The sequence below is a fragment of the Misgurnus anguillicaudatus genome, chromosome 25, assembly GCF_027580225.2.
Source record: "Misgurnus anguillicaudatus chromosome 25, ASM2758022v2, whole genome shotgun sequence".
In the NCBI taxonomy this organism is placed as follows: Eukaryota; Metazoa; Chordata; class Actinopteri; order Cypriniformes; family Cobitidae; genus Misgurnus; species Misgurnus anguillicaudatus.
The window spans coordinates 17088375-17374012 of NC_073361.2; the positions used below are offsets into that span (position 1 = coordinate 17088375).

At 36.8% G+C, this 285638-nt stretch overlaps 5 protein-coding genes and 1 long non-coding RNA gene across 9 annotated transcripts; 4 read left to right on the forward strand and 2 right to left on the reverse strand.

Moving 5' to 3' along the window:
* The first annotated feature begins 10398 nt into the window (after positions 1-10398).
* Positions 10399-33951, forward strand: crispld1a (cysteine-rich secretory protein LCCL domain containing 1a). Its single transcript, XM_055181806.2, has 15 exons — positions 10399-10668; positions 12655-13290; positions 26015-26133; positions 26478-26604; positions 27786-27901; positions 28027-28127; positions 28327-28473; positions 29066-29126; positions 30917-30983; positions 31216-31346; positions 31426-31469; positions 31562-31634; positions 31796-31871; positions 31950-32083; positions 32541-33951. The coding sequence occupies exons 2-15, from the start codon at positions 13033-13035 to the stop codon at positions 32590-32592; spliced, it is 1506 nt and encodes a 501-aa protein (XP_055037781.2). The 5' UTR covers positions 10399-10668; positions 12655-13032; the 3' UTR covers positions 32593-33951.
* Positions 33952-47706: 13755 nt separating this feature from the next.
* dok6 (docking protein 6) lies at positions 47707-144445 on the forward strand. The gene is made up of 8 exons (XM_073863767.1): positions 47707-47903; positions 96592-96697; positions 104358-104474; positions 112854-112973; positions 120815-121004; positions 121211-121349; positions 124807-124915; positions 142912-144445. The coding sequence occupies exons 1-8, from the start codon at positions 47838-47840 to the stop codon at positions 143064-143066; spliced, it is 1002 nt and encodes a 333-aa protein (XP_073719868.1). The 5' UTR covers positions 47707-47837; the 3' UTR covers positions 143067-144445.
* Positions 73680-74987, forward strand: LOC129442638 (uncharacterized). Its single transcript, XR_012368074.1, has 2 exons — positions 73680-74090; positions 74840-74987. It is a non-coding gene; the product is annotated as an uncharacterized lncRNA (long non-coding RNA).
* A 4065-nt stretch (positions 144446-148510) lies between the features above and the next one.
* cd226 (CD226 molecule) lies at positions 148511-159304 on the reverse strand. Of its 2 annotated transcripts, none has more exons than XM_055182964.2 (6): positions 159116-159304; positions 154875-155201; positions 154337-154696; positions 153993-154095; positions 151445-151499; positions 148511-149404 (listed from the first exon to the last, which is right to left on the reverse strand). In XM_055182964.2, exons 1-6 carry the CDS (start codon positions 159180-159182, stop codon positions 149267-149269), a joined length of 1050 nt encoding a protein of 349 aa, XP_055038939.2. In that variant the 5' UTR covers positions 159183-159304; the 3' UTR covers positions 148511-149266. The 2 variants fall into 2 exon arrangements, with proteins under 2 accessions (XP_055038939.2, XP_055038940.2); XM_055182965.2 differs by having other exon boundaries at positions 148511-148733; positions 159116-159301.
* A 341-nt stretch (positions 159305-159645) lies between these two features.
* On the reverse strand, positions 159646-218452 carry rttn (rotatin). 3 transcript variants are annotated; one of them, XM_073863635.1, is made up of 49 exons: positions 218291-218452; positions 217520-217707; positions 217131-217326; positions 216890-216967; positions 216182-216272; positions 215978-216092; positions 211839-211986; positions 211086-211251; positions 209153-209337; positions 208927-209042; positions 205231-205401; positions 204739-204951; positions 202068-202180; positions 201833-201959; positions 198776-198901; positions 198385-198501; positions 197816-197955; positions 196546-196720; positions 196087-196186; positions 195141-195229; positions 194379-194496; positions 193706-193802; positions 192144-192209; positions 191847-192038; positions 191085-191324; positions 189774-189918; positions 186354-186520; positions 183747-183966; positions 182785-182913; positions 182328-182438; positions 181678-181836; positions 180375-180452; positions 180032-180209; positions 179521-179609; positions 177865-177955; positions 177576-177771; positions 174459-174546; positions 174049-174199; positions 173770-173907; positions 173031-173239; positions 172744-172849; positions 169497-169594; positions 168603-168680; positions 167504-167630; positions 164086-164291; positions 162275-162545; positions 160290-160393; positions 159974-160043; positions 159646-159872 (listed from the first exon to the last, which is right to left on the reverse strand). In XM_073863635.1, the coding sequence occupies exons 1-49, from the start codon at positions 218319-218321 to the stop codon at positions 159790-159792; spliced, it is 6690 nt and encodes a 2229-aa protein (XP_073719736.1). In that variant the 5' UTR covers positions 218322-218452; the 3' UTR covers positions 159646-159789. The 3 variants fall into 3 exon arrangements, with proteins under 3 accessions (XP_073719736.1, XP_073719737.1, XP_073719735.1); XM_073863636.1 differs by having other exon boundaries at positions 159646-159866; positions 168603-168683; XM_073863634.1 differs by having other exon boundaries at positions 168603-168683.
* Positions 218453-226215: 7763 nt separating this feature from the next.
* socs6a (suppressor of cytokine signaling 6a) lies at positions 226216-233855 on the forward strand. Its single transcript, XM_055182184.2, has 2 exons — positions 226216-226564; positions 227439-233855. Exon 2 carries the CDS (start codon positions 227563-227565, stop codon positions 229129-229131), a length of 1569 nt encoding a protein of 522 aa, XP_055038159.2. The 5' UTR covers positions 226216-226564; positions 227439-227562; the 3' UTR covers positions 229132-233855.
* The last annotated feature ends 51783 nt before the right edge of the window (positions 233856-285638 follow it).

A 285638-nucleotide genomic window follows, 5' to 3' on the forward strand; every position in this document is an offset into this window, starting at 1 on the left:
CCCATCGGTATTGGTGAATTTTTTTCTATCGGTGCATCTCTAATAATTTTTGTTATTTTTTAAACTACACATTTGACCTTTCAATTATAAGGTCTTCAAAGGTGTGCTAGAGGTTAAGAAATTGTGCATGTAACAGGATGGAAAATTATGCTGTACTCTCACGAATGTTAAGGCAGATCGATATAAAAACATGTTTTATATAAAAAGTGCACCTTAAATAGTTTTTTAAAATGTTTTTTAGAAGGTTATTAATTTGATTTTTTTTAACATTTTGTACATACATCTATCATTAACTCACCAGTACATGTCTGTACAATGAATGCAAAACAGTGGCACTCAATGGGGGGGGGATATGTGTATTGCATTTATACAATGTGTTGATTTTACTCATGTCTTGTTAAACTGCATCACTAAAGCACTTAGGGAGTCTACCAACACCATTCTGCAGCAATGTGGAGATGGAGATTTAAAGGGCCATTACTCATTTATCTTCTGCAGATTAAGGATGTCAAATATGTTAGTGTCACACAATTTATCAAGACTTTCTGTAAAGATGACGTTTGTTTGTTGTCATAATAGATTGTATCTCAAAAATGTTATTGTGTCATTGTAGACCTCTGAAAATATGGTGCTGGATTTAATGAGCATATGTAATGTCAATTTGGGGTTTGCATCAATTGCAAAACAGCATGCCTAAATGACAACTTTTTCAGTAACAAGGTATTTATCATATGAAATGAACTGTATACTGTACATAGTCTTTTTATACAAATTATCTATTTTATTATAAAGCAAGTGTTTGTTATTTATACCTGCATTTGTGTGCATCATTGGAAAATTCAGATTATCACAGCTGTCAAATAATCCATGCCCAAGTCCAGTGACAAAAGACTTTTATGGTGAGACTTTCTTAAAGTTTTAAGGCTCAGTTTTGGAAATCATTTTGGCTTGGACTTTGCATATAAGGACAAATGCATTTTAACCAGTATTATTTGAAACATATGTGTTCAATGTTTAAATTAATGTCGTATTTATGCAGATATATTTTGTATAGTTGAATAAAGCTGAAAATCATTTTGCTTCAAAGTTTGTTTTTTCTTGAGTCAATGTTAATCAAAAGTATATTTCTCTTCCCTTTTCTCTCACTTTCTCAGAAACAGACAGATCTTATATGAATTATTGGATTTTCTGAGACTTTCTGCCTTCTTTTGATGCTCTGTTTTCATTCCCACTTATGCATTGTAATTGTAAGAACACGTCTTTGATATGAGAACTGGTTACAATTAAATCTTTCTAGGAAAACGTTGACATTGGCCCAGTTTTTCTACGCAAACAATACGCACGTGATCTTACGAGAGTCAAATGAAACCGATGAACCCGGTGAAAGCTACAGGCCCTGCCTCGTGCACTCTGTTTGGTCGAGGGTGGGGCAGACGGACACATTCTCACAGCTACCAAAATCCGCAGACTTGGGAAAAGTGTGCAAAAATCACAGTGAAATATGATGCCAGATTCGTTTTGATCTATTGGACAGATGCAGACGTTTCTCTGCAGACTTCCAGCTGTGAGAAGGGACCGCAATCCAGCCAATGACATACAAAGACTGAAGGTTACTGTATCCTTTTGCAGACTTAATGGAATTCGGTACTGTAGTTATGAATAATATGCAAAAGAATTTAAAAGGGTTTCACATGAAGGCTGAAGTTTCACAGGAAGTGGAAGTATGGTGCTTTTGAATCAGGACAAAAATGAATAAAACAACCAGAAATGCAATACTGTACATAAAGTTTGACCTCTGTGCTACATTTTAGATCTCTTTAAAGGCATACAAAGGGATTTTGTGTGGAACAGACCTCTGTCAGACAGGATACACGTTTAAACTGACATGAGGTTCATTAAAGGAACAGTGGCTGTCTCAATATGCGTTCTTTAGCGATCTTGCGTCCTCGCTCTACGTCACCATTAACAGTTGAAGTTCAATTTCAATTCTCAAGAACATAAGTACAGAGCACGCGTGAAAATACCCGGATGAGTTCTTGATATCGAGGATGCATCGAGTGCAGACTTGCGCGCTGAAATCTGGGGAGGTCATGTGACCAACAGGAAGATCGCACATTCATCTCAATTCAAGTGCGTTCTGTGTTCTAGCGACCTTCTGAGTTCGTTCTTCCAAGGTCGCCTTGCAAGACCAGTCTCCACGAGAACGCAAGTCCATTCTTTGCGTTCTTAGAATTGAGAAACAGCCAGTATGTAGGATTGTGGCCAAAACTGGTATTGCAATCACAAAACTGGTGGCCAATACACAACATGACAACATCAACATCAGTTGAGGGCTGCAACTCCAATTTTTAAATGACAATATTCTGGCTGGAACGCTGTTGTGAGTGATAAAAGTATTTGAAATGAAAATGATTTCTGTCTAGTGACATATCAGGGCCATTTTATGATTAATTGTTATACATTTCTTACATACTATTCCTTAAAATAACACGTTTTAAACTCACATAACGCACGCGATTTTTGATAATCTTGTGTTAATCTTGAGTACCTAGAGTAGTGCTGCAAAAAGTCTTAAGTTTTATCAGATTTATATAAAACAGATCAGCTGTACCAATACATTCAGAATAAATCCGAGCTCTTTGAGACACACAACATTATTCCACTATCTCTGGATAACTTATGATTCATTACATTTTGTGTCGTTTACATTACATGCACTTTCACGCCAATGGCCAACAAAACACAGACGCAGTTTAATGCACTTTTACTTGATTCGTGACCCGGTTGGGACTGCCCCATTTCAATGAAATCCAGTGTTAAACAAACACACACGCACAACTCCACTGCTATTCGTGATAAACAAAGTATATCCATTGTTTCCATAACGCTGGGTTAATTGGGAAATTAAGCAAGCTGAAATTTCCCAGTGTGTGTGCGTGCGCTATTCCAGTTAGTGCCCATATAAGGACTTCCACTGTACTTCCTGCACTGAAACTGGCCATAAAAAATAAATAAAGCAAGGTTGTTACGTAAGAATCTTTTATGTTTAAAGAGCACCTATTTCATTGTTGAAAAACATGCTATTTTGTGTATTTGGTATAATACAATGTGTTTCACTTTCTTCCTGAAATGCATGGATTTGAAAAACTCTGTGTCCCTGATATGCCAGCTAATCTGTACTTTGTGATTCGCTCGAATACCTCTGACATCAGCCGGAAATGTGACGCTCCTTACCATGTTTGAAAGATTCAGTTGCTAACAGGAGTTAACTTACAGGCTGTGAGTCCGAAGCATGAAGAATTATGATAATGTCGGTCTTGTCTACATCACCAATCCCAGGAAGTAAACTGTTGCCTACAATCCATGTGTTTGTTGTAGTCCAAGAAAAGAGATTTATGTTGGAGACGATAACTCGCGTCATCGTTTACTTTGTTTGTGCCTTTTGCATATTGTTAACATGTACTAATACACACTTACACACCAAAGGAAATGTAAAAACGTGAATCGGACAATAGGTGCTCTTTAAAAAAACTTGAAAAGTGCATTCAGCACAGAAATACTCTGTAATATGTCCAACAGCTTTTTTGATACTTTGCCTATGTTTAGCATGAGAAATCCAGTGTTAATAAGTCAGAATGCATGAAATAGCTTTACCCCCCCCCCCAAATGTTTCTGCAAGAGTTTATCCTGTAATATTTAACCATTAACTAAACTTATTAATCAAAGCCTGAGTATATCTGATCTGACTCCTAACTAGCCTCATTGTTTCATACGCCTTATTAGGTTTACACAATACAACCTTTTTTTGATTTAAGCTCCCGGCCGGGTCAAATGACAAATGGTGTGCAATGTAAAACCACAGCTCAAGTAGAAATTAGCGTTTCAGGTGTGTAAATACAGGCTTGATCTCCGCAACTAAGACTCAGGCTCAAGATTCTAGCCGCAAGAAAAATACCACATGAATCACCTGTGCGAATTTTGAGATTCAAACATTAAAATATGCCCGTGCCAACACAAACGCTATTTATAGACTATCATAGCAACTCTTCTGTACAACAGCGCAATGTGATGAGGTGGCACCAAACTACAATAGCAGATTAATCCACTGTTATAAAAAACCCTTTTCATTATTAAATTGTCTGCTATGTTACTATAGTATGCCTGTAGCTCAACTGGTAGAGCATTGCATTAGCAGCGTACACGTCCTCATAAACTGTACACCTTGTAGTGCCCTGTAAGTCACTTCGGACAACAGCAACTGCCAATGCTATGGATTTTTCATATAATGGCTTTAACTTAAGGTGATAAACTGGCATGGGAGTCTGTGAGCTTACCCAAACTCTTCCAACTCCGACCAGTGAAATGAATGAATGTGTCTTTGGTTTGCAACTAACTGAAAACTTGGCACCCTTGATTTTGTCTTTCACGTCTCCTGGGCTGGGACCCATTGCAGATAGCATTCTTCATTTCTTTGTGTCCTTTTTCTCTTTTCCTCTCTCTTGGTTTCCCTCTTCAGGGACCCACAACAAATGTGTTCACCTCCACCCCCACCCCTTCCTCACGACTGAGGTGGCTAAGTTCAGACTGGACTCTGCTGGCCCTTGAATCCTGTCCCCACTTTCCATGATACATGAGAATAAGCAACTGTTCATCATAATGAAGAAAAGGCTTTGCGTAACGCTACCAAATACAGTTTGGTGGAAAGCTTGTGTGCTCATTTATGGATATTATCAGCATAGTTAGATGTTGCATTGTTTCAAAGCAGCTTTATACTGTATGAAAGAAGAAAAATAGAAATCACAATACATTTGGAAATTATTAAATATACAGTATTTAACTAGAATATATTTAATGCATACATACACTCAGTACTTAAGGTGTTAAAAACGAATTTTATGCAGCCATGCCTTTGTAAAACCATATTAGTTCCCCCAAAACACACACACACAAAGTGAAAAACACAGTACTTGGTGTAATGGAGGGTAACTGGTAGTAAAGCACCAGCATCTGGAGCTCTACACAGACACTAGATCTGGTCTGCTGCAAAAGCAACAGAACGGGCAGTAAACATCCCCTGTGCAATGCCAAACTGTCTCTTTTAGCTCACCGCTGTGTAAAGCTTATGGTGTTGAGCAGTGTTTCCCAACTTTCTCGTCCCTCTAAAGCCCCATCAACAAGACACAAGTTCCTCTTTGTCGATACCAAACCTGAAATGTGTTGCTTTTTATCTCCTACTATCAGGGCTTTGAAACAGATTTTTCCCAATTGGTACGTTCTGAACAGAAACACTATTTTAACGTTTCCGGTTTTCGGTTCAACCCTTAAATTGACATTGTTGAACTGGTTAGAACAAAAAATAAAGTTTCCAAACCGGTTAATAACGTTCCATGTCAGCTGTGTGACATACAAATAAGTAGGCTGATCATTAGGACATTAAAGGACAAGTTTGGTATTTAAAGCCCTGTTTTCAGATTGTTTATGATGAAATAGAATGGTTTTGACTGAAATGTGGACATTTGATGCTGGCCCGAGAATTTTTGGGTGTTTATTGTATCATCCCCCACCTCTACAATGGTTGTATAGATGCACTGGAACAATCCTTCCTAAAATGCATTAAACGTTTGTTTACAAAGACGTGAAACTCACCGAGGGGTGTTCACTGATATGCTCACACAAAAATCGCTGCAAAAGATGCTTTCCAACAGGTGTTTTAGCATTCGTTGTAAACTTGTGGACCTATTTTTCCAAACGTCTCACACCGGTATATTCTTCCGCTGAGAGCTTGAATAATAGACACTCCAGCCCAGTTGGTGGCGATAATCCACCTTTGCCAATTGCAAGAATACAAACAACGTTCCCGGCGTGGAGTAATACTGTACCTCACAGCACATCTAAAAAAAGTCAATAAAAACTACGATAAAACCCGTTGGAAAGCATCTTTTGCAGCGATTTTTGTGTGACCATATCAGTAAAGATTATGTAAGCGGCATAACTGTAATTTTGACAAGCCTACATTTGTTTCAGCATTATACATGAATTAAGACAAGGACAACTTAAACACATGTTTTTATTAGAAAAAGTATACTGTGGTATTTTCGAGATCATTTTGTTTGTGTCCTGTCAAGAACAGAAAGATTGTTCGCTTGCTTTTTGAAACGCGTCTCTCCATGTATGCACTTTTGAGTGCATTTAAACACGCGCGCACACACAGACGGAGGACGAATTCCAAACGGCGCTTCGGGAAGAAGATGCAGTTGTTACGATGAAAATTATTACGTTGTTATTTATTAATAATAATTAGACTGGGCATTATTACAATGATTATGTCATAATGCACTGCTAATATGAATAGAAATCAATGATGAAAGATGCTTTCAGGAACCAGATGGTGCTGTTACGCTACATCTACAGTACCAGGGCAGAGGCTAACAAAAGCAAGCTTAACAACCAAACCCTAAGTCCTATTATGTGAAATTAAATTTTAAATCAATGAGATTTCACTGTGGGCGGGCCTACCAGGCACAACCCTTGAAGTACAGAAACCAAGCAACTGACCAAATATCTTCAGGTGATTTTGGCAAAATGTTCCCTCTTTGCTGCAAATCACATGTTCTTATTGAAGGTGTGCGGAGAATCGTTAAAATTATACAACTGTGCGGTTTATGCAGTGGGTGCAAATTCAAAATAAGTGTTCGGAGTGTAATGTTTGTTGCTTGTGTTTTCTAAATATGTGTTTGTTGTGTCATGTGAACCATGTGCATCATGTGTTTGGTCAAAATAAGTGCCTGCTGCACACGCGTCAAAACCATTTATGATAAAGGGACACTCACATTCACAAAATACACGCAAGACACTCACTTAACAGAACGTCTCTATCATAAACCCTTTAGACGCGTATGCAGCAGGCACTTATTTTGACAAGACACGTGATGCACACGGGTTCAATCGACGTGCAGAACACATATTTTAAAAAAAGGAACCACACACATGACGGGCTACATACATGTTGTGACGAACTTCGCATCGAGCACCCTCCAAAAAATAAGTAATCGGCCGCCACTGGGTTTATGACGACTAAAGTAGCATGAATTTACACATCTGCCTGACAGAAAGAAAGGGCTATAGAGCTATAAAACATGTCAGGAGATCCTCGCAGATGTTGCCGCACGGATGTTAAAACTTTCTCAGCTGTAAATCTTGTTGAATTTGGTGGGTTGCCATTTCGAGTCTCGGAGTTCTGAGGATGTAACCCAGTGAGTTGTGTCCCTTCTCAACGAGAAAAATAAGCAGTGGCCGGTTTGACCATACATGGTGTCATGGCATTGATTTGATCGCCTTGATGTTGTTTGTGTAGGCCTGCTCTCTCATAACACAAAGGGCTATCTCTCTACAGCCTTGTTCTTTAGTTGAAATTGCCCATAAAATCCATCCATGGGAATTTGTGAAAACGTGAATAGTGAAATTGTAAAGATGCCATAGAATAAGAATGGCATAGATAAATAATAAGAGTTGTGTACATGGTAATGACATATCATGAGCCTCAAACACATTTGTTTCCTCATTCTTATGTAAACCTTGTGCATGCAAAAGCAAAAAACAGGCCAATCTCAATATAACACCGACTGTGATGTAACAGTCGAGTTATACACCCCGACATGCTTCTAATGTGAGCTATTGGCATGAGCCGCAGAGCAAAGCCAAGCAGAGCAGAGCTCAACATTATTATTCATGACCCTTCCAAATAGGGCAAATTTGAAAATAATCCATTTCATTCAACCTGATCTCATAAATTTCTGTGGTAGTCACAAAATATTTAGCTTATTTATCCGTGTCATCGCGTTTGGGTTAGGATGTCACTTCAACTATTGGTTTATACAATTTTACAACACTTACGTGAAACTGACACGGAAAAGAAAGTCTGTGGTACGGACACGGAAAAATGCAGAGATCCGTGACAATGACACAGATAAATGAGCAAAATATTCTTTGACTATACATGGAAATTGGTGAGATCATTCAAAGGACAAATCCAAGGGTTGTAAATGGAGACATAAAAACATTTCTGGATAATTTTTGCACTTAATAAAGTTACACACCTTCTATGTAAATATCAAAGAACAATTTAACAGATTATTTCAATGTATTCTGTGGCACCTTTAATATATTTGCCCTATTTGGAAGGGTCATAAATAATAATGTTGAGCTCTGCTCTGATTGGCCCTGCTCTGCGGCTCATACCAGTTGGGTAATGTTGGGTAAGTATAAATATATATTTACATCATTTAGTAATGCACATTTGAAATTTGGCATGTCAAGTCTGCAATGTCAAACTGTATTCGCTGTCTTGGAAGCAGGACCCATTACAAAAATTAACATTTTTAAAAGTGTTTTGTGTATTATTACCATTGACAAAACTACTTTTACTTTACAATAATCATGGTTTAGCAAAACCATGGTTATTTTGTAGTAAAACCATGGTAAAGTGCCTCTCCTTCACAAAAAAAATGCAAAGATAAGTTAGAACACCTCGTTGTCGCCATCTTGCGACTCCAAGCTTTTAATGCAATGTAGTAAAAGTTATTTATTCGCATGAAGATACAGGCAGTGCGCCATCCGCTGGAGATCATTGCACATTACAGACCCTTTAAAACATTTAAGGGTAGACCTCTGCAACCTCTGGGGACAGATTATCAAGATGAAAATAACATGTAATCATAAAAAAAACACAGCTAAACACACATAGTTTTGTTACGTTAACGTTTTAAACTCAGTAAATTGTAGTTAAGGGTATACTGTAGTATATATTTGGTAAAGTATACTATACTTTTGTAACTACAGTGAATTTGACATACTGTAGTAAATACTGTAGTATGTCTACTATGGTAAAGTAAAAAAAAACACTATTGTGAGTCTGGAAATTTTATTAGTAAACACTAAAGTATAGGCCTAGGCCTACAGATCATGTGGGATGATTTTCTTAAAGTAAAAGTAAACAGTTATTTATGATGATCATTTTTTAGTTACAAAATAGATAATCTGAAACTGAGGACCCAAATTTACAGAACACAGCAGAGGGAGACATTGAGCACAAGTTTTGGGTTCATTCAGTTTATTATGCTGTGTAAATCTACACAGGAGACTAATGATACTTGAATACTTGAATATTTACAGTAAGCATTAAACACGTGTACACGTGTTAAGGAAGACAAGACATGGCTGCCATACAGAAGGAGCCAAAATAAAAAAAGTAAAAACATAAGCTTCAATTGCGAAATTAATTTTTATGATTATTAAAATAAAAACAAGACCTGGCACTAATTTATGTACAGTTTTATTTTTTATTATGAATTTTATCCTTCATAACTAATAAATGTTAACTTGTAGTTTATTCTGCAAAACAAATGAGAACCTCCAAGACATATTAAACTGTCAAGTTTGTGCTTACATTTACATTTATGCATTTAAATGCTTTTATCAAAAGTGTCTTACAATGCATTCAAGGTACATTTGTATTAGTACAGTATGTGTGAGACCTTGGAATAAAATTACCTTGTCATGTCACTGCTAATGCAATGCTCTACCAATCGAGCAACAGGAACAATTTCAAACCCAAAGCATTTTTTTTGGGGGGGGGGACAAAATTATCCTTTTACTCTATACTACAACATGACCTAGCACTACAGCATGACCTACCACATTTTAAACAGCAATGAACCAGACTTTGTGGGTAGTTGTCTAGGTCATTGGCACGAGGCCTTGACCACAGCCATCAGAATGCATAGCTTGTGTGAGAAGAGACCATGACTCTCCACAGCTGAAATAGAAATGGCATGGTGCTCTCTGTACCAGCAGCCTGCCACAAAACACTAATTCATATGCCACATAAAAATCATTCCTCCGCATTTAACTAACTGTCTAAATAAGTCAAAAAATAGGTGAGCTGTCAGCACATAAAATTTACCTAAAGACCTCTAAATATAATGGCATAAATCACTCATGTAAACCTATAGTTTATAGTGCACAAGATATTTAAATACATCCAAACCACAGAGCATCAGGCAAGGGAAAGTAACAAGCTTTTGCATGCTTTATTCCCAAAATCAATCATGAAATTTAAATGCAAAATGATCGACATGGCAAAAATAAGAAAAAGGAAAATTGGTTAATACATGAAGAATAACTAAAGGGTAATTTACTAGTAAAGTTTCTGAACAACACACAAAATGTTAAAAACCTTGGGTTACTTGGCAGAACTGAGGCTGGAGTGACCACTGACTTGTATATTGATCATATCCAAAGAATGGATACCAAATCTTACTCTCATCACAATATTTAGCCTTTTTTCTGTCACACACACTCAATTTTCCACAGTACGTAAATATTATTTGGATCCAGGTTAAACGGGAGGGCTGACTGGGAGGTGTGGTTAGAAATGTGATACAGAAAAATAAGTTCGGTGAGAATTTAAAGAGATGTTGCATTTGGTCCCAACTAGGCGTTGGTGTGGCGTTTGTGTGCTTGGTTTGAGATGCCGTTGGCTCTATGGATAAGAAGTTAAACGCATTCCCCAAAACATCTGGCTGCTTTATCGACGCGTGCAGACTTCAGCGTCTGAACACATGAGAGAACAACACTCGGTTTTATTTGACCATTCGCAGCTTTTGTAAGGTATGTATAAATAAGCTGCAAAGTCTTTCAGACATGCATGCGTGTTAGTTTTATCTGTGTGTTAATGGATTCAGCCAGGTAGTTTAAAAATGAAAACTTGGTTCAAAGTTTAATCAACGTATTTGGTTACAGTGTTAAATGCCGTTATTTTATCATATAGCTTTGGGTTATCTTGTGTTATTGCGCATTTTACAGTGCAAACAAATGGCTTTTTTAGTATACACAGTAAGCATTTGTGTGTCAGGACGCGTTATTGCATGAATTCAGTCAGTTTTATTTTATTTGGTCGAGGTGTGCGTCAGACATTGCCTGAATGTAGTTCGAACGTTGCGCTTTGTAGCGCATGCGCATTTTATTGTTTCATTGATCGATATAAAATATTATATAATGATGAAACAATCTTAATTAATCCTAAATGTTAAACCAACAAAAGTAATTTTTCATTCTAGAATGTAATTATTATGGTGAAAACTGTGGTTTCGAATTGTATTTATTATATAAATTAACAATTGTTTTACTACAGTGACCATTTAACTATAATATTTGTATGTGATAGACCGATATATTGCAGATGCGGATATATATTGAACATATATATATATATATATATATATTCAATCAGCCAGTAAATTTCTCTATTAATTAAATTTGTTATTTGTAATAAAAAAACACACACTCAATTTAAGCCAAAGTCTGGCAGATAGTAAAGTGACCAATCTTTTTAACATATGTTGTGTCAACAACACACTGATTCAACACACTTATTTAAACAATACCGTGATATGTCAGATCCACATTAATTATGTATTTTTATGTAACTTATTAATTATGTAAATATGTTTTAAGTACTTTAATATATAAAGGGGTATATTTATAAAGGTTATGCATATCAAATGTTTATGTAGTTTCACAAATTTTCTGTTTGTTTTTTATTTACTGTAGCCTAATTACATTTATTTACTGTAATTACGTAGCTTTAATATCGATATCGGCTAAATAGAAGAAAAAAAATATACCACTAATTTGTGTAGTCACACCATAGAAACCACAAATTTATCTCTCGCTGTACCCAAAATCATGTACTGTGCTTTATCGTCAAAATAGTATATTTTATATTATACATTTATACAATACATTTTGGACAAACTGCTTTCACCATGTTTTTTTAGTCATGTGACTGTATGTCCTTTGACCTATTAGAACAACCACGGCCATAATGTACATCTGTTTAACAAGTAAATTTAAATAATGAGGATTAAAGGTGCAGTGTGTAAATTTTAGCGGCATCTAGTGGTAAGGTTCGAATTGCAACCAACGGCTTAGTCCACTGCTCACCCCTCGCTTTTGAAACACATAGAGAAGCTACGGTAGCCACCACCGGACAAATATGTCATCGTCGGGGACAACTTAGTACAAAAAAATAGTCCGTTAAGGACTTCTGTAGAAAAATGACGGCACAAAATGGCAGCACAAAATGGCGGCTTCCATGTAGGGGGACCCTTGCTGTGTGTAGATAAAAAGATCTCGTTTTAAGGTAATAAAAACATAACGATTCATTATGAAAGGTCTTTATACACCCATGATAATATAGTTTTGTATATTATTTTACATTTCTGTCAAGAGATACTTCTAAAAATTACACACTGCACCTTTGAAGGACTGTCTGGTTTATTTATTTCCGGTATTTTTATTTATTCATTATTCATTTTTTATTATCCATCTTATGCACACTTAAAAATCTAGCAGGAAGTGTAGGTCATCTGGGTAGTTTTCGCCCACTGTTTTTTTTTACATTTCGAATTTGGACATACTACTCGACTCCCATACTGTAATAGTATGCGCAGCCAGTCTGGATTTATTTGCGATCTGCAGACTGGGATTGCAAACAATATTGCATTATAGTTACTGCACTATAATACAAGCATGGTTAATTTTCCTAAAGATATAAAGCTCCAAAAAGTTGTCAAACATTTCCTCTCTCAACAGTTCCCTGAAGACCCTCGGACCTCAACATTTAAATTGTTTTTGCTCTTTGCCCCCCCCCCCCCCTACAGGTTGGAAGCGGAATAGTCCATTACCACTGTCATAAATAATTTAGCCTACTGCAGCAAAGCTGGCTCTGATTGGATTGTAGGTCTGCCGTAAAGCAAGTTTTTGTAGTTTTCACTCGAACTACAGGAGAGCAACCCGACGGTTGGAAACTTCTTTAGTGCAGTTTTGGCCGATAGAGTGCTGCAAAGCGAAGTGCCGTTCACCCTGTTTCAAGTGGATGAAAGACTGAAACTTTTTTGGAAACGTTATTTTAAGGTAAAAAAACTCTTTGGTGTTGCTTTAAGATCTCTCCAAATCCAGTACCCAACAACTATGAGTCAGTTAACCTGTGCATTGCTGCGGGTAATCTCTTTATTGCTGGTTACCCGGGGTATGTTTGCAATGGTGCTGTATAATGCTACTGATCTGGGCATTCTTCTGGACAAGTACATGGATGATGATGGAGAAGGGGCGGTGCCAAAACAGCGAGGCAAGAGGGCCATCACTGCCGGTGACATGCAGGCCATCCTGGACCTTCACAACAAACTCAGGGGACAGGTCAATCCACCAGCTGCAAATATGGAATACATGGTAAGACAGATTAAATCACAAATTAATATGACAGGGGACAGAATGTGAGATTTATAGGTATCAGCACTAAGCATGTACAACAATGTTTTTGTAATTAATAATCTGGGCTGGAGATGAGGTTACTGGAGAGATTCCTGTGGTTTGGTCTGTCTGCCTCTGACAGAAATGCTTAGCCAACAAACCGTAGCTGAAGGGTTTGAGTACTGCTTTGTATTTGCAAAAAGAAAGTATTTGACAAAAGAGATGAGATGAAGAGAAGCAAGAGAGAGAAAATAAGGTATAAGAGAGGGTTCAGGATATGAGGTAACATAAAATAAGTAGATGGCTAAACATGCTTGCTGATTTTTATTCTTTCCCTTAAGCTTTGATGTGATGGGTATGATAATTTATTTAAGTTTAAAAGTTAAAACACAACTAGTTTTTGTAATGTTATTACATTTCAACCCTGTATCACGAAATTATGTACCTATAGTCACGCAAATTTGTGAGTCCCTATCGTGACACGTTTTTCTGCCTTTTTTGCGTGAACATGTCACGTATTTCTGTTTACGTGTCACTGTCACGCACTTGTTACTCAACTGCCCCGTCCCACCCTCAAACCATTGACGCTTCGGTTTAGGGTTAGATTTAGTGTTTGCGTTAGGATGTCACTTTATGGGCTCTATCATACACCCGGTGCAATGCAGCGCAATTCGTGACGCAAGTGTCTTTTGCTAGTTTCAACCCTGCGCAATTATCATTTTCACGTTTAGCGCCATGTTAATTAAATAGCAAATGCATTTGCGCCATTTTTGCGCCCATGGGCGTTCTGGTCTGAAAACTAGGTGTGTTCAGGCGCATTGTTGGCGCGTTGCTATTTGGAGGCAACTAAAATAGACTACGCCAAAAACCTGGTCTAAAGTTTTTTTTTTTGTTATTTAAAGAGCGCAGTAAATTATGCGCCTATAAACGGGACGAAAACGCGAGTTTGCTTATCACACACATGAATGCGCAGCAACACAAAAACGCTTTTAAATATGAAAGATTAAAGGATTGAATGTAAAAGATTATTATTGAGTCTCTTGGACATAAATGAGGACCGATAATGACACGTTAGAAGGCGTAAAGGGCTGCTTCACCTGTAGCCTGGTAAATAAATAAATGCTTTGCTTTAAACAAATGCATCTGTTTTTAAATGTTACCTCACAGATTTATTGTATATGATGACTCTGTACCTGTGGATATGATGAGATGAGAAACATTTTAAGTAATGCTTTGTAAAAATCTAATCCCATGCCGTTGTTCGAGTGCTGAAACGCTTCGGCTCTCCGCGCGTTTGTAAATTCTTTATCTCTTGTTTGTATTTTTAGAGTACAAACCACAATGTAGGATATCAATACATTTAAAGGCCTGCTATTTGTACTTCTATGACTGAAAGAAAATGTCTTTTAAAGGTTTTAATCCAAAAAAAAAAAATCAATAAAACTGAAAACAACAAATTTTTTAACATTATTCTTAACCTGGGGGTCTTCTTCCTCCACTTAGTTTTTCAGTTTATAAAGTCCGTAATCTAAATAGGGATTAGACATAGCGCCTGGGCAACTGGCTTTTAAAGGGGATGAGAGATAAGTCTCTCATTGTTTTATTGCATGTTACGCCCAAAACACACCCATTACTCATTAGGAAAATATGAACAAACCATTTTCCCGTCGTTTAATTAGCAAAAGTGGCATCGGACACGCCCATTTAGACCGTGCGGCGTGCGCTTTAGACAATGAGATATAAATAGATTGTTAAAATAGGACCCTAAGTATTGGTTTATATACCTTTTTTCATGATTTATTTTTTTATATTTTATGATTTTTAAACCATTGTCGCCTGTCGTTCCTAAACCGAAACGACAATGGTATGAAAATAGGACAAAACAGTTGAGTAACAAATATGTGACAATGACACGTAAACAGAAACACAGAAACATTGTCACGGAAAAAACTCAGAAATTTACGTGACTATAGGTACGTAATCTCGTGATACTGGGTTGTTCATTTTGTTAAATGAGTGATTTGAGCCATCAGAAGATGTAAAACACAGTTCACAAAGTCAACACCATACAGATCCAATAACATGATACATAAAGCACATCTGTACACTGTAAAACCTAAAAGTTAACTCAAGCCATTTGGGGAGGCAGGTTGCATTGAACCATTTGAGTTTTAAAACACATACATTTGAGTACTATGAACTTTAACAAATTGAGTCATATGCAGTTATGCACTTATATTTAGGTTCACACTACTTAGATGTATGTGTTTTGAAGCTTAGGTGGTTTAAGGCAGCCGGTTTCCTTGAATGGTTTGAGTTAAGTTTACTGTTTTACGGTTTTACAATGTGGGATCACAGTCAAGATGATATTTTGCTGACATGGTAACCCTTCAGCTAGATTTAAAACAGGAATATATCTGGGTCAGTCAGACAAATACAAATATTACATTTTTCTAAAGAAGTTGCACCTGCATGCTGGCTCAGTACCAAACATTACAAAGCATTTGGCACCTAAAAGACTCAATACACATATAAAAAATACACAAAAAATACACATTAGCAGTCCATCCTTGTTAAAATGTCATAAATACTAAAATGTAACTAAAAAGTAAAAATGTCAAAGCTGCTGTATTCCATACAATATAAAAATGAAAGGTGATCAACTCTTTGTCAAATTAATCAGCAATTTCCAACAAAACAAAAACCAAAAAAAAAAAAAAAAAATGAATCGGTTTTAAACATAGGTCCCTATACAAACCGATTGGAAATTATAACACAAGACTAATAAAACTTAGCAACTAAGCAAACTTGTTTTAACTAATGTACAGAGTGAGTGTACTGGTACCCCCTCAAAAATTGGTTCATGCAAGTCATCACCAAGACCCTATTTATAACGCAACCTTTCACAAAGACAAGGGCAGTGATATGAGGGATGCCTTACAGGCTGTTGTGAATTGGGTGTCAGGAGTCCGTTTGTGTAGCTCAGCAGTGTGCAAGTAATAGGAAGTGTGTGATGGATGTGGAGGCATGGAATGTGATGATCCACTGCTCCGGTTCTCCACAGCCTCTTACAATAACCAATTTTAAAGTCCAAGGTGAGACAAAAACAGCAGATTTCCGGACTGCAATGGGAAAGCAGACCCTCATTTCAACACTCATTCACATACATGTTAAGTCTGTTGCTGTACAGCTCCTAATATACTTTTCCTGTAACCCTTTTCCAAGCTCCCAAAGGGCTTTTTTTGGAATGTGACCAGATGACAAAAAACTTGCAGCTAATGAGGTGTCAAATGAAGTAAACAATGGTGTGTGAAAGGGGTGCGAGCGTCTGCGCTGACGGGTCGTGTTTTCCTTCACAAGACTTGTGTACGTGCAGTGGGGCCTCCCATGCTGAGACCCTGTGCAAACAGATTGGGTTGACTTTTTTCGGTTTCAGTGTTGGTAAAGGCCATTCAGTGTTAGTAATGTGCAAATCTGCAAATACGTAGAATACACAGAATAGCTCTGTTTTGGTCATTTGGTCTGCTGAATCATCTATTTGTGGTTATCTTGTTATTCATGGTTGTATCAGTTTGCATTTTCTGTTTTCTTTCCATAGTGTTGGTTTTGTAACCAGTTTTCATCTTCTGCAATCCTCCACTTTATTTTCTTGGCAAATTTTGTCATATTTAGACCCACACAATTTGACAGGAAAATGTTCTCCAAACTATATAACAATATCACTTCACTTAAAGAGCACCAATTACCCGATTCACGATTTGACATTTCCTTTGGTGTGTAAGTGTGTATTAGTACATGTTAACAATGTGGAAAAGGTATAAACCCCGAAGTAAATGATGATGCGAGTTATCGTCTTCAACGTAAATCTCTTTTCTTGGACTACAACACACACACGGATTGTAGGCAACAGTTTACTTCCTGGGCCTGTTGACGTAGACAAGACACATTACGACATTATCATAATTCCTCCCGCTTCGGAATCACAGCTTGTAAGTTAAGTCCTGTTAGCATTGCATTGTGACCGAATCCTTCAAACATGGTAAGGAGCGTCACATTTCCTGCTGACATCAGATGTATTCAGACCAATCAAAACGTACAAATTAGCTGGCCAATCAGGGACACAAAGCTTTTTAAATCAATGAGTTTTGTACAAAATCAGTGCGTTTCAGGAAGAGAGGGAAATCTGGAGCCAAAAAAATGCACAGTATGTGGAAAATAATTGTGTTTTTGTTACCTTAAAGGATTATTCAATTTTCTTTAGAGGGGTCCGGATAATTTCCTCACCACCAAAATGTTGATGTCTTTCTTTGTTCGGTCGAGAGGAGATTATGTTTTTTGAGGAAAACATTCCAGGATTTTTCTCATTTTAATGGACTTTAATGGACCTCAACACTTAAGAGTTTTAATGCGGTTTAAAATTGCAGTTTCAACGCAGCTTCAAAGGACTCTAAACGATCCCAAACGAGGCATAAGGGTCTTATCTAGCAAAACGATTGTGATTTTTGGCAAGAAAAATTCACTTTTAATCCACAACTTCTCTTCTTCCTCCGGCTGTGTGACGAGCCAGCGAGACCTCACGTAATTGCGTAATGACGTCAAAAGGTCACGTGTTACATATATGAAACGCACATTTGTGGACCATTTTAAACCATAAACTGACACAAAGACATGAATTAGTATCATTCCACATACAACAACATCGGAACAGTCCTCTTTCTCCTCACTTGTAAACACTGGGGCATAGTTTTGATACGTCATCCGTCACCTCTTGAAGTGATGACGTATTACGTGAGGTCGCGCTGGCGCGTCACAGGACCGGAGGAAGACGAGAAGTTGTGGTTTAAAAGTGTTTGTTTATTTTTCTTCCCAAAAATGACAATCGTTTCGCTAGATAAGACACTTATGCCTCATTTGGGATTTTAAACCGCATTAAAACTCTTAAGTGTTGAGGTCCATTAAAGTCCATTAAAATGAGAAAAATCCTGGAATGTTTTCCTCAAAAAACATAATTTCTTCTCGACTGAACAAAGAAATACATCAACATTTTGAATGACATTGTGGTGAGTAAATTATCTGGATTTTTTTTAAGAAAATTGACTAATCCTTTAAACCACGCAAACACATTGTATTATATCAAATACACAAAATAATTTTTTTTTAGCAATGAAATAGGTGCAATTTAAAGGGATAGTTCACCCAAAAATGAAAATTCTCTCATGTTGTTACAAACCTGTATAAATGTCTTATAAACATGAAGGGAGATATTTTGAGGAATGTTTGTAACCAAACCGATAATGATACCCACTGACTTTCATAGTAGTAAAAATGAATACTATGGATACTACGTTTTCTTACGCCAGGTAAAAGGCACTTGACTTTAAAAGGTAACTGTTCAGTAGGTCGTAATAAGCTGCTTGCACAAATGACCTGTATGGTCGTTTTTAGGGGTGGACAGGCTCTATGACAGAGGTGTAAAATAAAATTTTAAAGGTCACGTTGTTCCTGATCCCATTTTTCATACTTTAGTTAGTGTGTAATGTTGCTGTTAAAGCATACATAATAACGTGCAAAATGATAAAGCTCAAAGTTCACTGCCAGGCGATATATTTTCTTTAACAGAATTCCCCTTTCAAAGCCTACAGCGAACGGCCGGTTTGGACTACAGCCCTCTACTTCCCAATAGGCTTTATGCCCAGCTGCACTACTTCCTGAACTTCAGCCAGCTCCTTGTTTCCTGTCTGCCATTGTTGGACGGACTGATTAATCCAGGTGTGCCTGACCTCAGTAGTCACAACAACAAGAATTAGACACACCTGGATTAATCAGTTTGTCCAATAATGGCAGGCAGGAAACAAGGAGCTGGCTGAGGTTTAGGAAGTGGTGCAGCTGGTCAAAAAGCCAATTGAATGATATCAATGAAACAGTTCTTGACTAAACTCCGCCCACAGGAATACGTCAGTCGCCAGCTAAGCTAAAGGAAAGCTAAGCTGCTATCGAATCACAACGCACTAAACAAACTACACAATCAGAACTTGTTACGTATTTCTGAAGGAGGAACTTCATAGAACAAGAAAGACATCAGACCGCTATACATATAAGTAAATTGTATGACGTTTTTTTACACATGAAACATGAACACATTTTATATTGCGCACTGTAAACACAATCAAAGCTTCAAAAACACAGGAAGAATGGGACCTTTAAAGGTGACATAGAATGATTGAACGGAGTATTTATCCTTGTTCTACTGCTCCGCCCTGCTACTGTTCGGACGCTTTTGCTTACTGCTCTGCGCTTTGCTCTATCGCTTTTATATTTTATCTTATAATTTTAACTTCAGCAAATCAGCATAGTGCTCAAACAACAAAGCTTGGCATCAACGTCAATTTACAAACTTTCGGGACTGGAGGATTACAAAAAAGTGGAATTTTTCATCCGTCTAGCCTCCCACCGCCATCAGCTTACATTCCAGAAGGAAAAACACAGCTGCCTTCATTGAAAAGGATAAGAAAAAGGAATGCCTCATAAACAATCTACTTGCTGCACAAACTGCCACAGACTTTTACAAAGGATTGCTGTTCTTGAAACAAAGTTACTTACAGGACTACCAAACCAGCCGGAACACACAACAGAGCTTCGTCATCATGGACGCCCTCAGCAAACAGCCGGTGAGTCCCATAAATCTAATGATCAACACACTAATCAATGGTACAAACAGGGAGCAAGACCCAAAATCACTCAAGAAATCAGACTGTCACGAGCATCACATTTTGCAGCAATAGCTTCCTCTACCCCAGATACAGCTAGGACAAGGATTGCAAACACTGACTTTCTACCACCACCTATACATCTTGAGAACAGATTTGAAGTATTAATGAATATGAGTGAGGAATCCCCAAATGTGATAAATGTGACTAAACACCGATCAAATCAGCCAGCAGCTAACACTGATGCTACCTGCCGCTCAAGATCGAGCAGACAGCGGCACTCAGCGCAGAGCGCATCCGAGCCCAGAACTCTGATATTAGGTGACTCAATAATCAGAAACTATAGCAACAGAGACTCAACTACGTGCTGCCTTCCACAAGCAACCGTTTCTGATGTAAACAGGGAACTTAAGAACATTCTGATGAAACATAAGACTGTAAATCGAGTTGTCATTCATGTAGGGAAGAATGATATTCACAAAGAGCAATCTGAACTCCTTAAGAGGGATTTCAACAAACTTTTTGAAACACTCAGAACAGTAAAAGCTCAGCCGTTCATCAGTGGACCACTTCCAGCAAGAGGAACAAATAGGTTTTCACGTTTGCTTGGACTTAATACATGGCTGCAAAAAACCTGCAACATAAAAGGATTGAACTTTATCAACAACTTCAATCTTTTCTGGAGTCAGAGACAACTATTTAAACAGGATGGCATCCACCCAAACAGGCTGGGTGCAAGAGTTCTAAAGGACAACATCTATTTCTCCCTTCATCATCCTTCAGCAGTGTGTGCCAATCCACTCAACCTGAATGGCACACACACACCTGGACAGAGTATGAATGACCACAGGACTTCTTTCCAGCACCTGAATGGACATGATGTTGACATATCCCACAAGGACAGAGATAACACCACTCAGCCACAACAACCACTGCTCATGGACACAATCTCAGCTGAGTCATGCCCACAGAGCTTACTACAGTCAGACTGTGTCAGATTAGAACGGCTCCAAGATTCAGCACCCAAGGACGACTTTCTGGAAAACAGCCAGGGAAACCAGGACAACATATCACAGCCTCCGGTCACATCAGAACAACAGGACTCCTCACTAGATATGTCATTCCTCTCTCCAGCATCCCCGCTTTTGACCTTCTCCGGAAAAATGGAGGAACTGGTTTATGCTGGAACTAAACTATCCCACTCTATTGCTGCAAGCCCACAGATTTCAACCAGAAAACAGCAAGCCCCAAAACCACCAAAGCCAGTGGGCCCAGTTCCCCCTCCTCGTCCTGTGAGAGCTCTTCGGTCTCTGACACAACGCCAAGGCACACACCCTCCTCCATCTGCTGTAGGTGAACCAAAAACAACTGATAATGGCTCTCAGTGATGTGTGTCGGGTTCCTGCTATGAGAATACTAATACTTTTATCAAATGTTTACAAAAGCAGGAACTCAGTGTGCCTATACCTTTCTCTATTTCTGTTTTAGTACATGATAGAAAGTGTAAGGCTAGATCAAATCGTGTGGCAAATCAATCTAATCTGCTGCCTGTGACTTGTCAAACTAAGATCTCTGTTAGGGAAAAAAATTGTACTATTAAGTTAGCACTTTTAAATATCTGTTCACTTAAAAACAAATCACTTCTAGTCAGCGACTTAATAGCCACAAACAACCTGGATTTTATGTTTCTAAATGAAACATGGCTAGAAGAAAGCTACAGTGCAACAGTCCTTAATGAAACAGCCCCTCCTAACTTTACCTATTTGAGTTTTTGCAGAGCTGCTAGGAGGGGTGGAGGTCTTGCTGCTCTTTTTAAAGATGTCTATCAATGTAAGCAAGTGTCATTTGGGAATTACCCGTCTTTTGAACATCTAGGTATTGTGTTGAAAGGTACCCCACGCATTCTACTGATCATTATTTACAGGCCCCCAAAATACTCTCCAGCATTTGTTGAGGACTTTACAGAACTGTTATCAATGATTTCCTCAGAGTTTGACTGTTTTGCTATTGCTGGAGATTTTAACATTCACATAGATAAGCCAGAAAGCATTATGACAAAAGATGTCACAGCTGTTTTAAATACTTTTGATCTGACTCAACATGTACATGGACCCACACACAATCGTGGACACACTCTAGATTTAATTATCAGTAAGGGTGTAAACATTTCATCAGTTGTTATTAAGGATGTAGCACTGTCTGATCATTTCTGTATTTTCTTTGATATATTAATCTCTCCTACTATTGAAACTAGATCTGTGTCTGTCAAAAAGAGATCCTTAAATGAGAACACCAGTGTGCTATTTAGGAAGGCTATATCTTTAACACCAAGCATATCTGCAGACTCTGTTGATTTTCTCCTTGATTCCTTTAATTCGAAAGTTAAGAGTGTAATCGATGATATTGCTCCTGTAAAAGTCAGGAAGAAGAATGGCAGGCAAAAATCACCTTGGAGAAACTCAACAGAGGTGCAGAATATGAAGAGACAATGCAGAAAAGCTGAGCGCATGTGGCGGAAGACAAAACTTGTAGTCCATTATAATATCTATAAAGACAGCCTTCGTGCTTTCAGTGTGGAACTAGGCAAAGCTAGACAGACTTTCTTTTCAAATATTATAAACAAAAACATTAATAACACACGCACTCTTTTTGCTACTATAGAGAGACTAACAACCCCCCCAAGTCACATTCCAAGTGAAATGCTCTCAGACAGCAAATGTAGTGAGTTTGCTAACTTCTTCTCTGAGAAAATCAATAATATCAGAAAAGTGATCAGCACATCCTTGAGCTGCGCCGGGGTCAGACAAATCAGACCACAACATCAGAAAGTAGTTACGATGTCTGATTTCGAAGCAGTTGATGGTAAAATTTTGGAAGAAACAGTACAGCATCTTAAAATATCAACCTGTGCCCTTGACACACTCCCAACATCTTTTTTCAAAAGTGTCCTTAACTGTTTAGAAGCAGATCTCCTAAAAGTGGTAAATTCATCACTTCACTCTGGGACTTTTCCAAAGTCCCTTAAAACTGCAGTTGTTAAGCCCCTCCTGAAAAAGAGCAACCTAGATAACACTGTATTGAGAAACTACAGACCAATCTCAAATCTTCCTTTCATAGGCAAGATCATTGAAAAAGTTGTTTTCAATCAGCTGAACAAATTCTTAATTTCTAATGGTTACTTTGACATTTTTCAATCTGGTTTCAGACCACACCACAGTACAGAGACAGCGCTCATAAAGATAATAAATGATATTCGCCTCAACACAGACACAGGCAAACTATCAGTGCTGGTGCTACTCGACCTCAGTGCTGCTTTTGACACTGTCGATCACAACATACTTCTTGACAGGCTGGAAAACTGGGTCGGACTTTCTGGGGTGGTCCTGAAATGGTTCAAGTCATACTTAGAAGGGAGAGGTTATTATGTAAGTATAGGTGGCCATAAATCTGAGTGGACATCCATGACATGCGGAGTCCCGCAAGGCTCAATTCTAGCGCCACTCCTGTTCAACCTGTATATGCTCCCACTAAGCCAAATAATGAGAGAGAACAAAATTGCCTATCACAGTTATGCAGACGACACCCAGATCTACTTAGCTCTATCCCCTAACGACTATAGCCCCATTGACTCCCTGTGCAAATGCATTGATGAAGTTAACAGTTGGATGTGCCAAAACTTTCTTCAGTTAAACAAAGATAAAACTGAAGTAATTGCGTTTGGAAACAAAGATGAAGTTCTCAAGGTGAATGCATACCTTGACGCTAGGGGTCAAACAACTAAAAATCAAGTCAGGAATCTTGGTGTGATTCTGGAGTCTGACCTTAGTTTCAGCAGTCATGTCAAAGCAATAACTAAATCAGCATACTATCATCTCAAAAATATCGCAAGAATTAGATGCTTTGTTTCCAGACAAGACTTAGAGAAACTTGTGCATGCTTTTATCACCAGCAGGGTGGATTATTGTAATGGCCTCCTCACTGGCCTTCCCAAAAAGACCATTAGACAGCTCCAGCTCATTCAGAACGCTGCTGCCAGGATTCTGAGCAGAACCAGAAAATATGAACATATCACACCAGTCCTCAGGTCTCTACACTGGCTACCAGTTACATTTAGGATTGATTTTAAAGTATTATTAATGGTATATAAATCACTCATTGGACTAGGACCTCAATACATTGCTGATATGCTCATTGAATACAAACCTATCAGATCACTCAGATCATTAGGATCACATCAGCTAGAAATACCAAGGGTTCACTCAAAGCAAGGAGAGTCAGCTTTTAGCTATTATGCCAGTCGCAGCTGGAACCAGCTTCCAGAAGAGATCAGATGTGCTCCAACAGTAGCCACATTCAAATCCAGACTCAAAACACATCTGTTTAGCTATGCATTTACTGAATGAGCACTATGCTGCGTCCGAACTGATTGCACTATATTATATATGCACTATTTTAATTATTTTCTATTTCTCTTGTTTTTATTCTTATTTTTAACTGTTTTATACTTTTATTCCTGTTTTATTCTTTTTCACACATTTAAACAGTTTTTATTAAAATCACATTTATTTTCTTTTAATTGATATTTCAAATTCATGTATCTTTGATTTTTGTTTTCTCATTTCTATGTAAAGCACTTTGAATGACCTTTGTGTATGAAATGTGCTATACAAATAAACTTTGCCTTGCCTTGCCTTGCCTTGTTCTGTGATGTGACATGTAGACAATTTTTTTTTTTGTTTGGGTCTGTAATGCCTTAGAAGCTTCCTAAAAACCTCTCTCAGATAGCTCTATTAGGGTGGGGGATTTTAAACTGGTTTTGCACCTATTTGGCTCCCCCTACTGGCTTAACTTGCAATCTCATTACTGATTGGCTGACTTTGCTGCCACTCAAAAAATTTAGCCAATAATTTTAAAGTGGAGGGGCAGTTAGATGACTGTGATGTCATAAGCATCAGTTTTTCAGATTGGGCTGTTTTCTGGCTGACATTTCTAAAAGAGAAATTTCTATGATACTGAGATGTTAAGCATGTTTAGCACTTTTTGTATGTTTGTGAATGTGGGTAGACTACCATTATTCAACAAAGACAAGGTAAAATGGTTTTTCATTCTCTGTCCCCTTTAACTTCACTTTATACAAAACCACTGTTAACACCTCATGGCATCAGTATTCATGACATGTACTGACTGGATTACTGAATGGAATCTGTCCACTGTTTACATTGTTATAGATGCCCCATGACTGCTTTCTTATGGTAACTATACAGTATAAAGGCTCACTTTGATGGGTTAGCAAACCAACCAGCAGGTTGGCAGGTGCGCACTTCAAGGATTAATCGTTTCTGGGGGCACAGCAGCTATTTTGGGGAACTTATTGAAGTAAATTTACCACTGGACTGTGCTTTGGGACTTCCCAGGGGAAGAAATGTAAAATGTATGGGCAGTGACAGGGCAGACAACTCTCCTGTCCCACTCAAATGTTCTGGCTCGGTTTTCTCTCCAACCTTGAACGCTTGCTTTCCATTCAAGGTGAAAGTGGCATTTTGCTTTAAAGTAAGCAATTCCCCAAATAATTAGAGCTCCATTTGAATGTTTTCATTAAAAAGCAAAATGTGGGGTACTGTAGAAGAATCGGGGGCACTTACAGTTGTGATTGGACTTGGATAGATTCAGATGATTTAGTTTCCAAGCCAAAACCAGAAATGCAACGCAGGAACTACAGTACTGAAATACAAATACAAAGGCATATGGAGAACATTACAGGATCCAAATCCATTGTGCCTTTTAAAATCTGTGCCCAAGACAAATAATCTAAGGTATGGACCAGAGAGAAGCTGGAAGTACACCCATTATTCTCATGGACCACAAAAGCCACTGCCGTGTTTGTTGTCTTTGCATAACTAATCTGATCAAAAAATACAATTGATTTAAGATTAAAAACTGTAGTTTTTATAATGCTTTACACATTCCCATGTGAACCTCATTCTAATCTCTTTAAGGTGTGGGACAATGAACTGGAGCGGAGCGCTGAGGAATGGGCTGAAACCTGTCTGTGGGAACATGGTCCAGCTGGGCTGCTGCCTCAAATTGGCCAGAATTTAGGAGTTCACTGGGGAAGGTCTGAATATGCATATTTTTTAGCAATGTGGGCACGGTAGCATTTATTCTAGTGATAGACTGATATATTGCCGTGGCCGATATTTGGACTCTGATCTGCATCTTACTTATAAAAGGATCTTCATAAATATTATGCACAATAAATGTTCATTTAGTTTCACCAATAGTGTAATTACATTTGTGTTATATCAGCCCTATATCATTGTTGTCTCAATGTCAGTATTTGCATTGGACATAAAAAAAGCAAATACCGGTTCACCACTATATTTAATCTATATAAAACAATACAGTTCAAGCTACATTTTACACACTATTAGTAATGATTTATTTGAATGTTTACCACAGCTATCGGCCGCCTACTTCTCATGTACAGACGTGGTATAATGAGGTCAAAGACTACTCTTTCCCACATGAATGTACCTCAAACTGTCCTTTTCAGTGCAGTGGTCCAGTCTGTACTCACTACACTCAGGTAGTTGTTATGATTGTATGTATGTATGTATGTATGTATGCATGCTTCATATTATAGTATTAGATTCAATTTACTAATAGATTATGCATGTTTAATTTATTTGTAAGCATTAAACTGTACCAGTCAATATGACTCACTCTATATGGATGAAGCTGTGTTATTAGATTTTGGGTGGTTATAACCTGGTAATAACAAACCTCAGAATGTCGCCACTATCCAATCAGAATTAAGAATTCCAGAGCACTTAAAATATTGACCTTGTGCTTTCTGATACTATTTTCCAGAAGTAGCGTATTAAACAAAATTGGTCCCAAGATAGAGCTTTGGAGGACCTCACAAGTTTTAGCTAAGCAGTGACCCCTAATGAAAGCAAAATATTTTTACGGGAATCACATCTTGTAATTTCAGCCCAGTCTCACAAAATGACGTACCTATAGTCACGTAATTTTTTGATTCTTTTTCGTGGTGCTGTCGCGGGTTTCCGTGTTTTTTCGTGATCACTAATTTTTGTTTGTGTCATTGTCACATATTGGTTATTCAACGGTTTTGTCCTATTTTCCTACCATTGTTGCTTCGGTTTAGGGTTAGATTTACATAAAATGACATCTTTACCCAAACCCAACTCTAACCCTAACATCAGGCAACAATGGTTGAAAAATCAGAAAATATAAAAAAAAAACAAATACAAAAAATTGTATAAACCAATACTTAAAGTGAGACCCTAACGCAAACACCAAATCTATCCCTAAACCGAAGCGACAATGGTTTGAAAATAGAAAACAATGACACATAAACAGAAATTTGCTATACGATCACGAAAAAACATGGAAATTCGTAGCAGTATCACAAAAAAAAAACTAAAAAAAAAACTAGGTACATAATTTCATGAGATTGGGTAGGATATTTATTCAAATTGTTTAGTAGTAAATCTGTACTACATTTAAAAGTGAAAGGCTAGAAATCCCTGCTCGGTCTGAGGAAATTTGTGAAGAAAAATATTTACATTTAAGGTTAAATATTTCTTATACTATTATTTCTTATACTGGCTTATTGATAAGAACAATATCAAAGCAGAATTGGTGTATTTTATGTATGTTCTTGATTATACAGATCACTATAGAAATGCATAGATTCCTTATAGGTATAGTTGACTAACTACTGTGCATTTTTACTGATTTCAGCTTGTTTGGGCAACCAGTAGTCGTATTGGCTGCGCGATCAATGTGTGTTACAACATGAACGTGTGGGGTCATATCTTGGCAAAGGCTGTTTATCTTGTATGCAACTACTCCCCAAAGTGAGTTATTTATGATTTATTATTCATATTCTTAATGTATTTTTAAATACTGCACTCTGTCATATTCCCTGTGATAAGGGACAAACTCTTTAATGTTGTTTTTCTGCATGTTTTGTCCTATGAAGAGGTAACTGGTGGGGTTATGCTCCATATAAACATGGCCCCCCTTGCTCCGCCTGCCCACCCAGCTATGGTGGAGTGTGCAAAGAAAATCTCTGTTATAAAGGTTTGTTTATATAAACCGGACAACCGCACTGTTGTAACTGTAATTTTACAAGATACCGTACTCCATGCATTTATTGTGTTTAATCAGTCAGTTACTGTAAGGATTGCTTGATGAATAACAATATAAACTTGCTCCAGGCAAAACTGATGCATGGTTTTCATCAGTAACAAGACTTCTCATTTTCTTGTTTCACGTTCAGGTGATGAAACAAATAGACAAAGCCCACGTGAGGAAACAGAGGAAAGAAATTCTGTCGAACCGGAGGCCCCTCACAGCCCTAGACCCCGTTCACGGGCCCCAAATCCAACCAGACAGCCAAATACAGTTGTGAGCAAAGAACAGATGTGTAAGCTGTGGTTTTCTGATTATACCTTTCTTCTCGACGGGGGAACTACTTTCTAAAATAATAGCAGTAATTTATTTTTTAATTTTTCTTTTCATTTAATTTTCCGAAAATGCCTGCAGCCAATTGCATTTGTGTTGTGGATAAAAGTGCTCGTTCTGTTTCTTTCAGATTGTTTTGATGTTCGGCAGGCACAGATCTGTCATTTCCACTACGCTGTGTGTGTGAAGTTCTTTTTTTTTCAAACATATTTAATGTCGCAAGTCACTTTGTGCAGCAGGCAGTTTTTTGTTCTCATAATGGCGATATCCCTGCTGTGCGTGTTTGCTTTGGGGACCATGAATGCTTGTGGGTTTTAAATTGCTTCCTTTGCTGAAAAGAGGTTTGGACCGAACACTGAGATCTCATGCTGTTGGCCACCATAAGCTCCTGCTGGAATTCCTCAGCTTGCTTTTACAGAATTGCAGGCACAGAGCAGCGTAATACCAGCGTGGTCCTTTCCGTAGCCCCGCTAAACTATACAGTATGTATAAACACTGTTACAAATGATCTTGCTAACTCAACCACCTGTGTCTCTTTGTGGTTTGTATTGCAGCCCAGGTCGTGACGTGCGACACAAAGCTAAGAGACCAGTGTAAGGGCACCACGTGTAATAGGTGAGATGAAAATTTTCATTTTAAAATCATATACAATAAAATGTACAGCGGGGAAAATAATTATTTGACACATTAGCATTTTCATCAGTGGGGGGATTTCTGGGTGGGCTATTGAAACAAAATTTTCACCAGATGTAGCCATCAAGCCAAATATTGAATTCATACAAACAAATCAGAACATTTAAGTATACAAGTTGAGTCATAATAAATAAAGTGAAATGACACAGGGAATAAGTATTGAACACACTTTATTTAATACTTTGTAGAAAAGCCTTTGTTGGTGATTACAGGTGCTAGACGCCTCTTGTATGGAGAGACCAGTCATCTGCATTGCTCAGGAGTGATTCTGGCCCATTCTTCCACACAGATGGTCTTTAAATCTTGAAGGTTTCTTGTGCCTCTTTTATAAACTTTGATCTTCAGTTCTTTCCATAGATTTTCTATGGGATTTAGGTCAGGTGATTGACTGGGCCATTCAAGTAACTTGACTTTCTTTCTTTGAAATCACTTCATTGTTTCTTTGGCCTTGTGTTTTCATTTTCAGCTTTCTGGTAGATGGCATCAGATTTTTATACAGAATGTCCCGGTACATTTCTCCATCCTGCCTTCAATAATATGAAGTCTGCCAGTACCCCTTGCTGAAAGCAGCCCCAAACTATGATGCTTCCACCCCAAACTTAACTGTTGCCATGGCGGATCAGTGCATTGCTTATAGTTTTGGAAACAACAGTACCTGCTGATGCAAAGTCTTCCTGTTGTTCTGCCCGAGTGGGTCTTGGCTCTTGGAGAACTCTCCTGATTATTCTTTGGACTCCTCGGGCAGAGATCTTATGTGGAGCACCTGATCGTGGCCGGGTTTTATGGTGAAGTGATGCTCTTTCCATTTCCGGATAATGGCCCCCACAGTGCTCACAGGAACATTCACCATTCTCATCAAAATGCTTTTCAACGATGAAATTAGGAAGCTCTTGAGCGAATTCTTTGCTTTTACCCATCATAAAGTCTCTCATGTGTGCCTCCTGGGTAATGAGAAGCCTTTATAAGCCATCAATTAGGACTAAAGCAGCTGATATCAATTAGTACTAATAGGGGGCAGGGTTTCTCTCTCAATACTGACAGATTTCAGGTGATCTCCTGGCTTTTTATGCCATTTTGCAACTTGTTCTCTTCATGTGTTCAATGCTTGTTCCCTGTGTTATTTCGCTTTGTTTGTTGTGACTCAACTTGTGTACTTGAATGTTCTGTTTTCTTTGTATGGGTTTAATGTTTGGCTTGATGGCTTATCTGGTGGACATTTTGTGTCAATAGCCCACTTAGAAATCCCCTTACTGATAAAAATGCTTATGTGTGAACTTTTCCTCTTTGTACAACGTGTTAGCATTTAGCCTAGCCTCATTCATTCCCATGGCTCCAAACAGGGATTAATTTAGAAGCCACCAACACTTTTCATGCTTTCCCTATTTAAAGACTGTTACATGAGTAGTTACACAAGTAAGTATGGTGGCACAAAATAAAACTTTTATTTGGAGCCATAGGAATGAATGGGGCTAGGCTAAATGCTAACACATTCAAGAAGCACTGTACAAAGATTAAAAGTGCGTGCATTGAAAAAAGATAGGGATGTATTAATTAATCTAAGTTGAGGTAAGAACATAGTAAAATATTGTGTTCTCCTGTAAAGATACAGAAGATACTATATTAATATAGTAGATATGTCATACATACATACACAAGTGTGACCACATTGTGCTAATTCACTTAACCCCAAAATGTTTTTCTACTCTGTAAAGGTACGAGTGTCCTGCTGGTTGTTTAGACAGCATTACAAAAGTGGTTGGAACGGTGTATTATGACATGGTAAGAAGCTTGAATACCTTGTGGCTTACTGTGGTGTTTCTGTAGCTCAGGTGGTAACGCAATTGGTTAACATTACCAAGGTCATGGATTTGATCCTCAGAGAACCTTTAAATCACTTTTAAGCTGCTATGAAATGTCTACCTAATACATAAAGTAAATGTTAATCAAGTATTAGTTTCAGTTGACCGTGTTTAGTCTAAAATCTTCATACTGCAAATATTGTTTCCTTTAGCAATCCAGTATTTGCCGGGCTGGCATTCATTATGGTGTCATTGACAACGATGGAGGTTGGATGGATGTCACAAGACATGGCAGAAAGGAGTATTTCATCAAATCATACAAAAATGGAGTTCAGTCTCTTGGGTAAACAACCTATTACCTAGAGAGTGGCTTTCATGTATATTAGTGACAACTCTATCTTAACGTAATGAAAATGTTACAGGAAGTACCTGAGTGCCAATGCTTTCACAGTATCAAAAGTGACAGGTAATTTTTTTAATGCAAGTTTTTCTATTTAGACGTACACATACTGTATACCTTTTATATTGATATTATTATTTTTTTTTATTTTGGTGTAGTGAAAGGTATTACATGTGCGACTACAGTTTCTGTGCTATGCCCTTACCAAAGACCTGCAAGTCACTGTCCAAGGTAAATTTTTGTGCTAGAAGGTTATATCATTTTTACATAATTTTATTAACAATTTTTCCATAGCACTGTAATGAAACTAGACAGCGGCATTTGCAGCTCTTAAAGTACAGTTTTTACAAAGTCAAAGATATATTGAAAGGCCTATGTTGTATTCCTAACAGGATTTACTGTCCTTCAAACTGCAAGGAAGAAAATCCCCAGCATTCCCGTGTCATCGGTACCAACTATTATTCAGATGTAAGCTTTTTGTTTTTCCACACTGACCTTGAAGCAAAAACCTCGCTGTCCAATCAAAAACTATAACTTGTTTTACAGAAATCTAGTATATGCAATGCGGCAATTCACGCTGGTGTCATAAACAACGAGTCGGGGGGTTACATCGACGTGATGCCCTTGGACAACAGACAGCTGTACATTTCCTCATACCAGAACGGCATATTGTCAGAAAGGTATTCTTAGTTGTGTTCCTATGCTATTTTAAATCACTGGTGCTGCCATTATGTACCTGTAGGACCCTCATCAGGGTTTATCCCCAAATTGGTCTATGTGGACCCAGTGGAAGGCAGAGTATGGTGTAGCTTGTCCTTCATAAGCTTCTAAAATCACTGAGAAAGCGGATAATTATAGAGCTGTACCAGTTCAACTGTGGTGCCAAAGATTTAAAGTCACTAGGTTTGTGTTATATTGTTTAGTGAATGAGAGTATGTACAGTTATGCTGGTTTGCAATTACATTTATACAGTAATAACATAAAGTAAGCATACAAATCAGCACAATAGATTTCTTATAATATCATAAAATATGCACTTTCATTGAAGAAGCGTTTTAGACAATGCAGATTATTTGAACGCAGTGTTGTTTAAAGGTTGTGCAACATTGCTTGTTTAACTTCTGTATTCTTTTGCAGCCTGCAAAATCCAGCGGGAGGCAAGGCATTCAGAGTATTCGCAGCTATATGAGTGTGAGCTAAAACTGTGGTCACTCATCAAGTCAGTCCACCAAGTCTGTTTATTATGTTGAAATCGGCTTATCACAAACACCTTAAATTTTCAGCTCAGTCTCACGAAATTGCGTATATAGTAACAAACATTTTTGAATCTTTTTCGTTATACTGTCACGAATTTCCGCCTTTTTCGTGATCATATCACAAATTTCTGTTTATGTGTCATTGTCACGTATTGGTTACTCAACTGTTTTGTACTATTACAATTGTCGCTTTGGTTTAGGGTTAGATTTACATAAAATAACGGAAACTTTTGAATGTTTTTCGTGATACTGTCACGAATTTCTGCGTTTTCTGTGATCGTATCACAAATTTCTGTTTATGTGTCATTGTCACGTATTGGTTACTCAACTGTTTTGTACTATTACAATTGTCGCTTCGGTTTAGGGTTAGATTTACATAAAATGACATCCTTACCCAAACCCAACTCTAACCCTAACGCCAGGCGACATGTTTTAAAATTTTGAAAATATAAAAAAATAAATCAGAAAAAATAGTATAAACCAATACTTAAAGTGACATCCTAACGCAAACACCAAATCTAACCCTAAACCGAAGCGACAATGGTTTGAAAATAGGAAAAGGCAGTCGAGTGGCCAGTGCGTGACAGTGGCGCATGGGCAGAAATTCCTGATACTATCACAAAAAACGCGGAAATTCGTGACCGTATCACGAAAAAGAATAAAAAGATTATGTGACTATAAGTACATAATTTTGTGAGACTGGGTAGCATATATTTCTTGTCACACAACTGTTGAGTCTTTGCATTGCATAATGCTCGTAGGCGTTGTTTTTGTCTAAAAAGCTTGCAACCAATCTATATTTTGGGAAATATGATATTTGTACTGCTGAGAAAAACACTCCACGCCATTTTAATCTTTGTTATTGTCATATACATTTACTATACAGATATTACATAATGTGGATTATTTTAAAAATGTTTCTCCTTTTATTGTTTTTGCATATTTATTTTTATAGTTTTAAGGCAACAAAAGGACTGCTGATAAAATTGTGTTAATGTTTGAGTTTTTGCAAATTATTTTAATTGTGGAAAATAACCCTGCAGGGCAGGAAATGACATTGAAATATCCAATAAGTTGTATTAAATATGGGGTGCTCAATTGTACTGTATTTTTTATATAAAAACAGTTGTACCATCAAATAATTTTGTAGGTTTGATAAAAACAAACATCTACTTTAAAATAACACAATTAAAGGTGCTTTTCATTTGTAAATGTTTTTATGTATACATACTGTATGATTGTACAGATTATTTTGCCTACCTCAATCTGTCTAATAAACCTTTTACATTAAATGTAAGTAATCAGTTTGTTTCTAATCCAAAGTATAGCATTTTAGGGCCACGTGTGAAATATGACTTTGTTTTAAACTATGTTTTAAAAATCCTTCAAATGGGACAATTTACCAAAGAAATTATTGAGGCCATCTGTCTGTAATGAAAACCAGATGGAATAATTTTCAGTGTTTACTGTTCGCTCACCCTCAGGGTAACAGCTAAAGCAATTCCCTTACGCATTATAGAATCACTTATTAGGAAACAAACCTCTGTATTACATTCATGCATTTATAGACATACCGTACACACTGAAGAAAGTTTGTAGAGCAGTGAATATCTTCCAGATAAGAAGAATGAGCAAATAAGCCCAAACTACTCCACCAGAAGGTCAATGGCATTCTTAAAACACCTGCAGTTTCTGGCATTTTCTTTCAATTAGCTAGAGTAAATGTTTTACATTTTCATTCACCTATTTTGAGGATTTTTGTCCCATTCTCGTGTTCCATAAAAGCCAGCATTTAAGTCAAAAGCATTATTCTCCATGCAGTTTCTGGATGGATGCCTGCAGTTCAGAAACACACCTCTGGTGTAATTAACAACCGGCAAGCTGACATCATAACAAAACATTTTGCTTTGACAGAATAATGCAGGGCGACTACAGCTCCCACAATGACGTATGCTTATAATTTAAAGTGCTGTAACGACACAATTGCCTGATGAATAGCGTATTGCGTGCTTTTGGAAGTCAATTAGACCATTTGAAGCAAAAAAGTAAGATAATAAATTATTAATGTTATAAATGATTATTAAAATGTACAAAATAGTCTTGTGAAAATATAAAACATGATTGTATACTTAGACTTTTTATTAGCTTTAAAACACCAAAAATAACATTGTGGACATGTACAAAAGCTGCATTCCTTTAAATCATGAAAGTTGGCCTTAATGGGTCTCAGCTGAATGGAAAGGTGTCTATAATACTTGTCATTTACATGTCAACTACACTCACCTAAAGGTTAATGAACACCTGTTCAATTTCTCATTAATGCAATTATCTAATAAACCAATCACATGGGAGTTGCTTCAATGCATTTAGGGGTGTGGTCCTGGTCAAGACAATCTCCTGAACTCCAAACTGAATGTCAGAATGGGAAAGAAAGGTGATTTAAGCAATTTTGAGCGTGGCATGGTTGTTGGTGCCAGACGGGCTGGTCTGAATATTTTATAATCTGCTCAGTTATTGGGATTTTCACGCACAACCATTTCTAGGGTTTACAAAGAATGGTGTGAAAAGGGAAAAACATCCAGTATGCGGCAGTCCTGTGGGCAAAAATGCCTCGTTGATGCTAGAGGTCAGAGGAGAATGGGCCGACTGATTCAAGCTGATAGAAGAGCAACTTTGACTGAAATAACCACTCGTTACAAGCGAGGTATGCAGCAAAGCATTTGTGAAGCCACAACACGCACAACCTTGAGGTGGATGGGCTACAACAGCAGAAGACCCCACCGGGTACCACTCATCTACACTCAGGCTACAATTTGCACGGGCTCACCAAAATTGGACAGTTGAAGACTGGAAAAATGTTGCCTGGTCTGATGAATCTTGATTTCTGTTGAGACATTCAGATAATAGAGTCAGAATTTGGCGTAAACAGAATGAGAACATGGATCCATCATGCCTTGTTACCACTGTGCAGGCAGGTGGTGGTGTATTGGTGTGGGGGATGTTTTCTTGGCACACTTTAGGACACTTAGTGCCAATTGGGCATCGTTTAAATGCCACGGCCTACCTGAGCATTGTTTCTGACCATGTCCATCCCTTTATGACCACCATGTACCCATCCTCTGATGGCTACTTACAGCAGGATAATGCACCATGTCACAAAGCTTGAATCATTTCAAGTTGGTTTCTTAAACATGACAATGAATTCACTGAACTAAAATGGCCACCACAGTCACCAGATCTCAACCCAATAGAGCATCTTTGGGATGTGGTGGTACGGGAGCTTCGTGCCCTGGATGTGCATGCCACAAATCTCTCTATCAACTGCAAGATGCTATCCTATCAATATGGGCCAACATTTCTAAAGAATAATTTCAGCACCTTGTTGATTCAATGCCACATAGAATTAAGGTAGTATCTTAATAATTTTTGCCAAAAATTGTATTTCTATTAAAAATATATATTTTTCTCCTAGACATTAATGAAATAAAAATGAAATGGAAAGCAAATGGAAACTTGCGTAGATCTCTTGCATCTCTAAAATTTGACTCAAAAACGTCTCTATTAAAGCTTAAACAGAGATCTTAACAATGTCACAAACTGAGCTCAGATTTACCAAGTCTGCAATCTCAACTTTATTGAAGATTTCAATAAGTGTCAAACATTTCTCATCAAATTTGCCCAAATCCAAATTATTTCACCAACACAATCTAGAGTCATTTAAAGCCCCCCCCCCTCCCCCCCACAAATTAAAAAAGCACTTCTAAATGTGTTTCTCAGAAAATGAGTCGCCAGTGCATGTGCAGAGACATCCTATTATTATACAAATCCATGTATTCTTCTTTGTTTTATCCCCTTTACAGGCTTTTGGGGATCCCCTAGCAATGTGATGTCAAATTGATTACGCCCCAACCATAACCACTCACAGACTCCGCCTTATGAGTGTGTAGTGTAGCCTTTTACCAGAGACACATGTTTTGATGTGGTCCAAAGCACATGTGTAAGCACTACTTTGCATACGGGGAGAAGAACAGAAGCTTTCTTTGCATTTAAAGAAACACACACAAAAACAGTGCATTTTTTATTGCAGCCACAAATTGCCATGTTCAACATCATATAATGAAAGATCTGTGGTGTATTTTAAGCTGAAACTTTACAGACAAATTTTGGCGAAACCAGAGACTATTTTTATGTTGCTACTTAAAATTAATATATACCTAGGTTAGGGGCCCTTTAACACCTCCATCTTTCTTTCTCTTTCTTTCTTTCCTAATTTACAATTGAGCATAAAACACTACGTATAGCAAATCTCTCTTCATTTTGGTGCTCTGACAAGTGTCCCACACTGAGTAAGAGGGATTCAGAAACCTGAGCTCTCGTTGTGCAGTGACCTTTCAGATTATAATTCAGTTTGTGCAGCTCACCAGTCTGTTGCTTTTTTGGATGCTAGTTTGAAACATTGCTTTGCCTGTTTTAAAAAGAAGGTTGTGTGAAATACAAAGCAGTTCATACTGTATATGCACTTACTGAAAATAGCATCAGAAAGCACAAAGAAAGTTTCTGTCACCGCATGGCACAAGCGGTATAAGCAGTACAAACAGGACTGGGAGTTGCCGCAACTTTCCATTGACACGTGCGGCGGTTGGCAGGAGTGCATTGAAAACCGAAGTTGTTTGTGTGTAACCTATATGTGTGTTTGTGCATTTGATGAGTGACAAACTCCACAGACTGAGGTTCCACATGGTGCCGCTTATGTCGTTTGAAATAACAGTCACCATTAATAACTTTCTTAATTGCACAACATATATTCACCGGCTGGCATACTTTGTCAGTAAAGCCAAGAAAATGTTGGACTTCTCTCTGTTAGCCCTTAGGGACGATGCACCAATCGTATTCATGTACTTTTTCTGTTAACATGTTGCATTCACCCAATGCTTTGAAAATGATTCAATCTGGCAACCACAGAGTTGTTGACGATGAATTGAATTATTATGGTGACCAGAGGTAATGTCTCCCGCCGTTTCCTTGGCATTGGAATAAATCTTACAGATGAAAGGAAAATGCTAAAAATACTACAAATTGAATATTTCGAGTGGAAAAAGCTGTTAGAGTTTAGATGATTTTGCCAAATGAGTCTTAATATTGGAGCCAGTTCAGCTCTTTAGACAGAAATACAAATATAAGCTTTGAAATATCCTTTAATTACTATCTGGGAGTACTGAAACACTAGCTGTTTATTTCTATGAATAATGAACGTGGCTTTGGATTGAAATGTGGACATGTGATTTTCACTTGTGGTTAATGGAATAACATGATTTATTACATCTGACACATTAATAGGACTAATAACGTCTCACTTTTACCATAGTCAGCTTCCTATTTGTTCAAAAGTTGTTTCCTATCCAATTTAAATGAATAACAAATTTCGAAAAGTACCAGTCAGTCACCAAGATATAAAAATAGCAAACACATTGAAATGAGGTGATAGACAAAAACATTTTGTAGTTGTTCCAATGTACAGTAGACAGACAGAGAAAATAAAACATCATAACCAGGCAGACACAGACAAACCTGATTAGCAAAAGAAGACAGACTGTGTCCACACTGCACACTTAATGAAGTAGAAACAGAACTGAACTTTTTAACATCATGCACAAATTATACACAAATTAACGAAAAAATTTTACCCAATTCACAAATCACACTGTTAGAAAAAATGTCAAAATATTTCCTCCAGTTATCACTGGAGCAGTACCCTTTTAAAAAGTCCTAATATGTACCATTAGGTAAAATTGTATAAACATTTGGTACCAATATATACCCCAACATGTGCCTTTTGTAGCTTAGTGGTTAGAGAGTTGGGCTTGTAACCCGTAAGTTGCCGGTTTAAGTTTCACGGCCGGCAGGTTGCAACTGTTGCCCTGTCCCAAATAGCACACTCCGAGTCCACACTTTGGTTACATCATGTAGTGCAGACCTTAGGGACCCTTGACGTGAGTCCAAGAGGGTGCACCGAAGTTGTATTTCAAGACAGACTCGAGCGTCATGCAGGAAATAGGAAGAGAAGTTGCCCTCCGTGTGAACTTCTCCCTTCTGTCGTATGATGGTTTGATTGCTTTTCGCAAGGACTTCTGGGTAGGTAAAGTGCGTGGAGCCTGCGCCGAAGACCGCATCAAGGGTTTAAAGGGGGCACTGATGAGCACACTTCGTAGTGTAAAAATGACAAATGTGACAACCTACTGACTTGTAAACTAAGCAAGCATGTGCAATTTTAGGCCATGAGACCGAAAGTTCACATGAAGTGCGCCATTTGGGACAGGGCCTGTGATGCCTTTGAGCAAGGCACTTTACCCTATTACTCCCCGGCCAATGAGATAGCTGCTACTGCTCTGTGTGTGTGTGTGTGTGTTCATGACTTGCAGTGCGTGAGTTCACTACTCACTGGGATGGATTAAATGCAGAGGTCACATTTTTAAGTATGCGTTGCATGCTTGACAAGCTTGTCACTTTGACTTTTTTCTGCTACAGTAATAAACTTTCTTTGGTACCAATATGTAGGTACTAATATGGACTCTTTATGTAGAAAGGTGTACCTTTTGAAAGCGTACTGCCTAGTGATAGCTAGGGTAGGCTACATATTTTGACAATTTTTTGCTGACAGTGCACCACAAAGACTTTCAATCAGATTTAAAGGACAATCTGCCATACTGGCAGAAAGCTCAACAAGCTCAAAACTGGCTGCAAGGTACGTTCTGTCATGACAAAGGGCAACAAGTGTCAACAACAAAACCAAAACAAAAGCCGACTACGTTTCCCCCTAGTGGACGCAGTTCCACCAACAGAAGCACCATGAAAAGTTGCCCGCATCCACCCCTGTGTCCTTAAACGCTCGTCCTCTGGGGTCGACAGCTCACAAAAACTTATTTACAGATTAAACTTAAAAACAGAATAATACCTAAAAGCTGCTGTGTGACAAGACAATCTAACAAGCCAAAAAAACAAACAAATATGTTTTTATAAGCTGTCGACTTTAAAAAACGAGCGTTTAAAGACACAGAAATGGAAACAGGCAACTTTTCATAGTATTTCTATTAGTAAAACTGCGTCCACTAGGGGGAAACGTAGTCGGCGATCCACTTTATTCTCCTTAAAGACTGGGTTTTACGGCTCGACAGCTTATAAAAACTTATTTCTGGGTTCTTTGGCTTGTTAGCTGTACATCTTGTCACACAGCAGCTTTTAGGCATTATTCAGTTTTTTGTTATAAGCCAGAAATGACAAGGAGGCGGCCTCTCGCAATACAAAGTCAATGGAGACGGTTGGATTGTTTTCACCCCTGGTGGGCGTGGTTTTCAGGTTATGACGCGCTGCGCTCTGTCTCTATGCGGCGGATAGCTGGCCAATCAGAGCACACCACACTTTTCAAAATGAGGAGCTTTGTAAAAATCAAAGAAATTGTGGAAGCATGCTTTATTTTACTGCTGCATGACATTTTACTCAAAAGTACAATAACAGGTTAAAATAACAACTCTGGTATTGTCATCCATCGCTTTTTGTTTTTTCTATCTATATGAATAGGCATTTTTGCTTAGAATTTACTCTATTATGCCTTTCGAGAGAAACATAATTGTTGCCATTCCCTGCACTGTAGGCTACATGACATGCCAAAACCCTGCCAACAAAAGACAAAGAATAACATTTGTTCATTTGAGTTACAATAAAACCAATGTAGGGTACGTCAGAAAAGAATATAGCTTCAGGTGTGAACCATATGTTAAAGTTCCTAAAACAAGCAATCTTAATGTCAACAACTCATAAGACACACATTACAAGATGAGTATCAACAGCATCCAAGATCCAGAGATCCCTGTGTGGAATTCCTAGTTGTTGGAAAGGTTACACTATAGTAAAATTTATATTCTTAATTGAAATGACATGTCGATGTTTGTACTTTAAAATCATATATTTAAAGATTTATGATATCTATGTGTACTTTACTAATACGTGTAGACTGCATAGGTAGAGTTTCAGAAATACAAAAAAATTGTTGACATGCTAAGTATGATGTATACGGTTGAATGGATGGAAAATTTGATTTACATGCATTAGTGTCAGTTTATGTGACTCACTGATTCATGCATACAGTTTAATACAGTGTGCAGCGGAGGCCGTCGCACACGTCCACGTCACAACTGACCTTTCTCTGTGTTTATAAAACAGATTTCATTTCACTTCTTTTTCCACGTTCACACATGAGCCGTGGTCAAAACCCGCAGGGAGGTAAAAGAGTCGCTTTGTCTTAAATGGCAGCACGGGCTACACCTGTTTCTGCCAAACCGGAGCGGATTCACAGCCCTGCAAACTGTTTTATATTAAACCTGTCAGATTGAAAACTACAGTGATGGCTATTCTGCACGGCTCACTTGTGACAGCTTGTGAAATGAAATCTGGTCCCATGTAGACGTTGCTTGTTTATTAATGTTTTCCCCCAGCTTTTAACTTCAGCTCTCGTAAACAATACTTGATGATCAGCATTTATTCCCCCCTCTCTCACGCAATTAAAAAGATTTATAAATAACAGGAGTAAATCAAATGATACATACAAAGGCAATTTGAATGAATCTACAATTGCATAGACCTATACAGAAAACTAAAAAGTACTGTACATTTGACTATTTATATAATCTAATTTATATTTTTTATTTATTTATTTATTAGATTTTTTGGTCAACAAAAAAATTCCATTTGCATAATTTTGCACATGAAAACATAAAAACGTATAAGTACATACATACAGTTATGCATATACACATACAAAATCATTCAAAAAAAAATAAAAAATATTAATAAAAAAAAATATAAAAAAAAATTCCATTACACTTTTATTGACCAAAAGGTGTAGGCTGAAGCAAAAGCTTATTAAGCCCACCCTTAACTCCATACGAGCAGCAGTAATTTTAATTATTTAATATGGCGAAATAAAATATTTTCATTATATATTTAGAAGTACATGCATTATTATTATTAGATTACTTCAGTATTATTGTTTACTAAACGTACCTACAATAGCAAACAAACAGTACCACATTATTACCATAATAAAACATGCCATGCTTGGCTATGTACCCAAACCTTTTCTAATGTTACCATTTTTATAGCTAACCAGAAGAAAGTGATACAAAAGGAGGTTTTCATCTCAATATTAATTCAAGGTCATGTACTGATCTGCATGGTGGGATGCTCAGCCGAATACACAGTTTTGTTGGAGTTTCTTGGAGCAGAAGAGCATTTGAAAGTATAAACTGAAGTAAGGTCTAGGTATAGTTTAGTCCAGTGGTTCTCAAACTTTTTCCGCGTGCGGCCCCCCCTTGTGTACAGTGCATTCCTTAGCAGCCCCCCAAAGAAATTTATGACAAAAACGTATCTAAAATTTAACATTTTAATTAAACAAAACATATTAAGTTATACAAAGTAGTGCTGTTGGTTAGTAGCCTTATTTTTTTAGGTTTAATTATACAGAATTCATGATAAATGAATGTATTTTATAAAATGTCATAAAACTGGGGCCCCCATGGCACCATCTCGCGGCCCCCCTTTACAGAGTTGCAAAGCATCTAAAAACCGAATTTAAATGATCAACCAGGAAAACCTATCAGTATCTGGTGTGACCACCATTTGCCTCACATCTAATCTTCTTGGCAAAGAGTTGAACAGGTTGTTAATTATGGCCTGTGGGATGTTGGTCCACTCCTCTTCAATGGCTGTACAAAGTTGTTGGATATTGGCAGGAACTGAAACACTCTGAAAAACATTATACGCCGATCCAGAGCATCCCAAACATTATTATAATAATGGGTTATTATAACCCATGCTTGCGATAACTTTTAACCCATCAGTGTGTTCTGTACAATATTTACCCAATGCTGGATTAAAAATAATCTAAAATAATTATTTCTATGATCACTAAGACAACAGTTTTGGATGGAAGAGAAATAAAACCTGTGTTAGTGAGATCTAGCAGTTATCCACATCTCATCACCTGCAAACAATTTCCTACACGTTGGCGTCAAGTATAGCAAAACTGAGAACAGAAGAGATTGTGTGTGAAACAGTAAAACTTGAGATAGCACTTTGCTATAATTAGAAATTGCAACATTAATACCCTTATGGTTTTTGTGCATCACTTATTATGATGACTTGATTTCTCTCTGTCTCCTCTCTCTCTCTCTGATTTTAAAGTATCTTTGTTTTAATTCATAACTGATTCCAGTCTTCAAACAATTCATTAAGCAGAACATTGTTAATTGCATATTAATATTTATGATGCAGAGAAGCAAACAAATTGTGTCCTTGGAGGTTGCTTTTAATGAAAATACGTGTCAGTCTGCGCGCTGTTTTCTGCATGATGCTCTTGTTAAGGGTAAAGGTTAAATTGGTGGTCAAACATATGTCTGGGCTAATTTGTGAAGGGGACAGATAAACAATAACACAGAAAGCAATAACTGGAATCCACTTCTCAGGTTTATTTATATGTTTGATGTACTGTATGTTAAGTGTTAATAATTCATATGGTGGCTAACATGTTTGTGGTAGTAATAGTTTATTGGGCACTTTATTAAGTCGGCCTACCCTGAGCATTTCTGACCATGTCCATCCCTTTATGACTACCATGTACCCATCCTCTGATGGCTACTTACAGCAGGATAATGCACCATGTCACAAAGCTCGAATCATTTCAAATTGGTTTCTTGAACATGACAATGAGTTCACTGTACTAAAATGTCCCCCACAGTCACCAGATCTTAACCCAATAGAGCATCTTTGGGATGTGGTGAAACGGGAGCTTCATCCCACAAATCTCCATCAACTGCAAGATGCTATCCTATCAATATGGGCCAACATTTCTAAAGAATGCTTTCAGCACCTTGTTGAATCAATGCCACATAGAATTAAGGCAGTTCTGAAGCGAAATTGGGTCAAACAGCATATTAGTATGGTGTTCCTAATAATCCTTTAGGTGAGTGTAAGTAACACTTTAAAATATTTTAATATATTTCTTATATTGTTACTTTTATATTATTCTCAAATGAGGGAAAAATGCTAATCTACATTTGTGGATATCATGTACACATTAAAAAAAGAATCTAATTTTGAAACACATTTGACTTGTGGTACTTAATATCCACAAACAAACCTTAAACTGAATGAAAAATAATATAACTTTCAGACTCATTTTAAAGAATGCATTAATTACATGTTAAATTGTTCTTTGATATAGAAGGCATGTAACTTTGTTAAGTGCAAATATTATCCAGAAACGTTTTTACACGTCCATTTACAACCCTAGGATTTGTGATTTGAATGAAATGGTCTATTTTTGCCCTGTTTGGAAGGGTCATGAAAAATAATGTTGAGCTCTGCTCTGATGCTCTGCTCTGAGGCTCATGTCAGTAGCTCACATTAGTTAACATTTTGACAACTTTGTACTTAATTTAATGTGTAATTTAATGTTGTGGAAATACATCTCTACTGTGACATCACAGTCAGTGTTATGTTGAGATTGGCCTGTTTTCCAGCGATCTTTTGCATGCACAAGGTTTACATAAAAATGAGGAAACAAATTCATTTGAGGCTCATGATATGTCATTACAATGTAGAGAGCTCTTATTATTAATAGTTTTTTATTCTATGGCACCTTTAAATTTCAGTAGTCAGATGCTACAAAGGAAGGACCACGTATGTATGAACTATGCCTGGTCCTTCTTCTACTAAATGCAACAAATGTTACATTGCCATCTAATGGACGATGGTTGTTTTTGTATGACGGTACAATGAACAGTGTAGTTGTTTGTCTTGTTTCTGAAACACAACAGAGAAAAATCACTATGGAGGTTTTTTATCAACTGTACAATATGGCTGTTAAAAGCCAAAAGCAGCGGGTGGCGTTGTGTCACAGATATTTAATTTATCTCTAAAAATCAAAAAAGAGAGCATGCATCTTAAATGGTCCTTATATGCTGTATGAAATTAATTCATTATTTTTTACCATATGTTTTATAAAAAAAAACATATGAAAGCTGTACAAACCTGCAGCTACATAATTTATTAAATCATATTTGCCGAGGCGGATATCACAAGCACACTGTGTATGTGTGAATGAGAGTGACATCAGACGGCAGTGAAAGTGTGACAAAGTACGCATATTTTAAACAACATAAATCTTAATATAGCACAGCCTATGATTAATCGTTTTTGAGTTAACACCTCTATCTCTATCTCTTTCTCTTTCTCTTTCTCTCTCTCTCTCTGACTTTATTGTCACTTTCTCATGGAGCTTAAAGACATCTTACATACGGAGGGTTATATTTTGTATAACTTTCGTTCATTGCTGACTTACGGTACCTCCCAGCAAGCAATGCTATGGTTAGATGTCTATTAGCCCAAATGTTGCCTTGTATTAGCCAAAATTGCTTGCTGCGCTGTCCTCAGCACAGGTAAATTACTTCAAAGACTTGTTACATCAAAATGTGAAGGTCAAAGAAGCCCTTAAATCACTTTCTGTTCAACTGTTATGAATAAATCATGAATATGACACCTGGGGGCGGGTAGTGGAGGTTTCATTTTTTTGAAATAGTAAGTGGAAGGCCTGTATATAAAGTTGGAGATTTACAGTTTTACATCTGAGGGTTGCATCAATTTCAAAAGTTTTTAAATGGTTGGTTGTGAGACTTGAATGTTAATTTGGTTACATGGCTTTTAATGGAAACTGTACATTGTTCATGGAGTTAACAGATGTTTTCTGGGTCAATTAAACCTAACGGTTGGGTTAGTCCCTTTTTATCAAAAAATGGGATGCAAATATCCCAGTGCTTTGTTTTGCTTATGGTACATTGTGAAATTCATATTGTTTGCTGTGTCATAGGTAGTTTTACAGTCATTTAAAGAAGTTTTTGTATTTGTATTCATCTTTGTTTAAAATGCAGTACCATTCTTCATTTGAGTAATGGACATTTGCATAATATTCTGGGGCTAAGCATATTTGTGTTATGCCATTGGTTTGTCTCAACAAATGTTTTATGTTTATACATTAAAAATGTAAGATTCTTGCATACTTATAAATAAAACTCGTTGACAGGTTCAAGCTTAGAATATACCCCGGAGAGGAATGATAAATAGCTATCAAAGTTAGGCTGTTTGGGAGAAGAAGCATTGTGCGTGGCCAACATAACTAGAAAAAAGCCTCAGATACAGAGGCATAATGTTGTGCCCCAAAGCACAAAAAAGAAATGACAGCTTTCACAGTTACCATCTACAAAGTAATGGAAAATTTCACCTTTTCCTACTATCAAATATAGAAAATTTATATTCCCTCTGGGGAAAATGAAAAGATGTACAGAAATGTTGTCAGGGTGGGTTAACTGAAAACACTTTTATTGGCCCTGTGGGAGCCCATAAGGAACTCTATAGTATAGTCTAATCATTGGGCTCATTAAATATTTCACAATGGCCTTGGATAACACATGACAAATTGATCAGACAGACAGAATGACAAACCATTTATTATGTGGACTGCCTTACTGAAATAAATCTAATTACAATTGCTTCTAATGCCCATATGGATTTTACTATATAATTATACTATAACTTTAGTCAGCAGAAAAACAAATCTCATTATCAACATCATTCATTTTCATAAGAGATGCAGACACAACTCTATCATGTTATTGTGCCATGAGCTGTATCTAATGCTGTGAATTTTGACATTTTCCACAGGCAAAGTGGGTCTGGATGAATAGGATTAAAAGATGAGTTTTTTGCAGGAATTTCTGTCAGTGGAGCTACAACGTTATGTGCATCTAATATATAAATATAATATCCCAGTTTTAATTTTTTTTTCATTGCTTTTGATCTACTTTGATCTTTTAATCCCAAGGATCCAATCAACAAAGCAGAATTCTCTTCCATTTATCACAGCCCTTTGATTATAATGGATGCTCATTTAAGTGAAGTTGTAGTTTTCCAATGAATAAAAATGAGGTCTCCAAAGATATGGAAATTCAAGATTAAAAGCATTAAAAGCATTAAAGATATCAAATATCATGCAAATTAGTATTCGCATTTTCATGTTTTAACTTGTCGGATTATTAAATGTTTATATTAAATGTTTATATAGGCATTCAGTTCTTTGAACAAAATAACATTTTGTGCGTATTATGATTAATAAAAAGTATAATGTAAAGCATGTTATTTTTTATCCAGATGCACAACATTTAAAAATGTGACAAGACATAAAAATCTTAATATGAGTAATTAAAATGCAAAATATACATATTTTTATATCCTAAAAAATAGGGGTAAAATGTAAACTGGACATTCCTTTGTAAGATTCACCTTTTATCTAGAATATATTATTTTATGTATAAACCCAACGTCGGCTGGTTCCGTTTCGGTCGGGCTTCTGAAATAATTTATTTACTTTGTTTGTATACAGCACATTAAACCCTTATTTGCATTAACTGCCCCCCAAAATAATATTTTCTAAGTCGTTATTTGTTTCAATTAAGTTAAATATAGCCTAGTTATTATTGCCTTTAAGATAATTACTTTGTTGTTTTTACATTTGTAAATCTGGTTTGATATAATTAAGTTTTGAAAAGTGTTTGCTATTTGAATAAATATGTTAAAGTGTTTTGTCATGACAAACATATACTTGCAACATTCAGAAAAAGGGTGTGCCAATTTTGCAGGTTACTTTTACGTGGGCCAAATGACGTCAAACTGCTATTTCCCATGAAAAAGGACCAGCCCCTTAAATTATAAATTATTATAAACTTACTGCTACCAATTGGGGCAAGGTACGGTGATAGCTTTCAACATTTGTATATCAATAAATGACATTTGTTAATTTTAACCCTTAAAAGTTACAGTAGAATATTTTATTGTAAATTTACCAAACGCGTCCACCCCCGCGACACTCCTCTAATGGTGCATTCCAGGAAGCTGCACTCTGTACCAAATTAATCATCTGTCTCCCCCCGCTCATCCTCAGATGGACTAATCCACTGGAGCCGGTTGCCCGAGCAGCAGTAGCGGCGGCAGGTTGTTTAGGATCCGGATGTCGTGCTGACTTCTGAGGGGACTTGCAGCCGAAACGGGGGACGAGGACGAGCAGGCTGTTAGGATGGCTTCAAACTTCAACGATATAGTGAAGCAGGGATATGTGAGGATTCGGAGTAAAAAACTGGGGGTGAGTATAGCCGTAACCTGCTGGACGTTACTGTGCTCTCAGTTATTTTGGGCTTCAGCAGCTGCCGCGGCATCTGTAACGTTATTTAAAAGGGCTTCAGGGAGCGCGCGCTGATCGATACGAACGTGCTGCCAGCGGGCACGAGCAACTCATCCCACTTGGTATAATACTTTTACCAGTATGCAAATATTGTTCTGGTGTTACTCATCTTAACAATAATAAACAAAAATCATATTAATGTTGATTTTGTTTATTATTTGTGGTTTATTTAATTAATGTGGGTTGTTTGGGGAGTATTCTCCTTATTTTGGCCTTAACAGGGCAAGTAAATAATATTTATTGTTTTGATTTTGAAAGTTATAGTTAACTTAAATACAATTGTATTTATGTTTAACTTTAGGCTATTGCTTAATAATATGCATTACATTGATTTTACATTTATGCAGACTTAAGCTACATTACATTTTATTATTAGCATGTGTGTTCCCTTGAAATTGAACCCATAACCTTTGCGCTGCTGACACACTTCTCTACCAGTTGAGCTACAGGAACATACATTTTATGCATATTAAGACATATCCAGTATAGATTAATGTATTATTAAGCAGCAGCATCTGTTTACTGTCCTGTTGATTCTGCAGCTGTGAATATACAGAGTAGGTCATCAAGTCTGTGTGATATATTATTATAATTCAACCTTATGCTTCACTGCAACCAGAATGCAATAGCTTGTCCAATATCACCAATGCAGAAAATACAAATACAAGTTTACCAGAAAACTTTGCAAATAATGCTGTATTGATTATAATTTTATAGCAGTGAAAAGTTTTAAGAACTTAGCGTAAATGCATGTGAATAAGTTTGTTGGCTTAGAAGGAATTTGGCTTAGAAGTTTTCATGAGTTGCTCCTAATACTAACGGGTCAATCAACCCAATTTTGTCATCATTTATTGTTTCACATTTAATGATTTTCTTTTCTTGTCGAATAGAAGTTTACAGATATAAAGGTGTTGAGTTATACAGTGAAGGAACTGCATCGAGCATCTCCTTTCTCCCGCTCAAATGAAGAAGCAACTTGTCTAAATGATGACAGAATTCAATTTTAGGTGAACTATCCCTTTGACAGAGGACAACATAAATTACAACAACAAAATAATGCAGTAGCAGATAGCGATGCCATAAACCGAATGTACACTATAGACCTCTGTATTTGTCTTAGGCCTCTTTCACCATGTAATGTAACATACGACTGAAAGCTTAGATCAATATTTGCTGTCTTTTTCAGCCTATTCCAGGGATGTTTGACCAAGATGGTTTGTTTTTGCGGGGTATAAGATGCAAGATAAAGTGTACTGCTGTGGATATTGCTTCCTTTGTATGGGCTCACCCTAAATGCGTTACTTCAGCTTCATATTGCTTGTTGATTTTTATTGGTTATATAAAGTTACCAGCTGTATCTCAGAAACACATTAGCCTGTAAATACACAAAAGGAGTCTCATCTTATTGGAACACAGATAAAGAGTGCACATTAATGGCACATTTACTGCATTTATGCTTGCATACAGAACATAAAATTATTATCTTATAACAGTGCTGTGAAAGAATAGAAGTACTTTCATTATTTTTACATTACGTGCAGTACATTCTCGTGGTTGCGTTTGGCATTAAAGATAATTTATGTTTAAAAAAAAGGGGGTAAAACCATGTCACGTAAGGTAGAAATCAACGTAAAACCCTGAAATATGAGTTTACGATTCAGTGCACCTGACATTAACTGACCTTCTCACACACAAAATGGCCTTTGAACCCACTGTTATGTGCGCCTTTGGCATTTTCCCATTCCACATATATCTTGAACACAACCAAACCTTTGGATATTTCTCTGTTGATGAAAATGTTGAAGATTGCTAGGCGATACTGATGTAAGATGTCTCTAGGTTTGATCACTCATTTGTATCTTTTTATCTGATAAATTATGCAGACGGGTCTTTATTGAAGGCTGGTTTTTTAAAGAGGATCAACTACTTGTCTCATCAGTGCTGGCACAGTGTTTTTTTTGTAAACGCAAGTGTGTTTTGAACAGCCGGACCAGCTTTGGTTTTCTGTGTGTTCGCTCTCTACACTCTTTATTCATTGTTTACTGACTCATTGCTAAGTCTTCTGAGACCTAATCTAATGCAGACTTCGGATAAAAAAGAAAAAGCACAGATGCAAATAAAATTTTCTTTCACCCTAAACCATTCAGTCTGGTACATCTCCTCTGCAAGCTTAATTTATGTTTACCCAGCATGTTTATTTATTAATTTACAGACAGTCAGGGACTTTGTACATAGTGTAAACCCTTTCCATACTGTAATGCCCTTTAGCCTTGGATAATTTGACATCATTTCTGTTTATGCCACCTCTGTTATCCCAGACAGTCACAGTTTATGACACTCAGTTACAAACATTATCCAGAAGCTTTATAATGCACTGCGAATCCATAGAGAATCATCTAGGCTTACCCCAAAGCGGTCGACTTTGAACCGGCCAATGGAACTGTAATCTTATTTGAGACTGCCGTTGCAAACCAGTACTTGACCCATATTTGACATCTGCAGATTATTATCTGTCTTTAAGTGTTCAGGCAGTTTACTAATGCCAGAGATTATTAATAATAACAATAATAATAGTAATAATAATTTATGTAGCGCATTATACTGCAGCACTCAATGTGCAGCATCCACCTGAATGATGTGATGGCAGCATATTGCGCCAGAACACACCAGCACAATATATGACAAAGATCATTTTAACATGACGACTATTACACAATTTTAAGTGTCTTGCAGACAAAACCCATCTGATAAGTGTTCTTAATATTTTTCTCTTGTTTCCAGTCAAAATATGAGGAGCTCAGATGCGAATGTCGCTAAAAGCCATCTCGGTCAAAAATAAAATATTGATATGATTGAATGTTCTCATCATGTATTATATGTTTATTAAATACTTACACATCAAATCCGCTTAATCTGGCCTCAGGCCATTCATAAATACGGCTTTGTTGGCAGAATCTATTAAATGCCACAGTGATTCAGCGAAGTCCTCTAAGTGCACGGAATAATTTCATGAACAATGACGCACATTGTTTTTTACCCGGATAAGGGTGGTTTACTGCTTTGTCCACACGAAGCCGGTGCATTCCCTATCCGATCATTTTTTTCCTTGTTCTAAAAAAATAATCCGTAAACACGAAACCACTGAAACCGACTGAAAGCGGTGTAGTATATATGCCGGACCAGTATGGGGCGCTGTAATTCTGCCACAGATATATACCATACACGAAGAAGACGACTTTGAGCATGCGCATAACCAACGTATGGTGTCGTCCATTATCGCTTGTTGCTCACCACAATTGCATAGAAGCAATAGATTTTGCTGTAATAAAGCTAGTAGGCTTTAGTAGCTTCTGTAGCATGAACAAAATCAGTAGTCCGCCGTTATTGTTGTTGCTGTTAAGTGTGACGCTTCCGACATGTGATGTGATGACGTTTTCGCTTCACAAAATATATGGATTGGCTGTACACACGAAACCGATTTCAGTGTCGATTTCAGATTTATCCACTTTAGGACCCGGTTTTAAAAAATAGCGGTTTCACTATCTCAAAACGCCGGATCCGTGTGGACGAAACGGCAATACGATAACAAATTTATACGTATACAGTGATATGCGTCTCCGTGTGGACAGCCCTTTAGGATGTTGACCGAGTTTTTGAGCCTTTTACATTATTCAGAAAGGACAGTGAAAAGTGACTAAAGATTTTTTTGTGCATGTATTTAGAGGGTTTTGCAGCAAAAGACAATCAAATGTTTAAATAATAATGAAATGACTAAAGTGACATTTGTGAAAATAAGGCATTTCACTTACTGACAAATAACCTTTTCATTTGCCATTAAAGTGAAATGACTCAATCTAAACATAAGAGCCTGATAAAATGCTAATTTACAAAAAAACAGGTGAAACGCACTTGCCAGTAGGCTAAGAAAATTTAATTTCAGTTAAGTATTACTTAATTGAAGTTTATTTTTATACCCCAGTTGCAGTTTTTTTTTTTTTTTTAGGTATAAACTCGTTGATTGTTTTTGAAACTAGGCTTAATATTTAAGTTGTTGTTTTGCTTCTCAAGTAAATGCTGATTTAAGAAATTTTAGACATCTGGAAAACAAGATAAACAATACATTTGAAGAACAAGACAAAAATATTAAGAAATTCATTTTTGCAGTGTAAAGCATGTTTAAAGAATCCTCTGCATGCAATGTTTTTCGAGTGTTGTCATTGGACAGGTTTAGTAGCACTCAACATCCAATGTCCTTTAAAGATCTGGGGGTCTAATACAGAAAGATTGTAACTTTAAAATCTTATCTTATTTTGTTTGGTCATTTCAATCAGGACCTAATTTAGGACAAAAGCTATTACAGAATAACATTTCCTAAGTGCAGTATCTGATCTTAACTAGAGATACAGGATACAAAAAGGTGTATTACAGATGCATCCTAACTTGACAAAAAACACGATGAAAAATGGCAATGTTTGTTTTTGGATTAAACTCTTTGCATATTTTTACCTTCACAAATGGGCACTAAATTACTCCCATTATTCACATTCAATGTTTCTGACTAGTGGAGCCATCTTCCAATCTCCATCATCCCTCATTATTAAAAAAACTGTTGAATGAATCATGATCATGATGAATACACATTTAACTCCGCTTCTTTTTCTTCTCAGGTCTCTATCAAGTGTTGAAATGAAGTATCGTAGCACTTAGCCAACTGAATAGTTTTCTAATTTTTGTAAGCCGCATTTGCTAAATGTTTAAATGTTGTAGCTCACAGATGATCACAGCGCATGAAATCTGATTACAATTACTTCAATAAAAAATAATGTGGATTACTTTATATTTATAGATGGTTTCATCGGAAGCACGCATTGTCGAGGTTACGTGTATGGGCGAGCTTAACTTCCGGTCTTTGTTTGTTTAATGGTCTGGCTAGTGGCTAAACTAAACTGAAACGAATACCTTGTTGAAAATAACAAATGTTTTGGTTTCCTGAAGACGAGGGGAGACAGCGATCATGGATCACTGCTATGTAAAGAGAGGTTTGGCAGCCAATCTGTAGTTAACATTGTACACAATACTTTACACAGTAACATTAGCTCATTGTAGTTTTTGATACGCTTTAGTAATCAAAATCTAAGTAATCTACTTTTTGTTTATATTGCTTGTTATCAGAAATAAACTACTGTAAAAGGACTCTGTTGTTATTGATTCTTTGCGGAGTTTACCGGAAGTTACGTTTGTTTCAAGAAAGCAGTTTGTTTATGTTGTTAATGCTGAAACGTCTTAGCAGCAGTTCATGCATGCATTGTTGGTTGCTTCTTGGTAACAGACCTGAAAGTTGATAGCCAAATATGATTGAGCAATTTAAGATATTTATAACTAGAGATGAGATAAGATTTGGTAAGATGAGAATCCTAAATCAACTTAAGATTAGCTTCTGTAATGCTGCGTTTACACCAGCCGCGGTAGAGGCGTGAAGCGCAAGTGATTTCAATGTTAAAGCCGCTCTATGCATTTTCAGCGTTTTTGTCAAACAGCGACCCCTAGAGTCGCTGTAGAATACTTGCAACTGTCGTAATTTCCCACTCTAGTACTCCAAAGATAATGACCAGGTAATGTTTCACAATTTCATACAAATATTAGGCTACTGCATAGTCTACTAAACTGCAGATGATGGTAATAGGATAATAAGAAGTTTATTCCAAGTGTAGAATGCATATAATAATAAAGTACCACGTTTGCTAGCTTATAATGTTTTTACATGATTGCAGCTAAATCACAAGTAAACATTACAAAATGCCATGACAAAGTTAATTGTGTACTTTGCATTATCTCATAACATTGTTCGTTATAATGTCACTATACATGATTATTGCTATTTATTTATATTGCTATTTATTGCTATATATTTATTTTAGCTCACGCCAACGAGTAAAAACATGACCGAGTGGGACTCTTGTCCGGTTCCTAACGCGGTCAGATTCTCTTTTCCTTTTCCTACTCACTTCCGAACACGCTTTCTTAACTTTTAAATCGTTTAGCCTCACGTCTCAAATTCGCGCGTGCAGTTGTTGTTATAGGCTTGATTGACTTCATGCAGCGCTGCAAGAACCGACAGCCAGATGACGTCAAAGTGCCGTCTCGGATCATTCTCGCGGTACTTTGACGTCATCCGGCGGTCGGTTCTTGCAGCGCCACACGAAGTCGAACAAGACTAACGTGTGTGACGTCGTTGCCGTAAAGCAAGAAGTGATTCTCGCGAGATTTGTCAGGGGTGGTTCTCTCAAGCTTGCATTGCTGGTTTTGGTAGCGGCGTCCCCCCCCCGAGCTTCAACAGGAGGATGATTCGCCTTACTATGACTTTGTTTACCACCGAAATAACTTTGAAGCTGTTATATTAAGGTAAAATAACTGCATAGTGTGTCTTAAAGTCAATGTGAAGACACGTTGACGCGAATGAGGCGTTTGGCGTGGCGCGGAAGACGCGTTTCTGCTTGTGTGGTGCTTTTTGTGCATTTTGCGTTTGACGCGAATTTGCGGCTGACACCCGACTTGAAAAATTTTAACTTTGGCGGAATTTCACGCCGCGTTAACCAATCAGCAAACAGACAACCGCATAGCACTTGCCCCTACCACAAGAAGCGGATTTTGCCTCTGACGCGCGTCAAATGCTTGCTTTTTCTTCTCTCTAGACGCGCAAATGCATTCAAACTGTTCAAGCGGCAAAGTAGGCACGGTTGGTGTAAACACAGCATAATGCGAATTTGCGAAAAGTCCTTATTTAATATATATGTATATCTCATATCTTAAGTTAAGACCTAAGATACGCCCCCTGAAGTAGATTTTTTTGTTCCACAACGACTCCATTTTTAAAGTTCTCTCTGTTATCTTTAGAAACACAGAAGATATGAAATAATAAAGTAGATTTTTAAAATATACATAAAAATAATTTCTGAGTATACGGAGAAAGTGTGTTCTCAGTTACACTGGGTATGGGTCTTTGCAATAATAATATATTAATAAATATATATAATATAATTTATATTAATAAATATTATATTTATATAATTGATGACTGCTAATCACCTGGAACTCACAATTCGTCAAAGAAAATATTTATATAGCTGCTATCTTTATTGACTGACCACAGACTTGAAGTTTATACATCTATATTCATAACAAACAGCAACATTTTATGACAGAAAGATTAATATTTCTAATATTGTGCAGTTCCATTGTCTGTGATGCGAAATACATTCTGGGAAACTTGGCTGTCATAAGTCCAAACAAGTCACATCCCGCTGTATCCTTGATAAAAGGCGCGGATCACGAACACATCCGGGGATGTTGATGCAAACGTTTTTAACAGTACTTTGGCTGCAACTGATGACGTTTCACAAGTCCACAAGAACACATTTTGAGAAATGGCCAGGTTTTTGTAGCTCAATTGGTAGGGCAAAGGTCATGGGTTGGATCCAAGAAAACAAATTGTAAAGTTTTAATGTAAAGTTGCTTTAAATAAAAGCGTCTGCCAAATGCATGAATGTAAATGTCACTGTGTGCTCAGCTTACAGAGCTAGTCAGAATAAAAAATTGACGCCCCCTCTTTAAATCCTCAGTGAGTTGGAATATAAATTAAATTGGCCACATCCCACAAGATCTAGCACTGGGATTTAAAGAGGAATGTAAGGAAGATGACTAAAAAAAAACCAATTCATAGAGTACAACAGAGGACTTATTGGTATACGTAGTTATTTCTTGTTAACCAGCTTAATGTTGTTTGGCCGCATCATATAGACTTTAATCTACATCTAAGCGATCTATAAATGTCCTGTTTGATAACTAAATTGAAATTCAATTCCAGAAACTCCAAATGCAGTTGCAATTGAATAAAGCACAACCTTGACAGCTACACCTGTATCATATTCATACAGATTCCCTGTTTTCATGTTCACGCTAATGCTGTTTATCCAGCTTTCATCAGATTGATTCAAACAAAGAGCGGAAGACAAATTGTAGCCTCTTATTAGGGCTGATGAATAGCCCCCCACAGCAGCCCAAGCCAATGTTATTCAGAGTGAATAATGCTGCACTATTGTGCCATTTCTCACACAGATAAATCTCCTTTCATTCTTCACTCCAACATTTCACATTATCGATCCCTGCTGTTTTTAATTACTAAACACACTTTTGTTTTGAACAGAAGCAAACATTACTAGATGTCATTGATGTGTGAGACATGACTGATTGTGCAGATTTATCACATAAATGAAAGGGAGCCACTGCTCATGTAAAACTTTGTTAGTAAGTAAATCAGTGCTGTTAATGTCATAAGCCCTTGATAGTCCTCACACAGTAACGTTTGTCCCGTGACAACACTCTAAGCAGACCTTTATGTGTATGTCTGGTTCACAGTCTCTCTGTAAATTAAATATCTCGAGAAGGAGCAAAAGTGAGAAAAGGCTCTGTAAGAGGAGACTAAATGACTGATGACATTTCAAAGGAGTTTTTCATCCAAGGTCGTTTGAGGGCATCATGACTGAAAAGTGAAATTGAAGGTTTGAATCTACAAAGAGCACTTTTAGCTTTGATTCTGAGCTGTCCACAACTTTTGTGTTTTGGACTTCAATGGGAGAGTTTTAAACTAAGTTTCTTGTTTGGCCCAGAATGTGCCACAAGGTCAGAAAAGCAAAAGTGACAAAAATGTGCTTTCATTTACGCATTTGGCAGATACTTTTATCCAAAAAAAATGGATAAAAGCATTCAATCAATATTGTTATTTGTGAATTGAATTCAGACCTTTTCAGTGCTCTACCAATTTTCCAACTTTCCCGGAACAGGAAATTAATTCAAATTGTAGATGGTCATTTTATGTAACAGTTTAGAATAAAGTTGTCTTTGTTAACAACAGTTAACATAAACTAACAATGAACAATACTTTTACGGCATTATTATTCTTTTTTTAATTTCAACATTTGCTTATAAGTTTTTAAAATCTTTCATATTTGTACAAGTCCACAAAAACCAGCCTGTTCACGTGAAATCATACTTATTTTATGAGTTGGCTAATTCGTATTAATTCATACGAAGTTAATCGTGCAAAATCATACGATTCTCGTGAAAAACACAACAAAACCGAACCCCTGACCTTGCACCTAACCCCAACATCACAGGGGTCAAGGCAAAGTGTACCAAAATTTACGAATGTGGTCGTATGAATTAATACGAATTATCCAACTCGTAAAATATGTACGAGTTCTCGTGAGCTAGCGTTATTAGAGTTGGAAAAACATAGCTGGAATACGACCTGTGTGAGGAGCTCCTACCTGTCTGTCTGTTGGCGACGTACTGTGCCAGTCCGTCTTTGTCTCGCACATGTATCCGCGCAGCTTCTAAAGCATACTCAAGCACGGAAAAGCCCGGATAGCTACGTCCGTTCGATTCAACGCTGGGTTATTTAAGCTGGAACAATTATATCATTATTTTTAATATTATTTTATTCCCGTTGCCTGGGTCCCCAAGTGCGAATGGGCCCCTGGGCCCGTGCCCATAATGCCTATTGGATAATCCGGCCCTGCCGGCAGGTTGCGACTGTGGTACCCTTGAGCAAAGCACCTTAACCCCAGATGTTCCCCTGCTCTGTAGGGATAGCAAGCTGTTTCGGGTGTGCGTGTTCACGACTTGCAGTGCATGTGTTCACTACCTATTCAGATGGGTTATAGTAAATGCAGAGGTCACATTTCGAGTATGCGTTGCAATGAGGCATGTCACACACACAATAGCTCCTGTAGCCATACTACAAACTTCTGTACGTGCATGCGCAACCTGCTCATACAATGTACATGAGGTTTCAAATACCAGGGGAGTCGAAACCATTGTGGGTGGGACATGACCTACCCACTTTTTAAGACCAATGATATTGGACCCACTCACTTTTTATCTAATTTAGCGCATATGCTTGTTCATTTGTCAGAGCTCCGTCAGTTAAATCAATTCTACTAGAGGAATCCCCAAATAAATGAAACATTTTAAATAAAACCTTGTTAGCCTTGACTTCCACGCTGCTGCTTCCTTAAATCTATTCCACTTGGCTCATTTAGACTCCATATAAATGAAACTTCTTTTCATGTTTTCACTACTTTCGCCAACCGCACTCCCGCGAGGGCCACGACTCAAGGTAAACAAAGCTTTTAGGCAATAAAAGCAAGTGTTTATTTAAATGCCACCAGAATACAAGAAATTGGCATCTACTCCAGTAAATGTTTTGGACCCACCCACATTTTTTTTGCTTCCGACGTCCATGGGCCTTAAGATTTACTAGATTAATAAATGCTGAAAGCTATATTGATTATTACTAGTTCATTTTAGCCATTGATTGATGGTGACTTTTTTTTCAAGGACGCGAGATCCGAATCTCGTCAAAAGATGTAATTAGCCAGTCGTGTGTGGCTCGTCATGTCAAAATACGTGTTCTGCGCGTCATGTGAACCTATGTGCATCACACGTCATGTCAAAATACATCCCTGCTGCAGACGCTTCAAAGGGGATTATGAAAAAAGAGACGCTCACATTTGCCAGATACTAACTTAATCTCGTTTAATTACAGTTAAGTGTTAATTTAGTGTCTTGCGTGTGTTTTGTGAATGTGAGCATCTCTTTTATCATAAACTCTTACGACGCGTGTACAACAGGTACGCATTTTGACATGACACATCAGGGTTTCCTGCAGCACTTTTCAGTTCGGGCAGCCCACCTTAGCTGGGAAACCCTACCGCCTTAACTAGGTCGTTCAAAAAAAAATAATAATTGCTGCAAAAAAGGCCATCAAGTGCATCTAAGAGAATAGTGCAGACACGCTTCACACCACGAGCGTGCACGCGCGCCACACGGCCGAAATAAGATAAAGATGTGCTCCGTCATGTCTGGAGGATAGCCAGTTGATAAAACACGTATCCGTGAGAACTGTAAGTGGACTTATGTTTTGGGTTTATTTAAGCCTGTTACTGTATTAGTCTTTAGTTAATTTAAAGTAAGTTAGCTGGTGATTTTGTTGTTTGAGCAAACTGCTAGCTAGGTTGCACGTGCCTGTTGATTCGATATAATTGTTGAGCGCTCTTGCTCACGTTATTTATGTGCATTATTTACTTGCTACAGTAGTTACACTCCTTTAAGATAATGTAATTAATAGTGGGAAATAATAAATTTTTAAAATTTTTGCGCTATCTATCATCGTTAGCCAGACGTTCTACAACATCTGCTTTAGTTTGTGTTTATTAACCCTTTAGTTTCACTTCATCACGCAGCTATTCCCGTTAGAGGTAAAACATTCAATTAATTAATGATCTAGTACATGTTTATTTTCTGTCGTAGTTTCTTCAAAATTCAGTTTTATTTGAGTACTTAAAAAAATAATTCATCATGACGCTAGGCCTGTCGCGATAAACGATAAATCGATTAATCGCACGGTAAATAAAATGAGCTCGATAATTTTTTTAGGCCGCGATAATTCACATTTGCATGCTTGTTTGTTTTCCTCGTGTCTCTCTCTCTACCAAAGAGACTGGATGACCGCTCCGTGCAACGAGTGACAAGGAGTGAACCCTCGTCAGTCATTTGTCAGTCGCTGATCTGTGTGGGGAGGGGGGACTCCTGGCATAGCCTATCACAGTAGGTGTACTGAGGAGGATGAGCGCCGCGTGAGGAGTGTAGCAGGAGAAAACACTAGTTGAGACGAGAGTTGGAGAAAAAGATGGATTTACTAGAGGCTGTTTACTGCACACTTGTCATTAACATGCGTTTCCATCGATCGGATCACAATGTTTTACGTCTTTTCTGACTTTTCTGACACAAGGTGAACAGTGCTATTTTTAGCCTTTCATTGATAAACTAAAGCGGGTGATCTCCGCAGTTTCATTTTGCAAGCGTGTGAAAGTTGCGCGATCTTATTTCATCAATTGCGCTGAAAATTCAGAGAAGGCTCTAACATATACATGTAGAAAATACTGTGCAGCATGTTTACTTGCTAAACAAGCAGTGGACATAATATTAGTTTGCGTCCATATAAACTCATAATTACTCCCGCTGGCGTTTAAATGACAGCGGAGAGACTCGCCCATCGTCTCGACAGACCATCCCCTCACAGTATTCAGGACAGAAGCGGTCGAAAGTGGACAAAAGAGACGGATTTAAATACCAGATGTAAACGTGATATGTCTCTCTCGTCCACTTGTGATCTGATCAAAAACACATCTTAATACCAAGTGTAAACAGCCAAGTTTCAAAACCAAACGCTACAGCTGCAGTGTGGGAGTACTTTGGATTTAAACCTAATGACCGAGGTAAACCACTAAACCTGAACGAGCCGTTTTGTCGCATTTGTGGTAAAAACGTAGCACTTAAAAGTGGCAACACGACAAACATGCATATGCACCTAAAACGCAATCATCCTGTTATTTTGTTCATTTCTTGTGGATATTTAAAATGTCTTCCAGTTCCAGTATTACTTATTGTTTAGAAATAAAAGTTTATAGATCTTTGAAAAGGTGTATCTGCATTATTATAATGGTCCCGGAGCATCAATGTTATCGTCTATCGCGATAAATTCTGAGGCAATTTATCGTCTAGCAAAATTTGTTATCGTGACAGGCCTACATGACGCGTATGCCCTAATTACCACGTCCCCCGGTCCCGCCCCCAGCCCAACCCTACCACCTGCACATGATGCACATGGGTCACATGACGCAACATACACATATTTTGACATGACGAGCCACATGCATGACACTCCGAGCGCATATTTTGAATTCGCACCTCTTGGAGGAGAACCTCGGAGGCCACCACTGATGTTAGCTAATGCACTAATGTCAAGAAATATTGTTGTTACCAGATTTAATTTTATATTGCTGGTACACTGCTAACAGTTTTTTTTTTATTAAATAACTATATTGAATTGTTTTAAATGATTTAAACATGATTTAAAGGGGGGGTTCAATGGTACTTCAAGCATTCTGACTTATTAACACGATTATAGAGTTGTTTCCTCATGCTAAACGTAGGCAAAGTGACAAAAAAGCATTTGGGTGTGTTACAAAGTATTTCTGTGCCGAATGCACTTCGCCAGGGTTCGTACAAGTTTCGGAAAGTTTTTTTTAAATTACGGGTCCAGCTGACGTTTCAGGGGTTTCTATACGTATCACTTCTTTATATGGGCACTTCCCCCAGAAAACCCCGCCCACCCGGCAATCAGCAGGAGACGCTACAACTTGCAAACATCTTATCATGCGACACAGCTTTGTTTAATTTCAAAACTCAACAATGGCACGAAAGAAGAAGTGTGTTTTTGGATGTAAGGAGAATAAAGTCAGCCTTATGAAAACAATGGATATAGTTTTGCGTGTGTGTTTGCTGCGGTGTTTTTTTCCCAACCGGGTCATGAATTGCATGCGGTTCATAAGACTTCTGTCTTATGTTGGAAATAGGCACGTGCATATTATATAAATGACACGAACATGTAGTGAATCATAAGTTATAAGTGTTGTATAGTGTTGCATGACTCGTACTTGCTCCACCTGCGGTAGTAACTCCTCCTTCTTCATTTTTTCATACGTTATCGGAAAGATTCGGTAAAGCTAATCTTTCCCTTATAAATCTGATTAAACTAAAGACTTTTCGGAGATTTAAAGGATGTCATACTACTCTATAGGTACTCCAGATTAACATCAGAAATGCAGAAACAGCATATGTTACGTGAGCTTTAAAAAGTATATAATGCCTTACAATAATATAAAAGTTTAAATAATGTTGTGCATGTGATATGTGTATTTAAATCCCTCCTCGTTTTAGTATTAATCTGTTAAGTGTTTTCATACTTGCAAAAACATTTCTTAAAATATAATGATAAGCTGTTTAGCATATCCTGTAATACTTTATGTGGTTCCAGTCTATGGAGACTCTTACAATCAGTATGGAAAAATTTTAGCTTTGAACGAATGTACCATAGGTCCATTTACCAAGCCTCTCTTCTTCTTTTCTAATCATTTGGCACACATTAATCATAGCTGTATCTCCTGGGTTATGCTCATCTCTAGTCATTCTGTTTCTAGTATCTCTGAGCACAGTACAGTATGTGCTTTAGGCGAACACAGCAGCACCCAATCTGGCCAACCTAGCTTCAGCCACACTAGCATGGCCCATTGAACACACTTTTAGGGTTTTATTTTACCACCGGGCATTTTTATTTCATTGTAATATCACCCTATCCTTTTTTCTTTCTTTTTCCCTCTCATGCTGAGAAAGTTCTTAATGCTTCAGGACTCTATTGGCTATGTGGACATGCTATCATGCTTTTCTTTGCCAGAAGCTAGAATGTGTTTAATGCTATTTTGTGCCCTCAGATAACCACAAGCAAAAGTATAGCTTAGACTTTATTCTTTTTCCTTTTAATTTCATAGATATAGGTACAGTTATGTGTAGTCAAACACAGTGCCGGCTCGTGACTGCTCATCCGAGGGGAGCAAAATCAAAATAAGTGTTCGGAGTGTCATGTGTGTTTTGCTTGCGTTTTCAAAATATGTGTTGCGTCATGTTAACCATGTGCATCACGTGTTTTGTCAAAATAAGTGCCTGCTGCCCACGCGTCAAAACCGTTTATGATAAAAGAGACGCTCACGTTCACAAAATACACACAAGACACTCCCTTAACAGTAAACTCTGATTACGCATGAGATTATGCGAGTATCTGGCAACGCAAGCATCTCTTTTATCACAAAGCCTTTAGACGCATCTGCAGCAGGCACTTATTTTGACAAGACACTTGATGCACACAGGATCTCTCGACGCACAAAACACATATTTTGAAAAAAGGAACCACACACATGACGGGCTACATGCATGTTGTGACGAACTTCGCATCGAGCGCTCTCGAAAAAAGAAGTCACACCATTATGACCTCCTTGTGAGGACACTGGACTGTGTTGTCTGCCTATTTCAAAGGGTATTTTTGTAAATCTCGCTTTATGTTGCAAGATGTAGTGCAGAAAGCTGATTCTGGTTATATATTTTGCTCATAGGGCAAAACACACTCATAAAATGTGTAGATTAGCTGACCTAGTGTGATTGTGGGAGTTTTTATATTCGGTTTTAATTGGAGAGCCGTTCGCCAAGCACCTGATCCTTTTATGCAAACAGCTTTTTACAAACGCACAATGCTGCACAATGTCTCGAGCATTTCTCCAAACCTAAAGTCCTAAAAACCCAAAATATTTTTGAAGTATTGTTTGACTATTTAAATGAATTACTTAGTTGTGGGGTTTCCCACCATGGCTTATGTCAGAGATTCTCTGCCCACATGGTACCATCAAACTTCAAATAAAATCCAGTGTTTGCCTAATGGTTGTCCATTTTATATATATATATATATATATATATATATATATATACTGACCACGAGCAATCTGCTGAGAGATAGCGGTCGCCCACATACAAATGCAATAGGTTATAATGAGCAAAATGATCCATTTTTGATGAATATAAACTATTTTATTACCATCATCATACTGTGTAGTAGAATGAATTCTGTCTTTTATTAGGCACTATTTTGACAAAAGCATTTTTTCCCCAAAAATTATCATTAATGGTAGGAGATGCAGGGAAGACAAATGGCCCAGACAGTAACAACAACATGTAATTTATAGGAACATAGCCAGGAACAAAATTATGTGTCATGAATATGATGAAATATATTCCCAGGAATAGAGATTCATTTGAGATTTGTAGGCTACTGTGGTTCTTCATAAAAAGCTTCTTATGTAAGCAGTTGAATGGACCGGCATTCAGATCTACCTGACCTTTTTATGTTCCATTAGCGGTTCTCAAGTCGCAAATTTCTGCTCCACTCCTCCATTCATTACAATTGAATGATTGCAGTGAATTACGTCTTATTGTCATCTACTGTTTAGTGCCATGGTCCGCAGGGAATATTTTTCTATAGACCTTTCCTTTGATTTCTCCTTGAAACTACGCCGTTATGCATGGACCATCAATTGAGCCTTTTTTCAAGAAAAAAGAACCATGTAATGATATAGAATAGCTATTTTTCCTTTTGCACAACCGGGTGCATGCTTAAGGTCATCAATAATCTGTCAAATCGGCTGATACTGTACTGATATGTATATAATGTATATGCATCTGATTTCTTGAAAGGGCCACAAGGATTTCTCAGAACAATATGCGTTTATTAATCCTGGTTGTTTGCCGGCTCAGGTGCATAAGTGCACGTGCTTAGCCTTGATGATTAATCCAAAAATAGCAAAGCAACAGTGTCCCCAAACTCCACTTCATTATTCACCACTGATCGTGTTGTCATGTGGGAGATGGTTGTCACGGTTGCGTGAAGGTAAACAAGTTTAAAGTGACAGAAAATCAAAGCAACCTCGAGTTTCTCAACCATGTGTCTAAATAAGATAGAGCTTTGCTCATGAATTACGTCAAGAGCCATTGAAAACACATCAGACCCTAAACCAATTGTCTCATTACAAATGCTTATTGAGATTTAATTATAACAATTCGATTATTTCAAAACAGTGAAACACAGAATTAATTATTTTGTTTATGCATAAACATTTGAAATATTAGGGCAGTCACGATTATGAAATTTGACTGGCGATTAAATGACTAATAAATTGTGACGATTAATTGCCTGTTTAGGGCTTTGACGATTATGATGATTAATTGACTGTTTTATTGCTTTGACATTTAATTATCTTCTTAATTCTTTAATTTTTTGTTTGTTGATGAAATAATGTTCACACATTGTTGTGATTATTTAAATTAAATATTTTGCAAGGTTTACCTGGCAGTAAATATAAATACACATGACACATATTTAAAATTAATTATTTCATATATAATATAAAATATATTTTTTAAAAACTGAAAATTTTTAATAGGAAAAAACACAATAAAGTGTCTGAAAAATAACACTTTAAAATAAAAATAAAATAAAAATGCAATCAAAATAAACTGACTATACCAGAAGTCATATTAGTACTGGACCACATTACTGTAGTGGCTGCAACAAATCAATTCCTTACAGATCCCTAAGAATAGCATTCTTCACTTTCCTAAATTTAAAATTGCTGTTTTGGAAATGTATGTTTTACCTGGCAGTTCAAACTGCTTATCAAAGTTTTGCAGCATTTCTTTAAATGCTGTTTTTTTCCACTGTATTGAATGGCTTTGCAATGTATCGCATTACACTGTCAGTTAAGGAGTGCCATCTGATACGGTCTCATTTATCAGATGGCACTGATAAATGCTCCCCCTTGTGTTTTTTAGAGAGATGTGCAATCATCGCGGTGAACTGAAATCATCGCGATGAGGTCAAACAATTGCGATGAGATGATTAATTAATCATTTTGACAGCCCTATGAAATATACTATGAAATATGAAAACCCAGCTAATGCATTTTTTTGTGTGATATGTGATCACTTACACGTTGCTTGCCAACAAACACAGACATTTGATTCAGTTTTATTTACTATCTGTGACTTATGACCCGGTTAGGGTTAGCCCCATTTCAACTACATCCATTGTTCCCATAAGGCTGGGTTCAGTGAGAAACTAAACAAGCTTAAATTTCCCTCACAAACAACAACACACGTCTTTGGTGACATTGATTTTGTGTCCGCTCTTGGTTGGTGTGTGTGTGTGTGCGCTATTCTGGGTGAAATGCCCATATAAGGACTTCCACTGTACTTCCTGTGCAAAAGATTCAGTACAGAAAAAAAAAAACGTACAAACCCAGACAAAGTGCATTCGGCACAGAAATACTCTGTCAGATGTCCAAATGGTTCTTTGAAACTTTGTCTATGTTTGCATGAGGGATCTAACTCTTCAACTGTGTTAATAAGTCAGAATGCACGAAATGCCATTAGACCCCCCCACAAAACTGATGTTTGCCCCTCTGTGGCTTCTCTCACAAATCTCATGCTTGTTCATATGAAAGGCTTTGACAGATGACCTTTTCCAAACAGTTTCAGAGCGGTTTGCTGTACCTAACACTTGATAATTGACAATTCAACCAACAGTGCCCAGAATTCTGTAAGCGTCCCACCCTCAGTTTATTCATGCATGGATTATGCTCTCTTACATGCTGCGGCTTTGCTAATAAACCAAAGTGGATATTTGTGTCCCTCAAAGCCTTAAATTGCCCCGTTTGTTTGCTTGTTTAGTTTTCTGTGTGTTTTATTGTGCTTTATAGATAATCTATCTTGACAGTCCAGTAACAACTCTTTCTTGTCTGGTTGTGTGTCTGAGCAGACTTACAGTATGAATTAAACTGCTTTGGAGAGCTTTATAATAGCAGCAATAGATAAAAGAAAAGGTTCCATACGAATAATGATAAAAAATGAAATCCCCTATTTGAGAGATGGGATGAGAGCATTGTAGTTATCCGGCTTATAGTCTTACCCGCCGATGACACACCCACCGACCGTTCATAAACTGCCTAAATCTTGCGAGAAGCTTAACAAGAGATGCCTAAAATTGACCGTTCCATTTGGTGGTGTTGGTTTCTGTGGCTTCATTTCATAAAGTGGTTCATATGTTCCCAAGAATAAGTAAGACATTTGTATGTTAATTTCCCTATAAATTGCAAACACTGTCTCTGTGGTGCTATGAAAATAATGTGACATTATTTTTGCAGTTCCGGTTGGTGATGCCAGTGGCACAAAAAGCACAAACTTTTGTTTTAGGAAAATATTGTGTGGTTGTTTCTTGGGAGTGAAACAACTAAAGATTAAGTATTGAGACTCATAAATAAATAGCAAAGTTCCAACTTTAATATTTAATACGGTGTGTAGGTTCTGACATTTGCTTAGGGAACTTTTTTGCATCCATATAATCCCACAGCCATTGCTTTACTTTATTATGAGAAAACTTGACCTACATATTGTTTCAACATTATTTTGCAGCTATTTTGGTAATGCACTAGTATGAGCAGAGCACAGGCAGGCGGTTAGACCTGCCTCAAACCTGACATTTTAACTAATGTTCTTCACAAAAGGTTAGAGTGACCTACATGCTCCATGTGGAGCTTTCTCGCTCGCTCTCGCTCTCTCACTCTCCTTGCACCTTAATGAAATGTTGCCGTAAGTGTTAGAATGCGTGAGAAGAGTTAATTATTCAGGATAGAAATTAAGTGGTTGATGATAAAGAGGATGGTAGCATCAACACCGATAACAATAGCATCACCCCGGGATTAAAATGAGCCATTCTTAAAGAGAACATGAGATCTTGGTAAAGCGCTTATCCAAATAGACACCATGTACTTTTTAATGCATACCCCTGGTTTTACTGTGGAAGACTTTGCTGTGCATTTTTATATTGAGATACAGTATATATAAATTATACAATAAAGTCGACACAGACAAGTATTTTACGAGGTGGCTAATTTATATGTATTCGTATCTTGATCATATGTTTTAATACGAGCTGCTTTTGTCCCAGTGACATTGGATTTTGGGGTAGGGTCTCATTATTGCTTTCTTCTACGTTTTAATCATACCTGCCCAGCAAGCAATAGCCATAATTTCACAGTCGAGGTTAACTATAGACTCAAAATAGTCTGTGTGTAACCCACTTCAAGCTGACTTTGGTAAAATGTCGGGTTTTTTGCTAAATATCTGGCGAAAAATATGATGTAAGTCCACATTTATTACAAGGTGTTTGGTTTCATTTCATATTTATTTGTTTTTGGGCTATGTTTAGATGTCTATTTTTTCACTGACAGTCCAAATTTTGCCTTGTTTTAGCCTAGACATCTGGCCTCTGTTTGGACGGCTTTTAGGGGTCTTAAAGGAACACGCCCACATTTTGGGAATTTAGCTTATTCACCTTATCCCCCATAGTTAGATAAGTCCATACATACCCTTCCCATCTCAATGCGTGCTGTAACCCTGTCTGTCTCACCCACCACCAGCCCAGCCTAGCACAAAGACCGGAAGTGAATGGCTCCAGCCAGCACACTGCTCCCAATAAGCGACAAAATAATGCCGACATTTTCCTATTTGTGTGTTGTGCTTTGTATAGTCACAGTGTGTAGAAATAACAAGGTCATATGAGAGAGTTTGCTAGCAGTTTGCAGTTTGCTAGCTGGAGCCATTCACTTCCAGTCTTTGTGCTAAGCTAAGCTAGCGGGGGCTGCGTCAGACAGAGTTACAGCTTGCACGGAGATGAGAAAGGTATGTATGGACTTATCTAACTATGGGGGATACGGTGAATAAGCTAAAGTACCAAAATGTGGGTGTGTTCCTTTAAAAATGCAAAAATTTGCTTGCTGGCTGCCATATAAAAATCTAACAGTAATGTATTTTAGATCCGTAGGAGTAAAATACTATAGATAACATTTTAATAGCATGTTCAGCTTGATACCTCCTTATGACTCTCCAACCTGGCTATCTGTTCCTGATATCAAACAGGGATGCGGTAGATCCGATAACCAAAATATATGTGAGTCATCAGCACCTGCTGAATGTCACCTAAATTCCATTTCCTCCCACTGCTTTCAGATCTGTTGGCCACGGTAACCGAGAAGACAGCGTGCATGCTCTGCTGGGCCATATTTTTACGAGAAATAAGTTAATAATGTTCATCACCTCAAAACCCTCCCCTCGCCTCCTGCAGTATGTTGGACACTGTTTCATGCTGGCATTGTTATTACCTATGCAGATCTTCGATAGCCTGGGCTTTGGATTAGTCCGACACTGACACAGCTTGACCTTGTTGGGTTGTGTGTGTGTATGCGTATGTGTGTCTTCTTGTAAAGTGTATGGCGGTGCCTACCTAATTTGACAATGTGATGAGAAAAGAATTAACTGTGCAAAATTAAAATAACAAGTATTGCAAAATATATTCATTAAATTAATAATCTGATAAATTGTATTACTTAAATGTTAAACCCAGAAAACATTTAAACATCAATGGAATATAAATTGACCAACCACTCTTACAAAGGATGTGTTAATTTTTTATGTTAAGCTTTTAACACATTATGTGTAATTTTAACACATTATTTGTCATTTTGTGTTGATTTTGTGGTAAAATAAACACAGAGATGGGTGGATTCTTGGACAACGCATTTAGTGAAACTTAATACATATTTGGGTATGAAATTATATATTGGGGTATAATTTTGCTTTGATGACATGCATTGGGTTGTGATTTTCAATTTAAACTACTAGTATTTATATTACACATTACATCATTCAGGCATTTGTTGCAAATAATGTACCCATTTATTTATTATATGACATAAAACACAGTATACAAACAGTCAAAAGTTTTTTCAAAAAGTACTTAAAATATTCCAAGTAGATGCAAAAAGGATGACAATCCACTGTAAATATCAGTTTCGGTGTATACTGATTCAAAAACTGTCATCAGAAATAATACATCAACTTTGAATTTAAAATAGCATTGGTTCTCGTGTGTCTCATGACCAATTGCATCATTACGTTAGCTGTAAAGAATGTAAAGAGGTCAGTGACGTGACGTTAATTATATTTTGTCCGTATGGATAAATTAAATCTAAAAGGGTTAAAAAATTTCAAAATAAATCTGCAGATTACTTGCATACATTCTCTTTTTTGAGGACCACGTCTTAAATTTCTGGTTTTATTTAATTTTGAAAGAATAATTGGGGGATAATTGCAAAAATGTCAATGTGGTGTAACCGGTCTGTGTCAATTGGTGTAACTAGTTTAATTTTTTAATTAAAATATATTCATAAAAAATGTGGTATATAATCATCTAATTTAGTGTAATATGATTTTTTTACATAATTTGTCAAAGATATTAGAAAACAGATCTGTTTTCAGCATATGTCAGGACAAATATTACAAAAATGCATTAAAATTTACATTTAGAAATAACGAATTAAATGATTTATTAAAATGATTTTATACGTTTACATGCCATCAAGGTGGATAAAATATTTAATATTTCTCATTCTTTGCTGCAATTGGCTGTTACACCATTTGTCATTTTCAGGTCCATTCAGTCCTAATTTGGTAGCACTTTATTTTACAGTGTAAGTACAGTATTGTTTCTTGTTAGTTACAGTATACCTACAATTTGTAATCAGTTACAATCAGTATACTTGCACACAATTTGTAAGTACAGTGGTGTTTGTTATTAGTTATCATATATGTACACTATAAGTACCTGTCATTAACTCACACTTGCCCGTAATTACTCAATACTTAAATTGTACATTCATTTGTAAGTACAGTAGTGTTTCTTGTTAGTATACATATAAGTATGTATCTGGTACTACCCAGTACTTATCTAGAGTTAAATAATAACTACCAAGTATGTAAAACTGGTAATTACAGTAATGATACCATTTAATTACAATGTAGATACTCAAAAGTAAGTACCACACATTTGTCTGTAAGTACAACATATTTACCATATATGTACAAGGTAAGTATACGTACTGTAAAATAAAGTGCTACCCTTTACTTTCATAAAAATTGTGCATTTTCATATTGCATAAAATTAACATAAATACACTATGTGCTTTGAAATAAACCTGATGCATGCTTTTAAAACAAGTAAAAAAGGATTGAATTTCTTCTTGTCAAACCGTTTTTGTCACTGACCCGAATATCTTCATATAAAGTGATCGTATGCCTTCAGTTCGCAAGGTTTGCAACGCAAATTGCTTGTAATACTTTTATACTTTTGTTTTTTGGTAAATTTATGCAATAAATACACGTGACTGTACTTTTACTTGTGTGTTGCGTTTTATGGTTAAGAACTGGTTAGGTTCAGGGTGAGGGTAGGGTTAGATGCTACAAAATATCCTAAAAACCATAAATGTTTGTACTTTTACAAATGCAGAAAATGAAATGCCTAATCTAACCAATAATGCAAAAAACCTTAAAACGTAACTACAGGTTGTATAAGCTGGCCAGAGGGCACTTATCGCTTACACGTACCTTGATGTCATAATATGGTGCTTGCACAAACAAGCTATTAGGTCTTTTATTTTAGAGGACAGTCTCAAATTTAAAAAATAAATAAATACAAATGCAGACATTTCAATGTTGCCTTCTCATCATATCAGATAATAATCAACCACATGCCACCGGTCTGTGTGCGTCACATTTGCCCATGCTATTAACTCCATACATATCTGGATTTAGGTGGAAACCCATGGATATTTTATTAAAGACCGTCTGTGCATGGGAAATGAGCCCTACCGTCATTACTAGCTACTGGCGCAGACTTGCCTTTGAAATGCACCAGATAGGGTAATCTATGATTAACCAGGAAGAAGTTTCACCTTCCTCTGAACAGTTGTCACAGAGAAGTTTAATGAATTAGGTGATGTCTAAACCTGAGACATATCAGCATGCAGTGACATGGCAGCCAGTGGCATTGAATTTAATCTTGCTTGACTTCAGATTTTGGGCTAGTACAGGTCATTCAGAAAGTACTCAGACCCCCTTCACTTTTTTTCAATTTTGTTATGTATAACTATTTTTTACCTCATAAATCTACGCTCAGTACCCCATAATGACAGGGTGAAAACAGAATTTAGAAATATCTGTATTAAAAAGTAGTAAAATAGGACGTATAAAAATATATAAAGTCAATCATTCAGTTGTATATGCTAATTTTGTTTGATACATACTGTACTGTTTTCAGTATAGGCTATAGTGTTTTATAGCATGGTGTACAGTATGCAAAACAATGCAACACCAAGCAGGAATTTATAGTGTACTCTCCTAACTACTCTCAGTCGTGCAGCCATCTGCCCAACTGCATTGGCTGTAGTTGGCAGTACCCCACTGTGTTACATAATGTGAAGCTCTTTCATTTTTAAAGTATTTACATCACTAGATTATCAGAATATTGATGTTTTTTTATTTATGGTTTTGAAGAATGTCCTGCAAAAATGCTGTAAACATTGTGAAATATCATACCCTGATATAAGACGACATGTCGCCCACTCCTAGGTTGTCCCAGACAAGCATCAAGCCCAGTAATCTAATCTGTTGCCAATCTGAATAGGAAAACTCAAACAAAACCTTCATCAGAATGCAAACAGAAGTCTAGATATGATTGCAGTAATGATAGCCTTAGTAAGCACCCGTCCAGATAACAAATCAAATCATGGCATCCTCTACAGCGCTGTCCCAAAACAGCTTGGCAATCATGTCGAGAGGAGCCCATTTTCTTGTTTGGAAACCGGTACTGACGGTGTCAGGATATTCCCAAACAACATCACTACTCATCAGTCTTGTTGCTTCATTCCTCACGGTTTCTCACAATCAGCACAAAATTGCTTTGTGTGTGCGTGTGTTTGAAGTGAGCTTCTTAGCTTTAATGTGTGTTTCTGTACCAAGACTATGCAGTTGACTCCTGTTTAAAGTGCTTTTATTGGACAATGTACTGTCATTTACATATAAACATATAAAAGCAATTATTAGTTGTCATGGTGAAATCTGTAGTAGATTATAAGTGACCCTGAGCCACAAAACCAGTCATAAGTTGAAAGGGTGTATTTGTGGCAATAGATTTTTTTTAAAAATTAGGATATTACAGTAAGTAAAGAAAATTTTCAGTAAAGATATTTTGTAAATTTCCTACAATAAATATATCAAAAATGCATTTATCATTAGCAATATGTGTTGCTAAGGACTTCATCAGGACAACTCTAAAGTCGGCATGAAAATAAAATGAAAAATTTTAATTTGTTTTGGAATATTGTGGTATTTTTTACAAATGACTTATCTGTGTGCTTTATTATTTAAAAAAAAATCATATGCCTTATAATCTTTAATCAATAACGCAAATCTCCTCCCCTCCCCAAAACAATTTCTCTTTACTTCCGGTCATATGGTATGGCAGGTGGGTGGGGTCTGGGAGAAGATCGCTGCGATTAGCAATTAGCAACACGACACAACTTCAAATTATCCAATAAGATCTCGATGGACACATTCAAATCCAGTCCTGCTTAATTTCATTTTTAGAAGCTGGTTTCATTCAGATATATGTCACCACGTGGAAAATAAGGCAATCACTACACTCTTAAAATGAATGTGTTAAATTAACACATCTTGTGTCTAGTTAAGGACAACACATCTAGTGTGTTGTCCTTAACTTAACACATCTCTGTGTTATTTTTGGAATAACAACTGTCCATTTCATTTATTTAAACTGACATTCTACACGAAATGACACACAATGTGTCAAAACAACACACAATGTGTTAAATAGTTTAACACAAAACAATGTGCCAAAATTAACACATCCTTTCTCAGAGTGTACTTACGTTTCATGGCGACTTTGAATGCGATTTTCTCAATGTTTAGATTTTTTTGCACCCTCAGATTTCAGATTTGCAAATTGTTGTATCTAAGCACAAACAAAACCTGCCAGCTGATGGCATTTTTAAAAAAAGCGCGACGCTTACATTGGAAACGATTAAAAACATACGCCTGCTGCCGGCATACACTGTAAAAAATAATTCAGTGGCTTTGTAAATATCACAAAAATAAATTATTAAAATAACTTAATAAAATCTCTTTATGTCACTAAGTTGATTTTTGAGTTAGACAAACCAAAATTAATGACTAAAAAATAAACATATATTTGTGTGTAAAATGTACAGATATTATTTAGTTGTATACATCAAATAAAATAAGTATTTAACTAACAGATTATTTCTTATAGATATTCTTAATATTTGTTGTAAATTTGAATCAATATATTTGAGAATGTCACACTTATATATTTCAGCTTTCAAAACTATTATAATTGCTCATTTCAAGTTAACATAGGTATTTAACATCAACAAAAAAAATAGTAAATTTCATGCATAACTTTAACTATGATTTACTGAATATTTTTGTTGAAACATTATTACATTGTATTATTTGAGTAAATGTAGGCAAAAAAATTCATTAAATCAGATGTAAATTTAAAAATCACAAAGCCAACGGTTTTTTAATCAGCAGCAGAAGAAACAGCGCCTCTTGCAGGAAGACAAACAACCTCAAAACTCCTCAAAAATCCTGGTAAGTGTTGAGTTTATTAATATTTACACTTGTTTTTAATGAAATATTTGATGTGTCCTTGCGTAAACAACTTGTTGGTGTATTTATCTGAATACTTTCGGAGCCATACCGTAAACTGGGTACAATAACAGCTTTCTGTGCACATACTGGTAGATTAATCATTAATATTTTTATTTTACGTATTTATTCAGGTCACCAAAGTATTAATACAGCTGTGCCACTTGAAATGTGTGTAAAATAATAATTTCTGATCGTTTTATTACTGCATAAAGTGGTTGTGTAGACAAACACGTGTAAATCTGTACTGGCTGATAGTCAGGCGATCCGAAATCCGGTCCTCAGTTTCGCTCCACCCGGATTTGTTAGACCTTTCACGTGGAAGCGGAACACAACAGAGCTTAACAGAGCTCACACGCTTATATACATTTATATTAATTATCTCTCGACTCCATATGCCTATGCTTTATTTTCCTTTTTTGTGTGAAGGGTCTCGCACACCGGTGGAGATGCGTTGCGTCTCGTGTAGGACAACTCGCAGTTTCTGATACCACACCGGACGTTCGCATTAAATAGCGCGAGTTTAGTCAGACAAAGTTTACTTCCAGATATAAAATATGCATTCGTAGCCTTTGTTAATCGTTACAGATTTGAGACAAATATGTTATTGTAATGTTAAACTAAGTGGCACTCTGTGGCAGCGTCCAGAGTCACAGCGGACAGCCGTTTAAATAAAGTTATCTTTTTTGCAGGTACAAGTGCTGGTGGTCCACCTGTCTGGGTTCAAGAGGTGTGGATTCTGCATGCTGTGAATTTGAGAGACCTCTCAGAGTTTATTTAGCTGATTGTTTTTGTAACATGTACAATGTTTGCCATTTTCAATAAAACAACGTATACAAATTGCTTTGTTTATCATTGATAATTGATGGTTCAGTATGAAATAAATGTATAACATTAAGTAAATAAAAATAATTTATTTTAGTTAAATAATATTCACAAAATTTTCAGCTACATCTAAGTTACATTTTTAATGATATCAACTTAATTTTTTAGTAGACTTCACTGTGATTTTTTATTGATTTGCTTTTATATTTTTGATTCCATCTACTCAATTTAATTTGTGATAGGAAATTAATGTAATTACTGAAATCTAATCGATTTCATAGCTTTCAAATTTACTAAATTTTTTTAAGTGTAAAAATGCTTCACCAAAAATATTGAGTAGATAATAGTAATAGTTTTTACAGTGTACATGCTTTGATGTGCACACTACCTAAATCTCAATTTTAAAAAAATGACCCTGGTTATACTGTCGTTGACACATGGTTTTGTCGTGCAAGGTTACAATAATATTACCAGATTGAGATTGATAATACGTTTTATAGAAAAACTATTAAAGATGCAATTTGTATAATCCGCGCCGCTAAAGGGCGCCAGATCAAAACAATAACAATGACGTAGATCAATGACGCTCTATAGCAGGGTGGAATGATGGGACTTGTTGTCTTTAACTCAAACACTGATGGCCATCAATCAGACGGGAACAAGAAATCATGTTAACCCATTAGCTAAAGTAATCAAGTTTTATAAATATTGTGTTTGATGACATCGTTTTCTTTCATTATGTAAGGTTTCATGTAATGTTCAAAAAGCAATTGTTAGTCATAGATGTTACAGTAGTAGACCAATACGATGGTGTGTCAACATTGCACAGAATTAAGTGTTCAGATAAACAAACTTACCATAAACAAGCGAGTGGCCCGACAGACGCTATTACTTCCACATTTGTCCACGACACTGTTGTCATGTGGTTTCTACATCAGTAAAGGCAGTAACAAATAATGTGGATATTAACATCATTTACAGGCGACTGCACTGCCCCGTGTCACTGTTTAGGGCGGCAATTTTCTCATAATTTACAAGTAGTTGAAAATATTAGAGATATTGTTAGTAATCAGCTGGACAAAATATATAACACTGCACTAGCGGTTTTTGAATATTTTACTGCAAATATCTTACGAATTGTACTTTTAAGTTAACAAAAAATTTGAATATTAACAATGAACTTTAAATAATAATAAAAAATATACTACTTAAATTTTAGAAATTAAACAAAATGTTTTTATTGTTGATAAAAACAGGAATACACAGCACAGTCTGACGAAAATTCATTAGATAGTCACACAACTTTTTGATTCTTTTTTTGTGATATTATCACAAATTTCTGCATTTTTTCATGACCGTATAACAAATTCCTGTTTTCGTGTGATTATCACGTATTGGTTACTCAACTGTTTTGTCCTATTTTCTTACCATTGTCACTTCGGTTTAGGATTAGATTTACATAAAATGAGATCCCTACCCAAACCCAAATCTAACCGTTATGCCAGGCGACATATAAAAAATATATTCGAAAAAATTGTATGAATCAATACATAAAGTGACATTCTAATGCAAGCACCAAATCTAACCCTAAACTGAAGCGACAATTGTTTGAAAATAGGAAAAAGCAGTTGAGTAACCAATACGTGATAATCACACGAAAACAGGAATTCGTTATACGGTCATGAAAAACGCAGAAATTCGTGATAATACGAAAAACAATCAAAAAGTTACGTGACTATATCACGAAACCTTGTGAGACTGGGTACATTACCAATAATAAAATCAAATTATAGTAAAAAACAATAATTTTTAAAGTTATTGGCAAGAGAGTATACATATGCAGGTGGTATTAAAGTGAGTAAAATATTTTGTTAGGTGAACTAAACTATTTCTAAGTAGATTTTAATGGCAGTTTATTTTTAAATATCCTGTAAAATGAGCAACATACATATTTAATCAAAATTTGATTGTGTCATACCAGTCTAAGAAACAAAAATCGAATTACTTTCAGGTTAAAATTACATTTTGAATTCCAGACTTTTAATGTTGTCTCAGACTTGTCTCAGACAAATGTACTTAAATTTGATTTGAAAACATAATGAATATTCCAGGTCAAGAGCACTCAAAATAAATCTACTGTGAAATATTTCTCTTTATTTAAATGAGTTATATGATTGGAATTCAAGTCTCTGCACAGTATCTGTATATTCAGACTCTTCCTTAGCAGGACTATGATCTGGTTGGGAAAGAGTCTCTTGGGTTTATAGTTAGAAATCATGAATGCTGACTTCTGTGGTCTGATAAGCAGGTTGTGGCAATCTATATTCTCTTTTTGCCTTCCCTATCTGGATGTAGTGAGTATGACTGCAGTGTGTTATAAGTAATCAGATAGAGACCTCTTCTAGCAGCTGGTGGTTGGTGGATCACAACAGACACAGATTTTATTAGAGAGGTGAAACGTACGTCTGTGCAGCCTCCCATCATCTTGCTGGCACATGAAAAGGTCAGTCATCTCCCTGACTGAGACGAATTGTCTTTTGATCGGCTAATATCGTAAACACACATTCCTGCATACTGCGTGGGTCATATAGGATTTGTTTGCTTCGGTGCTCATATTAGAATTCTCTGCCCTTTTGGTGAACTTGTGGTGAATGTTTTTGCAAAAATATTTGAGTACTTTGAGAGTTTTGTTAATAAATGAAATAATTCAGCAATAACAAGACAAAATCTGCAAACATTTACTGTGATTAAAGAGCTTCATTAAACATGAGTTTAATCAATTTTTAAATTATATCTAGGGCTGGGCAAAAAAAAAAAGATTTTTCCATTAATCGTTTTTTTACGTGGTCGAGTAAAAACCGATTCTTAAAGAGCAGAATCTAGTTTTTCTTTCATATTTATTTCCACAAACATTGAACGTAAGATTAACTATAATCTAATTACTAGTCTTCTTCACTAGATGTCATCCTCTTTTTTGCCTTGCGCGATGTTACCAAGAAGCCTGTCATTCATTCATTCAGTGCTTAAAATGGCGGTTTCAGTTCATCGATGTTAATCCCACCTTCACATAAAAAGTCTGAAAGCATTTTAGATTTCACAAGCAAGACGACAACGATAGTGTTGTGGCTTTTCATTTCTTTTTATTAATAACCCACTTGTAAACTTCTGTTTACTGTTCTTTTTTATTAATATAGTATTTGTATTAAATCTATATTCATTCAGTTGAATCGAGAATCGAGTATAAAAACGTACCCGAGAACCGGAATCGAAAATTGAATCGAAATCGAATCGATTTGATAGCTTGTGAATCGAAATCAAACCGATCTGGAACATCTGAATCGATACCCTAACTATTTATATTTTTATGTTTTAAATATGTTTTTACTTTTTAGTATGCCGTTTTATTATTTACCTTTTGTTAATGTTAAAATATGTTGTCACTCAGGTTTTTAAATCTACATATCCATTACAAAATCTTTATACATTTACATAGTAAACAGAGTAGTTTTTTTGTGTGCATCATTATAAATATTTATTAAATTTAGAATAAATACTTGGTAAGAGTTCTGGGACAGGAAAATATGTTTATATTTTGCCACTGTATTTTCATTAAAATACGTAAAGTGATTGGGGATGTAAAAGATATTTGATGCTTCAACCTTTATTCAGGCAGGACAGTAAAGAGTGAATGGAGAGAGATGGTGTGAGATTGGGAAACTACTGTGGATCACATTCAAACTTGTGCCACTTGTGAGTACTTGGACCTGAATACAACCTGAATGTTGCAGTCCAATGTGATGTCATGAAAATATGTGTGTATTTTTCTGTACATTGTTTATGTACATTAACTTATGTTGTCATACACACTGAAACATATAATTTCGACGTATTGACAGGAGTAATACGTTAATTATTTATGTATTAACAGTTATTCCTCATAAATCACTGGCATTGGCGTTTCTTACTAATATTAAAGGGACACTTCACTCATTTGCATTAAGCTTTGTATAGTTAGAACCCAAGTCATGTTTTTGAATGGTCATGCATCATTTCCTTAGTTGCCGCTGAGACAGGAGAAATACAGATTTCAGTGTTGCACTTCCTTCTTTCAATGATGTAAAAATCATCATTTTGCATCATTGAAAGCAGGAAGTCCAATATCTTTGTTGAGGGGTTGAGACTACAAACACCCCTTTTCTTGGTCAAGTAGTAGGGCTGGGCGATTAATCGAAATCGAACCGCAATCGCGATGTGCAACGTTACGATTAGCAAATCGTCAACCAAAACAGCGCTTTTCCTAAACTGACGAGGGGTTTCAATTTAAAGCATGCGCGCAGCCTGTGTCTCTCAATGCTTGTTAAATACTCGCACCCGTTTCCGCATTGCAAGACTTTGCGCGCGCGTCTTCCACAACAGACAGGTGTTTAAACTTGACGCACACGCGCAGCCTGTGTCTCTATGCTTATTAAATACTCACGCCTGTCTCTGCAAGTCCGCATCGCAAGACTTCACGCCCGCGTCTCCCAAAACGGATGATGCGTTAAAACTTTACACACACACACACGCCCAACAATGCTTACAAGCCTGGCTTCTTATTTAAAACAAACTAAAATACCATTTAACTTGGTTGCTAATGTCACTTGAATGAAATGACATGACATTGAATGTATTTGGATTTTATATTCATTTTAAAAATCCCAAATGTTGCTATTTAATATTTTGATAGTTATGAAGTTGAGTATTACAGTTCTTTGTTTACAAAAAAACAAACATAAAGTTGCAGCTATAATGAACCCACTTATTTAAATACTGTTACAGTGTTAGTCCAAGCTAAAGACCATTTTACATTTCATACAATAAGAAGTGTTAATTATATTCTTAATTTCTTTGTTTTTGTTTGCTTATTTTCACAAAAAACAAAAACAAAAACATAAGAATACAGTTAAATCACCAGACCCATAAGCAGTATCAGTAAGATCTAACGCTCTAAAGAGGCAGATGCACATTGCATCTGCTACAAAATTTAATCGCAAATCGAATCGCAATCGCAATTCCTGTCAGAAAAAGCGCAATTAGATTTATCGCACAGCCCTATCAAGTAGGCACCAAATTAAAAATGTATGTTATTTTCGACTACAAATATGATGCACTTTCATTAAAGATTAATGTTTCTACAGGTGAAATGCTCCTTTAATGACATGTTTTCAATCGTATTTTCTGACTTATTTGTTTAAGTTTCAGTGTTGGGGGTAACGCATTACAAGTAACGCGCATTACGTAATAATATTACTTTCCTGAAGTAACGAGTAAAGTAACGTATTACTTATAAATGTACACATTAATATTAAAGTTACTTTTTAAAAAAGTTATACGAGTTAAACTTTTCAGTTTAATTAATTAAATTTAATAACAAAATAATGTACTGAATTAAACTGAACATAATAACGTAGAATAAAGCACTCTGTGCGCCTGAGCGGGAACAGTTTGAGTCAGAAACGGAGATGGCAGACCAGAGTTTGACATTTTTGCGATGATAAAAACACCTGCAAGGCCTCAAAGAGATCAAGCCTCAACCAAGTAAGAAAAAGTAACACAAAAGTAACTTAAAAGTAACGTAAGCATTACTTTCCATGAAAAGTAACTAATTAACGCAATATTGTAATGCATTACTTTTAAAAGTAACTTTCCCCAACACTGTTAAGTTTACTCATTTACCTAATGAAATGTTCATGCATTTCAGAGAATTACATAATATTAACTCTTTCCCCGCCATTGATGAGTTATATCGTCAATTAAGAAAAAAAATGCCTGAAAAACGTGTTCCTGTTGAGTTTTTATGGTAATCTGTAATACTGCTATTATCCACTTACCCAATTTATAAAAAAAACTTAAAGGAACAGTATGTAGGATTGTGGCCAAAACTGGTATTGCAGTAACAAAACTTGTGGCTAAAACTGGTACTGCAATCACACAACTGGTGGCCAATACACAAAATGACATAAACATAAACATCAGTTGAGGGCTGCAACAATATCCTGGCCATACCACTGTTGTCAGTGATATAAGTATTTGAAATGAAAATGATTTCTTAATGTCTAGTGACATATCAGGGTCATTTTATGATTAATTGATATAAATTTCTTACATACTGTTCCTTTAAGCAAAAAAAATATGTTTTGATAATCGTTCTGAATCTGATCTCTAACAAAATTTCTTTACAAAACGATTAAACGTTTTTCAACATACCCAACACTGGATATGTTTATATATTTTTAGAAGAAAATTTTCCTGAAAGGCATTTTGTGAAACAGGCAGGCAACTTAAAAAAAAGTCTGGCAGGGAATGAGTTAAACAAGATTACACTTTAAACTTTAAAATGAATAATTTTCTGTAATCATTTAACCATTTTGTAATATTTAGTTTGTTAGTTTTCTCCTATGCAGTCTTCCCCTATGCAACAATAATTACACCAATATAGCTGTAGACAGCGATACGGGGCCAAGCAACAATGGTCCTGCAACACGCAACGAAGCTGAAAGGACATGCAATTGAAGAATGCAATGTAGCAGATATGTATGGGAACTATCAGCACACAGGACTCAGAGATGAGAATGAACATAATGAAAAAATAAAAATTTTGAAGTATAATATTTATTTGCATGCTGAAAGAAGGACCGATTAGTCCAATGCTGACCTAGAAAACAATTGAACCACCAAAGCATCATACATGTTACACATGAGACTTAAACCAAAAGAGCACAAACGAAATAATACCTGTAAAAATAATAAAGTAAAATACAAATAATGAATTGAAGCTTTTGACTCTTAAGTAAGAGACTTCAATTGCTGCCCTAGCCAGGATTTGAACCCATGATCTCCAGGTTTCATGCCTGTCACCTATCTGGTTGAGCTACAGGGGAGACCTACATACAGACAGCTGCTTAAGCTAGATTGCTGTAGTGACAATGTGTATGTTCAAGTTTGGAGAGATTTTTCTCAAGAACAGAATATTTTTTTAATCCCCTGTAGGTAGTCAAACCTGTTTGAACATTTGACTCTACATGACACAAATTTTAATCGCTGCCCTACGCTGGATTTGAACCCGCAACCTCTGGATTTCATGCCCATCACGCATTTGGTTGAGCTACTAGGAAGGCATAGATTATGCCATCAAATATTCTCCATAGAAGTTTAGTTGATTAAATGGTTTAAAAGTTATTCCTGTTGACAAATGTATTACTTTTGAACAAAGATAAATATCAAAATTCTGTTTGGTCATTTCTATGTGGCTCAGTCCAAAGATAATCTGAGCCAAATTGTGTAACAATTCAACAAACACTGCAAAAGTAGTAGCAAAAAAACTGAATACTGTACTTTTCAAAATGGCCGCTACTGCATTTTTGAACTGGTGATGATGCTTGGCCACCAAATTGCAAGCCGTACAGAACATGGAAAACAGACTTGGTTGAGAATAATAGGTGAGAATAAACTCAAAACAAATATTAATAGAAAGACATAACACATGCATCAAACGGGATTCGAACCCTTAACCTCTGAGTTTTGATGCATGTGATTTAGAAGACTGAGCTACACTGGCAGTGTTGCTAGCTGAGGTTTTCAGAGCTGCAAGCATTCAAATGGAGGAAGGAAGGTGCAGACATGACATTGCAGAGCAGAAATAACAAAATTACAATTTATATGAGAATCAGATAGTTTAAGTGAGAAGAGTTAAAGTTTAAGTCAAGAAAAACATGTTGTATAGGAATGCACAACATGTTATAATATAGTCATAATAATTTAATATGACAAAGAGACAATGTCACAGGGACAGTCAACTTTGGACAGGTATTTCTCGGGAATGGCAGAGAATATCAAAAATGTGTTTGGTCATTTCTGTGCAGATTGCTCCAAAGGTTATGTGAGCACAGCCTGGCATAAAATAGACTTAATTTGCAAAAGTAGTAGCAAAAAAACTACTTCACATATGCTATGAAATAAGATATGAACAGAATGTTGAAAACTGACAAATGAGATATCGTTGGAATCGACATAAACCAGTAAATAAAAATTCACAAAGAAAATGAATATCAGACAAAGTTTTCAGAAGTTATGGGCTGTTTTATATAGTTTATGAACCCTAGGTGGCGCTGTCTTGAGATTTCCCAGGTACCTTCAGGACATCATACCGATGCTTCCTACCGATTTTTGTGCCGATACATTATATAGCACAGTAGTTATCCCAATTTAAAACAAAATTCAAAATAGTGGACAGGCAGTTTGGTCATTTCCGGCATAATATATATCTACAGATTGATCATGAGCCAAGGAATCCATAGACACCAAGATCATAATTTTCTATCAAACATTTCAATAGTTATTGGCAAAAATAGCCATTTTTCAAATCTCATGACCCATAGGTGGCGCTGTCCTCAAATTTGGCATGGTACCCCAGTTCATGGTCCTTATGAAGGGTACCAAGTTTCATTTCAATTGATCAAAGAATGGCCGAGATAATGACTCTGAACGAATTTTGGGTCGACATCGATAAATGTACGCATTTATTACTTTTGAACAAAGATAAAAATCAAAATTCTGTTCGGTCATTTCTCTGCGGCTCGGTTCAAAGATTATCTGTGCCAAATTGCGTAACAATGCAATGAACGCTGCAAAAGTAGTAGCGAAAAAACAAAATACTGTACTTTTCAAAATGGCCGCTACTGTAATGGGTGGAGTCTTAATGTAAGGTGGTCACTGTAATGAGCATGAGGAGAGGAATCAGATGTAGTAGGTAGAGTTTTTGTTGATCAAATGATTCTACAGTTGTAACCATTTGAATATTGAATTTTTGAAGTGTTGGTGGCGCTATAGAGTTAATGCTAGAGACCCCATAGTTGGTCACATGACTATTTAGGACCACCACTACAAGTGTGCCAAATTTGTTTCATTTTCCTATGTACGGTTCATAGGGCTGCCATAGACTCCCATTGGGGAAGAAGAAATATAATAATAATAATAATAATAATAATAATAAATATAGCTGCAAGCAGCGATACGGGGCCAAGCACAATCAGCGCAATGAGCTCCCAAAGCACAGCAAGAAAGATACAACTTATCAATCACTCAGGGCGCATTGAGCACCCAAGGTGCATTAAGAACACAAGGCTCAGCAAAGAACCCAAAGCGTAGCAATGACAGAGCAGAACCACCGCAGTGCAGAGCAGCAACAGAAAACATGGCAAAAATAGAACATATGTGAACTACAGACAGGTCAAAAAGAATAGGTGAGAAAGAACAAAACTATAATAGAAGAAATTAACACCTGGCTCAGGTGGGATTCGAACCCATGAACTCAGGATCTCTATGCAAACGACTTAACAGATGCGCCACTCAGTAGACACAGCTTAAGGGGCAGCAGAAAAGAGCTTACATGCCATACAAAGAATTCAGAAGTTATAAGCAGTTCTATAAGAACTGTTATAGTTTATACCCCTAGGTGGCGCTGTTCTCTGATTTCCTCAGGACGTCATGCCGAAGCTCCCTACCGATTTTTGCGCCGATATATCCGATACTTCAAAAGTTATAGCAATTTATCACAGATTTCAAAATGGCGGACAGGCGGTTCGGTAAATCCCGGCATAATACATATCGGCAGATGCGGCATGAGCCAAGGAATCCGTAGACACCAAGATCATAATTTTCTGACAAACGATTCAGAAGTTATGCGCAAAAATAGCCTTTTTTCCTATCTCATGACCCATAGGTGGCGCTGTCACCAAATTTGGCATGGACCCCCATTTCATGGTCGACATGAAGCGTACCAAATTTCATCTCGATTGATCAAAGAATGACCGAGATACAGCCTCAGAACCAATTTTGCGTCAATCTCGTTAAGTTTGCGCATTAATTACTTTTGAATAAAGAAAAATATCAAAATTCTGTTCAGTCATTTCTATGCGGCTCACTCCAAAGATCACATGTGCCAAATCTCATAAGAATTGAACCAAATTTGAAGGAGGAGTAGCGAAAAAACGAAATACTGTACATTTCAAAATGGCCGATACTGTAATGGGTGGAGTCTTACTGTAAGGTATTAAAAACAATAAGCATGAGGAGAGCAATCACGTGTACTAAGTAGAATTTTCATAGAGCAAATGGATCACGAGTTATAACTATTCGAACATTGAATTTTTGAGATGATGGTGGCGCTATAGAGTTACTGCTAGAGACCCCATTTTTGGCCAAATGACTATTTATGACCACCACTACAACTGTGCCAAATTTCATCATTTTCCTATATACGGTTCATAGGGCTGCCATAGACTCCCATTGGGGAAGCGGAAAAATAATAATAAATATAGCTGCAAGCAGCAACACGGGGTCAAGCACCTTCGGCGCAATGCACACAAAGCACAGCAAGCACACAAAGCACAGCAAGCTCACAATGCACAGCAAGCACACAAAGCACAGCAGGCACACAAAGCACAGCAAGCACACAAAGCACAGCAATTACACAAATCACAGCATGCACACAAAGCACAGCAAGCTCACAAAGCACAGCAAGCACACAAAGCACAGCAAGCACACAAAGCATAGCAAGCTCACAAAGCACAGCAAGCACACAAAGCACAGCAAGCTCACAAAGCACAGCAAGCTCACAAAGCACAGCAAGAACCACCATAATGCAGAGCAACAACAGCAAACATGGAAAAATAGAACACATGTGAACTACAGACAGGTTGAGAAGAATTGATGAGGAAGAACAAAACGTCATGACTCAGGTGGGATTTGAACCCAGGAACTCAGAATCTCAATGCATATGATTAACTAGTTGCACCACTCAGTTGACACAGTTCATTGGGCAGCAGAAAAGAGATAACAGTATAATATCAATAAGAATTGTTATAGTTTATAACCCATAGGTGGCGCTGTACTCTGACTTCCCAGGTAACTTCAGGACATCATGTCAAAGTTTCTTACCAATTTTTGCGCGGATATCTCGAATAGTTCAAAAAATATAACAATTTATGTGAAATTTCAAAATGGCGGACAGGCGGTTTGGTCAAACCCGGCATAATACATATCGACAGATGCGGCATGAGGTAAGCAATCCATAGACATCAAGATCATAATTTTCTGACAAACAGTTCAGAAGTTATGGGCAAAAATAGCCTATTTTCCTATCTCATTACCCATAGGTGGCGCTGTCACCAAATTTGGCATGAACCCCAAGTTCATGGTCCACATGAAGTGTACCAAATTTCATTTCAATTGATCAAAGAATGACCAAGCTACAGCTTCAGAACCATTTTTGCGTCAACCTCGTTAAGTTTGCGCATTTATTACTTTTGAACAAAGATGAATATCAAAATTCTGTTCAGTCATTTCTATGCGGCTCACTCCAAAGATCACCTGTGCCAAATCTCATAAGAATTGAACCACATTTGAAGGAGGAGTAGCGAAAAAACAAAATACTGTACATTTCAAAATGGCCGTTACTGTAATGGGTGGAGTCTTACTGTAAAGTATCAAATTCAATAAGCGGGATGAGAGCAATCACGTGTACTAAGTAGAATTTTCATAGATCAAATGGTTCACTATTTATAACAGTTTGAACATTGATTTTTTGCACTGCTGGTGGCGCTATAGAGTTATTGCTAGAGACCCCATTTTTGGTCACATGACTATTTATGACCACCTCTACAACTGTGCCAAATTTCATCATTTTCCTATGTACGGTTCATAGGGCTGCCATAGACTCCCATGGGACGATAATAATAATAATAATAATAATACTAACAATTCCAATAGGTGTCTCAGCACCTTCGGTGCTTGACCCCTAATAATACTAACAGAAACAATAGGTGCCACAGCACCATAGGTGCTTGGCCCCTAATAATAATAAGAAAACCATCAAACGCAATAGTGGCCTGCCGCCCTGCGGGCTTGGCCCCTAAAAACAACATAAATTTACAAAAGATGTTAGTCCACATATTTAAAATTATACGATTTCGAGGAACAGATAAAAAAATCAGCCCTTTATTCAGCGATCTTGATCCCAGTTCACAGCAGCGACTGTAAACGTCAAATCTCAAATTCGTTATGAATTTTCAAATGTTGCACCTTAAGAAGTTTTACGACACATTGCTTTACCGCAGGGATATCAAACACTCATTGGCTCTTGCGTGCTACGTCACAGATTTGCGACCTTGTCGTTTTTCAGTGGATGTACTTTTTAAATGCATGTTTTGACAGAGAAAATTTTCTCTTAACATTTTCGTGGATTAATAACTTTTATACTTCTCTGTACTTCATATACTCCAGAGAGGGCTGCAGCTGCAGCATGTTTATCATGTCTTGTGCAAAGAAATCATTTTTTTAGAAGTGGAAATTGTGTGTATGTACTTGTATGCGCTTGAAGGTGCTAAATATTGTTAAATATGATATGACTTTAGTGGCAGATGACTAAAGTGATATTAAAGTGACATTTGCGAAAATAAGGCAATTTAATTACTGACTAATTAACCATTTCTTGCCATTAAATTGAAATAACTGAAACTAAACAGGAGCCTGGTAAAAAAACGCACTTAAAGGGTTTTGCATCTGAATTCTTCATTTGTTTATAATTTAGGAAAACGTGGATGATTTAACAAATTAAGAACTTGCATAATGATGCATGAACTGTTGGACAGTATATTGGACAAATTGAATAATCTAGTGATTTTGAAAAGTTTGTGTTTTAAGGAAATTTCGAAAGTCCACATCCATAAATGACTATAGACAGATGCTGTAGAATTTCTTTGTTTGTTCTTAATGAAGTGGCTGAATTTACCTGCCGATGTTTTCAGTGAAGAGTCCTTGTGTGTGTTTGTGTAATTTTGACCATTCGGGTGGGTGCGATTCGTCCTACGTTATAATTAAGCAATCCACTTCAGAGACAAAGGTTTGTTCATTAATCAGACTTTGAAATTTTGGTAGGCAATCAGAGAGTTGAGAGAGAGAGAGAGATACTGTCCATCCATATCTCCTGCTGCAGATTGTGCTACACCGAGTAAAAGGGAAAGCGGGTGGCTGATTGAGAATTCATTTAATGTCAGTCATAGTTAAACTTGATGACTTTGGCCACGGTTGCGCTAAGTGAAGACTGGGTAAAGGTAGTGTGTGTGTGTGCGTGTGTGTGTGTGTTTATTTGGGGATGATGCCATGAGAAGAACTGCATGCCGTGGTCAGAATTAGCATTTATATAAAGGAATTACACACTGAAATTGCATTTACTAGACCCTTTTCATCCATTAAATATTTTGTGGGTTTCTACTTCTAATAGAGTTCAGTGTTTTTGTGCTGCTCTGATCGGCAGAAAAGAGTCTTTTAGAGAGATAGTTTGCTTATTGAGGTCGTTTAAATGATGGCATTTAGAAAGCGTTTAGACTCTGTCTTTTAACTACATTGAATATAAAAAAAATTAGAACAAACCACTCTTTTATATAGCTTTTGATTTTTTAGCTTATTACAGTATACTGTTAGAGGCACAGGACTTGAACTTACTTGCCACAGGTTTTAAAGAATCTATAAAAATATATTTTATACTGTATTTAAATTAGTATATTTTGATTAAAGGCATCTGAGTACAGTGTATATTAAAGGCATCTGAGTACAGTGTATGACACTGTTGAGTTCAAAATAGGTCCCTACTGTAAGTGATACAGGGAACCTTTATGAAACTTAAGCATGGTTTTATTATAGTAAAAGTGTAGTAAACATGGTTGTTTGGCACATTGATTATCAATTGTAAAACCCCAGTTTTTATCACAAAAATCATGATTAGATTGTTACTATTAAGGGTGTAACAATACATCGATATGGATCGATACATCGATTTTATTTCTAACGATCCGATGCCACATGTAAAAAATCGATTTGTGGTACCTTTATTTTGACACTCTCCACATCCTCATTCCTTTACGTAACGTAATCTACACATTTGCGCTAAAACACATTTTGTTCATCTTCATCTGCTAGCGGCAGCAAGTTAATGCAATGCAGCAACAATGCTTAACTCTGCTTAACTCTTTCCCTGCAATACACAATTTATGAAAAAACTAAAGCCAAAACATTATTTACTAATTTTAAAGTCTGAATATGTTTTGATAATCTTTCTGAATCTGATCTCTAACAAAATTTCTTTACAAAAATGCAATTATTTCAGCTTTTTGCAAAAAATATTTAAAAAAAATATATACTCATATTTAATAGTTTATAATGAGAGAAAAAATACCGATGGGATGATTTTTTTTCCTGTTTTGTTTGTTTGTTTGAAAGCAGATGGTCTGTTCTTTCATTTGATATATTTGTATGTTTATATATTTTTAGAAGAAAATTTTCCTGGAAGGCATTTTTTTAAACTTTGTGAAAATCACAAAAAATGCTGGCGGGCAACTTTTAAAAAAATGCTTGCGGGGAGTAAGTTAACTAGGCACGTAATATAAAAATATTCGGATATCGGATCCAATCGCATCGAAAAAGTGTTTGATGTGTCTGCAAAAATCACATCACTGGCGGAGAAAATCCATTTTGAAACGAATCGTAATGGGCCGGGTTTCCCAAATGCATCGTAAGGCTAAGTAGATCATAAAAACGATTGTACAAATCATCTTAGAATTACAGGCCGTTTCCCAAAAGCTTTGTAGCTTAAAGCGTAACTAAACCCCTGGTCAGAGCCTGACTCCACCCACTGGCAATATTTGAAAAATGCAAGAAAAGTAGGCAGATCCCAACTGAGATAGAGGGGACGAACTAAGCTCGCACCAAGTGTGTGGTGAGATCGTAACAAGGGCGTGGTAAGCATGAACCTGCTTACGTCATGAGTCATTTTTTGGACCCAACATCCAATAGGAAAATTCAACTGCAGTAGCCACCGTTCAACCTCAAGAGGGCAGCACTCAGACGTTTTTACACCATATATTGTAGTATTGAAACACTTTATATCCAAATGTCAAAAAACTTACTTAAATCAATGAACAGCACTAATAAACCGTCATTCTTACAGATCAGTAACTAAAAAAAGTTGGATTAGGGTTTAGTTACTCTTTAAGTAGCACTTGAAAATCATCGTAGATCTACGAGTGCTAGTAATAGTTAATTCATAAGTGCATCATAAGACAACAGAGTTACAAGGCACCTGCAGGACAACCAGCAAATTGCACTCCTGCAATAACGATAATGTAATGTTTTAAATGTATATTTATTTATTGGGTTTTTCTTTGTTTATTTGTTTAAATTACTTTAATATAATCAATTAAAAATTCAAATGAGAAATCAAATTTAAATGACTAAACATAAATTTATAAAGAAGGACAATGTATTTGGTATAATTTTGGCAAAAGTTGGTACTAGTAAATTGATAAATGGTTCCTACCAATTGCTGCTATAATTCATCTAGGCTAGAGTAATAAAAAAAATGTTTTTAAGGGTATGGCATCTGATTAAAGAAACCAAATAAATATTTACGGTGCCATACAATAATCCATAATCATAAATAAACATAGATAATAAACAACAAATAATAATAAAAAATATTAGTGCACATCAGCTAAAAATCATTAGCCTAAACAAGCTTCTGCTACAAATTCGAGTCATTCTATTGGTGACATTTTAGCACTTGACAAACGGATAGCGACTCGTAAGTAACCCAGCTGCGAGTGATTGTTATACGTGCACTGTGAAAAATACTTTGCTGCCTTAAAATGTTTTGTTGAATCAACTCGGATTTACAAGTCATTTCAACTTACTATTATTTATCTTGACTAGAGATGAGTTGTTATAACTACAGGTGAGTTGTTATAACTTATAAAATTAAGTTGACTTTTCTCAACTATATTTTATAAGTTGTGACAACTCATCTCTGTTGACATGACTTGTAAATCTGAGTTGATTCAACAACATTTTTTAAGGCAGCAAAGTATTTTTTACAGTGTGCATCTTTGGGAAACGCACGTAAATGAACAACGAATGTTGTTAAGTAGCTCGTAGAAAGCGCTCTTAAGTGCTTAGTTCAATCGTTATTGGGAAACCCAGCCATGAACTGTCCGATTTACACCCCTAGTTACTATAGTTCAACTACGAGTAATTTATGGTAACATGCAGCATAAAGTTAGAAACAACTTGGTTTTCCAAGTCAATTCAACCTACTATTTTAAGTTTTGACTTACCAGTGAATTTGTTTAACTTAATTGGTTAAGTTAAAGTAACATAAGGCATATGTTAATTTGACATCATTTTTATGGTGTATGGTTTAACTACAGGTATTGTAATCATATTTGTTTGCTTTTAGGTGGACACACATTTACCCCAACAATGCATAGTTAAAACGACCCAACATTTCGGGTTGAAACAACACAGCATTGGTTAAGTTACCACCTAACGGGCTAGATTCGTCCCTGTTTGACCCAACACTGGATTAAAAAAGAACCTTGCATTTTTTAGACTGTAGTAAGGTAAGGTTACCACAGTATCGTAAAAGTGAGAAACAGGAGACTTCAGCAAAAGTCTCAATTTGCTCTTCATTTCCATTTCATTACTATCTAAGAGAAACAATAGAGATACAAGATCTCATTTGTGTTTGTTCTTTCCTATGGGAAATTGCGTTGTGTTTCGTAATGTGTTTATCATGCATACTCGCATCTGTTGTCAAGTTTAAATGCCATGTTATTAGACTGTGTTCTCATTTGGTCTGCGAGGCACCAAATTACGGGTAAATAAAATATGTTCTAGGTCATGTATATTTATCAACACTTAGTTGCTATCTAGGGCTCAACCTAAAGTCTGGTAAAGTATTACAAATGTTTTTTTTTAAAGTTCACTTCATCAAATATAGTGTAGTTGAAGGTCAAGAGGCGTTCAACTAGGCCTCATAATGTCAAAACAATTTATTTGAAATGGTGTCTTGCTGGCTTTGGTTGACCTAAATAAATTTGAATTCCTTAAGAATCAATAACAACAGATTGGATTATAGATAGCGTATGCTTTAGTAAAGCATAAATAAAAATAAACAGTATAAAATTGGATTATACATGTCACAGGGCGCGTCTCTGAATAAGCAGCCTTATCACAAGAGTCGAAGAAACAAGATTTATGGATCGTTCAAATGCACAAAACCACGTGTGCGGCGTTGTCGTTATTTCTGGGTTTCCCGTTTCCATCATTGTGGCTAATGTGTTTGCTTAGTTGTGTGTTGTTAGTTTTATTGTGTTACTCTCTGGCATGACATCCGTCAGGTATTTGGTATCAGGCACACCAGGCACACATACAGGAATGCACCCAGATCAATTATGTTGAGTGCCAAATTAAGCATTGTTATTTGGGTTTTTTTTTTGCCATGCACTACATCAGTGTAGTAAACAAATTAATCTCACCCACGGATATGAATCCCGCTGGAAAGCGACAGCAATACACATACATCAACCAATGAATATTGGCTGCCTGCAGTAAGATATGGAGTTACCCTTCTCCAAATTAATCCGTCTAACCTTAATAGTATGTTAGGGCCATACGTTTTAAAGTCTGCTTTGGCCAACACAGCAGGTGGGTGAGTAGAGTTTCTTTTTGAAAGCCAGGCTTCGAGGTACCATTAAAGTATTAATATAAGATAATTAACTATGGCACTGATCCAGATGCACTTTTAAACCTCTGGAAAATATCCATCATAAAATGTTAAACTACATTAGAAGAGTTGTCAGGCATTCTTTAATATATGAAGTTTTATTATGCAGATAAATCACAGACATTAAACAGCTGTGGAAGGTCCCATTGAGAAAGGTCTATTCAAACCCTTATTCAATTATGAACCACTGAGTTATTGATCAGACAAGATTATGATTACCCACACAGCGAGATTGAGGGTGCTTGAGACATTTTGTGTGACTTCATTGTGACTTGACAGAATTAGATATTAAAAGAAAATGTGCAATGCAATGAAATAAGTATGTGTTGTATTTTCTTATTTTTTTAACGGTGTGCAAAGTCTTTTACATTCTCTCTTTTCTCTTGACCTTGGAGTACTATCTGGGGAATGTGAGTGTTTAATGTGTGAAAGTAGCTTGAAGGGATGTTTCAGAGAGAAGTCACCTTTTTATTTCTTTAAACGGTACGCAGGGGGCAAACGAATGGACACTGAAATGAGTGTGGCACTGAAATCTAAAGGCTCTTCCATGGTTTTTATGGCTATTTTTATGTTTCATTTTGTTTTCCAAACTTTTTTATTGTCTGAAAAACATCCAAATTGCTAATGGATGTATACGGGAATGTTTTTCAAATTGTATGCAAACTGTTTACTCTTCTTAGTGCTGTTGCGTTGCCTAGTCTGGTATATAATATGACATCTGTATCAAACAGTGCATTCAAAGGATACATTTTTACTTAAAGCAATAGTTAACCTATTAAAATACAATTCTCTGTGAAACCCAAAGATAGATTAAGCAATTAAGCAGGGAGTGGCAAATGCTGAGGTAGCGTAGGTGATGTCTCGACTGTGATTAATAACATTTTACCCAATGAAATATTGCACTGTAAGGTCCCAGGTGAAAAATAATTCTATTAAAAATATACTTTAAAAAAGTGTACTAAGTATATGTTTAACAATCCAAGTGCAGTTAAGTGTATTCAATTATGTATTAACTTCAACTTAACATCTATTTGACTACACTTCAAGTGTAAATAATATACAAAAATAGAACAATTTTTTTAAAACTTTAAGTGCACTAAAATACAATACTTAAAATCAAGATTCATGAGCAATTAAGCATCCTTACAGTACAATTGCATTATATCGCCATTCTAATGGAAATGCACAAATTATAGTTATGTTTAAGTACATTTTGTGCGTACACTAAAAGTATACATTTAAAAAGTACATATACTCTTTAAATAAAGCACAACAAGTAGAAGCATACTTGTTTTATACTTTATGTACTTCAATCATATTTCTAATACACTAAAGCATACTTTTTACTTGGAGTACCTGCACTAAGAGGCAGTACTGTATGTGGAAAAGTGCTTGAGATTTCTAGGTCCATGTGAAAGATGGGGTGTTCTAGAGCAACTTGTGATAGAAGCTATTTTTGAATCTTCTTGTTTGGGAATACAGTGTTGCGTATCGTTTCCCAGAGGGCAGGAGGGTGAACATGTTGCGACCTAGATGTGAAGGGTCTCTGATGATGGTTTTAGCCTTCCGGGTGCAACATGATCTGTAAATGTCCTCTAGACTAGGAGGCTGGGAGTCAGGAATGCTCTCTGCTGTTTTAATGATGCTCTGGAGAGACTTTCTGCCGGAGTACCACGCTGCAATGCAATGGGTGATAAGTGGTGACCGACTCATTGACTGACCTGTAGAAGTTCACGAGCAGTTGTTGTGAAAGTCATGCTTTCTTCAACAACCTTAAGAAATGTAGTTTCTTTTTGACCATCACAGTCCACATAGCATTCTGATTTTCTTCTGAAGTCCAGGATCATCATGTTTTTGTTGCATTGAGGATAAAGTTGTTGTCTTGGCTCTAGCACTCTATGTTCTTGACCTCTGCTCTGTAAGCTGACTTGTTGTTGTTGGTTATTCTCGGACAACGATGGTGTCAAATGCTAAATTGATTATGGTGGTAGTCTCATAAGAGGGTTTGCAGTCATATGTATAGAGGGAGAAGAGGAGGGGGCTTAGTACACAACCCTGTGGTGCTCCTGTGTTCAGTATGATGGAGGGTAAGAAATGTTTCCCAACGCACACAGTCTGCAGTCTGCCAGTAAGGGAAATCTTGCACCCAGTTGCACAGGTGTGTGTTGAGGTCAAGGTGGTTAAGTGTGTTGAACAGTTTATGGGAGGGGGGCAACACAGGCTACACGCCGATAGTCATTTAAGCCCTTTTCACACAGACATTCTGGAAAAAACACGGAAAATGTATCCTGGATTTTTCCAAGATCGTTTGATTTTTTGTTCATTCACACTGCCAATGATTGCCGGCATCTGCAAGGTCCCGGAAAGACACGTGACCTGTAAAGTTCTTCTACGCAGCATCTGACGTTTGCATATTATTTATTATTTCTCTCTCCAGAAACCACTCACATGCATTTTTGTTTATGCTAAGACTATAAGGAGCGCATGGCGCGCCATTCTATGCTGGTGAATGATCTCAGCTTCAGAGTGGATATTTGACGAGCTCCCTGATCTCTGCTTTAATCCAGTTTTCAGACATTTCTGCCCATGATTGTTAATATGCATTTAAAACCCCCGTTTTGAGGAGCTGAATGATATATCTTGTTGGGATGATGCTCAGGCATTTTAGTTTATTATAAGCTCATGAGTACGTGACACGATATGCTTTTATGCTGCTGAATGATCTCCGTTTCAACGCAGTAAGTGACGAGCTAACTTACCTGATATCTGCGTCAGTCCAGTTTGCTGACATTTCTCGTCGTGAATGTTGTAAATCGCTCATTTTAAAGAGTTGAACCAACTTTATGTTGCCATGATACTCATGTCCTCACTACGGCACGCGCGTCATTGTTTAAGCGTCATCATTTCCTGATATCTGCTTCAATCGAGTTTGCGACATTTCTCGTTGTGAATGTTGATATGCATGTAAATGTCTCGTTTTAAAGCAACACCAAAGAGTTTTTGCTCTTTGCTCCCCCTACAGGTTGGAAGCGGAATTATTCATTACCACTGTCGTAAATAATTTAGCCTACTGCAGCAAAGCTGGCTCTGATTGGATTGTAGGTCTGCCGTCAAGCAAGTTTTTGTTTTTTTCACTCTAACTACATGACCGCGACCCGACGGGTGGAATCTTCTTTAGTGCGGTTTTGGCCAATAGAGGGCTGCAAAGCGAATGTGAAAGTGCCGTTCACCCTGTTTCGCGTGGATGAACGACTTAAATTTTTTTGGAAACGTTATTTTAAGGTAAAAAAAAACTCTTTAGTGTTGCTTTAAAGAGCTGAACCATAACTTTTGTTGTGATGACACGCGCATCCTCACTATAACAAGCCCAGTACGGCATTGTTTCGGCTTCTTGTTCACACAGAGGGTTTTCCATGTATCTTACTAGGTCCTCTTTCCCGCAATGATCCCAGAAGATTTATGGGACATATTTGCGTTCACATAGAAGCTTGTCTGGCAATTTTACAGGTGTTTTTTTGGGACCAAAGGTTTGTGTAAATGGGGTTTTAGTGTTTAGATTGCTGCCTGTTTTGGTACCATGTGGCTGCCTTGAGGTACCTTGTCCTGCTCCAGTGTGATGTTAAACCGGTTTGTGAATACTGCTGTCAGCTCACCTGCACAGTGTTTTAAAATAATTGTTGCATAGCTCCTGTCATGTAACAACAGATCATAGTAACCACAGCTGTAAAAAAAAAACTAGCAGTTTAAATGAATTCATATGATCTACATATTGTATTTCATGTCTTCTGAAGCCATACAAGAGCTTTGTGTATAAGACTGACTTATAATAAAATTGTGTATTACTTTTTTGGGGGGAGTGGGCAAACTTTTCTTAAAAAAGTAAACTGAGTAATAATCTTTTTGTTGTTGTTGTACTGTGTGCAAAATGTCTAACACTGCAGTTATAAATCTCATCTCTAACAGATCTTCAGAAGATGCTGGCTTGTATTCAAGAAGGCGTCAAGCAAAGGACCTAGACGGCTGGAGAAATATTCAGATGAAAAAGCCGCCTACTTTCGAAGCTTTCATAAGATAACTCTTACGTCCATGTTTCAAGTTCCATCCTCAATGCTGTACTCAAGCACAGTGTTGGGGAAAGTTACTTTTAAAAGTAATGCATTACAATATTAAGTTACTCCCCAAAAAAGTAACTAATTATGTTACTTAGTTACTTTTCATGGAAAGTAATGCTTACGTTACTTTTTCGTTACTTTTGCGTTACTTTTTCTTGGCTGAGGCTTGATCTCTTTCAGGCCTTGCAGGTGTTTTATGACAAAAAAGTTCTGCATTTAGAAATTGCATATTTCATCACAAAAATGTTGAGCTCTGGCCTGCCATCTCAGTGTCTGACTCAAACTGTTCACACACAGTGTGTACGCAAGAGTCCATAATGTGACTATGTTTAGTTTAATTCAGTACATAACTTTTTTAAATCAAATTAAATAAACTAAAAAAAGTAACTTGCATTACTTTTTTGAAAAAGTAACTCAAATATTAATGTGTACATTTAAAAAGTAATGCGTTATTTTACTCGTTACTTCAGAAAAGTAATAATATTATGTAATGCACGTTACTTGTAATGCGTTAACCCCAACACTGCTCAAGCATGCATGTAACAATGACCGACACCTTGCTCTTCTGGATTAATAACTTAACTCATTCACCGCCATTGACGAGTTATCTCGTCAATTATGAGTTAATATTTAACTAATAAATATGCCTTTCTGCACGAATTTCAAAGTGAAAGTTTAATACCGCTTTCATCCACTAGAATTTATCAAAAACGGAAGTTAAAAAGATTTAATGATTTATTTTAACTGCCTTTATGTTTGATAGTCATTCTGAGTCTGATCTCTAACATAAATTCCTTTACAAAAATGCATTTTTTTAAGCTTTTTGCTCAAAATGCTGTATTTTTGAAGAGAAATATCCATATTTCAGTGGTCAAATTAAGTGGAAAAAGTAAATATATAATGAAACCTTTTTTCCCCATTTTGTTTGTTTATTGCTTGTTTGAAAGCAGAGGGTGTGTTCTTTAATTTTATATAATTTGTATGTTTATATATTTATAGAAGATAATTTTTCCTGCAAGGAATTTTGTGAAACTATTGTTAACATCACAAAAATGCAGGTGGGCAACTTTTCTCAAAAAGGCTGGCAGTGAATGAGTTAATAATGTTTACAGTTTGCTGAATTAATTCATTAAGGACGGCTTTGCATCCCTTCTGTTTAACATACACCTTTGGTACATTCCAGGGCGGAACTCTTTTCATTACCTGCAAAAATTATTTGACCAGCACCCCTCTTGAGAAACTTCTCCGACAAAGGAGAATCAGGCTTAACGGTTCATGGTGTGAAAGAAACACAGAGTCTAATTATTTAGTTAGCGGGGGTCATAAGCATTCTGCAGCGATCGCTGTGTGGTACTTTTGGAGCTGACAGTAGATCAGGTTGAAGGTGTAAGCGCGAGCGCGTGCCTGCGTATTCGTGTTGTGACAGATGCGATGGCAGATGATAATGTGATGTGCTCTCTCTGGAGTGTTGGTCCGAGCAGACCTTCATCGGCACCGACTTTGGCACCGTTCCATTGACTTTGAATGTCATTGTGATAAAAAATTTGATTTGATCGGTGTGCAGAATGTGGAGATGATGGGAAATTTAAATAATTTTACCACAGGGCTATTTAGCTGGGGCCCTGGCGGGCCAATGTCCAACCATAATCAAACACACTTAAACAAGCTAATGAAGGTCTTCAGGATCACTTGAAAATTACAGACAGGTGTTGTAATAAAAGAGTAACTCTGAAAAAGTTCCTCATGTTATGGAAGTCAAAGAAGCCATGCATAGCTTTTTATGTCACTTTTACTAAAGTACTGGTAAGAGCAGCATGCTTTTCAGACAAATAGAAGAATAATTTTGATCATTATAAAATATATACTCCTGATTGCAAAAAATCTTTTTGCTTTTATATTTTGCAAAGAGATATAATAATTATCTGTCCTCCTGAAATATGTAGTTTAGAGGAGGCTTTTTTCCGATTGCGCTTCCCAGCATTCATACCCTCTTTAAAGGTGAATTATTCTAGGAATTACATCCATTTCCTGTCCTTAAGCCCTTTGAAAATATTTCAATTAGGGCTCATCATCAGTTCGATGGCTGATGATCTTACGCTGCCAATGTGCAGAACATTCTAGAATAATGAGCACAGATGCGGCCGTAGATTAGGGCCACGACACGATGGTTTGATGTTGCTGCATTGTGGGAACGTGTCTTTATCGGCTCTAACAAGCCTTCTAATAAGCTTACTCATTAGACATGAGAGAGAGAGACAGAGAGATGAGTGAATGTGGTACAAAGCAACATCTGGCTTATCAGTATTTGCAAAGAAGACCCTGAAACTGGCAAACTTTACTATATGAGCTCGCTGAATGGGTTATGGTTTACCGTATATAGCTTTGAACTTTCGTTTGATTTTCACCTAATGTTATAACATTAAGGTCTGAGTTCATATCTTGTCATATCCTTATCGAATAACATGTATATATTTGACTAGATCAAAACAAGGTCTAATGCTTTATACTTTAGTCCTATTTATATTTAAAGTATAATTTATAACATTTGCATCTATGGGTCATTCTACAGAAAAGGTGGAATTCGGGTGATGGAAATTTGCTTAAATGAACTTTCAACATACCCAAAACTTCTTTAATAGCATTAATTAACTTGTCAAATCTATGAATCCGCAAAACAGGGAGCTTAATTTATTTTTTACTTTTTAATACATTTTAATAAAGAATCCATGAGTCATTTATTTGTCATTGGTGTTACCTGTGATTTAAAAAACATTAATGTTGATACTAAATATTTTTTCTCATTACAGCTTGTGTATTTAGTTAAAGGTTGAGTAGAGGAATGATAATAGCAAGAAAAACAATTGATTATTTGTATTTGTTTAATTAAATTCTTCATCTTTACCCAGCATTGTATGAAATTATTTGATTCTCAGTTTGACTTTTTTCTTTAAAACCAACAAAAACAAAAATATTCAACCAAAAAGGCTTTGATGCAAAGACTGAATTATCAACAATGATTTACATCCCATATTAACAACAAAATATTACTAGAAAGTACAAGAAAATACATTCATAAAACTAAAACTTGGTTTAACACCAATGACACAATGTAACACCAACGACAAAATTAGAATATAATAATAGATAATGAATATGATAAACTTATAAACTTAGTTAAAGGAATAGTGCTTAGGAAGTACTCATTAGAGAAGTAACACTAATGACGGTAACACCAATGATGGTAACACCAATGACAATTTACAGAAAAAAACTAATATTTCAACAAAATGGCTGCCGTTAACCATGTGCCATTTCATCAGAGATGTAACAATCACATACTTATTCAGTATAATGTATTTTTATGTAAAGATCTTAACACTCCCAGCTATAAAAAAAGAGTAACACTAATGACATCCAAAAAATCTTTTCTCAAAATTCTTAGATATATCATGATATTTTAGACAAATAAGGTAAGACATCTCAAAAACCTTTTGCCTTCCTCCACTCCACTTCTTTCACTGACCTCTTGACCCATGAGAAACTTCAAAGAGCTGATGCATTGTTTCAAAATAAAAGTGCTTTGGGTTAATTAGGGGGACAAATATTTATTTGATATTATTCATATTAATTTTTACCATTTCAGTGTTTTAGTAAAGTCATACAGGGTTGAAGGTAAATGTAAATTAGATTTGTTTTATAAAAAACATGGTTTAAATAATAAGTACACAGTTCAACTTCCATGTATGATCAAATGGACAGCGCAATTTTCAGGACCAGACATTTAAAAAAAAGAAAAAAAAGAAAATTAAATTAAATAAATAAACTCTCTAATCATTTTAAGGACAGTCTATATTTATTACATATATATTATGGGATTATTGGGTCAAATTGAATGATTAAGGGGTCTGCAAAAGCAAGGGACAAGCATTTCCACCTTTTTTGTAGAATGACCCATATACAGTACATAACCAACTGATGCTTGGTGTTCACCTTACCTGTATGTAACCATTCAGGTCTTTAAAATGACATTGTGTTTGGTAAATACGCTATATACTTTCTTAAATCATTATTGAGTGTGCACATATCAGGATTGTTTTTGTAGGATGCTTTAATACACTCAGCGATGAATCATTCGTTCACTGTGATGCACCTGAGCTGTAGATGTTCTTGCAAAGCCTTGTGCAAACCTTTCCTCAGATTCATAATCCCTGAACCCACACACAACACCATATACAGACAAATAAACACATACAAATGCAAACACCTCTCCCTGTTGCCAGAGGCAAAACATAAAGCTATAAACTCAAGAAATGCCTCTGGCTAAACTGAAAGGTGAGCCATAGTGTCTGGGTGTCGTCTAGACTGCAAATATATGCATCTGCTATCAAATACAGCTACTTATTTCTTACCATTAACAAGTAAACCTACTTTTTAACATTGCGTATCTGTGTTCATGTAGCTTAGTGGGTAAAGAATACCGTTAGCATTGCACAAGGTGGTGGTGATAAAAATGCTGATAAAATGTATACCTTGATTGTGTAATGCATGTAAATGTATTAAATGGATGCGTTAAGGTTTTAATGACTAACAGTGTCTTGACATCAGAATTCTTTCTCAGCTACTGTTGTGTAATAATAAAACCCAGATGATTCCTCCACAAATAAACAGCAGTCATTGCCAAACTATTTAAGTATTCATTCATTGTAATTGTATGCTGTTTTTGAATGGTGACAGCTTACTCAAATCCCTAATTATCTTATTATGTTTGGTATTTTAGCTTGGGCTGCTGCATAAAACTGATTTCTAAGGAAAACATATTTTGTCAAAATTGTTTTGTTTATGAGATTGTTGAAATTACCAAAGTTAAAGGATTAGTCAATTTTCTTTAAAAAAATCCAGATAATTTACTCACCACCATGTCATCCAAAATGTTGATGTCTGTCTTTGTTCAGTCGAGAAGAAATTATGTTTTTTGAAGAAAACATTCCAGGATTTTTCTCATTTTAATGGACTTTAATGGACCCCAACACTTAACAGTTTTAATGCAGTTTAAAATTGCAGTTTCAAAGGACTTTAACCGATCTCAAACGAGGCATAAGGGTCTTATCTAGCGAAACGATTGATATTTTTGGCAAGAAAAATTAAAAATGTGCACTTTTAAACCACAACTTTTCTTCTTCCTCCAGCTGTGTGACGCGCCAGCACGACCCCACGTAGTACATCATCACGTCAAGAGGTCACGGATGACGTATGCGAAACTACGCCCTAGTCTTTACAAGGGTGGAGAAAGAGGACCATTTCGACGATGTTGTATGTCGAAGGATACTAATTAATGTCTTTGTGTCAGTTTATTGTTTCAAATGTGCGTTTCATATATGTAGCACTTGACCTTTCTACGTCACTATGCAATTACGTGAGGTTGCGCTGGCACGTCACACAGCCGGAGGAAGAAGAGAAGTTGTGGTTTAAAAGTGCATATTTTTTATTTTTCTTGCCAAAAATGTCAATTGTTTCACTAGATAAAACCCTTATGTCTCGTTTGGGATTGTTTAGAGTCCTTTGAAACTGCAATTTTAAACTGCATTAAAACTGTTACGTGTTGGGGTCCATTAAAGTCCATTAAAATGAGAAAAATCCTGGAATGTTTTCCTCAAAAAACTTTATTTCTTCTCAACTGAACAAAGAAAGACATCAACAGATTGGATGACATGGTGGTGAGTAAATTATCTGGATTTTGTTTAAGAAAATGGACTAATCCTTTAAGTTGTGTATATTTACATTAACAGATCCTTCTATGAAGTCGACAGAAGTCACCATGAAATCAGAAATCACAATTCATATTTTTATTGGAATATTTTTGTGTTTTTTTATAAATCATTTATGCTTTTTACATTATTATTATTATTATTATTATTATTATTTTTAATTCATATTTTTTTAAACAAAAAAATTTAACCTCCATCCCCCATTGGAATGACTTCTCTTCCTATCTCTAAAGTAGTCCTGGGTGGAGTTATTGGGGACTTGCTGCAGTTGATCATCCAAGGGTATTGTTAGCTATGCTGTATTACAAACAATATATGTTACAATATGTCAGTACAAGGTGTTTTTACATTAAGGCAGCTTAAACATAGGACTAAGATAAGCCCTGTCCGGGAAACTGCCCCATTATTTTACAATAGTGGTCTTAATCTGGTGGGTATAGTGCTAAAAATGGGTCTCATCTCATCTCATTAGTTTGATACAAACAGACTGATTAAGCAGCCTATCATACAGAATGCTTTTTAACGGTTAAAACACGAGGCATACCGCACTACCATTATTTAATTGACTTCAGAAAAGAGCAGTGCGCTGCGTTTTTTATATTGCTAGGCAACCATTGAGGCAGCTGTCCTGTCCTGTCAATCAAATATTGAAGAGTGAGCACTCTTTTGCTTTGAACTGTCATATTAGCAGAAACTTTAAAGCATAACTAAACCCCTGGTTAGAGCCTGACTCCACCCACTGGCATTATTTGAAAAAAGCAAGAAAAGTGGGCAGACCCCAACGCAGATAGAGGGGAAGAACTGAGCTCGTACCAAGTGTGTGGTGAGATCGTAACAACAGCGTGGTGAGCTTGAACCTGCTTATGTAGGGTCGTACCACTTACATCACGTGGTACCGCAACATACAATAGGAAAATTCAACTGCACCGTTCAACCTGAAGAGGGCAGCACTCAGACGTTTTTACACCATATGTTGTGGCATTGAAACACTTTATCGAGTAGCACTTTATTTTAAAGTACGTGTACTTACCTTGTACATATATGGTAGATAAGTTGTACTTGTGCGGGACTTACTTTTAGGTATCTACATGGTAATTAATTGGTGTCATTACTGTACTTACTAGTGGTACACACTTGGTAGTTATTATGTAATTCTAGATAAGTACTGGGTAATAACAGATACATACTTATAGTGTAGGTATACTGTAACTAACGAGAAACATTGCTGTACTTACAAATAAATGTACAATATATGTAATAACTAATAACTTACATAAATGTAATATGTAATAACTGTGTAAAAAACATCACTTTATTTTAATGGCATTAGTTTTAAGAAGGTTGCGGTCATGACGGTGTTGCTCTTGTTCTTTTTTTGTCTACCAATCAAGTGACTTGTTATAATGAGTAAAAAATTAAGAAATAATTTGGGATGTGGTGAAACAGGAGATTTGCATTGTGGATGTGCAGCCGACAAATCTGCAGCCATTGCGTGATGCTATCATGTCAATATGGACCAAAATCTCTGAGGACACCTTGTTGAATCTATGCCACAAAGAATTAAGGCACTATTCTAAAACATGGCAAAAAACATGCAAAAGATCTCTGCCATGTCTCATCAGTTTGAATTAAATAAATCCCGCATGTATTCCAGTTTTGTCATTAGTATGAAACCGTACAAGCTAAGAGAGATGTCCAGCGTTTTCCCTAAAGCCGAGCGCTGCAGGAATTTCAGACCATTTTGTTTTCAGATAACAGTAACCACATTACCTCAGTGTCATCCTTCTTGTGTTGTTTCCTGCTTCTCTTGAGTTCGTTAATTTTGGTAATGAGTTTTGCCTTTTACTTCCGCAGATAACTGAACTCCACAACATCAAGAACATTACGCGAATGCCCCGCGAGACTAAAAAACACGCAGTGGCAATTATTTTCTGCGATGAGACGTCAAAGACATTTGCCTGTGAGTCAGGTAAGCACTGTCTTCAAATCTGAAAAAAGTTTGTTGTAGCTCCACCACCACAGAGACAAGGCTGGATCATACTGTATCCAAAAAAAGGCTTCATTAATTCTAGATTTCAATGTACTTTAGTATTTATTTTCACATACCAGGTACTTGAATGCTAATCTACTTCTTTTTTCACCATTTTACCTTGAAACTAAAATAATGTGCTGCCAAACATTCAAGCTACTGTATGTAGTGTTCGATGAGTCAAGTGAGATACACAGAGTAGATTTATTTTGCGTCATATGTCAAAAGGAAAAAATAGCATGCGGCCAAAAGCAACAGGCAGAGAAGCAGCTAGAAAACAACACAACAAGAAAAAGACTTTACACACGCATACACGTTTGAAATATGAATGAGATGCTTTACACACTACTGTCTCTGCGACAGAAACATCGTCCCATGTGTTTTCTCTCCATTCACACTGAGAATGATAGCAGCGTCAAAACCAGATCAAAGTTTTCTCTCAGACAAAAGCTACAGCCATGAAATAATCATAAAGTTGTATTAACCTTGTAGTGTATTAATATTAAAATAAATAGTTTTAACCAAATAAATACTATTTAAATTTTACCACATACTGTGCTGGAATCCCTAACTTATTTAAGTAAGGAATAATGTATAGGCAGAAATAATCCCCAGAAGTATATCACGATAACAACCGGCTGCCTGCATTATCCCGCTTATTACACGGCTTATTTGATTTCAACATACGTAAAAAAATTTACAAGTAACTTTTTATTATTTGCCATTGTTGTTTCAAAAAGAGATAGATAGAGAGAGGGAAAAGTTATGGATTGCAGCTGTAAATGTAACTTTTTTTTGTTCTGGCTTGAAAGCATATGCAAAATTCACAGAAAGGCCAAAATTGTAGGACAATTTTGTACCAACAATAACCCTTACAATTACCTAAACTACTGAAGTTTTTACAAAAGCGTGCTAAAACAGATAATGCTTTCTCTGAGCCCAATTTGTTGAATCAGTTGGAATAAATTGAGGCAAAAGAACAAAAAGTTATGTGTGGGTGATGGACACTGCATCTCTATACCTCTTTCCATTCATTCATTCATTCATTCATTCATTCATTCATTCATTCAATCAATCAATCAATCATTCATTCATTCAATCATTCATTCAATCATTCCTCTATTCACGGCCGAGGCCAGAAATTTTAAACTGAGTGGACCTTGGTGATATAGGGTAGACCTCAATGCCTACTCTTAAATTACATAATTTTAATGTAGTGATTCAATTTCAAAATTTTCTTTCTTTCTTATTTTGTTCTTTCTTTCTTTTTTTGTTCTTTCTTTTGTTCTTTCTTTCGTTCATTTTTTCTTGCATTCTTGCGTTCTTTCTTTCTTTTGTTCTTTCTTCATTCTTTTCTTCTTTTTTTGTTCATTCTTTCATTTCTTTCTTTCTTTTAATCTTTCGTTCCTTTTTTCTTTTCGTTCTTTCTTTTGTGGTTTTGTTCTTATTTTATTTTATTTTTTTCTTTCATTCATTCTTTTGTTCGTTCGTTCGTTCTCTTGTTCTTTCTCTCGTTCTTTCTTTTTCTTTCATCGTTTCATTTTTTCTTTCTTTTATATTTTCTTTTTTTCTTGCATTCTTTCTTTCTTTTGTTCTTTCTTTCCTTCTTTCCTTCTTTTTTTGTTAATTCTTTCATTTCTTTAGTTTCTTTCCTTCTTTCTTTCAATCTTTCTTTCCTTTTTTCTTTCGTACTTTAGTTCTTTCGTTTCTTTCAATCTTTCTTTCAATCTTTCTTTGGTTGTTTTGTTCTTATTTTATTTCATTTTTAATATCATTCATTCATTCATTAATTCTTTCGTTCGTTCATTCGTTCTTTCATTCTTTTTTCATTTTTTCTTTCTTTCGTTCTTTCTTTCATTCTTTCTTTCTTGCATTCTTTCTTTCGTTCTTTCTTTCTTTTATTCTTTCCTTCTTTCCTTCTTTCCTTCTTTCCTTCTTTTTTCTTTCATTCTTTCTTTCATTCTTTCATTCTTTTATTACTTTAGTTTCTTTCCTTCTTTCTTTCTTTCGTTCTTTCCTTCATTCTTTTATTACTTTAGTTTCTTTCCTTCTTTCTTTCAATCTTTTTTCTTTTGTACTTTCTTTTTTCTTTCTTTCTTTCATACTTTCTTTTGTTCTTGTTTCATTTCATTTTTTCTTATATTCATTCTTGCGTTCGTTCTTTCTTTCTTTCTTTCATACTTTGTTTCTTTCTTTCATACTTTCATTGTTTAATTTTTTCTATCATTCATTCTTTCGTTTGTTCCATTTTTCTTTCTTTCATTCTTCCTTTTTTCATTCTTTCTTTTTTTACTTCTTTCGTTATTTCGTTCTTTCTCTCGTTCTTTCTCTCGTTCATTCTTTCTTTCATACATTCTTTCATTGTTTAATTTTTTTCTTTCTTTCTTACGTTCTTTCTTTCTTTCTTTCTTTCTTTCTTTCTTTCTTTTGTTCTTTCATTTTTTATTCTTTCTTTCGTTCCTTCCTTCCTTCCTTCCTTCTTTCTTTCTTTCTTTCTGTCTTTCTTTCTTTCTTTCGTTTTTTTTTTCATTCTTTCATTTTTTCGTTCGTTTTTTCATTCTTTCGTTATGTCTTTCTTCCGTTCGTTCTTTTGTTTGTTCATTCGTTCGTTCGTTCTTTGGTTAATTTGTTTTTTTCTTTTTTTGGTTCTTTCTTTCTTTCTTTCTTTCTTTCTTTCTTTCTTTCTTTCTTTCTTTCTTTCTTTGGCCTTGCACTGACCCCATTGGCCCCAATGCATCTATACTGACGCAGAGATACCTCAGTTAACAAGAAGAAAACTTGTCTTCATCTAGCACTAAATTTGTCTTTTGCTATTAAATTTTCTGTCAAGCTGAATTCCCAGGTAAGCCACTGATCAGCAGGGCAGCTCGAGGTGGAAAACAGAGACGAAGAAGGAAGTAAAAGGGGAGGCAGTGGAGTGTATGAGCACAGGGGGAGCGGCACAGTGAACCCGCTGGGATATCATTAGCACCTCTGGGGTCTTCCGCACTGCCGGAGCAGGCGAGGAATGTTCTCCTGAATCCATTTACCACAATAACCTCTCCATCCTCAGCTCTGCCTCCACTCTCCTCCCCCCTTTTTCCGAGGCAGGATGTTAATGGGAAACAGGCTGAGCGGGCACAGGGCATAAATGAAGAGCTGCCTATGATATGGATATAATCGTGCCTTAAGGCTGTTTGAATGAAGATGTCTTTGGTCCCAAGTCATTTTACATGTTATCTGACACATTCATAGTTTTTTTTACATTATGCGGTTAATACGATCTGCTTTTAATGTGACCTGCTGTTTTAGATCACCTTGTTGTCCTTGTGGTAGGAAACCACATTTGTATTAATGTGGAAAGCAGGCTTATGTGTGTGCGCGTGTGTGGCGTGTTAAACTCTGCTTGTGGCTCTTTAAATTTTGGCATAGGTACATGTGCACAAGCCACCCTCGCTCGAACTTCCCCTTTCCCACAAATCTCTGCCATATGGACTGTGTGTCCCTCACATGTCCGCCACATGTAGGAAGCCGACCTCCCATGATCCTTCACTTCCACTTCCTGACCTCCCTCTGAATCTGTCAGGTTATATTTGTGGTATTTTGACCTGTTCTTCTCTCACTTTTTGTATCTCTTCATCTGTCCCTCTGTTTACAATATTTATCTAAATGTATATCTGTTTTATATCTGTCTGTCTTTTTATCAGTCTGACAGTATATACTTTCTCTGTCTGTGCCTGCTTGAAGGTCTGTCAATCTATTTGTTTTTCTGTCTATGTCTTATTTATCTAACCCATCTGTCAGTATTTATGTTCATATGTCTGTCTGTCATTCTGTCTGTTTTTGTGTTTATTAATCATATATCTATCTATCTGTATATGTACTGTATCTGTCAGTCTAAATGTCTGTCAGTCTATTTGTCTTTCTGTCTATGTTTTTATATCTAACCCATCTTTCTGTATTTCTCTCCTCTGTATTTCTGTCTTCCATCTTTTTGGTTATCTATCTTATATCTATCTGTCTGTCTGTCTGTCTGTCTGTCTGTATACTTTATCTGTCTGTCTAAATGTCTGTATATTTGTGCAAACGTCGTTCTGTCTGTCTGTCCCTCATAGGTCTCTCTGTTTATCCATAATATACCTCTCTGCTGTATCTATATCTTATCTATCTAACCTCTCTGTCTGTATAAACATCTGTCTATACTGTACCTACTTGTCCAAATTTTTTTTTTTCACCTGACTATTAATTCTGTTCATCATTTCTTCTATGCCGAGTGATCCGTTAAAGATGCGCTGTAAAGTCCTGCGGTTGCGCTGGGCATCTTTGTGTTTGTGCACATAGCTACCTGAGCAGCTGAGGGTCTGCCATGCTGATGAAGTATTTGTTTATCCAATTTTCCACTCAGTGGGCCCAAAAGTGTGTGTGAATTTAGACACACTTAAAGGTCACCGTCTCGGGAGAGAGGCCATGCAAAAAATCCAGCGAAAACCTTGTACAAAAAAGAGGAAAGTGCACAGTGATTTGTATTTGTTGTAGTCGAGAGATTTCAAGGCATTGTGGGTTTATTGCCAGGTGTTGAATCTATTGTGCACAGACATTCTGTTTTGAATATGATTATGTAGCAAGATACAGTGTACTATTCAAGAAAGCATGTAGTGTGCACAACCTAGAAGTTATACTGCGGCTGTCAGTTTATTAATTCATTACATGTAAGGCAGATTAATTAATCAAACGGATCCCCATTCATCACACATAAATACTAAAAAAGACACAAAATTAAGATGTGCTTTATATTACTGTAGAAACTCAAATTTAAAATCTGACCAATTTGATTAATTTTAGGCTTCAATTACTTCTGCTGAAATGTACTTAGGGCAGCAAATCAAGCAAATGCATTGTTATTCAAACAAAACAAATTTTGACGAGGTCACAAATCTGTTAACAGCTGGCATGTAATTATCCAAATCTAATCTCATAATGTTGAGTTTTATAGCCGTGTCTCATGAACAATCAGTGTGGACAGCATTCACTTATGAGGCGAGCTGGCGTAGATTCATTTATGCTTCCTTCACTTTGTGTTATAGTGCTAAACTGCATTAGGCTCTTTTGAATGGATGTTAATTTGCGGGGTTTTACTCATTAGAATGCTGCTGCTAAGAGGCTCTTGTAGATTAACCTGGAGCTTTTAAAGAATGGAGGACTTAATGAACAATCTAAATAAAATAAAACAATTCAAACACATGCTCGTTCTCAGAAAATAATTTTCTCAGAAAAATGTATTACCTGAAATAAACAGAAAGCTTTAGGCTTCTTTGTATGGCTTTGTATAGCACTTTTTATATTATTGCCTCACTAAGACAAATCACTCAGTGGTTTTCCTAAACTTTTGTACCGGTATGTAACTTTGGATTGAAGTGTCTGCTGAATGCCTACACTGTAAAAAAATACTTGTTGCACTTACAGTTTTAAGTTTAATCAACTTGAATTTACAAATAATTTCAACTTTCTTAACTAGTAAGGAGTTGCTATAAATTATATATATATATATATATATATATATATATATATATATATATATATATATATATATAACAAGTATTTTTTACAGTGTAGGCATTCAGCAGACACTTCAATCCAAAGTTACATACCGTAAAACTTCAAATAATAGCCCGGTTTTAAATGTTTAACTTAAATAATTGGTTACACTTTATTTTGATAATCCACTTTAGACATTCTACTAACTATAAATAACTTTGCAACTACATGTCAACTAACTTTCAATAACTTGCAACTATATGTCAACTAACTGTCATTAGAGTATTAAGGGTTGGGGTTAATAAGTTGACATGCACTTGCAAAGATACTTATAGTCAGTTGAATGTCTGTTGAGATATCATCACAATAAAGTGTTAGTAGATATTAAGCAGACAGTCTACTAATTCTCTGAAGATTGGTAGTTGATAAGTAGTTGCAAAGTTAATTATAATTAGTAAAATGTCTAAAGTGGACTATCGAAATAAAGTGTTACCAAATAATTTCAAATTTATATTTATAATTTACAGCAGGGATTATTTCACTGGCTTTCTATGCCATTTTGCACCTTGTTCTCTTCATGTGTTCTATACTTATTCCGTGTGTCATTTCACTTTATTATGACTCAACTTGTAAACTTAAATGTTCTGATTTCTTTGTATGAATTCAATACTTGGCTTGATGGCTACATCTGGTGGAAATTTTGTGTCAATAGACCACTTAGAAATCCCCTTACTGATAAAAATGTCAAATACTGATTTTCCCCGCTCAACTCTTTTTAAGAAAATTGAAATGAATTGTATATTTAAGTTGATTAAACTTAAAAATGTAAGTGCAAAAAGGAATTTTTTACAGTGTAAATTAGGGATTAGGAGAGGAAAATTATTGGCCGAAGCCGATAAAATTAAAACCTCAAACAGGAAAACAGAGCTGAAGGCTGAATACCGAACAACCAAACAATTTTTTTTATTTTCCTAATTATTTAGCAAATTTTCTTACCATTGCACAAGTTACATTTTCAAAATGTCATTTTTACTATATTTATTTTAACAATTAATTTTTTTAACATTCCAGCAGTCATTAGGGCTATTTACACCTGGTCACATCTCTGATCAGATATCTATAGATAGAGTTGTTAAAACTGTTCCATTTACATTCGACTTGACTAAACAGATATTAATCCAATCTTCTATTCCTGCGCAAAATGCAAATTACCTATTCATTACTATGCCTTAAGGCACTTGTAACAACTCTTATATATCACTGTATGTTGAGCAGCGGATGCACACTTGTGTGCACGGTCAAGCACGAGCAAAGGGAGAGAGAGTGATGGCGGCAAGATTGACAGGAGATAAAAACCGTTCAACAAAGCGATCTAACAAAAAGCTCATTGTTAATAAAGTTTAATTTCTCGTTAATATAAGCGTGTTTGTCATTGTAGGACTTTATTGGTTTTAGGAAGTTTTTATTACATACTGCTGATGCTCTTCATCATTTTATGACATGAGATGAAAAGCTAAAGTCTCTCGTTCTTTGTGCTTGTGCATTCATCAGACAAATACCCATCGTTGCAGCCGTGTCTTTCTCAAATGCTACATTGTTTAGGATGTCTTGATGATTTTAAATGATAAATGAAACTTGTATTGCTGTATGTTTTTGCGTCTTTCTCAGACACTTTAAAATGCTTTCATCAACATGTTTGCTGCATTTGCGCGTCTCTCACTCTGTGCTTGTTCATTTGATCATGTCATCAAAGACCTCATTGTTCGGTAAAATGTATTCTCCTTTGGAATACTTCGGAAAATTCGTTTTTTGCTATTTTCGGCCGAATAATTTTGTTTGCTGAATATTCTGTGCATCACTAGTGTAAATGTAAATGATTCAGAAAAATTAAAAATAAAACAAAGAAAAGTTCTAAAAGTGATTTAGAATTAACTTTTATGATTCTGCACTATAGGCTACCAATAAAATGTAATCTGTATTTTTTAACACAATCTCATGGCAATTTACGTGGTGGCTATTTTTTGTATTAATGTGTACGACCACATTTGTAAATTTTTGTACGATATGCTTTTGCCCTTGTGACTTTGGGTCGTGGTTAGGAGTAGGGTTTCATTATTGTTTTTTTTATAATAATCGTACACATTTGTACGATTTACTAAAAATACGAACGGGTTCTAGAGAGATCAGTTAATTTTTCCATTGACCATAATAATGCATTAATGCACATTTATGCATTTAGCAGATTCTTTAATTCAAAGCAATTTACAGTTAATTGAAGATGTACGGTTTTATCAATACTGTATTGAATGTGTGTTCCCTATACCAAAACCTATAACCCTTACACGGCTTACACAATGCTCTTGATGTACAGAAACACATTATTGTATTATTAGAGAAAGGGAGGCATACACTCTATGAAAGGATGTATTAATTTTTACACATTTTTGTGTTATGGTTTGGAGGTAAGAATTAAACATTAGTGACTGTGTTGGTATCTGCAGTCCCAGCGTGCTTATGTTAAAAAATACCCAGCGGTATATGCCCGCTTCAACCACACACGCTTTTGCAAGTCCTAAAAGTGTTACAGCTCAGCTTTTTCCTCTCTAAGCTCTTGCTAATAAAAGTGTTAATTTTGGACCACACCAATGAACACGCTCATTCCTTTGCATTAGTGCCAAATCCGCAAATGTGTTTTTCTCCTGCTCTGTTTTCCCGTTTGCAGCCCTCTCTCACCACCAGCTGCTCTCCGTGGCCCGACTGTACGCTTGTATGTAAACATGATGATATGGATGTGTGTGTTCGCAGAGCTGGAGGCTGAGGAGTGGTGGAAGTTATTGTGTTTGGAGTGTCTGGGTAGCCGACTTAATGACATCAGCCTCGGAGAACCGGACTTGTTAGCAGCAGGGGTGCAGAGGGAACAGAACGGTCAGTATCCAATTAGAGCCCGGCTTTCTGGGTGATTTTTCCTCTTGTACTCCCTAAATGATTCTATTACAGGGACCAAATGTGTTTGTTAAACACAGACCCTCCAGGTCTGTTCTCATGTTTATAAATGATCCGCTCGGGCCAAGGTTCTTTACTAAGCACTAATGGCCACTGCCGTGCATCAGAGCATCAACCCATAATGGAGCTTGTCATAGAGATGGATGAGATTATGGTGAAGAAAGGGCTTCTGAAATCATTCATTTTTGTTCTTTGAAATTCTAGGAATTCAACTGCATTTGCTTTCTAGTCATTTTTGTAACTTGTGTTGAGTGCATCATTTTGTTGTACTTTCATATTTAGCTTTGTCTTGCTAAAACATGTGTAGGTCAAGTACTGTAAAGCAGTGGTTCTCAAACTGGGGGCCTTCTGATGGTGCCAGGGGGGCCCTGCTTTTATGACATTTCATAACATAAATGAATTTATCATAAATTCTGTGTAATTAAATCAACCAACCAACAGCATACAATGAATCATTTAATATGTTTTGTTTATTTTTAGAATGTTTGTCATAAATTTTCTTCGGGGGGCCACAAACGGATGCACCGTATACAAGCGGGGCGCACACTGAAAAAGTTTTAAAACCACTGCTGTAAAGTACAGTACGAAACAATGCCAAATGATAAAGCAGATTTAGATTTTAAAATTAAATTTGAAATGGTGACCCAACAAAGTACCAATGCTCAGATGCAAAGCCGCTAAACGCCACCTCCTTTAAAAATGGGATAATTATATCAATCATATACTCTCAGCATGTATTATATGTTCATACTCTAAATCATTTGCTTTAAATTCACTTTATCCTGGCCTCTGGCCATTTAGAAATAGCGGTTTGTTGGCAGAATCTGTTAAATGTCATAACGATTTTTCAGCAACGCCCCCTTTAAAGGCATGGAAGACAAATTGGATGAACAAGTATGTCAAGGGGCAAAAGTTTTTTATGCTGAGGTTTAGGATGTTTACTGAATATATTAGGATATTGACCGAATTTAGCCTTTTACCTAAATTACATAACCTAAATTCACTGTAAAAAATGCAGCATGAATTAAAAAAACGTAATTATGCAATTAAGTTATTATACTTAATTATACTTAATTTATTAAGTTAAAGTAACATAAAAATATTGATCATTTTATAGTGTGTAAGAGCCTGATAAAAAAATGCTAATTTTCAAGAAAATTATGTCAGACGCACTTAAATTTTCGATAACACTTTACTTGAAGGGGTGTTCATTAGACTGACATGACACCTTCATAATCATGACATGACACGTGCTATAAACATGAAGGAGATTTTATGCACATTTATGACATTTAAAATGTCATTAAGTGTAATTTGTCCAGATATGTCATTTTTAATTCAAAGAAGACATTGTTTGGGATGTCTTTGTTATGACAACTTAAACCAATTTATCATAACTTGTCATAAATCTGTCATAAACATGACATAGCAGAATAATTATCAAACTTAAGAAACTACATAGCTTTATGGGTTAACATTACATTAAACATTAAATGTCATTTAAGTGTTAATAGGGGAGACCGGGGTTGGTTGTCACAATTTTTACTCATGCATGAATTGCTCATCTTAAAAAAATCTTTCAGCAGTAATTCCTACATGAAATGAAAACTTGGGGTCTTGGCCCCAAGTTTTCATCACGGGGTTGGTTGTCACGGGGTATGGGGTTGGTTGTCCCTATAGTGATTCAATAGGATTTTAGTGATAAATTGGGATCTGAAAAAATAATGTGTAACTTTTTAGTTTTTTAAGCTAGAAACTGCAAATAAGTTTTAATATGAATACCACCACTATGATAGTTGTCATCAATGCCCATTATGTTTAAACAATGAGATTAAAGTGGGTGATCAGTTACTTGAATTGTCTACTGTGTTGTGAAATAAAATGAAATAATTTTTAGTGTTAATAATTTTAGTTAAAACCTCTTTATTTAATTCTTTTATTTTATTTTAACAGCAAACAAAAACAAACAAACAGACCAACAGTCTTAAAAGGTCTACATTTCCAATACTTACATGTGACAACCAACCCCGCAAGCTATGTGACAACCATCCCCAACTGACTTCTTGACAAACATGATAAGCTAGCTGCCACACGGCTTTAACTTGATAGCTAAAATAAGACTCAAAATAAAGCTAATACTTTTGGCTTTTTAATGAGTGTTTTGTTTTTGAATGACTAATATCCTACAAGATCTCAACACAAAAACAACACCAACATAAAAATTTACTCTGACCCATGAAAATAAAAAATTGTCTCCTCACCTCAATGTTTTGTGTCTGCTCAGCAAAATTTCAAGTGCAAATGAGTAAGCTATCAAACGCTAACAAATTGATATCAAAATTGTATCACAGCGCCATGAAGTGTGTCTGTAATAAGCAGTGTGAAAACCAACCCGTGAGACAACCAGCCCCGGTCTCCCCTACTATGCCAAATTGTTTTAAATAAATAACAAAATGCAACAGACACCTCAAAAGATTATACTTAACTTTATGTATGTGCACAATACATAAAAAACTGAGAACTAACACAACTTGTTCTTCCTCACACAGAGGGTTTTGAATTTTTCTGTCATAGAAGAAAAAACTAACAAAACATTTAATCAATTAATTTAATGTAATTACCTTTGCAGCGATATGGACCCAACGCTGCATGGCTTAACCCATTATTATACTGTTTTAATTTAATTTTAGGTGAATCTCCAAATGCAATAAAATATAATTCCATCAATTATAATTGTTATTATTATTGAATGATTTATTTAATTTCTCTAACACCTGGAGGAAATTTTAAAAAAGAAAACATTATGATCTGAAGAATATTCATGACACTGTTGACACAGTTTTAACACTTAGGGGCTGGACACACCAAAACTTTTAAACGCGGCTGAAAACGCCTTGAGGACGCCGAATGCCAGCTGTTTTTTAGCTGAGTGCCAGCTTTCTTCAGCTTTGGTAGCTCTGATACGTCAGCTGTGAGACGGTTGGTTGATGTGATACTTGTCCCGCCCCACTTCCACTGTGATTGGACGGCCGTGTGAGAACTGACATTGACGAGCGGAGCTTTTCTTCCAAAGTTGAACATTTCTCAACTCTCGGCGCTCAGCGCTGAGCGCGGAAAAACCGCTGGGCGCCGGTTTTCGGCGCGGAAGAGAACCGCTAGCTGCTGGCTTATTTGAAAAACGCTGAGCTTCCATTCAAAACAATTGAAAACATGCGCCGGCCGCGGGCGTAAAACCGTTGGTGTGCACGCCCCCTTAGGGGCTGGACACACCAAAACTTTTATACGCGGCTGAAAACGCCTTGAGGACGCCGAATGCCAGCTGTTTTTCAGCTGAGTGCCAGCTTTCTTCAGCTGAGCGCTTTGGTAGCTGTGCTGCGAGCCGGTTGGTTGCTGTGGTAATGTCCCGCCTCTCCTCCACTGTGATTGGGCGGCCGTGTGAAAACTGACATTGACGAGCGGAGCTTTTCTCCCAAAGTTGAATCTCTTTCAATTCTGGACGCTCAGCGCCGAGTGCGGAAAAACCGCCGAGCGCCGGTTTTCAGCGCGGAAAAAACCTGCTAGCTGCTGGCTTATTTGAAAAACGCCGAGCTTCCATTGGAAACAATTGAAAACATGCGCCGGCCGCGGGCGTAAAAGCGTTGGTGTGCACGCCCCCTTAATGATATTTTAATGACAAATTCAATTTGTATCATTGGTAAAACGTGGTCAGTTAAGTTGTCTTGGTAATGTCAAGTTGTCATGACAAGTTATAATGTAATAATCATATTGTCAAGTCATAACAAAGACATCTCAAACAATATCATCTTTGCATCACAAATGACACAATTGAACGAATGACACTTAATGACAGTTGTCATAAACGTGCATAAAATCTCCTTCATGTGCATGGCACGTGTCTTGTCATGATTATGAAGGTTGCATGTCAGTCTTATGAACACCCCTTCAAGTAAAGTGTTACCAAATTTTCTTCAAGCATTGTACAAAAGTAAACAAAAATGTCTCAAATTAAAATAATTCAAATACATGCTGTACATTTTTTGGTTCATTTGATGGTTTCATGATCTCAGCAGTCAATAATTAATTTAATAGCTTTAATATGCCCTAGAGCAAAAATCCACCACAGAAACACATTGCGGTCGGCACAAACCATGTTTATCCTCGCTGCAAATCAGGTCATATTTAATGTAGTCTGAATTGTATATACTCTGAATCTCGCTTGTGGTTTTCGAGGTCTTCTGCGTTAATGCCTTTTTCCCGGTGACTGTGACCCAATCAAAACAGATCTATGACTCACCAAACTCAGCTGTGAACAGACCGCATGTCTTCCCGAGGTCTTTGAAAGAAACTCAGGACTGTCCTTGTGATTATTTTTTAAACATAATTCTGAAAATCAATTCCAGTTCATCTCCGTGTGCTGCCGAGCCGTTCAAGCATTATCCCACAACAGGCGCTGTACAGCGCAATCATCAATTGTTTTTAATCGAATGATCGATTTGTTTTCGTAACGAGAGCGTGTATATGATTATATCAGCTGGAGGTCAGCAGGATGATCATTTCGCCATTCGACGGCTGATGAATAACAAGAAGAGAGTTTGCCATTTGCGTTTCAATTAGACCCCTCTAACGGCAAGCTTCGATAATTAAATCAGAGTTAATTTTCACAATCCCTAAAATAGCCCCCACATTACATCGCCTGTGCCTCCAGAGAGACACATAGCTTATGTTGAAGCATTAGGTATAATTAGGCACTATTAATTTGGATTATGAAGAGCACCCTTGTCTTTTTGGAGTTAATTGAGATGATGTGGTTGCAGCCATGGTCGGCTCAAGAAACATTCACCATCGGTTTCTTTCTTGGCACTATGGCAACAATCTATTGACCTTTGTACAATGCAATGACCACATCTGCGAGAAGTAAAAGTAAATAGATGAAAAAATATTTTTAAGATGTTTTTTCAGGATTTTTACCATAATGGTCTGTCATTTAGGACAGAGTTATATGTTCCAGCTGCCCATATAAAAGCTACTTAAGTGGTTTTATTCATTTGTAAATATGACAATTGAACAGACTCCACCTCTGGCGTATTTTATTGTTAAAATGTCAATCAAACAGCAGTTGGTGACTTTTTCAAACCTGTGAAAGAAAGTGTTAACCTGTTATAAAAATCAAATTGCCTTCACACCATGTCAGTACAGTTCCTTTTACTTCTGTTGCTTTGCCAATTGGTTTGTTTTGATATACAGCAGGGGTTCCTGTAAGTACTTTACTTCAAGTACACTCTGCAATTTAAGTCCATAAAAAATAAATCACAAAATTTGCATGATTTCCTGGTGCATGTTATTCCAAATTGTTATTTTCACATCCTCTATTAATAAAAAGCCTTCAAAATGTATAATATACACAGTAATAACGATATATGTTTAACTTTTTTCTTTCTTTAAAGGCAGGATAGGCAGGAATTATCTAAAAACCTTTTTTTTACAAATTTGTTTAAACTGCCTTTATATTCCAATACATAAGTAAAATGTAAGTACTCTGAAAAAGAGAGTATAAAACTCGAGTGTCTCTAGACCTCTCATGACTGTTTTAAACACAGCTCATTTTTCCATTCACTACACCCCCTCCCTTTTGGGTTTCTACTAAAGCCACGCCCCCAAAGCACATGAACGCGTGACGCTGACCGGTTCTGCTGGGAGCAGCATTAACCTCAGACGAGCGGAGAGGAAGAAGCGCAGTGCATGTAGTAACATCATGTCACAATCACATGTAATAATAAACCTAACTTTATCACTATGAATATAAACAAATAGGATGGCATTTAGTACTCACTATTAAGCCAGTGTTTTGCATGTAAGAGTTTCCGTGATGAAAGCATTGTTGACTCTGATGAGGACTACACTCACAATACCGCTACCGCATCGTCGACTCGACGATATTTACTCTCGTTTGGTTTCTTCGTTTATTTCTTTTTTTGCCTCGTTTGCCTTCGCTGACTGGATATGCAGGTACTGTGAGTTCTGAATGCTCTTTCTCTGCAATACTTTTGCTCTTCCTAGAGTGCCTCGTGCACGTTCATATCAATCGGTGTGCGCATGTGTGGGCAGATCCCATAGCAACAGGGGTGGTAGCCATGGTCGCGAGAGAGAGTGATAGTCGCGCAAGCCAATCATTTGTTCTGTCCCAAATGGAAATAATTAGCTGTGTTTAAAACAGTCGTGAGAGGTCTACAGACACTCGAGTTTTATACGTGCCTGAAGAACCATGGGAGGATAACGGGACAGTTTGATTCTTTACAGAGAACCGTTGCACCCCTAGTAGGGATCAAACGCGCTCTGTAGAACAGTTTGTCCATTTAGGGCTACCCGCAGTGTATGTAGATAAAAATGGCTCATTGTAAGGTAATAAAAACAATATAGTTCATTATGTAAGGTCTTTATTCACCACTGATAATATAGTTATTATATTGCATTTCTGTGAAGAGATAAAAGTCCCACATTGCACCTTTATGCTGCGTTTACACCAACCACGTTTGAGGCGTCAAAATCGCGCCTAGTTTGCTGCTTGAACAGTTTGAATGCATTTGTGCGTCTAGAGCGAAGTAGACGCACGGAAAAAGCAAGCATTTGATGCGCGTCAGGGCAAAATCCGCTTCTTGTGGAGGTGCAAGTGCTATGCAGTTGTCTGTTTGCAAGATGACTGATGTTGATTGTGCATTTATCGAGAAAGTTACCGGTTTGTATTTGGTAACCTTACTTATAGGGGGAAATTAAATGGTGCGGGTCGATAAACGTCAGGTGACTCAAAAGGTTGCCAATGTCCTCACTGACACTCTTCCAAGCGAGGTCCTTTTTATTCCTGTCTCTATAGAAATAAGAACTTGTGTCGTATAGCTCCGGTGACTGCTTACGGACAATATCAAGTGTTCCTTCAGATTGAATGAGTGACTCCGGGCGGGGCTGCCGCCACAGCAGCAAGCAGGCTCCTGATTGGCTAACGTGGCGCGAAATTCCGCCAAAGTTCAAATTTTTCAACTCGGGCGTCAGTCGCAAATTTGCGTCGAACACAAAATGCACAGAATGCACAAAAAGCACTATTCGCGCCTCCGCGCCAGATGCTCAATTCGAACTAGACGTGCGAATGAGGCGGAATCGCATCTTCTGTGCCGCCCCAAACGCCTCATTCGCGCCGCGAGACCTCCAGACATGCGTCAACGCGTCTTCAAATGGACTTACCATTGAAATTACTCATGCTTCACGCCTCTACCTACTTAAATGTCCTAAAATAAGGCCTAGTCCTGGATTAATCTTACCATGCCTGGGAAACCACCCCTTAATGCAGGGGTGGGCAATTCTGGTCCTGGAGGGCCACAGTCCGGTTGAGTTTAGCTCCAACCCTAATCAAGCACATCTGAAAAATCTAATCAAAGTTTTTAGTATCACTTGCAAATGAAGTTCAGGTGTGCTTGATTAGGGTTGGAGCTAAACTCTGCAGGACTGTGGCCCTACAGGACCAGAATTGCCCACCCCTGCCTTAATGTATAATTCTTTGAAAACCTCAAATTTGATCAATTCAACTGCTATTGCCTGTAGCTTAAAATTAGACAGCATGCATTCCTACTTATTTAGACAGCCTGAGCCTTTCATTTTGCGGATTGTAATTAGTAGTAATGTTATTTCATCTAGCATTGACGTTTCCATCGCAATGGCACCATCACCCATGTGAACCCCTGGTTTGCATATGACTGTCGATTCACATATTTCAGAGAGATTTAACGTCTATTTGATGCCGACTCCAAACCTGGACATCTACGGAGAGTGCACGATGCAGATCACTCATGAGAACATCTACCTGTGGGACATCCATAACGCCAGAGTCAAGCTGGTGATGTGGCCGCTCAACTCCCTCAGAAGATACGGCAGAGACTCGACATGGTTCACGTTCGAATCCGGGAGGTATGCTTTCATCCCGATTGTGCTGTTTAGCTATCGATTAGCTGATGTAGGTGCTCAACGTTTAACATATGCTGTCACTTTCACAGCAGGCCGTTAAAGTAGTCCATTATTGTTCAGCCTATTACGACAAGAGCGCGAGTACGCCGGGAACAAAAGAAGGCAATAATTGCTTAACGGCTGTGTGTGTGTGTGTTGTGCTCTTACAGGATGTGTGATACAGGAGAGGGCTTGTTCACATTTCAGACCCGAGAGGGTGAGATGATCTATCAGAGAGTTCATTCTGCTACGCTGTCCATCGCTGAACAGCATGAACGCATGATGTTGGAGATGGAGAAGAGCACACAGGTATATGGTTAATCTACATATCATAAAAATTCTATAGTAGGACGATATACCACATATTTTATAATCATCTGATTTATCCAAAAGTGTTGGTACAGGCATATTTCATAAATTTACAATCTTGCTTAAAGCGATACTCCATCTAAATGTAAAAATGACCCCATGATTTACTCACCCTCAAGCAATCCGAGATACACATCTCTACACGTCTATCATCTTTCAGGTACACATTTGGAGTTATTTTATTAAATGCCTTTACTTTTTCCAGCTTAGAATGGTGGAAAACAGGGATCAGGGAACAACTTCCAATTTTGAAGCCCAAAAAAGTGCATCCATCCTTCACAGAATTAACTCTTTCCCAGCCATTGGTGAGTTATCTCGTCAATTAAGAGAAAACGCTTCCCTGCCAATGACGAGTTTTTATGGATATGGCAATCCATATTTCCGCTATTATCCATTAGGGGTGTCACGATTCTACAAATCCTCGATTCGATTACATTTTCGATTCTAAAGTCACGATTCGATTCGATTCTCGATTTTTACTTTCTTTTTTTAAACAGGTTGCTATACCATTTTTAGATTAGACTTTTATAAAATATAATATCTGACCTTAAACCCGGAGATGCCCTGCCATGTTAGTCGTGCTGCCAGTGGAAAAATATGGTACACGCACATACCTGATAAAACGAAACTTCCAGTCAGATGAACATTCCTGTCAATACTTTGCACCTTAAAAATGCGCTTTTATTACCGTCAGACGAGATTGTGAGACTACACCCCAATGAGTCATGTTTAAATGCTGTTTTCATAACTCTTTAGCAACTGAAATAAGTTGTTGTGAAACTTAAACTGATTAAACAGTTCAGAGAAATGGCTGGTCCTGTCACAGACGCCGCTCTGCTGTGCACGCATGCTCTGATTGAGGTCAGCTGAAGGCAGGAGGCGCTGTTTTTTGTTTCCCCATGTAAAGAGCAGCTCGCGTGGTGTCTCCTGAATCTGCCATGCTATCTTTTAACTGGCTGTAGCTAGCCAAGTTAGAGGAGGTTGACTCGCAGCACTCAACACGTGTTTTTTTTTTCGCTTGGCAAGCAGACCAGACGTGACATGGGGCGTGGCAGCATTGACGATTAAATTTTTTAATTCGAAGTTCGAGGTTGTGACCTAATTTCGATCGATTTAAAATCAAAATCTTGACACCCTTAAGGCTGTGGTATACTTTTTTCACGTCCGCACAGCTTTCCAAGTAAACTCCCCGCGGATACACGCGGATGGCTGCGTTGGACACGTATACGCAATACAAATAATTTCTTATTCAAATTATTACTCTACCAGGCTATCAGTGCAGCACTGATGTGCAACATTTACAGTACTTTAAAAAAATAGGATAGATGAAGAAAAGTAGCGGATCCACCACTGCAAACAAGGTTTATAACAAACAACAATAAAACAAAGAAAAGGAATCAAACATTATGGTGACAAAAATGCTCCACAGCTTTCTGTTTTTGGAAGAAGTGAAAATAAAAGAAGAAAAGACGATGGTCTGTGTGCAAATGTTGTCTATTGCCTTTAGGTTATTGTTTATAGTGTAGTGTCCTGTCTCAACATTTTCACACACATGCGCTGTCGTACGCGGACTGTCCGCGCGATCTCAAATTTTAGGCAGCACGCGGACGGTGCGCGCGGATGGCCGCGGACCCTCCTGATGACGAAAATGACGTCATGCAGACGGCGCGCATATGCGGACGTCCCTAGTATACTTCCAGCTTTATTATCCATCAGGTGGCGCTCCTACACATCTTATAAAACACGGAAGCATCCAATAAGGTCAAAAACAGTTAAACTCCGTGTATGTTTTGATTATCCCTCTCAAAGTCCTTTACAAAATTGCAATTATCTCAGCTTTTTGCTCAAAATTTTGAATTTTTTAAGAAACCTACCCATATTTGAGAGATAATAAAAAGAGAAGAAATAAAGAAATGATGTAACTTTTGTTGTTTGAAAGCAGAGGGTCTGTTCTTTCATTTGATATATTGTATGTTTATATATTTAAAGAAGAACATTTTCTGGAAGACATTCAACTTTTGTGAAAATCAGAAAAATGCTGGCACTGGCTGGCAACTTAAAAAAAAAAAACGGCTGGTGGCGAAAGAGTTAATAGTCTTTTGCGGGTAATCGGTGCAAATTTTTAAGAAAAATATCCATATTTCAAACTATCTTGAACTCACGCAATTCACGAGAGTCACTGCACAACGTACCCATGGCAACAAACGCTAAGTTCAAGATGGGCCGTTACTGAAAGCTAGTTATTAGACTTTATAAAGTTTGAAATATGGATATTTTTCATACAAAATCACATCGATTACCCGCAGAACACCTTTATTTACCCATTGGAGCTGTGTGGATTATCTCTGTGAAGGATGAATGCACATTTTTGGGGTTTAAAGTCCACTTAAGGACATTTGGTTGCACTTTACAATAAAGTTCATTAGTTAACATTAGTTAATGTATTACTTAACATGAACAAACCCTGAGCAATACATTTGTTACAGTATTTATTAATCTTTGTTAGTTCACAATGCATTAACTAATGGTGACAAGATTTTAATAACGTATTAGTAATTGTTAAGATGAATAAATGCTGTAAAAGTGCAGTTCATTATTAGTTCATGTTAACTAATGTAGTTAACTAAGGAACCTTATTGTAATGTGTTACCAAACATTTATTAAAATAACTCAAAATGTGCTTATCTGAAAGATGATGGACATATGTATAGACATATTAGGGTGAGTAAACCATGGGGTAATTGTAATATTTGGCTAGAGTATCTTTAAGGTGTGTGAAAAAAAAAAATCCCACTTTGTTTCAAATTGCCATACACCGCATTTTAACACTATTATACTTGCTGTGATTATGAGCCTACCGGTAATTGCGTTATTTTGATCAAAGTATTGTGTTTACATGAGATGAAGTGTAATCGCAATATATCCGAAATCTCATTATAATTAGATTACGAGGGTGAATGTAAACGTAGTCTTAAATTATGACTTTTTGCCATTTCTATTATCAACATTTGTTGATTGAAAGCAAATCTTTTTTGATTCATGTGTTTTAGCTTTGAACTATTTAAAGTGCTCTTCAGTAAAAGGCCGATGAGACTTGGCCATATGGCCCTCCCCTCAGATCTCAACACCTGCAAAACTGCTGCTTGTTCTGAAATCCAGCTAGAGTCTCATTAATAGTCTTATTTGTTAGCTTTTACAAAATGCCATGATTAATAGTACCGCCACGCTTCCTTATAAAAGGCCCTAACGACCTCACACTCCACCTGTCAAGTATAATGATCAAAACAGCCTAATAGAGGGGTGCTGTTTATTATTATGGGGCTTGGTCTCAGTGTAAGCCCCATCTGACTGGAAATATAACCATTGTAACCCAATGATTTTCCGCTCTGCCTCACAGACTCTTTCAAACGAGAGCACATTAACAAAGTCGATATCTCTCCCGCGAAGCGCTTACTGGCACCACATCACGCGTCAGAACAGCGTGGGAGACATCTGCAATTACCAAGGTGAGACAGAGCTCCTTCCCACTCCACAGCTCACTGAAAGCACCATCTTTAAACATCTATAGTACTTAAATAGGTGACGATTTCATCTCGGGCTCCACGGAGTACTTATATAAATTGGCGAACGACTCCTCCCGTCGCCTGGATTTAACATTGATGTCTGGTACATCAATGCAGCAATCCACATTGAGCACTGATATGCCAGCACATCTGTTGTGCATATATCAGCATTATACTGTATGTTCATTTATATCTTGCTGGCAGTGAGGGTAAAGTGGTTTGAATGTGATGCTGCATTAGACTAACAAAAAATCTGACTGTTGGATTGAATTCAATACTTTAAGTAAACGTGAATTAAGCACTGAAGGTTTCCATAGTGATCATGTATTAGCTGTGTTCTGCATAGGGAGCTGATTTGCATAAAGTAGCTGATGAGTACTGAGTTATGTAATTAAAACAATCGTAACCAGACTGTATTTGTATTAGGGCTGGGTATCGATTCAGATGTTTCAGATCGATTCGTTTTCGATTCACAAGCTATCAAATCGATTCTCCTTTTGATTTTTATGCTTGATTCTCGATTCGACTCAATGAATATTGATTTAACACAAATACTAGGCTATATTTATAAAAAAGAACAGTGAGTTTAAGAGCCACAAACCTGTATATTAAACTCTTTTATTTTAGGTACACTTGGGTACATTAAAACAGAACCCATCTCTAATTTTCAAATGCATACAATTATGTTAAATACAATACAATTTTGATGCAAGATGAAAAATCTATGCTGAAAAAAGTCAGAAGAGTTGCATTCCTTGATCAAACAGGATCAGGTTATTTCATAAAAAAAATCGATTTGTGGCCTTTGAGAATCGATTTAGAATCGACCACGTTTAAAAAAAAAAACGATTAATTGAAAAATAGATTTTTTTGCCCAGCCCTAATTTGTATATTGTTTTCCATTTACCAACAATAAATTTATGCTTCGTCTCGCTTATGTTATCAGTAAAATATATTTTACGCCTGGGAAGGGCTTTTAGCCAATCAGATTCGAGAACCAGAAAGAACTGTTCAGTTATTCCGCTTATACCACAGTCATTGCTAAGAAATTGGTCTGGTGATTATTTTAAAGGGACACTCCACTTTTTTGAAAATATGCTCATTTCCGGCTCCCCTAGAGTTAAACATTTGATTTTTACCATTTTGGAATCCATTCAGCCGATCTCCGGGTGTGGCGCTACCACTTTTGGCATGGCTTGGCATAATCCATTGGATCTGATTGGACCAGTGGCATCGCGCTAAAAATAACCAAAGAGTTTCAATATTTTTAAACTTGACTCTACTGTAGTTACATCGTATACTAAGGCCGACAGAAAATTAAAAGTTGTGATTTTCAAGGCAGATATGTCTAGGAACTATACTCTTATTCTGGCATAATAATCAAGGACTTTGCTGCTGTAACATGGCGGCAGGCGGCACAATGATATTACGCACTGCCCGAAAATAGTCCCCTGCTATTGAAATATACTAAGGGGGCTATTTTTGTCTGCTGCGTTAAGTTTTAAATAGGAAAAATATTGAAACTCTTTGGTTATTTTTGAGCGTGATGCTAATGGTCTTATCAGATACAATGGATTATGCTAAGCTATGCTAAAAGTGGTACCGCCAAACCCGGAGATCGGCTGAATGGATTCCAAAATGGTAAGAATCAAATGTTTAACTCTAGGGGAGCTGGAAAATGAGCATATTTTCCAAAAAAAGTGGAGTGTCGCTTAAGACATTTGACAAGTCAGGTGTGCGTTTATAGTATGCATTCTCGTGAAACATTTCTTAACCAATTAGAATGAAGCATTCGACAGTCCCGTGGTCATTACATCACTAATCAGTGAAGTAATGTTTTGAGGCTACTCTGCAGTTGATGTATCTTCCTCTGAGGCAGTCGGCCTTAAAACCTGTATCTCATTCATCATTGTGGCATTCCCATTGTTGAGATGTTAGCCTGATATAGTGAATGTTTCCCCTCTCATCAGCTTCCCTCAGAAATACAAATTCAGCAAAACGCTGCTTTCTTTCAATGAATAAATTGAGTGCATCACCATTTTGAAGGACGCTGTGTTTGGGTTTTGTCGAGTCATTGAGAGCTTGTGCTTTCGGAGAGAGCAAATTGTAAAGTATACAAAGATCGTTGCTGCGCAGTAGCGTGCTCTTTACTGTTTGTGCTGAATGAGAATTTTGCCACCTGCTGTAAATACAGCACAGCATAAAATGCTTTGCATTCGAGCATGCATATAAGCAACCTACTGTACAGTAATATCCTGCTCATGTTGTTCAGGTTTAACATTTACACCTAAATGATCCATTTGGAAAAATCATTACTTTCATATCTCTTCAAGAAACGGTATTTAAGTAATAAACAGTAAAAATAAGCAGTATACTGTATTATTATTTTGAGATATTTGTGCACTATGTACATGTTAAAAATGTATTAAAATGTTTAAATTTAAGGCTGTGTTTGAAGCGTCTGAAACTCTTACACTGTAAAAAAGCAGCATGAAGTTAAAACAATTTGGTTTTGCCAAGTCAATTAAACTTACTAGTTTTGACTTGTCAAATCAACTTAATTTGTTAAGTTAAAGTAAACAATTTCAATTTGTTTTTATAATTTATGTCAAGTTATCACCTCATTTTTTACAGTGTTGATGAAAATAGACTAAATATTTGCCATGCCAATATTTATGTGATATAAATGAAAGTAAATGTCTTTCAGTAACACACTTTAAAAGAAGGTTTCTTCTCATATTGATGTACAGTATGCTGTAATTGAAATGCCATACCGTACAATGATATATCTCTACTTTTTATTAGATTAATTTGACCGCTGTTTATTTTTCAAGTTAATAGCCAAATGTGACGGGAAACAACATGACTTCCTGTATATATTTTTTTAATGATTAAATTACATCTGAAAATGATGACGTTAATTTAGTCACAAAGTGACAACTAAAATATAGAAACACAATTGTCAGTCTGTGTTTGGTGCGAGATGAATTTGTCAGCAGGTGTGGATTTGCTGACTCATATGTACACTATAATATGAGTCATATTCATGTTATAAATGGATCACCTCATCACACCTCCTTCCTTCTCTAACACAGGACACACAATTAATTAATGCTTCTGTTATATAAAAGCTTTATGACCTTTAGAGTGTGATTTGTTGTGTTAGGGGGAATCTGGCATTGACATAAACTTATATACTTTAATATTTGAAGAGTTTCGTTGCAAAACGAGATAAATCCATTTTTTAACATTTTTGTGAAAACATGTTTATTATTATGTTATCATGTTATTATTTTGTTTAATGGTGCTACTTGGCTGTATTTTTTAAGTAATGAAGGTTTAAATCAAAACAAACCAACTGCAGTTGCATTGAAATTAATTGGAATCCACAACCAAAAAAACAAGATTTCTGAACAATTAAAAAAACGGTGGTTATCTCGTTTTGCAACGAAACTCTTCATTTACTAATTTCTCAAATATAAACTTGTGTGGTCTAACACAACAATGTCATACATGCCATCACATATCTGTATACAATATAATATAAATACATTCAAATTAAATTATTTCTTGTTAAAACATTTTTAATTATATATTTTAAAATGTTTGTTTTAAATAACTGTAATTAAATTTTGCAAGCAGTGTAGTAGAAATTTCAAACATTGTAAAATGATTAAAACAAAGTCACCAATGTGTTGTTTTGTGAAGGTTAGCCACATTTAACGATTTTTTTACTGACAGTTAAAAACAAATAGTTTTAAAAAGTTAAAGACCCTGTTTTCTAAACTATCCATAGAAGGTGGCAGTTGTCATTATACCTTATAACCAAAAGTACCAGTTTTAAACATGTTAGTGAAATATTTATAAATATACAGTAAAGGAAACACTATAGGTAACAGTGTAGGGCTGTGACGGATCACAAAACTCATGGTTTTTGAGGCAAGGATCAGATCCTTTTTCGAATCAGAAAAAAAGGGTGGAAAAATCTAATAACAAATAAAGAAATTACAAACATTTATTAAAAAGTGGCACATTAAGTAAGGTCTAAAATTAGCATTAGGTACAGAAATCGAATTAAATGAATAATAACACTGTCTTTATTGTACAAATTAAACATTATTATTATTATTATTTAGAGCCGCAGAAGTGATTTTGTCTTGGGTTGTTTGATTAACATTAATGACACAGACTTAAGTAGGTTAATTGAGGTTACTGTCTCTTTAAGAACAAATAAGCACAGATTGATTTCTGACTCTATAATTCACTTTAGACATAAACAAATGTTTTTTATTAGAGAAACAATACTGTGAGATCATTTTGTGTGCCCTGTCAAGAACAGAAAGATTTTATGTTGGCTTACTTTTTGAAACGTGTTTCTCCGTATATGTACTGCTGAGGGCACTTAAACGCGTGCACACACACACACGGAGGGCGAATTCCAAGCGCAGCTTCAGGAAAAAGATACAGCATAAACGGTTGCTTCACATAAAAACGTTACTTTGTTTTTCGTTGCTCTATTCAGCAAATGTATTATTTGACTACAGTATTAAACACATGAGGAGTTCTGACTGGACCGGACACATTTAACCGCATGTACGTACAGAAATCTGCTCACTTTAGTGCCTTTTTGCGGTTACATTGTTTTAAGTCACTTGAATTGTTAACATTTGCAAGCCTTAGAAACACATGCAAATAATAAACTTTCCCTATTAAAATGTGCATATTAATCCGCGAATCGCATGCGATCAACTGCAATCCATCACAGCACTATTACAGTGTGTGAATGAAAAACCCAAAAGAATAAAGTCCCAAAAGTTTATCTGATTTACATTAAAACAATGTTGTAAATGATTATTGTTTTCCGAGCTATGAATATATTTTATGCATTTTTATTTACCATATATAAATTATTCCACATGTAGCCCTCAAATACGTAAGGAATAATTGACGACGGGCCATTGAATTATAAAAAAATAATGCACACCCAAGGTGGTTATGCCACGCGTGTGCATTTTTTTCAAATAATTCAAAGGACCGGAGTCAATTATTCCGCTTATACCACGGTTGCCTCAAACATTGCTCTGGTGCCTATTTTTAATACATTTGAAAAGTTAGGTATGCGGTTATCAAAAAATAATGCATATCCATGAAACATTTCGTAACCAATCACAATACAGCATTTAACAGACCCGTTGTATAAATTAAAATAGAAAAGGTTGTAATTAGTCAGACAACACGCATACACGTACGGTAACAATGAACTGGAGAGAGAGACAGTCATGTTATATAATGCATTCACTGACACAGACACACATACAGTTTTTTTAATTACACACTTTCTCCAGGACACCTGCGCTCAACACAAGGTTGTTTGTGTTCGAGTGAATGCTGAGTCCATATACAGACTCCAATGTCCATCTTCACATACCACACAATCTCTCTAATCTGAAATCAATACAGCAGAGCCAATCTTCATGCCACCCTACCAGACAGGCAAGCCGTGATGATATAAAGAGTCTTACTTGAAGATTCAGGCAGGGATGGGGATGGGAGGGAGACGCTCGCTCACAGTACAGTAGTGCTGTCTCAGGTCTTGGGAACACTCTGGAGTGGTTTGATAAGCCTGATTGATCTCATATGGGTCCTTTAGACCAGCTGCACCTTTACCTCTGTAGCTTTGATTGAGTCACTTCTGTTCACTACTGACAATTGTGTTATACTGTGTGTGCGTGTGCGCGTGTGTGTGTGTGTGCTTAGTCTTTTCTTTAGCAAAACCAGTAGGCGTTCGCTGCTTTGCAGAAATGTTTTTCTCTGGGTTTCATAAAGCAGATAACAGCTTTGCATTTTAAGTCATTAACCAGCTTTGCTTAGTCTTGTGCTGAAAATAGCTTGAATTATTACAGTTTTGCTATAGATAGACTAAAAATGAATGTAGAGTAAACAGTCTATTAAAGTATGCAATACCAAAAACAGCAAGTATACATTTACGTAAGTGGCTACAGAATACAGGGGTGATTTTTTTTTAAATATGTATTGACATAATAATAGCTTCTGAAAGATATTGAAAGTCCCACTCTGGGGTACTATATTTCTATGTGGCCTTTTTAATATGCTTTAAGACAAGCCGTGTGCAAATTTATTATTCAACACCATTGCTGATTATTTTCTTTATAAAATTAAGACAGTCTTATTTTCGCGATTTAAAAACGGCTTGTTTTCCAACATCACAAACATGTAACCAATCATATCAACATAGTGTAAAGCGTAAATCAGTAGTTCAAGTTATAGATATTATGTTTGGAAGCCTCATAGACCCGGCGCTGAAATGATCACAGCACTGTAGGGTGAGTGTTATCATATTATAACCTGTGCTGCAAACACACAGTTCACGTAAGCATTGTGTGAAACCAAATTTAGCAGTTATGTGTCTGAAACTGCCGAATGTAGCATCTATGTACATACATATATCTATGGTCTGAGGTGGTGTGAAAGACGGGACTAATTTGCATATTCATATGGTTCGAACTGTGCTGGAGGCGGGGGTTAATTTGTATATTTATACGTAGATCCGCGTATACTAAATGTAGAGTTACATTCAAATTGTTTTAATGCATAAAAAAATTACTGTGACAGGTACAACATTTATATATGCTATGATGCTCAAATATGAGTTTTTACTAATAAAATTCTTGACTACAGGAAGACTTAAAGGGGATTAAAGGAAAACACCACAGTTTTTCAATATTTTACTATGTTCTTACCTCAACTTGAATTAAAACATCCCTAGCATTTAGCATTTAGCCTAGCCCCATTCATTTCTATGGCTCCATACAAAAGTTTTATTTTGTGCCACCATACTTACTCGTGTAACTACTCATGTAACTTTAAATATAGAAAACATGAAAGTGTTTGGTAGCTTCAACATTCATCCCTGTTTGGATCCTAAGGGATGAATGGGGCTAGGCTAAATGCTAACACATTCACGAGGCGCTATACAAAGATTGAGTGCACGCATTAAAAAAGGTAGGTATGTATTAATTCATCTAAGTTGAGGTAAGAACATAGTAAAATATTGAAAAACGGTAGTGTTTTCCTTTAAGAATGTGATGGCAGAAAAGTTATGGCACCTAAATTAATACCTAAAGGCGTAGACAAAATCTAACCTAAAATCTTGGTCTAAAAAGTTCATTGACATTGTTAGTAAATTACCCAATTACAGACTTGGAAACAAAGTCTTTTGCCTAACACCTTCTTTTCTGCTTCATTAGTTTGTTTCATTGACTTTGGCCTTTAGGTCTCTGTGCACCTCGCGGTGAGCGACTGCCCCGTGATGACAGCTTGTGTAAGCAGATCAGGCTTAATGTTATGTAAATTAACTTTCAGAGAAAATGTCCTCCGAATTTTGTTTAGATGTAAATTTACTGATGCAAAGAAGTAAAACAGTTATTTTTCCCAGGTGATGGAAAGTCAAGTCTGAAAAGAATCAATTTCAATCATTTAAATTGAAACTGAAAAGCCGGGCCTTTGTAAGGTGGGCTATTTGAACAGTGTCACCAAGATTTTCTGTTTAGAATAAAATGTTTTGTACATTTATATAGACTAGAAATTCATTTAAATATTTTCATTTTAATCATAACGTTATAATTAAAGGGATAGTTCACCCAAAAATGAAAATTCTGTCATTGTTTTCTCATCCCCATGTTGTTCTAAATCTGTATGAATTTTTGATGAACACAAAAAAATATATTTTGATAAATGATGCTGAGCACACAGCGGATTGTAACCATTGACTACCATAGTAGGTAAATAGTTGACGGTACCTATTGAATTCCATCATATTTGTTTTTCTTACAACCTCCACCAACTCTTCAGTCAGTTATCATTGTTTGCCATCTCTGCTTTAAGTGTGTCTGTTAATAAAAAGCAAAAGCTAAAACATGACATAAAAAGATGCAAATATGAATTAAGAATATTGAAATTATTATTATTATTATTATTATTATTATATATGACAGTAAATTATAAATGCAAAATAAAATGCATTATTAAAGGAAAACACCACCGTGTTTCAATATTTTACTATGTTCTTACCTTAACTTAGATGAATTAATACATACCTATCTTTTTTCAATGCATGCACTTAATCTTTGTACAGCGCTTCTTGAATGTGTTAGCATTAAGCCTAGCCCCATTCATTCCTATGGCTCCAAACAAAAGTTTTATTTTGTGCCACCGTACTTACTCGTGTAACTACTCATGTAACAGTTTTTAAATAGGGAAAAAGTGGTTGGCGGCTTCTAATTTCATCACTGTTTGGAGCCATAGGAATGAATGGGGCTAGGCTAGCCTAAATGCTAACACATTCACGAGGCGCTGGAAAAAGATTAAGTGCACACATTGAAAAAAGATAGGTATGTATTAATTCGTCTAAGTTGAGGTAAGAACATAGTAAAATATTGAAAAACGGTGGCGTTTTCCTTTAAATCAATATTAAACTGTATATAATTATCCCACATACAGTATATATTTGCATTTTGTTTCATAATAGTATGTATATTACACAAAATGCAAACAGGGTTAGTATTTGAATTGGGGTATAAACCATATCTCCCACTACTGTATTTACACTTGATGCTGTAATGAAAAAACATACCTGTTGTACTCCTGTATACTCCTGTATTGCAGAGCATTGCATTTGCAAAGGTCATGGGTTTGAATCCAGGGGTAGTGAAATAAATACCAAATGCACTGTAAGTCGCTTTGGATGTGTCAACTTAAACATAAATGTAAACGTGGTGTGATTTCATATTGGTTCATTCAATGTGAATCATACGAAAATGTACAATTATCTAAAAAGCAACAATGAAACCCCACTCTCACGGGGTCGAAACAAATTAACGTACAAATGAGATGCATACATACGAATTAGCATACATATTGCTCGTACCAATAAAATAGTTACATATTTCCATGAAATTGTGTTGGTTTGTAATTGTTATGATAATGAAAGACTGTGTTGAATAATGACATCTGCTCACCTATTGTAATGGCACTGAGGAGTGGCAGTCTGATATGCATGCAATACATGCGCGTTAAAAGATACAAACAATTAGGGTACATAGTCCAGATGTGTGGACGAAACCTCTCTCTCTCTCTCTCTCTCTCTCTCTCTCTCTCTCTCTCTCTCTCTCTCTCTCTCTCTCTCTCTCTCTCTCTCTCTCCATCTCGCTCTCTTTCTCCATGTCCCTTTTCTTCTACTTGTGTTCTGGATTCGCTGTGTATGTTAGACCGGGAGACCATTTTGCTTTAATGTAAAGGCAATGACAAATCATCCTCATCCCACTGGGTCAGATCAGACTACCAGAGCCTTGCACAGGTGTGTAAGTACACACGTGTGTGTTTGCGGGCATGACAGCTGTGCTCTTACCTGGAGCCCAGGCGCTATAGGAGCTGTCCTGCACACAATAAATACGCCGGTTTTCCAGATCATTCCTCTCTTTGTCCTACCATGTGAAATTAGGCCAGAGCAACACATCTGCGGTATAATGGCATATTTTTTAACAGACTAGCTTGCCGGACGTAACAAGTGAAATGGTTTATTTGGCCTCTGACGTTCCGCAGAAACTAATGAAGAGGAATCGAGAGGTTGTCGCTTTGTTTTCTTCTTTGGCCGTTGTTTGTTTGAGCCCCTGTGGTGGAAATTGATGGTGGTGGCCGATTGGATGTTTGCACTTGAAATTGGTCAAATGCCGTGGCATTTGTGTCAATGTTATTACTTAGAAAAAATATTGGAAGATATCTGGGCTTCAAAAAACAAAACAAAAAAAAAAAAACAATAGGCTACGCAGTTTCTATCAGTTTTCTTGCCCTGTTAAAGAACCAAAGCAGATAGATAGCTGGATGTCTATGAAGAGTCTCATACTTGGTGTTTAGTGTTTTACTATTTAGCAAGCCCTTAAAGGTGCCAAAGAACAAATTCGATACAATATGATACATTTTTATCTGATACAGTATCTACATAGAAGGTATATGGCTTTATTAGGTGCAAAAATGATCCAACAGTTTAACATGTCCATTTACAACCCTAGGATTTGTCTCTATATAAAATGCTCTGTTTTTACATTATTTGAAAGGGTCATGAATAATAGTGTTAAGCTCTGCTCTGATTGGCTCATAGAGACAGAGCACAGTTATGCTAATTTGAAAACCACGCCCACCGGGGGGAAACAATCCAACCATCTCCATTGACTTTGTATTGTGAGAGGCCGCCTCCTTGTCATTTCTGTCTTATAACAAAAACTGAATAATGCCTTAAAGCTGCTGTGTGACAAGATGTACAGCTAACAAGCCAAAAAACCCAGAAATAAGTTTTTATAAGCTGTCGAGACGTAAAACCCAGTCTTTAAGGAGAAAAAAGTGGATTGCTAACTACGTTTCCCTCTAGTGGGCGCAGTTCTACTAATAGAAGTACTATGAAAAGTTGCATGTTTTCAACTTTGTTTCTTTAAACCAGTGGTTCTCGGTCCTGGTCCTGGGGGTCCACTGCTCTGCATATTTTGTATGTCTCTCTTGTTTAACACAGCTGATTCAAATCATCAGCTCATTAGCAGAGATCTCATTGTCTGTCAGATAAGAGAGACATTCAAAATGTGCAGAGCAGTGGACCTCCAGGACCAGGATTGAGAACCACTGCTTTAAACGCTCGTTTATTGGGGTCGACAGCTTATAAAAACTTATTTCTGGGTTTTTTTGGCTTGTTAGCTGTACATCTTGTCACACAGCAGCTTTTAGGCATTATTCTGTTTTTCGTTATAAGCCATAAATGACAAGGAGGCGGCCTCTCACAATACAAAGTCAATGGATTTCAGTTATGCGGCTTTCACATAGGACGCGGTGCGCTGCGCTATGAAACTCATTCATTTCAATGGCTTGCGCCGCGCGAGGGCGGTTTGTTGTTGCGTCGAGCAAAGCGCGGGCGCAGCGTGCGCAGCTTGCGCTCACGCCGCAGTCAAAGTTCAAAATAGTTTAACTTTTGATCTGCGCTCTGTGACGATTACCCGCGCGGCCAATAGAAACGGGGCGTCCAAACAAAATGGACGAAGAGCTTATACTCGGGTCTGGCCAGCAGAGCACAAGCGGCGAGCGCAGCGCACACCGCTTCCTATGTGAAAGCCGCAGTAGCTCTGTGTGTGCGTGTGTGCATATGTAAACAGACCTTATGTTTGAGTCTGCATCAGACGAAGAATCCGATTTTGAGAAACATTCGATTGTTTGAGATTGTTGATGGACGTTTCTGAGTGGTAACTTTGTGTTTTTTCAATATGGACCTGCAAAACGTAACTGTAACATCAATAGTAGACTTTAGCATTAGCATATAGCATTAACTGTGCATGTTAAATATATTTTTCAGTATTTTAATTAAAGGTGCAGCGTGTATTTTTTAGAAGGATCTCTTGACAGAAATGCAAAATAATTTATAAAACTATATTATCAGGGGTGTATAAAGCCTTGCATAATGAACTGTTATGTGTTTATTACCTTAGAATGAGATGTTTTTATCTACAAACACAGAGGCTCCCCTTACATGGAAGTCGCCATTTTGTGCCGCCAAGCCTTTAATGGACAAATTTTGGGACAAAGTTGTGTCCGACAATGAAGTGTTTGTCCGGTGGCGGCTACAGTAGCTTCTCTATGTGTTTCAAAAGTGAGGGGTGAGCAGTGGACTGAGCAGTTGGTTGCAATTATCAACCTTACCACTAGATGCCGCTAAAATTTACACACTGCACCGTTAATGAAAGTGGTTGAGCTGAAATATGAACATGAATTACTGTTTCCTTTACTGGCAGCATGCACCTGAGCTATCAAAACCTTATGATTCATGTTATCCAAGCATGATCAGATAAGAATTTAAAGAGCATCTTATGTGCTTCAGTTGATGTGCTGGACATCTGACCTTTCATGCATACAGTAGTTACCTAGAAACAGTGCAGAATCTTAAATATTTCCTCTTCATTTTATTAAAATAAATCCTATGTACTTTATCAGACTTTATTTGGACCTCACTTGATGTTTGCGCTTAATAAAATAAGTACAGTTTTTCTGAGGATGTGGATGGTGTCTCTTTTGGTAGGTCACATAGTGACAATATGTTTACCAAGCATGCAGCACAAGTGGTGCTTTGTGTCGACCGCCTTTGGTCTCATAGTGCCTCTCACAAATCCGCTTACATCAAGAGTGTGACAGAACATGTTGTGTGCTTTTGAATCATGCCAGTCCTGTTACAGGACCTTTTTTTAACAGTCCTGCAGTGTTCAGTTGGCCTTATTTCAGCAACTTTTATTTTTTTATTGTTACTAACCACGCATAAACATCATTTATTTAAAATTACAAACATGTACACACATGTTACTCACATGTTATTTTAGCACAGTTTGTGCTGAATACAGTATTATGTGATATTAGCCATTAATGTGTTTAAAGCAGGGGTCTCCAACCTTTTTATGAGCAAGGGCTACCACAATGGATAAAACCATCTGAAGGGCTACTTTTTGATATAGTCTACTTAAAACTTTTTTGTTTTACTTGTTTATTTTATTTTATTTGACTTGTTTATATGTTTTAGTATTGTTTAAAATTTTAACATACGTAAACAAAGCCAAGCTAATATAAAAAAATATGTAATTAATAAATAATACAGTTGAGACTATTAGTAGAATGTGCTTTGGCGGGCACCTCACAGACTCTGTGACCCCTGGTTTAAAGCAACTGAAAAAAGACTAAATGTAAGAGCATGTCAAAATCTCTGCCAGTGTCCCAAAATGGTCGGACCCCAGGGGGTTAAACTTTTGAGAAAAAGTCTGACAGCATTGATTAAAAAATGTTTTAATGAGCGGGATTGGAACTAAATTCAGCTAGATAGAAGATCTCTCATACTGCATACCAATTCACACATAAAGGTGAACTCAGTCCATTGTAATATACAAAATTAGCTGGTTTTAAAATGCCCTAATAACTTACAAAATTAGCCCATGGTATCACAGACAAGGCTTAAGGCTAGTCCTATAGACTAAGACAATGGTTCCCAAACTTTTTCAGCGTGCGGCCCCCCTTGTGTACAGTGCATTTTTTCGCGGCCCCACGAAAGAAAATTTATGACAAAAACAATGTAATATTTTAATTAAACAAAACATATTAAATTATACCTAGTAGTGCTGTTGGTTTGTTGGCTTATTATTTTTTTAGGTTTAATTACACAGAATTCATGATAAATTAATGAATTTTATTAAATGTCATAAAATTGGGGCCCCCCTGGGACCATCTCGCAGCCCCCCTGGGGGCCCCGACCCCCAGTTTGAAAACCACTGGACTAAGACACGTTTGAGTGGTCTCAACTGAAAATAACTTGCCCTGACAGATATTAAAATAAGCCAGTGTCATTGATTTGTCTCGAGATACACACCAGTAATGTCTTTTTCTATAGGCATGTTTATTAAATATACTTATACCACAGGGCTGTTGAATGCTTTATTCTGATTGGTTGAGAAATGTTCCACGGGTGTTGATTATTTTTCTGTAAAACGCACACCTGGCCTGTCAAATGTTTTAAAATAATCACCAGCGCAAAGACTGTGGAAACCGTGATATAAGCAGAATAATTGACTCCGGTCCATTGAATTATTTGAAAATAATGCACACCCGCGGGGTAACGGCTCTCCGCTTCGTGCCGCATTACCACCTAGGGTGTGCATTATTTTTTTACAATTCAACGGCCCGTCGTCTATTGTTCCTTACTTACTTAATTTAACTATGGCCTAGTCCTGGCTTTAGCTAAGCCTTGTCTGTGAAACAAGGCCCACACCTATTATTTGTAAGGGCTGGATTAGTTGGAAACACTTTAAGGTGACCGCACCCAACTGTATCCAAATTTTACTATGTAGTTGTTGTTTTTTAAAAATTGAAAAAATGTTTTGTAATGATTAATGCTGACTTAATATTGAATGATTCACTGAAGATCCACTTATTATGAACAATGAAGTTATTAATATTCAAAAAAGAGTCAATTTTTTATATTTTCAAAGTGACCAATCTTTTATGTGCACTGTGGGAATCAGCCTTCAGGGTTTTGCACCTTCACAGTCGAGCAGTTAGACAATTAACATGAAAAAAATCTCCATATGCAGGTCTATAGTTAACTAAATCATGACAAAACACCTCAGCACCCATGAGACATGAACACTGGCCCTCATTTGATCTAATCTGAGAGATAAACTACTTTAATAAACATAAAGAGAAAACTTTACAATGAATCAAGCATGGGTTAATTCTAACCTTGAATACTATTGACACATACAGTAGTATGCGAATTGGGACATTGCAAAAAATTGCTGTAGTTGCCAAAATGATCTCACGGTCATGTTATAGTCACACAAAATTTGATTAATTTATTCATCTCCATGGCACATAATTCAGATTTTTTTCCGTGCCTTGAGCACAAATGTCTTTTTCGCACGAATTTCTATAAATAGTTTTTCGTGTCAATGGCACGACTTTCTTATTCGTGTCATTTTATGTATTGTTTTCTTACCCCCCCCCCCCCTATTTTTTAATTATTGTCGGTTGGGGTTAGATTTGGGGTTTGGGTTAGGATGTAATTTTATGTATTCGTTTCTACGTGTTTTTCTTCCGCTTTTTTAAACTATTCCTGCCTGGAGCTGGGGGTTAGAGTTGGGGTCTGGGTTAGGATGTCTAAAAATGTAACAAAAAGTGATTCTAACCCAAACTCCTCCAAGCGAAAATGGTAAAAAAAAATTGGATAAAACAATGAGAAAACTATACATAAAATTAAACGAAAAAGAAAAAGAAATTCATGCGAGTGTCACGAAATAGACATTCATGCTCAAGGCAAAAAAAGCTGAATTTCGTGCCATGGACACAAAGAAATTGAAAAAAATTTTGTGACTATAACACTACTTTTCGTGAGATCAGTCCGAGTTATGTAGCTGTTTGCCAGTAACTTGCTTTAGATGTCAATTAATGTTATTTACTGGCAACAATTAAATTAACATTAAACATTAACAAGTCTTTATCTTTACATAATAAAATAACAATAAAGCATTCTGGGAGCCAGAAATCCTCATCAATCTTTTTTTAGTTTTTTTTCCTTCAAATTTTGGTTCCCAGAATGCTTTGCATGAAGCTTTTATTTTAGTTTTTTCTGTAAAGACTTGTTAATGTGTAATGTAAATTTAACTTAATTTAACAAACTGTTGCCAGTAAATAGCATAAATTTAAATCTACAGTAAGTTACTGTCAAAAAGCTGACAGTATTATTGTAATTTCTACAGAAATGTTTAACAGTGAACAATAGACTCTGCTTAAAGGATTAGTCAATTTCTTAACAAAAAAAATCCATATAATTTACTCACCACCATGTCATCCAAAATGTTGGTGTCTTTCTTTGTTCAGTCGGGAGGAAGTTGTGTTTTTTGAGGAAAACATTCCAGGATTTTTCTCACTTTAATGGACACCAACACTTAACAATTTTAATGCAGTTTAAAATTGCAGAGTTTCAAAGGACTCTAAACGATCCCATACGAGGCATGGGAGTCTTATCTAGCGAAACAATTGTCATTTTTGACAAGAAAAAAAAATGCAATTTTGGGCCACGGCTTCCCGTCTGTCTCCGGTCCTGTGGCGCGCCAGCGCGACCTCACGTAATTGCGTAATGCCGTGGAAAGGTCACATGTTACATATATGAAACGCACATTTGCGGACCATTTTAAACAATAAACTGACACAAAGACATTAATTAAGCCCTTTTCACACAGAAATTCCATAAAATACACGTAAAATGCATCCTGGATTTTTCCGGAATAGTTAGAGTTTTTGTTTGTTCACACTGCCAAGATTACACGGCATCTGATGGTCCCGGAAAGACACGTGACATGTTGAAACTCCCGCCCTCTCTTCTACGCAGCGTCTGAAGTTTGCATATTATATATTATTTCTCTCTCCAGAAACAACTCGCGTGCATTTTTGTTTATAATAAGACTACAAAGGAGCGCGTGAACGCACAGTTCTATGCTGGTGAATGATCTCAGCTTCAGAGTGGATATTTGACGAGCTCCCTGATTTCTGCTTTGATACAGTTTTCAGACATTTCTCATCTTGATTGTTTATATGCATTTAAAACCCGCATTTTGAGGAGCTGAACAATATATCTCGTTGGAATGACATGCGGGTATTTTCGTTTATTATAGCTCAAATGAGCACGTGACGGGATATTCTTTTATGCTGCTGAATGATCTCCGTTTCAACGCAGTAAGTAAAGATCTAACTTACCTGATATCTGCTTCAGTCTAGTATGCTGACATTTCTCGTAGTGAATGTTGTAAATCCCTCATTTTAAAGAGTTGAACCAACTTCATGTTGCCATGACACGCGCGTCCTCACTACAGCACGTGCGTCATTGTTTATGCGTCTCATATATCATTTCCTGATAACTGCTTCAATCTAGTTTGCAACATTTCTCGTGGTGAATGTTTATATGCATGTTATCTGTTGTTGTAAGGAGCTGAACTATAACTTGTGTTGTGATGATGACGCGCGCGTCCTCACTTCGACACGCCCATTACGGCATTCTTGTTCACACAGAGGGTTACCCGCGTATCTTACTAGGTCCTCTTTCCGGCAACGATCCCAGAAGATAAACGGAACGAGTTTTTGTTCACACAGACGCTTGTCTGGCAATTTTACGGGTATTTTCTGGGACCAGAGGTCTGTGTGAATGGGGTTTTAGTATCATTCCACATACAACAACGTCGGAACGGTCCTCTTCGCCACACTTGTAAACACTGGGGCGTAGTTTCGATACATCATCCGTGACGTGATGACGTATTACGTGAGGTCGCGCTGGCGCGTCACACGAACGGAGGAAGACAAGAAGTTGTAAAAAGTGCATATTTTTTATTTTGTTTGTCAAAAATATCAATCGTTTCGATAGATAAGACCCTTATGCCTCGTTTGGGTTTGTTTAGAGTCCTTTGACACTGCAATTTTAAACTGCATTCAAACTAATAAGTGTTGGGGTCCATTAAAGTCCATTAAAATGAGAAAAATCCTGGAATGTTTTCCTCAAAAAATATAATTTCTTCTCGACTGAACAAAGAAAGACATCAAAATTTTGGATGACATGGTGGTGAGTAAATTATCTGGATTTTTTTAAGAAAATGGACTAATCCTTTAAGAACAACCATTATTTTTTATCTTTAAGAAATTGATTTTTTTAGAAGAGGAGTTTTTTGGCCAAAAAGCTTGCAAACACTTAAAAGGTTTTGCAGCGAAAGACCAATGAATGACTTAAGTGATATTTGTGAAAATAAGGCATTTAAATTACTGACTAAACCTTTTCATCGCCATTAAAAAGAAATTATAAGTTATCTAAACATAAAAATGCTCATTTACAAGAAAAAAAACTGTGATACACTTAGAGGGTTTTGCATTTGAACTCTTCACATATTACTAATATATATATATATATATATATATATATATATATATATAAAACATATACCTTAAATGCACCATAAGGATGAAATCATTTGCCAAATACAAAACACATTTTATAAGCTCTGTCTTACTCAGGCATTCTCATCTCACCCTGGATGATCGTTTCCTTCTCATCCATAATTGATTACACAATCACCTCTAGAAAATCAAGTTGTCTCCCTCTTCTCCAAGCGTCTCAAACCCTGATAAATGAACAGTTGCCAGTATCTTATTCTTGTTTAAGGAACAGAGTGATTTTAATGCACAAAGGTAATCGATGGCGCTCTCGAAAGCACAAGTTAATCAATACATGATGGTTTGTTCGACACAATTCCTATAGATTTAAAGACTATATCAGTAACATGCATAACCATCTTTCTCACTCTCTCAAGGTTCAAGCTTGACTATGACACTCATTCCACGAGCACAGACGTTTCAAAGCTTCCTCTCCGAGCAGACGCAGACAGACGAACAGCAGAACCAAGAGCAAGCAACATCGTCCTCTGGTGGCCACGACAGGAAGGGCAGCACCTCACCGCTCCGTTGATATACACTGACTGTCATGGCTTGACAAAAGCCACAACTCTTGGACATTCCAAAGCTTTAGAAAGCTCAAAACACATGTACAGTATAAACTATATATATATGTATGGCTTAATAATAATGATAATTATTTGTAGAACAGTGTGTATATTAAGAATTATAGGAGACTTTTTGTACGTTGAAAAAACACAATGCCAAAAAGTTGTATCATAAACTTTATTTTTTCTGGTGTAGTTAAAAAAAATAAGAGGACTTTTGCAGTTATTTTTCAGATGTACAGTAAATATGAAGAGCGCTTAAGTTCTTCAGCGATTCGTCTGGCGTCTTAATGGAAAACGTAGCAAATTAGCTTCTGTATTAAAGACAACTCTTATGTTGTTTTGCACCCAGCACTTTCAAATTAGAGCTTGCTTTGCACCTTGTATGTTTAATTTGTGTTTCATTCGGTTTGTGTTTTTTTATTATGTCTGTAAGATGCTTGCATTGGAGGAAATGGATAAATAGTTGTCCACCAAAACAACTTTATTTTATATGAAACTAATCCATCTACACACTGGACATGTCAGTTTGGTTCATCCGGACCAAGCTTCCTCTCACTGTATAAGTGCCTTCAGACTCGGGCCGGAAAGCCAATTAAATTATTATTATCCCTCTAGCCATCCACAATGTGTGTAACTGAATTAAGTTTCTATGTTGAAACCCTATTTGTCTAAAAGCCGAACATGATGTCTATTCTCTCCCCGCACAGGAAAAGGGTCTGATCTGATAACTCGACTGAATGGCTTTTTAAATGGTCTCATGGCAAACATACATTCGATGCAGACAATCAAAACAGATTTTAATAGTTTCAATCCTTTGTCTATTGTGTAATAGTGGTATAGGAAAACCAGAACAATAAAAGAATAATCATGTGATAATATGAATCTCAAGGTTTTAGAAGCACATGAAAAATACTAGATGATGATCATTTTATGATTTAAAAGCTATCATTGTGCATTGGGTAATTTACCATACATGTTGACTTGAGTTTATAGCACTTGAATGTAAATTAGACAACCACTATTTTATTAAATTGTACATTATAGTGATTTTAAAAGGGAATGGCTGCTGTCTAAGGGGCTTTCTGGGGGATATTCGGTCAAACACTGCATTAGATTATATCTCTGATATGATATATCAGGCTGTGAACACATTTCTTTGAATGTCCCTTGGGGATTTTTCAGTAGTCATTTGTTGTAAAGATACTGTGTATGTTTCATGCTTCTCTGTAATGTATTTCGTTTTGTATGTTTTGTTTTATGCATCAAGTAAAACTTTTGTCCTGTGTGGATGTCAATGTTTACTAAGTAAAATAAACTAAATGGATTTGTGTTTCTAAAATAATTAAGTTACTGCAATGAGTATATAAAAATTAAATCGAGCATGCATCTTCAACAGAGGGTGGGGACTCTTGAACGGTATTACTAGGTAGGGTTCTCACAATTCAAATTCAAGGACCTTTCAAGGACTTTCCAGGTCCAATACCCTCAAATTCAAGGACTAAATGTTGGGAGTAAGAGCAAGGTTACGTCGTGTACCTTTTTAAGATACATTGTTACAGTTCCCTTTCGAGGGAACTCGCGCTGCGTCACTGCGGTAACACTTTGGGGACGCCTCCAGGGGTAAGTGCATCTGAATGTGTATATCAAAATCAACCAATGGTGAGGCTTAACGGCAAAGACAGGGTACTGTGAGAGCCAGGAAGTATATCGCTATTTGAAATATTGGCAAAGACGGCGTTACGGGGATGCAGGAAGTATGGCAAGGGAGATGCAGCGCCTCGTTCCTTTCTCAGGGAACAACAGTTACATACGTAACCCGAGACGTTTACATGTGTCAAACACATCAAAAACGCATTTAGGTATGAATCAACATTTCCATACAGAAGATATTAGCATTTAAAGCGAACGGTTTAGCACGTGTGCTTAAAAAGTCTAGAATTTTGATGATATTATCCTACACTACACAGGGATAATATGGATTTTTTTTTTCAGAAAACTTGTATAAAATAGATTCAAGCACTTTTAATGACCTAACTTTTAAGGATTTCAAGGACCCGTGGGAACCCTGTACTAGGGGTCCTGTAAATATTATTTAAAATATTTTGATTAGTCATCAAACAAAAATGGATTAAAGGTGTAAAGGGTTTTTAGCAGCATCTAGTGGGAAGATTGCGAGTTGAAGATTTTCGAAATGCAATGAGCAGCTACGGTGGCTGCCACAGGATAAGCATGTCATCGTCTTTGTCAATGTAGGGACAAAACGCGCTCTGTAAAGCAGTTTGTCCATTTAGGGCAGGGATGGGCAACTTCGGCCCTGGAGGGTCGGTGTCCTGCAGAGTTTAGCTCCAACTTTCTTCAGCACACCTGCCTAAAAGTTTCTAGTATGCCTACAAGACCTTTGCTGCTTCAGGTGTGTTTAATTATGGTTGGAGCTAAACTCTGCAGGACACTCCAGGACCTGATTTAGGGCTACTGTAACACAACAAACTTTCTTATTAACAGTATTTCATGCAGTATTTTGCAGTTTTACCATTTACAGCAGTAGGCTAGTAACGTTAGACCAATGTGACTTACAAGCGAGGAGTATGTCCATCATTCATTCCAATCCATTCCAATAAAAAATCTTTCAGGTCACTTTGCAATCTCAGTCTATGTATATATGTTGCTTTAATTGATTGACGCCTCAGAATTCTAGAGATATATTTTTACAGCGTTTTGTGTCTTACACTTGACTTTACGTCCCAAAGGCAGTCGCTCTCCGCATCTTCAACAAGCATGTGAAGCATATAACGAAGTACACAGAAAAGGCGGATGACATCACAGTAGCGCGAGAGCGGTTCAAAGCAGAGTCCTTATGACTTCTCGATTAACTCTTGTGGTACTTTGATGTCACCTGCCTGTCGGTTTTTGCAGCGCGGCATGAACTCAAACGAATTTAATGTCTGGGATACATGTTGGATGACGGTGAAACAATGTGTGCATACCCCCCCAAAAAGTTTTTATCAACTCTACATGATTCACGTGGGTCACCTGTTTCGGCTTCAAAACAGTGAATATCGCCGAAAGGTGGGGGATTTTCATGATTGACAAACAATGTTGTTCATTATGTAAGGTCTTTAAACACCACTGATAATATAGTTTAATATAGTATATTAGCTTATGTATTTCGGTCAAAAGGTCATCCAAAAAGTCTCACATTGCACCTTTAAAGATACAATTTGTATTTATGTGCCGAAAGATGGCACCAGATCAAACAAAAACAATGATGTTGTTTACTGACGCTCTGAAGCAGCATGGAATTATGGGATTTGTAGTCTTTAACTTTAGCCATCAATCAGACGAGAACGAGAAATCACGTTGATGGATAAGGTAATCAAGTCTTATAAATGTTGCTTTTGATGACATTGTTTATTTCATTATGTAAGTTTATATGTGATCAAAACGAAATTGTTAGTCATATTGATATTACAGTATTAGTCCAAATTCGATGGTGAACACAGCTCAGAATTAAGTTTTCAACTTACAATGATTTTTCACATAATGTATTGACAGTACAAATCTTATTGTGAAGTGTCTTAAAATGACCATTTATATTGCTGTACAATACCTCTTGATGTGCATATCGTCCGCGGGAAGACGCGCTGATTACAGTCTACACACTAATGTTGTGATCCATATAATAGCATACGTTTTTTGAAGGGTTACGAATCAAAACAACTCACCCATCGCGTAAAACACAAGCAGGATCAGAATCTCGGTCTAGTTAAATGTTGTCGTGAAGCTCTCTCTATCCAGATAATGCAACACCAAATTGATCCTCTCTCGTTTTGTTCCAAACTCTTCTTGGGTCGTTTGGTTGGCCTGTACGCTTACAGGAGCTGACACAACCAGCGGCAGACGGTACAGAGATATCCATAAGTCCATAAGCAAGCGCATAGTTCCGCATTTGTCCACAACACTGGCTGCGTCCGAAAACTCAAGGCAGTGAGGACTGTGAGGACTTGTGGCCTCGCTGCCTCATGAGGACATGACTTCGGACTCGGACTCTCGGAGGCCTGAAGGCCGCTCAGAGAAAGGCTTTCCGACGCACTTCAAAAGCAGCGTGTTTGAAATAAAAACAGAGAGCGCCTTTGTGATAACTAATCACATATTTGAAAACTACAATACTAATTTCTCGCTAGAAATGAAATTAAAATGCTTAAAAAGTGAAAATATACGTTTATTTTCACTAAATTTGTGCTCCAGCCGCTTCCTTGGCCGCCATTTTATTTTTTCGAGCTAGACCAGTGTTCTCATGTGGGTTACGTCAGTAAAGGCGGTGACAAAGGGTCACATGGATATTAACGTCATTGACAGGAGACTGCACTGCCCCGTGTCAATGTTTTGAATGGAAATTTTCTCACGATTTACAAGTAGTAGAAAACATTACAGATATTGATAGTAATCAGCTGGACAAAATATATAACACTGGCCTAGTGGTTTTTGGAGATTTTACTGCAAATATCTTACAAATTGCACCTTTAATATGCTTATAATAATAAAAGATTAAAATGAAGAGATAAACAATCCCATGATAAAATCCATTTAGTTCAAATATTTTGTAGCATGGCAAAAATGATTATTTTAATATCTTTGTAACATAACCATCATAACAAAGTAAGTACAGTTTTAATTAGATGTACTGGGGGTCCCTGCACCTCCTTTTTATCCATTAAGGGGTCCTTGTCCTGTAAAAGCTAGAAGACCTTTGCTCTAAAGGATTTATATTTAAAGAGCACCTATGGTCCGATTCACGCTTCTACACTTTCCTTGGTGCGTAAGTGTGTATTAGTTCATCTTAACTATATGCAAAAGATACAAACCCCAAAGTAAACGATGACACGAGTTATTGTCTCAAATGTACATCTCCTTTCCTGGACCACAACAAACACATAGATCGTAGGCAGCAGTTTACTTCCTGGGATCGGTGATGTAGACAAAACCGACGTTATCATAAATCCTCTCGCTTCAGACTCACAGCCTGTAAGTTAACTCCTGTTAGCAACCGAATCTTTCAAAGATGGTAAGGAGCATCACATTTCCTGTTGACGCAAAGGTATTCAGGCCAATCACAACGTACAGATTAGCTGGCCAATCAGGGTCACAGGGCTTTTCAAATCTGTGTGTTTCAGGAAGAAAGTGAAATCTGGAGCAACAAAAATGTACGGTATGTGGAAAATAATGTGTTTTTTGAACCACAAATCACACAAACACATTGTATTATACCAAATACACAAAATAACTTTTTTTAGCAATGAAATAGGGGCTCTTTAATAAAACAGTATAATTAACATAATCTCAACCACAAACAAGTCATGTTTTCAAAGAAAATTTGGTTTGTTAGACCAGAAAACAAAACAAGGATGCATTCATTTATGATTCATTTTATTCCTGCAAATGTTTCGCAGTTCATCAAGATCAAATCTTATACCAAATGATTCAAATAATTTAAAAATGTACTTTTCTTGATTTCACACAAAGAAAATAAAGAAAAAAAACTCTGCCATGGAACTGAATGTAAGCGCTGAAGTATTTTCGGTTCTCTTATCAGTAATGGAGTCTTCGATTCCTCATTCTCTGTACTTCCATTTCTGTAAAGAAAACATGATTGTGCTCAAACTGAGACGGGGATGTCATTTTTTGAGGATTCATCCACTCAAAACCCCACTTTTGTCCAATCTTGTGATGATTAGAGTGACTAAAATGTTACTTTGGTTGCTCACAATGGACCATGCTTAGCGTACACAGGGCTTTTAAAGCAATCACCCAGAAACCTCCATAAACAGATTACCTGTCAAACAGACTTCACAGAGCAAAAAGGACTTTCTCCCCCAATGTGGTCATAAGCAAAATCCAGTGCTTTATGCAATGAAATGTATGTTATGGGGCCAGACTTGAGTTAGTTGAATGGTTAATGTAATGAAGATGATGATGACGGTAGGTTATCAAATGATGACTTTTATGCTGTTTCTTGCATTATTATGAATTTCTTCTTTGCCCCTCTGATACATCCATTTACATTCATGTGCCAAAGTGTGCCATTATTTGGCAATGATGCTTGTTTTGTATTCAGATACAGTTTGGTCCATCGTGTGAATGGCAACAGTCACAGGATGTTGATTGTTTATCTCTTCTGTTTTCGTTTGTGTTTCTCATGCGCTTTCACTATATGAAAGTTTACGTATATTTCTTTATCTCTTGCCCCAGTTCTGGTCCCTTTTTTCATCCTGTCATACACGCAGCTGTGTTCATAGTGGTTACGCTGTTTGCAGAAAGGAAAACATGCAATGTTAGTTAAAGTTACCTAGCATTAGTATCTGTGTAAATAAGGGTCTTTCAAAGCAAAGCAGTCAAAATGCAAAAAAAAAAAAAAAAAAACGTGCAAGGACATGGCACCAATTTTTATTGTATCAAGATCGCAATTTAAATATAGTGAAATAAAAAATACTTATGGTTCAGGATGCTGATTGGTTTAAAAGGATTATTAGGAACACCTGTTCAATTTCTCATTAATGCAATTATCTAATCAACCAATCACATGGCAGTTGCTTCAACGCATTTAGGGGTGTGGTCCTGGTCAAGACAATCTCCTGAACTCCAAACTGAATGTCAGAATAGGAAAGGTGATTTAAGTTTTAACAATCTGCTCAGTTACTGGGATTTTCACGTACAGTACAACCATTTCTAGGGTTTACAAAGAATGGTGTAAAAAGGGAAAAACATCCAGTATGCGGCAGTCCTGTGGGCGAAAATGCCTTGTTGATGCTAGAGGTCAGAGGAGAATGGGCCGACTGATTAAAGCTGATAGAAGAGCAATTTTGACTGAAATAACCACTCATTACAACCGAGGTATGCAGCAAAGCATTTGTGAAGCCACAACACGCACAACTTTGAGGCGGATGGGCTACAACAGCAGAAGACCCCACCGGGTACCACTCATCTCCACTACAAATTGGAAATAGAGGCTACAATTTGCACGAGCTCACCAAAATTGGACAGTTGAAGACTGTAAAAATGTTGCCTGGTCTGATAAGTCTTGATTTCTGTTGAGACATTCAGATGGTAGAGTCAGAATTTGGCCTAAACAGAATGAGAACATGGATCCATCATGCCTTGTTACCACTGTGCAGGCTGGTGGTGGTGGTGTAATGGTGTGCGGGATATTTTCTTGGCATAATTTAGGCCCCTTAGTGCCAATTGGGCATCGTTTAAATGCCACAGCCTACCTGAGCATTGTTTCTGACCATGTCCATCCCTTTTTTGACCACCATGTACCCATTCTCTATTGGCTACTTCCAGTAGCATAATGCACCATGTCACAAAGCTTGAATCATTTTAAATTGGTTTCTTGAACATGACAATGAGTTCACTGTACTAAAATAGCAGATCTCAACCCAATAGAGCATCTTTGGGATGTGGTGGAACAGGAGCTTCGTGCCCTGGATGTGCATCCCACAAATCTCCATCAACTGCAAGATGCTATCTTATCGATATGGGACGACATTTCTAAAGAATGCTTTCAGCACCTTGTTGGATCAATGCCACGTAGAATTAAGGCAGTTTTAAAGGCGAACACAGTATTAGTATGATGTTCCTAATAATCCTTTAGATGAGTGTATAGCGAAAATACAAGGTCCAGTAACAGCTATGAGACTACATCTTCCAGCAAAGTATTGAAAACATTGACACTGACTTTGCTTAATAAAATAACTGTAATGAAAATGTGTGTCTCATATAAAAGCAATAAGACACTCAAGATTGTAAATATATTGTGAATATAGATATAACTGAAGGGGTAATTTTTGCATCATAAAGGTACAAAAGCTGTCCCTGGTGTGGTACCCTTCCAAAAAGTATACTTTTGTACCTAAATGGTGTGTATTAGTACCCCAAACGTACTTAAATGATACATAATAGGCTCTTTCTAAGGGTCCCATACTAACAGATTTTTGTACCTTTCTGGGAGTGTGCCTAACAGTATATTTGCCTATTTTCACAATATAGCATATAGCATAATCTGTCTTATCTTATTGCGGTTTAGAATTGACGTAAAATACATTTTAAAAAGCAGTATCCAGTTCATTAGAGATACTGTTATAGATACAGAAGTATTCTTGCCATACATGTTGCAGTAGTTTAGATGTTTAATAATGCTGGAATGGGGCATCATGGGTATTATACAGTACGGACATGATTTAACAGTGACCACATTTTAATGAGCAAAAAACGTGAACGCAGAAAAATAATTCTAGCAGAAATACACATGCAGCTGTGTGAAACAAAATTGCTCTGATATATTTACCTGTCTTTTGTCGGGGTGCAGTTTGATTCTGTACTCCTCTCTCTTTCTTTTCCGCCTGTAACCACAGTTTAGAAGTTGAGAAACAGTTTACTATAAATGACAGAAATTAAGGGCGACTTAATCATTTATGAAGAGCCCTGCAGAGAGCAGGAAAGCAAACACTGCAGTATGCAGATAACCTTGCGTCATAGGAAAATACATACAGTATGATAAACTGCAAACTCTGTGTAAAACTCAGTGATGCTGGCAGAGAGTATATATGTTGGACATATGGTGAAAACAGGGAGGGAGTTTTAAAGCCTATGTTTGGTTGATAGAGTTTCTGATAATGAAAGTTCTTAAACCACAACATGTATATAAAATAAGGCTGGCTACCACACTTCCAGTGCATTTGCTTACATTTCCCATCCTCAGTATTTTACATTCAAGATCCATTTTAACTCTTACATTGTTATATTATTTCTATAAGGTACCTTACCCAAGCCCTAACAATTATAGTGGAGACCCTACAACTGCAACAGATCATGCAAAAGTCTTAAGCCGCCTTTCCACTGTACATGATATTCAGACACGACTGTCAGAGTTCGCCCCCTAGTGGCAGTCATAATGAGGATTTAGTTTAAATCCATGCAAACATGGGAAAGAAACTTATTCCAGTGCAATCTACCAATATTCACCAGAGTGGAATAAATAAATGAATGAAACAATAAACAACTATGCATATATTACAAGGACTGCCAATATTTTTGGAGGGAACATATGAAGACCATATTAAAATAATAACGTATTAATAATGTATTACTTAGAAGTAATCAATAGTTTTTAAAGGATTACAGATAAAGTTAAACAAAAAAGGATTAATAATTTTCACCTTGCAGAGTGTTTTATTGAAGTACACTGAAATACATAATTTCTGGTCGACGCATGCGGTGTAGCTAATTTTTTTTAAAGGATGCAATGGTCAAAAAAGATTCAAAAATTATGCATCTGCAGATGGTTGGCACCTCATGCTTCCTCTTCCGGTCTATCGGACGTCGTTTGTCATGTACAATGGAAAGGAGCTTTAGGGGCCAATCACACCAAACGTGTTTTATACGCTTGGAAACGCAAGGCACGCCACACTACCTTTTTTTGGTCACTTTAAAAAAAGAGCAGTGCGGCGTGGCTTTTTATATTTCTAGGCAACCACCGAGTCAGCTGTCTTGTCAGTCAAATATTGAAGCGTCAGGGCTCTTTTGCTGTTAACTGTCATATTAGCAGAAACTTTAAAAAGAGGACGCGAGGACGCTTGCTCTGACCTTGATCGAGGCTGAGAGGTGAACAAACACGCGAGATAGAGTGAGTGAGTGAGTGAGTGAGTGGAGTCCGGTTGTTCCAAAGAACTGTAAACTTCTGTCTCTACAATGTAAGGCCCGCCTCTCCCCTCATTTGATTGGACAATGGAAAAATGCGGAAGACGTGGGCAGCTTTTCCGCCCTCAGCACTCCTTCAAAAACGTGTGCTCCTTCGGCATGCATAAACAGCAGGCATAACACTCACTGCCCCTAGAAAACCATTCAAAAATGGCAAAGACAAATTTTGAGCTACAACCAAAAGAAAGTATAAATGCCGGTTTTCAAAAAAAAAGTACCTTAAAGGGACACTCCAGTTTTTTTAAATATGCTCATTTTCCAGCTACCCTAGAGTTAATCATTTGATTTTTACCATTTTGGAATCCATTCATCTGATCTCCGGGTCTGGCGGCACCACTTTTAGCATAGCTTAGCATAATCCATTGAATCTGATTAGACCATTAGCATCGCACTTAAAAATAACGAAAGAGTTTAAAATTTTTTCCTTTTTAAAACTTTACTCTTCTGTAGTTACATCGTGTACTAAGACTGACGGAAAATAATAGTCCCCAGCTATTGAAAGTTACTAAGGGGACTATTTTCGGCTGCTGCGTAATATTATTGCGCTCCTTCAGCCATGTTACAGCAGCAAAGTCCTCATCTAGCAATCCCAATGCTCTAAATAGTCTAAAATTATCTTTATTTGTACGTTTTCTGAGAGGTGTACCATTCTAAATGCTTAACCTACACAAAGATGCGTGGCCATCCACATGCGCGTCTGAAATTGTACAGGAAAAATACAGGAAATATGCACACAAAATGTTTAAAACAGAACAAAATGGCTTCTTCAGGGAAAAGTCAGTATTAAGTGTGACCTCTCTTGGACACATTAAAACTCTTTTGAGGAGACTGAAGTCCTGAAGCCATTAGGTGAGAATTAGAAATGAGGGTTTCATTTCATTTAGCCTAGATTTATATGAGATCCTGCAGGGTCCTGCTATTGCTATTACAGTACCCTTTCAAAAATACACCTAAAGAGTTAATATTAGTGTCCTAGAGGTACCAAATGTATACACATCTGTACCTACAGTAAATTATACATATTATGAGCCTTTTAAAGGGTACTACCACCTCAGTGACAACTACAGGGACAATTTTTTCTAAAAAAAATAGGCATCTTTATGAGTAATATGGTTATAATAATAGTAATAGCTTACTTGTTCGCCCACGTCACCAGTAACACGAGACCTATCAGAAGAGCGCCACCAGCCACTCCTACTCCAATATACACATACAGCATATTCCAAAAACTTCTGAACTCTGAAATGAGACACATACAAATGTTTTATATATATTTGGTTATACAAACAGGTGATGTATGGTTATTAGGTGGAATCAAGCTACAAACGGTTTATTTATTCAGTAGATCTTTCTGCATATTAAGCTGGGACATGTGCAGCATCTAACATTTCCATTAGTTGTAATGCACTGCAAAAAACAATCCCTCTCCATCTGCACCGTCCCACAATTACATTTGCATTGCATTTCAAAAGCACCCTACCTTGGGCAGATCGAGTGGTCAGCAGGACTGTAGTGGATTGGACCCCAGCATCTGTAGTGAAGTTGCAACGATAAAATCCTCCATCATCTTCAATAATGCTAGTCAGTTGTAGACTGAACTCCATAGCATCAGTACAGTTCACTCTTCCTTCACTGCTGAACTCCTTTAGCTCCACACCGTCGTTCAGCATCTGACACGTTGCTATAATATTGCTGCTGCCATCCTTGGGATCCACTTTTTCTAAGCTCACTTGGTAAACCTCACCTTCGTGCACGTGGTCACATTTAATGGTCAGGTTGTCATTTTCTGCAGCTACCAACTCAGTATAAGGTTGAATAGAGAAGTTGTTGGTGGTGATTGCTGGAAAAATATAGCAAGCGTGGTTTGTTAAACTGTGGCCTTTTCATTTTATTGTAATGCTATTACCTATAATTTATAATAGTCATACTTCACACTGTGTTATAGTAGTTATTCACTTTAAAAGTTGTAAAACACAAAAAGTTGGCAAACTTTAGATTATTATTTGTTAGATAGTCACCTCTTCTTTCAACAAAAGTGTCTTTGGTCCATGATCCCTGAGGATAGGTCTGCAAAGAGCAATGGTAGTGACCGATGTCGCTTAGACTAACGTTCATTATGGAAATGCTGCCATCCATAGTTGTGGATTTCACAAACGCCACTCTACCGTCATAAGACGGGGCATAGTTGGTGCCTAACTGAGGATGATAAACAGCTAAAGGTTGCGAAAGAGATTTTTTAGTCCAAGAGACCATTGTGAGCTGACCGTCCCATGGGCACAGGCAGTCCAAAATCATTCCCTCCTGCAGTGTGACTGTAGTTTCTGGAGCTTTCATCTGAAAGGAACCTACAGTAGAAGACCAATGAGTATGCATGAAAGTCAGACACGATCATAATTGCTTAATCTCATGATTTTTGTTGAAAACTTGCTGAATAGAAACACTCAATTTAAAGCAAAATTTAGATTAACCTCCTAAGACCCGAGGTTTGGTTTGGCTTGCATTTTAGATTTTTCCAGCTGTTTTGGGTTTAGGAAGAACCAATCAATATAATAACAAAATATTTCTCTTTAAACATGAAGCAGTGTAATTGTTCACGTTTGTGTACAACAGGTTCCAGTTACGCAGAATTAAGTATTATGGTGCAAACAACAAAAAAATTTGAGGTCCAAACTGTGCGTAGGATCCTTACTAAATCTCTACGTACGCACAAAAGGATATCTATCTGATTTATTTAAAACCATTCCATTTACATTCGGCCACATAAATGCATCTTGGCTGAATGGATATCAATCCAATCTTTTATTCCCACACTATAAAAAAAAACTTTGCTGCCTTAAAATTTTTTGTTAAATCAACTCAGATTTACAAGTCATGTCAACAGAGATGAGTTGTCACAACTTATAAAACATAGTTGAGAAAAGTCAACTTAATTTTATAAGTTATAACAACTCACCTGTAGTTATAACAACTCATCTCTAGTCAAGATAAATAATAGTAAGTTGAAATGACTTTTAAGGCAGCAAAGTATTTTTTACAGTGCGCCCAAAATGCAAAGCACTATTCATTACTTCACCTTAAAAAACTTAAGACAAAGCTTATACAATAAAAGGCAGCACTTACTGTATGTTGGGCAAGGGCACGAGGTGGGGTACAGAGAAGCAGGAGATTGAGATGGTGCAGTGATTTACAGGTTTACGATGGAGGGAAAGCACTTAACAAAACGCACTTTCAAAGTTTTATTTCTTTGTGTTATATAATGGATTTTGTCATTGGAGTATTTTATTGGTTCTAGAAAGTTTTTAGCCACTGGCGTCACTCCATAAAGCAAAGAGTGTTTCGTCTCTGTTTGTTTGCCTCTCTCTCGGCTTATGTTTGGAAGGAGTAAAGTGCAGACATATGTGGTTTCATCTCCAGTTAAGCTTAAATGCGTTCTCCTGAAGTGGTTCGATCGGATATATATCAAGTCTAGAAAACGTTTCAGGGTTAATTTACGGGGTCTTTTTACGGATAGCTATACGATTAGAGAAAACGCAGGAAGTGACCAGGTGTAAAAAAGGCTCATAATAAAGCATATATTAATACTACGGATGCACCGAAATGAAAATTCTTGGCTGAAAACCGAAATTATGCCAATTATTAGTACCATTACATTTATGGCTATGACTGTGTACTAAATTACTAAAATCAAGACATTGCAAAAATTTATATTAAAGTTTCAAATAAGAAATCAATTACAAATTATGAAAATATTTATTTAGCACACTGCACCAATGCACAGTATAAAATAAAATTCAAACTGAAATGTTTAACTTGACCCCACTCATGTGTAGGGGAAAACCGGGGTGAAAGTAACGCGGGGCGAAAGTAACAAAACGATTTTCTAATAAAAATTGTAAAATATTTTTTATATTCAAAATGTAATTACATTTTTCAAATGTTATGCACAGATATGCAAGAGAATAATGACAACGTTTTTCTCAATGTACTATTTAAAAATTAAGTCAGAGAGATGTTGGTTTTGCGGTTGTTGATGAGTAACAGCTGTGAAAGATCACAACAGGATAATAGCCTAAGTGAACAGTATCCCAATGTCAAGTGAGCTATAGAGTCCTTATCAGTGCCCGAACCTGCATACACAATATACTGATTCCCGACCTCTGGAGGTAGGGAACGGTTTCGGCCATACTGTTTCGGTGATAAAAGTCTTTCGGCCAAAAAACAAAAAAATCTCATTTGGGCCATTTTCGGTGGCTGAGTATTCGGTGCATCCCTATTTAATACGCATGTTATTTCAAGATAGGTTTATAATGGAACCTGGGTCCTTGGTCTATAGGCAAAGACCCCCAACATATACAATTATTAAAACTAACCGTTACTTGAGCATAAACCCAAAACGATTTATTTTATTACATTTATGGACACATCAGTTAAAGCAAAATCTTTAGTACTTGCTTGTTAAAGGTGCAGTGTGTAAATTTTAGTGGCATCTAGTGGTGAGGTTGCGAACTGCCACCAACGGCTAAGTCCACTGCTCACTCCTCGCTTTTGAAACACATAGAAAAGCTACGATAGCCCCCCAGACAAACATGTCATCGTTGGAGACAACTTAGTAAAAAAAGTTTGTCCATTAAGGGCTTCTGTAGAAACATGGTGGCACAAAATGGCAGCTTCCATGTAAGGGCACCCTCGGTGTATGTAGATAAAAACATCTCATTCTAAGGTAATAAAAACATGAAAGGTCTTTATACACCCCTGATCATGTAGTTTTATATATTATTTTGCATTTCGGTGAAGAGATTCCTCCAAAAATTACACCCTGCACCTTTAAGTAACTTTAGGTTTTAAACCAAGATAAACGCCTGTGAACCTTAATTTGCTTATTAACAAATATACACAATATAATGACGTTTGTTCAACAAAGTGTTGCTGGTTTTGCCTCATTTGCATGTGGTTTTCTGCCTCCATGCACCTTGTTTTGTAATCACATCTGAATACATCCGCAAAGCTAAAGGTTAATTGTATAGAATATGCATATAGCTATTCTCCTAACTACCTCAACCTGGACTTTGCACAAGTACATTTTCTATGTTTACATCACGCTGAACACTTCTTACGCCTCCAAAACACTTTTGCGTGTGTATACAGGATTTTCTTAATACATACTTTACACTTAAACGTCTCCACATATTTACACTTCTATTTGCACCCACTTGCACATCCGCTACATTGTACATGTGGTTTCTGTTCTTATTTTGCATATTTTTAGGCTTCTAGACGTTTCTCAAAGTAAGAATTTGATTGTACAGTTCAACAGAGTGTCTCAACATATAACAATAAAATCTTGAATTGTGAATCTAATTAAGATTGATTTTAAGCTTTCTAAAACGATAAAGGGATAGTTCATTTTAAAATGAAATTTCTATCATTACTCGTCCTCATGTTGTTCCAAACCTGCACGATTCCCCTTTCTCTGATGAACACGAAGATATCTTGAGAGCAGTAAGTGACCATTGACTTTCATAGTAGGAAAAAATATTTTGGAAGTATTGTGATAAATGACTAAGAAAATGTTTTGATAAATGATTGTAAGCACACAATTGATGGTACCCATAAAATTCCATCATATTGTTTTATTCCTACTATGGAAGTCCATGGTCACTTACTGCTGTGTTTTCACCATCATTTCTCAAAACATCTTCTTTGTGTTCACCAGAAAAAAGAAATTCATACAGATTTAGAACAACATGAGGACGAGTAAATGATGACAGAACTTTCATTTTAAAGTGAACCATCCCTTAACAATTACAACAGTGAACTCCATTAAGTACAAATATGTTAGCGTATCCTTGTTTATAAGGGCTTTTAAAAAGGGCATTTTAAAAGTAGATTTACTGTATTGAAATACTTGATAATAATATATTTTAATAAGAATAATAATAATAAGCAGTGCACTGTAAAAAATATTTGATCAATAATTCATTACAATATATGATTTTGTATTACATTAAATAAAAATCTTCACTCGTTACTAGTCAAAATTTAAAATGAGTTAAAATGACTTTTTCTGTCATAAATTGTTTTAATTTGAAATTTCAGTATACTTCATCTGTGTAAAACTATTTATCAATCTGCTATTATCACATGAATACCTACTGAATATTAAAACCTCTAAAACCACTACTGACCAAAAACAAATTCTTATGATAAACCAAACATTTGAAACTCACCCAAAAGTAGCTACCCGATTCAAAAACATTACCTTTAAGCAAACAGAGCGACATCATGAGTACCATGAAGTACCAGTAATCCTTTTGTACTGCCACCATCTTGCTCTTCTGAGACAGAATGAATACAGCATTGACAGGAGGTCGAGTCAACCACAGACACTTTGTCTACAGCTGCAAGTCTGCAGTCAACTAGTGGTTGCAAACTGTGACAGAGGTGTTAAGATTGAAGACCCCACACATGTTGTTTTTGTTCTTAAGTAAAACCGAAATCGATCTTTGGAAACAAATCTCTGAATTTCCCATGAAGAGATGAAATCAAAAATAGATAAAATGAAAATGGAAATGTCATAAGCTCGTTTCATTCATACTTAAAGGAATAGTTCCTCCCACTCAGTTCCTTCCATTTATTTAGTTTCAAGCATGTAAGAACAAAAAAAGAGACATTTTTGGGTAAACTATCCCTCTTATGTGTATGTTATTAGTAATATCTGAGTTTCTATTATTTGGTCATATCAAGGGTGAAAGTGAGGCATCTACCGTAAAAATGAAACATTTTTAGAAGTATTTTTAAAAAACATTATTTATTGACTGATTAAAAAAATAATCTCATAGAAAAATCAACAGCTACATTGTGCATAAATATATAAATAGACATTGAAAACATTCACATTCTTGGTTGACTTCATCATCTTCAATAGTGAAGCACTTAAGAGCTGAAGACGTGCGAGAGATTTCTTAAACATTTCAGAAGATAGACATTCAAGGGTTTGTCGCTGCTCTTCTCTCCATCTAAAAAAAAACAAACACACACACTCATGTAAAAATTACCCAAATCTCTTTAAAACTAGAAATGTGTAGCTGTCTAATGATCAAACTCAATGTATTCCCACCTTTTCTGGCGGACATGTACACCTCTTCAACTTTCAGTCTGATTGAAGGACACTTCAAAGTGGATTTTGCCTTTACAAGAGGATAAAATAAAGGGTAAGACAAATGTTCATGTTGTGTGCATAAGAATTTCATAAAAAATTATTACATATTATTTTACATTCTGTTGTGCTGCCCTAGTTTAACAGTAGTACTAACCCAATTATGGTAGAGCAGGACACATATTGATCAAATGTATAGCATTAATGCACTGTAAGTTGGTATTGATAAAAGTGTCTGTAAAATGAATGAATGTACATGTACTATGATTGACAATACCTTCTGATTGTTATGCAACAGAGCCCAGATTGCAGAAGCTCCAATGGTACGGATTTCTAATGATGTACTGCTCAAACAAGAGATCAGCAGCTCAACGGCTTTATCTGAAATAAACATGACATGTTAATACATATATAAATAAAGTAAAGTAAAGTAAAGTACACCTCACTCCCCAATCTCAAGAGTCGCTCTACCAGTCATGGTCTTTTGGGGGGACACTCCACTTTTTTTGGAAATATTCTCATTTTCCGGCTCCCCTAGAGTTGAATATTTGATTTTTACCGTTTTGAAATCCATTCAGCTGATCTCTGAGACTGACGCTAGCACTTTTAGCATAGCTTAGCACAATCCATTGAATCTGATTAGACCATTAGCATCGCACTAAAAATAACCAAACAGTTTCAATATTTTTCCTATTTAAAACTTGACTCTTCTGTATTTACATCGTGTACCAAGACTGACGGAAAATTTAAAGCAATGATATAACGCAGTGCCTGAAAACAGTACCCTGCTATTGAAAGTTACCAAGGGGACTATTTTTGGGGCACCGCGTAATATCATTGCGCCTCCTGCAGTCATGTTACTGCAGCAAAGTCTTTGATTATTACGCCGGAATGAGAGTATAGTTCCTAGACATATCTGCCTAGAAAATCACAACTTTTAATATCTACATGATGTAACTACAGAAGAGTCAAGTTTTAATTAGTAAAAATATCGAAACTCTGGTTATTTTTAGCGCAATGCTAATGGTCTAATCAGATTTAATGGATTATACTAAGCTATGCTAAAAGTGGTACCGCCAGACCCGGAGATCGGCTGAATGAATTCCAAAATGGTAAATAAAATTTTTAATTTTAGGAGAGCAGGAAAATGAACCTATTTTCAAAAAAAGTGGAGTTTCCCTTTAAAGAACGCCCGACTACCATGCCAGATCGTTTACTGGTTAGAGCCCCAGTCGAGGCATGTGCGAGTACGACCGGTAACATATACAATGTCCAGAAAAGCAACATTTTTAAAAAATTGTTGTCAATGTTTCTATCAATCAAAATTTTTATGCTAAAAATTTAATTTACATTTAAATTCTTTAAAAAAATTGTAAAAGGCATATAGACCCCTTTACTTTTTGTACACAATGATGACGTGCCAACGTATGTGCGCGCATTTTGGCAACGCAGTGAAGCCACACAGACAAAAAGTTTTATAAAAAGTTAACTTTATCAACTTTTTCAACACAGCTACCAGATCCGTGTACTATAGTGGAGTGGATAGAAGATGTTAGCACATGGCCAAATATAAAGGTGTCAGATACATATATATGTATATTAGTATATTATATTAGTGCAACCAAACGCAACAACCAGACATTTTGATGCTGGGAAACTTTGAGTTGCTAACACGTTAGAACCACAGGGGAACAACACCACTTCCGTTGCTAAAATGCGTATGCAGGCTATTTGATCAGGTGGGCTGTAAAAGGGTCTATTCATAATAATCTCAAGACTTTTGAACCCCTTGTGCTGGACAGTATGTTTGTAAATGTAAATAATACAAAAAAACAAAATAATCAGCATTAGTAGCATTATTGAGTATGGTTAAGTTGCTTAAACGTTCATGCCAGGTTGTGAAGTCAATCATCTTTGATTCCCAACAGCATTTAACGGAAACATAGGTTTCCCATGTAAAACTATTATCACACTATTGAGGTTGATGTGACGCATCTGGACTTGCAACTTCACATATACACCATTTTCAAATTAAACACGTGTGTGTGTGTGTGTGTGGTTGAACAAAGCGTTACATTTACTGAACCTCAAAAAGCATGAAAATTACAAGGTGGCAACCAACAATAAAAAAAGCTTATTATATTGATTTATCGACCAGAGCTATTAATCGGCCGATATTTGGACATTTTTAAAACTACTGTAGGCGTGTTTGGCCCCACTAGACATTAGCATGAACGTCTACAACCTTCAACATTGTCATACCATTGGCGAGGATTTTAGGCTTGTTGGCCGAGCAGAAGCAGATGTTATGAAGAATGAGCAGGATGGTGGGTTTACTGCTGAAGTGTTTGGACTGAGCCAGTTCCACCAGCATCTCCAAAGCTCCTCTTAGCCTGAGGATCATCTGTTGTCCATCCTCCCCGAACGACATGTTCAGAAGAAGCTTGAGCCAGAGAGACAGAAGCTCCACCGTCTGACTACGACTGCCCGACTTGGGCATGGGAAGGGATATGAAGTGCTGCAGGAAGTTACTCTGGGAAAACAAGAAGACGGGGGTCTAGCTTTTTGACATTATGCAGATGAATATGCAACCACATGAGTCATGAAAGAACTTCTGAATTGCAACAAGATTATATGAAGAGTTCAGATGCAAATCTGCTAAACGCCACAATAATGATTGTAACCGAAAGCTCTCACACGTACTATACGTTCATCACATACATTCGCGTTAAAATCCCACCCTCAGGCCATTCAGAAATACCGCTTCTTAGGCAGAATATATTAATTCTTTCCCCGCCATTGATAAGTTAACTCGTCAATTAAGAGAAAACACTTCCGTGCCAATGACGAGTATTTCCAGCAATCCATATTATCCACCAGGTGGTTACCCAACTTATAAAACCCAGAAGTACACTGCAAAAAATTATTTTCAAGAAAAAAATTCTTAGTATTTTTGTCTTGTTTTCACTAAAATATCTAAAAATTCTTAAATTAAGATGCTTTTTCTTAATGAGCAAAACAAACCAAGAAAATAAGTCTAGTTTTTAGACCAAAAATATCACATTTAAGTGATTTTGAATCACTTAAAAAAATCACATAAAAAATCTGCCAATGGGGTTAGCACATTTTTCTTGAATTCAGTGTTCAAGGGTTTTTTGCTTACCCCATTGGCAGATTTTTTTGCTTGTTTTATGTACAAAATCACTTAAATTGGATTTTTTTGTCTAAAAACTAGACTAATTTTCTTGGGTCGTTTTGCTCATCAAAAAAAATCTTAATTTAAGAATTTTTAGATATTTTTACTGAAAACAAGACAAAAAAACTAAGAGTTTTTTTCTCTTAAAAATCTTTTTTTTTTTGAATGACTTTCTAACTTAGTATTTTTGTCTTGTTTTCAGTAAAAATATCAACAAATTCTTAAATTAAGATTCATTTTCTTGATGAGCAAAACGACCTAAAATTATAAGTCTAGATTTTAGACAAAAAAAATATAAACGTTAAGTGAATTAAAACAATGGTAAGATATTATATCTTGAAATAAGTTTACTTTTTTCTTAAACACTTAAACAATTTTCTTACCCCATTGGCAGAATTTTTTTAAATATTTTTTACTAAAAACAAGACAAAAATACTAAAAAAAAGAAAGTAATTTTGTGCAGTGTTCCCTTTGGGCAAACAGTTCAAACTCCATGTATGTTTTGATCGTCGTACTAAATCTGATTACTATCAAAAGTCCTTTACAAAAACTCAAAATTTGGTATTTTTAAAGAAACCTACCCATATTTCAGAAGTGATAAAAGAGAACAAATTAATTTTTTTTTAAAGCAGATGGTCTATTTTTTCTTTTCATATGGATGTTTATATATTTAAAGAAGAACATTTTCCAGAATGCATTAAACCTTCATGGAAATCATAAAAATGCTGGCGCTGGCTGGCTACAAAAAAAAAAACTCTGGCAGGGAAAGAGTTAAGAGTCTAATAAGACGGATTTAGCGGGTTTTGCAACTTCATGTGTTTTTCTTTTCTTACACCTTTGGTTGATTTATATTTCGCGAACCATGTACTGTTTTTACCTTCTGCAGTACCCCTTTGCAGTCTTTTGAGAGGGCCAGGTTGGCCAGCAATGAGAAAGCCAAACTGTGGATGCTGCTGTTGTCAGGGGCAACTGGAGAGGCGAGTCTCATCACGGCATGCATCAGTGAATTTGTGACCGCGGTTTTAGACAAACCAGCCTGAGCTGGGCCACAGCAACTGCTGCTGCTACATAAAGCACTGCAACCTGAGAGAGAGAGAGAGAGAGAGAGAGAGAGAGAGAGTGAGTGTATAGTGTACACTATAGTGTATACTTTCACATACTGTATAATAGGACACCAAAAATAGACTATGTAACCTTATTTCAAATAAGGCAGTTTCTGATATGAGACTGCTGTGCCAAACAACTTGGAAAACATTAATTCAGAAAAATTACAACATCATAACTTGAAAGTCACTTAAAAAAAGGAAGTAAGTATCTGCCAATTCTATTTTAGGAAATCAGCTTATTCATTCAGACCGTTCACTTGTTTCCGATTCTGTCGAGTTATCAGAGCACTGATTTATTAAAAAGAATTAACTCACATTTACTTTTGTATGCAACCGGTAACGACAATGGAACATAAGCCAAATGGCCCATATCTCTCTCATCACATGCAACTCCGGAAACACAGATGATATAAAACCACACAACCCATACTTTTTATCTTCATCTGCATTCTTTCGAAACACTGCACTGATTGCGTAACAGTGAGCTCGGAAACATCTTCCACTGTATTTTAATTTCTAAAACAAAAAAAACCTTTTCTTTTGGTGTAATGATGCTGTGAAAGTGTCAAACCCACTGAACGTCTCACCGCTGGGTATGCAAATAGATTTTGAAGAGCAGCACAATAGCAGACAAATCATTTAACATTATTCTGTGAGACGTGGATGGTTGAGGGACTCCAGCAGGGTTTCTTATGCTGAATAAATCCAATATTAATCAGGCAGATGAAGGGATGAGGATTGCGAGTCGCAGGTTAATGAATTCAGTAATAAAAGTTACACAAGAAAGAATACGGCGGTGGAGAAAATATGCTGTTTTGCTGGAGGGCTGACTCCATAATTCAAGAAGCAACCTTATAAAGATCACCTGCTGTTCTCGTTGACCTTGAGATCCACCACATCTGACAGGGTGTTATTGTAGCGTAGTGCTGTTAAACCGTAGTGACAGCCCAAACAGACACAAAAGTACAGCCGCATAGAAAGTAAAAAAATGAAGAGAGAGGCGTACGTGCACCCACACAGGGGTATATGTACAGATAGATGTACGCCCATGCGCTACTGGGTCTTCACAGGTGTGAAGCCACATCCTGCCCCACCACGCGGGGTTTCCATGAGCTTAGATACATGACATTCTCTAGATGGTTTTTGTTAAGCAATTGTTCATGTAAACACACACAAGCACAAATGTACACTTTCATGTTAAACTGTCTCTTTCCCTCACACGATATACTATCATGTTTAAAAACATCTATGTCATGATCTTACACACCAAAATGAGGACACTCATAGACTTCAATTGTTTTTATAGAGCACTAGTTATAAATACTATAACCTAACCCACACTCTAACATACCAAGGCGATTAGTGCCAAGATAACATAAAAAAATAAAACCATCTCGAAATTAAAGTCATTAAAATGTGAGAATAAAGTCATTATTTAACGAGAATAAAGTCAGAATAAATATAACATTGAGAACATAATCGTTATTTAACGAGAATAAAGTTGTTATTTAACGCGAATAAAGTCGTTATTTAACGAAAATGAAGTTGTTATTTAACGAGAAAAAAGTCATTATTTAAAGAGAATAAAGTCAGAATAAATATAATTTTGAGAATAAAGTCGTTATTTAACGAGGATAAAATCATTATTTAACAAGAATAAAATCGTTATTTACCGAGATCAAATCGTTATTTAACAAGAGTAAAGTCGTTATTTAACAAGAATAAAGTTGTTATTTAACAAGAATAAAGTCGTTATTTAACGAGAATGGAGTCGTTATTAACGAGAATAAAGTGGTTATTTAACGAAAATAAAGTCATTATTTAATGAGAATAAAGTTGTTATTTAACGAGAATAAAGTCAGAATAAATATAATTTTGAGAATAAAGTCGTTATTTAACGAGGATAAAATCATTATTTAACAAGAATAAAATCGTTATTTAACGAGATAAAATCATTATTTAACAAGAGTAAAGTCGTTATTTAACAAGAATAAAGTTGTTATTTAACGAGAATAAAGTCGTTATTTAACGAGAATGGAGTCGTTATTAACGAGAATAAAGTGGTTATTTAACAAAAATAAAGTCATTATTTAATGAGAATAAAGTTGTTATTTAACGAGAATAAAGTCATTATTTAACAAGAAATAAAGTCGTTATTTAACGAGAATAAAGTCGTTATTTAACGAGAATAAAGTCGTTATTTAACGAAAATGATGTTGTTATTTAACGAGAATAAAGTCATTATTTAACGAGAATAAAGTCAGAATAAATATAATTTCGAGAATAAAGTCGTTATTTAACGAGAATAAAATAGTTATTTAACAAGAATAAAATTGTTTTTTAACGAGAATGAAGTCGTTATTTAACAAGAATTAAGCCGTTATTTAACAAGAATAAAATAGTTATTTAACGAGAATACAGTCGTTATTTAACGGGAATGAAGTCGTTATTTAAAAAGAATGAAGTCGTTATTTTAACAATTTTATTCTTGAAATTATTTTTATTTTGACTTTATTCTCATTAAATAATTACTTTATTCTCGCATTTTAATGACTTTAATCTTGAGATGGTTTTATTTTTTTATTTTAGCTTGGCCCTTATCCTCATTGGTACTAACCCTAACCAAAAACTTATTTAAATTTATTTAAAATCATTTATTAGTATTTACTATATTTTTATAGTGATTTTACTAAATGAGGACGTCCCTTAAGGGAAGTTTTGCTTAGGCTTTTTAGGGACAAATTTGTCCCCAAAAGTTTTTCGGGTACACACACACACACACACACACACACACACACACACACACACGCAGAATTTACAAATACTCTAAAATTCTGTACTATAAACAATTAAATCCAAATTTCAAAACATTATTAACTCTATCTACGTCTTTATATGCATAAGGGGAGGAGGTACTACATGTGAAAAAGCTTTACTTTTAATAAAACTGATACTTTGAACTAAAAAGACACAAAAACAAGATTTGTATATCCAACAAACATTAATCTGACAGCATACTGAGGCTATGACACAATCCCTTCAGTAGCTGTATTTGGCATATAATGGTTCCTACTGTACCACCAGATGACTCAACACGGAGACAAAGCTTATTCATTATCTCTCTCCATCTCTGTCACTGTCTAACAACTAACCATACTGTCTATCATTTTGTCTTTCATTTGGACTGACCCGCCATGTAGTTCGCCGTGTAAACACACAACAATTCCAGGGTTGCCGTCATGGTGGGATCATCCAGTAAAACCCAGGGCCACAAAGCCAACAGTACAGCAGGCAGACGCAACTCTGTGGCCACAACCTGGGAGGAGAGTTTTATTAATCAGTTTAATCTTCATAAGATAAATACAGCTTGTCAAACAAACATAACCACAACTACTATATATTAAAAGTACGTGAAAATTCAGATTTTTTGTTTGTTTGTTTTTTAGATGATATAACAATTTGATTTGGTTCTCGAATATGATTGGTCAAACAGAATGGCAATATGCAATATACCATTACTGTCGCAGCCGTGCACACTCTATTCTATATAGAGTATAACAGCACTTCAATCTCAAAAAATATTGCTTTAAGGGGCACCTTTTATGGAAAATTCACTTTTACAAGCACATCAATGTGTGTTGGTAGTGTGTGAACAATAAAAAATACACTTCTTTTTTAATCTCCATTAAATCAAAACAGTGTCATTACACATGCCGTTTTGATTCTCTTGTTAATGTGACAATACACTGATAAAGCCCCGCCCACAGTCACTGACTGACAGTCCATATTTTTAACCCTCAGCGAGTTGTATGCTGTCTGCCATATCTCAATAGTGAGATACTATTGTCTCAAGACAGTATTTACAGGAATCAGATTTATTTTAACTATAAACTGCTTACTGTCAGCAGTGACAGTAGCAGCATGTTTTTGCTTCCACACAAAACGGAGCATTTGGACGTGTTATAATTAATGATCTGTGGGGTATTTTGAGTCAAAACTTTATTCTGGGCACACCTATATTACATATCGTAAAATGGGCATAATAGGTGTCCTTTAATGAAAAAAAATTAGGTTTGAAAATTAGGTTTGTTTATTGTTAATATATTCATACAGGAAGTTGATTCATTTCACAGAAATGATCACATGGGTGTCATGCAGACTTTACAAGAAAACCTGTGGTCGTCTCCTTCAAACCCACAAGACCCCCATGATTATATCTGCTGTTAGTGTACGATGCATGTAAATGCATTAATAATCTGCAAGGGGACGATTATTTCACATGACATACTTTGCATTCATTATGTCGATAGAGGCAATTTCGCAGTATCTCGAGAGTCATCTTAAGTTCTCTCATGCTGTTCTCCACCTGCTGGCATTGAATAAAAAGCTATTAGAACAAGAAATCATGCTGATCGTGAAAATATTTATACCATCATGAATGTATGATTTGTTTCCTTGTTTTTATATAAAAAATAGACACTTCATTTTAACTTGATGAACAAGTCATTCACGAAAATTAAATAATTTGTAAAACACAGTTTCTGAATCAACATTTATATCAACCAATGACATTGGAACCCTCAAACTTAGAAGACACCGATAGGTTGGTGGTAAAATTGCTTTATATAAAAAAGATGGCAAGCAAAGATTTTTGTAAGCTGTGAAAAGCAGTTTACATATTTTTAAAATATGTATATAAAACTATTTAAACTAATTCAAACTATTTAATTTATATACTATACATGAATAATTTAATATTTGTAATATATTACACTACAAGCTAATTTTTTTCATTCTGCACATCTTTGATCCTTTTAATTAAAAGTCTGTACAGAACTATAATTGAAATTGTTTGTACGTTTCACCCAAAGTACAAGCATCCAACAAACGCACAGCACATATATTAATTCCTTAAATAATGTTTAAAGCGCATCCCAGAATGCACCCTATGAGTAAACTAGGAAAGGGACTTTAAGTAAGTAATATATTTGTTCGTTTTGATGCAAATAAAACTTTTTGTCCAAATACAGTTATATAGTTGTACAAAACTAGTTAAATCAACTGAACCAGAATTTCAATCAGGTTTGACATTGTTGCATCTGTAGTGACAGCGTATCTCGCTCCTTCACATCCATCAGTTTTTAGTGTTTGTGATGTTAAATCTGTCTGTCATGTTGCGTACCTTCCTCCTGTGAGAGTTCTTGCCTGCTTTCAGAGACTCCAGGTGAAGCTCTGTGTAAATGTGCTTCATGCGTTCAACACAGCTGTCAATCACACCAGCTGTAGTGAAAGAAAAAGAGACGTGTCTCTTAAACATCAGAAAATGACATCAGCCATAAGAGACTAATGTGATTTCACATGGGACAAAAATTTAACTGTATATGTATATAATCTTCAAAGTCTATCTATATATACAGTACTCTGCAAAAGTATTAGGCCTGTTATTTTGAAAGTTTTAATGTCCATCCATATTTATTTTTCAATCTATTTTATTAGGATACAAACACAAAATACAGGAAATATGTAAAAAGAAAATCAAGACTTAATGTCTTCTTTAGGCATAGTCTGTGTTTAGTGTGACCTCTCTTGGCACTAAACACATCTTGAGCAGTTTTGAGCAGAATGAAGTAAAAATACTAATTTCTTTAAAATTAGAAATTAGGATTTAATTCTGCAGTTTTTTGCTTTGCTCAAGTGGAAGGGGAGTTTACGCTAAAAACACATCAGTTTATTATTTTTATACAGTTTTTAATACTATATACACAAATTTCCTGTATTTTCTGTATGTATTCTATTAAAAAGATTGAGAAACAATTATATATGATCAATATAACATTGCAAAAACAACAAATCTAATTCTGGCATGGAGACTTTTGCACGGTACTGTATGTATTATTATAGTTTTGGTAGTGCATCTAGTTTTAGAGTTGTGTATGTAAGGTTATATTCTACATAATCTAAACTTGTAATAGCCTTGTAACTTTTTCCTTTAAAATCCAAATATGTGTCTGTGCAATCCGGGCTAAAGTCTCAATCTAATTATTTGAAAGCAACAAAGTTGGATTTTACTCATTAACTTTAATTTCAATATTCAACATGCATGGCCTTACTTAGTCAACATTAAAGATATCAAGGCTATACTTTCACAGAACGTTCTTTACATTATGTAGAATAATTTTATGTAGAAAAGAGTGAAATAAAATCACAAAAAATGACTTTAGCTGGATTCCCACAGGCTGGACCACAAAATCAGTCATAAGTCACAAGGGTATATTTGTAGCAATAGCCAACAATGCATTGTATGGGTCAAAATTATCATTTTTTTAATGCCAAAAATCATTAGGAAATTAACTCTTTCCCCGCCATTGACGAGTTATCTCATCAATTAAGAGAAAACATTTGCATGAAAAAAACGTGTTCCTAATGAGTTTTTATGTTAATCTGTAATACTGCGATTATCCATTAGATGGCAGACTTACCAAATTTATAAAAACTGAAGCAAAAAAATTATTTACTAATTTTAAACTATGTGTGTTAATTTTAAACTCTATGTTTTGATAATCGTTCTGAATCGGATCTCTAACAAAATTCCTTCACAAAAATGCAATTATTTCAGCTTTTTGCAAAAAATATAGATATATATTTTTAAGAAAAATACCCATATTTAAGGGTTTATAAGCGGAGAAAAAATATATAGATAAGATGAAACGTCTCGTCTGATATATTTGTATCTTTATATATTTTTAGAAGAAAATTTTCCTGGAAGGCATTTTGTAAAACTTTTGTGAAAATCAAAACTACAAAATGCTGGCGGGCAACTTGGCTAGCGGGGAATGAGTTAAAGGGATAGTTCACCCAAAAATGAAAATACTCGTTCTCATGTTGTTCGAAACCTGTAGTTGTTGAACACAAAAGAAGATATTTTGATAAATATTGGTAAGCACACAGTTGACGTACCCGTTGACTTTCATAGTAGGAAAGAGAAATACTATGTAAGTCAATGGATACTCTCAACTGTGTGCTTACCAATATCTATCAAAATGTCTTCTATGATGTTCAACAGAATAAAAAAACTCATACAGGGTGAATAAATGACAGAATTTTCATGTGAACTATCTCTTTTAAGTTAAGATATTTTGTAAATTTCCTACCGTAAATATATGAAAAATGTATTCATTATTAGTAATATATGTTGCTAAGGACTTCAACTTTAAAGGAATAGTCCATTTTCTTAAAAGAAAAATCCAGATAATTTACTCACCACCATGTCATCCAAAATGTTGATGTCTTTCTTTGTTCAGTCCAGAAGAAATTATGTTTTTTGAGGAAAACATTGCAGGATTTTTCTCATTTTAATGGACTTTAATAGACACCAACAATTAATACTTAACTCAACACTTAACACTTAACTCAACACGTAAAAGTTTTTTTCAACGGAGTTTCAAATGACTATAAACAATCCCAAATGAGGCATAAGGGTCTTATCTAGCGAAACGACAAGAAAAATAAAAATATGCACTTTTAAACCACAACTTTTCGTCTAGGTCCGGTCCAGCGCGACCTAACGTAAATGCGTAGTGACGTAGGGAGGTCACGTGTTACATATATAAAACGCACATTTGCGGACCATTATAAACAATAAACTGCCACAAAGACATTAATTAGTATCATTCAACATACAACAACGTCGGAACGGTCCTCTTTTAACACACTTGTAAACACTGGGGAGGAGTTTCGCGTTCGTCCTCTGTGACCTCTTGACGTATTGCGTGGGGTCACGCTGACGCTTTCAGGACCAGAGGAATATCTGAAGTTGTAGTTTAAAAGTGCATATTTTTTATTTTTCTTGTCGTTTCGCGAGATAAGACCCTTATGCCTCGTTTGGGATCGTTTAGAGTCCTTTGATACTCCGATTGAAAAAAACTGTTCCGATATGAGTATGAAGTGTTGGTGTCCAGTAAAGTCCATTAAAATGAGAAAAATCCTGCAATGTTTTCCTCAAAAAACATAATTTCTTCTGGACTGAACAAAGAAAGACATCAACATTTTGGATGACATGGTGGTGAGTAAATTCTCTGGATTTTTCTTTTAAGAAAATGGACTATTCCTTTAAATTGATTTTCTCATTTAGATTTTTTTGCACCCTCAGATTCCAGGTTTCCAAATAGATGATTTATAAATCTCAATTTCAAAACATTTAACCTAATGTTTGGTTTTGTGGTCTAGGGTCACATATGATGCCATGTAGCATTGATGTTATAATTTCATTTTTATTGTGTATTATCTATTGTAAATCTACAATAAGAAAACAAATAGGAAATCGAGTTCTCCATGCTAGTTCTCCTTCCTATAAACAGAAGATCTATTTAATTTTTTATTTATCTCCCTCACTGTCCAATTATGGTGAAGCACAGTGAAGTTGTGTTTACCTTTACAGGCGTAACTCTGAGCACTGGGGCTACATGCAAACAGAGACATGAGACCTTTGGCTGTCACCTTTTTCAGTGGATTCTGATATGGGATCTTCTCATATTGCTAAATATTAAACAAAAGAACAAAAACCAGCCAATCAGATCGAGCCCCACTGTTTAAAGACAGCCAGTTATTTATTTACAACTATTTTTGCATAAAATATGTATCACACGGTCCACGGACATCCATGGGCATGCTGCCTGAGGCTGTGACTGGCTACAATCTATACACCAGTCTGTGTTACCTCCAGTAACATTTCACACATCAGCTCTCCAGGCTCAGATGACAGGACTTCAGATAAAGAGGACCCAGGCTCCCCTGTGGCCCGATCGTCCACGTGGCCTCCTGATCTCCTTTTAGCCTCCTCCGTGAACAGCACGGAGAGAAACTGCAGGGCCGAAGTGTACAAAGAAGACTCGGCTCCCCGTTGCTCCAAACACGCTCGGAGGGCATCTGAGGACGGACAAACAAGAGCGTTGAGGAAAAAGAATGCAAATATTTAGTTTTTGGAGCTTTTCTCAAACTCCAAGACATGAAGATGCAAGAGATGCAAAACTTCCCAACAAACAATTTTCACCAAGGGGAAACATCTGACAAACCGCCTCTCCAAACGCACAGCCTTTCAAACCACTTCCAAAGCCTGGATACCTGCAGGCAAGTCAGCGAGACTACTGCCCACCCACCTGTTCTAGCATTTCCTACCACATCCATCAGATCTAAAGCAGGCTGATTGTTCTTCTCGTCTCTGGCCCAGGTCTGTCATATGCACCGGGGACACCCATCCACACGTTAAGGTATAATGAGCTTGCCTCCCACTGCTCCATCTTCTCACCCGTCTCCATTTTTATCTAGAACTCCCTCACTCCTATCAACACCTATCAAACCCTTCAATCTTTCTTTCCAAACATCCCTCTTTCATCACATGTGCCATCATTTCCCGTTTGTACTCTGTTTCTTAATGCTCTTTGGTGTGAGTGTGTCACCTGAAAATCGTTGCCAGTGTTTCCCCAGTGCCACGCTGACAGATGGGCCGACCACAGCTTGGTTTCTGCGCAACAGACTAGCCAGGAGCATCAACACATCCGCCCAAGTGTGGAGCACTGCATTCTGGGCCTGGGCATCTGAGGACAAGCAAAACAAGCAGTCGCTCATGAAACACGCTCTTTTCTTTTATACCAAGGTCTTGTGTGAATGACTTTTTGGGGTTGCATAACAAGGAATTAAAGTCGTTCTGGGTTGTCAGTGCGTGTCTCGATCGATACCCGAGTCGGTGACAGACAGCGTTAGGATGGAAATGAGGTTGTTCAGCAGGGGTTTGAAGATCTCTCGCTGGAGCGGCAGATTCTCACTGTGTATTGTTGCTGACTGCAGGAGATGGCAAAAACTCTGCACATAATGCACACTGCTCAGCACCTGGGGGAGGAACGGGGGGAGAGTTAATGAGAAACAAAATTACCAATCAAACAAACAAGCACACGCATTCAGCACTTTACTTTCACAACCATAAACGACAACAAATTGCACAATAACTGCCACAGTGTGAAACAAGACCATAAACCATTGCTGTGACCAAAAACTACTTCTAACTACGTGAAAAAGTGAGCATGTGTGTTACAGTAGTAGTTTCTGATAAGAGTTTTTATATGTGCACATCAGAAATCCCATAATGCACCTGGTTTTTGGCTTCTTCAAAAAGAGCTGGTAGTAAAGGTGTCCTCAATTCATTCATGCACTGATTTATGGCTGCTGCGTCCACCACACTATAACAGGATGAAACCAACAAAAAAAAGTGAAAATACAAATTAATTTACATGTTAATGTTAAAATGTAGCATATGCATGAATCTCATATGAATCTTCTTTTTGTCGGTAAAGAAAAGACAACCACAGTGTGGTATTTAAAATGAGTGGGTGGTGGTACGGATGTGGTTGTCAGGTAAACCAAGAGTTTATATTTATAATTGTATGTGAGTGTGAAACTGAAATGAAGTAGGCACAGGTTTGCAGTATGAGGTATTAATGTGCAGTGTGCATCTGCAAATAAAGGCTTGGAAACATTTATTTTAAAAAAAAAAAAAAACAGAAAAATTTAATCTTTTACCCATCAATTATTTCCAAACCTGTATGAGTTTCATTCTTCAACGGTAAATTGTACTGGTTGCTCAGTTAAATACAAATGTAATAAATGGGAACCTAAAGCTTAAAAAAAATGTAAAAGCATAATAAAAGCGGTTACCAGCTGTCTGGATGGGACGATTATCAGTGAATAATCATTTTGTTCCTCTTAAAAACCTATCATACAATTTCAGAAGAGTTTGAATACAGTCATAGTTCACACTGGACAACAAAACCAGTCATAAGTAGCACGGGTATATTTGTAGCAATAGCCAATAATACATTGCAAAGGTCAAAATAACCAATTTCTTATATGCCAAAAATCATGAGGATATTATGTAAAGATCATGTTCCATGCAGATATTTTGTAAATGTCCTACTGTAAATATATAAAACTTGTATTTTTGTGAATTGATGTAGATTTTTAAAACCCCTGGAAGTGTTAGGGAAAGTTAATTTTAAAAGTAATGCATTACAATATTAAGTTACTCCCCAAAAAAGTAACTAATTGCTTTACTTAGTTACTTTTCATTGGAAAGTACTGCTTACTTTACTTTTAAGTTACTTTTGCGTTACTTTTTCTTACCTGGTCGAGGCTTGATCTCTTTCAGGCCTTGCAGGTGTTTTTTTATGATCGCAAAAATGTCAAGCTCTGGCCTGCCATATCCGTTTTTGATTTAAATTGTTCCCGACAGGCGCACAGAGTGCATAATTCTACGTTAATATTTTCAGTTAAAATCAGTACATTCTTTTATTTTTAAATTGAATTAATTAAACTGAAAAATAACTCGCATTACTATTTAAAAAAGTAACTTAAATATTAATATGAACATTTATAAAGTAATGCGTTACTTTAATCGTTACTTCAGAAAAGTAATATTATTACGTAAAGTAATGCGCGTTACTTGTAATGCGTTACCCCCAACACTTCTAACAACCCATACATCAATGGAAAGTGTATTTATGCAGATGCATAAGGCTATGTTTACACGTGGACGGCTATTTTCATAAACGGACATTTCAACCTCTCCGGTTTCAAAAGTAATATCGTGCACACATGTCAGTTTTCAGAAAAGTGTTTATTTACACGTACCCGTGCATATTTGCCGTCAAGAGACGCTCAAGCCCATGTAAGCCAATCACCGGCAGCGCTGGTGGTGACGTGAACTGGTTCTTCATGTTGGAGGGAGGAGTTGTTGCAGTAGGTGATTGATGACGTCAACGTACCGCGAGAGCGAGTTGAGGAATCACACGTAGAGGTCTAATTTCGAATCGCTCTCGCGGTACTTTGACATCATCCGTCCGTCGGTTCTTGCAGCTCCGCATGAAGTCAAACACGCGTAAAATTGCTGACCTCCGAGCACTCGTCTCTGCTCCTCGACATAATGGAGCAGCTGTATTTGCAAATACAAACACACGAAACGAGTTTGCACGAACATAAATGTGATCTTGGAAGCATTCAGAGTAGCAGTCACATGTAAACATGGGTTGCACCTTTGACGTAGGTGCCAGCTCTGGCGCATACTCTGTGACGTTGCCTGCTTAAACATCCGTTTGTCTCACTTTACATGCAACCGTGCAACCGAAGATTTTCAAGATCTTCGGTCTGGCCGGAGTTTTTAGAAACAATCGGTTTCAGAGGCGAGTTCTCCGTTTGCGTGTAAACGAGGGGCACAAACGAAGGTAAATCTCTCAGTTTTTAAAAATAACCATGTACGTGTAAGCAGAGCCTCAATCAACAGCTTTCATAACTGCTTTTGTTGTCCAGGGTCACATATGTAACACCTATGGTGCACTTTTTAAATATTAAAGGTCTCAGTCCCCATTGTAATTGCATGTAAAAGAGTGGCCAGATTTGTGAGCTTGCCGTGAAAACCCATTTGAAGTTATTTGTTTTTAGTGATTTACTGTTTTCTACATAAAATCATCCTACAAAATGTAACAACATTCTGTGAAAATATAACCTTGATATCTTTAATATTGACTAAGGCAAAGATTAAATCAATGTGAATGAAATATCAATCAAATCTTGATGCTCTTAAAGGAAAACACCACCCTTTTTCAATATTTTACTATGTTCTTTCCTCAATTAGATGAATTAATACATACCTATCTTTATTTAATGCGTGCACCTAATCTTTGTACAGTGCGTCGTGAATGTGTTAGCATTTAGCCTAACCCCATTCATTCCTTAGGATCCAAACAGGGATAACCTTAGAAGCCACGTTTTGTTTTGTGCAATAATGCTTACTCGTAACTACTCATGTAACAGTTTTTAAATAGGGAAAACATTGAAGTGTTTGGTGGCTTCTAAATTCATCCCTGTTTGGATCCTAAGGAATGAATGGGGCTAGGCTAAATGCTAACACATTCACAATGTGCTGTACAAAGATTTAGTGCACGCATTAAAAAAAGATAGGGATGTAATCAATTGTCTAAGTTGAGGTAAGAACATAGTAAAATATTAAAAACTGTGGTGTTTCCTTTAATCTCATCATTAGATTATAAGACATTTCTCCAATTATGTTCCACACAAAGAAATCATTTTGGGTGTACTGCTTCTTTAAGAAAAGATAACCCAAGTTTAAAAACGATTCAAAATATCAATCTAATGCCTTAAACGGTATACAATAATGACAGAATGTTGAAATATGAAACGTCTGTGTGTTTCTAACCTGGCCATTCCTTCCAGTATTTGGTTTTGTTTGAGAGCAGATAGACTAAACTCAGGAAGCACAGCCACTAGGTTGTCAAGCAGACCACACACCGCTAGCAACAAGTGAGGGGTTACTATAGCAACAGGCTCAGACCTCCCCCCTGGGTGGGAGTCTTGAGTGAGGGCAGAGTCCGAGCTGTCCATGTCACTTTGACCTGTATCACAACGAAAGCACAGCAGAAAGACTCAAATCACTGAATAATCAATCAAACATGGAAAGATTCCTGGAAGATTCGCAGCATTCATACCCTGAGCAGTAAGTCTGTTGGCTGAAGTATCTTGGATGACACAGGAGGTTGGGGCTGGAGAATGTGACCTGCTTGAGCTACCTGATGCAATCTGAAACACAAAAAAACAGACATGATAACAATGATAATGAAGACTGGAATAGCCCCCCAAGGTCATGTGCATGAAGCACAAGCTGCGAGAGGTTCATTGTTTACTTATTAGGCATTTACAAATGAATGAATATTGATTGGTTACTAAAGAATTGAAGTACAATAGGTTCACTCCTATATCTGCAAATAAAGTAAAATCTTTTGGTGTTATGTTCAAATTGAGTACAGTGATACATAAAGACTGAATGTCTAAATTGAACCGCTGTTAAAAGATGTGTAGCTCTAATTTAACAAACAAATGTCTGCATGAACAACAACAATAATGCTATTGTTGGTGTATACAACAAATGAGTGGTTCTCGCTCATACAAACACATTTGACAAGTGCGAGCCTAAGTGGTAAGTGGAGCTACTTAAAACCTCATAAAACCTGTTACATTTATAATCATGGCTCCGTTTTCCAATAACGTTGTCTCTTTGTGTGTTATGAAGACTTATTTAAAGGTGGGTGTACGATTATTGAAAAACACTTTGTAAAAGGGAGGGCCGACTACCAAAACACACTTGTAGCCAATCAGCAGTAAGGAGCGTGTCTACTAATCGACCTCGTTGTCTGGGTGGCGTATGTGTGAGGCGGGTCTATCAAAAGAAGGTCCAGATTCTATTGGGCTAGGGCAGTGCTTCTCAATTATTTTCTGTCACGTCCCCCCTAGGAAGAAGTAAACATTTCGCGCCCCCCCCAACTCTCTGCCGCGACTGTAAATAGTATAATTTGTCTATAAAATGACACATCAGCAAAGCATTGTATCCTTATTAACATTAAAGAAAACACAAAAAAAGAAATATCAATCAACTTACAACAAAAAATAACTTGTTTTTTAGTCTGTAAAAGAAAAGACTTAAAATGCATCAATTTGCCTGAAATAAAAAAATCAATCCTTATTTACAGTATATTTTTTGACCATTTGATACTGAAAAATTAAATTAAATATAATCAATAAATAATAATAAAAACTCAAGCGGCTTATCAGCATGTTTGGGGTGTAATGTCTTTAAGTGACGGTGCAAAAAAATCACTTCCTGAAAAAGTATTTTCCCCAGGGTCTCGCACGCCCCCCCTGGTGTCGCTTCGAGCCCCCCCTGGGGGTCCCGCCCCACTATCTGAGAAGCACTGGGCTAGGGGCATGTTTAAGTGATTTTCAAATGTCAACATTGGCTTTTAGAGATCGTGCACAATGCCTCTAACGTTATGTTTTTATTACCTTAGAATGAGACGTTTTATCTACATACACCGAGGGTCCCCTTACGTGGAAGTCGCCATTTTGTGACACCATGTTTCTACAGAAGCCCTTAAGGGACAAACTTTTTTACTAAGTTGTCTTCGATGATAACATGTTTTTCTGGTGGCGGCTACCGTAGCTTCTCTATGCGTTTCAAAAGCGAGGGGTGAGCAGTGGACTGAGCCGTTGGTTGCAATTCGCAACCTCACCACTAGATACCGCTAAAATTTACACACTGCACCTTTAAAACACAGAGAGTGGTCTACAAAAAATTCATATGTACTAACCAGAGTGCTGGAAGTGGAGATGGATCCCGAGACCTGATTCTGGTTGATGGAAGGTCTCCAGTTCTTCAAAGAATCATTCAGATACGTCTCTACAAAAACATTTACAAATCAGTACTTACCAAGTAAACACATACTGGATTAACTAATGGCACTAACAATTTACTAAAAGTTTACTAATCATCTAAAATGTGACCCAATCTGAAAACCAATCTGGTGTCTTTTTTTGTGATGTACTGTTTTCCTTATAAAATAAAAATAAAATTGTGAAAATATAACCTTGGTATCTTTAATATTGACTGAATAAGGTCATATCAAAGATTGACATCAATGTGAAATCAAACTCTGATGCTCCTAATCTCATCATTAGAGTATGAGACTTTAGCCTGGATGTCATAGACAGGGTCACATATGGTATTAATACAGAATAAACATTGATAATTTGTAGAAACATATGGGGGTCAGCAATTCAGACGTCCACTAATAGCAGGCTTTACTCATGTGGACACAGTACCATGGGTGACATTGACAGGCAGGGGAGGAGGGCCGAGGGTGAAGGCATGTCGGCCCGTGTAACAGTTCTTCACCATCTGGCCCACGGTCTCAAAAAACTGGCAGTGGTACAGCAGTGCCTGCAGCGCAGGAAGCCCAACCAGACACAGACCTGAATCCTCATCGTGCACACAGGGACTCTGAATAATACAGGAGGAGAAAAAGAACAAAAGAAGTAAAGAAATGGAAAATTAAAACTTTGAAAACCATAATCAGCAGAAATCAACACAGACAGATTTGTTATGTCTAATCAGTTTTTACGATGTTTACTGCTGAAGATTCAGTCTGTTCTTCTGTAAACATACCTGCCAGGCACAGTCTTTGGCCTCTTCTGCATTAGCCGGCATTGGCATCACAAGAAGGTTTTGCAAAATAAATGCCGCCTGTTGGGAGGAGAAACATTAAAGTCGGCAATACTGCCATCTTGTTGCAAATGAATGGAAATGCATGCTGAGTGAATTCTCTGAGGGATTAAAGAGAGCTTGTGGCAAACTTTTTAAAGCGAAAAAGAAAATATTTTTATTTAATTTCTGTGAAAAATGCACAAGGAATAGAGCGAACAGTACAGCAAATATGTGCTGGTATTCTGTAATAATTTAATAGTAACTCAAAATGACATTAAAAATACATTCTTTTTAATAAAAATAAATCTTTTTTCAATATTTTATGGACGGATTAAAATTGAGCAAAGCAGAAAATATATTATGACGAATATGCTGTGCACCCTCTACCTGCTAGTGTGCTGTTTGCACTTGAAGATGTAGCGTAGTTAACATTTTAATTTTATTTATTTTGCTATTTTTTATTTACATTTTTTGTTTATTAAAATGTAATGTTTATTCAAAGAAACTTTGATATTTTAGTGTCACAGGCCACTTTTGTGTAAATTACTAAAAAAAGTTACTTGTTTGTAAAAAACACTCAGAAGTTTTGTTCAATGCGTCGTTTTAATTTCCACTGAAAGAGGAAGTTAGGATGGGGCATATTAAGTGGCTCCTCCCCCTTTGCAATGTCATAAATATCATTTATGAGTATTAGCATAAGTACAAGACTGTAAGTTCTGAATGATTATATCTTAAAAATGCTAGTTTACAGACAACCTAAAGCAGTGGTTCTCAAACTTTTTCAGCATGCGGCCCCACTTGTGTACGGCACATTCCATCGCGGCCCCCCAAAGAAAATTTATGACAAAACCAGTTTTAAAACTAAAAATTTTAATTAAACAAAACATTTTAAACTATACAAAGTAGTGCTGTTGGTTAGTAGCCTTATTTTTTAGGTGTAACTACACAGAATTCATGATAAATTAATGTATTTTATAAAATGTCATAAAACTGGGGCCCGCGGGGGGCCCCAGTTTTATGACATTTTAGTTTTCAGTTTGAGAACCACTGACCTAAAGGGATAGTTCACAGAAAAATGAAAATTCTGTCATCGTTTTCTCATTCTCATGTTGTTCTAAATCTGTATACATCTAAAGAACACAGAAGATACATAAAGTGGCAGGGTATCTGCATGAGATTAAGCCGCAACAAATGTCGGTGTGGTTGTCACAAACCATCAAAAACGTAAAAAATCTCCCTATCCAGACGTGATTTCTGTACTCACCTCTCGCCGCACCATACTGCACTCCTGTCTGTCCAGCAGAATGTTGAGCACAGTCGCCCAGAGGCCTCCTGAGATATTCTGGCAACTCGCTGACAGCGCCACGCACCCTTTCTCCAGTGAACTCAGAGCCGCACCCACAGCCAGACTGGCACAGCGGACCTGAATACACACAAACACTCACTTAGACCCAACACATGTGCTTGGCAGTGCTAACTGCCATTGGCTCTTTGGCACACGGATCTGTGATCATCGTGGCCATTATTTTCAATGCTCTGCATCTGCTAAGCTAAAGGGAGGACATGCACGAGTGCTTGGGAAAACCATTTGATGCTACAGTATGAATGTTATTAATTCATGGAAGAATGGTAAACCATGGACACTTAAAAACCAAGACTTCTGTCTTAAAGATTTTAGCAAGTAGTAACTTTGTGACCATATAAGATTTTCATAAGCCATAAATAAAAAAAATTTTGACATAACATTTTAAGAACTCTTTGGCTTTGTTCACAGACATGAACAATATGTAAAAAATTAAATGGGTTCTGTGTTTATCAGCCTAAAATAAGCCTGTGCCCACTATTTGGATTAAAAGTATATATTAGTAATTAGTATTAGTAATTAAAAAAGTATTTAATATTTGTAAGACTTACCTCAGGGTCACGGTCAACCCACAGAGGAATTAACCAGGCCAGGCCGAGCTGGGCGGCGCCTTGTTCATCAGAACTTTGTTCACGCCCCAGAGACCACAAAGATATCCAGTCCTTTAACACACACACAAACTTTATATATTAAAAAAATCATTTTATTGATTTAAACTTATTTATTTGAGAGTAGACCTATTAAATCAGTTATAAGCTTGTTTCGAGTAATTGACTTATATTATATGATAAAAATGTACTTATTATCAGTATCCACAATTAACAAATGTGTCAGCACCCTCTTGTGTTAGTTTTAACTAATTTTTTGACAAAATTTCCAGAATACAATCAACATCAGTTTATTGGGCATCAATTACCCAATTTTCCAGATACAATCGCAAAAAAATTTAAAAACCCATATAAGACGACCCCAACTTATTTCTAAAATACAAATGATGGCAGTTCTGACCTCATTTTTACTTTCCTTCATCATCTCATGTGACAGGTGAAGCAGGCAGATAACTGCATTCTTTGTCACTCCTTTGCCCATGAAGGACATTGAGTTTCCTCCCAAATCTATGTAGAATGAGGAGACGACCTGTGCAGAAGAGTTAAACAAGACATCATCATAATAAGCAAAGTAAAGCCAGTTTCACAACAACTTCCAACTTCTGTTTTTAAATAATCTAACAGGATGTCACTCTCTTTTAGCTTTACTAAAGTGGAATTTTGAGTTATGATGACATGTAATTGGGTTACAGAGGGATATGGATGCAAAAGTAACTGGAGACTGGAGCTGGTTAGCATGTAGTAAATATTTGGCAAAATCTTGAATTGTGTGTTTAAGGTTTTCTCCCTGGCTTAGAGCAGCACATGGCTAAGGGGGTCGGTACACCAAAAAGTCGTAGAACGATGCGCCGGTTGGTTGTTGTGATATTTGCCCCACCTCTCCTCCACTTTGATTGGACGGCCGAGTGAAAAGTGACATTGACGAGCTGAGTGTTACGCCCAAAGTTGAAAAAAATTCAAAGTTTTTGAAAAGTGTACCACTTCTATTGGAAACAATTGAAAACATAAGCCGTCCGCTGGTGTAAACATCTTGGTGTGCGTGCCCCCTAGGGGTGGGCGATAAATCACCTGCCATTCTCATGCATCAGTAAAGCCGGTTCCGTGATTAGTAGTAAATTGCCATCTCCTGCTTTCAAATGGAGTGGAATTTACTACACAGAGCCGTATTTGGCCGAGATGATTTCATAATCGTGGACAAATTGCCTCCGATAATGTATGCGATTTTGCCTAGCTTTTTGGTGAAATACGGCTCTGTGTAGTAAATGCCGCTCCAGGCGATTTATCGCCCACCACTAATGCCCCCTAAGCCAGCTGAATGAGGTACTTAAAGCTGATAGTGCACTTGTATGTATATTTATTTACTTCCAAGAGTCCACTGAGGTACTTAAAGCAGAGAGTGTGCGGTTCCTCGTCCGGTGTGTGAGCGCTCCAGCCGGGCAGGGCCGTCACATTGGCCATGGTCCTGAGTGTGCGCTCCAGAGAGGGCAGGCCGTAAAAGCGTGGAGCGTCAGACAAACGCAGGCACTGCAGAAGACGCACAGACAGCTCAGAGGCAAACGGCCCGGACAGAACCTCACACATCCTGGAAAACAGACATAAATGAAGGAGAGAGGAATAAAATGTGAACCACATTAAAAATATTAATGAAGCACCACTATTAGGAATCATATTAAATACAGGGTTCCTACTCTAAGCCAAATGTCAAAATCCCAGACTTTCACTGACTAAAAAAGTAGAAATTTCATGACCTTTGTACACCGCGAGTTTATAAAAAATGTAGCTTAAATGTCTGAAATGAATAAACAAGGTCAATAAACAGCTGTTTAGATTGTAGTCTCACATGAAATCAGTGGAGGCTTGGAACCAAAAACTGCATTCCTTACGTTACAACTTAAAGGGACACTCCACTTTTTTGAAAATATGCTCATTTTCCAGCTCTCCTAGAGTTAAACATTTAATTTTAACCGTTTTGGAATCCATTCAGTCGATCTTTGGGTCTGGCGCTACCACTTTTAGCATAGCTTAGCATAATCTATTGAATCGGATTAGACCATTAGCATCGCGCCTAAAAAATAACAAAAGAGTTTCGATATTTCGATATTTAAAACTCGATTCTTCTGTAGTTACATCGTGTACTAAAACTGACAGAAAATTAAAAGTTATGATTTTCTAGACCAATATGGTTAGGAACTATACTCTCATTCTGGCGTAATAATCAAGGACTTTGCTGCCGTAACATGGCTGCAGGAGGCGCAACGATACTACGCAGTGTCCGAAAATAGTCCCCTGCTATTAAAAGTTACCAAGGGGATTATTTTCAGGGGCTGCGCACCATCATTGCACCTGCCGCAGCCATGCCACGGCAGCAAAGTCCTTGACTATTAAGCCAGAATGAGAGAATAATCCTAGCCATTTTGGTCTAGAATATCGCAACTTTTAATCTGTCAGTCTTAGTACACGATGTAAATACAGAAGAGTCAAGTTTTAAATAGGAAAAATATTGAAACTTTTTGGTTATTTTTTAGCGTGATGCTAATGGTTTAATCAGATTCAATGCATTATGCCAAGCCATGCCAAAAGTGTTAGCGCCAGACCCGGAGATCAACTGAATGGACTCCAAAACGGCAAAAATCAAATGTTTAACTCCAGGGGAGCTGGAAAATAAGCCCATTTTCAAAAAAAGTGGAGTGTCCCTTTAACAAGCAGATTACATTGATAAATGCTAACTAAAATTTAAAGCGACAAACAAATCCCTAAAATTTCATGACTTGGAAAAAAATATATAAAATGTCTGGAATTCCATGTCCTGTGAGAACCATGTCAATAATTTCTGCAAAAGTTGGTGTGGTGTACTTTAGTGCTTGAAGACCTGGGCTTGCATCTGGGAACTTGTTGGATTAAAGTAAGAGACACATTTTGGGTTAACTATAACCCCAACAGCACAAACAAATCAGAAAAGCTGTGTGGTAATATACTAATTTTCTTTAAATTAACTCCACTGTAAGTCATGATACTCACATTTCTAAACATTACTGTCGACTGCAAAGAAATTCATGCTGTGTTTTAAAATATTGCTTGTGTTATGAAACATACCGAACTAAATTAACCATAACATCAAAAAGCTATAACAAGCAAGCACCCTGACTGAACGATACCTTTGATTTCAGCTGCCAGCTTATAAAACGAAAATGTATGCAGGAAAATGTCTTGGTACATCAGATTTGCATTACACAGTGGGAGTTTTCGATTTACAGATCCTCGAGGAGTTACTCCATAAATAACAAAATGAAATTAAAAGCATCATTAGATTTGTATGTTTCCCCTGATGGCAGGTAGAGGTACAAGTCTCCCTATGAGGGTAGTAAAACCGTTATGCATATAAAGCATGAGAGAGAGAGTATTTTAGGAAATACAAATTTGTCTTGTCTGCCTAAATGGTCTCAGCGAGTTTGTTTTGAGGAGCAAACAGATGTTGTTGGGTGTTTTCACACCCTCATTAACCACAGGTGCACACTGAACTCAATAGCAACTACAGCTTATTGGTTTCAGATTTAATTAAAAAGCACAGCAGTCTCAATACCCATCACCCTGCTTAAAATAAAACACATTAAAGTCATTTCATACCTTTAATCAATAGAAAGACAGTGATTAACACTCAAGACATGAGCTTTGGTGCTCATACCCGAGACTCGCACTCTTTTTCTTTCCAAACTTTCCATATAAATAACTATTAAATATATCTTCCAGCATGCTGTTGGATGAAAACTTTAAATTTTATAATCTCCGAACAGGAAACAAAGCCAAGGCAGTAATCAGGTGGCACATTGTGTGTGTGTGGGGGCTCTAAAGATAGAGCAAGTGTGATTTTGTCAATAAATAAGTCAGTGAGTCACTGTGTGCGTGTGACGGGTTTGTGAGTCACTGTTCTGTGTTTGTGTCGCATACTCACTATGTGTGTGTGTGTGTTACCTGTCAGAAGTGTGTGTCAGTCGTAGAAGCAGAGTGTTGAAGAGCCCTGTCAGTTCTCTTTGTAGCCGGTGACTGAGGTGGGCCTGGAGCTCATCTGCCTCCCCCTGGATCTGTGTGTTTGTTTGCGGTTCACCACTCAGCAACAGGTTCAATAGGGTGTGTGACTCCTACACACAAACATGCATGGTTACTTAACAATCGGATCTGTCAATTACAGCTGCCCAGTGCCTCTAGACACACCAGCAATAGCAAACCTTTATAGACTTACCTACAAATCCCCACAGCAGAAAAAATATACTTTTTTGAAGATAAAGAGTGATATCTGGCCATACAGAATTTGTCTAACTACCAAATGTGGTTGCAAAAGTGGTTATCTGAAAGTGGACACCAATAACCATTTGCCAAGGAGTTCTGGTTGGCTGCTAAGACACCAAGAGCCAGTTGCTATGGCGTCCTGTTTGGTCGTTAGGACACCAAGAGCCAGTCACTAGTGCATCCTGGTTGTTTCTAGAATACCAAGAGATGATTGCTAGGGTGTTCCAGATAGATGCTAGGATATCACAAGCCAGTCGCTAGGGTGTTCTTGAGAGCCAGTCACTAGAGCCGTTTCTCAATACCAAGTACGCCAAGTTCGGACTTGCGTCCTTCCTAGTTCGGACTTGCAAGTTCAGACTCGAAAGAACGAACTTCTGACGCGAAATGCATTCTGGGAAACTTTGTTGTCATAAGTCCACACAAGTCTCCTCTGATGCATCCTCGATAAAATGGGCGGATCAAGAACACATCCGGGGATTTTATGTGAACTTGGGCTTGATGCGAACTTTGAATTGGAACAGTACTTGGGCCGCGACTGATGACGTTTCACAAGTCCACAAGAACGCAAGTACAGACAAGAACGCATATTGAGAAACGGCTTAGGTCATCCTGGTTGGTTGCCAGAATACCAATATATGGTTGCTAGGGTGTTCCAGGTGGATGCTAGGACACCAAGAGCCTGTAGCTAAAGTGTATTGGTTTGGTTGCTGGGACCCCAGGAGATGATTTTTAGGGTGTTATATGGGGTTGTTAGAATATCATAAGACAAGTAATCTTGTTAGTTTCTAGGACACCATGAGCCAGTTGCTAGGACACCATGAGCCAGTCACCAGGGCATCATGGTTGGTTGCTAGTACACCAAGAGACGGTTGCTAGGGTGTTCCAGGTGGTTGCTACAGTAGGACATCACAAACCAGTTGCTAGAGTGTTCTTGAGAGCCAGTCACTAGGGCATCCTGGTTGGTTGCCAGAATACCAAGAGATGGTTGCTAGGGTGTTTCAGGTGGATGCTAAAACACCAAGAACCAGAAGCTAAAGTGTTCTGGTTTGGTTGCTAGGACCCCAAAAGAAGATTTTTGGAGTGTTATATTGGGTTGTTAGAATATCATGAGACATTTGTTTAGAAAGTAATCTTGTTGCTAGGACACCAAGAGCCAGTCACTAGGGCATTATGGTTGGTTGCTAGTACACCAAGAGACGGTTGCTAGGGTGTTCCAAGTGGTTGCTAGGACATCACAAACCAGTTGCTAGAGTGTTCTTGAGAGCCAGTCACTAGGGCATCCTGGTTGGTTGCCAGAATAGCAAGAGATGATTGCTAGGGTGTTCCAGGGGGATGCTAGGACACCAAGAGCCAGTAGCTAAGGTGTTCTGGTTGGTTGCTAGGACCCAAAGAGATGATTGTTTGGGTGTTATAGGGGGTTGTTAGAACATCACAGAGACATTTGCTTTAGTTATCTTGTGGGTTGCAGGACACCATGCGCCAACTTCCATGGAGTCCTGGTTGGCTGCTAGGACACCATGAGCCAGTCCCTAGGGCATCATGGTTGGTTGCTAGTACACCAAGAGATGGTTGCTAGGACACCAAGATCCAGTCGCTAAGGTCTACTGGTTAGTTGCTAGGGCGCCAAGAGACAGTAACTATGATGTTCCAGATGGTTGCTAAAGGGCTCATTATAATTGTGCATTCGTCCTACAGCATAGTCACAATGGCGTAGGCTACACATTGGTTTTCATGTATAGTTCTGCGTCGTCGTCCGTGTCGACGTGCAAACACACATCCAGACCCCTTGGTAGGCATGCATGTTTGTAACCAAAACTGATTCTTCTTGGCCAGTAAACCACAAACGAAGAAGGAGCAGCAGCTACAGCATAGATCTTACGCACGACTATACCTTGGGCTTTAGACACCAAGAGACAGTTGCTAGAGTGTCCTGGTTGGTTGCTAAGACACCGACAGATGGTTGCTAGGCTGTCCAGGTAGTTGATAGGACACCAAGAGACACATAACAAGGCATTTGCTTGAGTAATCTTTTTGGTTGCTAGGACACCAAGAGCTAGGGTTGCTAGGGTGTCCTGGATGGTTGCAAGGAAACCAAGAACCAGTTTGCTAGGGTGTTCTGGTTGGTTGCTAGGACACCAAGAGCCAGTTGCTAGGGTGTTTCTGTAGTTCGTTTTGTTAAAGTATTGCATTAGCAGCCAAAGCTCATGGATTCCCAAGAAGAACATTTACTGATAAAAAATATAGAGTGAATGCATTGTAAGTTGTTTAGGAAAAAGGATCTGCCAAATGCATAAATGTAAATGTGTCCTGATTGGTTTCTAGAGAATTTCGATGCTGTCAGGGTGTTGAGTGTGATTGCTTACCGTCTGTCACAAGCTAACGGAAACCCAGCTCCAAGTATCTTTACATTTACGATCTATAAATATTTATAGGATCCCTTCTTTAATGTAAGTATTAGATATATTTTGCCAGTTCAGTTCGCTTCTCATCAATAATCCACACAAACATAGCTATCATTCATGTCTGTAGCAGGACGACAAGTTATACACTCAAAATTTGGGTGGAGAAATATATTTGCCTTAGCAAGCACTAAACAGAATAAATCAATTCAGTATTCTGACTATGAGCTCTATTTAGAAAGCACAGATGTTTGAGAAGCACTCCAGCGACTGTGGATTCGCTCTGCGTTTCACCGCCTCCCCCACGCCGCATTTCATCAAATCCAGCTTTCTCCATCGAGCATCACGGCAGCTTTGTGTGCATACATACGCATTAATGTGAGGCAGGCTGAAACTTTGAGGAAACGCTGCTATTAATCCCGGTGTGAAAAACAAAAACAGCAACTGTCGAAGAAATAACTACGGTTGACAAACGGCTCTCCGTTACCGGCAGTAATACGATATTAATGTATTTCTATCTCTCTGCTGTGTGATTTATTTCAGCTCTTCTTAATAAATACACCACACTGTGCTCATTAAAGGCGTGTGGTGGGGGGCACAGTAATTTTATTAAAGGTAAGATAAGACTCTTTATTGTTTTACGAGGCCTGTAAAGTCGTCAAAGACAAACACACGTATACAGCAGCTCTGGTTTATTTGTGAATACCTGGTTTAAAAGCAGTTCTAGTAGCCATTTCAGATCCTGGTGGTCTGCTTCAGACTGATTCTGCTTGAAAAAGGTGTTGAGGAATGACACAATGTCCACCAATAGCCTCTCATCTTGATGGCAGGCTGGGCGTACCATGAGAAATCTATGAATTAAAATATATGAAATGATCTGCTTAGCTTAAAGGAATATTCAATTTTCTTAAAAGAAAAATCCAGATAATTTACTCACCACAATGTCATCCAAAATGTTGATGTCTTTCTTTGTTCAGTCGAGAAGAAATTATGTTTTTTGAGGAAAACATTGCAGGATTTTTCTCATTTTAATGGACTTTAATAGACACCAACAATTAATACTTAACTCAACACTTAACAGTTTTTTTCAACAGAGTTTCAAAGGACTAAAAACACTCCCAACCGAGGCACAAGGGTCTTATCTAGCAAAACGATTGTCATTTTTGACAAGAAAAATAACAAATATACACTTTTAAACAACAACTTCTCATCCAGATGCGGTCGTCATGCGCTAGTGTGACCAGACGCAATACGTCATCACGTCAAGAGGTCACAGTGGACGAACGCGAAACTCCGCCCCAGTGTTTACAAGTGGGGTGAAAGAGGACTGTTCCTACATTGTTGTATGTCAACTGATACTAATTAATGTCTTTGTGTCAGTTTATTGTTTACAATGGTCCGCAAATGTGCGTTTTATATATGTAACATGTGACCTCCCTACGTCACTCATTTGCGTTAGGTCGCGCTGGACCGGATCTAAACGAAAAGTTGTGCTTTAAAAGTGTATATTTGTTGTTTTTCTTGTCAAGAATGACGGTCGTTTTGCTAGATAAGACCCTTATGCCTCGTTTGGGATTGTTTATAGTCCTTTGAAACTCCGTTTAAAAAAACTGTTAAGTGTTGAGTTAAGTATTAAATGTTGGTGTCCATCAAAGTCCATCAAAATTAGAAAAATCCTGCAATGCTTTCCCCAAAAAACACAATTTCCTCCCAACCGAACAAAGAAAGACACCAACATTTTGGATGAGCTTTAACAACGTATACTTAAATGTTCATTGGACCGAACCATTTATTTACAATGCCAAAGTACTTGCTGCCGATTGAGCTTAATTTGCACTAAAGCGTTCTTTATCTTTAGTAAAATAGATATCGGTTAAAGTGGTGTCCCGCTTTTCGTCTGGAAATCTGTCAGCTCATTCATTTTTTGGGATTGTGATATGCAAGCACACTCTATCAAACTCATGCTTGGTGATTACGCATCACAAATCTATAGACCCAAATATACACACAGACGTACCTCCTCACAGCTGCGTGCCAGTTAAGGGTTTGCAGGATGCTTTTGTTGCTCTGGGTGGTGGATTTGAGGGCCAATCGGTCAGCCAGAAGGTACAGGTGCATCCTGGTCATAGCGGAGGTCACGGCACTGTGTGAACTGGCATCCTCGACCGCCTCAATGCAGTCCTGCAAACCCGATCTGATGCTGCTTATCCGTAACACTACAGACAGGGATTCGGACAGCACCAGATCACTGTGAAACCTTGAGGATGAGACATCATTAGAAAGCGGTATGGATTCTGTTCACAACAGGATACAAGAAACCTTAGGAGGGTATATAAATTATATAAATGTGTTTCTTATACAAAGCTATTGTATGGCTTATGAGAATGTGCACACTTTGTACTAATTCTACTTTTTTGCATTTGGGGTGAGTTATTCTTTGTACTAATTCTACTTTTTTTGCATTTGGGGTGAATTATTCTTGAATTAGGGCCAGACAGGTTTACAGCCAACGGGTCTGTATTAATTTTATCTTTGGTTACAAAAGAGCAGCAGAAGTGCTTTTAAAAAGACATATGTCCCAAAGGGTAATTGTGTGGTGCAGCAGTTTGCCAAAGTAAAACTCTTAAGATAAACCAGATTTACTGTCTACAACTCCCAGTGCTCAATACAATTTAAATGTAAAAAACCCCTCTAAAAATCAATAAAAACTCCAAAATTCAATTTCTTAAAGACAAAGCCCCCTTAAGCTCATAAATACACATTAGTAAATTCAACTTACTCTGGTACATCACTTCTAAAGCCCTTTAGATGCTCCAGTAGCCCATCAATCCCAGAATGCCAAGCTCTGTTCCAGGTGATCTGCAGTGCCTCCCAAGCCGGCTTCAGACTCAGCAGGTCTGAGTACATAGGGAGAACCGAACAGTAGGGACTCACCGCATGGTGTGAAGGAGCTTTAAATGGCAGATTATACCTGTGAGAATAGCAAGGGTGAGAAGGAATGAGACATATATTTCATATCCCATTCGTCTTTGACACCTTTTAATGCACAGCTTGAATGTTTTGTAATTTGATTTACCTTCGTATTACAGAGGCGGGCAGTGAGAACGGAGACAATGCTGTATCTGAGCCTGCTTTATCAGTCCTGTTTGAGGAATAAAGATGTTAAATGTAACACAAGTCGAAGCTTTCCTGTTTCATTAAAGGTTTGTAGTTGCCATAATTCGTTTGAACCCGAAATGTTTTTCTTTGTTCTTCAGAACCCCAATGCAGATCTGTGTTGGGATTCTGAAGAACAAAACCAGTCGTAAGATATTTAATTTAGATTTATACATCATCCAAAAGCTAAATAAATAGGCTTTCCATTGATGTATGGTTTGTTAGGACAGGATAATATTTGTCTGACATATAATGATTTGAAAATCTGGAACTTGAGAGTGCAAAAAAATCTAAATATTGAGAAAACCACATTTAAAATCCAAATGAAGTCCTTACTACGCGTATTAATTAAAACGATTTTTTTTTTTAAGTGCTCTCTACTGGCTTACCGCTGTAATGACCTTGTTGATTGAATGGGGAAAGTTGTAAGATTTAACATAAACCAAACTTGAATGGAAAAATCCTAGATGGGTGGCATAGTGTAGTTTGTAGGCGAGTTTCTGGCCAATTTTGATAGCAGTTTTGCTCCATCCACTCAAAAAAATAACGTTTTTGGGATTTCAAATTGTGGGGTTTTGAGAAAGTGGTTTCAAATGACACGGGGATAAGTAAAAATGATCAACTTAACTCTCCCTTTAAAGGGATAGTTCGTCAAAAATGATATTTAAACCCATGATTTACTCACCCCAAGCCGCCCGAGATGCATATGTCCATCATTTTTCAGACGAACAAAATTTCAGTTTAGAAAATGTTTTAGATCATTCCGTTAAACAAATGTAAAGTTACAGGGTCCACTGCTTCAAGTCCAAAAAATGTCCATCCATCCTTCACAAGAAATCCAAACTGCTCCACAGTGATAAACAAAGGCCTTCTGAGGGTAATCTGCGCAGTTTTGTTTGAAGAAATATCCATATTTAAAAATAACTAGCTTCCGGTAACGCCGCCATCTTAAACTCCTCTGTATTCAGGAGAGAGTATTACCGTAGTGTATGCACTTTTCTTAGTGACGTATGACAAATGCGGTGGGGGGGCACAGAGTAGCAACACAGAACCCTCCGTAAACTGCGTACGCTCTCATCTTGAATGCGGACGCGACTAAGATGGCGGCGCTACTGAAAGCTAGTTATTTTCGTTATAACGTTTTAAATTTGGATATTTCTACAACAGCACCGCGTGGATTACCCTCAGAAGGCCTTTGTTTATCATCATGGAGCCGTTTGGATTTCTTTTGTGAAGGATGGATGCACATTTTTGGACTTGAAGGACGTGGACCCTGTAACTTTACATTTGATTAACTGAAATATCTAAAACATTTTAAAATGTTAAAAAATAACTGAAAATTTGTTTATCTGAAAAATATGGACATATGCATCTCGGACAGCTTGGGGGTGAGTAAATCGTGGGTTTAATATAACTTTTGGCCGAACTATCCCTTTAAGGGTTAGTTACTATAATACTATAATATTAAAATCAAAAACATACCAAACATCCATTCGTGCTATTTCATCAAACAGCAGAATGGATATCAATGCAGCAGCTTCGCTCACGTCACCTTTGTTTTCCTTTATTAACAAAGTAGCTTTAAAAAAAAGAATAAAAAAGAATAAATTGCATATTTATGCCTCATTAAATGCATGATTTGTGCATGCACTGTAAATATTTTAAAGAGCGTAATTTCTATATATTAACATAGGCAAGAATAAAGCATTTTAATATCAGAAAAATGGATACACTATACAGTAGCTATACTGTAGCTTTAAGAACCACATCCTGGGACACATATGAAATGCAACATAAAACAAAGCTTTAAAGGGCAAAACAGCACAGCTCATTTATTATAAATTAGAAAAACAAGAAAATGTTCACAAAAAATAATGTTAGTGCACTCAAGATGAAGACAAACCACCAAACGCATTTACAAACAGCATATGAGGGAGCTCTTAGTTGGAAATCCTTATAAATATCTGGAAGATTTAAGGAACATGTTTAAAAAATTATATCTGCCATTTGTGCATAGAGAACTTAAAGGGTATTTTACGAACTTGGCCATTTGAATGTTTTAAACCAGTAACTATGATAGTAAAACTAAACTTTATAACTACCCCGAGCTGAAATTATGTCTTGTTAGTGGTTTTCTGGGCATTGCAGATCATACCTCTGAGCAATGTGATGAGAAGAGATGTCTGCTGAGCCAGACTGTGACGCAGGGAGGGGTCTTCAAACACCAGCTTTCTCAGCATGCATATGCTGGGCTCCAACAAGCAATCCAAGCTCTGCATAATGACACAAAACCTGAATGCAACACCTTTTACTGTCATAAGATCCCTGCAGATCTCATCTGGGGCATGAGAAGCTCTGGATGAAATATGTTAAATTATAAATTGTTGTGTTGCTAATTGCCGGAAGAACTTTGACACGGTGTTATGCATGGGTGAAAGCACATCTGCAATAAACAACAGCAGTGTTAAGTGGTTTAGAAAGGTGTTACCACATTTACCACACGGTAAGAGAAAAGTCACAACATGTCACAACAACAAAGTCAGCTTCAGTCACAACATTCAGTGAAACTCTTGCATGAGACGGCCTCAAAGCCCAGCAGTCATAACAAACAGCCAAAACAACATCATAATTGCAGGCAACAGCTAACTAGGCATAGCAAATGGAGGCGAAGTATCAGATTCTGCTTTTGGCGTAACTGCCAGGACATTTCTGTGTGTAATTCGCGTTAATTAGCCGCATTAGCAGCAGGGCAGAATTGGGCACAAAGCTTTCAGCCTGGGGATGTACAGATCATACGAAAGAAGAAAATTAGGACTGACTGATTCTTGACAGACACTAGTATCTAACAGCATGTTCAGTCTTCAGTTGTGTTGATGTTCTGGAACTGAATTCATTCATAATAAAATGCCAGATTTACCGCTGCATTGTTGTAGACGCTCTCTGAGATGAAAGATACAAGCTTGTCTGATAAACCCAAGGTCTTCAGAACAGCATGCATTGATGGATCTATAAAAATTCAATGACATACAAATTAGGGATGAATAATAAATAGATGGATGGCTTATGGACAAAAAGACGCATTTATAGAAAGCAGCATGGACGGCATAGGTGGCTATTAGATGAATAGTTGCATAGACAGATAGCTAGATGGCTATAGACGGATGCATACAGGGTTCCCACACCTTAGTTAACTTCAAATTCAAGGACCTTTCAAGGACTTTCCAGGTCTAACCCTCACATTCAAGGACTAAATTTGGGGACACATTTCAAGTAAGAGCAAGATCATGTTACCTTTTAAGATACATTGTTACAGTTCCCTTTCGAGGGAACTCATGCTCGTGACACTTTGGGGACGCCTCCAGGGGTAAGTGCATCTGAATGTGTATATAAAATTCAACCAGTGGTGAGGCTTAACGACAAAGACAGGGTAACGCGGGAGTCAGGAATTATATCGCTATATGAAATATTGCCAAAGACGGCATTATAGAGACGCAGGAACTATGGCAAGGAAGACGCAGCATCTCGTTCCCTTCTCAGGGAACAACAGTTACATACGTAACCCGAGACGTTTTCATGTGTCAAACACAACTATGCAAAAAAGCATTTTGGTATGAATCAAGACTCGCATACAGAAGATATAAGCATTTAAAGCGAACAGTTTAGCACGTGTGCTTAAAAAGTCTAGAATTTTTATGATATTATCCTACACTACACATGGAATAATATAGATTTTTTTTTCTTGCATAAAATAGATTCAAGCACTCTCAAGATTCACAAACTTTCAAGGATTTCAAGGACCCGTGGGAACCCTGTGCATAGACTGATTGATGGATGTACAGACAGATGGATTAATGTATGGATACCTTGCAGAACAACAGCCAGCTGTTCAGCTGCAGATCTCCGTAAAACTACATCCACAGTCTCTGACGTGAGAATATTGTACAACTTATTTACAGACTCCACCTGTTCAGATAGAAAAAAGTCCATACAGAGAAGGAGAAAGAAAGAAAAAGAGAGAGAAAGAGAGAGAGGTATATCAAATTAACGAACTGCACTGGGAGCACAGCAGCATAATTAAGATATAGATAAATATTTTAGTAGCGTCTCTTGCAGTGATTTTCAAACAGGAAAAGCATTCTTATTTGTCCTGAGCAGCCTGTTGTTAAATTATATTTCTTCCCCAAAAGAAATAAACCATTACTGGTGCACATTTATATGCAAGCAAAATTATAGTCCTAGGTATTTTGCCAAACTCAAAGCGATCTGTTAAAAAAAAACTAAAGCATTGTAAATCAGCAGTTATTCGCTAACAGGCCAATTACCTTCACAATCGACTTATCGACTCGATTATTCAACTTGATGTCAACAGATTTATTGAGAATGAAGAGATCTGGTATAGAGGACAGCACAGAACTGTCCAGAGCTGGTCTGGAGGTCCCGGCACCTTCAACGCTGGTCAGGTGCGTCAGCAGGTGCTTGACTGCAATAGTCCTCACACTGAAAGCACCAAAGGAAAGCAATGAGCGCATTCAACAGTATGCACTGCAGCAATGGGTGGGAAGTAGGGGTGTGACGAGATCTTGCAAGATTAAATATGTATCACGAAATTAATTATGTCACGAGATTTCTCGGGGGGGGTGAAATGCTGGCCGTTTATCACACAAACGGCCGCATCCTTTGGAGGTCGCATTTGTAGACTGCATACTTCATAAAGACTGTCTTATTACAGAATATTAACAATTATAAAGTTTACTATTGTATTACGTAAATCGTAATTTGTTGTAATATGCTTATGACTTGCGAATGTAATGCTCAGTTAACTAAAATAAACCAGGCTTGATGACGTATGCAGCCTGCATATGCAACCTCCGGAGGATGCAGCTTTCTGTTTGAGAAACGGTCAGTGTCAGAGGTGTCTTAGCAGATTAAAAACAAGTGAGTTTACATGATTTTATCTTTGCATGTCCTTGATCAAGATGAAAAGTGATTATATCATTTCTGTTGTAACGAATTGGACAAATATTAAAGATTTAAATGGATTTAAACGTTGTTTGGTTAAAAGTATGCAGCTAAAGTTTAGATTCTAAAGTGAAAGTAACAAAAGCAGGTCTGTTAGCGCTCCCTGCAGGCATTTGTTATAATACATAATGCTGTTTTTTATTACAAAGGCTACTTATTACTTATTAAAGGATACTTTATTTGAACAAATGATTATTGCATCATTATGTAATTTTAAAGGTAATTGCTAAATTGGGTATATTTTTATTACGGAAAATATCAAAATACTTCATTATCAATTAGCAAAATAATTGTTAGGGACAGTCCTTGATTACTTAAAACATTTTAAAATAATGTGATTTCTGTTGCCCATTCATTTATTTTATTATTGAGTATTTCTTAAAAAAATGTAAAAATCTCGTCTCGTCTCGTTCTCATGAACCCAATATCGTGTCTCGTCTCGTAGATTAAGTGTCTCCTCACACCCCTAGTGTGTAGTGAAGACATGAAGAAAAAAACCCAAAAGCACATTCATATGAAACAGTCCGAAACCTTTGTGCACTTTGCCACACAGGCTGTGCACATTGAACTCACGCATGATGCTTGGTGAACAGAAGCCGGAGGGCGGCCCGTAGCCTGACTGTCAGAGAACGCACCTCATCTCCATTATCGGCAGATGCTTCGCTTATCAGCAAAGCGCAGTTTCCCAGGACGTCGTCTGTGCATGCGTAACTCTAATATACATAAATGCATCAACAACAAACAAAACACTCGCAAATGAAAACCCAGCTGAGCACAATAATAAACAAACACGTTATGTCAAGAGAGCATTTTACTTCCGCTTTATTGACAGAACGAACCAATTACAGAGCGCCCTCAGCAAAACATGAGGCAAACGTGATGACCTTGACAAGATTTATGAATATTCAAAGACAGATGCGGCCCCCCAACACACCCTTGCTATATGAGGGTTTAAAAAATAAGGAAGTTTGCTAACCTTGTTTAAAATAGAATGTGACGTAACATTGATATTACTAGTCTGCCCCAGGCGTCTAGCAAACATGTTAATATTAGACAGAATTTTTTTCCCCGGCCCAGTTTGATTTAAGATTGCATTTGCGTATGTGTATGTGTGAACAGAGAGGGAAAGAAAGACTGTGCACCTGTAATACGGGAATGACTACGTAAAGGGCCTCATTAAACCTGCTCCAGCTTGCGGCTGTCATCATCAATCGTCCTTTCAGCAGATAGAGCAGGATATCCTTGGCAGCGCAGCTCACCTTTGGATCACACATAAACTAAGTTAATGGCTCCATGATTTTGCACTTACAACAGGCTAGCTACAAATCCAGCATCTACGGTGTGTCACAAAAAGCGGTGACGCAAGGGCGTTTCCAATGTCAAACATTATTTTAGCATGACCTTAATAACACATCAAACATCAATGTACGGCTACATAATTTATCAACAAGCTTCGTATCTGTATACCACTGTATTCTTTCATTGTGCATTACACAGGCGTCTGCTAGAAAAACGAAAAGCTGAATAATTCACCTCTCCTGCTTGGTCTTGAAGGCCAAACACGCTGATTTCATATAGGACGCGGGGGTGAAACAGGAAGTGCACGCCGCTGCAGATGGATGAGGCGGGTTTGGCCACGTTCTGAACTCCTAAACAGTCCTGTTGGGAAGAGAGAGGGAAGATAGGGTGGCAATATTGCTGTCTACAGAGGTCAGGTGTCACCATCGCTCTATGTGAAGTGTAATAGAATGGCAAGGAAATGTGATAGCAATTTGTTATATTGCACACATACACATGTTATCAATGGTAACCGCAGTTTACCCCCTACATAAAGAACTGTACAACAAATATATTAAATTTCCTGGAGGACACACCAGGTCATACCAGCTTAAGAAGTGTTTAAAAACATGCTTAATCATGGCTAGGCAATAGTATATGTAATTAAAATTTTGTAATATGATAACAATTTTAGATTTTTGCTGTGGTGGTTTGTTGTGCTAAAAAAACGTATATGAAAAAATAGGAACAAGTGTGTTTAACCCTATAACTTCACTGTCCCACAGGTGGGACGTTTGGCATTACATATTTAAAACAATAATTACTTAGTCTAAACCTACACCAATCTTGACAAACTATATATCGTTGGAAAGCTCTAAGAATGTAGTTTTAATATATCAACACCATTTTGAAAAAAAAAGTATGTAGTAAGAGTCATTTTCTAAAATGTCGCAGACCAACAGGTGGGCCCAAAATGTTATTACATATTTATTTGTAAATATCCCATTAACCTGAAATAACCTCGACAAACTATATATTGTTGGAAAGCTCAGGGAATGTAGTTTTCATATTTCAAGGCCATTTGATGATAGAATTTGTATAGGGACAGTTATTTTGTTAAATGTCACTCACCCCATAGGAATACATATAAATGATTATATATTTATAACACTAATACCCTATAATCTTGAAATAATCTTGACAAACTATATATTGTTGGAAAGCTCTAGGAATGTAGTTTTCATATTCCAATATTCCAATGATGGAAATTTAGTAGGGACAGTCATTTTGTTATTTGTCACTGACCCTGTAGGAGGCCATATGAATTCGTATATATTCATAATTCTAATATTCTTCAAAATGAATATATGAATCTTCAAAAATCTTGACAAACTATATATCGTTTGAAAGCTCTAAGAATGTAATTTTCATATTTCAAAACCTTTTTGCATTTAACACAATGCAGAGACAGTAATTTATTAACTTGTGACAAGATATTGCAACTAACCATTGACACCTAGTGGCCTTGGTTGGTAAAACCACTAAAAGTGTGACAGAAAATTCATTTTTTGTTATTTTCACCTAAAATTTGGTTTAGAACTAGTTGAGACTTGTGTCTTTATTGGTGTGGCGTTTTGAGAGTAAAACATTTAAATTTATATATACATTTGATTAGAGAGTATATACTTTATTGCATTATTTTTATTATTTAAAATAAATTTAAACGGGTATAACTTTTTTGTCATTTAATATTTACAACTTCAATTTGTCTTCTTTAAAAAGAGACCAAGATTTTGCTTCTAAACCAAAGAATGCCAGAGTTATAGTAATTTTAACGTGCAGATCACCTTTTCACCCCCCCACTCAAAAGGGGCGGTGACAGTTATAGGGTTAAAGCAATTTTATGCATTCTGACTTATTAACAATTGGTAAATGGGACATTTCACAAGACTTTTTTAAGATTTGGTGTCCCCAGAGTATATATATGTGAAGTTTTAGCTTAAAATACCATATAGATAATTTATGTTAAAAACATGTTAAAATTGCCACTTTGTAAGTGTGAGCAAAAATATGCCATTTTGGGGTATGTCCTTACAAATGCAAATAAGCTGACCAAATGTAAACACTGATCCCCATAATTGTGGTTTGTTGAAATTCAAACTCAATTGTGCTGTCAATTGTTCTCTCTCTCTCTGTAGTGCGGTGGTTGGATAGTGTAGATTAAGGGGCGGTATTATCCCCTTCTGACATCACAAGGGGAGCCAAATTCCTTGCTTGAAGAGAATGATTTACTAAGTTGCTGGGTTGTTCTTTATCACTTTTTTAGGTTGATAGAAGCACTGGGGACCCAATTATAGCACTTAAACATGGAAAAAGTCAGATTTTCATTATATGTCTCCTGTAAGAGTCGGATTCATCATGCTAAACATAGACAAAATGCCAAAAAAGCAGTCGGACGTGTGAGTGTTTCTGTGCCGAATGCACTTTGCTATTTCAATTTCAGTGCAGGGAGTACAGTGGAAGTCCTTATATGGGCACTTTAAACAGAATAAGCGCGCACACAAACCAACCAAGAGCAGCCCAGAGATCAACATCGGTTTTGTTTTTTTGAGGAAAACTTAAGCTTGTTCGGCTTTCCAAAGAACGCAAGCATGTGGAAACAATGGATATAGTTTATTTATCCGGGGAAGAATCGGAGTTGTGCATGTGTGTTTGTTTAACGCTGGATTTGGTTGAAATGGGGTGATCCCAAGTAAGTAAAACTGCAGCATACATCTGTGTTTTGTTGGCAATCGGTGCATAAGTGCATATAATGTACACGACACAAACATGTAGTAAATTATGAGTTATCCACAGATAGTCGGATAATGTTTTGTGTGTGTTGCTTGCAATTCCCTCCATCCGTGACACGCCTCCAGAAGCTCGGGTTTAATCTGTCTTTTATATATCTGATAAAACTGAAGACTCTTTGGCTATATAAAGGATGTAATACTACAGTAACATGAGATAAGTGTGCTATGTGAGCTTTAAACATCCCTAACCACCTGATTTACCAAGGTAGTCTAACAACTCTAATCTGGTGAATCAAGATGTAATGCCTGGTCTAGTAGTTTATAGACACGATGATCATATACCTAAACAATACAACATCAGCTAATAACCAGCTAGGAACGATGTAAACTAAGCTACCATCAGAAGTTGGATTTGGTGCAGATTTGGGCTCCAAAACTGGATGAATTTACGGTCTTACTTTTCTACTTGATCTGCCTCAAAATAGGCCCCAGCGCCCAATTTCCATAGCACAGTATGTACCTTCAAAATGCTCAGAGTGCAAGAGTAGGTTTCCGCCTTCACTGGGGACAGAGGATGAGATAAAAGCTTCAGAAATATCTTCTGACTTTCCGACTGCAGCAGCGGGCTCGCGTGTTCAAACTTCCACCTACGAGAGACACGATTTTTACAGATTTTCATACAATGACACCTCTACGGTAGCGGCAGACAAAACAGCAGATGTCAATGGCGGTTTCTGTAATTGTAGGTAACTCACAGGTAGGAGCAAATCTGGACGCATTCCTTGACTACCGTTAAGTGCTGATGGTATGGAAAAGCATCAGTTGCTTGCTCAGCGAGATCCAAAAGTTCATGCCAATTCTTATCACCCTGTAAGAAAGCAACAAATATAGGAAAAAAACACTCAAACTTTCTAATTATGAAAATGGCTAAAATAAAAAAACTATTTTATTTACTAATGCCATTTCAAACCTGTATTCGGTTTTTATTCATCGAAAATAAGTAAGAAAAAGAAGAAAAATCTTTATGGAACAATTTTGACAATAACAATCTTAAACTGCAAAGTAAATAAGAAAAACACCATAAAAATAGTCCACATGACATATGCACTATATTCCAAGATGTTGAAACCATACAGTTTTGAAATTCACTCAAAACTGTCACCTCCATGGACTATTTTTATCATCCTTCTTTTTATCTTTTTCTCACTTTTGGAGCTTGGCAGACATGGTCACTATGAACCGTCAATGTCATAGCAAGAGCTACACGAAGATCCTTCAAAAAATTATACTTATGCATTCCACATGAAACAAATTTGGAACAATGAGGAAACATGACGCCTATTAAATAATTATGGTGCTAACTTTCATGAGAAAATATTTCCTTTAAGGTCACCTTATATGAGAAATTCACTTTTATATGTTGTTTGAATTAGGAATGAATAATGATTAATTGTGATTAATTTATAGCAGAATAAAAGTTTTTGTTTACATCATATATGTGTGCGAACTGGGTATAATAACTTTGTAAAGATACATGCACACACATGCATGTATATATTTAAGAAATGTTTACATGTGTATATACATTTTTTATATTTATGTATAATTTATATTTTTGTATAATATATAATTATTATTTAAATATACATAATTTTTCTTAAAATTATACATGCATGTGTGCATATTTATATATACACATAATTATTATACACAGTTCACACACATATATCATGTAAACAAAAACTTTTATTCTGCTATAGATTAATCGTGATTAATCGTTATGCATCCCTAGTTTGAATATAATTTTTGTATCGCCTGTGTGTGTACATAACCACCCTGTAATGATAAAAATTGGCCAAGCTGCTGGCATTTTCTGAGCAAACTGACATCACTTTGCGCAGGCCCCGCCCCAAACCATCAAAAGGTAGAACATAATCACTTTTTTAAAACTTATTTACATAATTCATTACTACACATTCATTATGAACAATGAAGTTAGGTGATTTACTCTTTATTAACTCTTTCCCCGCCATTGATGAGTTATCTCGTCAATCCGCAATACCGCTATTATCCACCACGTCCGCAACTTATAAAACCCGGAAGTATCACCCTAGGACAAACAGCTGTATGTCCGTGTAAGTTTTGAGGATCACTCTGCATCTGATCTATATCAAAAGTCCTTCACAAAAATGGAATTATCTCAGCTTTTTGCTTAAAATTTAGTGTTTTTTAAGAAACCTACCCATATTTGAGAGGTGATAAAAAGAAAACAAATGAAGGTAGGATGAAATGTTTTTTTTTTTTTTTTTAAAGCAGATGGTCTGTTCCTTTATTTAATATATTGTATGGTTATCAGTGTTGGGGCTAGTTACTCAAAAAAGTAATATATTACGTATTACATATTACTCTCAAAAATAGTAATGCCTTACTTTACTTTATTACTCCCTGGAGAAAGTAACTAGTTATATTACTAGTTACATTTTTTTTCTGGACAAGAATGTTTATTTGGGCAAGCCACGGCCAAGAAAATGCTGGCTTCCTTACCCGCTACCGGACGCGGGGCACAGCGTTCGGAGAAACATTAAAGAGTGTGCACTTCACCGTCAAGTAATTTTCCTTCCGTTGAACATAATAAAATATGACTGAATCTCCACCCGTCGAAACTAGCTTTCTGTTGCTGGGAACCTTCCTCTGAAAAAGAGCTTGCCGTTGTTGACGCTTCCATTTTCCCGATCTGTCTTTGAGTGTGCCGCTGCCGCTCTGTGCTGCTGGCTGCCGGGTGTCGACCAATCGGTGATGGTAAATGATACCTTGTGCCAAACTTAGAGCAATCACTGTTTCATTCATGCCCTCCTCCCCTTCCCTTTTGTTCTCTTTTTTTGTGCCTTGTGTGATGAAGGTGCTGCTGGCGAATGTAACTCAAGTAACTAGCTCGGGAAAACTGTAATAATATTACCATTTTCAGACGGGTAATGCCTTACACTACTAGTTACTGAAAAAAGTAATATTATTACAGTAACTAGTTACTTTGTAACTAGTTACACCCAACACTGATGGTTATATATTTAAAGAAGAGCATTTTCTGGGAGGCATTAAACTTTTGTGAAAATCATGAAAAATGCTGGCAGGGAAAGAGTTAAAAACTGTTTTTGATTTCAGTATAGATAAAAGTAAACAGGGAGGAGAAGCAGCACAAAAACAGCACTTTTCCTCAAAATGCCTTTTCAACATGGTACTGTATAATAAATTAACTATTGGGCATTTGGACCTGAAACTTTACAAGAAAATTCTGGGGACACCGAGACTATTATTACAGTACATCTCTAAAACATTGACAGATAAGGGTGACCTTTAAGATAAACAATCATTTGAAAAAGCAGTCCTCTTGCAGATATCCTACAAGTTTTGAATATTTTTAACTATTACCTCAGCCTGTGCATCCTTTAGAAAGGTGCATGTAGCCTCCATGCAATGAGAAATGCGAGACACTCTGCGATACATGTTGTATCTTTCAATACAAGCCTGTTCTAGGTAAGCCACAGCTGACTCGTGTATAATAGGGTATGCCACACTGAAAGATGTATCAAGACATATGAGAAATATGGCAGCCACTGTACTTTCCGGTAGGTTCTCTCCAGCCTGTATCAAATGACAAAACAATAGGGCATAAAAAGTTAACAAGCACAAAAGTTAAAACACACATTAGTATAATGAATAATAAATAAATCCTAATGATTTTGTTTGTAACTGCAGTGCTGTACGCATAACTGAACAATTGACCCTTTACACTGACTTCTGGGGTTTTCACACTCTCATTTGTTTTAATAATGACCGTGAAGGACATGGCCATATGTCCATTTAGCGACGTTGACGTGGCTTATTAATGTCTAAGAATGGAACGGCCATATGCTCGCTCACCTTCTCCACAGGTAACAAGATTTGCAGGAGACGGACTGTAAATATGGCAGTGCCCACGAAGACCATACTGTGGTGGATCAGAGATGATTCAGGCTGTTCAGAGGAGGTCATGCTATGATGGTAACACATAACATCTCCCAACATCTCTATACAGGCATGTAATTTCTCCCTCTGTTGCAAAACATAAAGTACACATTAGTACTACAATGATCTTATGGCAACAACCTGCCAGTAGGGGGCAGCAAGAGTCCTGTTCATTTTAAAGTAAGGTATAAAGATGACAGGTTTTCAAGAGCATGCATTAAAGATCAATGAGAGGGGGAGTCATGCACTAAAATACATATTCATGTGCAAAGGGGTAGGTTCACATATGTGCACCCACAGAAAGCTTAATATGCATGTTTATAAACATTTCTTAAAGGCAAAAAAAAAATTTTGCAGGAAGAGGCAACTTTAAAAACCCTTTCGACCTAAATCATTTTTTGTATGATTATAATATAATGCATGTCTATGATATATTAGACATAACGTGTGTTTTGTCACAAGACACTAGAACCAATGAAATTGAAAGTTAGTCGCATATTTGAATGTACCCCACTGATCTGTCTGTTTGTGAATATGCAATGTATCAATAGTTAAATAAGTATAAAATATTACGGTAGTCATTTTTTAAATTAGTCATCAGCTTTTGAAGACATATAAATATATACTGTACAAACCGATTGGAGTCATTTGGATTACTGTAATGATGGATGTAGGTAGACAATGAGCTGTAAAATTATTTGTTTGTGTTCAGCTGAGGAAAGGAAGTCATATACATTTGAGATGGCAAAATTGTGAATAAACTATGAATTTTCATATTTGGGTGAACTATTACTTTAACAATGAGCAATTATAGTGTGAAATTCAAACCAAAAATAAAATAATAATTGCTTTCAAACTGGTTCCTTAAACACTCTCACGAAGCCAAATTGATGTGTAGGGCTGAGCAAACAAAACATTTAATAGCAAAGCAAGTCAGCGTTTATGCTTTTAGGAAAACCCTTGACGAGAATTATTAGACCATATACCACAGGGCCGCTGAATGCTGGTTGGTTGACAAACAAAAGAGTGTGCCTTATTTTACAGTAAACCTATGAAGTAGTTCCAGATCGACTACATTACAGTTCCATATCACGACGCCTAGTTTAACTGAACAAAGGATTTATTTATTTAATAAATGTATTATGTATTTGAACAGATAAAGCGTAAATATATGCGTGGTAGCAAAAAATATATTGAAAAGAATAAATAAAAATTTTAAAGAGAAGAAAATGAATACAGCCTGTTTTGTTTTTGCTTCATTCCTGATAATATAAAACTAGAACAAATTATATAATATTATATTATATAATATTATAAAACACCCCGTTCTGGTTCTTCATTCTGATTGGTTGAGACGCGTTCTAAGCCGTGATAAAATACCCCGGTAAACCCACGGTTCAGACCGCATTACATAAGTATCACTGCACCACTGTTGCTACCTACTGATTTAAGAACATAAACACCACAGTCTTTAATTATATTTTTTATTTTTCTATAATTGCACAATTAATGGCGATATCCTGATAAATGTCAATAAATATTGTTGAGTCATCTCGTCAATAAAGAGAAAACGCTCCCTGAGGACTTTCTAAATCAAATCTATATTTCCGATATTATCCACTGGGTGGCGATCTTACCCAACTTAAACACTGACGCATTCACTAAACACTAAAAACACCGTGTGTAAGTTTTGATGGCTCAGAATCTGATCTCTTACAAAAGTTCTTCACAAAACTTAATTAACTCACCGTTTAGCTGAAAATTTTAGAGGTGATAAGAGATCAAATGAAGGTAAGATGAAATTTTTGAACTTTTATGAAATCCTGCTATGCATATGAAGTAACCATTTTATAAAAGCAATAAGCCCCAAGAAGCAGTGGGTTAAGGGCTCGTTATAGTCGTGCGTAGGTCCTACGGCGTAGCCGCGATGGCGTAGGTTCCGCGTCGGTTTTCATTTATACTTTTGCGTCGTCCTCCGCGTCGACGTGCAAACACACGCGCAAACCGCTGGTAGGCAGTATCCACGCGTGTGACCACAGTAGCAGCGCGACCGTCAGAGAAGAAGAAACTTGGCAAGTTAACCCACAAATGAAGAAGAAACCGCAACTTGTTGTGTATGATTTGAGAAGACCAGCAATGATGGAAGTAAATAAACAGTGACTTTTTTTGCAGTTTGAGTTAAATCACTCCTCAACTTGGCTCATCTTTGTTTTCACCGTCGCAAACGGAAATACCTACGACGCAGTTTGTTTTACCTGACGGGAGGGGTTCTGGTGGACCAATCACAGCGCTTGCGGTCCGCGTAGAACTGACGCGCTGTTAAAATTTTTGCGGCGTAGGACCTACGCACGACTATAAATCGCCCTTTACAGTGCATTTTATAACAGCTAAGGGGGTTCTCCGCTTCGCATCATGCCTAACAACGCCCCTTAGCTGTTATAAAATGCACTGGTAACCCACTGCTTCTTGGGGCTTATTGCTTTATTATATTATTGCTTTATTATATTATAAAGATGAATACCAGAACAATTTATATATAAATGTATATAAATGTTGATAGGCCAACTCGTTCACATTGTTCTTATTACTGCAAACTTGCATTAACTAATGTAAATCTTACTTCAAAGAGGTTTTTTGGGCGAAATCAACAGATATGTACAGTATTCAGGGTTCCCACACCTTAGTTAGCTTCAAATTCAAGGGCCTTTCATAGACTTTCCAGGTCCAATACCCTCAAATTCAAGGACTAAATGTGGGGACACATTTCAAGTGAGAGCAAGGGTACATCGTGTTATCTTTTAGGATACATTGTTACAGTTCCCTTTCGAGGTAACTCACATTGCGTCACTGCGGTGACACTTTGGAAATGCCTCCATGGGGTAAGTGCGTCTGAATGTGTATATCAAAATCGACCAATGGTGAGGCTTAGAGACAAAGACAGGGAGATGCGAGAGCCAGGAAGTATATCGCTATCTGAAATATTGCCAAAGGCGGTGTTACATGGACGCAGGAACTATGGCAAGGGAGACGCAACGTCTTGTTCCCTTCTCAGGGAACAACAGTTACATACGAAACCCGAGACGTTTTACTGTGTCAAACACAACTAGGCAAAAGAGCATTTTGGTATGAATCAACATTCGCATACAGAAGATATAAGCATTTAAAGCGAACAGTTTAGCACGTGTGCTTACAAATTTTATGATATTATCCTACACTACACGGGAGTAATATGGATTTTTTCCCCCCAGAAAACTTCTTGCATAAAATAGATTCAAGCACTTTCAATGACCTGTATCTATGTATGTAGATTTTTTTAAACTTCCCATGGCCTTGAATTTCTTCCCCAGATTCACCAACTTTCAAGGATTTCAAGAACCTATGGGAACCCTGAGTATTAAATTGTGGTCAGGATTGTAAAAGGTTGTGAAACTGGCTTAAGAAATAACCAGTGTGCCATGATTGATGTGCGCTGATAGCTTAACATTCTACAATGACCGTCTGTCAGAGTGAGTGGAGTGCTTGGTACGGGGAGGCGACAGGTGTGTGTTTGTATGCACTGATGCAGACATCAGCCTCACGGCATCATGGAGGAGGGCTGTTGAAGACACTTGCCAGCTCTGTCGCAGTCAGGCTCTGCTCGTCCCACACCTCAGGGGCAACACTGTCTCCCAGAAGCCCCTGTGCCGCCGCCAGCAACTCCATCGCCCGCTGGAAAACCTTCAGGCTCTCTTAAAGCGTGGAGATGAAAGAGGAAAATTTGAAAAGATGGATGAAATTTGAAAGCATGTCCGTAATTGTAACGGCGCAGCTGTAGCTGAGGTTTTAAGAGGTCTCTGACCTGTCTTGATGAGAGGGAGAGCGTGCTCTACAACCGCCACGCCGAATCTAGCCAGGCTCCACTGCTGAAGCTGTAGCTCCAGTGAATCTTCCGCCTCCATCTCTAGGGGAAGCTCCAGGTGGGGCTGCGGGAGGGGAGACTGCTGGGCCGGCCCAGGGGGAAGCCCTCCCTGACTGCTGCTACCGCTATATACAATAAAAAGAAAAACTTAATGCGCAAAAACGTGGATGGTTGTGGGCAACATTTGAAAAAATTATAACAGTTTAAGGCAGTGTTGAATTCCTCTTCTATATTTTGTTCTTCTCATCTTTTGATATACTTTACAGTATAAATCTAAATTTAGCAGTTATGGCCTGGCCTTAAAGGGGTCCTTGATTATGATTTTACATTTTAACTTCAGTTTGTGTGTGTAACGTTGCTGTTTGAGCATGAACAACATCTGCAAAGTTATAAATGCAAAAAGACAATATTGTCCAAAATCGCTTTTTAAAAACTACATCGAGTGAGCTTCTTCCTGGGTTAGTGACATCACAAACACCAAAATTTAAACAAACACTGCCCCCAGGATCATGCCCTAAAGGGGATGAGGACATGTTGGGCTACTTTTTATGATGCAGCAAGGATGTATACAAAGGCCAAAGCTGTTTCGCTACGCTATCCAGCTAGCCAATTCAATTCATGAGGCAAATTTCTTCCACCCTGTCCAATGAAAATGAATACTTTTTATAACTGTTTATGTGAATGACCTTTGCTGTGATTGGCTTACCCTTACGAAAAATTAACAATGGTTTCTTTATGGTAAAAGTGTAGGAACTATGGTTCATTGGTGTATTGATTACTATTAGCAAAACCATGATTTTACCATAGAAACCATGGTTTAAATCTGGTCTTTGAAAACTTTAGTAAATGTAAACTTTTGTGGTTTTACTATACTGCCCTCCAAAGGCTAAGTGCAGTATCTACGCAAACACTGAAACTGAGAAAAATGGCTTTAAAGTTTTTTACACCAGCCAGTCAAACATGTTACTGCAATTTTGGCACACACATTTCTCTGAATTGGGACAAAATTTAACCAGGAGACTTTGTCACAAGACACAACAGATCTCACAAAGCCCATTTTAACCCTTAACTCAATTTTGACCAAATGCGTAGTTACTGCGCTTTCGCTTTGTAGGGCAGTATAGTAATCATGTTTTTTTGGTTTTAACTGTAATAAAACCATGGTTACTTTTTGTAAGGGTACCTATATGCACCAGCATAATTAACGCTGATTCTAAATATTAAATAGATATTAATATGAATATGCAAAAAAGATCATTAAAAGTTTGGTTAATAGCAATGTTTCTTAGCATCCTGGTTAAAAAAATGCAGAAAAAAATACAACTTATTGCTTACATATACACATTATACAACAACCATGTATATTGACTGAAACAATTCCTTTAAAGGGCACCTATTATGGCCTTTTTACAATATGTAATAGAAGTCTTGGGGGGGCACAGAATGTGTCTGTAAAGTTTCAGCTCAAAATTCCCAACAGATTTATTATATTACATTTATTAAAGTATGTCCAAAATGCCCCTATTTGGGTGGCAGCGCTGTTTTAATGTCTGTATCTTTAAATGCAAAAGATCTACAGCTCCTCATTTCCTTATCAACAGACAGTGCAGGACTGTTAGTGGGTGGGGTGAACGCAACCACCCTAAGATGAAAAAAATTCAGCTGCTCCTTGTTTTTTAATCCTCATTAAACCAAAGCAGTCTCATTAGACATGCCGTTTTGATTCTCGTATCAATGTGAGATCACAAGGACCAGGTGGATTTTTTTCATTGTAGGGTGGTTGTGTTCACACACTGCCAACACACATTGTGTCCAAAGGGAATTTGGCATAATAGGTGCCCTTTAATGGTTAAAAAATAACTTTTGTATGAACCTAGAAGAGGCAGCATCCCCATCCTGGCCATCACCACGCAGCCGCTGACCAGGCCGGCCCACTACAGAGGGTCTTGGAGAACATTCTTCTGGGGTAGAGACACCGGAGCGCTGTGTCCCCCTCACCTCCTGAGAGTAGGAGATGGAGGAGTTTTGAGACACAGGATCTATAGGGGTGAGACAATAAGATGGATATAAAATATATTTAGTGAAATATATAAACAAACAAAAAGAATTTCCTCACCAAGTTTAAAATTACATTTAGAAGACATTTAAATCATGCTAGATTAAAGGGGACATTTCACAAGACTTTTCTGAGAAGTAAAATAAATCTTTGGTGTTTTCTCCAGAGTACGTATGTGAAGTTTTAGCTCAAATATCATATAGATAATTTATTATAATATGTTAAAATTGCCACTTTGTAGGTGTAAGCAAAAAAGTGCCGTTTTGGGTGTGTCATTTAAATGCAAATGAGCTGATCTCTGCCTAAATGACAGTGTCATGGTTGGATAGTGCAGATTAAGGGGCGGTATTATCCCCTTCTGACATCACAAGGGGAGCCAAATTTCAATGACCTATTTTTTCACATGCTTGCAGGATTGGTCACCACAGTTACTGGGTTAATCTCTTTCACATTTTCTAGGTTGATAGAAGTACTGGGAACCCCATTATAGCACTTAAACATGGAAAAAGTCAGATTTTCATGATATGTCCCTTTTAAGTAATTATTTTTCATATGGGTGTGGCTGGACACCTTGCTTGGCGGAGCGGAAGCTCGGATCCCTGTAGAAACGCAGACGACTCCTCAGGTTTCTACAAAGCTGCTCCAGACAGGTCAACGCTTGAAACGTCAGGTAACTGACATCACTATCAGTGTTTAGCCTAAGAAGTGACAGAAGACTCTGAACAGGAAAGCAACAACACAGAGAAGCAGAAATTTGTTAGTTATAAAATAGCCTTGTAAACATGCAACAACCTTTAATTAGAAATAGGCAGAGTCGGCGTCAGAGCAATGACGCTGGAGGGGCAATGGGTCATCGGCGGGGGGGCACTGCCATTTGAGAAATATTTAGAAGCAGTGGCAACATCATAAATCCCAATGTGATTGATGCAGCTCAGATAGAGGGGCATATTTAATGACATTACTTTATTTTTAGTAGAAAATGTAACAAACAGAGCATAATACAGTTATTTAATGAGCATTACTTCTGACACGGTGACACCAGAGCTATACTCGCTGAGCAAATTAAAACATCATAGCATTATAACAACACAGCAGAAATGTATTATTTGCGAATTTCGTTTATTCTTGTTAATTTCCATATCATGTCATTTAGAGGCTATGTGGTAACGTTAGCCCTATGCACACAGTTTATTCAGTCACACACAGAAATACGATAATAAAAGGCAGAAAGGGGTGGGGGTAAAGTTATGCCCTCTCATCTTTAGTACAGGTAGCCAAGTATAAAACACAAATGCAGATAGAACCAGCAAACATTCATCAACAATTTACCTGCTTAGTATGCCTTATCATGAAAGCCAGGGCTGGCTTTAAAAGGTGAATTGAACAAACGACTTACTCAAAAGAGTTGCAGGCGACGAGTGTGGCTACTGAACCGTCTAAGTACTGTGTCCTTCCATTCGCTTGTGCATTTGCGTGTCAAATCTTTCTCGAATGCAAGCTGCACCAACCTGGCCTTTCTCTCGTGTAGCATTGTGCGTCTGTGTTCCGAAAAAACATTTTTCAAAGTGGAGAATGAATTCTCGCACATTGCTGTTGATGCGCCAAATGTTAATGCATGTTTGAAAGCTGTCAGCACACTGGGCATGGTAATCAGATGGTTGTGGTACGTTGAGAGGATGTGCTGTATGGTCCAGTCTCCCTGCATTGCTAGCTTTTGTGACATTAAAAACTCTTTAGCAACTTCAAATTCAGCGTCAATTATAATCGATCCTGAAAGGTCGAGAATTTGCTTCACAGCTTTCACATCAAGGAAGTTATCGGCCTCTGGATTTAGTGCTGCAAGCGCACTGGCCAGTTGTGAGTTGCGCTCGCTGAATCTACGCTCCAGTTCCCCAACCACCGAATCAATAGTGTTGTAATACAATCTCCGAAGTTCAGTTTCCAAGTTATCATCATCACCCCTGTGTCCTCCTGTAGGCCCTGTAACGATGTATCCATCCATCCGGGTGCTCTCTATGCGTCTCCGTTTGGGCCCGGGTCTCAGTGACTCGCTGGTGGGCGTGGCAGTATCCAGCAGCCGCTTAAACTCTTCATCACAACGGAGTTTTTTAACACACGCTGTTGCACTCGCCACAACACTTAAACCTGTCAACAAGTCAGTGTCCTCTGTTTGGAGAAGTTTGTTCGGTGGGTCCAATAGAGAAAGGACTCTGTGGGTAAAGTTGGCAAGGAACATGAAACTTGGCTCAGATATCTTGCGGAGCAGACCTGTAGCTTCCATTCTCGTCTCTGAGCCATAGTTCAGCACAGTGTCAGCATCGGTCAGAATAGATTTTATGTCATTAAATGACTTAAGAATGATTGATACGGCGGCAAGATGCCCTGTCCATCGCTGCTCCAGAAGACGTTTAAGATGTGCACCTTTATAATGCATAGCAACAGTTGGCTTTCTACAGAACTTGTACAGGGAATCACACACCTCAAAAAACTCCAAAAGTGCGGTTTCTGCAGACATGGCATGAACAACAACCAAATGCAACTGATGATTTAGGCAGTGCACATATGGTATCTCACGTCCAAGTTTGTCTTGTAGAATTTTCTGAACACCACCACGTTTCCCCGACATAAGTGCAGCTCCATCATATACCTGACTCAGAATTTTTGAGCTATCTAAGCCAACTTTGTTAAGCTCATCCAGAATGGTGTCAGTTAATGTGTGTGCGTCACCTTTCTGAGCCGTAGCGATGCACAGTAGACGTTCTGTAACTTCGTAAGACTCGTTCACAAATCGAAGCACAATCGATATATTTTCACATCCTGTGGGGTCACGCGTCCCATCAACTTTCAAAGTGTAATAGGAGTCACCGACTTCCTCCACTATAGCCTCTGTCACCACATTACTGAGTGTTCTTATAAGTTCATTTTGCATATCATGACAGGTGTAAGTGGCATTGCGAGGGATTGTCTTCACCACATTAGCCAATTCAGGATCCTTTTGGATGGTGTAATAAAGCATGGAAAGGAAAAGTCCAGACCCTCCATCCGTCATCTCATCAAAAGCGTCAATTTTCCCCCGTAGTGGCAACTGGTTTTCAACCAAGAACCCAACCACATCTATTAGTGAGGACACATAATATCGGTTTTTCTCTAGTTGATCTGCATTGACAAGTGTTGATACCTCATTCCCCATATTCCGACGCATCTCTCTCTCCTTCCACATTGCATGGCAAGACATGTGGTCCTTCGAAGTTTCATGTTTATGAAATCCACGGTCTTTGGCCATTGCGTGTTTCCAGTTACGATAGCCCACACTCGCGAAGGCATCCAATGTTCCAGATTTTCTAGCAAAGCTGAACATCCGACAGCAAAAACAAAATGCTGCGTCTGCCTTGACACTGTACTCCAACCACTCTCTGTTGAAACCATTTATCAACGAATGATCGCCCCTTACCACTGTAAACTGTAACCGGATACTGTTTTAACACAATTTGAACAGGCTTGTCGGTCCCGATGTCATCAACCGCTGTCCGCTGACTTGGAGGGCTTGACGATTGTTGCTCTATATCTGCGCTAGTTACTTTTGGAAGTTGTCCGGAGGTAGCAATAGCAGATGGGCCAGCTCGGCTCTCACAGACCGTCGTACTGGTGGCGGTGGCCGGAGTATCAGATGCTGCTAATTGAAGAGGCTGCGCAGGACTAAACCATTTTCGTAAATCCATTGTTGTCTATATTTAGGACAATTAGCCGCCAACTGTCTATAATATAGACGGAGAAACAGTTTTATCGATTCTCTGTTTTTTCGATTTTGCGCGCTAAAAGTCAAATGTAACAAGTTTACTCAGCGACCAATAAGAATTGTCCAATAATGACGTAGCTTAGTAACATGTCACGAACAACCGAAATGATGCGAAATAATTTTTCACATCATTTTATTTTATTTAAATTACAGTGTGTACATTTAATATTAAAATATTAACTAAAAGGGATTTTTTGGGGGGCCTGTACTAGGAGGGGCATCAATGACCACTAGGGGGGGCACGGCCCTCGAATGCCCCACCACAGCGCCGACCCTGGAAATAGGCAAGCAATTTAAAAACAAATGCAATTATATGCACAGATGAACTGTAAATAAACATACACGTAAATTTTGAAATGCTGAATAGAGATTTTTCATTCAATTAGGCACTAAATAAAAAGCCACCTGATCGTGACTTTTAAGTTCACTACCCCTCCAGTGGTACCAAAGCCATGCCAATGAATGAGTGTGATTCAATAAACTTAATTGAATCGATCAATGAGAGTCAGAATCAATGGAACCTTCAATTCCTTATACAAAAGAAAAAAACATTAAGAGCAAATCTTTTGCCAATAACTTTGTGCCTATTCAAGCATATCACAGCAGTAGGCCAATTTCATTGAGGACATTAGTATGAGTTCACAATTCTTACAAAGACAATCTAAAAGGTATTCATGCCGCACATTTTACAAAAATATAGCAATACTTGTCACTTAGCATTAAACGTGCTTGTACTAAAATGGATAATATCAGCTTGACAGCTTATCATCATCATCATCATCATCACGCCACAGCCCTAGACAAAAGACACGCTTTCAACTCAATTTCCAGTGTCACTTATGATAAAAACTCAGCTTATCAGGGGTTAACACCCATTCACAGAGGTAAGACAGAAATGAGATGTAAATCTTACCTGTACTGTACTCGGCCTTTGAAGGAAGATTTCTGCAGGAAAGTCTTGCATGATGACATCACGAAGAAGCTCGCAGGTGGTCCGTACCAAATTGTGGTTGTCACTTCTGAGGGAGCTAAGGATTGATCAGGTGACAGGTTAGTAGACTGACAGGTGAACTAAGACAGTACTACTGGTAAAATCACACTGAGAGAACACAAATACCTTTCATTTGATGACAATATATGTCGATCTGTTGTGTTTAAAGACAGCCATGGAAAAACTGAAAACTTCAGGCATCTTACAGAAGTACTAACTGCAAGGAAACGTATAAAAAAAAACTTGAGTGTTACGACCCAGATGTTACAGGGATATAGGGAATAACATCATATCACAAGGGCAATGAATTCAAACTTGAGTACAACCCGGAACAAAAATGCACAAGGGACTTGGATTAGATAATGCAACCAGTGATTGTTTTACTTCAGTGATCATGTATGTGTTTCTATGCCTTGCCAACCTAAACATCTGGTAATGTATTCTGTGATGTATTGCACATTGCTGGTGTGAATACTGCCAATATGTTAACAGAGCTGGCTTACAAATATTACGTTTGGTCTTACAAGGCTCAGTTATAATCCATCATGAATTAATATTCACAATTATAATTGCTCTCATTTATTTTGCAAAGAAAATGTAATAATTAAACAGTACAAACAAATACATATTCACATTACAACTTTTTATTACAACTTTATTATAAAGCTGACCGTTTTTGTTGTGGGGGCAGTAAAAATACTAGCAAGTAAAGTGTATCTAGACAATTAAGTGCATTTTTACATTTTTCCTGTTGCGGGATAAATAAGTTAAAGTTCTCTTTCAAAGTTATAGTACCAGAAAGTTGTGTGATGTTTGAAAGTTGATGTCTCCCACCTAATACTCTGGGGGCTGGAGCATCTGTCTGCCTTGGTTTACTGCACTGGAAATATCCCCTAGTCGACGCGTCCTCTTCTGTGAACACAAAACCAACTGGAGGTGAAACCAGTACCAACTCTTTCCTACCTTGAATCAGGCAGTGTGCTTATGTTCATTCAAAAAGAGTCATAACACAGGAAATATTGATGTCTATATCTATAGAATAAAGCGATGTTAAATCAATAAAATATTTTTATACCCGTCTGCAGAATGGGAACAGAGTGTGGCTGGTACGTTGTGGTTGGTGGACAACTAGGCAGAACCTCCGGAAGGTGGAAAAGCTGATCGAAGATGCTGTCTACGGTTGTACGCAGGTGCGGATCCACATTAGGTGAAAGCTGTGTTAGGAATTCGACAGCCCCTACATCCCGTAGCATGTGTGCTCCAGTTGGGTGCTTTGAAATGGCACGAAAACCAAAATTAAATACATGGCATTTAGCAGAATAGTCTTGTGAGTTCATCTCTTTGTGTGTTTTCTTTAAATCTGATTTGTTATGAATAGTGCCCCTGAACAGCCCATTAAAACATAATTACCTGCCATCAGCATCTCACTTTATACAGCTGAAAATATTTAAAGCATCTTTCTACCTTTGAGAGTATACAGATCAACTCCAGCGCCTCCTCTTGCATTGGAACCTCCGGGAAATTAAACCATTCCAGTAGGAAAACAAACAACATCCTTTCCTGGACCAGATCAGGAGTGGAGATCAGACCGTGATCGAGTTTGCTTCTGATATTTTTAAGAGCCCGAACTCTGATTTCAGACAAGGAGTGTCCTTGTGGGGAGAGATCAGTAATATAAGAATACAGTACAGTGCAATGTGACAATTTATAACGTATGTTACAAAAAGTAATGCAACTACGTATCAAACAATACAATGTCTGTTGCTGTTCTGCATGATCTTTTCATAACGTCATTAACCACGGTTTGACTGAAGTATTTGTCGTAAAACCATAGCAACCACAAGTTAACTATTGTATCACAGTAACCACATTTAAATCATATTTGTAGTAAAAAAAATATATAATAAAATGGTAGTCAGTCCATTAATAAACACGTTTACTACACTTTTACTATAATTAAACCATGGTTAACTTTCTTATGGTCTTTTCTGAAGTCTAAAAAGTTAAACAAACTTTGACGGATCACAGCACGTACATCGATCAAAATACGCATGCAACACTACATTAGCATGAATGTAAGACACATAACTAATATTATTGATTATGTATACAGACAGTTACAGTAACGTTACACAAATAAACAGCGTCACTTCTCTTTAGCTTCTCAAGCTACATAAACAACTCATACAGCTGATGTCTGATAGAAGCATAACATTAAAAAACAAACCGTCTTACCGATTTTCTTAATAAGCGATGATAACTCCATGATCGTATGTTCCTCTTGTAAAGCAAAACGAAGTGTTTTTATTGTGTACAGCGACAGTTAAACGTCACATCCTCGCCATTACAGCAGCGCGCGGGTCTGTTTTCAACGAGCGCGCCACAGTCAGGCACTTCCGGTATATGTCATGACACATAACAGAGCTCTATTTGCTTTGGTAAACTTTACACTCAAATAAACAAAAAAGCAAATTAAATAACTAAATGATAATATTATATAGTAAGGACATTTACAAAATTACTGTAAAATTATTCTTAAACATGCTATATAATTAATAAGAAAAGTGATGTCATTTAAATATTTTTATTTAAGTTATGCCTCGGTTAGTTGCAGATTTGTTCATGGCATTGTTTGTTTATGTATTTATTTATTAGCAAATATAATTTCTTTGGTTTTATTGAACATGTGGGGCAGTGCGTTAATTTACTTCCTTTAATTCATTACTTTTTAGGCTAAGGTGACCAGATTATTTAAATGAAAACCGGGGACATTTCCTAGTTCAATGGTCAAAATATCATTAAAATCTCATTTGTTGTTATCTATAAATTAAAAAATGGGAACAAAATATTTTCTGCAAAAATGACTTTTTACTACTTTTGTCTTGTTTTCAGTACAAATATCTAAAAAATCTTAAATCAAGATGCATTTTCTATATATATGCAAAACCCCCTAAGAAAAAAATCTAGCTTTAAGACAAAAAATATTAAACTGAAGTGAATTTGTGCTTAAAAAATCTGCCAATGGGGTAAGATTTTTTGGCTTGTTTTTGTGAATGTCATATTTTTGGTCTAAAAACTAGACTTAGGTAATTTTGCTTATCAAGGAAATTAATCCTGTTTTAAGAATTTTTGAATATTTGTACTAAAAACAAGAGAAAAATACTAAGTAAGAAAGTATTTTTTTTGTGTTTCTAATTCAATTATTTGAACAATTCCTGTAGCCTAAATCTATTTTTTTCCTTTTTTATTCAGTGCACAGATATGACATATCTCATCAAAAATTACTTCTAAGGTACTACTTCAGCTGATTTCATAGCATTGTAAACGTTAAGAAGAGAAGAAATCATGCAAAATATAAACATATCATTTAGCCTACACAAAACAAATGCTCAATACCATGCTGTGATCAGTTCACTTTATTGGTTTATTACTTTAATTAAACATGAGTAGTTAGTACCTTAACCCCCGATAACTTTGACTGTTTTCATATATTGATTGATGATAACTTGATGACGCTTTCTCATGTGTCTCGTAGTAAAAAACGGACTGTCCCCGGAAAATGGGGACGTCTGGTCATCTTACTTTAGGCTCAAAGGATCACACCGACCTTTTGGGATTTAAGCTTATTCATAGTTTCCCCCAGAGTTAGATAAGTCCATACATACCCTTTTCATCTCCGTGCGTCCCGTAACTCCGATGCACCTACCGCTAGCCTAGCTTAGCAAAAAGACTGGAAGTAAATGGCTCCAGCTAGCATACTGCTCCCAATAAGTGACAAAATAACGCCAACATTTTTGGCGGAGTGATTTGCTCGCAGCACCCAAAAAGCCCCGTGGTGAGGAGCAGAGAGTTTGCTCAGAGTTGTGCTAATCACTCCGCCCAAGTGGCATTAGTTCCCTTTATGTATACGATTAAAAGATGGCTGTGTCTTATATGACCTTGTTATTTGTACACGCTGTCCCTATACAAATCACAACATAAATAGGAAAATGTTGCCGTTATTTTGTCACTTGGGAGCAGTATGCTAGCTGGAGCCATTTACTTCCAGTCTTTGTGCGAAGCTAGGCTAGCGGTGCATCAGACAGAGTTACTGTGTGCACGGTGACGGAGATGAAAAAGGTATGTAGGGACTAATCTAACTCTGGGGGATACAATGAATAAGCTAAAATCCCAAAAAGTCGGCGTGTTCCTTTAAGTTCATGAGATTGCTTATTTTAAAATATTTTTAGGCCTGCTTTTAGTTTCATACAGTCTGGCTCAATGTTGTTTGTAAAAACAATATGGTTTTTCGAGGACTAGATATGACCTACAAGATATCCTTTATCGATTTTTAGGTGGCATTTGCGCTGTCCATCTTTTACCAGTCAGAAATGTCACTGTTTATTGCAACACTGATACCATTATCAACTACACTGTTTACACACAATAAAAGTAAATCTTGTTTGATACATTGAGATGAGAATAGTGATTATTTCGAATGTTATTAGTGCATTTTTGAGACTTTATTTCATATTCCTTTCTGGCAGTATGGAAGCAAGATAATCTTTTACCAACCAACAATGAAAAGATAATAACTGGTGTGCAAAGACTCTGAAACTGTGCATATGATTTGCAGGTGGTATTCGATGACTAACATTTTCTCACTCTGGACGATGACATATGACAACGCAGCGGGATCCTCAAATGTGATAATTAAATTCATCTAGATTTTAAAAGATAATTGTGCAGGCACAAATCTTTTTTACTTAAAAATGGCCCATGCATTAAAAGTGTTAATGGCCAGGACAATGCATGTTGATTATGATTAGCGATGTACTGCATTAAAGATTATATTTATATTTTATTCATGCATTTGGAATCCAAAGCAGTGTATTACAACGTATACATTTTTATCATTGTGTGTCTATCTTAACAATCCTAAAAAACAATAACAAACATGTTTTATTGTCTCAGGAGCTCAAAGCTTGATTATATAAGAACTGGGTTGATTTTAAAGGGATCATCTACTACTGGATATCACCGGATACGTTTTCCCCTGTCTATCATCAGTCTTTATATCAGAACTGAGGGCCTGTATGAGCGGGTGAAATATGGTTTAAACACTTAAATGTTCACTATGTGCTCACCGTGATAGACCCTGCTGGTAATCAGGCTAGATCTGAGATCAGTCATTCAAAGCATTCCAGCCCGCGGAAACAGACTGCACCTTTAGATGAATGTGTCCTGGGTTCAGTATGATTCATCATCTTCACTAGTAAGCCAAAGCTTCACCATCAAAATCATCCTATTTGTCTAAAGCACCCCAGTGCCACGGTCTCTTCCCAGAGCATTGTGACCAGTTGAAATGGCTCTCAGCACATCCCTGACCTAAAGACCTTTAGACTGATTTCCCTGTTTTATTTTCTACATGACTGTCTTTCTCTGATATGCGAAACAACGATATGGAAGGGGATCGGTCAGTAACCTGCTGTGAGATAAAGTGCTTGGCTGATGAACCAAATCTTTCTTCCTGGCTCGCATGCATGCTCATTCTCTGACCCATTATCTCATATATTCTGGTAACACTTTATAAGGTTGTATTTGTTAACATTAGTAAATGCATAAGCTAGCATGAACTAGTGAGCAATAGCATTTATCAATACTTTGTTAATGCCAATACAATTGTGCATGCTAGATCGATGTGCATTAACTAATGTTAACAGTTACAACTTATTACTTCTTATATTAATGGTGAGAACTGGTTAATCAGTTAGTTTGCACAAGTTAATCTGTACACAAGTTGGGGCATTAACATCTTAATAAAGAATAATAAGAATAAGTTGTTAACATACTTAAGTAAATAGTGGTGGTGTTTCCTTTGCACACTGTGTATTTGATAATTGCATTCAGCTCAAGTCCTACTATAGCTGACTCATTACAAACTGTGCGGCTCCAGCTGTTTCAGGTGTAATTAATACAAACTCTCCGAGACCTTTTAAGGACTCTCCATGTGGAGCGAGCAGGGTTTTGAAGGACTTGCTCACAGATTGCCTTTCCTGCATGTTAATGGGGCGGGAGCACGCTTGTCGACTTAAAAGGAAAGAAAGGCGCAAACTAAAGAGGTAAACATGATCAATCCAATAAATGACCCTGGACCGGAGACCAAGAGCCGCTATATCCAAGTAATCTCAGACAACAAAAACCCAAGTGGTCCCACCGGTACCATCACTGTCTGGCATGGCTGTAATACATGTCTTCCGCTCTACTGCAAGTGTTGAAGATATTAGGGTGGGCACCAAGGGACCTCTGACAACTGCCCCCTGCCAACAGTGAAAACAGTCAAGCTGAAGGACTAAATCAACATGAGGCATGCCACAGACATATTGAGCAAATAATTTCTGGCTCATGCAGCTTTCAAACAAAATAGGAATCATACGAGATGAAAAATGATAATCTTCTGCATGTGTCCTTAGAGGTCTCAAAAGCCAGATAGGTCAATATGGCTGTAAATAAAATTTGTAGTGATGGACAATGCTGCTTTTCTTCTTGAATATATCAAATTTACAAAACCTTTTAGGGCTCTATTGCAAAATAAATAAAATCTGGTTTATCTTCTATTAAGCCTAACTGTTCTTTACATACTCTCGGAAGGAACAGGTTCTCTCCTCCTCTATATGAATATAATGTGGTTCAGCTTGATAAGCACTAATAGGGGCATATAATTAGACTCTTTGCATAGAGCTTGTCTCTGCACAGAGTGCTGAGGCAGGTTCACCACATAGCATTTTATTAACTTGACAGTTTAACTTTAAAGGGAAAAACAATAACTCGCGGTGTGAGGCTCAAATTAGCCCAACAGCGGTAAACACAATTACCCACTTTAAAACAGTACTGACACTAATGAGGCCACCAATGAATTACAGTTCACATTTTATCTGCGATAACACTGCCAGAAAAATAAAAAATATAAAGACAGCCCTTCAGCAAACAAATCATTTGCTGTTTTCAAATGCAAAGTCATGAAAAAATTTGATGTATTGTGTTTTATTACTGAAATGTAATCATTTTTAAAACCTATTATAATCTCTGAAAACCATAAGACAAAATGATGTGGAATAAGAATTGAACACCCATTGTAAATGTTTATTAAACCAAATTCCTTATTTAAATACATTTTAATCACATTTGTGTTACTTGTGGCTCAGTGGATGGACCATTGTGTTAGCAACAAAGGTCATAGGTTCAATCCAAGGGAACACTGAATTAAATGCATTGTAAATCGCTTTGGATAAAAGTATTTGTTAAAGCAACACTATGTAGGTTTTTTTACCTTTAAATAATGTCTCTAAAATTATTTCAGTGATAGAATAACTTTTAACTGGACAAATTGTACTGTTGCTGCAACCTGAGCAGCCTCCTAGCTGCTACAAGCACACTCTGAAAGTGGCGGTGGAGGGTAGGAAACACAGCTCCGCCCCTCACCCTGCCTGCAGAAGAGTGTCTGGTCCATAAATTTACCAAAAGCACCATTTTGTGAACTGGTTTGGTTGTGGTGGCCATGTGATAATATATATATTATATAGATATTGTAGTTAGTAAATTCTGATCTAATAAAGTACATTCAAATACCGTATAACTTGGCTGGTGCTGCGTCTTATAGTCAGGTGCGCCTTGTAAGTCAGTATGAAATAATTTTGACATTTATGAGGCAAGAAACAACATTAACGTTTACAGCTGCGAGAGTCCGCCGTATGCTGCTTCTGTATTTATGTACAGTATTTATGAGTGGCGGAGCATAAGTATGCGAACTTCACGCTAGTTGGCTTGTTTGGTTAATTTAGCCTATTCAAGCTTTAAACTCACTAAAAACATTTTTGAGTGGCAAAATATGCAGGCTGAAAAATGTGAATGGCAAAATATGCGAGTGGCAAAATTAGTGAGTGGCAAAATATGCGGACCGAAATATGCGAGTGGCAAAATATGCGAGTGGCAAAATATGCAGGCTGAAATATGCGAGTGGCAAAATTTCCCAGTGGCAAAATATGTGGTGGGAAATATCCAAGTGGCAAAATATGCGAGTGGCAAAATTTTCGAGTGGCAAATTTCCGAGTGGCAAAATTTTCGAGTGGCAAAATATGCAGGCTGAAATATGCGAGTGGCAAAATTTCCCAGTGGCAAAATATGTGGTGTGAAATATCCAAGTGGCAAAATATGCGAGTGGCAAAATTTTCGAGTGGCAAATTTCCGAGTGGCAAAATTTGCGAGTTGCAAAATATACGAGTGGCAAAATTTGCGGGCTGAATTATGCGAGTGGCAAAATTTCCAAGTGGCAAAATAGGTGGGCTGAAATATGCGAGTGGCAAAATTTCCGAGTGGCAAATTATCCGAGTGGCAAAATATGCGGGCTGAAATATGCGAGTTGCAAAATTTCCAAGTGGCAAAATTTCAGAGTGGCAAAATATGCGGGATGAAATATGCGAGTGGCAAAATTAGCGAGTGGCAAAATGTCCTAGTGGCAAATTTCCGAGTGGCGAGTGGCAAAATTTGCGGTTGCAAAATATGTGAGTGGCATAAATTTGCGAGTAGCATAATTGTGAGTGGCAAAATATGCGAGTGGCATAATTTGCGAGTGACAAAATATGCAGGCTGAAATATGCCAGTGGCAAAATTTCCCAGTGGCAAAATATGCGGGCTGAAATATGTGAGTGGCAAAATTTTCCAGTGGCAAAATATGTGGTGTAAAATATCCAAGTGGCAAAATTTCCGAGTGGCAAATTATCCGAGTGGCAAAATATGCGGGCTGAAATATGCGAGTTGCAAAATTTCCAAGTGGCAAAATTTGCGAGTTGCAAAATATACGAGTGGCAAAATTTGCGAGTGGCAAAACATGCGATGGCAAAATATGCGAGTGGCAAAATATGTGAGTGGCAAGCGAGTGGCAAATATCTGAATGGCAAAACATGCGAATGGCAAAATTTGTGAGTGGCAAAATATGCGAGTGGCAAAATATGTGAGTGGCGAGTGGCAAAATATGCGAGTGGCATATTTTGCAAGTGGCGAGCGAGTGGCAAATTGTGTGAGTGGAAAAATATGCGAGCGGCACACACCACAGAGCCAGGGCAAGACCTGGTTTGAGAGTAAAACCATAATTGTGAAAGCTATTTATTTGTCTGTGATAATATATATATATATATATATATATATATATATATATATATATATATATATATATATATATATATATATATATATATAATATATATATATATATATATATATATATATATATATATATATATATATATATATATCAGAGGGAGACATTGTGTGCCTTTTCTCGGCTCTGAGCGCATGTAAGACAGAAAGCATCCTGATTGGCCTCCTCGCCTGCTTCGGTAAATCAACCAATCAATTGTCAGTGTTGGGGGACTTTTATCTCAGACCACCATGGCAGAGGGAGAGTGCCCCAAAAGAGAACACATAAGACACATTTTACGCCAGACGAAAGTGTACCCTTGTCTTATAAGAGTTAAAAATAATGACAATCTTGCACGGTGTACACTAGAGTTTGTAACAGTGACTTGAGCATTGCCCACGGGGGGTTGGGGGGTTAAATGATTGTAAAATACATGTTGAGGTAAGTTCAACAAGTTTAATTTCATGTGCATATTTTTCAGGCTGGCTAGATGCTATTTAGACCTGTTTAAAGTTGCAATGGAATATAAATAAAAACAGTTTACATAAATAACATAAGCAGCATATATAAATGATAAAAGTGATCTACATATTTTAATATAATTAACAAATAATTGGGTAACACTTTACAATAAGGTACATTAGTTAACATGATAACTAATAATGAACTGCACTAATAAAGCATTTTTTTCTTTGTTAATGTTAATAACACATTATTTAAATCTTTTTAACATTAGTTAATGTGAGCAAACCAATTGGTCGGGTCATCGATATGTCCAGGTTTTTTATCAGACATGAGTGGCAACCCTACTTATTATAGTCTTATTAAATTTTCTTTTAAATTGTGATATTTTATTTTTTAATTGAATTATTATGTGTCTTAATATCTATAACACTTAATGTACTCAGCCTCTCATATTAGCAAGTGTTTGAGTATGAAGTCTAGTTATGTAGACACCCTCCTTCCTTTTGTTATCCTTTCGGCGTCTTTTCCCATAATGCAACAGGCAACAAAGGGAGAGGAAGAGGCTACAGCCAAAGTGGCTAGCTAGCACCAAAAAAGGAAGAAAGGCTTTAAGCTTTTGTGAAACTTTGAGGAATGTATCTTTCGTTAAACGGACTAAAACAGAGGAGGAGAAAACGATGTCGGTCCTTTACGTGCACGAGATGAGCACAGATCACGAGCGGAACTTATTAATATATTGAAACAGTACTGTTCGTGTGAAGTTAGCTTAGCATTTGGAAGCTAATGCTAAATGTCCCTCGTCGTCAGATTTCGTGCTTAATTTCACCCAGATTCATGTTTTAAACAGGATTACTTCTCTGTTTAAAGTGGTAAGTTAACTGCTCTTAATGTTTATGTTTAATGATGTTTATTTAACTGACACAGTAAAGGTCCGTAGCATGCTAGCGCAGTTAGCTCACCTTAAGGCCTGTTTATTTTGTGAGATATAGTTATGAAGGTTGACATGACATTCGTAATTTAACAAATTAGTAATGTTATAAACCGATAATCACTTAATACAACATGGTAGTTTTTATTTTGATGCTGTCTTCGTAGATATCATGCTGGCTAGTTTGATAAGGCCCATTTCAGATGCATTATTTTTAATAGCCATTCATCTAGCAAACATTGATTTTCATCTATAAGCCCTTTTTATTAATATCAACACATTTATAATCTCTTGATTAACATGTGAGCTCATTGCACACTGTGTATATATGTATGTGTGTATATTTATGTATATATAATATGTACATTTATGTATAAATTTATATGTATAGACGGTTTCAGCAGTAACAACATAAACATGCGGCTTTCGTGGTCATCACGTAACTTCCGGTAAACTCTGCGCAGATTACATAACAACAAAGTCTTTTTAAAGTAGTTTATTTATATAACAAGCAAAATAAACAACACATAGATTACATAGGAACCCAAAACAGTTATTTTCGGCGAGGTATTTGTTTAAGAGTTCAGTTTCAGCAACTAGTCAGACCATTAAGCAAACAGAAACCGGAAGTAAAGTTTGGACCAGACGCTTATTGCGTCACTGCATGTGCGCCCGATGAAACAGTCTATATATAATATGTATGTTTATGTATATATTTACATACCACATATTTTTATTATACTGTCAGTTGTACATTGCTAATGGTTCAATGGCTATTTTACTGTTTAATCCAGCTTTTATCTTATCTTTTGCAGATGAAAAGGGCAGTGGCGTTCACATGATTGACATTTCCCAGTCACATGGCAGGACTCTGCTGTTAGCATCTATCGGTCAGCACATAGGACCGTCTTATGCCTTCACCTTACGGGGTGTACAAGAATGAAGAAGATCACTCTCAAAACGATCAGAAAGTCACTTAACATAAAGGGCAAAGAAGATGGGGATTTTGTCATGCTTCAGCAGCCATCCTTAGCTGCGGAGTTCACGAAAGATGACTCCCTTTTTGGAGGTTGCTACACCAAAGGACTGGTAAGTTGTGATCTTAATGGGGAGGACGAGAAGGGTCACAAGAACCGATCCAAGAGCGAAAGTCTTATGGGCACGCTCAAAAGAAGGCTGTCTGCAAAACAGAAAGCTAAGGTTAAAGGAGGCTCCTCTGCAGTGGGCTCCGGAGACGACGATGACACCTTCTCGTCCTCGTCGGTCCCAATAAGCTTCAGTGAGGCCAAAACCCAGCGACCTCTAAGATCCTCGTCCCTCCGAAGCCATCATTACAGCCCTTCTCCGTGGCCTTTCCGGCCCGTCAACTCAGAGGAAGCTTGCATCAAGATGGAGGTAAAAGTAAAAGCCATGGTCCACTCCCCTACTCCAAGCCCCTCCCTCAATGGCATCCATAAGGAGTTCCATGATGTCCAATTAGAAGGTCTGTTCCAAGACCAGAGGAGTGAATCTCTGAAAGACATGGCGACTCAAAGTGGCAACTTGCATTTGAACATTGAGGATCACGTGCCTATAGGTCTAACACCTCAGGACTACATACAGTACACAATGCCTTTGGATGATGGAATGTACCCAGATTCATCCCAGTCTTTTTGTTTGGATGGCTCCTCACCCATGGAAGTTGTAGATCAGGTGGAATCTGATTCGTTGCATGCGGATCGGGGCCAAGACATCCACAATCTAATGCCACCAGACATTCTTATGGACCAGTCCATACCTGGTACTCCAGCAATGATCCTATCCAATTCCAGAGCTGATACACCTTTATTTTCTCCCTCACTGTCACCTCTTTCTACCAATGAAATTCCAAGGACCCTTTCTGATTTCAGTGGTGCAGAATCTCATGTCGTCGAAAGAGTGAGGCATCACTTGAACTTTGACCCCAGTTCTGTCCCCGGTGTTAGCAGGGTGTACGATTCTTTCCACAGTAGTGGACACATGGTTGTAACGAGCCTTACGGAGGAACTTAAAAAACTGGCCAAGCAGGGTTGGTACTGGGGTCCTATCACTCGATGGGAAGCTGAGGAGAAGCTAGTGAACCTACCAGATGGTTCATTTTTGGTAAGGGACAGCTCAGATGATCGCTATCTCCTCAGCTTGAGCTTTCGGTCACAGGGAAAGACTCTCCACACCAGGATCGAACATTCAAACGGCAGGTTCAGTTTTTACGAGCAGCCTGATGTAGAAGGTCACACTTCCATAGTAGATCTTATTGAACATTCTATAAAAGACTCGGAAAACGGTGCGTTCTGTTACTCCAGATCCCGTCTGCCAGGATCCGCCACGTATCCTGTTCGGTTGACCAATCCCGTCTCTCGGTTCATGCAAGTGCGTTCGTTGCAATACCTTTGCCGATTTGTCATTCGACAGTACACACGGATAGATCTAATTCAGAAACTGCCTTTACCAAACAAAATGAAGGATTATTTGCAGGAGAAACACTACTGAACTGATTGTAGTGGGTGGCATTCAGTAGTAAATTGCACTTTTTGTTGAGTGATACATTCTTAAAACAGTTTACATTTTTGGTGATAAGGCGATCAGTTGCATAGGCTGGATTTGTGTTGTTAGCATTAGGTTGACTATCTGTTCTTCCCACAAAAAATGAGCTTTGAAGTTGTTGTTGTTCAGATTCAGCGTTTCACAACTACTACCTTTTCCGACCTATGGTAAGCCAAGCTTAAGAGACACCATGCTTCATGGCATGTCTGAATAAATGCATAGGCATAATGATTACATAAATATGTATTGCATTAATAACTTTTATCTTTTTTTGGGGGGTTAGACGTTAATGTTAAGGAAATCATATTGCTGTAGCCTTACAAGGAATTTGGTTTCGAAAAATTTGGATTTGGTTGTTCTGTGCTGTATTAAGGAAACATGATGTCAGCCAAATTTTTTTGGCAGGTTTATATCGGTACTTTTAATTAAACTTGCAAAAATGCTGGATGTCGATTTTTGATCGGCACAAAATTTAAGTTTTTAAAGAAGATTAGTTTATTCAGAGTTAATATTTTAAAATGATTAAATGTTTAAAGTTTATCTTACCATACAGTTTATGCTATTCATGATTATTTTGTAGATCTGTGCAACAACAAATTCAGTCATTCGGCCACAAATCAAGAACTCTGAATAACATGCAAAGCAAATAGTACAAAAAAACAAAGAATGCCAAGTGATTATCCAAAAAGGGAGCAGGTAAAGAACAAAGGAGATTTGTCAGAACAAAATTATTTTTGACTTGTGTACCATAGGCAAAGATATTATGATTAGGGTTGCAAAGCACTGGAATTTTGGAATTATACCAAGTTGGAAACTTAAGTAAATAAAAAAATAATTACATTAAATTATTTGTACATTTTGGCTAATTTATACAAACTGTATCACATACAAACATCAACTTCCTCGAGATTTGATCTGTGTACCACAAATCCCCTATATTCCTGTGTAATTTCAATGGAAAGTTTCCTATATTCCCAGATTTTTGCAACTCTAATTATGATTCATATACATTTTAAAGGGGCACTCCACTTTTTTTTTTTTTTTGAAAATATACTCATTTTCCAGGTCCCCTAGAGTTAAACATTTGATTTTTGCCTTTTTGGAGTCCATTCGGCTGATCTCCGGGTCTGGCGGTACCACTTTTAGCATAGCTTGGCACAATCCATTGAATCTGATTGGACCATTGGCATCGCGCTAAAAAATAACTAAAGAGTTTGGATGCTTCTGTAGTTACATCGTGTACTAAGACTGACAAAAAAATTAAAGTTGGGATTTTCTATGCAGATATCGCTAGGACTTAGTACACGATGTAACTACAGAAGAGTCAAGTTTTAAATAGGAAAAATATTGAAACCTTTTGTTTATTTTTGGGCACGATGCTGGTGGTCTGGTCAGATTCGGTGGATTGTGCTGAGCTATGCTGGAAGTGCTACCGCCCAGAGCCGGCGCCAGACCATAACTAACTGGGGGGCACTCGGCTTCCAACGGGGGGCACGCAATAGCAACAATAACTTGCAAAAACAAGACATTAAAACAACAAATACAGCAAGCACACACTCATACAACTAGTACAGACTGTCAGCTCATTTCCCGTATAAAGTGCAAAAGACCACAAACTATGCGCAAAACTATTGAACTTCGACCGCGGCGTGAGCGCAAGCTGAGCTCCGCTGCGCTCGCGCTTGGCTCGACGCTACAACAAACCGCCCTGGCGCGGCGCAAGCCATTGAAATGAATGGGTTTCATAGCGCAGCGCACACCGCGTCATAGCTTTAAAAAAGCCGCTTTACCATAATCACGTCGTAATGCTGTTAACGGTCTATAGCCACACTTCACATTTAAGCTTACGTAATTTAAAACAACGCTAACTTACCTTTAAAATAGCTGAAGACGGCGTGTAAGAACATTAAACTTCCTTAAAACAGTGTCCTGTAGATTTGTAAATTCTACCTCGACCTCTAATCTCTGAGTTTGCAGGCATAGCCAGTCTGTGTTTGCATGAAGATGAAGCAGGCGGTGCTGGTTCGTTCTAAATGTTCTAATATCCATATTTTACACAATCCATAAAATGCCGCGAAAAAAAACGTTGCTAGTATCAAGTCACAAATATGCTAAAGACGTAAAACGGGTGAGACGCGGCAATACATCCAATCAGAGAAACTGGTCTATTTTAATTAAAGAAAACATATATCAACTATATTTTCCTCATTTGATTACATTACAAGTCATGAAACAATCAATGTTTAATTTATTTTAATTATTCTTGATATATATATTAAAGTAATAAAAACTTTGTAGGGGGGGCATAACAACCTGTTCGGGGGGGCACTGCCCGCGAATGCCCCCCTTGACGCCGGCCCTGGTGCCGCCGGACCCGGAGATCGGCTGAATGGATTCCAAGACGATGAAGGACAAGTGTTTAACTCTCGGGAGCTGGAAAATGAGTATATTTTCACAAAACAAATGTTTTTAGAGATGCACAATTTTATTTTTGTAAATAACCCAGCATTTTTTTAGAGGGTAAACATAGCTCAAATTCATTGCATTTTTTTGTTCTCTTTTGATTAAAAGGATATCGGCCATGACTATCTTCTGTTTTTAAACTGTAAGCGATAGTGTAAAAAATTTCTTTCATTGACCGATACCGATTATTGGCCAATATATTGATGCATCTCTAATCGTTTTGTTTTTAAACACCATATCAAGTATTACATCCGTCTCTTTCTAATGCTAAAAAGATGAACGTCACTAGTTGGTGTAAATGCTAAAAGAATTAAACATCAGAAAATGCAGGAATTATTCGTGACAACCCACCCAAATCAAAAAGCACAGTTTTATAGAGATGTGGATGACTTGTTTATACTTGAACCATGAGCAAACTTTCACTTAATTAATCTGCAAATATCCCAAAGGAATTTTTCAGCATTCATAAGCTCTTGAGTGAATATGCGAGATGTCTTCTTTGCGGAGCGAGAGCAGACTTTCCTGCCCTCTGTAATAGCAGCATGTCAGCCTGTCTTTTCATAAACTCCGCTTCAAACCAAAAATGTTACATTCAGATGAATTCATACATTGTTATTCACTTCGGTTTGTTTTTTCCACACATCTGCTCCTTTTTTCTTTTCCTGTTACCTAAAAGGGAATTGTCTATTTTTTTCTTAAAGAGTGCTTTAACAGGACTGAACAATTAAGTAAACCTGGTTTAGTTGAGTTTTTCACGTGTTGATGCGTCAGATGACATTTTATTATGTAACGTTGGGATAGATTGATGTATAACGATGCCATTCATGTGTGCTGCCACTGGTTAGCTTTGGTCTTTTATTGGGATAATTAACAAAAGCCATCGGGAGCTTATAAAAGTCTCTTTATCTGGCATATTGAATGTGTGTGAATCAGAGCCAGAACTTTCTATTTGCGGTTTTCACACCACACATGGTCCAAAGGCCTTTAAGACGGCGCCAGTTGGCATTCGCAGAAACCGTCGAACAATGCTGTGTGAAGAATTCGTGAGACACCTTGGGGAGACTTTGAAGGTTAGCTGTCAAATAAGCGCAGTTTGCCATCTTTAACGTTCATTAGTGAACACATACATGATTCATTGGTAATTAGGTTGCATATGAGGGAATAGTTAGTGGTGAAAACTACTCCTTAACACACAATAGAAGCTGAGGTTTATATGCTGTATGTATGTTTTGGTAAAGAATGTGTGCTTCAGATTGGTTTACTGTATTGGCACAGTTGCCGATTAAATGAAGGTTTGTTTGGAGTCAAAAGAAAGTCTTGTTACTTGTATCTGAATTAGCTGTAGATTTTGTGTATGTGTGAGAGAGTGAAAGAGCGGAGATGAATGTCTTAGCAAGACACAAGTTTTTCAATTAGTTGTGTTTACCAGAATGTGGAAGTTGACTGATGCAAAAAAAAAGTGTTTGACCGCAATGTACTTTTGTTTCATTTCCTTTAATTTTTCCCAAATGTGAGGAGCATAATTAGATTTAAAAAATGAAAACGCGTGACTGCAGTAGACATGTTTTGTTATTTTAATGAAGTTTCTGGGACTCCATCATGTTCAGTATTGTTTATCATAACCTTGTATGTGCGTCTTAAATGTTGTTCAGATTGCTGAAGTATTTAGAAACAACGACAGCCGAGCACTTACTTCACTAAAGTCAATATTTTTCTGATTATATTCTGTTGCCCCTGTGCTGCGAATGAAGGTGAATGTTTACATGTTTTTAGTACAGATTAGTTTCTTTCTGTTTATAATATCTCTCTTAAACGTCTTGGTACAATTTTAAGAACCCGGTTTCTTTAATGTGTCATACACATTTGTGCTGCTTTACGATTATGATTGCCTTTTTTGATTATGAAATAGGGGATATGGAATGTCACCTAGATATAAGCCTATGTATTTACAACAACTTTGGTATACTTTTGGGAGTCACATGCAAAAAGTCAACGTTTTCAGTGCTCTGAATTCAGTCCGGTTGCCATGAAGGGTCTGGTTACTCCAGTTTACATTGTCAGTTTTCCAAAGTTAGTTCTTGTATGTTTTAATTTGAATTAATAAAAGTATCAATAGTGTTTTCTTGCACATTTGGATACAGTCAAACATTTTTGTATCTGCTGGTATAAATTATGAATAAAAAAGCTGTTCAAGGCTTTGCTCTTTATTCAAATTTCTTCTTCTTTATATTCCTATTATATTCCTATTTAAAGTTTATATAACAAATCAGTACAGATAAATGAACTATGTATGACTTTGGGAGATAATAAACAATTGTTGACATTTTCTGACATTAACATTTATAACAGTAGTTTGGATGTGGTTGTAAAGTTTGGCGCTTGTATCTAGAATTACTTACAGTTTTTGAACTCCCAAAGAATAGACAAATATATATATATATATGAAGAGTGTGGTTCCAAAACGCCATTTTTGAAAAAAATGAGGTACTGCCAAAATCAGTATTATATCAGGCCAGTATTAAAAAGTAAATTCTTAATTTTACGCAAAATCCAATATCCGCAGTGTTATTCTGTCATCTTTTCTCCCTTTTTTCCCAAAATGCAATAAACGCCACTCCCTCTTTTCTACAGGATGCCATAAATCCACTCCACAGATTACAGCGCACCATTCACGCAATCTAAACAAACAATGGCGGCGCGTTGAATACACAGAATTCTAGTTTTCATCATCTACTATGTACTTCGTGATCACCAAACAAGCAAAAACAAAATAATACTTTAATAGCATTGCTAAACCTGTGATGGTTTTCTGTGACGGGAAAGAAACGTAAGCCATCAACATCTAATAATTTACGCAAAAGGCACTCGGGAGACGGGTGCTTGTTTGCCCGGACCGACAGCATGAAGTTTCTGTCATAACGCATTGACTCCAGGGGATCTTATGAAAAACTTTACATTATTTTACTCAAAGTCAACGAAAATCGAGCTGGACCAAAACATTTTACAGCTGATTGTTGTGAAAAAATGTTAAGCGACGACGTCAAGTATAACCGCAGTAATGACAGTGTTCTTATTATCACAAAGTAATTCTTTTGACATTATTGACATTATTGTTTATATTTTTAATTAGTGTGTACAACTAGTCAACTAAATGAATATAACATGGCAAAGATGAATGCACATTTATATAGGCGATTGATTCAATAGATTTATAGCATTTTGAATAAAAACTTGTCATGGATTTATTGCATTTTGTGGAAAAAATTATCAGTGTTTATAATAAATCTTTGAAAATCAAGTTATGGATTTGAATTTTTTATGTTTTTATAACCTAAAGATGTTATGTGAAAGATTGTAACAGAAAATAGTGATTTTCATCTTGTCACTTTCTTGGTATAGAAAACACGTTTTTACCGAAATTTGTCAAAATGGATTTATTGCATTTTGGAACCAAACTCTTCATATATATATATTCATTTTTCTGGGCACAAGATGTTTTATTCATGGTGTAAGGTGGTGATAACTTGTCACACTAGGATGCCACCCTCATATATAGCACGTCCTTTCAAATGTGCTGTACAAAGTGAGTCAAACTTTCAGTGTGAAAAATCTTAAGGTTTGTTTTGACATACGGGCATATGCAATTCGCTACCAGAATATCATTGCTGTTGTGTGTCTTGTGTTTTTACAGCACCATTTTGTTTCACAAATTCACAACTTGCACAGTTTTGGTCAAACTTCTCTAGTGCAGTTTAATAGCGGAAGATGGGAGGGGTTGTGCCGCTTTGTGCTTAGGTTGTCTTTTAGGCCAGTGGTTCTCAAACTGGGGGCCGCGAGATGGTGCCAGGGTGGCCCCAGTTTTATGAGATTTTATAAAATACATTAATTTATCATGAATTCTGTGTAATTAAACCAAAAAAATATAAGGCTACTAACCAACAGCACTAATTTGAACAATTTTATATGTTTTGTTTAATTCAAATGTTACATTTAAGAACAAATTTGTCATAAATTTTCTTTGGGGGTGCTGCGAAGAAATGCACGGTACACAAGGGGGGCTGCATGCTAAAAAAGTTTGAGAAGCACTGTTTTAGGCAATGAGGTAAGAGATAGCGATAAAATAATACTCGTTTCGTTTTTAGAATCTTCTTTTGGTTAATATGAGACAAAGTATTTACACAAATTAAAGAAATATGAGTTTTTACCAGAACAGTTTGAATGTTCTTGCACTGTGTTTATGCTTTCATAATCCATCAGAAAAAGATTAAAGGGATATTTCAACTAAAAGTGATAATTCTGTCATAATTTTCTCATCCTCATGTTGTTCTAAACCTGTATGAGTCTCTTTTTCTGATGAACACAAAGGATGATATTTTGAGAAATGATGGTAGCAGATAGTAACCATAGTACGAAAAACAAATACGATGGAATTCAATGGATCCTGTCTTGATCCTGTGTGCTTACCATCATTTATAAAAATATCTTAATCATTTATCACAATACTTCCAAAATATTTGTTTTCCTACTGTGGAAGTCAATGGTTACAATCATAATTTCTCAAAATATCTTCTTACTAATACAGGTTAAGACCAACATGAGGATGAGAAAATGATGACAGAATTTAAATGTTTGGGTGAACTATTCCTTTAAGCCTTGTCCCAGGCTAAAATTCACGTTTGAGCTGTCTTAACTGAAAACAGCTTGCTTTGACATTTCTTAAAATATGTCAGTGCTATTGTTCTGTCTCAAGATGCAATGATCTGTCAAGATATTTTGAGAAATGTAACCAAACCGATCAGAAGCCCCATTGACACCTATTGTAGGAAAAATATATGTGCGGCTTCTCATCGGTTTGGTTACAAACATTCCTCAAAATATTTTCCGTTGTGTTCATCAGAACAAAGAAATTCATACAGGTTTTTAACAACATGAGGGTGAGTAAATGATGACAGAATTTTTAGGTGAACTATTTCTATAATATGGGAACTTGTAATCAAACTGTTTTTTTAATAATGTTTGTCAACATTTTTGTAGTACAATTATTAGACCTACACCGTCATATAAAAAGGCCATAAAGTAGTCCTGAGCTGTCAGTGAGCCAGTACCCTTTAAAAATATCTTACCATTAAGGTACAGATATGTATACATGAAGTGAGTTTGGGTCCAAAACGCGATAAACAGCATTAAAAAAAGTGTCACCACCAAAATCAGTATTGTATCAGGTCAGTATTAAAAAATATATTCTTAATTTTTCGCAAAATCCCAAAACACGATAAACGCCAGTCCTCCAATGGCGGCATGTTGAATACACACTGAAAAAATTATTCATTCAATTTACTCATTTTTTTAAGGTAAGTGGTTGGAATCAATTTATTTAAGCTACATTTAAACAAAAGTTTTTTATTTTATTTTACTATACTATTCTTTTTTGTTTAAATGTAGCTTAAATAAATTGATTGCAACAACTTACCTTAAAAAATTGAGTAAATTGAATGTATCATTTTTTCAGTGCACGGTATCCTAGTTTTTCTCATCTACTTTGTACTTCATGAGAACAAACAAACAAAAACAAAATTATTATTTTGATGGCATTGATAAACCTGTGGTGGTTTTCTTTGACGGGGAAGAAACGTAAGCCACTGCAGGGGCGACGAAAAATGCCGGCTGTTGCTTGTTTTCACACGACAGCATGATTGAAAATTGAGCAGGACCAAAACATTTTACAATTTTAATTAGTGTATACCACTAGTCAACTAAATGAATATAACATGGCAAAGATGGATCCCAGAGGATCTTATGAAAACTTTACATTATTTTACTCAAAGTCAACGAAAATCGAGCAGGACCAAAACATTTTACAGCTGATCGCTGTGAAAATGTAAAGAGACTACGTCAAGTATAACCGCAGCAATGTGTTCTTAATATAACAAAGTAAGTGTTTTGGTTAATGCCATTAATGTTTATTTTTAATCATTGTATACCACTAGTCAACTAAATAAATATAAAATGGTAAAGATGAATGCACATGTATACATTGATTTAATAGATTTATAGCATTTTGAAATAAAAAACTGTCATGGATTTATTGCATTTTGTGGAAAAAATATCAGTTTTTATAATAAATCTTTAAAAAAAAAATGTATTTAAATGTTATTATAACCTAATGATGCTATGTGAAAGTTTGTGACAGAAAATAATGATTTTCATCTTGTCACTTTCTTGGTATAGAAAACAAGTTTTTACTGAAATTAGTCAAAATAGATTTATTGCATTTTGGAACCAAATTCTTCACCTCTGAGATACTAATATGAACTCTTTAGGTGCAAAGATAAAGGGTACTCCTCCAGTGCCAGTTAGTGATCGTTTTTTGTTTCTGTTTTTTGACAGTGTAAATAAATTTGCTTTGGTGTAAAGTTCCTGTGTACCTGCCATGCAAAAAAGGTTTTCTCTTGTGCACCTCTCAAACATCATTAGTTACATATGATGTGACACATCCACAGCTGGATAAATTGAAGGGGCGATACATCGTTTACCATGTCCCCTTATTTCTTGTGGTTGGGTTCAATTTAGTTGATTTTTAAGTTCTGAGCTAAAACTGATTTAACTAAAACCGTTGCCAGGAAGCCATAATGAAATCGAAATAGCACCAAAAATTTGCTTGTGTTATGTCAGATTCAATCAGAGAGAAATTGCCGTTCAGTTTGTTTTTTAGTGCGAGTGTTTCTTTCTTTCCAAAGTCATCAATCAAACGTCTTATTTCTTAGATTTATGACTTAGCCATGCCATCTGGTCCTCTGCATGAAGTTCCATTTGTCACCAGAAAACAGCGGATGATGAAGACAGCTCAAATTACGCAGTGAACATATCTATGGCTTTTAAAATGACACGGCAGAAGGAACCTTGTCGGCCTGCAGCATAATAATAAGGCCTTAAAGCATCCGCTGGTACCAGATGTTTTTATATTTGTGGGCTTTTAAAGGTTTACTTTAAAGGTTGGTCTGTGCACCGTTGAAGCTATGGCTAACCATAACATATTTACTGATCATAAATTAATAAACAAATTAATGGCCTATTACATTTACTTTAGTGGCAATGGCCTATTTTGCTCTTGTGGCAATGTTTATTGCTTTGGAGATGGATGTACTGTACTGTAGGAATCACATGATATAAACCATTACTATTAAAATACAATAGCCACAGTTATATTGTTCGTATGGATTATTCAACCAGTATGATGTCTCTCTCATTTATTTGTCATTGGTCTTTGCTAGATCTCAATGTTGGGATGCATAAGAATATTTTAGGAAGTTTTGTTATCTTCTGAGCAACCTGCACACCTCACCTATATGACAGTCCTCACCCTAAACATGACAAATATTGCCTGTAGCCAGCACCACTAATAAACTAATGTTTACTTCCACTGTACCTGGAAGCCAGCCATAGACTCGCAGAATATGGCCTTTATTACAGCAGCACTCACATCTGGTACCTGAAGGACAACAGGTGACAAAGGAATAAAGAGAGAGCGAGACAGAGCCTCCCGCAGTGTTATCGTGACAATATTCTCTTCCCCCAGCGATCCACGCATCCTCATGTGGCAAGAAGAACAGGTGGCGCCCATCAGGAAATAGTTGGGAAGAACTCTCCGTAGCCATACTTCAAGGAAGAGCACCCTACTATCCTTTTAAAATCCAAGCCATACTGTTAGAAGAGAAGGGTAAAATCCAAGCAGGTGTTCCTTTGTCATGTTAGTCTGTGATAGTGTCTCAAGAGCATGAATCTTTGGCATGTGCTCCCTTTGCAACAATTCGCACAGTTTCTAGCTCACCACACTGCTGACGGAAGTCCCATGAAATCCAGTAGATTTCACGAGAATTGTGATTTTTTTTATTTTACACCGTAGAGGGTGGGACACATCTGAAATATGGCATATTATAGATTGCATCACCAAAAGTTCAAGATCAGTTTTTCACAGATTGCGGTTCTTTATCGAAACTTGGACGTGATGTAAAAAGCATTACCAAACTTTTGTTCTATTCCTTGATTCTGATTGGTCAATAGCTGTGTTTTATTTACGATACAATGACAGCTGCACACAATGTGTATCACCAAATCCCTTTAGGATACCACTAGGTGGCCATGTTTCCAATGCCTTTGGGAAGTTATTTCAGCCATGCAAGACTAGAGTCCTTTCTACTGGAATGGGGAATGACAGATTTCTCTAAAATCATTCGCTTAAATCACAATTATTTCTGACCAACAATTAAACCTGTCAATAGCTGTACCGTTTTTTAAAGGGATACTCCAGCCAAAATAACCTCACCCTCAAGCAATCAGAGATACATATGCCCATAATCTTTCAGACAAACACATTTGGAGTTATTTTAGCAAATGTCATTGCTCTTCTAAGCTTTATAATGGTATAAAACAGGGATCAGGGAACAACTTCTAAATTTTAAACCCCCAAAAAGTGCATTCATCATTTACAGAGGTAATCCACAAAACTCCTATGGGTTAATAAAGTCACAGCAGCGCGGCTTAAGGCTAATAAGACCGTCCCAATTCGAAGGATGCTTAAACAAAGCCTCAAAATGCATCCTTATTTCTCCGTGCTGTTAGGGATAGAACGAATGGATCCTTAACAACCTAGGCCAGTGGTCTTCACTATTTTTTTCATGAGAGCCACACTGATAGGTCAAGGTCAATAGGAGAGCCGCCTTTACCGCAAAGTATCAAAAATAGGATGTCTGCTTTTCAATCTGCCAATCTGTTGCAATGCAGTAAATACAAGGGCAAATCATTCTTTAACATTCACCAGTCAAATTTGAACTGAAACAATATGTTTTCTCTTAATGACCAAAACAGGATTTTAATGCTAAGCATTTTTATAATATGCTCATGCAGTGCCCCCCAAACCACCAGGGGGCCACCTTTCTCGTAATTTCATGCGGCGCTGCACAGAACGGTTGGCGAGTGACCATTACTGTGCCGCGAGATCAATTCAAAAGGATAGCAAGCAGTCTGATCTCACGGTACTTTGATGTCATATGACAATCGCTCTGTGCAAGCACTGCATGCGACTGAACATGCTTATCGACGTGCATCTTGATCTAATAGGTATGGTTTTCTAACAAAGTTAGCGTCCGGAGCAGAAAAGACAGAAAAACCGCATGCCTGCATGATCATATCACTGTAATATTTACTGCCATGCGAGCCACAAGTTAAAGCTTGCCGTGCCGCATGCGGCTCGCGAGCCGCGCAATGAAGAATTCTGGCCTAGGCTATCCCAAGATTCATTGCGCGCCAGTAATGGCTGGGTATTTTAAAATAAACAATTTAAACGTTTAATAAATATAAGTGTATTAAGCAGAAACAGGTTCTTGTCACTGTTTTATTATTATAAGTTATTGTATTACTAGTATTCTGTTTATGTTGCATATATTTCTAAGGTTTATTCATTTCATATACTGTTGGTTAGTTTAATCTACTTCCAAGTGTCATATTTTCTAAAATAAAATTAATGTTTTTCTCCATATTTATTTTAATAAGTCAGACTCAGAAACATCTTCGCTGTGTTCTGCTGACAGGGGCGTGCAGTAGGTGACCCAAATTATGGATCCTCCGAAGGCTAGCCCGTCTCATTTAAGTTCTCTTCGCGGACTTTAGAGGCTGCAACCTTCAAAGATCGAGTGCTCACCTTTTAAATTCACATCCTTAGAAGGTCGCAACCCTTGAATTGGGACACAGCTTGAAATAACTAGCTTCCGGTAACGGTGCCATCTTAAAAGAGTTTTAGTGTAGTGGCAGTCGTTGCCATGGGTACGTTGCGCAGTGATTCTTGTAAATCGCGCCCAAGTCCAAGATGCCATAGTTACTGGAAGCTAGTTATTATAGTTGATAAAGTTTAAAATATGAACATTTCTCTTACAATATCACATTGATTACTGGCAAAATACCTTTATTAACCCCTTGGAGCCATGTAGATTACTTCTGTGAAGGATGAATGCACTTTTTTGGGCTTTAAAGTCCGAAGTTGTTCCCTGATCCCTGTTATCTTCCATTATAAGCTTGGAAAGCAAGGACATTTACTAAAGGTGTTTTCAGATGTAGATCGATTGCTTTGTTTCGAATTGGCAGACAGCAACTTTGCAGAATTATTGTGTGGCTTTTTTGGTAAATGTTTGAATCAAAACTTAGGTGGGACAACATTCTTACCATGTACTTACTATTGAGGAGACCAATTAGAAGACATTTTTTAAGGAACAGGTGTTCTTTGGTTTTAAATGGCGTTGACTTGCTCACCAGAACTCATCATCAAAGAGCTATCAGGTATGCTCATAAGCAATAAGATCTTGACTGCTTCCACACTTATACCGAACCACTCCAGAGTTCGTTTGCAATCAGGCCGAGACCACTTCGTTCAGGCGCTCTCGGATTGGTTGTTTTGGTGCGGATCCGAGCGTGATTGCCATGTTCACATTTGCCTAAACGAACCGAACCAAAAAAAAAAACTTATTTTAAAAGCATGCATCAGGTATATATTAAAGCACATAGTGTTGATTTTATGCAATAAAAAATTACATTTGCACCATTTTTATGAAAGTTAAGCCTGAATGGACCTGAAAATGTTAAATGGTGTAACTGCCAACTGCGCCAAAGAATGAGAAATATTAAATATTTAATCCACCTTGATGGCATGTAAGCGTAATCATAATAAATACATAGATAAATAAAATGTTAAAATATCATACAAAAATACATTTTATTAGTTATTACTAAATGTCAATTTTAATGCGTTTTTGTAATATTTGTCCTGACATATGCTGAAAGCAGCTTTGTTTTCTAAATAATCGTTGACAAATGATGTAAAAATGTATCTAAAAAATCATATTACACTAAACTAGATGATTATATTTTATTCCACTTTTTTTTAAATATATATATATATTGATATTGATATTTTAATTTTTAAAAATACTAGTTACACCAATTGACACAGACCGGTTATACACCACATTGACATTTTTGCAATTATCCCCCAAATATTCTGAAATTTTTGACTTGGTCCTCAAAAAAGAGAATGTATGCAAGTAATCTGCAAATTTATTTTGAAATTTTAACCCTTTTACATTTAATTCACTGAAAAAAAAGATTCATTGAATTTAATCAATTTTTTTAAGGTAAGTGGTTGCAATCAATTTATTTAAGCTACATTTAAACAAAAAGATTTGTAAAGTAAAATAAAATATACAACTTTTGTTTAAATGTATCTTAAATAAATTGATTGCAACCACTTACCTTAAAAAATTGATTAAATTCAATGAATCATTTTTTTTTTCAGTTTTGAACCATACAGACACAAAACAATTAATGTCACATCATTGACCCATTTAGGCTATTGTATTAAAATTTCATATAAAAGTGATCAACCAAATTAAGTTCATATGTAACTTCTGACATTGCAAAAATATTTTGCTCTTAGATGTCCAAAATTGCTTTGTACCTTGTCTGCATTTTTATCTCTCACTGCTTGTGTCCCATAGGTCTTACCAGTCCCATATCAAGATGTCACACAGTACTTAAGCAACAAAGCCTAAAGTGTACATAACTCAGGCAGTGTGTCTCTACACTGTATTAGGTTTCTGCATCGTTGCCACTCAATCTCTACAAGAGTTTACATGATCCGCAAATCTCTCAATCTACATAAGCCACCAGCATCGTGGCTCTGATTAATGTTGCTCCAAACCAGCAGACATTGCAGGATGTTGCCCTGTTTAGCATGCCGTGCATCTGCCTGTTTACCATAGTAAAAGTGCCGTACTATTTTTATTTGTCTTTCAAAACAGCATAGTTTGAAAATAACCCAGCACTGCTTTCATGTAAATAATGGGATTAAGTATTGCTGAGCATATATTTATCCATGTGCAAGCTGTGTTTAGCTTCGAGGGGACTTGATTTTTATGTGCATACATCATTGACCCTTATGTAAATTGCTCCGTGTGTGTGTTCACGACTTATTGGATGGGTTAAATGCTGAGGTCACATTCCAAATATGGGTTACCATACATTGACATATACGTCACTTTCACTTCACACACTTTCACGTTTCGCTCTGTTTGGTGAATCCTAAAAAAGTAGGAGAAAAAAGCATTTTTGGATGATAGAATGAGAAGAATTTACAGAATGAGAAGAACATGCTTTCAAACATTTTTGTATGTGTGTTAAATAGATATTTTGTAAGTGTCTTAGAGTTGTTTTTCACATTGAGAATGCAACACTGAAAAAGATCTAGGCCTATACTTAAAAATATGGGTTATTATTAACCTGTGTTTGGGACAAAAAGGGAAAAAGCCAACCTAGGATTATATTAACCCTAAAAATGTTTATATTTGACCAACCTATAATTTTGGATTGAAACAACCTAGCATAGGTTAACATAATTTTTTTATTACAACCACAGATTCACATTGTCTAAAGGGTTTATAATAAAAGAGACGCTCATGATACTCGCATAATCTCATGTGTAATCAGAGTTTACTGTTAAGGGAGTGTATTGCATATATTTTGTGAACGTGAGCGTCTCTTTTATCAAAAACGGTTTTGACGCGTGTGCAGCAGGCATATATTATGACAAAACACGTGATATACATGGTTCACATGACGCAACAAACACATATTTTGAAAACACAAGCAACACAAATGACACTCTTATTTTGAATTTGTTCCCCTCGGATGAGCCGCCACTGTTGTTTACTAGTTTGTAAGAAATCAGCCTCAGTTTTGTTTCTTTATGTGAATAAATCATTTAGCCTGGTTGGTTAACTAGATCAATTGACTCATTGAAAAGATCTGACTTAAGAAAAAAGATTTGTTCCAGAATGAAAAACTGCCTTCATCAATTCTCATAAACTCAACAAGGACGGCAAGAGCAGATAGATTTTCACCAAAAACCTTTTCAGTTTTAGACTGATGCACAAAAAGCATCAGATGACTTAAGATGTACTGCATATGAACCTCTTTAATGAAACCCAGGTGAAAAAGTACTACACTTCCATAGTGTACTTAAAGTGCTTTATTTTCACACACTAATTTTGTACTTAATATACTTAAAATTCATCTTTAGTATTTCTTAAGATTTTCTTAAGATCATCTAACTGTACTTCACTGTGCTATTTTGAGACACCATAAATATGAACTAAAATGTGCTAAAAATGTATTTAAAAATGTATTTAGGTACCACTTGTAGTACACTTGAACCCATCTTTGTATGAAAGTTGAGTTCAGGTTTAATACAAGTGTTAACTAAATACATTTTTAAATACAGAGATAGTGTGTGATAGGGTGTCTCAAAATAGCACAGTGAAGTACACTTAGATAATCTTAAGAACATCTTAAGAAGTACTAAAGATGAATTTGTAGTATATTAAGTACAAAATTAGTGTGTGAAAATAAAGAACTTTAAGTACACTATTGAAGTGTACTACTTTTTCACCTGGGTACACTATGGTGCCTTTATGTTGTTTTCAAATAATTAAAAAATCAGTAGCCTACCTATTTATTGCTAAAGATAACTAATTAATTATAAAATACATGATGGGTTGTTTCAATTATCGTTGGGTTTAAAGGGATACTTCACCGATTTAGCATTCAGCTTTGTATCTGTAGAAACCCGGCAGTATTACTGAATGACCATGTTTCCCTCCCTCATTTCCCCCTGAGAGGAGAGATATCTGCATTTTGGTTCTGCAAAAAAGTCCTCCGATGATGTAATATGACGATTTTTGCATCATCGGAGGACTTTTTTGCAGAACCAAAATGCAGATATCTCTCCTCTCAGGGGAAAATGATGGAGGGAAACATGGTCATTCAGTAATACTGCCGGGTTTCTACAGATACAAAGCTGAATGCTAAATTGGTGAAGTATCCCTTTAAATATGGACAATCCCAACCTTTCACTGTAAAAATTTTGCAGCATATTTGTCAAATCAACATATATTTTGATGTTACTTTAACTTAAAAAAATAAGTTGAACAATTTCAATTTGAATTTATAAGTTATGTCAACTTTTTTAAGTCAAAACTTTGAATTGACTTGCAAAATCAAACAGTGTTTTTTACAGTGTTGGTTTAATTTAACCTATAAGTCAACTTGGGTTGTCTTAACCAACTCCTACATGTAGGTTAATTTAAACCAGTGGTTGGTTTTGCCCATGTTTTACTCAATCATGGATTGAAACAATATTTTTAGAGCATAAACAATGACAGAAATCATATATTTGGGTGAACTGTCCAATTAAACTAAAATGATGGGGTATTGCTGTCAAACACACAAAAATAACATGACAAGTGAATAGATGCATTATGATGTGAGGTATCATCATGTAAAGAAACCTGGTAGTTTGCTGTGAACAAAATATAAATAGTGGCAAGCGTCTCTCCTAATGGACATTTCCCCAGAGCAAACTGCATTATAAATGGTGGATTATTAGATTGTATCCTACCTTTTCTTCAGTTTATAATAGCTTGCTGAGTCCCACACCTTCGGGAATATTTTACAACAAAACAGTGATTTAAAGGAACAGATTTCTGGTTCATCTGCGTATTTTCTGCTAGATCAACTTAAACTACATTTATGCCTATTTCTGCAAAAGCTATGAAATCCTCTTCTCCCATTAGGAGCCATGGATATGTAAAGTTCCACCCCTAGTTTGGCCTAGATCTGTCCATTTACCTCCTTATAAAACAAATACATGAGTTTAGTAAGTACATGGTTCTTTAAATATACCTTCAACATGCAGTGTTTATTATATAACACACAGATGAAGAATGGATTTTTTTATCCATTATGCAAACCCTGGTGTTCCTGGCCTTGTAATATACTTTTCCCACAATTGTTTTCGGTTTGTAAATAATGTAATGCAGCCGTGATGAAGACGAGTAGCCATAAGCTATGCAATAATAATGAACTTTGGGAACCAGCTTGTGCAGAACTGAAATAATTCTGTTTGAGGATGACTGTTAAATATCTACGGCTGTCGAATTACATCTACAGAGAGTCTGTTAGATAAAAGAATGCGTGTGATTTATTTATTTCACAAACTGTCAACTGCTCTAAAGCACTCTTGACACTTAAACTTTATTTTGAGAAGAAAGGAAACGAGGAAATGGGGAGCATGTAACCATTTTTGTGTGCTGATGTTACATTACCAGCATTTATTTGAATTTTTCTCTCCAGATATAAATTGGCAGATTTTTTTCTTGCTGAGAATTTGCATATGAAAACAGAGGTTTTGTGGGTTAGGCAAAAAACAGTTGGGGTCTAACCCAGTTATATTAGGCTATAAGGGAAATACTGGTGGCCAGTGCTTCAAACAGACCTAAACATTTACACCTACAGGCAATTTTAGCATTGTCAGATCCACCTGAACAGCATTTCTCAAGACACCAGAGTACATATTTAATTTGTGAAAATGATTTGTATACATTTTTACCCAAATTATGTATTATAAATTTGCACAATTAAGATTCCAAAACGTTCATTTGACGTGAAAAAGGTCATTTAAAATAAATGACATAACCTGATACCTGTTTCACTGCTGGATACACTGAAAAAAAATTATTCATTCAATTTACTTAATTGTTTTAATGTAAGTGGTTGCAATCAATTTATTTAAGCTACATTTAAACAAAAGTTTTTTATTTTATTTTATTTTACTGATTTTTTGTTTAAATGTAGCTCAAATAAATTGATTGCAACCACTTACCTTCATTAAAAATCATTTTTTCAGTAATAGCAATATTTTAAATAAAGAATGAAATAAGATAATACCCTTAAAAATAAAGGTCACTAGGATGGTACCTATTCAAAAAGTACACTTTTGTACCTAAAGGGTGCATATTGGTACCTCAAAGGTACACAATGGTAACTTAGATGTATACACTGATTCCTCAAAGGTATATCTGTACCAAAATGGCACATAGGAGATTTTTAAAAGGTGCCGTCCCAGTGATAACTTTTGTATGGAAAGGGTGTTTGTCCCAAATGTAGTGTTGTGTAAGTTAGACTACTTAAAAAGTACTTTTTATTATTAACATTATTAAAAAAAGTGCACAGATAAATATTTTATAAGAAACTACAGTAAAATAAGAATTGTCAATTTCAATTTCATGGTGACTTTAAGTCAAATTTTCATTAAAAGAATTCAGAGCAATAGTGTTCATATTATAACATAAACACTAAATAATTATATACATAGAAATGTTTGCACATAATCCAGATAATTTACTCACCACCATGTCATCCAAAATGTTGATGTCTTTCTTTGTTCAGTCGAGAAGAAATAATGCTTTTTGAGGAAAACATTCCAGCATTTTTCTCATTTTAATGGGACTTTAATGGACCCCAACACTCAGTTTGCAGTTTCAAAGGACTCTAAATGATCTCAAATGAGGCACACGATTGTCATTTTTGGGAAGAAAAATTTAAATATGCACTTTTAAACCACAACTTCTTGTCTTCCTCCATTCATGTGACGTGCCAGCACGACCTCACGTAATTGCATAATGCCGTGGAAAGGTCACATGTTACATATATGAAACGCACATTTGTGGACCATTTTGAACAATAAACTGACACAAAGACATTAATTAGTATCATTCCACATACAACAACGTCGGAACGGTCCACTTTCTCCACACTAGTCTGGGGCGTAGTTTCAGTACATCATCCGTGACCTCTTGACGTGATGACGTATTGCGTGAGGTCGCACTGGTGCGTCACAGGACCGGAGGTAGATGAGAAGTTGTGGTTTAAAAGTGCATATTTTTTATTTTTCTTGTCAAAAGTTACAATCCTTATGCCTCGTTTGGGATCGTTTAGAGTCCTTTAAAACTCTGTTGAAACTGCAATTTTAAACTGCATTAAAACTGTTACGTGTTGGGGTCCATTAAAGCCCATTAAAATGAGAAAAATCCTGAAATGTTTTCCTCCAAAAACATAATTTCTTCTCGACTGAACAAAGAAACACATAAACATTTTGGATGATGTGGTGGTGAGTAAATTATCTGGATTTTTTTTTAAGAAAAGGGACTATTCCTTTAAGGTATATTTCTGTTAGAAGATAGCATTGGTGAACAAAAATGATTTGTTCCTGGAGATGCATAAATCCAAAGTTCAGCTTTGGAGAATGAGCTACTCCGCTGTCTAACGTCATATTGTTTCAGCTTGCTTCAATTGTTTGTTTCTATATTTTGGCAGGCGAAAGATCCATGCTGTAGGGAGAAAGAGAAGAGTGAACGGTTAGAGTTCCTGTCAGACACACTTTTTCTTTTCTGCTTGACAAACTTGATTTTACAATGCAAAATATGCAATATGTGCTGCATTTGGATCCATGAATCACGACGGAGGAGAACTGTCATCTCGCGCTAGGAGCGCCCGCAACGGCTCTATACAAGAGACAGAGAGAGATAGATGGAAAGAGAAACAGAAAAAGAAAAGGAGAGAGAATGGAAATCTGGAGCAGGCGTAGGTGGTGTTTAGAGGAATAAATAATTCAACATCGAGCTGATAGATGGTGTATTTCTACACTTACAGTGAAAAGGTATAGCCAAATAAAAAAGAACCGAACACTAATTTTCACATAAGAACTAATATCAGCTCTTAGAAATGAGGGTGTGGTGGTTTCAAGCAAATGTTTCAGAGCCTATTCTAATCTCTGTCTTTAAACAAACAGTAATGTAAAAGATTCCTGTTCCATTTCTATCATTAGACTGTGAATCCAATGCAGAATGGTTTGTACCACAATGCTGCACAAAATGAAGAGTTTTATAAATTATAACATTAAAAATAAGCTTTCCAAAACCATTTGAATAATGTGGTTATTGAGAGGTTGTTCAGTTATCACTCCTTAGCAAGTTGAGCTATGTGAAATATTGAATTCTGGGAACATCAACAGTCAATATGATTGTACCAAAGAACTTTCTCATTGTAATAGCAAGTAATGCCAGATGTGACTCACGGAAAGTCGTGTTATAGTTACGCAAAATTTGAGTAATTTATTAATTTATTAAAATTCAGCTTTTTTGTGCCTTGTGCACAAATGTCTTTTTCGTGTCCGTTAGACGACTTTCTTTTTTGTGTAATTTTATGTATTGTTTTCTCATAGTTTTTTTTTCCTATTGGGTTGGGGTTAGAATCACTTTCTGTTACATTTTTAGACATCCTAATCGAAACACCAACTCTAATCCCAACTCCAGGCGAGAATAGTTTTAAAAGCGGAAGAAAAACATGTAGAAACCAATGAATAAAAGTACATCCTAACCCAAACCCTAAATCTAACCCCAACCCCAAGTGACAATGATTTATAAATAAGGGAAAAAATAAGAAAACAATAAATAAAATGACACGGACATGAAAACTATTAATGGAAATTTTTGCAGGTGACATGAAAAAGACGTACGTGCTCAAGGCATGAAAAAAGCTGAATTTAGTGCAATGGACATAAATAAATTAATCACATTTTTCGTGACTATAAAGACCGTTTCATCGGGCGCACGTGCGGAGATGCGATAAGCGTCTGGGCTGAACTGTACTTCCGGTTTCTGTTTGTTTAATGGTCTGACTAGTTGCTGAAACTGAACTCTTAAACATATACCTCGTCGAAAATAACAAATGCTTTAGGTTCCTATGTAATCTACATGTTGTTTATTTTGCTTGTTATATAAATAAACTGCTTTAAAAGGACTTTGTTGTTATTTATTCTTCGCAGAGTTTATCGGAAGTTACGTGATGACCACGAAAGCCACATGTTTATGTTGTTACTGCTGAAACCGTCTATAACACGACTTGCCGTGAGATCATGTTGGCATTGGCCAATCCTTATGAGCTGACACTGTGACCTATTCAATCTTTTAACCACAGAAGAAGCTCTTTAACCATTTGCATTTATGCATCTGGCAGAGGCTTTTAACCAAAGTAACTTACAGTGCATTCAAGATATATTTTCATCAGCACACTATTAAAATAAATGGTCAAAAAAATTGTCTTTCAATTGTTGTCACTGGTGCATACACTTTCAAAAAGTACACATTTATACATAAAGATTTTTAGTACCTCAGAGGTACATATTTGTACCAAATGTATACATATCTGTAACTAAATGGAACACAATGAACCCTTTTAAAAGGGTATTTCCCCATTGACAGCTTAGGCCTATATTTTTAACAATTTTTTTTCAGAGAGTGTATGTGTCTTCCCTGGGAACTGAACCTTCGACCCTCGAATTGAGCAACAGGAACACTGTAATCTCAGGACAAGTCTTTCCAATACTGTACTTTTTCATTTTATAGGATATGTGACCATGCCTGTGAGAACCTCGCTAAAGTTGTGTTTTTACGATGCACTACACTGTTAGAAATTTCTGTAGAAATTACAGTATTACTGCAGCTGTTTGCCAGTAATTGCCAGTTTGTCTAAAGTTAAATGAACATTAAATATTAAAGAGCCCCTTTTGTCAGAATCACGTTTTTACATTTCCTTTGGTGTGTAAGTGTGAAGTATTGTAAACGGTACAAACCCCAAAGTAAATGGTGACGCGAGTTATCGTCTCCAACGTAAATCTCTTTTCTTGGACTACAACAAAAACATGGATTGTGACCAACAGTTTATTTTCTGGGATTGGTGTAGACAAGGCGGACATTATCATAATCCATCCCGCTTCGGACTCACCAAAAATGTTTGGTCTCCAGAATGCTTTGCAAAAAAAAGATTAAGGGCCCTATTTTAACGATCTAAGCGCATTGTCTAAAGCGCACAGTGCAACGTTTAAATGGGTTTGTCCGAATCCACTTTTGCTAACTTAACAACAGGAAAAATGGTTTGTGCGCCGAGCGCATGGTCGAAAAGGGTTAGTCCTATTTTTTTTATGAGTAATGGGAGTATTTTGGGCGTAACGTGCAATAAACCAATGAGAGTCTCAGCTCTCATTCCATTTTAAAGCCGGCGCTATGTCTAATCCCTATTTAGATGACGGACTTTGTAAACTGAAAAACTAAGCGGAGGAAGAAGATTCCCAGTTTAAGAATAATGTTAAAAAAAATGTGTTGTTTTTCACTTGTATTGAAATTGTTATTTTTTATTAAAACCTTTAAAACCCGTTTTCTTTTATTCATGGAAGTAAAAAAGCAGGCTTTTAATTGCTTTAAATGTATGGCTATCCAATATCATCAAAAAATAATTTACAAGTATGTAAGAAAAGGTTTGTACTCTAACTTTATTTGTAACAAACAGGAGATAAAGAATTTCCAAACGGCTCTCCGCAAGGTTCAGCACTTGGACAGCGTCAGCTTTTTAAGCATTACTTAAAAATGTTTCTCATCTCACCATATCCACAAGTACAGAGTCATCATATACAATAAATCCGTGAGGTAGCATTTAAAAAAACACAGATGCATTTGTTTAAAGCAAAGCATTTATTTACTTACCAGGCTGCAGGTGAAGCAGCTCTTTGCACCTTCTAACGTCTCATACTTAGTCCTCATTTATGTCCAAGAGACTCAATAATAATCTTTTATATTCAATCCTTTAATCTTTCATATTTAAAAGCGTTTTTGTGCTGCTGCGCATTCATGTATGTGATGAGCAAACCCGTGTTTCATCCCGTTTATAGGCGCATAATTTACTAACCCGGTCATTAAATAACAAAAAAACATATTGCACCATTGACTTTAGACTTAACCATTTTTTTGTTTGTCAATGGCGTAGTCTATTTTAGTTGCCTCAAAATAGCAACGCGCCAACAATGAACCTGAACACATCTCGTTTTCAGACCAGAACGGCCATGGGCGCAAAAAGGGGCGCAAATGCATTTGCTATTTAAACAACGTGCCGCTAAACATGAAAATGATAATTGCGCAGGGTGGAAACTAGCAAAAGACACTTGCGTCGCGCATTGCGCTGCATTGCGCCGGGTGTAAGATAGAGCCCAAAGACTTGTCCATGTTTAATGTTCAATTAACTTTGATGCCAAAAAATAACATAAATTTAATCTACAGTAAGTTACTGGCAACCAGCTGCAAAACTACAGGTATTTTTTTACAGTGTATTTCTACATAAAATCATCTTAATGTAAAGAAGAATTCTGTGAAAATATAACCTTGGTATCTTTAATATTAACTGAGGAAGGTCATGTCAAAGATTGAAATCAATATGAAATCAGTGAGAAAAAAAACTAACTTTGATGCTTCAGAGCTCATATTTAGATTATAGATTTGAATTTGTGTCAAGTATTAGACATTTGTTTAGACATGGAGCTGAATTATGCATCACCCACACTGTCAGATGCCTTTAAAACCACAGACTGCCAAACAGTGCAGACTACAGTTACTGTACATTTAATTTGTGCATGGTGGTCATGGTGAGATCTGTTTATTTTGGCTATAACTCTTATGGACAAATGCCTATAGTCTGTAATCGTTGGGCATGTTGTCATGTTAGATCCTGTTATTTATATACAGGGACACATTCATTCATATGTTCCCATGGGAGGCGTTTATAAAATAAATTTGTACCGTACATATGTTCTGCACTGAAACCACTGACCCACTAACATAACTAAAGAAAAGGTCTTTATTAATTCATAAATAGACAGAAGGCTTTCATCATAAATAAGCCCTGTAGGAATCTACTGTAACGTACTGTTAGGGCAAAAGCTGAACTCTTATTTGAAGCTCTACATGTGAAATGCATGCATAAACAAAGAAATGCATGAATAAATAAATAAAAACAAGTCCACGTTAAAGAGCTGGGGAATAAAAGTAAACAGACCTCCTAAACGCAGCTCAACTTTTCTTAAAGATTCTCACTGAGCTCTCCGTTCTGGTATCATGGCACCTTGCTCACTTTAGCAGGTGTCAGAATCTCATCTTGCCTCCTCTTTGTTAATCTGCAGTAAACAACACTGTGTCTGGGGAGTTTGCATTGCGTGGGGACGTATTTTTACTCCAAAAAAAAAGTAAAAGAAAGAAAGCGGGGAAAGAGAGAGGGAGAGCATGATTAAATATGACGCCTCTCACACTCTACCGTGTGCACAATGATAAAAGCTGTTTTGACATCTTGTTGACAGGTTAAACCCGCAAATCCAGTTAATTGACGTTGCCTCGGATTCATGTTGCCGTATCAGAGATTTCCTATCTGCGCGAGATTCTTATCGTGTGCATATCTTACTCCCCGGAGTGAGGTCTTGCATTTGTGCTACCAAAATCTTGATCTTTTTGGATATTCTGAGTAATCACTCACCTTGTTGGATTTATTTGATCACGTTGTTATGCTTAATGATTACACGTCTTTCATTTAGTCTACCTTCTGTTTTTTCACTTCTGACTTTCAGAAACACTTAACAATGAAGCACACGAAACAGCTTACATGTTAATAAATAAATACACAAACAAACATTTCATGGCAACCTGCCTCAAACTGGCATTTAGGAATTCATACTCGCCCTGAGAACACATTTTAATAATTTTTTTCATCTAGTTTTGTAAAAAATTGGCCAGTAACTTACTGTAGATTTAAATGTATGTTATTTATTGGCAACAGTTTATTCAAAGTTAAATGAACGTTAAACAATAACAAGTCTTTGGGCACTATCATTCACCCAGCGCAATGCATGACGCAAGTGTTCAACCCGGCACAATTATCATTTTCACGTTTAGCGCAATGTTGTTTAATAGGCAAATGCATTTGCGCCCAATTTCGCGCCCATGGTTATTCTGGTCTGAAAACAAGATGCATTGTTGGCGCATTGCTATTTTGAGGCAACTAAAACCTGGTCTGAAGTCTAAAGTCAAAGGTGCAATGTTGTTTTTGTTATTTAAAGGTGCAGTGTGTAATTTTTAGAAGGATCTCTTGACAGAAATGCAAAGTAATATACAAAACTATATTATCAGGGGTGTATAAAGACCTTTCATAATGAACAGTTTTGTGTTTATTACCTTAGAAGAGACCTTTTTATCTACATACACCGAGGGTCCCCTTACATGGAAGCCGCCATTTTGTGCCGCCATGTTTCAACAGAAGCCCTTAACGGACAAACTTTTTTTACAAAGCTGTCTCCGAAGATGACATCTTTGTCTGGTGGTGACTACCATAGCTTCTCTATCCGTTTTAAAAGCGATGGGTGAGCAGTTAACTGAGAATTAGTTTACAAATTCTGCCATCTAAATAGGGAATCAGCATGGCATGAGCACAACTGGCTTTAAAAGGGAATGAGAGCTGAGACTCTTATTGGTTTATTGCACGTTACGCCCAAAACACACCCATTACCCATTACGAGAATAGGAACAATTCAATTCAATTCAATTCAATTTTATTTATATAGCGCTTTTCACAATACTCAATTGTTTCAAAGCAGCTTTACATTAATAGAAGCAGTAAAAGCACAGAAAAACGACAGATAGCATAACATAATACACAATAGCATAAGCAGTCAAATTTGCTGCGGCTATGACGCGACATTATGAGCGAGCATATTACTAATGTAACGTCTAAAAGAAGAAGCTAAGTTAAGCCCAAGCAGGCTACCTCCCCGGGGTAAAAAACCCCCTAGGAGAAAAAAAACAAACCCCGGGTTGTTTAGCCGAGGAAATAAAAATAAAAGTCCTAGGAGGGAAAAACCCTTGGGAGATATACATGTATATACACACATATAAACGGATAAGGAGCTTAAGCGGAGATTAAGCGGAGATTAAGCAGATATTAAGCGGGTCCTGCCGGTGGTCGTTGGTCAGGCATCAACTGGGCATCACATTGAAGGACGATCAGTAGATCAGAGGTGTGCCGACTTTCACATCTACCGGAACTGGGTCTGTTTGTCCCATTGTCCTCAGGGTCAATGGGACCCAAGGACGAGACAGGGAGAGAAAAACAAAATCATATTAGCGTAGGGGCCGTTCACATGTAATGCAAGTGTCACACAGTGATGTGGTTTAATCAGCTTAGTTTCAGACAGACTAACTATTGAGGCATAATTGTTTTATCCACAGTTGAGGATTTTGCAAAGTGGGGGCCCACTGCGACGGTATATAGGTAACTAAGGGTCACCTTCCGATTTTTAAGAGAAAATGAAACCTGTCGACCCGTTTGACTAAGGCCTGTAACCCCACTGTCGTCGTTAATGCAGGTTCAGTGGCAAATGGGTCTATATTGCATACTATTTACAAGATCACAAAAAAAACGCCAACATCGCAACCTGACCATAGGTGTCAACCCGTTTGACTAAGGCTGGAGGCCCCACTGTCGTCGTTAATGCAGGTTCAGTGGCAAACGGGTCTGTATGGCATACTATTCACAAGACACAAGAAAGCGCCAAAATCGCAACCCGACCATACGTGCCAACCCGTTTGACTAAGGCCGGAAGCCCCACTGTCGTCGTTAATGCAGGTTCAGTGGCAAACGGGTCTGTATGGCATACTATTCGCAATTGAAAGAAAGCGCCAAAATCACAACCCAACCATACGTGCCAACCCGTTTGACTAAGGCTGGAGGCCCCACTGTCGTCGTTAATGCAGGTTCAGTGGCAAACGGGTCTGTATGGCATACTATTTGCAATACAAAGAAAGCGCCAAAATCACAACCCAACCATACGTGCCAACCCGTTTGACTAAGGCTGGAGGCCCCACTGTCGTCGTTAATGCAGGTTCAGTGGCAAACGGGTTTGTATGGCATACTATTAACAAGAACACGAAAGTTCCAAAATCGCAATCCGACTATAGGTTAAGATAAGGTTTTTATTTATTTATTTGGTTGGTCTGTGTTATGACAGCGAGTGCTTTGTTCCGTACAGATAACTATTTCGAGTTAAGTACTTTTACTAGACAAATTATGCGAATGCTTTGTTGAAGAGAAAAGTTTTAAGTCTAGATTTAAAATTATCGACTGTGTCTGATTCTCTGACATCGGTTGGTAAATCATTCCAGAGCTTAGGGGCTAAGTAGGAAAATGACCTTCCACTTTTAGACACTTTTGATAGTCTAGGGATAATCAAGAGACCAGAATTTTGCGACCGTAGTGTGCGTGATGGATTGTATTCTGATAGTAATTCTCTAAGATATGAGGGTGCTAGGCCATTTAAAGCTTTGTAGGTGATTAGTGATATTTTAAATTGTATGCGATATTTAACTGGTAGCCAGTGTAAAGATGCCAGAATTGGGCTTATGTGGTCATACTTTTTAGATCGAGTAAGTACCCTTGCGGAAGCGTTTTTACTTGATTTTCATGGCATCCCCCAGTTAGTCGGCCCCCTTGACTCAGATGATGGAACCGAGCTATGTGTATTACGTTTAACACTAGGCGCACCCGAAACAGTGTTTGTAGCATTAGCGGTATTAGCGTTTGTAGCATTAGCGGTATTAACGTTTGTAGCATTAGCGGTATTAGCGTTTGTAGCATTAGCGGTTTTAGCGTTTGTAGCATTAGCGGTATTGCTGTCATCAACTAGCGTTTGGATGCGCGCTTCTAGTTCTGCAATCTTCTCCGTCAGCCTTACTACTTCAATACACTTAGCACAAGTAAACCCCTCTGTGCTGATGGAAGAAGCTAAACTGTACATGTGGCAAGTAATGCAGGTTACAATAACAAGCGCTTTCATGTTGGGTGATGGCGTCTTCGGTCACCTGGACGTGGTCCGTGAAGCTACATCGCGAGGGAAGCTCACTCGCAGCACGCCCCGATCGCCTGCGGACGTCTGTAGCCAGTGTGATGTGAGGCATGCTAAATCTGCGACGGCCGGGCAGCGGCTCCTCCACGGCTTCCCGATCGCTTTCATTCTGGGCGATGGCGTCTCCGTTCCCTCGAGCGCGGTTCGTGAAGCTGCACCGCGTAGGGTGTTCTCTTTTTGCACTTCTCGGTCGCTTGTGGATGTCTGGAGCCTGGGTGAACTGGGCGCTGTACGTCACGTAGGATCTGCGATAACCGGGTATCAACTGCTCCACAGCTTCCCGCTCAGGTGAGGACAGGTCTGAATAGCATACAGTGGATGAGTCCGCCATTACATCCATATATGCTAACACTGGGTGTTTAGCAGTGATAAATCGTTTCACGTGGTAGTACTGCTCAATAGTCGTCACGGTAAAGTATTCTTGAGATAAACGAATATGTTATATTATATAAATAGGAACAAGGTAGTCAGAAAATAGGATTTGGATGATAAACTCGACGGAGCTCTGATGCACGATGCGATCAATGCCTCTGCTGATCACTCTCCAACAACAACCCTTTTAGACTGTGTGCTAGGCGCACAAACCATTTTTCCCATCATTAAATTAGCAAAAGTGGATTCGAACATGCCTGTTTAGACTGTGTGCTGTGCGCTTAGATCGTTAAAATAGGGCCCTTTATCTTTACAGAATAAAACTATAAAATAACAGCCACATGCAAAGCATTCTGGGAACCAGAAACCTCATCAACCATTTTCAGTTTTTTTCCTTCAGATCTGGTTCCCAGAATGCTTTGCACGAGGCTGCTATTTTATAGTTTTATTCTGTAAAGACAAATACTTGATGTTAATGTTTAATTTTCATTTAACTTTGAACAAACTGTTGCCAGTAAATAACATACATTTTAATCTATAGTAAATTACTGGCAAACAGCTGCCAGTAATCCTGTAATTTCTACAGATTTTTTACAGTGCACCCTTATGTAAAGGCTGTATGACTTTCTGATAACACTTTATTTTATGGTGTTTTTGTTACAAGTTACAGGTGATCACTTTAAGTAAATTATGCATAATTACATGCAACGAACTCCAAATAAAACCCATATTGTGTACTCAGTACTTACTGTAAATGTATACACTGTAAAAAGCGAAAAAAACCATCTAACCTAGTTTCTTTATTATTTATATACACCAAAGAAGATGTTTTGATAAATGATGGTAGCCACACAGTTGATGGCACCTAATGATTTCCATATAAAACAAATACTATGGAAGTCAGTGGGTGTCATTTATCAAAATATCTTTATTATCTTTAGTGTGTTTACCCGTATAGAGAAACTCATACAGGCTTAGAACAACATAAGGAGGAGTAGATGATGACATCATTTTTGTATTTTGCGGTGAACTATTCCTTTATGTATCCCAGTGTGATTTTATAATTGTTTGTAAACGTTCTTATGGAGAAAATCACAGCTTGCTCTGCAGCCATTATTACCATCAACCTAATAAAACATTTAGTTAGCAACTGTCTATCACAGGTATGAAACCCTCGTGTAATACTTCTAGATTTCTATCTTTGAAGGACTGCATGAAATGAAGATGAAAAAGATTTGAAGTGGAAAGAATTTTTTTCTTTCAGCATCACATTACAGAGAGATATTATCATTTTCTTTCTTCCTCTTGTATATTTAAATGTTAATCTTGCACTAAAAATAGACTAATGTGCATCTCTGCTTCATAACATTGCATTATACCGTTCTCTTTTTCTAGATTACTCACACGTATAATATCATTAACCGCCGCATGTAATATTTTTTTCTACAAATGCTTCCTCATTCTCACCTGTACACATCCACACACCTGGCCACAATGTTGACTTTGAGCCTGTGAGAAATGTTTGTGCTTTCTGCTAATTAAATATGTGAGTATTTGAAAACAACCACCAGCTGTAAATAGCATGAATGTTTGTCCCCGGGGAAGCCGCCAAGCTGTTCTCTTTCTCCTGATCTCACGAGTCACAAACAACAGTTTCAAAGCACCTCCCATCTCTTTTACAGGGGACCCGGTGTTATTGTTATGGTCGGATTTTTATGGAATACAGAGAACGCTACACCCGGAGAATACAAAGGTATTGCTTCTCAAAACAATGTGTGTACAGCTTTGAATTAGTGATGACACCTTGTCTCCGCTATCTAGTTAAATTGTGTAAAAATTTGACCCTGCCTGTTAAAACTCAGCTGTTTTCTACATAAAATCATCCTACATTGTGTGAAAATATAATCATGATATCTTAAATATCATTAAACTGAGTAAGATCACGTCAAAGATTAAAATCAAACTTTGATGCTCATACTCTCATAGTTCGATTATGAGATTGTAACCTGGATTTCAACAAAGAACCTCTAAAGGAACCTTTATTTGTAAAAGTGTAGGCTATTCATGACTGAATGAATGGTGTGTTGCATACTTGAATTGCTTATATCAACACTCAGCCAATACATTTATCTTCATTTGAATATGCAGGCAGGGAACCCATGTTTTGTTTTCATGCTTCTGCATTATATATTTTTATTTTCCTCATATTTCACTACAGAAAATTTTCAGGTCAACAAACAATGTAGCACCCACGTGCTCTCTAAACATTACAGGTAATATTAGGGGCATTTGTCTTATATGAACTTTCCTTTAGAAGCGAAACTTATATTATTTGAAGTTGTTTTGTTATAGCTCCAGAGAAAAAGAAAAGTTTTAAATCAGATTATTTCGTTTTGGTGTTTTGTAAACTGTGAATGGATGCATTATGGTAGAAACCAATGCTCTAACTCATACAAAATGTTTGCTTTAATTTTAAAGGAAAACACCACTTTTTCAATAGTATTTTTTTACTATGTTCTTACCTTACCTATCTTTTTTCAATGCGTGCACTTAATCTTTGTATAGCGCTTCGTGAATGTGTTAGCATTTAGCCTAGCCCTATACATTCCTATGGATTAGGGGTGTGACGAGACACTTAATCCACGAGACGAGACGAGACGAGACACGAGATCGGGTTCACGAGAACGAGACGATATTTTTTCACTTTTTAAGAAATCCTCAATGATAAAATAAATGAAATCACGTTATTTTTAAATATTTAAATTACTGATAATGAAGTTATTTGATATTTTGGATTATAAAAATAGACCCAAGTGAGCAATAGCCTTTAAAATTACATAATAACGAAGATGCAATAATAATTGGTTCAAATAAAGTATTAAAACCAAGTTAAATTAAACAACATTACATTAACAAACACATTACATATGTAGTCAATAAATAAAAATCATTATGTATGTATTTTAACAAATGCCTGCACCGGGCGATTCACTTTCACATTTAGACGGAGAGAAACGCTTATTTTCAGCCAAACACTGTTTAAATCAATTTGAATATTTAATATATGTCCATTTCTTTACAATAGAAATTATACAGTCTAGTGATGCTCCGATCAATGCCGATCTCCACTAAAAATACGTGGCCGATCACTATTCTGTATCGGACAGCCGATTTATTAACAGCTATTTCATGTACTACGGCTTTTATTCAGTAAGTCCTTATCGATCTAAAATCATTGTTAGTTTGAGTCGTTTATAACATGCATGTAAAAAAGCAACACTTGTCAAACATAATTATTATACATATTCTTTATTATCATGAAAATACCTGAAAAGGTTTGAAGAACAGCAATATAAATATATCCTTAAGACATTTCCTGGAGCTGCGTGTCATCATAGCTGCGTGTGTATTGTTCTTCGTCTACAGCGCATTTTGAGTTTATGCACGAGAGCGCCCCCTGGCTTTTGGATGTAGTGGCATTTCGCCGAAATTCATTAAGAAGCATAGCAAGCATTATCGGCCGATCGATCGGAGCATCCCTAATACAGTCACTGTCATTTTTGAGCAAGAACATGCAGACATTAAATCATGTAAACGCATGCACTGTAAAAGGTTCAAACAGAAAGCTGCATTCTCCGCAGGTCGCATATGCAGGCTGCATATGTTATCAAGGTTTATTTCAGTTAATTTTCTGAGCATTACATTCACAAGTCGTGAGCATATTACAACAATTTGCAATTAACTAAATTATTAGTAAACTTTATAATTGTTAATATTCTCTAATAAGACAGTCTTTATATTGTAAATGCACAAATGCGACCTCCGAAGGATGCAGTCTTTTATTTAAGAAACGGCCAGCATTTCATCTCCATGAGAAATCTTGTGACATAATTAATCTAGCGAGACACATTTAATCTCGCGGCGACGAGATCTCGTCACACCCCTGCTATGGATCCAAACAAAAGTTTTATTTGTGCCACAATACTTACTCGTGTAACTACTCATGTAGCAGTCTTTACATAGGGAAAACATTTAAGTGTTTAGTGGCTTCTAAATCCATCCCTGCTTGGATCCTAAGGAATGAATGGGGCTAGGCTAAATGCTAACACATTCACAACGCGCTGTACAAATATTAAAAGTGCATGCATTGAAAAAAGATAGGTATGTATTAATTCATCTAAGTTGAGGTAAGAACATAGTAAAATATAAAAAACTGTGGTGTTTTCCTTTAAACAATTGCCCACAAACCAAGCAAAAAATGACATTCCAGATATCTACAGTATGGCCAATATGAGGAACATTAGAAAATCTAAAAGAATACTTTGCTAAACCCAAATAAGCTTGCATGCCCTCTGACTATAAGAGATTTGCATATCCTATTAAACACACACACTCACAACGAGCCTCTCTTCAGTTTTGAGGAGTGTTCAAGTCTCACAGCGAGGCGCACTCTGCAAGCTGAGCCTCCCACTCGCCCCTCTCGCCCTCTGGCCCCCAGGTGGCCCCTCAGCACCGCTGGCTCTGGATCCATCCTCACAAGAGCCCGTGTAGGACTGTTTAATATACACCATGACCAATTATCTCAGTTCGATTAGCATGCCTAATAATTGATCCTGTAGAATTCAGAAAGCACCAGGCGCGCCGTCAAGAGTTCCTGAAAAAAAGGAAAGTTATTTTTCCTCCCGCGCTGCCATGTTACCTTTTTTATTCTTTTTTATTAATGTGGCAGTCAGACTAATTTATCAACTGCAATATTTGAAGTGCCTTTGGGAGGAAAGTTACTCGTCATCGCATATTATTAGGTGGATGGATCGGAAAATGCGGCATTGTTTGTAAATATTACTTTTGGTAAGGAGGGTTTCATAAACACAGGCCAATTTATCACAGAGGATGAAATTGCAGAGCACATTTTAGTTTTATTATTTGTGTGTGTTTGTGTGTGTGTGTGTTATGCCGCAACATTTATCTTCTTCTGCGTGTTCAGGTGTCACTTAATTCTTTCCAACTCAGCATACTTATGATAGCACAGATGCCGCTGATAGAAATGTCTTTTACTGAAGGTTTTTTAGTTCTTGTAAAACACTCCCATAATTCTTTTCTTCTTCCTTGAACTTTTAGTTCTTCATAAACCATTTCGAATCCCTCCCCTGGGTGGCATTACTGGAGATAGTGGTTCATTTGTACTGTTTACTGTATAGAAGTGATCTACACCCACATCTCATAGTTCTGTTCTGATACACTTTTACTTCACTGAGACCAAAATAGTCCCCGTACAAGCTCTCAACCTTTTTTATGTACTGTCTGCCTCACATTTCATGGGAAAAATATTGATTCTTGAGTGCTCGGCTGTAAACAGTTGCACCTGTAAGCTATTTTGGGGGATTTATCATTCATTTTGACATTCATATAATCAAGTAAAACACAATTAAGGGTCAGCTCTGAATTTTGATGTTGACTGTGAAAAGTGGCCTGGAAGTATTTAGGATAAATAAATTACAGTAAATAGACATAAACTGCACAAAAACTGTGGGAACAGGACTTTTTAGATTTGTACAAGCCAGTAATTCACAAGGCTCTATATGTGCTTGCCTATTAAATGCTCTAATTTTCTTCTAGTTACAATAAATATATTTCGGCTGTATTTTAAAATACTTTTGGCTTAAAGGGACACTCCACTTTTTTAAAAAAATATGCTCATTTTGCTCATCCGGTGGTACCACTTTCTGGTGTAATAATCAAAGCCTTTGCTGCTGTAACATGGCTGCAGGAGGCGTAATGATATTACGCACTGCCCGAAAATAGTCCCCTTGGTAACTTTCAATAGCAGGGGACTATTTTCAGGCGCTGGGTAATATCATTGCGCCTGCTGCAGCCATGTTACAGCAGCAAAGTTCTAGATTATTACGCTGGAATGAGAGTATAGTTCCTAACCATATCTGCCTATAAGTACAACTTTTAATTTTCCCTCGGTCTTACTACACGATGTAACTTCAGAAGAGTCAAGTTTTAAATAAGAAAAATATCGAAACTCTATGATTATTTTTGAGCGCAATGCTAATGGTCTAATCAGATTCAATGGATTATGCTAAGCTATGCTAAAAGTGGTAGCACCAGACCCCGAGATCAGCTAAATGGATTCCAACATGGTAAAAATCAAATGTTTAACTCTAGGGAAGCAGTGTTGTTTTTGGCAGCCTTTTAGTTTTAGTGTTTTAGATGAAAATGCTTTTTAGTTTTAGTCAAGTTTAAGTCAATTTTAGTAAAAAAGTAGTCTTTAACAAATTTATGTAGGTTAAAAAGTGTGGTGTATTTAATACTATTAAAATGTGCATTAAGGTTGTCCCTGAGGGCTTGCCGTTGTTTTAGTCGTTGTGCCTTCTGAGCATGTCATAACAAAAAAGGTTGAGCCTGATATACCCTAATGTTGAGTTTGTGTGTTACGCTGATACCTCGCTTACCAAATGTGTCACAAGCCGATTGTTGAGTAAAATTGAATGTATATGATATGTTAACAGCGTGACTTGTTAGTTACCTTTAAAAAATATCAGCGTGATAAGCCTTCAGGTGCCGCTTGAGATTGGTGGTATTCTTTCCACATAGTTTGTGGCCACATTTACCGTCATCTCCCAATATGCATTCCGTTTTTCTTTCTGATGGATTATACTACAATTACGTTTCCGTTTATTGGCATCACCACTACGGTCCTTCGTTTGAACTCGCCACAGCCGCAGGTGTGTTGTTGTTGTTGTGTGAAATCTGGTGCGTGTGCGTGGAATGGCGGCAGCCGGGTGGTGGGTATAGCGGCAGCATTGCTGATACTTTTTAGCTAAAAACAGACAGATTTCACGCAAAATAGGCAGAAATGACATGCAATGTGAACTTCAGACTTATAATCATTTTCGTTCTGTCTCGTCTCGTCAACAAAAACTATATAGCGTCTCGTCATGTTTTCGTCACCTTAAAGCCATTTTTAGCTAGTCATCGTCGCGTTAGCGGCCTTAAAAAAAGGTGCATCAACGAAATCATTTCGTCATCGTTGACGAAAACAACACTGTAGGGAAGCTGGAAAAGTAGCATATTTTTTTAAAAAGTGGAGTGTCCCTTTAAAGTTTCAGCTAATCAGAATACTTTTACACTCGCGGAAAAAAAGGAACAAAAGTTGTCACTGCCTTTTAAAAATATATATATTTGAGGCACAAAAGTGTACTTTTTAAAAGGTACTTCCCCAGTAAGTTTCTTGTTCTATCATATCTGTTTTAAGACGTTTTACCATGTTTAAACCCATTCTGCAATATTTTTCATCATATTTATTCCTACATTTAACTTACGAAGTGAGACACTTGTGCAGTTATGAAGCAAATATTGGTAAATCTCTTAGGTTAAGTTTATGTGCACAAATTTACCTTCAGTCTTAGCATGACTGATCAATTTACTGCATACACTGTCATAAAAATGGCCAAAAATGGTCCCTAGCTGTCACTGGGGCACTACCCTTTCCAAAAGTACACCTTTGCACCTAAAGGGTTTATATAAGTACCTCAAAAATACCAAGGGGTACCAAAAAGTGCATATAAGTACCTTAAAGGTACCCCAAATACATATTCAACATGCAACAATTTCTGACCTTTTTTTCTTTCAGTGTACTACATTTTTAAAACATTTTTTGTATGTGTATTCCCTGATGATTGAACCAATGGCATTATTAACTTTGTTAACTAATTGTTAACCAATTGACCTAAAACATGTCTGCACTGAAAAAAAATTATTAATTGAATTTAATGAACTTTTTTAAGGTAAGTGGTTGTAATCAATTTATTTAAGCTACATTTTAAAAAAAGTTTTATATTTTTTCTTACTTTACTAATCTTTTTTGTTTAAATGTAGCTTTATTAAATTGATTGCAACCACTTACCTTAAAAAAATTCATTAAATTCAATGAATAATTTTTTTCAGTGTAATATTAAAATCATGTCATTTGTGAACAACCATAACTTTGTAAACTCTGTAAAGTATTATGCACAAGCATGCACAATTCAAAGAATCCTGATTTTGTTTAGGTTAACCATGCATGTAAAACCCTCAGTCGTTCTATTTTGCATTTTCTAGACATAAATTTCAACATTTTTAGTATTTGGTTGGTTCCTTTTTCTTTAATAACACCTACTCAAACTGGCCTGCATACCACATTTGTGCAAAACCTCCATGTGATGATGATCCATGTGATCCCAGTATGATCTGAAAATGTTCCAAAATGTTCTTCATTGAAAGCAACAAAATCAAATGAGTTAGCATGGTTCATTTGTTTATTTGATTGGTGACCTAGTAATAGTACAAAACTTAGATTTGTCTTAGGCATAACATTTCTTTGTAGGAAACACAACTTTGAATTAAATTTTGAATCCCTGATTTTCCTTCAGCTTTTTGAACCCCACTGTGTGCACACAAGATGCAAAAACTGTATCCAAAATCCAAGGTCCAGTAGCTTCCTGAGTTGTTTTAAGATCCTGGTCCAAAGTTATGTCCCACTTACACTTTGGTGCTCCATGTCTACTTTAGCTTCGTTTCCCAGATCACCACTTTTCTGCTGACACACATTAGTCACATGTTCTCATCGTGCTGTCAAAATTACGGCTCTCTTGGACCCAAGGGTGGAACCACAAACTATGGCCCCTCCTTTCCAATACATTTAGCCAGAAGCCCTTTCCTCTCTCTCCCCTTCCATGCTTTATCTCTTCTCACAGCATACAGATCTATTTCTCCCCAGCTTGGCTCCATCTGCCCTTCCGCAGCTTTGGAAAACTGAGACATCAGCCCACCTGGGATCAATCAATTCTAGTTAAAACCTTATATCATCGACTTCCACAGCATACCGACAGATAATTTCTCTCCGAAAAGCAATTCAACTGTAATGCCACAAACATTCTTCTTGAAACAGGAACAGGGTGATTACTCCTATTTAAATGTGCTAGGGGAGGGGCGGGGCTTAACTAAAGCAATCCTTGCCATATTTGGAGCAGGCAGTTGCATGTGGTTGTTTTTTTTAGTCATAGGCACTTTTATGTTCCAAGCGTTGGTTTTGTTCCAGATCCTTTCTATTTTTACCTTTTATAGGTGACAATTTTTGCACATAGGGTTGTGTGCTGTTTGTTTTTTAATTATTATATGTTTTACAGTTTTTATTTACTTTTTGTTTTTAATTATTTAAATGTAAAGCACATTGGTCAACCTGTTTAATAATGCTATATAAATAAAGTTGCCATTGTCATTTTTAACCCTTTAAATGCCCTTTTTGAGTGGGAGGTGGTGAAATGATGATGTAAACCTTTAAATGAATATAACTCTAATTTTTTTGGTCTAGAAGCCTAGTTTTGGTCTTGTTTTAAACAAGAAAACACTTTAAAGTTTTTACAGAAGTGTCTGGAGGTGAAAAAATACCTTTTTTATAGCGCTTTACATTATTTGTAATAAATAAAAAAATGCAATATATTTTGAATACATAAAATTATCAAAAAACTGAGATTTGTGTTGGTTTGCTGTGAGGTTCGCAAATAAATTACAGTTATTACAATATTATTACTGCTAAAAGGTTTTGAAATATGAAAACTACATTCTTAAACCTTTCCAACAATATATAGTTTGTCGTGATAGTTTAACATTTACATAAAAAATATTGATATAAAAAAGTTACATAAATATATACAATAAGACAATATAAACAATAACATAAAAAAGTTAACTTGGGTTAAAATAAAATACCAGTAAACAGGTTAAAATAAAATACAAAATACAAAAAAATATGCATTATTACACTTTAAACACTAAAATTATCTTAAAAAAGAGCAACCATTTTAATATCTAATATTAAAAACACATGTATTTATAGTGTAAAAAAATGATAATATCTCTGGCTGTCTGCTTTTCTTTTGTGGTGAACAGAATAATTTTATTATGTTTTTATCAAGCTGTAATATTGTACAGATATGTGACCCAGTTTGAGAAAAACATTTTTTGTGAATTACTTCGAAGTTGCATTGTTTTATGAAGAATCCAGCAAACCAATACCCATCATTTCATCGTCCCGATATAGTCTGACTATTAATTAAATTTGAGCCAAAATAAACTTGAATTTGGTTAAATGTCATTTTTGCCTGAATTTGAGAGATGTATGATATCCCATCATGCAAGCAATGTCAACAGTGAATACAATATGTTTGGTTTTATTTATTTATTGATTTTTTTGGCTATTGTTAGACGTCTATTAAATTTTCACTGACAGCCAGGATATGGCCTATAGACGTCTAGTCTTTTAAATGCAAAATTGCTTGTCGGGAATTATGTTTCAGGAAAATGTTGAAAATGACTGAATTGTCCTTTGATACATCTTAGCAGATAAATAAATAAAGTGTTTAAGGAAGTTTTTATAGTCCACAGGGCCAAAAGTACTCAAAGTTAAAGGAAACAGCCATGCTGGTTAGATGGCACAGAAAACACTCATAAAGGCTGCCACTGAGATTCTGCTTGTCTGTCATAAAACAAACTCTTGACTTTGCAGTCTTTATCAGTGTTGGGGGTGATGCGGTGAAGGACCCTTAGGAGGAAAGCAGTAATGCTTGTTGTGGGGAAATAAGGACAGCTCCCACAGAGAACATAAAAGAGAGCACTTAAAACTTGACAATCGCTTTTTTTTCTTCGTGTTTTAAAGAAAGTTATCTATTTTCTCCTTCTTGCTACTTTCACTTCCCCCATCTATATTTCTTTATATTCACACACAATTGCAGACACTCCCGGAGAAATAAATTTATCCCCAAACCCTTTGTGTGTGAAAACAAGTGAACTTTCATTATTGCCGATTCTGTCTAACCCACAAATAACTTCACATGCGAGACAGAATGATTGATACTCTTCATCACTCGGCCTCTCTCTCCCCTCCCCCTAATTTAATTCCAAACAACTGCCAAACCCCGTCATCCATACCAAAGTGTCTTACCGATGGAGCGGCCCCTATTGATCCACTGTAATAACACAAACTCTCCTGACGCATTCACGCTCGGTGCTGACACAATAATCCAGTCCCCCACACAAGAAAAGGACAACGATAAAGCATGAAGAAAAGAAAACAATTCCTAAAATTGTTATGAAGCACAAATGGGTAATCGGATCAATACATTGATGTATTGTATTTTAACTAAGCAGGAACTGGAGCTGATCATCTTCTAGCAGAGAATGACAAACAGAAATGCTGTATTTGCCCTTATTAGAACAGCTGGCAGTTTTTATGAATAGGTTACAAAATAGATCCTGAAACACCTAAAGTACCATATTGTCTTTTGTAACAAATGGTCAGTGAAAGCAGGTGCTTAACCTTTAGGAAATGTCAAACGCAGGACATCAAACAAAGTTATAGCTACTTTATTGTTTCCATTATCTAGGTTTGCATTATCAGGTTTGATCTTTGGAATTATGTTACCAAAATGTCAAAAACATCATCAGATATTTGTAATAAATTTCAATTATTATTTTTTTTAAATCATGTGGTAATGGTGTGGAGAATGAAAACTATTTTTATGCTAGGTTTCATGCATGTTTAATAATCAGTTCAGTTTAATGTATCTAATAATACAAAAAAAGAAAACAATTAAACATGAAATTTGTGCCTCTAATGCTTTGGGATGCCACAGCGTACCTCATGTGCCTTGCCTACTTTCACCCCCTATGGACTTCCTCCCACAATGCCTCCTTAAGGAGCTGAACACGTCAGCAGCCCAGTTTTATTTCTTGATAGTCATCAAATTTCGACCCACAGAGGTATAATCGACGCTGATGAAGATGCTCTTGGACTCTGATCTAAGCAGTTTTTTGTATTAAAGATGGCCAAGAGTGAACTCCAGCTCTGTTTTCTCCACTACCGAGCAACCTTAATCGGTATTTGCCTGCAGTCTGCATACATTTTGGTGAGGTCTTATATCTACTACATCAGAGACAGTGCAACCATAATTCACAAAAAAATTCTAGATTCCAGAAAAAGCTCACCACCCATGCTTGATTTCCCAAGTTGTGCATTTATCTTAAAATATTATTAAAGATAGACTTGTTTTATTTGTACACTTTTTTATTTTATTTTATTTAGTTTTTGAATTTAGGCCTCTGGGATTGTACAGGGTCTATTAAAAATCTATTCAGAGTCATCCGGGTATGTTTCTTTAAAAACTTTCACACAGGAATGTTTTCAGATCAGAGAGAGAGAGATGTAGCTGGAAGAGATCACCTTCTGATTTTACTTTATCTTGCTCCCTGCAGAAATGAAAAAAACTTTGGTATGTATTGTAATGAACTGTGTTGGTGTGGAGAGAGTTTAAGCTCCTGTGTTTTGAACAAAGGGCAACCTTACGATCTCTCTGATGAAGCCAACACGGATGTGGCTTAAACTGCAATTCATCGACTGGCCACTAGAGGCTGGTTTCAAAAGGGAGTCAATCCCCATAGACCCCAATGTTAAAATGTTAACACTTTACAGCATAAAATAAGTGTTTTTACAGCCTGGCACAAAAAGTGTTTATATATATAATATAATATATATATATATATATATATAAATATATATATATATATATATATATATATATATATATATATATATATATATATATATATATATATATATATATATATATATATATATATATATAGCTCATTTTTTTTGTAACTTATCTGTTTAAAATATATTAAAGGTAGGGTAACAGATTTGACCCTGAAACGCAAAGTTTTGCTGGTTAAAAGTCTCCTCACATCCTGATAGCAATCACAGTGTTAAGTTGTTTAAATGTATTTGTAGAAATGTAATCTGTGAAAGGCGTAGGACAAAAAAATGTTCAACCAATCATAGATTTCGTTCCGAACGGACATTTCCTTTTTTGTCCCTCATACGTAAGCGTAATTTGAATGCCCACCGCGCGGTGAGTCCACGCAGACACCATACGTCATCGGCGCGTTCACCTGCGCTCACCTCCTGTCTGTAAACAGCGAGAATAGCAAACTTTTCTGCTGAATTGACAACCTACACAGGAGCCACACAACGAAAGACATCTTTTATAACAACAATAGCAAAAACTGCCTGGATCAGCAAGAGCAAAAACCCAAATGAACATCGGTAACTTTACTGCTTTACCACGAGATGCAAAGAGCTGCAGGAGGCAAAGGGTCTGAAAGGGGTTTATTTTGGTAAGGTAGGTACGCGATATGTTTGTTTTCAGATGGATTCAGATATTCTACTTTGATTAAACATTGTGTTGCTTATGAAATTTGTGTTTGTTTACGGATTAGCGTAACAGTATAGTTACTACGTCTACACAACCGAAAGTGTGCTTTAACTAATTCTGATGTAAACCAGTTGTTTATGTTGGTTATTTTGGAAATGTTATCCACTTTGTATTGCAAAGTTTTCTGACTGGTGAATGAGACATGAGATGTGACCGTCTGATCTGTGCGTGTTCATGTGTTTTGAAAGAGGCGTGACTTTGGATAGCGATTTGACTGGAGGCTGGGGTCGTGATTTCATTGCTAGGCAGCTACCGTTAGCATTTTTCAAAATGTGAAACCCTACCTTTAAAGGCGGGCTGCATGATCTCTGAAAGCTAATTTGAAATCACATAAATAAACACCCAAATAGAATCTGGACCTTCATTTGATAGACCCGCCCCACACATACGCAACCCAGGCAACGATGTAGGTTAGTAGACACGCCCCTTACTGCTGATTGGCTACAAGTGTGTTTTGATAGTCGACCTAAGTCCCTTTTCCAAAGTGTTTTTCAAAAATCATGGACCCCGCCTTTAAGCCTCAAAGTCCTGCATAAGGGAGTGGCCACTTGAGTGACGGGTAAACTGCCACTGTTGTCACTACTGTTGAGCTTTGTGAGCATGGTTTTAGCAACCAGTCAATTCAGCTTCACTCACTTCTCGCACCTTTACCCATTTTCGGTTATCCGCAAGTGATGGGTGGTGACGCGCTGCCAAGATGGTGACTATTGGCTTCATAAAAGCTCTTTACAAACCTATGGTTGATATCACGAACAATACATCCATATTTTTGACATTCTATGGTTTGAATCAGTGAATGGTATGTAGTTGAAATAGCTTCCTGTGCACAGACATTTTGAAAGAAGAGGTCAAGGTTTGGGTGATTAACACGGTAAGTTATCTTTTTATCTTTTTTCAATGCGTGCACTTTTAATCTTTGTACAGTGCGTCGTGTATGTGTTAGCATTTAGCCTAGCCACATTCTTAGGATCCAAATAGAGCCACCAAACACTTCCATGTTTCCCTATTTAAAGACTGTTATATGAGTAGTTGCATGAGTAAGTATGGTGGCAGAAAATAAAACGTGGTGAATTCATGGAGCACTTCGACCTCGGGTGCAGAAATATTGACGGATGTTTGAGTGAGAGAGGGGGAGGAGTCAGGAGTGATGATGTTGCTGCGCCTTGAGGTCGAAGTGCTGCAAACTAAGTGCTCTTCCGCCATACAATATAGTTCTCATTTTTTATCTGCTTATAAAAATGCCACCATATTTACTCGTGTAACTACTCATGTAACAGTCTTTAAATAGGGAAAAATGTAAGTGTTTGGTGGCTTCTAAATTCATCCCTGTTTGGATCCTAAGGAATGAATGGGGCTAGGCTAAATGCTAACACATTCACGACGTGCTGTACAAAGATTACGTGCACACTTTGAATAAAGATATATTGTATTCATTTGTCTAAGCTGAGGTAAGAACATGGTAAAATATTGAAAAAATCAAGACTTTCACCAAGTCTTCCTTCATCTGGATATAAAATAGTCCCTGACCAACTGTAAACAGCTACAAAAATATCATTTTTCATATATTTTTACATTGCTTTTGGTTGCTAAAGGTGTGGCGCAGTGATACACAAAATTGTTGGGTGGTTTTATAAAATGTGAACAAATAATGAATAAGACGTGTTCGCAGCTGCATACAACTATAGCTCTCTGCAGAACAAAAGGCATGTTTCCCAAATGGACGTTACAATGTAAAATTTTGCCAATTTATGAAACCTTTCAGCATGTCGGTAGAGTAAACAGGCTTCCATGATGTCTATAAATAATCCCAGCACACAACTCACAAGGTTTCCCCGCCTTCCCTCTGATATTACCAAACCTTGATTCTACACACACACTTGCTAATTGTGCAAATTTTGCAATGTCTGCATTTAAGAAACATTATCATTTCCCTCGAGTCACCTCACTTTATGAATATGTAGATGTCCACAGAGATGATCATAATACATCTGTGACTGTGCCGATTAGAAAGACTATGGCTTTTTCATTTTAATCACTCACAGGTGCACGTATAGGTCTCTGGCACTTTAATTAGAAAATGTGCTAGGCTTTTTGTTCCAGTATTGTGGGTTAATAGCTGTATATTGTAGTGTATTGTAGCTTGAAAAACAATGAATGCACAGATGAAAGACAGTGGCTGTTGTTAATAAATATTGTTATTGGTTCCTGCAACATTTAAAAGACAATATGCACATAATAAAAGTATATTCTGCTACGTTTTCCAAAAATCTTGGATGATTGTATGGATATTGTGTATAGGCATAATGAGCAATGATATTTTTACTAATCCATCCTCTGAACACCTAAAGTGTCTGACTGCCATGTCAACATCAATTTCCTAGAATTCTCCAGATCTTTCATTCTGAGCGTGTGTGTCCTAATCACACCATCAGCTTCATTTCAGCAGAAACCTGAGCAAAATGGAAGTAAAGAACAGGAAAAGGTCAATCCTTCATCAGAGCTTACAGCCAATAGGGTGATTGAAAGACACGATATTTTCACCAGAACAAGACAGGGTTGTGGATAGCCTTCGACTTTACATAAAGCAATTGTGTCACCACAAAGCAGGATGGAAACTTTTATTGTCTGTATAATTTGACAAACACATGCATGTACGTGCAGGGGATGCTGATTGGGGTCTGTGCCCTTATTGCTTTGACCTAGAATCATCTTCCCATTTCATTTTTCTTACTTTATTTTAAGACACGTTAGAACTGATTTCGGATGAATAACTCACTTCAATGAAAGATCAAAAATTGTTTTCTTTTTCAGTTCAACAACCTTAGCCTCATGGTCAGTTCTTTTTGTGAGAAAATAAAGAGCAACCGCTCAGCTAATGCTTTAAAACCGTAAAACCGAATCTGTTTTATATGGATTGAAGAGAAACAGGTGCTCTGTGACCTTAAATGGTTTGCAGGATGTCGATGTGTTTTTGCAACGATCGTCTTCTTTAATCAGAAGCAAATCTTGTTTTCAATAATTAGCAGACGGCAAAAGGAGGGAAACTCATTTTCCAAAGACTTACAGCATTCATAGATCAATGTAATGAATTGTAATGCCACACTGTTTACCCCTTCCAGGAAGAAGTTACTCCAGAATTAAAATCATGTCACTTTATTAGCTCAATATACGTTTTTTTGCTGTTGTTTATTTATAATATCACAAATTAGTTGACTGTCTCTGTATGTGTCAAAAGTAAACATTGGTTAAAATCAGTTTTGAGCGGTAAATAGTACTGTTATAATATTACGTTCCATGGTAACTAATAGTGTAACTATTTAATAAAAAAAAACATCCAAACAAATGGCTAGTTACAAGTTACTTTTTGTCACAAGTCACCAACGCAGGAAGCTGGCTCTTTTTCGTCCTGCCAATATATTTGGTTGGTTCCACCTGTTGCAAATTTTATGTTACTGATTTATTTAATTACAGAAATTAAAATATAGTTTGAGCCGGTTTTGCTCTTCATTTATTTGTAACTTGGATTCACATGATTATGCAATTAGCAATATTTTTGGATGTAATTGAAAGTCATGCAGGACTCAACATGAAGGACTGCCTAATGGCCTAGGGCCAGCGTGAGAGACGCTCGGGCCAGTAAACAGTATTGCTTCACCCACAGTCGCTAAAATATATTTTCTGCCTGTGGCTGTTTGTCTATACAATGTATGTATTCTTACCCAGCGACCTTAGGTCAGACATCAAAACTCAAAATAAGCCCCTCCCATAAAAAATACTTTATACAAATAATTTAAAACAAATATCTGCTTTCGTAATAAGATAAACATGCCTTAAGGTGGACAGCAGATGAACAAAATTTTCCACCTTTAACCTGTGGACAAATAAGAACCCACAGCAGCAGATTAATAGTAGCCCAAATTCGCAGGAAAACCGCAGACTTGACAACACTGCACATCATTTCTCTTTTCCAATTCGCAAATTATTCCTTTTATTTTAACCTAAATCTATCAACATTTTAAGTTTGGTTCCAAAATGCAATAAATCCATTTTGACTAATTACGTGTTTTCTATATCAAGTGACAAGATGAAAACAACTATTTTCTGTTATATACTTTCACATAGCAAGATTTATTATAAAAACTGATATTTTTTTTCAAAAAAAGCCAATAAATCAATGACAAGTTTTTTCCCCAAAATGCTGTACATCTATTGAAACAATATATTAATGTGCATTCATCTTTGCCATGTTATATTCATTTAGTTGACTACACAGATTAAAAAAATAAAATAAACATTAAATGGCATTAATCAAAACACTTACTTTGTCATATTAAGAACACTGTCATCGCTGCTGTCATTCTTGGGACGTCGTTGTTGAACTTTTTTTGACAGCAATCAGCTATAAAATGTTTTTGTCCTGCTTGATTTTCGTTGACTTTGAGTAAAATAATGAAATGTTTTTTTTTAAGATCCCCTGGGTCCATTGTGTAAGCATGACAGAAGCTTCATGCTGTCGAGAGAACAAGCAACAACTGGCATTTTTCTGTCTCCCGAGTGCCTCACTCGTAAATTTTTCGATTTGGATGCCTTGCATTTCTTCCCCGCCACAGAAAACCACCACAGGTTTATCGATGCCATCAAAAGTATTATTATTATTTTTTTTTTGTTGATCACGAAGTACAAAGTAGATGAGGGAAAAGTAGGACTCTATGTGTATTCAATGCACCGCCATTGTTGTTTACAATGCGTGGAATGGTACGCTGGGATTTGTTGAGCGAATTTATTGCATTCTGCAGAGAAGGGGGACTGGCGTTTAATTAGTTTTCGGAAAATTAAGAATTTACTTCTTAATACTGACCTGATACTGATTTTGGCGGTAACAAAATGGCGTTTATCGCATTTTGGAACCAAACTCTTTATATAGTGTCGTTATTGTATAGCAAAAGTCAATGTTACATATTACAGTAAATGGAAATAATGAAAAGCAAATATTTCAATATTTGCTGATGTGTTGGAACATATAGGGTGACCATACGTGCCATTCTTCCCGGACGCATCCCGTCCAGGATTTTGTGTTCGTCTTCCGGAAATCGTATTTTTCGACCGCATACGTCATAGAGGATTATTATTATTATTATTACAGGAAAGCAACCGTTACATTTTAAGGTATGAATGAAACTACGATTGTATATCGTATGTTTTTAACTGAATGGCGTATGCGGTCCACAAATACGACTTCCGGAAGACGCACCGAAATCCTGGACGGGATGCGTCCGGGAAGAATGGCACGTATGGTCACCCTAGATTATAGTAATTGGATTTCAAGGCTCAGGAGTGTGTTTAAGATAATTTAAAGTTTTTGAATACACTTAATATTCCTGCTTCATCCTACAAACAACATTCTCTTCTGTTAAGGTCTTTCACTGCACTCTTCTTTTTGCTTTTGAAACAACATATACATCTATAAGTTCAACATGTATTCTGTATACCTGTAGTCTCTTGACACATTCCACCTGCCATATTTAAATATGTTTGTGAGGGTTCAACAAAGGCGCCCTGCACATTAAGGCGAAGCCCCCAGACAGATCCAAGGCTCGATGTTGCTGTAAGCATTATTTTTCTTTATTAACGACACCATCTCAGGCATCGCTATAGTGGTGAATGAGGGCTGCTGTGCTCGGGTCTGACACGTGTGGAAAAGTGAAATGATGAAGAGGTAATTAAAGACAGGAAGAGGTGAATATGATTTTTGGGGGACCTGTCTGTAATTGGACACATGAAAGACACGAGTAGGGTGCATTGCTACTGCTGCTGCTCCTTATTAGGCGCTAATGTGAAAACCAATATTTCAGCCCACGTCAAGGTGCAGTGGGAGACGACGGCTCTCTCCAACAAGTGTGGGTCCCCACTGAGAGTTTGAGAGCATGCCAAGCATTGTCCTCCATTCTCCTTCTGTTTAATTCGCAGACAGATTCTGGTTCAAACAGATCTTCACTGTATTTGGGGGATTGGAGCGCCGGCAGGTGAAAGCTAGCTTCTGTGTGTCAAATCTAACCATTAGAGCACACATGCCCAAAAGGGAAAGAAAAATGCAGATATCTTACGGTTATAATTAAAAGAAAACGTCTTACTGTTTTTTTGTCTTGGTGAAGTTCGGATAGATTTTTTTTCTGAAATTTTCTGCAACAAAATCCGCTTTTGTAAGCTGGCTGCTGATTTTCCCTTTATTCTGTTTCTCCCAAAACAACCATCAATTGCTCTACTGGTGGTGGCAGTTCCAACATTTGGTGAACATAATAATGGATATTACAGAGTTGTCAGTGGAAATCAGTTTTTTTATTCTCTTGAGTATTATTATAATTTTTTGTGTTATTGAGATATGATGAGGATTTACTATGTAGATTTATAAGCAACTCTAGAACCAAACCTGCCAGTTATGTGACTTACAGTAGATTATGGTCAATTCATATTGCTTGGAAGATGTTCAGGTCTCCAAATGGGTTTTGGGAAAGCTTGAGACCAATAAAAAAATTATTTTAAAGTTATGTTTCATTTTTTATTACAAATATGTGCATGACATTAAAATATTAAAAATAATCTGACACTGTGTCCTAACTACATGCGATTCGATAATATTCTAGTGACAACCAATTTGACTGTCCACACCAGACACAATGCCACTGCAAGTACGCAACAAAATCAGTCAAAAACCACAGCCAATCAGAAGAAAGTGGAGGGACTGTAAGTAGTCCACCGCAAAATACATAATCAAAATAAATATTTATAAATAAAAAATAATCATAGTACACCATTTTAACTCTTTCCTCACCATTGACGAGATAACTCGTCAATTAAGAGAAAACGGTTCCCTGCCAATGACAGGAATTTCCGGCTTTCCGCAATACCGCTATTATCCACCAGGTATCTACCGAAAGTAACGCCTCACATGAAAGAGAAAGAACTCATGTTTTAAAGATCACTTTGCATCTGATCTCTATCAAAAGTTTTTCACAAAAATGGAAGTATCTCAGCTTTTTGCTCAAAATTGGGTATTTTTGAAGAAACTTTCCCATATTAACCTTCCCAGAAGTAATAAAGGTAGGATGAAACAGGGTTTTTTATTTGAAAGGAGAGGGTTTGTTCTTTCATTTGATATATTGTACACTGTAAAAAAAATCCGTAGAAATTACAATGGTATTGCAGCTGGGTTGCGGGTAAATTACCATAGATTTAAATTCATGTTATTTACTGGCAAGAGTTTGTTCAAAGTTGAATACATTTTAAATATTAACAAGTCTTTATCTTTACAGAATAAAACTATACAATAACAGCCTCATGCAAAGCATTCTGGGAACCAGAAATCATCATCAAACTTTTTCAGTTTTTTGCTTCATATTTTGTTTCCCAGAATGTTTTGCTTGATGCTGTTTTTCTAGTTTTAATCTGTAAAGACAAAGACTTGTAAATGTTTAATGTTCATTTAACAAAATATGGCCCGTAATAACATAAATTTAAATCTACGGTAAGTTACCGGCAACCCAGCTGCAAATTTCTACGGATTTTTTTTACAGTGTATGTTTATATATTTAAAGAAGAACATTTTCTGGAAGGCATTAAACTTTTGTGAAAATCATGAAAAATGCTGGCAGTGGCTGGCAACTTTTTTAAAAAAACGCTGGCGGGGAAAGATTTAAAATATTAAAAATACATATTGAGTTACTGAAACAATCTAATGGGGCATACACAACAAACACGAGTTCAACGATTTGCGTGAGTAGATTACATGCCTCGAAAACACGTGCTATTCACCTCAAACGCGCCTTCGTGCAAGTTGAAAATATTCAACTCAAGCGAAAAATTTGCATGACACAAAGTTCAATCCCGCAAGTAATCTAGAGCGAGTAACACGATGCTATGCGTAGCATAAGACATCAAAGTTTTATAATATCAAAAATAGATTATGTGACTTTAGCCTGGGTTTTACAGACATGGTCACCTTTTATCAGTTTTTTTACTAGAATTAATAAGACTAGAAAATATTGCTGTAGTCGATTTCCAAGTTTAACTCTTCCAAAATGTCCAAACTTTATTTGTTTCTAGGTTAAAATTAGACTGAGATGTCATGGTGGTCTCAGACGTTGGAACCCACTGTCTCTTGGCTGGCTTTTTGGCTCTGAAATTTGGTGTGGGGTACCAGTGAGAAGACACAATGAGCAGCTGTGTGTTATGACGAATGATTTTGACACACATAGGGAATCTTGACAATTGATTGTTCTGCGCGAGACACCCTGTGTCACAAACGTGCCCTCATTACCGGCCACATATCAGGTGATTTCACTGGGACCAGAAGGTGAACGTCATGTTATCACATTCAGAGTGTCACGTTATGTTATATTTGCCACAGCATGTCACAATAGTGGCGGTGCAGTGCTTATGATGCTGTTTATAACGCTATCAGTTTGCAAACAAGCGGCTGTCAGGAAACGTCAGCATTTTGCTTGGTGTGCCACTGGAGAAATGTGGGGTATGTGAAAGACAGTCCAGAGAGAGATTGCTTTCGTTAGGAGACTTAGTTTATACCAATTTTAAAAATATAGTGGCTTTTAACACACAAATTTGATCACAGCCACCTTTATGTAAATGCTAATTGATATTCAGAAATATTGAACTGAGCAGTGAGCTATTTATGCTACTTTCATACCCAATTAGCAGTTTATAAATGAATAAAATAGCAGTTCAAGTTTAGAAATATGTTCTTAACCATTAGAATGATGATAGTTTAGCACCAATTACAGTTTAGGGGTGGGTTTCCCAAAAGCAACGTTAGCCAACTGCGGTTGCAAGTTCTGTCGTTACCATAGTTGTGTGAAATCTTAGTTCTTTTATTACTGGACCTTAGTGCGGCCTTTGACACAATAGATCACACAATATTACTCAATACATTAGAAAACTATGTTGGTATCAGTGGTCATGTGTTTAGATCATATTTAACTGACCACTTTGATCACTCTGTTTGTGCAAAAGAGAAAAATTCATGCCACTCTCAAGTTAAATATGGCATACCGCAGGGATCGGTTCTAGGGCCTGTCCTTTTCTCATTATATATGTTACCTCTAAGAGACATTATCAGGAAACATAACATTAGTTTTAATTGCTATTTAGATGATACTGAGCTTTACATCTCCACACACCATAGCGAAACCCCCAAGTTTTCTAAGCTAACAGACTGTATTAGCAACATCAGCAACTAGATGGCAAATACCTCTTTAATGCTAAACTCCAATCATACAGAGATACTTATTATTGAACCAAAAGGCTTCAAACTAAATATGTCAGATTATAATTTATCCATAGACGGTTCAGAACTTGTGTGTGATGTGTTTAGCTTGTGTTCAACAGCAATCTATCTTTCGATAGTCATATTTCCAACGTCTGCCGCACAGCATTCTTCCATCTTAGAAATATTTCAAAAATACACCATATGCTGTCTGCAAGAATTGACTATTGTAATTCGTTTCTCGTGGGTTGTCATGCAAGACAGGTAAACAAGCTTCAGCTGGTTCCAAACGCATCAGCAATAATGCTTACTCGATCTAAGAAGTACCTGTACGATCACATAAGCCCAATTCTGACATCTTTACACTGGCTACATACATTTTAAAATATTGCTTTTCACCTATAAAGCTATAAATGGTCTAGAGCCTCTATATCTTTGAGAATTACTATCCAAATACAATCAATCGCATACATTGCGGTCAAAAAATTCTGGTCACTTAATTATCCCTAGAATATCAGATACAGTCGAACAATTTAAGTCTAAACTAAAGACATGTCTCTTTAACAAAGCATGCACACAATTTGTCTTGTAAATATTCTTATGCCGCAATTGTTAGATTGTACAGAACCGAGCACACTTTCATCCATTACACTGTATGACTCTTGCATTTTATGTGAGCGACCCCTACACTAATAGGAGTTTCTCTATCCCTGTCTCGTCTTCGAACCTGAGGACACTGTGACTAACAGACCCACTTCCTGCTGTCGTGAAGCTTATCACTCCACTGATCTACTGGCCTCCCTTCATTGTGATGCCCAGCCGATGTCTGCGACCACTGAGCAATTCCCTTTATTTCTAAATTTTTAATTCTTAATAAATCTTAAAGTATATAAATTATTTTTAACCACTACCTTTTATTTTATTTTAAATTATTAAAACTTTTTATTCATATACATTTTTAGAATATACTTAATATATAGTATATCCTCTATAGGATAAGCTATGATACTCTACTGCTTGAAGAAGACGAAACATTTACATTTATGCACTTGCCAGAAACTTTAATACAAAACAAATAAGGTATACATTTTATCAATATGTGTGCTTCCTCGAAATCAGACCCACAACCTTTGCAATGCTCTACCAGTTCAGCTACATATACTGTATAATGTAGGACAAGAATTTTGTTTTATAGATGCTTAACATTCCAATATTTTACTGATTTGTCATTTCACCAATGTTTTCTAGATCAAAAAATATTGCACCTGATATTGAGTCTGTTATGATTAAATATTGATGCCCAATTTAGTCTGGTTTACTCTCTCTCTCTTTTAGAGAGCTGCAGTATTGAGTTCAATAAAAGAAGATTGTTGGAGGGGTATGGCAGACCATACAAAGGTGAACAGGTCAAGTTCACCGTGAGGGTAAGAAAAATAGGCAACGCTGAAGGACTCTGGCACCAAACCTTAACTTGTGAAAGGGACACCCATATAAATGTCAAAATATAAAGAAATCCACTGACTTACTGGACATAATAAAGGAAATAGGAACAATTGTATAAAAAACATGATAGGTGAGTCATTTGCAGGGGTGAATTAAAAGCGATTTTTCTGCCAGAACAAAATTGTTGATAAAAACTATAAATTCTTTATTGAGAAAAAAATCAATACTTGTCGATAGTGTTTTTCAAAAACTATTTTTCAAAAATGGTCAAAATATGTACCCCAGCTGTCACTGGGGCTGTACCATTTCAAAAGGTACAGTTTTGCACCCAAATAGTCCCTATTAGTACCTCAGAGGTATATATTGGTACCATGGAGAGCTTATTAGTACCTCAAGTATCCTTAAAGGGACACTCCACTTTTTTTGAAAATAGGCTCATTTTTCAGCACCCCTAGAGTTAAACATTTGATTTTACAGTTTTGAAATCCATTCAGCTGATCTCCAGGTCTGGCGGTGCCATTTTTAGCATAGCTTAGCATAATTCATTGAATCTGATTAGACCATTAGCATTGCGCAAAAAATAACCAAAGAGTTTAGATATTTTTCCTATTTAAAACTTATGTAGTTACATCGTGTACTAAGACAGACGGAAAGTTAAAAGTTGTGATTTTCTAGGCAGATATGTTTAGGAACTATACTCTCGTTCTGGCATAATAATCAAGTACTTTGCTGCTGTAACATGGCTGCACCAGACGCAATGATATTACACAGCAGCTGAAAATAGTCCCCTTGGTAACTTTCAATAGCTAATGGTACATATTAGGACCTTTTAATAGGGTACTCACTGGGGTACACATTTTGACTTTTTTCTTTGTGAACCCTGTTCCAAAGTAAACCAGCACATCGGTTTGGATTGACAAGGATAAAAAATAATGAATTTTTCTTTTTTAAGTCAACTATTCCTTTGAAGCAGTAATATTATTCAGCATTGGAATATTTAAGCTTTTGCTAGAAAAGGAAAGAAAGGTGATTTTAACACATGTCTTGCTCGTAACCGTGGCACAGCCTCCATGTAAAAGAAACACTCTAGTTTATAAGAATAAATGAAGAATGTGTCCGGTGCTGGGGAACTTTGACACTTGAAGGGCAGAGAGAGATGCATGTCATAGTTACTGTATGCCTCACACAGTGGTAAGGTTACCAGAAACATCACTAACATGTAGAGTTAACTCGAGGAAAATGATGGTAAGAAAGAACTCAGTGTAAATGTTGGGTGCAAGTAGCCAGGAAAAGTGAATGAATACTCTAACAGGAGATACAATGGGCTTTGATGATGAGTCAAAAACCTTTGAGATGGATACAGCAGACTGACAATGTTTTCCTCCTTCCTATCTTCCTTCATTCTGTCGCTTCTTCTTTCCTTACATATTTTTTTCTGAATTGGCCACAGACATGCTTCACACCTTTTCAAAATTGAGGCTTATAGTGGAACAAAGGCACAGTCAAGGAAAGATGCAATTAAGCCACCTTGGACATGGTCACCATTGTTCTCTATAACAAATGACATTTTCCCCAAAAAGATGAGATTATTAGAGTTTTTTGATTGATTTATAACATTTGTTATGTAATTTTCTTTCTATTTATTTATAAAAAATAATCACTAATCTAAATTACGGTGACTTAAAGTATAGACAAAAATACATAGCAGTTACATAAAGATTCCTATTTCTTTGAGTTCCCAAAACATAAAACACAGAGAAGTCTTAAATTTGAGCTTAGGTTACAATTCTTTCATTTTGGGTTCTGGAGAAGAATTGATTTTGACATATGAGATGTTAATTGTTTTAAGTTCATGGTCTTTGTCAGCAATGCATCTAAAGCGGATTTTTCAAGAAAAACATGGAGCAGTACATGCGTCATATTTTCTAATAAGTATTTGACATTGGAGCCTGTCAGGCTCATTGACCTTCATTTGCAGTCTGAGGTTGTCACACAGCAGAATAAAATCTCTGATCTGCAGTCTGGTTCAAGGTTCAGTGGCATTGATGATACCCTGATGACAGTCCTGAGGAGACCAAAGGAAGATATTCTGTCATTTATAAAAGAAACTTGAGGTTAGGATCTACATGAATGGGTGATTGAGATCATTAGTTTTTCAAAGCCGTACCTCCCATTTGTGATGAGGGTCGGTTTTCACTGTGTGCAATTAAAAGTCATCAGCTGGAATTGCTTTTGAGGCTCTGTCCAAATAAATTTTAGGTGCTGGTATTACAGAGACTTGCTTGCTGTGTTTTAAGTGTCATGGCTTTTAAATGTTAGTCAATTAAATACTCAACGAGAGGGCTCGTGTGAATGATGAGCCCAAATAAACGTTCAGATTTGAGGTAAATATGAATATATTTAATTTGTAATTTGAGTTTATTAAAGGAATAGTTCATCCCAAAATGAAAATTAGCCTATATTTTACTTACCCTCAAGTTATATTATTATAACTAAATATGTACCTGATAGCAAAGACAAGAATACATTTTTTATATTTAATATACTTAAAATGCATGAATTGAAATGTCTTGGGCTGTAACAAAGCACTACATTAAATGTAATTTTCATCGTATGATATATGGTGATAAGAAAACTTACAATTACCCTGTAAGCAGATTTTAACTGTAACTATTTTTTGTTTAACATTTTTACAAGCATAGAAACTCAGCCTAAAGTCTCTCTTGCACAACCACAAGAACATGAACAAAAAAACACACAAACATTCATTGATGTTGGTCATATTTAAGAGTAGTCAAGGGTAAAAATGCAGTTATTGTTTTTTTTGAGAACTTTTATCTTGATGCAGACTGTCTGGTATCAAGGACACCTCTCAGATTTCATCCTACCAGTTCAACTGTCAGAATATTTTACAGTTTTCCTCTTCAGATATCTTTCGGTTTTCCCTCTTCTGAAGTATGATTTGGTGTGCAACATCAGTCAGACCTTCACTGAATTATCATTACTGAAAACAGCCAGCAGGAGAGGGTTTGTTTAAAAATAAAGTCCGCTGAGCAACCTGCCCATACCAATGAGTTTAAAATTGAAAGAAAAAATGGTAAGGCCTTGATGCTCTGAAATTTATGCCGTTCGTGCAACATTACCATGAACAACACATGAAAAACCACGAATATTGCTTTATTTAACAATATTTTTCTGTGACCTTGTTTTTGACAAATATAACTAACCTTGACCTTCAGTAACTTTTTTAGGAAACATCAGTAAATACTTTATGCCATGTGTATAACAACATTGAAAATCACTTATGGCTCAATTTTCAGTGTTATAATTGATATTAAACAATGTTATATCTTACATATAACTCTTAATTTCTATATTTATAATGTTATAGTGTTTGTAGAGCATTGCTTTGGGGCACAAAAGTCAATTGGTTTGATCTTTAGGGAGCACACATACTGATAAAAATGTATACCTTGTAATGCACTGTAAGTTGTGTTTTCATCGATCGGATCACAAGTGGACGAGAGAGACACATTACGTTTACACCTGGTATTTAAATCCGTCTCTTTTGTCCACTTTCGACCGCTTCTGTGCTGAATACTATGAGGGGGTAGTCTGTGAGACGGTGGGCGAGTCTCTCTGCTGTCATTCAAACCCGAGCGGGAATAATTATGAGTTTATGTGGATGCAAACTAATATTATGTCGGAGTGCACTGCTTGTTTAGCAAGTAAACATGCTGCACAGTGTTTTGTACATGAGTATGTAAGAGCTTTCTTTGAATTTTCAGCGCAATTGATGAAATAGGATCGCGCAACTTTTACACGCTTTCAAAACGAAACTACGGAGATCAGCCGCTTAGTTTTATCAATG

Bases quoted from the DNA above. Each gene is read 5' to 3' on its own strand.
- crispld1a (XM_055181806.2), top strand. From the start codon at position 13,033: ATGAGTCAGTTAACCTGTGCATTGCTGCGGGTAATCTCTTTATTGCTG. The intron at 31,347-31,425 runs GTAAACAACCTA...AAAATGTTACAG, and splicing joins AATGGAGTTCAGTCTCTTGG to GAAGTACCTGAGTGCCAATG. The intron at 31,635-31,795 runs GTAAATTTTTGT...TATTCCTAACAG, and splicing joins CCTGCAAGTCACTGTCCAAG to GATTTACTGTCCTTCAAACT.
- dok6 (XM_073863767.1), top strand. From the start codon at position 47,838: ATGGCTTCAAACTTCAACGATATAGTGAAGCAGGGATATGTGAGGATT. The intron at 121,350-124,806 runs GTATATGGTTAA...TCTGCCTCACAG, and splicing joins AGATGGAGAAGAGCACACAG to ACTCTTTCAAACGAGAGCAC. The intron at 124,916-142,911 runs GTGAGACAGAGC...CACTCTCTCAAG, and splicing joins AGACATCTGCAATTACCAAG to GTTCAAGCTTGACTATGACA.
- cd226 (XM_055182964.2), bottom strand. From the start codon at position 159,182: ATGGTGGCAGTACAAAAGGATTACTGGTACTTCATGGTACTCATGATG. The intron at 154,697-154,874 runs GTGACTATCTAA...ATATTTTTCCAG, and splicing joins CACTTTTGTTGAAAGAAGAG to CAATCACCACCAACAACTTC. The intron at 154,096-154,336 runs GTAGGGTGCTTT...GTCTCATTTCAG, and splicing joins GACCACTCGATCTGCCCAAG to AGTTCAGAAGTTTTTGGAAT.
- rttn (XM_073863634.1), bottom strand. From the start codon at position 218,321: ATGGAGTTATCATCGCTTATTAAGAAAATCG. The intron at 174,547-177,575 runs GTTAGAAACACA...ATCCTGTTATAG, and splicing joins ATACTGGAAGGAATGGCCAG to TGTGGTGGACGCAGCAGCCA. The intron at 159,873-159,973 runs GTGGGAATACAT...GTTTTTTTTTAG, and splicing joins GTACATGTCCGCCAGAAAAG to ATGGAGAGAAGAGCAGCGAC.
- socs6a (XM_055182184.2), top strand. From the start codon at position 227,563: ATGAAGAAGATCACTCTCAAAACGATCAGAAAGTCACTTAACATAAAG.